The following is a 288,358-nucleotide window of genomic DNA, read 5'->3' as shown; positions in this document are numbered from 1 at the left end:
ACCCAAATGCTCGGTCGGCTGCAACTATGCCCGCCTCCGTCCCCTTTACCTGGGCGACCTGCCCGCCTAAGATCCGTCCGTTCCGGTTACAATGTTCGAGCTGGTATTGCATCTGCAAACCAAAACCGAAGACTGCTAAATATTTCAATCCCTACACAACACCTGAAAAAAATTAACCTCTACTTCGACGCACCAGTCGCCTCTCACCTCGCCTGAGTCTTCTCTAGCACCGGTCTCTGTCTTCGTCTGTACCGCCCTTGCAATTAAAAGGAAAAAAAGTAATATCTCAGTTCAGTCCTATACCCACCCATCGCTCGTCGCATCCAATACCACAGGCTCACCTGCATCTTAAACGCTCGCCTCTCCTCCGTCGCCCCTCGGTGCGCGGCCCGGCCCGCTGCATCTGTAGAAACGTGAACCTAGTCGACCGCATGCGGAGCGATACCTTAGCAGATTCAAAAAAGTCTTTTTTCAAATTTAACAATACCCCACCCTACAACCCAACTGCAGGCTGCCATTACAAGGCATACAGAAATCTAATATTAGACTCTGTCCCTACAAACCTTTGAGATCCCATCTGCTGCACTCTGACTGAGGCTGCCCCTCCCAGGCGGCTCCAGTCATCCCATCTCCACCCGCAGAAGGCTACAAAAGCGGCTGTCCCCACCTCTGCTCATTGCCCCAAAACTCTACCACCTTTGCTTCCGCCACCCGGGTGTATAGCCGTGTTCATCGCAGACCATTATCACTACTCCACCTTACCCTCGCTCTATGGGTCCAAGCGCAGCAGCTCCAAGCCAAACACACGCAAACACACACACAGACACTAGCCAGAATGCCGAACTATACGCCTCAAATAACAATAAACACTCTTGGCCCAAAGGATGATGCCAACATAGAAAATGAAGACGACCTGAGGGTACAAGACAGCAATGACGCGAGGTACTCTGTCAGCACCGGAGAAAGAACGAAGCGTCGTGGCCCTGGACAAGACCTTACTCCCCGATCTGAAGAGACATATGTGCGAGAAGCCTGGCTTTGACATCTAGAGAACCTCAGGATGCAGGGAAGAAGTCCCAGTCCCTGAAAAAGAACTGCTGGAGAGCAGAGCCACTCACACAGCCAAGAACAATGCCAGAAGAGAGGATCATCCACCAACTTCTGACAGGTGAGAACAATCCGCACCCAAACATCGTTACGCCATAAAAGAAGGGCCCTATCGGGACCGTGCCGACGAGAACCCGCGTTTGGGACCTGAAGGCCGGTGCCCGAGGCGTCCGCCATACGCCTCGAGTGAAAGGAGAATGCCGAGATCCGAGGAACGTCTAGAATGCGGAAGACGGACCACACAAACAGAACGATGACCGACGGTGGCTGGAACTGCCCTGCTCGGCACACTATCATCTTGCAGAACGGTAACCCACCCCCTTTACCTGCTGAAAGGGGCTGTTCCTGGACAGGCCTTTCGCTCCACGCTACTATTAAAATCCCTTCCTGAAATTGCTAGCCTGGACCCCACCCTTCTCCCACCCCTTTCGAGCACCCGTGCCCAAACTTAACTTTCAGAGGGCCGGGAGTCTGAATCCGTCAATGATGACAAAAAACCGCGGTTGTTCCACTGTATTACGCCTGCGGTGGCTGGGATGCTCTTAGTCATCTTCAAAAAGAAAAGCAGACACCGATCCTCACAAAACAGCGCTGCATCCATAAACACGAATGTTTCCTACAAGGAGCCCCACCACAGACAAAGCGATGTATACCACTCACGTGCTCCACGGCCAATTCCACAGTCAAACGCTGCGGCTGTCCTTCAACTGAGGCACCTGAGATAGTGAGAGACACGAGATTACCGTTGCTATTAGAAGAAATCACCGGCCCCACCCTCCTCCTCTCGACCACGGGGCAGCTCACCTCAAATGCTCACGCTGCTCCGCAGGTGGCCCGCACACAGCCTGCGACACCGAGGAGAAACATCATGCTGAGTCACTGTGTTAAAACAGACTCTTACGTCTTGGCCCGCAACCTCCTCACCTTCTCACGCTGCTCTTCGGTACAGGGCACTGTCGCTCTGAGTGGTACCTACAAAAAAAAAAAAAAAACAAACAACAACAAAAAAAAAAAAACCAAAACAAAAACAAACCACGAGCAGAAAGACACACACTGAGACACTGCCCGAGATCTCAGTCTGCCAGCACCCAGGCCCATCTCCTGCTCCTTTACCTCAACACCTCACCTGCCTAGGATCCATCACTCGCGATGGTCACCTCGAGGCAGGCGTGGCACCTGCAAACTCCAAACAACATGGTCTGATTAAAATACCACCGGCCGCTTGACACCTTAAAAATAACCACTACCTTGGCCCACGGGTCGCCACTCCCCTTGCCTGAGTGCGGTCCAGTGCCCGTCGGTCATAGTACTCGTCTCCACAGACCTGCAGATTAAAAATAAAAATAGCGATACCTCAGTTTAGGCCTGTAGTCGCTCATCGCCCGTTCCCTCTGATACCATGCAACCGCTCCCCTTCTTACCACTCCGCGCTCCTCCGTCTCCCTTCGGTGCGTGGCTCTGCCCTCTGCACCTGTAGAAACAACATCAAATGATTCAACTGCACACACGGCAATACCTTAACAAATTTTAAGACATCTTATTGTAAATTTAGAATTACCATCTAGAACCCAACTTCAGGCTGCCATTAAAAGACATTAAGAAACCACACATTGAGCCCTACGCATAAAAGCCCTCACAACTTCAAGGTTCCATCTTCACCACTAGTGCTCCAGCTGCCCCTCCCGCACACCACCAGTCATCCCCTGGCACGCGCAAGTTATTATTGGACTCGCTGTCCTCGCCTGCTGCAAACAACTGCTGAACTTCACGTTACCACACAACCTTTGCCTCAATCCTCAAGGCATATCGCTATGTTCATTGGAGACCTTACTCTCCCGCTCTACAGCTCGAGGCAGGGCAGATCCGAGCCAAACACCCACATCCTCAGACTGACAACACACAGCACGCTGTAAACTACAAGGCTGAATCAAAAGAGAAGTATCACAGCTGGAAAGATGATGCCCAGATGGAAAAATGACGTCCGGATGGAAAAATTCCTCGGAGAGGAAGATGACCGGCGAGACCGAGATGGCTACGAGAGGATGCTCTCCAGCACCGCCAGAGTAGAACGTCAGGGCCAGGGACCGGACCTTACTCTACAAACAGAGAATACAGTTGTGCGACAAGCCTGGATTCTAGACCTAAAAACATCAGGAAGCAAGGAAGCAATCCCGCTCTGAAGAATCAACGGCTAGAGAGCAGAGCCGCTGCCGAGAACGACGCCATCAAAGAGGACCGTCCCTAATCTTCCGTGACCCGAGAACAATCGGCGCCCGAAGCTTACGACACCGTAAAAGAAGGGCCCCGATCGGGACCGTGCCGGTGAGTACCGGCGTCAAAGACCCTCGGGATGGCTCCCGCTATGCTCCTTAAGCAAAAAAAAAAAAAAATGCATTGACGCCCAAGGAAGGTCAAATACACAAGAGACAAACCACACGAGGGACAAAACAACAGACACGGGCTGGAACTGCCCTGCCAAGGCAAGTATTATCCTGAGGAATAAGTAGCCTCATTTACCTGCCCAATGCAGTCTCTCCTCAAACACCCCTTCTACCCTACTATATTCTACAAAACCCCTTTCTGTCATTGCTAACCTCTTCTCCTCCCACCCTGCCCACCAAAAGGCACATATAAAAACAGGGAAGGGGGTTTAGGGACACTGCTTCACATGAAGTGTTAAGTAACTCCTTTCTCCCCACAAGAAACAACAGCTCACATTCCTCCCCTGTTCCAGTCTGGGGTCCCCTCTACTGCCACAGTCCATTCTGACCTGCTCTGGCGTAGGTCCTTTTTCCATGGGATGCATTCCATCCATAACACCTGCCCCAACACAGGCCTTGCAAACCCCACAACCTCAGTTGAGCATATGTCTGCCCTAGCATGGGATCCTCCACGGGCTATAGGTGGATCTCTGCCCTTCTGTGGGCCTCAGTGGCCTACAGAGATAGAGCTGGCTTTGCAATGGTCTTCACCATGGCTTGCAGGGAAACCTTGGCCAGCAGCAACAGTACTCAAACCGCTGCTCATAGAATGATTGAATCAAAGGATAGCAGGGGCGGGAAATGACAATGTAAAGGCAAAATAATCCAAAATCGCTGCAAAGAACAGGAATGTATTAAATGAGAAAGGATTACTCACTGGCCGTTCCCAGGGCATCTACAGCACCACAGACATTGGGGCTTCAGGCTTTCCCTGACGAACGGCGCTTCGACGTTTACCACAAACTGCATGTGGGCGCCCACTGGAAAAAAAACCCCGAAAAATTCATGAACGTCGGACGATTGCTCCCACACCAAAAGTGCCAGCCACTCAAGCTCTTGCTGCTCCTCAGCGGCCATTGGCAGCGCATCTACAGCACCACAGACATTGGGGCTCCGGGCTTTCCCTGACGAACAGGGCGACGTTTACCACCAGCTGCACCTGGGCGCCCACTGAAAAAAAACCCCGAAAAATCACGAACGTCGAACGCTTGCTCCCACACCAAAAGTGCCAGCCACTCAAGCTCTTGCTGCTCCTCAGCGGCCATTGGCAGCGCATCTACAGCACCACAGACATTGGGGCTCCGGGCTTTCCCTGATGAACAGGGCTTTGACGTTTACCACCAGCTGCACCTGGGCGCCCACTGAAAAAAAAACCCGAAAAATCACAAACGTCGGACAATTGCTCCCACACCAAAAGTGCCAGCCAGTCAAGCTCTTCCTGCTCCTCCCCGGCCATTGGCAGTGCATCTACAGCACCACAGACATCGGGGCTCCGGGCTTTCCCTGACGAACAGGGCTTCGACGTTTACCACCAGCTGCACCTGGGCGCCCACTGAAAAAAAACCCCGAAAAATCACGAACGTCGGACGATTGCTCCCACACCGAAAGTGCCAGCCACTCAAGCTCTTGCTGCTTCTCATGGGCCATTGGCAGCGCATCTACAGCACCACAGACATTGGTGCTCCGGCCATTCCCTGACAAACACCACTTTGACTTTTACCATCAACTGCACATGGGCGCCCACAGTAAATTAACCCTAAAACTCAGTAACGTCGGACGATTGCTCCCACACCGAAAGTGCCAGCCACTCAAGCTCTGGCAGCTCCTCAGAGGCCATTCATGGTGCATCTACAGCACCACAGACATTGGTGCTCCAGGCTTTCCCTGACGAACACCACTTCGACGTTTACCACCAGCTGCACCTGGGCGCCCACTGAAAAATAACCCCGAAAAATCACGAACGTCGGACGATTGCTCCCACACCAAAAGTGCCAGCAACTAAAGCTCGTGCTGCTCCTCACCGGCCGTTGACGCCGCATCTACAGCACCACACACACTGGGGCTCTGGGATTTCCCTGATGAACACCGCTTTGTCTTTTACCATCAACTGCACAGCAGATCGCTCTGAAGAAAACCGCTAAAAATCAGGAACGTCGGACCATAGCTCCCACACCAAAAGTGCCAGCAACTCAAGCTCTTGCTGCTCCTCAGCGGCCGTTGACGCCGCATCTACACACCACAGACATTGGGGCTCCGGGCTTTCCCTGACAAACAGCGCTTCGACATTTCCCATCAACTGCACAGGGCCCCGTACTAAAAAAATAGCCTAAAAATCACCAACGTCGGATGATTGCTCCCACACCAAAAGTGCCAGCAACTCAAGCTCTTGCTGCTCCTCACCGGCCGTTCATGCTGCAACTACAGCACCACAGACATCGGGGCTCCGGGCTTTCCCGGATGAACAGTGCTTCAGAGTTTAACATAAACTGCACAGGGGCAGTAAAAAATTTGCCCTGAAATGTGCGAACGACGGACGATTGATCCCACACCAAAAAATCTCGGCGTTGTCAGATTCCAATAGATATAGTCAACAAAATAACAACTATGGCTGCACCGACTGACAAAAAGGAAACGCAGGCTTTCCTGGGCGTTGTGGGTTTCTGGAGGATGCGGTAGGGTTTACCTGGTGGCAAATGTCGGAGTCCTGATCACCTAGGAAAGCCCGGAGTCCCAATGTTTTTCAGCCTGTAGATGCAGTGTCCAGAGCTGTTGAGGAACAGCAAGAACTTTCAGAGCTGGCACTTGTGGTGTGGGATCTATCGTCCAACGCTCATGATTTTTAGGAATTTTGCTAACTGTGTGGCAGGTGTACATGGTGGCAAAAGTCAGAGTCCTGATTGTCTAGGAAAGCCTGGAGCCCCAATGTTGCTCGGCTTGTAGATGCGGTGGCAAGAGCCACTGAGGAGCAGCAAGAGCTTTCAGAGCTGGCACTTCTGGTGTGGGATCTATCATCCAACATTCGTGATATATAAGAGAATTTTCACTCGACGGCGGTAAGTACATGGCGGTAAACGTCAGAGTGCTGGTGTTCTAGGAAATCTCGCAATCCCAATGTTTGTGAGCCTGTAGATGCGGTGGCAAGAGCCGGGCAGGAGAAGCAAGAGCTTTCAGAAATGTCACTTCTGGTGTGGGAGCAGTCTTCTGACTTTTGTGATTTTTAAGATTTTTTTCAAAGGGGACTGCTGAGTTGAGGTGATGGTAGATGTCGGAGTCCTGGTGTCCCAGGAAATGCCGGATCCTCAATGTTTGTGAGCCTGTAGATGTGGTGCCTAGAGCTGGTGAGAAGCAGCAAGAACTTCCAGAGCTGACACTTCCGGTGTGGGAGCAGCTGTCTGACGTTCATCATTTTTAAGCTGTGGTTTAACACTAGGCGGACAGGTTGAGCTGGTGTTAAACGTCGGAGTCCTGGTGGTCTAGGAAATCCCGGAGCCCCAGCGTTTCCTGGCCTGTAGATGTGGTGTCCAGACCCGTTGCGGAGCAGCAAGAGATTTTTAAGCTGGCACTTCTGGTGTGGAATCTATCATCCGACATTCGTGACTTTTAACATCTATTCTCACTGGATGGTCACCTCTAGGTAATGGTAAACGTCAGAGTCCTGGTGGTCTAGGAAATCCCGGAGCCCCAGTGTTTGTGGGCCTATACATGCAGTGGCAAGAGCCGGTGAGGAGCAACAAGAGCTTTCAGAGCTGGCACTTCTGGTGTTGGAGCAATAATCTGGCGTTTGGGATTTTTAAGATTTCTGCTCACAGGGCTGCTGGGTTGAAATGGTGGAAAATGTCGGAGTCCTGGTGGTCTAGGACTGACCAGGACAATCCCCAACGTCAGACGATTGCTCTGGGCTTCCCTAGGCCAACAGGACTCTGACATTTGCCACCAAGTCAACCTGGCAGCCCTCTGAGAATAAATCTTATAAATCCCGAACATCAGACGATTACTCCAACACCAGAAGTGCCTGCTCTAAAAGTTCTTGCTGTTCCTCACCGACTCTTCCCACCGCATCAAAAACATTGGGTCTCTGGGCTTTCCTACACCACCAGGATTCTGACACTTACTATTGACGTACGGAAATGGACTCTGTAACTTGGAAGTTATAAAGTAGGTATGTTTATTGCATGCAGATGCACGGGGGATCACTCCACCACAAGCATGCATGCCCGAAGTAGCAAACCGTCCCATTTTTATACAATAAAACAATGAATATTCAATTGACGCCTATACATATTCATTACCTAAACCCGCCTACTCTCGCTTCATATGCTAATTAGCTTATCGGTCCTTCGCGCTTGCGCAAATTCTCCCAAGAATTGTGGGCAGGGGTCTTCGGTGGTCTTTGGGAGGAAGGCCATACGTCTTCTTCATGGTGTACTTTTCACCTTTAGCCTAGAATGCAATGATCATGCAAGCTTGCAGTGTTCTTATCAGCTTGAGCTGATTCATGTCCTTGTTAACCATCTGTTTTCCGTAAGCAAGGAGGTTTATAGACGTATTTGTGACACATGCCATCTTGTTTTTGAATTCTTGTTCTTTCTAATCACTCCCTTGAGATAATGTGAGGCTGTTTCTCACTCCTTACAAATGAGTCCTTCGTCAGGAAAAGAAAAAAACCAGACTTCCTCCTCCATTAATTGTTTCTCTAAGCTATATGGTTACGTGACTATGTTTTATAACTATATTCTTGTCCTGGTTCTGGCTAGGATAGAGTTAATATTTACCTGAGCTGGGTGGGGAACTGAAGCTGGTAGCCCCTATGGCTGGGATAGTTAACTAATTAGCTAACAGCTGGGGTTCATTTACCCAAATTAGCCAAAGGGCTATTCCATCCCATCTGCCATCATGCTCAGTATATAAGTGAGGAGCGTGCTGAAGGGAGCCTCCTGCTACTTGGAAGAAACTAGGTGTGGAAATTTGTTGTAAACCATTGTACTGTATTTGTATTCCATCACTGTTTTGTTTTCTTCTGTCATTACTGTTAAATTTACTTTTTGTTCAATCTCAACCCACGTGTTTGGTTTTTTTCCTGGTTTTCTTTTGTTTACCAAATCTCCCCCTGTTCTCTTGGAGGGTGGGGGGGGAGTGAGAGAGAGACTGTGTAGTCTGGTCCCGATCGGGGCTGAACTACAACAATTCTTTAAGTGCATACATATATAGTTGTGATTAACTTATTGTCCCCATTTCTACGTGGTCCCCTATATCAATCCCCTCTTTTTATCACACTAAGTAAATTCTTTTACTTAAACAGTTTCCCTGAATGATATGAAGCATCATACATGGTTTTGTTTAGTGAGGGGGGGGGGCCTAAGGTGGTAGCTTCTGTAGGAAACTGCTAGAAGTCGCTCCCCTTTGTTCAGTGGACTCAGCCGGGCCTAGGGCGGACCGGCTGCTGGCCAAGGCCGAGCCAATTGGTAGCAGAATATCCCATGATAATGCCTCTGTGATAACGTATTTAAATAGGGAAAAAAGAAAAAAAAAAAAAAGAGAGAAGAGAAGATGTGAAGAAGCTGAGCGGGGGCAGAGGCACAGAGGGGGAGGCGCAGGCCTTATGGGCCTTGCAGGCCTCACCCTCTGGCCTCTCGCCAAGCGGCTGACTGGGCCCGAATTGGTCCGGCCCAGCTGCAAGAAGTGGAGAGGAGAGGAGAAGTGAATAAGATGTAAAAAGGATCCTGAGAGCTATCTGCCAGCCTGTTGTGAGGAACGGCTGCAGATGCCAAGGTCAGTTCAGAAGGAGGGGGAGGAGTAATGTGGCTCCTGGCCAAGATTCCCCTGCAGCCTGTGGTGACGACCATGGTGGAGCAGGTTGTCCCCCTGCAGCCCATGGAGGTCCACGGAGGAGCAGAGATCCACTTGGAGCCCATGAAGGATCCTGTACTGGGGGAGGTGGATGCCTGAAGGCAGCTGTGGCCTATGGAGGGCCCGCTGGGACAGCCGTTCTGGAGAGACTGCACCCCATGGAAGAGATGACCCATGCCGGAGCACTTTCAGGAAGGACTGTGGCATATGGGTAGGACCCCACAACGGAGCAGGGGAGGAATGTGAGGAGTTCTTCCCCCAACCATGAAGCAGCAGCGTAAAACAACGCTGAACTGACCACAATCCCCATTCCCTCTTCCCCCTCCTGTGCCACTCGGGGGGGGAAGGTAGTAGAGATAATGTTAAGCTTGGGAAGAGGGAGGGGTGGAGGGAGGTTATCTTGTTCTCTGTCTCATTATCTTGCTGTTTGTAGTAATAAATGAATAGTTTTCCCCAAGAGGAGTCTGTTTTGCCCGTGACGGTAACTTTAAGGATTTCTCCCTGTCCTTATCTCAAACCTCGAGCCATTTTTCCTTATATTATCTCCCCCTGTTCTCTCGGAGGGTGGGGGGAGTGAGAGAGAGACTGCGTAGTCTGGTCCGATCAGGGCTGAACTACGACAGTGTTACTTTCTTAAACATTCTCCAAACCCATAGGTACAGCACAATACTTAATATTAATAAAATTCCTAAGCTAATCAGTAAGATCACAACGGGGCGCACCATAGTATTAAGGATCCCTGTTGCCTCTGTCTCAGCCCCACTCATGCCCTGAGTACATTTCCATTTTGTGCATAACCACAGTGGCCAAGTTTAAGCCCGAGCGTTTAAAAGGTGGTCCCATGCTTCCTGTAAACCCAAGGGAGGCGTGAGACCACGGCCATTTGGTGTCCTTTTGATTACAAGTTAGTGGTAAGATGCAGGAAAATATTGTAAGCCCAATCACAATTCCAATTAAACAATTGGTCATTTTAGGATTTAGTTGGTCTAGTGGATTAGTACAGCTACTTCTGTAGATAATGTACTGCCTTCTGTGACCTACTAAAATGGGTTTTATATTTCCTATAATAAAATGATAAATAAGATATAAACTGCACCGATGACAGATTTGGGCGAGATTAGTTACTGGCCGGTCCCGGTTTCTTTGGCCAGTATCGTTTGCTGTGGTGTCCCTCCAGTTCACTACTGCTTTTGGCTCACTTACTTGTTACCCACATTGTTCCCGCCCTTATCCGTTTGAACGAGTTTAAGTCTCAAGTCTTCGTTGTTGTCTGGAGTTACTTTCCACAAGGTTGCAGAGGCTCTCTTGATCCGAGTATGGTGTATCCAGGAGTTCTGTCCCTCTACCTTAATTGCCGTGTAGGTGGTGAGGAGGACTTGAAAAGGTCCGGCCCACTGTGGTTCCAGAGTTTTTTCTGTAAGAGACTTAACATATACATAGTCCCCTGGTTGTATATCATGAACAGGCCCATCCAGACCCCTACTACGTGTTCCCATTGCATGTTTTTCAATTCTTTTTAATTGTTTGTTTAGTGCCACCATATAGGAGGTCATTATTTCTTCACCAATTTGTGAAGATGTTCCCTTTTGTACCCCATAGGGTCGTCCATATAGAATTTCGAATGGACTAAGCCCTTCTCTTGCTCTTGGTCTGGCTCGTATTCGTATAAGAGCTAATGGTAAAGACTGAGGCCAAGTTAGATTAGTTTCCTGACCCAACTTGACAATCTGTTGTTTGATTAGGTGATTCATTTTCTCCACCCGGCCACTTGATTGTGGTCAGTAAGAGGTATGTAATTGCCAATCTATCCCTAGATGGCAGCTAATTTCTTGTACTATTCTGGACACAAAATGTGGTCCTCTATCCGAGGACATTACTGCTGGGACTCCAAACCTAGGTACTATTTCCTGGAGCAGTATTTTGGTTACGTCCCGGGCTTTAGCAGTTCTGCACGGGAAAGCTTCTGGCCAGCCTGAAAAGGTATCCATAAGTACTAATAAGTATCAATACCCCCCTTTTCTAGGGAGTTCTGAGAAATCAATCTGCCAACGTTGTCCCGGACCATTCCCCTTTCCGATTTTTTCAAGTTTCAGTCCTTTTACAACTTTAGGATTAGTCTGGAGACAAAGATCACATTGTTGAGTTACTTGTCTAACGGTAGTGTATAAGTTTCGCACTATTATGTTCCTGATGAGATCTTTATATAGGGCTTCTGCCCCCCCCCTCCCCCCAGTGTCTTTTTCTATGTTCTTCTCGGACTACTGACCATATCATGTAGGAGGGAATTACTACCCTCCCGTGTGAGGGGTAGTAATTGGCCCACCCTTCCTCATTATATGATCCCTTTAGATCATTAATAAGTTTGCCAACTTCCTTTGTGTATTCTGGTTTACCTTCTAGAAATACCTGTCCATTAGCGCACCCTCTACCTTGATTGTTTCTCTAGCTGCTTGTTTTGCTTCCCTATCTGCCAGCTCATTTCCTCTTTCCAATTCTGTGCTCACTTTCTGGTGTGCTTTAATATGCATAATTGCCACCTTTTTGGGAAGTTGGACTGCATTCAGGATTTTCAAAATCTCTTCTGTGTGTTTGATGGTTTTTCCATGAGAATTTAACAGTCCTCTTTCCTTCCATATTGCTACATGGGCATGTACCACCCCAAAGGCATATTTAGGGTCAGTCCAAATTTTTACAGTCCTTCCCTGGGCTCTCTCCAGGGCTCAGGTAAGGGCTATGATCTCGGCCTTTTGGGCTGAGACATCGGCTGATAGTGGCCTGGACTCTATCACCTTTTCAAAAGTGGTAACAGCATATCCGGAATGTCGCCTTCCATTTAACATATAGCTGCTTCCATCGGTGAACCAATGTTCGGCTCCATCGACAGGGACATCTTTAAGATCCGTTCGACTAGAATACATGGTTTCAATGGTTTCCAAGCAGTCATGACTCACCGGCTCCCCGATGTTCCCATCAAGGAATGAGGCTGGATTGATGATGTTTGTGGTCACGATTTCAACATCATCCTGTTCAACCATTATAGCTTGATATTTCAGGAACCTTTGTGGGGAAAGCCAATGCCCTCCTTTTGCTTCAAGGACCGCAGATACAGTATGGGAAACTAGGACAGTCATTTTCTGGCCTAGAGTGAACTTTCAGGCTTCTTGAATGTTTAGAATGACAGCTGCTACTGCTCTCAGACAGCTGGGCCACTGTCGTAGTTCAGCCCCGATCGGGACCAGACTACACAGTCTCTCTCTCGCTCCCCCCACCCTCCGAGAGAATAGGAGGAGACGATATAAGAAAAACGGCTCGAGGTTTGAGATAAGGACGGGGAGAAATTTTTAAAGTTACCGTTACAGGCAAAACAGACTCGACTTGGGGAAAAACACTCATTTATTTCTAAAACTAGCAGGAGAATGAAACAGGGAACAAGATAACCTCCCCCCACCCCTCCCTCTTCCCAGGCTTAACATTATCTCTACCACCTTCCCCTCCCGAGCGGCACGGAGGGGGGAGTCAGGGGCGGGGGGGGAATGGGGGTCGCAGTCAGTTCATCACACGTTGTTTTACGCCTCTGTGTCATTGTCGGGGGAAGAACTCCTCTCCACTTCTTGCAGCCAGGCCGGGCCGAGTTGGGCCCAGTCGGCTGCGCAGCGGGAGGCCTCTACCTGTTCCGGGAGAAATCCTTAAAGTTACCATCACGGGCAAAACAGACTCCTCTTGAGGAAAACTATTCATTTATTACTACAAACAGCAAGATAATGAGACAGAGAACAAGATAACCTCCCTCCACCCCTCCCTCTTCCCAAGCTTAACATTATCTCTACTACCTTCCCCCCCGAGTGGCACAGGAGGGGGAAGAGGGAATGGGGATTGCGGTCAGTTCATCACGCGTTGTTTTACACCGCTGCTTCATGGTTGGGGGAAGAACTCCTCACATTCCTCCCCTGCTCCATTGTGGGGTCCCACCCGTACGCCACAGTCCTTCCTGAAACTGCTCCGGCGTGGGTCATCTCTTCCACGGGGTGCAGTCTCTCCAGAACAGCTGTCCCAGCGGGCCCTCCATGGGCCACAGCTGCCTTCAGGCATCTACCTCCCCCAGTACGGGATCCTTCATGGGCTCCAAGTGGATCTCTGCTCCTCCGTGGACCTCCATGGGCTGCAGGGGGACAACCTGCTCCACCATGGTCGTCACCACAGGCTGCAGGGGAATCTTGGCCAGGAGCCACATTACTCCTCCCCCTCCTTCTGAACTGACCTTGGCATCTGCAGCCGTTCCTCACAACAGGCTGGCAGATGTCTCTCAGGATCCTTTTTACATCTTATTCACTTCTCCTCTCCTCTCCACTTCCTGCAGCCGGGCAGGACCAATTCAGGCCCAGTCAGCCGCTTGGCGAGAGGCCAGAGGGTGAGGCCTGCAAGGCCCATAAGGCCTGCGCCTCCCCCTCTGTGCCTCTGCCCCCCGCTCAGCTGCTCCACATTTCTACCTTTTTTTTTTTGTTTTCCCCTATTTAAATACATTATCACAGAGGCATTATCACGGGACATTCTGCTACCAATTGGCTCGGCCTTGGCCAGCAGCAGGTCCGCTCTAGGCCCGGCCGAGTCCACTGAACAAAGGGGAGCGACTTCTAGCAGTTTCCTACAGAAGCTACCACCTTAGGCCCCCCCCCTCACTAAACAAAACCATGTATGATGCTTCATATCATTCAGGGAAACTGTTTAAGTAAAAGAATTTACTTAGTGTGATAAAAAGGGGGGATTGATATAGGGGACAATAAGTTAATCACAACTATATATGTATGCACTTAAAGAATTGTTGTAGTTCAGCCCCGATCGGGACCAGACTACGCAGTCTCTCTCTCACTCCAACCCCCCCAGGGGGAGATTTGGTAAACAGAAGAAAAACAGGAAAAAAACCAAACACGTGGGTTGAGATTGAACAAAAAGTAAATTTAACAGTAATGACAGAAGAAAAAACAGTGATGCACTACAAATATAGTATAATGGCTTACAACAAATCTCCACACCTAGGTTCTTCCAAGTAGCAGGAGGCTCCCTTCACCACCCTCCTCACGTATATACTGAGCCCCAGCAGTTAGCTAATTAGTTAACTATCCCAGCCATAGGGGCTACCAGCTTCAGTACTCCACCCAGCTCAGGTAAATATTAACTCTATCCTAGCCAGAACCAGGACAAGAATACAGTTATAAAACATAGTCACGTAACCATATAGCTTAGAGAAACGATTAATGGAAGAGGAATTCTGTTTTTTTTTCTTTTCCTGACGAAGGACTCATTTGTAAGGAGTGAGAAACAGTCCCTACTGCTCAGTGGGAAAAAATCTTAAAAATCCTGAACCTTTGTTCACATGGTGACCAGCTCTGAAAACCCTTGCTGCTCCTCACCGGCTCTTGCTACCACACATACAGGCTCCAAACTCTGGGGCTCCAGGCTTTCCTAGACCACCAGGACAGGGTGGTAAAAATCTACAGGTGTAAAAAAAATCTACAGGCCAGGAAACATTGGGGCTCCGGGATTTCCTAGACCACCAGGACTCCGACGTTTAACACCAGCTCGAGCTGTCCGCCTAGTGTTAAACCACAGCTTAAAAATGATGAATGTCGGACAGCTGCTCCCACACTGGAAGTGTCAACTCTGGAAGTTCTTGCTGCTTCTCACCAGCTCTAGGCACCACATCTACAGGCTCACAAACATTGAGGATCCGGCATTTCCTGGGACACCAGGACTCCGACGTCTACCATCACCTCAACTCAGCAGTCCCTTTTGAAAAAAATCTTAAAAATCACAAAAGTCAGAAGACTGCTCCCACACCAGAAGTGACATTTCTGAAAGCTCTTGCTTCTCCTGCCCGGCTCTTGCCACCACATCTACAGGCTCACAAACATTGGGATTGCGAGATTTCCTAGAACACCAGCACTCCAACGTTTACCACCGTGCACTTATGGCCACCCAGTGAAAACACTCTTATATATCATGAACGTTGGACGATAGATCCCACACAGAAGTGCCAGCTCTGAAAACCCCTCAGTGGCTCTTGCCACCACATCTACAAGCCCAGCAACATTGGGGCTCCGGTCTTTCCTAGACAATCAGGACTCTGACTTTTGCCACCATGTACACCAGTAAACTTTAGAGGGGGAACTTTTGGTGTTGGAGCAATCGTCTGACGTTCGTGATTTTTAAGAATTATTTCTCACTGTGCAGCAGCTCTAGGTGATGGTAAGTGTCAGAGTCCTGGTGGTGGAGGAAAGCCCAGAGACTCAATGTTTCTGAGCCTGTAGATGTGGTGGGAAGAGTCGGTGAGGAGCAGCAAGAACTTTTAGAGCAGGCACTTCCAGTGTTGGAGTAATTGTCTGACATCCTTCTGCGCGGCTGGTTCCAAGCTGACGGTAACTGCCAGCGTGCTAGCTGTGTAGGACAGTGAAGAGGCTCGACGTGTGTGTGTGTCCGTAGATCTGCTAGAAAGCGCACGTGAAGAGCAGTAAGGGCTTTCAGAGCAGCCGGTTCTCGTCTTGGACAGTGGCCAGACATCCGCACTTTTAGTGCCTCAGCACCCCGGACAGCTTGGAAAACACGGCTGTAACTGTCCCAGCGCAAGCTGTTCAGGAAAGCACAGAGATGCGATGTTCGTGTGCCTTTAGCGCTGCTCGCAAGAAGCCTCCGGAGCAGGCACTTCTCGTGCGGCAACAACCGTGCCTTCTACGATCTTTCCTAGCCTCTTTTCCTCCGGGCAGCCGGCTTTAGCTGATGTGAAGTGTTGGTGGGCAAATCATGCAGAGAAGCGAAGAGTCGCAATGCTTCTGGGCCATTACCAAGAGCGAGTGAAGAGCAGCAAGAGCTTTCCTTGCTGACCCTTTTCACGTGGGAGATTAGCTAGACATTTGCCGGTTTAGTGCCTTGTTTCTCCTGCGCAGCTTGGACAAAGATCATTGCGGCTTTCGCGGTTCGAGTTGTGCAGCAAAGGCAGAGAGCCTCCTCGTCCGGATCCCCGGAGCTCTGCGGGAAAGAGCGAGAGAAGAGCCGCAAAAGCTCCGAGTGCAGCCAGCTGGCGTGTGGCGGCGATCATCCGCTGTTCGTCGTTTGGAGGGCGACTTCCTTCTGCGCGGCTGGTTCCAAGTTGACGGTAACTGCCAGCATGCTAGCTGTGTAGGACAGTGAAGAGGCTCAACGTGTGTGTGTCCGTAGATCTGCTAGAAAGCGCACGTGAAGAGCAGTAAGGGCTTTCAGAGCAGCCACGCAGTAGCAAGTCGCCCTCCAACCGACGAACCTGCTTTCTTGTTCTGTGGAACAAGAAGAAATTCTTCTGTAAAAACTGCAAAGGGCATAAAAGTAGACATTGAAGGAATGCTGAAAAAGCAATGGGGAATAGGGAAATAAAATGGAAGCTAAAATTATAGGGACAGCAAGCTAAGAGAGACTTAGCAAGAAAGTTTAAAAAACGAGAATGCTAAGGAAATAAATAGATTTTTAAAAGACAGCAGACTGAAGAAAAGCAGGCACAGAAAAGTGGTGTGAGTTACAGAAAATAAGACAAAAACTTAAAAAAAAATTACAGACAGCTACCTAAAACAGATGTATTAAGAAAAATGAAGAAGTTGGGGCACTAAGGAACCGTGAGAAATTATTTAAAGCCAAAATATAAAGACAGCAAGCAAGACAGATAAAGGTATAATTTTTTTTTTAAATTACAGGGAGTAGGGAAATAAACACGAAAAAAATAAACAGAGTTACATCAAACTAAAACAGAGACGTAGAAGGAAAATCTAAAGGGCGACATCAGTAACGAAAGAGGAGAAATACCAAAAAACAAAGACATGGAAGGAAAAATGCAGCCACAGAATAAGCATTTCAAAAGCGAGGGGAGGAGGGAAATAAAAGCAAAGAAAAAGAAAAAACGTGACCACAAACTAAGCCAGAGATGTAGAGAAATGTAAAAAGCAAGGATGCAAAGACAAGAGAAGAAATAATTAGCGTAAACACATCGAGTGGAAGAAAAAAAAAGACGACGTATAAAGAAGCTTTTAAAAGTGAGGCAGATCAGGGAAATACATGTTAAAATTTCAAACTAGGGATGATAAACTAATAGAGACATAGCAAAAATTCAAAAGCAGTGACGCAAACTAAATGCAAGAGCTAATTAACAGATGACAAAATAAGGACAGAGACAAAAGCAGAAAATTGAAATGGTCAGAGATTAGAGCGATATAGAGAAAACTTTTAAAAAACACAACTACCTAAAACAGTAGTAGAATGAAAATTTAGAAAGTAAAGGCACTTAGTACAACAGGAAAAAATGAAAAATGTAAGGACAGCAAATAAAAATAAAAGTAAAAAGAAACTGTCAAAAGCGACAGGGATGAAGAAAATGAAATAAAATCGATAAACACTAATGGCAAACTGAAACGGAAAAGTAGAAATAAAATTTACCATGCAAAGGGATGAGGAACAGAGGAAGAACCAAATAGGGGTCGTAAACTAAATAGATGAAATCACCGAAACGTAATTTAAAAGGTAGAAGACAGGCACAAAGAGATAAAAAACACAGGCAGAGAACACGAGATGAGTGGAGCTGTAAAGGCAAAATTTAGAAAACAACAGAGTACAATTCCCAGAAGGAACAATGAAAAAATAAGACCAAGGGGCTTGTCAGAGGTACACATATATATAAATAAAAATTGAAAACTAAGGGGATAAATCAAGGAGCAAGAATATATAAAAAAATATGAAAAGAGTGAAATAGAAGGAGAAAAAGATATTATGTTTGTGAAATTTATGTACTGAAGAGCAAGGGAATGTACTAAGAAATGGCGTCCAGAAGGGAAATACATAGAAATATATTTTTTTAAATTATTGCGGTACAATGAAATGTGGGAAAACTAAACTAGGGACAGAGCTCCAGTTAGAGAGAAACATAAGAAAAAAATTTAAAGACTAGACAGTATGGGGCAGAGTGGGCAAAATAACAACATGTTTTTGGGAGCCATACAGATATGTGGATGGACAGAGGGGGAGACAGAGGATAGGAGGCAGGGAGACAATTGCAGAAGGGTAGCAAACGTGAATCCAAATGCAGGGAACGGGACGAGCAACTGACCGCAGCTCCTGGTGCTGGCAGGAGACCCTCACCGCCATGACTCTTCTTCTCTGCTGCTTGGTCCTGCACTGTGCCACCTGCCCGACCCTCACCTGTTCGGCAGCACACAGTGGACACCTCGATGCTCCTCATCTGTGAGGCTGCCCCGATACGTGGTGGCTCACGCACATGGTGGACAGAGCTCCTGAGCTCCCAACACAGCATGGTGGTGTGTGCTCTGAAAAGGACGGCTGGGAGGCACCTGCCTCTGGAACCCTCTTGGACTCACTCCTCAGCTGGTTCCCCCCTTCATCAGCTCCCTCAAGCACTCCTGCCCTCTCAATCCCCTTTATAGCTGGAGCCCCTTCACACTGCAGGACCAGCCTCACTGGCCCCACCTGGGGCTGCCCCACCTCCAGCCCCAGCTGGAGCCCATCAGGAGCAAGGGCCCTTCCCAAAGCCCCGCAGCCCATCACCCCCTCCCCTGCAACTGTCTTAAGCCAAAAGCTGTGCACTCAGGGGCTGCAAACACATCCAGGGGCACAGAGGAGGCAGGAAAAGTCTATTCATGAATGCACATTAAAAAAATCCCAGCAGTGAGTTAGCTACAAGGCTCCATCCAAAAATGCAGCAGGACACAGGGAGAAAGAGGAAAGACAAAAGCAGGAGGAAGGACATAGAGAAAAGGCGGGGGATGGGGAACTGGAAAACGGGATGCTGCAAACGAGGCACGTGGAGCCAGAGAAGTGTGTATAGAGAGGAGAGCTAAGACATTGCGTGAATACACGGAAAGACAGGGATAGGGCAGTAAATAAGAGACAGAGAGAGAAATGCAGAAGGAACCACCAGAACACCAAGATGAAGACAAGACAAGGAACAGTGAAAATTATAAAGGGGGGGGCGGGAACATTGGCAAAAATCAAAACTAGAAACAGAGAGATAGATAGAGGTGGAAAGGAAATTTTGAGAAGCAGCAACCTACAACAAACATAAGCAACCAGGAACTAACAAATTAGTGACAAAGAAACAGAAAGTCTAAAAAGTATCAGGGCACAAAACAGAGGCAAGAATTAAGAATTACAGACAGGGAGATGGAGAGTAGCAGACATACCAAGAAAATTTTGAAATCGCCAGGATACAGGTAGCATACTCAAGACTTAAAAAGTAGAGGAGCTGATCAGAGGGAGACATAGGAAGAAAATCTGAAAAGGGACAGGGTACGAGAAACAGGATCAAAGAATTAGAATTAGGTCAGAGAAACAGGATAAGGTGGCAAAAAAATGTACATACCTACTGAGTTGAAGCAACTTAGGCAAGAATTAAAAAGATAGGGTTGGAGAGATAGAAAGAAAATTACAGAAGTGGTCGGGTGCAAGAAACATAGCCAACGATTACAAGACGACAGACCGGGAGCCCGATGGGAGGAAACTGCAGTGACTTAATATTGGATGGCTGCCGTGTGCCCTCAGAGCTGCTCTATAGCTCCCACTCCTCAGCGAGACAGGATGACAAAATACAACAAAAACCTTGTAGGTGGACATACAGACAGAGAGATAGCTCACCAATGACCATCACAGGCGTAAACAGACTCAACTTGGGGAAACCCATTAAATTTATTGTCAATCAAAGTCAGAGTAGAATCAACAGAAATAAGACCAAATCTAAAAAGAACAGCTTTCCCCCACCCCCTCTCCCTTTTCCTGGTCTCACCTTCACTGCTTACTGCTGTACGTCGTAGCCCTGAGCAACGCAGGGTGACACGGGATGAGAGGTGCAGTCAGTTCATCGCATGTAGTCTCGGTTGCTACTTTGTCCTCAAACTTTTTTTATTGCTGCAGCCTAGGCTCTTCTCCACGGAGTCGCGGATTCTGCCAGGAGACGCCTCCGGCATCTCTCTGCACGGTCACGCCTTCCTTCAGGCACATCCTCCTGCTCTGCTGCGGGGTGCTCCACGCGCTGCCGGACGACAGCCTGCCTGACCGTGGTCATCACCACAGGCTGCAGGGAAACCTCTGCTCTGGCATCTGGAGTGCCCCCCCCCAACTCCCTTTTTCACCGACCTTGGCATCTTGCAGGGCTGGTTCGCATTTTCTCTATCACAGCTTGCACGCAGCATTTTTTACCCGCTCTAAAACGTTCATCGCAGAGGTGCTACCGGTGTTGCTGACGGTCTCAGCTTTGACCGGCAGCAAAGGGGTCTTGGAACTAGAAGTGGCTGTGTCCAGCACGGAGGCAGCTCCCAGTGTCTTCTCACAGAACCCATCCCTGCAGCCCCTGCCCTGCCCTGCCGCCACAGCTAACATAACCTTGCCACATAACCCCAATACGACAGCGATCAGCCCCAGGACAGAGACATGGGCTTGAGAAATAGGGCAAGGGAGCCAGAGGGAGAGGCCCAGATGGAAAAACAATATCAATGGACTTCAGGCCATACAGGAGGGAGTGGCAGGGAACCAGACGGACAGAGATGAACAAAAACAAAGAATATAAATTGGTCCCGGGGCATAGGGGGAAGAATTAAAAAAAACAGAGAGGTGGACAGAGAGAAACTGAGAAATACAAAAAAAACCTCAATGATCTAAACAGGAAGAGACAGATTAAAAAATAGAGTCAGAGAGCCAAATCCAGACAAAATGGAAAAAAAACACAAGAGTGGGCTATGGGACAGGGTGGGAAAAAAATTGAAACCTAGAGACTTGGAAGAAGTCTCTCTACAATACAGTTCAGAGACAGAAGAAGGGAAAAAACAGGGACATGGAGCCAAACAGGTAAAGGTGGTGGGGTGGGAATTGTAAAGTGCTAAAGTGCAGACGGGGAGAAATTTAACAATTTGGGATAAGAACACAGACAGAGATGGAGAAAGACAAAAACAGTGTTGGGCTATAGGGCCAAACCAGAGGATAAAAAAAGAGGGACAGGTAACAGGACACAAGTGCAGACAGGAAAATTTAAAAAAAAAAAAAAACACCAAAAAAAAAAAACAACAGAGAGTAAAACAACAGAAAGAGGTGGACTTGGAGAATTGGAGCGGGAGAGAGGCAGGGAAGCAAAAAAAACAACAGCGGTGAGAAAAATAGAGGGTGCGGGCAGTGATGCTGAACAGATATGACACGACCCCAGGCAGACGGGACTCACCGCAGCGCTGAGAGCAGGTGCTGCTGCGAGATTTTTGACGGTTCGACCCTCTCTTTGTCCGTCTCTCTCTCCCCCTGCCTTCTTCCTCTATACCTCTGATCACTTGACTGTCATACACCTAAGAAAACAGACATCTGTTTTCAGCATCTTACAGTGCTTACAACACAAGGTGTCCAAGATTCAGAGCCTCACATGCACGTACCCTGCCACGCACTTCGGTGAGCGGAGTTGCTGAAGACTACGCTAAGAGCGATCCATCCTCTCCCGGAGGGGGGGATTGTCTCACATCTGCAGCAGGAGGCAGCTACTGTCAGGACCTTCTTTATTTTATTCTTCAGCTGTTTTACCTTTTTCTGGCCTCTCCGGCTTCAGCTGCGGCGGCTCCCCTCCGCAGCCGGTAAGCGTCCGGCCGCGGTCCTGCCTTTTCGCCCGTGCTGCTGTGACGATGAGGACAAATGCGCCCCTGCAAACCTGAGCCAGATGCAGTCGACAACATCCCTGGACAGGAACCGACACCCCAGTCCTTAGTGCTGCCTCTGGGAGAAGGAAAAAACAACCGTTACCCACAGCAATGACTGTAGCTCTCCTCAGGCAGGAACGCCTCTGTCATGTTCCGATTTCAGACGAGAGGAAGGCCCCCTTGCGTTCTAGCCGACCTCAGACGAGTCTGGGAGGCTAGGGCCGGCTGGACCGACCTCACACACACCAGAGCGTGGTTTTGTTCGTATTCTTGGGAACAGAATTAAGACTCAAAATGGAGTCAAGTGCCAGGTAACTTTATTAACCTGACAAGAAGTTTGTAAATGGAAGAGAAAGGAGAGAAAGGAAGGAAAGAGGGAAAAGAGTTTTGGTTGTAATAGCTACCACCACGGAGCTGCAGCGTCCCGACAGTTCAGTTCACTTGATGGGGTGACGATCCGTCCGGTGTTGGTCGTCTCAATGTCGGTTCTATTCCAGCGAATGTGTATTCCGTTGAATGAAGTGAAGCGTAGAAGCGTAGAAGAAGTCTGAGTCTGTAGTGTCAAAGAAGTGTAGAAGTCTCGAAGTGTAGAAGAAGTAGTCTGAGTCTGTAGTGTCGAAGAAGTGTAGAAGAAGTCTTGAAGTGTAGAAGTCTCTCTGTCTCAGTCCAGAAATGTCCCTTTTTACGTTGGTTGTTTTCATTGTATTTCGAGAGCTGGTTTTCCTAGCCGCACCCCTCACCTGGTGGCGATATGCATGCCCATTACCGGGTGATCCATTACTGGGCGATATGCATCTCTGGGTGCATGCCGGAGGCTAGGGCTAGATTTCTCGGAACCAGCTCTGCATTCAGGTTTGCAAGACAACAGGAGTTGCCTTGCAAGATAACAGGAAGCCATTGCTCGGGTGGTGGCCCGCTGTTTCAACAATGTTGAGACAAATTTTTGACACAGTCTTTTACAGCCTCCTTCTGCAAGAGCTGCCAGAGACGCTGCTTCTTCCCTCAACTCATGCTAATGGCACCTGCATTTAGGGAGAATAACATAACGTGTTTAGAGAGCGTTGAGGCCGGTGGTGCTGTTAAAACAGAGTTTAGAGCCATTCTGTAGCTACAGAACAGACTTCAGGGGAGAGGCTGGAGCTAGGTGCAGCTGCACGGGGTGAGCGTGGCTGAAGGAGTTTTGCCGAGTCAGCAAGGCACCCAGCGCCTTTGCCAGGGGCTGGAACGTCTCCGGGTAATCGGAGGGGTGGAGGCAGCCCTATCCCACCTGTCTTCCCCTTTCCTCTCCACCAGCTCTCAGGAAATGACTAGAAGCTGCCCCGACAGTGTCGACTCTGACTCGCTGTCAGCCTGTTGCACCGGTAGATTGAAACCGTCCTGACGCTCTCAGGAAGACATGCCCCAAGCAGACCATGTCCTGAGGCTGCAGCCCCGCAGTGTACACCGGGCCATCGCCAGCAGCCTCTCCAGCCCCCCCGTGGCTCCTCGGGCCCCAGCCCCAGCCCGCAGCTACAGCCGTGCCCCTGATGCCTGCTGTGTAACCTGCTTCCGTGGACCCTCTGACAGCTGCTCACCAAGCACAAAGGACTGCAAACACAGCCACGAGTGCGAAAGAGATACCGAGCATTTACTTGTGACTGTGTATAAATCCTGGGAGCCCACTTTGAGGCTCTGTGCCTGTATCCTCACCCTTCCCCTGAGACAATTCGGTAGTCCTTACCAGAGGAGAATATACAGAAAACCAATACACACCCATGAGGGACAGGACACAGGAAGAGAAAGAGACAAATAAAGCAAAGGAGAAGGACTGAAGAGCAGATAAACCAAGGTACAGGGAAAATAAACGTGGGATGGATAAGTCAGTAAAAAAGGGATGAGAAGCCCTGCTGGGACACGGCAAAAGAAAAACAGGGTCAGCGACCAGGATGGACAAAAAAAAAAAAAAAGAGATAAAAAAAGCAGAGAGCAAAACAAACAGATCAAGAGAAATTGCATGAGAGAAGTAAGGGAAGAAGGGAGGGGAAAAAACAGATAACAAGCCAGAGAAGTGGACAGAAAAAAAGAGACACGCACAGATCAGAACAAAGAGAGGGAGAAAGAAAACACAAGCGTGGACTGCAAGGTGAGAAAAAAAGCCAGGGAGTAGTGCAGAGCGGGATAACGGGACATTAAGCTACAAAACAGGACACAGCAAGGAATGACAGCACAGGAGATATGGAGGTATACTAACAAAAAGTCAGAGGGAGGATGAAAGACAGCATATGATAAAAAGAAAAAGGAAATAGGGCAGAGAGGGAGAAAGAAAGATTAGAGGGACAGAGAGAGGAGGAGAGTTGCAGGACCAAGGCAGAGAGATGAAAGAAGAAACAGGAAAAAAATTTGCAGGGCAGGGGGGCAAAGAAAGACAGGAGAAAGGAGAGAGCAATATAGGAAACAGATGAGGCAGAGGGAACCAGACAACAGGATACTGGAAGAAAGAGACAGACAGTGAGCAGGACACTGAGACAGTGAGCGAACAAGACCAAAATACATGGACCGCAAGGAAAAACAAGGACAGAGAGGTGAAGCAATAAATAATAAGGACAAGGAGTGATACAAACGATCGCGGCAAGTAAGAAATAAAGAGGAATGAACGCAGGGACAGGCAGATATATAATGAAAAAAAATAGTGACAGTGAGCAAGACAAAGGGATGGAGTGAGAAAGAGAAGACATTAAAAAGAGAGATAGGAGGGCAGGGACACAGGCCAGCACATACAGGCACAGAGAAGAAAACAAAGCCAGGGAACACACCAGAGAAATGGGGAACACACCACACACCACAAGAAAGAGGGAGAACTGCAAAACCACAAAAAGAAAGAGAAAAAGCAGTAGTAGAAGAAGAGAAAGGGAGACAGAACAGGACAGAGAAACAGAGACAACAGAAGCAATACAGGGAAACAAACAAACAAAAGCGCAGCAGTGTGAGAAACAGAGGGGGCAAGAGGAGGGACAGAAAGGGCGCAGGATGCAGAAAAGCGGATTTGGGGCCCCGAGGGCCTGAAACTCACCGCACCTCTCGCTGTCAGCCAATTCAGACGCTTCTTTCTCCTTCTCTCTTCCTTTCCTTGAACTCCAGTCACTTGGCTGTCTGCCACCTAAAAGAGGGTATCTCACAGCTCTTCCGAGACAAGATGTCCTAGACACATGGCCTTGCTCGCTCACGCACTACACATCTGTTCCATGCTTTGCGTTACATGTACAGACCCTGCGCTGCACGCTGGGGGTCTAGGCTGCTGCACGCTACAGAGACAAATTCTTCATCACACAGAGAGGCAGCTGCCGGCCAGGTAGCCTTGGGTTTCTTCTTTTTCACCCTTCTCTGGCCTCGCCAGCTTCAGCAGCTCCTATCCAGAGCTAACAAGCGTTCCACCCATCCGTCTTCGTGAAGTGCCACAAAGACAGTGATACTGGGCAGAGACAAACCACGCAAGCCTCAGGCGACCGCAGTCAACAGCATTCTCAAAGGAGGAAGCACATCCTCTGGGAGAGCAAACGAATCAGCAGCAAGCATTACAGCCACAGATTGACAGTGCCCAAAGCCTCTCCTTCTGCAAGAGCATCTGGAGATGCCTCTCTTTCCACGGACTGCTGCTAACAGCACCTGCGCTACGAGAGAATCCAACGCATTTGATGGCCAACTTAGAGACTTCAGGACAGGGCTGGTGAGCAGCCCAGGACTACAGGACAGGATTCAGGGGAGGTGCTGGAGCTGGGGGCAGCTGCACGGGGCAAACAGCACTCAGGGCACCTCAGGTGGAGCTCTGTACCCTTTCCTGTGGGCACACTGTTACCCCTGCACCGATCGCCCCAGCACGGCCTCGCAACCCCCAGCGCGGACGCTGGCAGCCCCCGCCGCTGACTCCAGCACGCCGCAGCACGGCCGCGCCCCCACCACTGGCTGTACCCACACACAGACCGCGCCAGCCCGGCCGCTGCGCTCCTCCCGGCTTTTCCCGGGACCCGCCGGTCCATCGCCCGGCCCCGCTCACCTTCTCCATCACTGCAGGTGCAGCCGCAGCCCGGCAACCGCTCCACTCCCCCCATGGCTCCCACTGGCCCCTCCACGGCCACCCGGGGCAGGGCAGCACCAGCCCCTCCAGCAGCACCCACCCCTTTACAGGGAGGGGCCGTCTCCACCACCCTCACTGCCCGCACCTGGGGCTCCTCCAGCCCCGGCCCACAGCTGGAGCCCGGCAGGAACTGGGGGCCACTGCCTGACCCCCACACTGCATCACCTCCTCCCCTGGGCTCCTCACAGCCCCTGGCCCCGGGCAAAGGGAGCAGAAACGCAGCCATGAAGCCAAAGGAGACAGCGAGTGTTTATTCAGTCACGCTCATAAGTCCGAGCAGCGAGTCTGCTCTGGAGCTTGCAGCCCCCGATCCCCTCCCCGTGTCCCTGGAACGACTGCCAAGTCATTCCAGGAGCCACGCTCGTTGGTTCGGCAGGGAACGTACAGTTGGTCAGCTGCGTCCTGGAGCGCCGGGCTGCCGGGCAGACTTGGAGGCTGCTAAAAACAAAGAGCAGGGCACGGGACACTACAAGAGAAGAGAAGAGAGGCAGCTTGCAAGACAGAGGGGCATAGCGAGAAAGCACGAGGCAGGAAACAGGATAGCGAGAGAAGGATGGGGACAGAGAAGGACACGGAGCCTGACAGAGGTGGGCAAAGAAGCAGTGGAGAGAGGAAGAGAGGCAGCAGAAAGAGGGAGAGGGAGCGGGACAGAGACCAGCAAAGAAGGATGGGGAGCAGGATGGAGATGCAGGAAAAACCTGAGCTGGGCAGTACGACAGGGAGGTAAAGACAACTAGGTGCAGGAAGCCAGACCGAGAGAGATGGAGAAAGCTAAAACCATAACAAGAACAGGGCAGAGAGGGAGGAATGAAACAACAGTGAAACAACAGGGACAGGAAGCCAGGACATCAAAGGTTGGACCGAAGAGGTGACAGCAAGGGGACAATACAAAACAAACCATACAGCTGCACACTTAGAGGGCAGAGAGGGAAGAATTAAGAAATAGGGACAAGGAGCCTGAAAAAAAGAAAGAGAGCTGAAGAAAAAACAGTAGAGCAATGCATACAGAAAGAACAGGGGCAGAACTGAAAAATCAGGTGCATCCGGGAGACGGCAAGCTGGATAAAGGAGAAAAGCAAAAGGCTAGAGGGCACAGAGGGAGGAAATGGAAAACCAGAGAGTGGGAGCTGGACAGAGAGAGGCAGAAATTAAATGGGCAAGTGCGACAGGCCACAGGGCAGAGAGGGAGCAATGGATAAATACGGACAGAGGACCAGGCAGAACACAATGTGAAATAATAGGAACACGACCGGCCTACAGGGAAGAGGGAAGAATTAAAAAACGGGGACTGGGAAGCTAGACAGAGTGACATGGAGAAACAAAAAAATAACAGTGACGGCTTACCAGACAGATAGGGAGCCGCAGGCAGAGAGAGATGGAGGGGAAACAATCAAATAGCGTGCAGCTGCAAGACAGAGAATGTAGAATTTAAACTGAGCATTACAAGCAGGTGGGCTAGCTTTGTGGATTTAGCCCCTAGCACCCATCTCTGTGCAGAAATTACAGAAGTAAATACCTCTGCTCTGTGCGTAAGCCTGGCGTACTGCACACTGGGTAAACAAACCCAGATTTGGGACAGCAAGAGGGATAGGGAGCAGGACAGAGAGATGGAATGGGAAAGGAAAAAATGCTGGGAGGCTGAACAAAGGCAAAGAGAAACAAAGACAGAAAGCAGGGCACGGGAATGGAAGCAAAGCAAAATAACGATGGCCTGCAGGACCGTGACAGAGAAATTAAAAAACAACCACGGGGAGCAGCACAGAATGACAGAGAGAGAATAAAGGAACAGTGAGCAGGACAGCTGTGGAGGAAAAAAATCAACTGTCATGAGCACAGAGAGAGAAAGACAAAGAAATAAAAAAGACAGTGAGGCAAAAAGAAAGGAAAGAAGAGACATCCAGCTGAACAGGGGAATACAGTTAGAAGAGACAGGAGAGCAAACGGGACACAGAGAGAAAAACAGAAAATAAAGTGGGAGGAAGCAGGGCAACAGGACAAAACCAGGAAAAAATAGGAGCGAGATCTGGACAAAAAAGGGAAAAAAAAACTGACCAAGGAAAAGAGACCGAAAGAGGGACAGGGAGATGGCAGAGAAAAGAAACAGCAGCAGCAGGATGGAGATGGGAAAAAAACATCAACCTTAGATTGTCAGGAGGACAGAGAAGAACATGAATACAAGCAATGGCCTGCAGGACCGAGACGGAAAAATTAGAAAACAACCATGGGGAGCAGCACAGAATGACAGAGAGAGAATAAAAGGACAGAGAGCAGGACAGCTCTGGAGGAAAAATCAACTGTGATAGGCAGTGGGAGAGAGATACCAGAAAAGAAAAAAAATAGTGAGGGAAAGAGAAAGGAAAGAAGAGACACCCAGCTGTACAGGGGAGCACAGTTAGAAAAGACAGGAGAGCAAATGGGACAGAGAAAGAAACAAACAGACAATAAAGTGGAAGGAAGCAGAGGAAAAGGACAAAAAGAGGAAAATAAATAGGAATAGGAGTGAGATCGGGACAAAATGGCGGGGGGGAAACACTGACCAAGGAAAAGAGACAGAAAGAGGGACAAGGGAGAAGGCAGAGAAAAAAAATGGCAGCAGCCAGATGGAGATGGGGGTGGGAAAAAAACCTTGGATAGACAGCAGGACAGAGAAGAACATGAATATGAGCAAGGATCGGGACAAAGGGATATAGCAAGAAACGACAGGACAGGGAGCAAGACAGACTGACAGACAGGAAAAAAAAAAAACATTGAAAGAGAGAGAGCATGCACTTGTGAGATCCACAGGGGTTGGAGAGATAAAGATAGATCTTGAAAGAGCTACAAAGGCATATGAACTTAATAAAAAAGAGCCAGGGAACAGCATGAAGGCCCAGAGACAGCAAGAGATGAACAGGATGGAGTGAGAGGCAAAATGGAAGAAAAACAGCAACACCAAGCAAGACAAAGGGATAAAGCAAGAAAGGGAAGGGAGGAGAGAGACAGGAAGGCAGGGACTCAGAGCAGCACGTACAGGCACAGGGAGGAAACAAACGCCAGAAAACAGACCAGAGAAACTGCAAAGAAAAAAAGAGAAGGATGCAGAACGGCACAAAGGGAAATACAAGGAAAAAACAGCGATGGGCTGCAGGACAGAGCCAGAGGGTGGAAAAAAGGAAGAGGAGAGGGGAGAACAAGAGCCCAGATAGAAAAAAAAAGGGTGCTGTACAAGAAGAGAGAGAAGGGGAAAGAGAAAGACTGAGAAAGCAAAAAAAAAAAATAGAACAAGAAGAGAGATACAGGAGAGCCAAGAAAATCACAGCAGCATGAGAAAGAAAAAGGGAAAGAGAGGCAGCTGGGGGAGGGCCAAGGAGGCCCTGAGATGGAGAGGAGGGGAGAAGGGGCCCCGAGGGCCCGGGACTCACTGCAGCTCTTGGCGCTCCAGGGAGGGTTTGCCAGTTCAGACCCTTCTTTCTCTGCTCTTCCCTTCCTCTTCTGTCACTCCAGTTGCTTGACTGTCCCCAACCTAAGAAAAGAGGGGGATGCGTTACAGCTCTTATGAGACAAAGCTCCCTAGAAACGTAGCCTCGCTCACCCAGTACTTGACCGTGCCCCCTTTTTAAATTATGTGTACAGACCCTGCGGCACTCTTTGGCGATCTAGCCTGCTGCGGCCTTCAAAATGGGATCTTCCTCACCCAGAGAGGCAGGCTGTCTCTTGCACGCAGCGGGAGGCAGCTGCCGGTCAGACGGCCTTCAGTTACATCTTCCAGAATACCGATCCACAGTGATAGGTGGCTGCCTTCGTCCGACTGGACTGCGCACCAGCTTGCGGCTTTGCCACCCCCTTGCCCTTGAGAGAGTGGCTACCTGGAGTAGCTCCACAACCACCGCTGCCCAAAAGGGCAGAGGAAAAGGCACTAAAAAGCAATGACAAAGAACAAAGACAAACTGTCAAGACACTAGGAATGACATCGACAGCCTAAAGCATCAGCCAGGCAGGGCTTGCAACTGACCTTGTGCCGCGGTTTAACCCCAGCCAGCAACTGTGCTCACTCACTGCCCCCGACCCTGTGGGATGGGGAGACTCAGAAAGGTCAACGTGACAACTCTTGGGTCTTGAGATAAAAACAGTTTAATATTAAGGAAAAAAACAACCACCACTGGTAAGGAAAAGCGGAACAAAAAAAAAATACAGCAAAAGAAAACCCAAGACATGCAACCGACACAAATGAACACACTTGTAAGTTTCAAATGAAAACATTTAGAGTGTTTTCATTTTAGAATGGAAACAATCTCCATAAAAGTTGGGGGTGGGGGCACTGGGCAAGTTGGGGAACACAGGCAGCACCCCAAGGATCCCAAGACAGAGGGGTCATGGGGAGGCAGCGCCAAAAAGGGGGGCGTCGAACAGGGACACAAAACAAGAGTGCAGGGCACGCAACAGGCAAAACACAGGGGAAAAAAAACTCACAAGGGAGGAAAACCTCGCACAGGGGGGTGTTTTAGTGAAAAGCATTTGGAAGCGATACAGGGAATTAACTGTCTGCTAAATATTGCTTGATTTAGAAGACTGACTGTCTGCATACTGCTTGATTTAGGAGACTAACTGTCTGCTAGACAATGCCTTACAATCCTGTTTGCCTTGAAACTCACTTAAGCTTAACAGGGACTGGTACTTGTCAAGAAACTGGTATTCCTCAAGGACTAATATGTCAAGCAAAGGACATGATAACAGGAGCTGCAACGTTGGTCAGAAGTCGTTAAGAAACTGCTGAAATCACCAAGTGAAAGGAGAGCATGGGTGAATGACTGAAGTTCATCTAGAGGAAGATCAGACCCCTGAAGAAGTAAATGACCGCCAGAGACAGATCTGAAATGCTAACGCAAGTGGTTTTTTAATAACCCCGCCTCGCTTATGCACATGTATGTCTGTATTGTGCAATCCTAGCAATGTGTGTACCTGCACCGGATACATTTTTGGTAAAATGTGCTGTCAGTGTGCATGCTTTTGGAGAAGCAATCCCCCACGCACCCGGTGCCAAATAAACATGCCTGCTTTATAACTCTCTCCGAGTTGTAGAGTTTGATCCACGCGTCAGGAGGGCTGAGAAACACAGAGCGGGACAGTGGGGACGGATACGAGGGAGAGACGGACACGCAAGGACAAGGGGTATGCGTGGTAAGAAAGGTGCGTAAGGATGACCTATAGCAGGGAGTCCACGCAGGACAATCCACAGCACGTAACTCACCCGGCATAACCTGCACGAGATGACCCACACCGGACAATGGACCCACACTGCGTAATCCCCAGCGAGAACGCCTCCGTCTCCCACTGGGTCACACCAACTTTCCCCAAATTGAGTGGCTTTTTTTTTTGTCCTTGTCCAGAATATTTTTTCCCATGGCCAGACTATGCTCCAGACCACACCTCATTTGATTTTTCCTGTGTCTGAATATTTAGTTAAAAGACTACAGAAGGAAAATTGCCACATTGTTAACATTCACTCTAAAATCCATGCGGCAAGTCCCTTAGGAAAAATGCAGTCACGCATCATAGACGTACCTTGTACTTGCAGACCGCTACGGCTCCTTTCCATCCATCTCGTACTTTCATGGCCAAGGAAAGGGCGACCACGGTGAAACGCTGGCAGCAGACATTCAGCAGAGAGAGGGAAAAACCCCTTAGTTTGAAGCTAGGCAGGAATCTAACTCTTCCTTTTGGGGCGAGGTTTCTCAGGACTAAAACCATGTGAAGGACAGAGTATTTTGCAGCACCTTTGGTACAGATGTTGATACCGGCCTTTAAAGCTTTTGCATTTTTCAGACACCCGGGCCTTTTTTTGACTCATTGGCAGCTTTAGTTTCACTCGAACCGCTGTCCTACATACAGGCAGGGGACAGACACAGATGCCTACATACATTTTCTCAACCCTAAGTACAGCCGAGATCTCCTCACCCTCTATGTGCCAAGTTGAATATTTGTTTGTTAAGGAGCACAGCAACACTTCAGTCCTCGTGAACTGCCTCCGAGCAGAGGAGGGCTCTGGGATTTCCTGGACGCCAGTGCTCCCGCTTTCACTGTCAACTCCGCACGGCCACCCACCGGAAAAAAGGCCTCAAAATAACGAACGTCGGATGATTGCTGCCACACCAAAAGTGCCAGCACTGAAAGCTCGTGCTGCTCCTCGCCGGCCCTTGCCAGCGCCTCTACAGGCCCACAAACATTATCCAGCCTAGAGACTGCATAAAAGGCAGACCGCCCCAGGCTGCAACACTCTTGCCCAGCGAACACTGACCATTAACGTCTCCCCCTTCACCTTCCCGAGAGAGGCTGTTCCCAGGGAGCCCTCTTCCTCCCATCAATTTACTACACCCTCCCTGCAGTTTTCAACCTTGTTCCCTCCTCGGCTGTGGTCCCTCAACTTAGTTCTCAAATGGCCAGAAATCAGATTCCATCCTCAAAAGAACAACCCCATGCTAACTAAGATGGCGCTGTGCTCCCCCAGCTCCTCATCACCATCTGCAAAAAAAAAAAAAAAAACCCAAAAATAAAACCTACCAAACAGCACTGCCCTTCAACATCACACCACTTACCACCAACCTCTTCTATGGCACTCTCCTCCTCAAAAGCGCCGCAGTGCTCTGCTCACCGGCTCCACTCATTGCCAAGAAGTCCGACGCCGCAACTGCCGCTCGTGGTGCTTCAGATGCTGAGAGACGCAAAGCTCAACTTACTTTTTCTGGGGTGTAGGTAGAAAAAAATAGGTGTCATACCAAGCTAACTAGAAAAGTATGTCATTACATGCAATAACAACATTATCAAAAACCACCTGCTTTAGCTTCCTACAAGAAAACAAATGCTCCAGGCTTCATTTCTAGCAAGACCATGCATGCTATCTAACTTCTACCAGAGCTACGTTCTGGACAGGGCTGAATGACAAATGTAGCAGAACGTGGTGGCTCGCACACGTGGCCAACAGAGGCACGGAGCTCCTGGCACTGCGTCCTGGTGTCTGCTCTGTCAGGGAGGGCTCAGATGGACCAGCCACTCCTTGCTGGAGGCACCTGCCTGTGATTCACTCCTCAGTCCCCTCCAGCAGCCATGCCCAGGCGGCCCCCTTTACAGCTGGAGGCCCCTCATACAGCAGGGCCAGGGCCAGCCCCACTGGCCCCACCTGGGAGCCCACTGGGAGCAGAGGCCCTTGCCAAAGCCCCACAGCACATCACCCCCTTCCCTGTGCCTGTCCTCAGCCATGAGCTCTGCACCCAGGGGCTGCAAACACATCCAGGGGCACAGAGGAGGTCACAGACAGTGAGATACAGAACAGAAAAAAAAAAAAACAGTGACAGTATGCAAGACAAAGAGAGAGAGAAAGAAAGATAAGAAAAGAAAGAGAGAGATAGGAAGGCAGAGGCACAGGGCAGGCATACAGAGGCACAAAGAAAAGCAGGCCAGAAAACAGGCCGGAGAAATTAGTTGGGGGGAGAATACGGATGCAGATCAGGACAAAGAGATGGAAAAGGCAAAAACAGCAATGGGCTGCAGGACAGAGACAGAGGACAAACAAAGGAAGAAGAGGGAGCAGAACAAAAGTGCAGGGATACGAAACCAAAGGAAGCGGTAGAACAAGAGATTTAAAGGGAGAGAGAAACGGGGAAGAGCATACAAGAACAGACAGAAGAGGAGAGGCAGAAGGAAACAATAACAACAACAACAAATCACAGCAGCTTGGGAAAGGTAGGGGTCACGGGAGCGGCAGGGAAGGACAGGGATGCACAAGAGAGGAGGCAGAGCCCCAGGGGCCGGGGACTCACCACAGCTCTCACTCCCGGCACTGCTGGGAGAATCTGACAGGCCAGATGCTGCTTTCTGCTTCTCTCCTCTTCTGTAACTCCGACCACTTGGCTGTCCTCCACCTAAGAGAATACGTGGGTGTCTTACAGCTCTTAGACAAAAAGCTTCCTAGACACGTAGCCACGCTCGCTCACGCGCTATGTGGCCGTACCGTGCTTCAGGTTCCACGTACAGACTGTGCAGTGCGCACTGGCGGTCTGGCCTGCTGAGGAGTACAAAGAGGGATCCTTCCTCACCCGGAGAGGCAGGCTAGGCTCTCTCTGGCCTGCAGCGGGAGGCAGCTGCTGGCTGGCTGGCCTTTGGTTTCTTCTTCTTTACCTTTCTGTGGCCTCTCCAGCTTCAGCTGCAGCAGCTCCTCTCCACAGGCAGTAAGCGCTCCATCCGTTCATTTTCGCTCCCGTACCGCCAGGAGAGCGCAGCCGGGCAGAGACAGCCCACACAAGCCTGAGGCGAGTGCAGCCAACAGCGTTCCCAGGGGAGGAACGGACAGCCACGGCCTCGGCACGGCCTCTGGGAGAGGGAAAGAAGCAGCGACCGTTATTACCGCACGCGGCCCCTGGCCGGAGCGCCTGCTGCCGCAGGGGATTCTCCAGATACACTGAGGTCCCCCCTCGCAGCCTTCAGGGCAGGGCGTGGCCCGGTGCTACGGGACAGGCTTCAGGGGACGCGCTGGAGCGGCGGGCAGCTGCACGGGGCCGGGGGAGGCTCGGGGGGAGCTCTGGCGAGCTGGGGAGGTGCCCGGCGTCTCCGCCCAGGAGGGGGGGCCCCCTCCTGCCCCTCTTCCCTTCTCTCGGGTCACTCCCCGGGGCTGCCCTCGCCTGGCTCGGCTCCGAGCGGGCGGCTTGAGGCTCCCCGGGCGGGCAGGAGACAGCGCTGCAGCCACGAAAGGGGCTCGCTCACCTCACAGGTGCCCTCGGTACTCACCCGTCACCGCCGCCGGGACCCGCCGGCCGCACACCGCCATGCTGCTCCCGGGCACAGCGCACGCGCGAGGAAGGCTGACGTCTGCGCATGTACGAGAGTGGACCTGCATGCGCAGTCCGAAGACAGTGCCGGCCAGGAGAAGGGCGGAGCAATGCGCATGCGCAACCGGGGCGCGGCACACGAGCATGCGCACTCGACTACCTGAAGTTGCCAGGAGAAGGGCAGGGCAATGCGCATGCACGGCCAGGGCCCGGCACGTGAGCATGGGCGTTCGGGTGGCTGAAGTTGCCAGAAGAAGGGCAGGGCAATGCGCATGCGCAGCTAGATGGTGACACCTGGCCCCGCGCTTTTAACCGGGCATGTGCGGTCGGTGTGCATCACCCACGCATGCACTGTAGAGCATCTGTGCCTTACCAGGAGAATGGCAGAGCAACACGCGTGCGCGGCAGGGGCTCGGCTCCCCAGCATGCCTGTTCGGGCATCTGTGCCTGCCCGGAGAATGGCAGAGCACTGCGCATGCGAGACTCCCGAGCTGCAGTTCCCGCTTTCCGTCACCAGGCGGCAGCAGCGAGCTCGGTGCCGTGTGGGCACTGCGTATGCGCGCCTCCGAGCTGCAGTTCCCGCTTTCGGTCACCAGGCGGCAGCAGCCCCGTACCGCTCCGGTCCTGGGTGTTCAGCCGGACGAGCCACGGCCGGTTCCTCCCTCCCGTTCGCGCCGTCCGCAGCCGGTCACCCCTTCCCGGGGCACGGCTGCCCCTTCCCCCCGCGCAGCCTGGGCAGTGACATTTGTGGCCTCTGTACCAAAAAGCGTCCCCGCGGGAGGGGGAGAGAATGAGAAGGGTGAAAGTGAGGAAACTCGCGGGTTGAGATGAAAACAGTTTAACAATTAAGAAGAAACAAACCACCACCAATACCCCTTGTGAGGAAAGGAGAGAACAATAAACGCCCAGAAAGAGAAGTGATAAAACTGAAAACAATTGCAAATTATCAATTAAAACAACTGAGATGGAGTGAGGTGCAGGGAAGCAGGTTGGAGGTTTCAGTTTGGGGGTGGTGGGGGGCAGGCATCACCCCAGGGTCTGCAGGCAGAGGGGTTACGGGGGGCAGGGTCAAATACGGGGAGGCAGAGCAGGGGTGGAGCGGGGAGTGAGGGCACAAGACAGGAGGGCAGGGGGCACGGGGGGGACCAATCACAGGGGAACATTTCAGTGGAAAGCATTTGGGAGGGTGCAGAGACACAGAGGGGGCAGGAGGGACAGACACGAGGTGGGGACGGATGGGGACGGACGAGGGGGGGGTGTGGGTAGAAAGGTGCATGGGGGGACATGTGTGGGGATGACCTACACCGGGGGTCCGCTTGGAATAATCCACAGCAGACACAACTCACCTGGGATGACCCGCAACCGATAATCCACTCCAGGTAACTGACTCAGACAGACCAGGTAATCCACACAGGGTAATCCCCAGGACTGCCCCTCCATCTGCCAGCCTTTCACCCCACATTGTCCCCAAATTGAGGCGGCATTTTTCTTTTTGCTTTCCCATAATATTAAAATCTGGGGTTTCGGCGTTTTGCCAAAATATTCAATGCTGGGGTTTTTTGGCACTATTCCACAACATAAAATTTGGCAATTTTTGCTTTTGGTTTTGTGCACGAAAGTGGGGGGGATATGAGGGGGTGCTTTCTAGCTGCACAAATCCAGGCTGATCTGGCTTTCCTGGGAGCCTCAAATTAGGATATTTTTTCCCCCTCAAACTGATGTTAATTGGGTTCCCCCCGCATTGCGGACCCAGATTCAGAGTTTTGGGTTATGTTTGTGCTGCATTGGCAGCTCCTACTCTGCGTGCACGGCCCTGCAGGTGAAAATCCCCTTCTTGGGGCATTGGCCCCAAATCGAGATAGGAAAAGGAGAAGGGACAGCTTTTGAAAGCATTTTTCTCTCTTCAATAGAGGTGGGAGGGAGCAAGTTTTTAAATCTCTGCAAATAGGGTTTCTTTCCATTTTAAAAACCTTACATAGCACAGACACTCACACGTGTATCTACTTATACACGTTTCATATATATTATCTATTTACACTTTATATATAATATGCATTTAGACTTGTATATTTACACTTCCGTACATTTACACTTACGCATCTATTCAGGCTAGTATCTATTTAGACTTCTGTACTGTAGCACTCCAACACCTTTTTAGACCTCTCTGTTTAGACTTTGATGGCTACTTACGATGATATCTATTTAGACTTCGTTATCTATTGACACTTACGCATCATCTCTACTTAGATGGCAGATAATATCTGCTTAGAGTTACTATGACAGACACAGTAAGCGCAGACCGCTCGCCCTGTAGGTGCCACATCTCTCGCTCTGGCTCTGCTCCACAACCCTTCCCCTCCGCCCCCGTGCCGGGACGGGCTCCCCAGGCCACCAACTGCCCCTGGCCCCCGTTGGCCCCGGGCTCTCCTCAGCAGCCAGCCCTTGCTGCTGCACCCGCGGGGCACTCGCTGAAGAGAGAGTTGGGAGCCTCCGGACGTAGGGCTGGGCCCTCACCCTCAGTACGCTGAATGACTGGCAGGCAAACCTGGGCTGGGGGGGAATCTACAGAGCACCATGAGACGCTGACAACCAGACACCTGAAAAACAAAAATCCCAAATTGTATTTCAGCAGGTTAAAAAAAAAAATAGCACAGAAGAAAGTAGAGGAATTCAGTCAGAACAAGGGACAGGACAGCAGTTGAGCTAAAGGAGGATTCTGTGTAAACAGATCAGCTCAAAACACAACACATCTTTAAAAGCTAGAGCGATTTGAATGCTTAAAACCAGTATTAAGAATAATTGAGATGATTTTGAACACATTCATAGCATAACAGTAAAACTCTTGCTGGTGCTGGAAAACGTCTCCCCCCTTCCTTACATCACCGCTGCAGAGAGCCTCACCCCTGCCAGGCCAGAGGACAAGGGTGTACCCGCAGCAGCATCCACGCTCAGGGATCCGCCACAGCAGCCCTTGCCCTGCTGCTGCACATCTTGTCTGCTTGGTCAATAAAGCCACAAGTAAAACGTAAAACTCCAAAGAGTAAAATGAAAAATAAATAACATATCTAATTAATTCACTTTATGCTAAAAAGATGTGTTTATGTTTACATAAATCCAATTTAAATGCTTGTACTTAGAAAAGCATGTGATGTTCCTTTCGCATTAATTTAACACACAGAGCTGTGAACTGATACTATTAAGTTATCTGTCTCTGAAATACACAGCTGCTACTTGACTAGGAGGTTTTTTGTGTGTTGCGTAATTAGGAGGGGCATCTGGCCGGCTGCACTGCCCAGGGGAGTTGCTGCTGAACTGCCAGGGAAACTCGCAATTGAAAGTGAGACGGAACTGAAGTACTGCGGAGCGCTCCATCAAAAGATTGGGAAAAGAACCCTGTAACAGGGTTAAAAAGCCTCTTTTTAAACACACAGAACAAATACCTAACTGCTTAAGTACACCTAATAAATTGTATGCTACAGCTACTTGGCAGTTACAGTTTAAACAATGCAAGTCCATTTGTAAACTACACAATTTTAACTTTTTTTTCAAGTTTTATTTACAGAAGAAAAATGAGTGAGAGAAGAGATTCCTCATATGGTTTTACTTTCAAAATAAAAGAAAAAACAAACAAACCAAATCCCCAGTTGTGCAATCCATAAGGCTACCAAAAAGGACTGGCAGATTCGCTAATGCCTTTGGCTGTACCGAAGCACGCAGAGGAACACGTTTTTACGATATTTCAACTGCTGCAACCAAGAACTCAAAGACCTGCGCTGCCAAACTTGAGTTTCCACTTTTTTTTTTAAGAGAGAGTGAAAAATCTTGTTGCTGATGACTTCTACTGTCAAGTACATCATCTCTGAAGATCCACTCTGATAGGACGTCCATAAAATGTAACTTCTTTGAATGAGAAAGATTTCCATTCTGGAAGATCTTTCCGACTGAAGTCAAAAGTTACACACTGCAGGTTAAGGAAAAAGGGCATCATTGAAGCAGCAACTCACCAAAACCACATCAGGACTCACTCTTGTCACTAGCGACAAGGCTGCTATCATTTTTTGGGAAGCCTAGGAAAACACATGGAAGCAACGCTGATTTGTCCTGGTTTGTCCACATCTCTTCTTCGACCCTGATTGCTTTTAGTACAGATGCTAGCATCTCAGTAAGGTTTGAGTACTACTACAAAGATATTTTTAAAAGTTATGGACTGAAATAGCATAAAGCTTTTATCATGAAAACAAAGTCTGTTTCTTCTGAACTCTATGAATAGTTTTTTTTCCCTCTTCTACTACAAAGTTACTTTCACAGTATCATTTAATAGTAAGCACACAGAAACAGAAGATTACGCTTTCAGGAAGAGAAAATAAACAGAGGGAAGTAAGTTTTGCATAGGCACAACAGGCTCCAGGAAAGCCCTTATTTTAGTACTTGTGTTAAAATAGTTCATAGAAAAACAATAGGAAAGTTGGCACATTAAGAATGTTAACTTCAAAGTCCACACTCCAGGTACCTTCGGAAAAACGCTGACACACCTTGTAGATGTACCTTGTACTTGCAGACCACTATAGATCCTCTCCATCCGTCTTGTACTTTCAGGGCAGAAGAAAGAGTGACCAGAGTGAAATGGTGGCAGTCGACATTCAGCTGAGAAGGGGAAAACAAAAAAAACCACACAACCCACCAAAAAAACCCCCAAAACTTTAGCATAAAGCTGGGTAAAAATCTAAAGCTTCCTTTTTGGGGGAAGGTTTGTGAAGACTACAACTGAGTGGAGGAAGAAGTATTTTGCATCACCTTTGGTACAATTGTTGATACCAGTCCCTAGAGCTTTTGCATTTTTTTAGAGAACTGTGCCTTTTTTTTTGACTCCTTGGCAGCTTTAGTATCACTAGAACCACTTTCCTAGATACATGCAGGTGACAGACACAGATACCTACACACATCTTCTGAAGTCTACATTTAGCCAAGATTTCCTCCCCCTATACAACCCAAGTTGACTGTTTTTGTAGAGCAATCCATCTGTCCTTGTGAACTGCCTTGTTGCAAAAAAAAGGAATGCTTTTTGTCAGGCCATTTCTCCAAATGGTCAATATCTTCTAAAACTGCAGTCGTGCCACCAAACCTGCTTAGGGTCCCCTCCCAGCTTTTGACTGTCCTTAGATTTAACAGGCTCCTGCTCAATTCCATCTTCCAACAGCAATAATACGGCACGCTCTCAGACCTGGAGCACAACTCTATGGATGTCCGCACAGACCTCACTGTTTTGATGAGGAGCCACTGAGCGTCCCTGCGAGCACAGCCGCAGGCACCGCAGCAATTTCACCTACACCGATTTTAACAACCCCGTGGCAGCGACAGCTTCAGAATATTTAGACCAGAAACAAGGGAGAAAAATAAAACAGCTTCATCCTGTGCACAGGAAAGCAGCAGAGATGGAAAAGGGTCGCCATTCGTAGCACTTAGAGAACAGGCGTTCTCCCTCCACTCCTAAACCTACCTGTCAGCTCTAAACATCACAGCACTGCTGTGGCCACATCGAGAGCAGGGAACAACAGCCCGGCCGCTGGGCGTTCACATGACAGGACACGAGTGGAGGGGCCTGTTTTGCCACACACAACCCTGAACCTCCTGAAAATTTACGTTTACCAAAAATAGCCATTTGGAACATCTTGCCAAACAACATTTGGCAATAAGACTTTGATATTTATGACACACACAAAAGTTTTTGTTAACTCACTATTTGATTCCTGTTATTGTTTTTCCTCCATAAATTCTACCTGTAGCATTCTACCTGCAGCCAGCTTATTCACTACTGGTTCAAGCTTTTAAATGTGCTGGTATTACCAGCACTTTTACACAGCCAAGTAACTTAATTGCTCTTTTAAAATTCTCCAAACAAAAATTAAAAAAGAGAAGCAGCAGCAAAGAGCTCTGCACACTGGCACCAGTCTACATTGCAGTCAAAAAAAAAACAAACAAAAAAAAACACCACAACAAAACAACCCAAAACTGCACACCAAACCACATCACATACAAAAAAAACCAAAAACAAACAAAAAAACAAACAAACCAGAAGTCATGACATTGTATTTTTTTTTTCTTTTTGAGCTCATCTCTGTCTCGGCACATTGTCTTGTCAGAGCATGAAGTCCAGATGTCCTGTATCTCGATGACATTTGCATGCAATTAATACATGTTCACAAATAGTCCAGATCTGTAAAACTGACATTATTTTTGTGGTTTTAATAATCATAACTCCATTTTACCAACTTACTTATAAGTTCGTAAGGAAACTAACTTTTAAACACAGTCTCTCCTTGAGGAAGAAAACAATGATTCAACGCTCCCAACCACGAGGGAGTGGTAGGGAAATTGATGAAAGCGAAGACAAACAGCAGCAACATTAAGTGAAATTTGGCTTTAATTCTGATGATGTACTCAAGCGACTCTCCAAGTCTACACCTCAGTCCTAAGAATAAGCAGTCCTTTTTTGGAAGGACAAGATTTTTTTTTTTACTTTAAAGTCCTAAAATGAAGACTCCACTGAATACAATGTGGATTGAGCCACAGGACAACATGCCATAAAAAATAAAATCCAAATAAAAATCAGGTTCAAATATCAGCGTCCATCATGTCTCATTCATCACATTCCTACTAGCACCTAGCTGCTCAAAAAATAACCACACTGACACCAATATTACTAAAAACCGAATTACGCATATAAAAATAAAAGGCTATTTCCAACTTGCCCATAACATCAGTATGAAACAACAGGAGAGAGCACTTGTCCCTAAAGCAGGTAACGGGCAGCTCTCACAGCAGATGAAAGTTCATTCCTTTACATGAAAGGAAAGCATTCCTAACTATCAACGGACCAATTCAGAAATGAGGCGCGTGCTCTCTTAACTGCAGTTTCCACCAGCTTTTCCGCACTGGCAGCAAATCTGCCTTTTCCACGAGTTTGATGTGGAGCATCTGTGGTGCCCCTGAGCTCACAAATGCTTCTCCCCGCTCCCCCAGCCCACTGCTGGTCCCGGCCCCCACCCACCCCCGGCACACCGCCCTGCCGCGGCAGCGGTGGAGAAGGCAGCAGCGCTGTTCTGTCCCTGTGCGGGGCCGGCCCCGCAGTTCCGCCTTTACGTGCCGAGCGCCCGCGGCACTGCGCACGTGGGGCGGGCAGCGGCGTGTCCTTACCGGGAGGCAGCAGCGAGCGCGGCGGCACCGCACCGCAGCACCGCATCGCCGGGACGGGCAGCTCCCACCTGCAGTACCGGGCTTGGCTCGCCAGGCGGCAGCACCGAGCACGGGCGACAGCCACACTCCGCTTGCGCGACAGCTGAGCTGCGGTATGGGTATTCCGGCGCCTGAAAGCCCGCAGAAAACCGCACGAAACGGGGAACAAAACTACACCGGGACCCGCGGGAGTAGCAGGAACTACGCCACTCCACGTACGCCCGAGAGCAGTGCGGCGATGTGGCAGCAAGAAACTGCACCTCCCTGCACGCATTGGAAAACAGAGCATGGGCACTGGGCATCTGAGTGCGGAAAGACTACAACTCCCGGCGTGCTCTGGGTCGCCGTCACGTCTGACCGCAGGCCCCGTGCCCCACGACTACACCTCCCAGCATGCCGCGACAAGGAGCCGTCCCTGCGGGGACACCGGTCGCTCCCCGCCCACCGCCCCAGCGCAGCCTCGCGGTCCCCAGCGCGGCTGCCGGCAGCCCCCGCCACTTTCTGTACCCGTACTCAGACCCCGCTGGCTCGGTCGCCACCGGCTCCCCCCCACGCAGGCACGGCCGCACTCCTCCCGGCTTTTCCCGGGACCCGCCGGTCCGGCTCCCGCTCACCTTCTCCATCGCTGCAGGCGCAGCCGCAGCCCGGCGGCGCTCGGCGACCGCTCCACTCCCCCCATGGCTCGCACTGGCCCCTCCACGGCCACCCGGGGCAGGGCAGCACCAGCCCCTCCAGCAGCACCCACCCCTTTACAGGGAGGGGCCGTCTCCATCACCCTCACTGCCCGCACCTGGGGCTCCTCCAGCCCCGGCCCGCAGCTGGAGCCCGGCAGGAACTGGGGGCCATCGCCTGACCCCCACACTGCATCACCTCCTCCCCTGGGCTCCTCACAGCCCCTGGCCCCGGGCAAAGGGAGCAGAAACGCAGCCATGAAGCCAAAGGAGACAGCGAGTGTTTTCTTAGTCACGCACACATAACAAGTCCAAGCAGTGACCCTGCTCTGGAGCTTGCAACCTCTGATCCCCGCCGTGTCCTCCACAACACCTCTGCAGTCGTTCCAGGAGCCATGCTCCTGGGTTCCATGGGGAACAGTATCCCGGAGCTCTGGGCTGCTGGGCAGACTTCAAGGCTGCCAAAAACAAAGAGCAGGGCGCAGAACACTAGAAGAGAAGAGAAAAGAGGCAGCTTGCAAGACAAGGGGGTGTAGCAATAAATCACAAAAAAGGGAACAGGATAGCGAGAGAAGAATGGGGACAGGGAGCACAACAGAGGTGGGCAAAGAAGCAGTGGGGAAGAGGAAGAGAGGCAGCAGAAAGACAGAGAGGGAGCAGGACAGAGACCAAAGGACAGAAAGCAGGATGGAGGTGCAAGAAAAACCTGAGCCAGGCAGCATGACAGAGAGGGAGGTAAAGACAACTAGGTGCAGGAAACCAGAGCAAGAGAGATGGAGCAAGATAATAACATAACAGGGCAGAGAAGAAGGAATGGAAAAACAGGGACAGGGAGCCGTGACATCAAGTGTTGGATGAAAGAGGTGAGAGCAAGGAGACAACAGAAAAAAACCTCATAGAGCTACATGCTAGAGGGCAGAGAGGGGAGAATGAAAAAATAGGGACAAGGAGTCTGAAAAGAAAAAAAAAAGAGAGAGCTGGAGAACAAACAGTAGAGTGATGCAAACAGAAAGTACAGGGGCAGAATTATAAATCAGGGTCATCGGGGAGCCAGAGACAGCAAGTTGGATAAAGGAGAAAAGCGAGAGGCTACAGGGACAGAGGGAAGAATTGAAAAACCTGAGACTGGGAGCTGGACAGACAGAGAGGCAGAAATAAATGGGCAACAGCAGCAGACTACAGGAGAGAGAGGGAGCAATAAGGACAGAGGACCAGACAAAACACAATGTGAAATAATAAAAACAGGACTGGGCTACAGGGAAGAGGAAAGAATTGAAGAACAGAGACTGAAAAACTAGACAGGAGTGACATGGAGAATAAAAAAAACAAACCAGTGACAACTTACAAAACAGAGAGCGAGCTGCAGGCAGGGAGGGATGGAGGGGAAACAAACAAATTGCATGGAGCTACAAGACAGAGAATGTAGAATTAAAACCCAGCATTATAACCAGGTGTGCTACCTTTGTGGATTTAGCCCCTAGCAACCACCTCTGTGCAGAAATGAAAGAAATACCTCTGCTCTGTGCATAAAAGACTGGCTTACTGCACACCGGGTAAAACAAACCCAGATGTGGGACAACAAGACAGATAAGGAGCAGGACAGAAAGCTGGAACAGGAAAGGAAAAAGTGATGGGAGGCTGAACAAAGGCAAAGAGAAACAAAGACAAAGTAGGCACAGGAATGGAAGCAAAATAAAATAGCCGTGGCCTGCAAGACGGAGACAGAGACATTAAAAAACAGCCATGGGGAGGAGCGTAGAATGACTGAGAGAGAATAAAGAGACCAAGAGCAGGACAGCTCTGGAGGAACAAATCAGCTGTGATGAGTACTGACAAGAGAAAGACCAAGAAATTAAAAAAAAATAGTGAGGGAGAGAGAAAGGAAAGAAGAGACACCCCTGCTGAACAGGGGAATACAGTTAGAAGAGACAGGAGAGCAACTGGGACAGACAGAGAAAAACAGACAATAAAGCAAGAGAAAGCAGGGCAGAAGGGCAAAAAGAGGAAAAAGGGAGTGGCAGCTGGGCAAAATAACAAAAAAAAAGCACTGACCAAAGAAAATAGACAGAAAAAGGGACTGGAAGAAGGCAGAGGTAAAAAAAGCACAGTGGAGATGGGGAAAAAAAAACCAACCTTGCATAGGAAGCAGGACAGGGAAGAACATGAATATGAGCAGGGTTCAGGATAACAGGATATAGCAAGAAACGACAGGACAGGGAGCAAGACAGACTGACAGACAAAACAGAGAGGGGGAGAGAGTGAGTATGCACTCATGAGAAGCACGGGGGTTGGAGAAATTAAGATAGATCTTGAAAGGGCTACAAAGGCACATCAACTTAATAAAGGCCAGGGAACAGCATGAAGGCCCAGAGACAGCAAGAGATGAACAGGAAGGAAAAAAACAGGCAGCGAGAGACAGAATGGAAGAAAAACAGCAACACCAAGCAAGACAAAGGCATACAGTGAGAAAGGGAAGGGAAGAGAGAGACAAGAGGGTAGGGACTCAGAGCAGCATGTAAAGGCACAGAGAGGAAACAAACACCAGAAAACAGACCAGAGAAATTGCAAAGAAAAAAAGAGAAGGATGCAGACCAGCACAAAGGGAAACAACAAGAAAAAAAAAGGATGGCTGCAGGATAGAGACTGAGAAAAGTAAGACTGAAAAAAACAGAAGGAGAAAGGAGAACAACAGCCCAGATACAAAGAAAAAGGGAGCAATATAAGAAGAGAGAGAAAGGGAAAGAGAAAGATGGAGAAAGAGAAAAATGGGAAAAGATGAGATACAGGGAAGCTAAGAAAATCACAGCAGCATGAGAAAAAGGGAAAGAGGCAGCTGGGGGAGGGCCAAGGAGGCCCTGAGATGGAGAGGAGGGGAAAAGGGGCCCCGAGGGCCCAGGACTCACCGCAGCTCTCAGTGCTCCAGGGAGAGTTTGCCAGTTCAGACCCTTCTTTCTCCTCTCTTCCCTTCCTCTTCTGCCACTCCAGTTGCTTGTCTGTCCCAAACCTAACAAAAGAAGGGTATGCATTAAAGCTCTTATGAGACAAAGCTTCTAGAAACATAGCCTCACTCACCCACTACTTGACCATACCACATCTTAAATTATGCATATAGACCCTGCAGTGCGCTTTGGCGATCTAGCCTGCTGCGGCCTTCAAAATACCATTCTTCCTCACCCAGAGAGGCAGGCTGTCTCTTTCATGCAGTGGGAGACAACTGCCGGTCAGACGGCCTTCAGTTACATCTTCCGGAATACCAGTTCAGTGATCGGTGTCTGCCTTCGTCCGACCGGACTGTGCACCAGATTGCGGCTTTGCCTCCACGTTGCCCTTGAGAGAGTGGCTACCTGGAGCAGCTCCACAACCACTACTGCCCAAAAAGAAGAGGAAAAGGCACTAAAAAGCAAGTACATAGGACAAAAACAGACCATCAAGACACTGGGAATGACATCGAGAGTCTAAAGCATCAGCCAGGCAAGCCTTGCAACTGTCCTTGCACCCTGATTTAACCCCAGTCAGCAACTAGGCAGCACACAATTGCTCAATCCCTGCCCCCGACCCGATGGGATGGGGAGAGACTCAGAAAGGTCAAAGTGACAATTCTTGTGACTTGAGATAAAAACAGTTTCATAGTAAGGAAAAAAACACCACCACTAGTAAGGAAATGAGGAAAGAAAGAAATACAGAAAAATAAAACCCAAGACATGCAACTGATACAAATGAAAACACTTTTAAGTTTCAAATAAAAATATGTCGAGTGTTTTCATTTTAGCATGAAAGCTGGGGGTGGGGGGCACTGGGCAAGTTGGGGAATACAGGCAGCACCCTGAGGATCCCAAGACAGAGGGGTTATGGGGAGGTGGTGCCAACAAGTGGGGCATCGCACAGGGGTGGAGCAGTGGGAATGGGGACACAAAACAAGAGTGCAGGGCATGCAACGGGCCAAACGCAGGGGAAAAAACTCACAAGGGAGAAAACCTTACACAGGGGGGGTGTTTTAGTGAGAAGCATTTGGGAGGGCAGAGAAACACACAGAGAGGGACAGTGAAGATGGATACGAGGGAGAGACAGACACACAAGGACAAGGGGTATGTGCGGGTAGAAAGGTGCATAGGAGAGACGTGCATAGGGATGACCTACGGCAGGGGGTCCACGCAAGATAATGCACAGCAGATAACTCACTGGGCATACCCTGCACGAGATGACCCATGCCAGACAACGTACCCACACTGTGTAATCCCCAGCAATAACCCCTCCATCTTCCACCAGGTCACACCAACTTTCCCCAAACCAGGTGGCTTTTTTTTCCTTGTCCATAATATACAAATTACTTTTCCATGGGCACAACATGCTCCAAAACACACCTCATTTGATTTCTTATTTGTGTCTAAATATTTAGTTGAAAAACTACAGAAGGAAAACTCCCACATTATTAACATTCACTTTAAAATCCATGTGGCAAGTCCCTTCGGAAAAATGCAGTCACGCATCATAGACATACCTTGGATTTGCGGACCACTACGGCTCCTTTCCATCTGTCTCGTACTTTCATGGCCAGGGAAAGGGAAACCACAGTGAAATGCTGGCAGTAGACATTCATCATTGAGGGGGAAAAACCCTGTAGCATTAAGTTAGCTAGGCATCTGAAGCTTTCTTTTTTGGGGTACGTTTGCCAAGACTACAATCGAGTAGACAAAAAAAAAAGTATGTCGCATCACCTTTGGTACAGCCACTAGAGCTTTTGCATTATTCAAACAGCCATGCTTTTTTTTTTTTGACTCAGTGGCTCCTTCAGTTTCACTAGATTCACTTGCCTACATACAGGCAGGGGACAGACACAGACAGCTACATACATTTTCTGAAGCTTCCGTTGAGCCCAAGTTTCCCCACCATATCCCAGGTTGAATATTTTTGCTTAAGAGCACAGCAACCCATCTGTCTTTGTTAACTCTCTTGCTGCAAAAAAAAAAAAACACAGCAATTTTTTTCAGGCCATTTCTCCAAATGGTCAAGATCCTCTAAAACCACAGTTGTGACATCCAACCTACCTCGGGTCCCCTCCCAGATTTGGACTGTCCTTAGATTTAACAGGGACACACTTGATTCCATCTTCCAACACAGCACCGCTCTCAGACACAGAGCGCAACCCTACAGACGTCCACACGCACCTCGCTGTTTTGATAAGGAGCCTCTGAGCATCCCTGTGAGCACAGCAGCATGAGCCACATTGGTTTTACCTACACCCATTTCTGCCAATGCAGTTTCTGAAGCTTTAAACTGTAGATCGTATCTTGACACCTCGCCATAGATGAAGCAAGTCATAACTAGACTTTCACAAAAACCTAGTAACAAAAACTGCAAACTTACTGCAGCAATAGCTTCATAATTATTTATACCTGGAACAATGGAGAAAAACAACACAGCTTCACCATGTGCACAGGAAAGCAGCAGACAGAAAAAAGTCTGCATTCATAACCCTTAGAGAGAACAGGCCTTCTCCTTGCGTTCCTCAACTCATCCGTTACCTTGAAACATCACACCGCTACTGTGGCAACATACAGAGTACGGATCAACAGCCCTGCCACAGGACATTTATGAGACAGGACACAGAAACACAGGGATATGATTTGCTTCACACAACCCTGAATTCCCTGAAAATTTATGTTTACCAAAACAGCCATTTGGAACACATTGCCAAACTTATGTTTGACATACACAAGTTTCTGGTAACTTGTTATTTGCTTTCTGTTACAGTCATTCTTCCTTCAGATGTTCTCCTTGTAGCCAAGTTGTTGGCTACCGGTGCAAGTATTGACCTTCCTGGTATTACCAGCACATTTACACCGGCATCTAACTTAACTGCTCTACTAAAGTAATGCAAATGAAAATTACAGCAGTAAAATAGGAATGAAAGAAATGGAGAACTCGGGGAGCAACAGAGCTCTGCAGGCTAGCACCAGTCTCCAGTGAACTCTATTAAAAAAGAAAAAACACAGACAAAAAAAAATCAAACAACAACAAAACAAAAAAAATTACATTTTACCTTTTTTCCTTTTGGAGCTCGTCCCCGTGTCAGCATATCGTTTCATCAGAGCATGAACTCCAAATTACCTGTACCCCAATGACATTCACACGTGATGAATATGCACTCAGAAATAGTCCCGATGCGTAAGACTGGTGTCATTTTTATGGTTTTAATAACCCTATCTCAATTTAAGCGACTTAGGCATTTCTGAGGAAAGTAATTAACTGTAAAACATAGCCTCTCCTTGGGTAAAAAAAAATATGAATCAGCTCCCAATCACAAGGGAGCAGTGGGCAAGCTAATGAAAATGAAGACCAACAGCAGCAACATTAGGTTAAATTTGGCTTTAATTCCAATCACATACTTAAGCGACTCTCCAAGTCTATACCTCAGTCCTATGAATGATTAGTCCTTTTTCAGAAGGACAAACTTTCTTACCTAGAAGTCCTAGATTGAAAGCTCCGCTGAACAGAACTGGATTGAGCCGTTCTATGTCACTACATCGAGCCACAGGACAACAGGTCATCAAGGCTCTAATGAAAGAATAAAAATTAAGGTTAAACATCACTTACCATAATGTTTCAGTCATTACATTTCTACTGCCATCTACGTGCTCAAAACTTAACTATAGTGGCACAAGATATAGTAAAAATTGAGTTACGCACATAAACGGAAAAGTCCATTTCCAACTTGCCCGTAAAATCCGTAGGAACAAACAAAAACATTTGACCCCAAAAAAGGTAACAGTAGCTTGAGGAAAACACAACTACCAAGGGACCAATTCAGGAACGAGACACTCTGTTGAAGTGCCACGTTTCATCAGTTTTTCTGCACTGGCAACAAACAGATTTGCCTTTTTCTCTGTGGTGTTTGACATGGAATTACTTGTAGTGTCCTTGACCTTAAACCTTTCTCCCCGCTCCTCGAGCCCCACATGTGCGACTACCTAAGCAGCAAGCGTAACCAATCATGTAGGGTTTTTTTTACAACGCAGAAGGTGACACCAGGAAAAGAGGACACCAAAATTGATCCTGTTTGTCACACCCAGACAATGGCAAAAACAGCCAAGAATTCTGCTAGAGGTGTCAAGCAAGGCCAGGCCGCATACCCAGGACCTGTTTCTCTTCCCTTCGTCAGGTACCAGGGGGACAGCAACGCTTCCTGCTGCCGCCTCGCATGTGCCCACTTGCAGCGGGACTGCCTCACGAGACCTGGGGGACCCTCACCTCATTTTTGCTCTCTGGAACAGGAGACACCATCCACACAGATAGAGACGAGTAGCATGGATTTAGTCCTCGAGGGGAGAGGCCAGGCTCTCGCTGGCAGAAGGGCAACTTGCCTCCCTGTTGCATGTAGCTGCTTCTTGAGGCCAGCCCTGCTTGCGCCTGGCCCCTCTTCTGCCTTGCTGGGAGCACAGTCCAGCAGATAGATGTTCCAGGAAATAGACGCTCCAGCTCATTGTAGCTCCTGTTCATTACAGTTGCAATTAATTTTGGTTCAGGCTCATGCATGCTCTCAACAGTGGACTCTTTGTCTCATTGCAGCTCCCGCTTGCTACAGTTCTCGCTAAGTTAAGTCGCAGCTCTGCACTGAAACACCAGATTTTTTTTGTTCTCCTCACAAGGTCCAGCTATTTGGAACAGTTCTGGTTTTTGACAAGGTCATAAATCAATCACTGTCACAACTTTAATATTACTATTAATCATCGTGGCTGTACATCGTATAAATATTGATTAATTAGTTTGTATGTTTAATTACCTAATAACAATTCTAGGCAGTATGCAACAAAGAGCCAGACCCGAAGAGGGCATATGGGGTCTGGAAAGTGCCTTCACCCTCAGAAACCATCTCTGACATAGAGTTTGGCTGGGTGCACATAGGCCTCCAGAACTCTGGTGTCTGATGTGACCAGACCCCCACCTGTGGGGAGGGTCCATGCACCCTGCCTACCCCTGCTGTCCCCCACAGTCCCCAGTGCCCTCCCAAACCCCCTGCAAAACCAGCCAAACTGACTTCTGATTTTGGCCCCCAAGCCATCTCACTCAGTGCCCATTTCTGAGCCCAAAACCGCCACTACCGAGCCTGTTCTCAAACCCAGCAATGTAGCACTTTTGACCTCTGTTCTGAGCCCAAAATCACACGACTTAGTCCCCTCTGTCAGGTCCTGAAAACGCATGACTCCATCTGTTTCTGAGCCCTAAAATCAGCCGTATGAGCCCGTTTTCAAGCCCCAGGAACAGAAAACCTGGTTTCCATTTCGGGCCCCAGCTCACCCCAGCTTCTTTCTCCCCGTGTGCGATGCCGAGGGGTGGGGCAGGGTACAGCCCTGACCCCCAGGGTCCCCCCATGCAGACTGGGGAGCGCTTGGGAACTGCGCAGGGTCCAACCCCAGGGCAGCCTGCCCGCCCCCCAGGAACCCCCAGCAAATCCCGCGGCAGCGCTCGGCCCAGAGCCGCTCTTACCGGGGGATGCCCCACCCGAGACCCACAGAGCCCCCTCGCCTGCGCAGCCGACCGCCCCCGCCCCTATTTAAGCGCCGCCCGGGCCGCACCCCCCTCCCTTTAGCCCGCTGCCCGGTCCCGGGCCGAGTGCTGTTCTCCGCCCCGCCGCGTGTCCAGCCCTGTCCCATCCCGTCCCGAACGGGGAGAGCTGGGTACAAGTGCGGAGCCCCCGGGCAGCGCTTGCTCAAGCCCCACCGATGGTCCCATGCTGCTGCTGCTGCCTGCCTTGCCGGGCCCCCTCTCCCCAAACCTTCCCCCTGCCCCGCACAGTGGGTGGCACACGGAATCCACGGGCAGGGGCACCCCGGGTAGCTGCAGGGCCAGGCTGCCCTGGGCACAGGGCACTGCTGTAGGGAGGCAGCAGAAAGATGAGATCGGGGGGATGAGCATAGGAAGCTTTTGGAGGGAAAGGTGATGCTCATTTCCCTTCCCAGCATCTAAAAAGACCTAACACCATGCATGCTTTCCTCTTTCCTAATAAATAGGTTTCTAAATGACACCCAACAGAGTGAGTGCCTTCCTTACTGGGAGCGGGACACATCAGCACCCTGTGTGATACAGCAACCTGCAGAAAAACATACTTGATTCTCAGAGCTGGCATGAAATCTCTGCTTCTCTTGGCTTCGTTTTTTTTTTCAGCCACTGTTCAGCAAATGCAGGCCACCTCTGAAGACCCCACGGCACTCCGGCGCTTCGAAAGGCAGCACGGTGCACTACACATCTCACACACCCATGTTCCAAGTGTCTGACAAAAGCATCGCTTTCTGCCATGAGAAGCCAGATCTGTGCTCTGAGATTTGTCTGACACATCGCTCACTGCAAGTTCCCTGGTTATTTTCTTTAACCTTTCTCCCCATGTTTCTGATATACTGCATCAACAGTAACACCTAAGTACCAGGGGAAGTTTGCTTGAGGACTTCCTAGCAACAGTCTTTTTCTAGATTTTACTTCCTTCGTCAGTTAATGTAAAACATCACAGCAGATCCTCCTGCAAGACCCAACGTGAAACCCAAAACAATTTCGGTACATGCTACCAAGATGACCTGCCACAGGGAATGACAGTCCACCCTGAGAAGTACTATTAGCCACGCAACACAGAGTTACTGGATAAAGTAACCGGACAGGGATAAAACTGTGCTATCAGCTGTGCATAGCCCACCTCTGAAGCAAACAGCCCTCTCCCAACAGCCTTCCGCATCAGCCTTCTGCTCCCCACCAGCCAAGCCCTTAACTGCGGTAAGCAGGGAAACAACTCAGGCACTGCCGAACAGAGGGAAAGGCTGAGTCCACTTTCCATGTAGCACAGAAAGAGAAGACAGTTTCACAACTGCACACAAGACCTTTGCCTCACTGGAAGCTCATCTGAAATTCCTGGTTTAAGTGTACCTGTTACAATGCCTTCTCATTCAGAGGGCTTTGGGAATTAAGGTGCATCAGCTTGGGTTTAAGGTCCCCTTGGCAAACGCCACAGATGTACGCAAAAGCTATGTCACCACAGGCACTTTGCGAGCTGGAAAAATACAAAGCAAAAACTTCCATTCATTAGCCAAGCTGTAAATGAAGTTTTAGCCAAACTTAGAACTTAAGTTCTTCCTAGGGTCACACCACAGATGTGAAGCACAGTCTATTTCCTAGATCTATGTGTTACAAAAGGTTTGGGGGGCTGCAGTATAATTCCGCAAGGCAGAGGAAGCGAGGAACCTCAAATATGAGCTATTTTGTGTCAGAACAAGCCCGGTGTTGACAAACTCATTTCTGCGCATGGTTCGCAAGCCCATCTTAACACCACCCTGCATCTCCGACTTGCACCTTTTTAATACTCTAGGGCTCAGCAAAGAGGAGGAATGCAGGCTGAGTCCACAGCAGTGTCAATGAAAGCTACCAAAGGGGAAGGCCAATGGGTAAAAACATCTGTGATAAACCCAATAGATTCAAACAGATCGTCACCCACCTGCACATACAACGAAACTCACTCAAGTACTCTGAAGCGAAGTCAATACCCCACTGACTCAAGGAGGTGTCTGCCAGGGACTACACTGTATTTATAAGAGGCCAGGTGACCTGCCTCAAGGAAAATAATACCTGAAGCAAAACACCATCCCTCAGATGACGCCCAAAAGTCATCACCTCAGTGATCCTCGTGTTTGCTGGTATTTTTATTTGACAAACAGACTTTTATCCATGGGTCTAAGAACTTGAGACATGACCAGCAGTGACTAGTGGTTTCAAGGCAAGAGGCCCTCTCAGCCAGGCTGGCTCTCAACAGCATTGCTTTGGCAGCAGTACCATAGATGCTTTCAGTGAGGTGAAAATCAGAACCTCTCTAGAACAAAGCTATAACCCAAATAACATCCCTCCTGAACATATTCCCCTCACCCCCTGTCAGCAAAGCAGTTGAGACAGCTGCTACCTACAGGTGATAGTCCATGCACTCAGTTACACTGCTTACAGGCAACTTGAGACACAAGGTCTCTGAACAGTTACTTTCATCACAACAGCTTTGCCCCATCAGCACTTTTTGTCACTCCAGCCACTCCTTATCAAGTCCTCTTGTGCACGCCTAATATAAACACCTCAGGGAGAGCACAGGGCCTGTAGCACATACAGTCAGGAACAAATTATACAAGTGACAGGGGAATAGGAATATGGACAGAACACAAGGCAAAACTAACCCCAGCTTGAAAGAGAAACCAACAGAATATCCTCTGTTGACTTCATTTCCTGTTCAAAAACCTCTAAGCCTCCTCTCATCAGCGGAGTCCTTGCCCTTAGCCAAAAGGCAAAGGAAACGGCTACCAAAGTGTTTGTCAACTGGTAAGGGAAGAACATCATTGCATGATACACAAGCTGTTAGCACCAGCTCAGGAGCAGTCCTGTTGAGCTCTCCATGAGCCCCTCAAAGAGAGTGGTGCAGCCAGCCTCTACTCCACCACCCCACCCCTTCACTGCCAGACCCACCTAAACCATTAACTGCAGAGCCAAAGCCAGGCACCCAGCTGGAAAAAGGTTGGGGAACTGCCCTTCCTCAGGCTCCTGATTCCACAGGAGGATGCCCCCCTGTGCAATCAGCTCTGTGCTCGGCCCAGGACCTGGCAGAATTCAGCCGTAGAGAGGACAGGATTAAGTGGGGAAGGTTTGCTCAGGAGCTGCAGACACAGCTTCGCTTTAAGCAGTTTCTAGCTATCACATACCAAATGGGGGGAACTAAGTACTCAAAATTAGTGTACTGGACAAAAAAAAAAAAAAAAAAAAAAAAAAAACAATTTAGTGGGTTTTCTTTTCATTAGGATTTTTAGGGGGTAAGAATCAAGACATCCAGGACTTAAGCTTTGCTGATGCACGCATTGGCTAGACCCTCCTTCACATTTAGTCACTAAACCTCAGTCAGTTCCACAATTTGTCACAAACTCTCAGCAATGGATCCTTTTCTGTAGAGAAGTAAACAGACCAATACACTGCCAAGTTTTGCCCTTCACCTTCCACCAATGCTGACAATAACTACATACAGTACCAGGCAAGGCTCAAAAAGTGCACATCCAAGTTGAACTGACTTACCTTAAGTTAAGCAGAAAGTCAGCAAAACCAATATTCTCTCGCTTCTGAGGCAAGCCATATCATTGCTCTAGAAAAAAAAGCAAAGAGGCACACATTAGTCAAGCAATTAGCAAATAAACAACTTAGTTTACCAAATACCATGGTGTTTCATGCACAGAAGAAAACAACTTTTTTTTTAGTAGTTAAAATATTAATGGAAGTTACTGGCTGGTTACAGGAGCGAGCTTCATTCTGACTCACGTATTTACGGCTTTACCAGAGGAAGCAGTTTTAGGTTCTTTCCATCTCCTCCTAACACTTGGGAAAGATATTTTCCACCAAAGTCCTTAGCAATTTCCTCTTAAGAACAAAAGCAACCATTAGGAATGAGCGAGAAACAATCAAAGATTTGAGCAAGATTAAGCTAGCCGTTTTCTGACAACACAGAACAAATTCTGGAGCTGGGCGGCACTCTGTTCTTTCTCTCCATAAGCAACATTGCACACATCTGCTAACACATACTTATCATAAACAAAGCCATCTCCTGACCAAAGGCCCTAAAGTGCTCTCACCTCTGCAATACTAAAAAAACTGGCCAAAAACATTTGACTTGCAGATTCACATTTCAACTCCACTGGTGGCAGAAAGCAGGAAAAAAAAAAAAATCTTCTCCTCTGTGATGTAGTCATCACAATAATTCTGCAGCAGGTGGGAAAACAAACACACTTCCTCCCCCACAGCCACTCCAAGTGAAATCAAGAAGCACTCATGCTTTTAAACCGTCTAGGATTGCCGTAAGCAATGCGAGACCAAAAGCAGACTCCTGACTTGCGCATAGACTGCAAGGGTGATCTCAAGTGTGAGGACTTACGTCTGCAAGGTTGGATTGCGATTGCCCAAGTTCATTTAAAGTGTTTCATGTTCCCGAGAACATCAAGACTACCACAAACTGATGATTTTTTTAACGTGTAGCATTTTGGCTCTTATGCACCACCCCTCCCTCCCCAATTCATTAAGACAAAGCAGAAGTCTTTATTCCCACTGCACACAATTAGTGTGCAGTAGTAGGTTCTTACTTCGTCCCAGAAAATGATCCCACAAGAACATTTTGATCTAGACTCAGATCCACTCTGCTTTAAATAACCCTATTGACAACACTTCCTCTATCCGTCTACCATCAGTGAAGGCAGTAATCTACGAGGCCAACAGCAGGAGAGAGGAGGAAAGCAAGGACAGCCTCTTTCAGAGCGGGCAGGACAACACGCACAGCATGAGCACACACAGGAGACTGCATTACCTGCAAAGCACAACCTCTGCCTAACGGCAGAAGGACCACCTCACATTGCCTCATCTCGGGTAAAACCATTTTGATTAATGAATGCCCGCCTTCACTACACACACCTGCTAGGTACCATTTCTGCCATCCTGCCCTTGTTCCTACAAGGCCACTACCTCTCTTCCTGTCTCCCTGACAGCTGACCGCCCATGCACATCTTCAATCCAAGGGCTGTGCAGGTCCTGCCCGGCCAACTGCTAGGGCAGATGCTGCTACCTCAGCACTGCCGTCCCTTCCACACTGGGGCAGGTAACAGCTCTCTGCCAACAAGAAACCAACTTCGACAACAAAGTCACACCAACTTCCACTCAGGCCAGGCACATGGTTCAGTAAATGAACAGCTTTGACATTAATCAGATCCGCTCACTACAGGGTCTTGACACGGGCCAGAATCCGAAAAAACTGAGGCAGCATTGTGTCACTTAGACAGCTACTGGCACTCACTGCACCCAGGTGTCTTTGAGCCTGGATGCTTTCAGTGGGAGCCAGGTGTTCACTTTATGCTACACTAAATCTTGCCCTGGTTGGAGGCTTCCTGCCCTACCTGCCTCCAGAGGAGAACCGGCCTGGGACCCAGCAGGCTGGTCCTTAACAGGCACTAAGGCCCCACCAACTCACCATTGAGACACAGGCCTCTGCTCCTTCACTGTCCGGCAGCAGAGGAACTCTGTCACCTCCTGAGCCTCCACCTACATCCCTGGAGCTGAGAGACCACCCAGAACCCTGTGCAACTGGGCCCCTCAGCTGCTCAACTGCAAAGATCGGCTTCCTCCCATGCTAGGGAACACATATCCCTCCTTCCTCATCCCTGTAACTTCCAGAAGGAAAACAGCCCCTTCCAGGCTACCTGCATCAGCCCCAGTGCTGTTCTAGCAGAGCTCTCCTCTGCCTTTCCTCCCGGCAGCCTTTCTGACAACACCCTGCTTGCAGTCCCCTCTGAAACACAACAGAAATGCGGCTTGAGGCACCGCAGCCCTTCCTGAGGGCAAACATTAGCAGCTTTTTAGTAAGAGACAGAGACAACATGTTACAGAACCTGATCTAGAAAAACTGGGCTAAACGGTTTCTGAGGGCAGCCTCAGCAACTCAGCACACCAAGCATAAGACGTACTGCTCAAAAATAAAATAATTTATCTAAGCCTTCAAGAGTAACACCACACCACCGACCTCAAACGAACACTCTAATGATGAAAATAAAGAACACTTGTTTTGAAGGAGCTGCAGCAGACAGATCACCACCTCCTTGATTGCTCTCCTGCCCTTTTTTGTTCAAGCTGATAGGGTTCACCACCATGCAGAAAAATTCTGGCTAAATTTACATGGACTATACGGAACAGCCATGTGACCTAGCAAGAGATTCACAGCACAGGTATATCACATCGTGAGCTAAAGCATTTGTTACGCAGACAGAGCCATGCACTAAAGAAAGGCTGCTCACAAAAGGCCAGGCCTAGGACAGATATATATTAATTAAAAAGCACAAGGGGCTCTGTAACCCTGTGCAAACCTCGCCATGCCTACACACCCACACTTTCAGAAATAACCTACCGGAATGGCCGGACCGAGCCATTTGCTGCAGTCACAAGACACCAGACCATTACACGGAAAAACACGAGGTGGGCTAACAGATTTTAGACAAAAGCTACCTTCTCTTCCCCCCACTCAAGATCTTTCAGATTACAGACCTGCCGTCTGCCACACAGAATGGACTCAGCCAACAGGTTTTCAAACGGCCTGAAGAACCGCACCCTGAAAACGAGCGGGGAGAGACCTGCGTTTGACAGTCGTTTGCTGAACCGAACCGTTCCCGACCGGGGCTTCCCTGAGGGGTCCGCAGGCCACCGGCAGCCGCGCCGCACTTACCTGCGTCACGGCGTGTCGCGCCGCTCGCCAGAGCCGCCCGGGCCCGCCGGCTGCCCGAACTGCTGCATCCTCAGCCGGACCTCGACGAGGCGTCCCCCGCTGCCGACTCCATCTTCCCCCGGCCGAAACCAGACCGTCCTCCCAACCGCTGCTCAGCAACAAAGGGAGGCGGCCCCCCCGCCCCGGGTATTCCTCAGGCGAACTAAGGGTCGCCTCTCCACCGCGGGGGCAGAAGCCGCGCCCTGCGCTCCGGCCGCTCACCCCAGGGCCCGGGCTCACCCGCCGGCAGCCTCCGGCCCGCGGGCACAGCGGCGCTGCTCTCCGAGGCGGCTGACGCAGGCGAGGCTCATTGCTGCTGAGGGGATGGGGGAAGGCTGCCTCCCGCCGCCGCCTCGGCGCAGCCGGCCCAGCCCCCAGCAGGCTCCGCCAGCCACACCGCCTGCAGCGAGGGTCGGTCTTCGAAGCAGGACAGCAGAGTGGCCACGAAGACACCACACGGCCCGATCTTCTTACGGAGCGGCAGCTCAGACTCCACGCTGGCTGACCGGCCCGGCCCGGCCCGGCCCGGCTCACCCCTGCCGCACCCCGCGCCACACCCCACCTGAAGCACGTCGCGCGCGGGGCAGCCAGTAAAAGGAGTCGCAAGGCCCCGCCCACTCGTTGGCCCCACCCGCCGCGCGGGACCGCCCCCGCACCCAAACGTGGAGCGCCGGCGCCCCCTGCTGGGCAGTTTGAGCCACTGACAGCCAGCGCCCCCTCCTGGCCGAGACCACCTACTGAGCGCGGCATTCCGCGCCCCGGTCCGCCGCGCCCCCGTCCGCGTCCCCGTCACCCGCCCCGGTCCCCACGCCTCTCCCCCCCACCCCTGCCATAGTGCCCGAGCCATTTCCCACCGCTCGCAGCCGGGTGCAACGACCGGGCGCAAGGGGCGACTCCTCCCGTGTCCCCCGTCCCCCCGCGAGCCGGACGCCACGGCCGCCCGTGCGGTCCCGGGGGCCACCTCAACCCGCTGCTGCCGCCGGGCAGGGCCCTGCCTCATCCCGGCTGGCGCCGCAGCGTGAGAGGGCAGCGGTGCGTCGGGGGGACTCTGACAGCTGGGGAGTCTCAAAACCACTCGTTCCACTGAGGGGGGCAGAGAGCCCGTGCCAGCTCTCCGCGGTGAGGGATGCCAGGGTCAGAGGGGACTCGCCTGCAAGGCTGGGCCAGCTCCTTTGGAGGTGAACTAGCGGGAAAACATTGCAGGTCCTGGTCACGTCCCTGCCGCATGCTGTCACAGAGCTGCTGAATACAACTGCCATTGGTGACAAACACCGCATCATTGAGGAAGGGAGGGAGCAAAAAAGAAAGGAGCCTGTGGCCGCAGGCCTCCTCTAGCCACACGCAGGAGAGCTCGGGCCTGTGGGGCCATCCTGGCGGGTCACTGCCCTGCGCCACACCAGTCTGTGAGCTGGGGGCTGACCCATGCCTGGGGACCAGTGGTCAGCAACAAGCAGAGGGCCCGAGGCTAGCCACAGTCTGCTGAACAGTCTGAAGCGTGGGACATTGAAGGCCCATGTTTCCCTTGGAAATGTAGATGTCCGGCCTTGGCCTCCACCTTACCCATGCTGGCCCTGTGTGTGTGTGTCACTCCAGAGAAATTGTATTTTCCTTGTGCATAATGTCAACTGTCCATTTAGCTGTGCCCCCAGCAATTACTGATATTTTCAAAGGCTCGCAATGGATCTGGTTGATTACTGCTGTGATGCCTCACAGAAGAAGAAATAACCTCTTTCCAAGGGCCTGACTTTTTTTCTTACAGTCCATAGCTGGCTTTTGTCTCTACAGCATTCAGTTTGTCTTCTGTCAAGCTTCCTACCTGCTATAAAACATCTTGATGTTTTTTTACCACTTGCTCCACAACTCTCACCCTTCCCCTTTTAGCCTCCCGGCAGAGGAGACGTTCCCTGGGATGGCCCTTAAGTGACTGCCGAGTTATTCCAGCTCTCATGTTGTCCCTACCCAGCTGAGGGCGTCTCTGTCCTATGGGAGACAAACAGAAAGTCCTCCTGTGGTGCGCCACACCCCTTCAGTGACATTTGCTGCAATATGGGCCAAGTTAAAATGCGTCATCAGAAATTACAGAATACATAAATAAAGCAGTTGCTGGCTGCTGGGTACGGGCACGCTATAAACACATTTAGTCCTCCGCAGCGTTGCATGGCACCTCGGCCCACTGATCCCAGGGCTCACTGGGCTCAGAGAAGGGTCTCTCTGATGGCAGGACACAAGACAGTGCAAGAAGCCGGGCTGCCAGACAGAGTCGGTGCAGGATGCTTTCTTGTGCTTACACTGACAAGGGGCTAGACAAGGCTGGAAGTAGCGGAAATGCTGACTTCTTTTATTTGTGCAAGGTACAGTGCGCAACACAGCAGCTCACAGGAGAAGCACACAGTGCTGCTTGACTTTTATTTTCAGTTCCCATTAAGAGTATTTCCAAAGCTCCTGCCCTGTGCTGCACCACATGCCAGCTGGCATGGGCACCCGGACACCTGAGGGAACTGGTTGGTCTCAGAGCAGAAGGTATTCACTTTCCTTTGCACGAGGCTTCTAGGAGATTTCCTGCAATTTTAAATCCTGTATCAAATATAGCAGTCTCAAAATAGGGCATTTTTAAAAAGGCAAGAGGTTTTTAACTTCATGATCTACAGCCTGGCAAAGAGCTCCATTTCAGTGTCAGTTACTCAGCTTTCTCCCCTACCAACAAGGTCCCAGCCTCCCAGTGAGATCTTGCCAGACATACTCCCCTCAAGTTCGTGGCTGCATCAGCCACGGAAATGGAACACCGCAGCAAAACGGGCACATGAAACTGCGGTACAGGCTGATATGTATTGCTGCATGGGGCACTGCTTTGCCTGCAAGTTGAATCAAATCCTGTGTATAAGTCAGTCAGAGTATAGGCAGTCAAAGAATTTCCACTAATTTTAATGAAGCCTGGACAGAGCCCGTAAAGGAAGACACTGCATGCTTTGCTGGTTTCGTTTCCCTGCCTACTGGTAAGCTGTTGTGGAAACTTGTAGCTAGCAAAGCCCATCTAAACTGATAATAGCCATACACAGCTGAAGAGGGAGCAGACTGTGAAAGGAAAGACTTGCGCTTAAGGCTATGCACTGGAAACTTTAGACTATTTCGTGTTTTGCAGCATTAAAGAGAGGATTTTCCTTTTGGCATTTAGGCAAGCACTAAACATTGTGTGTGTGTGGGTGTGGGTGTGTGTGTGTGTGTGGGGGTGTGTGTGTGTGTGTGTGTGTGTGTGTGTGTGTGTGTGTGTGTGTGTGTGTGTGTGTGTGTCTCACAGAGGTTTTTGTCATAACTGCCCCCCCCCCAAAAAAAAAAAAAAACAACAACAAAAAAAACCAACAAAAAAACCCCATCCACCATACTCCACGGTTTAGGTAGTGTTTTCCCATTTTTTTTGTAAGCATTTACATATTTTTTTTAAATGCAGACCTAGCAATAGGATAGATTTAATACAGCTAGCAATTAGATGTGTGCATCTTTAAACTACTTGTTGTTTACAAAGCAACTGTACACCTTTGCAGTTTAAACAAATAAACTTCCAGCGCATGACATGCGCTTTGCACACTCACGTTCCATACAGCAGTCCAGATTCCTTGCTCTGTGTTGTACTTGTTGTCCCCAAGATTCCTATGGGAACGTGATAGAACAGGCCACCCTGGGGATAGAGCCACTTTCTGGCAGTAGAGTCACCTGCCTGGATGCCCTGCAGACAAATGCTGATTTCCCCACAGAACCTTTTGTCTCAGACATTTTCGCATTTGTGCAGGCCCCATACACTTTGGTTCATTTTATTTTTGGGCTGTGTGCACAGGACTTCCAGAAACAGAAGCAGATTCAGCCCAGTGTAAACATTCTTTGAACTATGCTAAACTATCTATCACAGATAGATAGCTGTACTTTAAACACTGCCTCTGAAACAGAGAAATTACGCTGTCATTAAAAGAAAAGGGGAAAACACGGCATTCAGGCTGTGGGGGTTGAACACCGTGCGGCAGATGGTGGGACGTTGGAAAGAAACAGTTAAGATGATTACACTGTGCTTAGTGTTGCAATGTGTGCTATTATTTTTAATTTTGAGGGCAGTAAAAAACAGATTCTCTCACTCATTTCTTGTGTGCTGTGTGAGGTCTCTCCCCAGCATCCCTATGCACCATCTTGCCTTTGCGTGCTGTCAGCTTGGCTTTTGTTCTGTTGCTCTCTGAGAAATCCATTTCTAACTGCACTTCCCCCTTGCCCTCATTGCTCTGTAACAAATACAGCTCTAACTGTGCGTGTGTGTGTTTGCACGGAGGGAAAAGCCCGTACTTCTGCCGCTAGAGAACATACTCTGCGAGGCAGGCGAGCTGGCGATGCTTCCCAACGGGACAGAGCTGAGTGCTCTGCCTGGGCTGCGGAGTCGGCAGCGCCTTCCCTCAACTCCTGCATCAGAGCAGAGATGCAGGTGGGCACCGAGGAGAGACGAGCAGGCAGGAACGGTAGCAAAGTGAGACAGAAAATTCCCAGGTGTGTGCTACTCAGAGTTTTTAGTGCGAGTGATTACTTTTCACCTGATCCTCGCAGCTGCCCCTTCGGGACTCAGGGAGAAGGGGGAGGTCGTCCTGCCGGTGCGGGCCAGCTCTGAATTATGGCACCGTTCCATCGCTGCTCTCTGCAGAGAGTTTGGGATTTCTGCTGCCTGCCTCTGCTACCCGCAGGACCTGACCGCGCTCAGCAGAGAGGCGGCCGCCCCAGTCCCGCTGCCCTCCCGCAGAACCCCCGCCCCTTTGTCAGCCCCGCCCGCTTTCCTCGCCTCCTCAGCCGCTCGTCCAGCGCTGCCAGCACCGAGCCTGACTCCGCCTCGCCCCGTCCCGTCCCGTCCCCGCCTGTGAGCACCCCACAGTGCCGAAATGTCTCCTCAAGTACGCGTGGACGAGACAAACGAGTAACCCAGCACAGGCCCTCTGCAAGCACCTTATTTCCACTTTTCCCCTCTCCTGACATGAACAAATGACTCAGGAAAAAGCTTCTCTGCCTAAGGGCCCACTGCATTTCTTCTGTTCTTTCTGAAAACTAGGTAATGCTTTCGGTAGCTCACCATTCCTTAGGAATTGCAGACTACAGAAATACCTGCACTGTTTCTGGCAGGTGAAAGCGGTAAGGGTACCTTCGCACAGCAAATCTCTCCTCTGTGGGGCTTGCTGAGGACTTAGCGATGGGAGAGAAAGTAGCTGAACTGTTGAGGTAGATAATACTGATATAAAAAATGGCGTGAAAACTAGTGACAATTGGCATGGTATGAAGTTGCCTAAATTGCCTGTTAATCAATACCATCTGCCAATAAAGTAACCTCGGTGCCCCAAAGGTTTGAGTTCCTACATAAAGGAGTGTTACAACATGTATTATTAATGTGTCATAATGTGTATTAACGTGTAAGTTTTTTGTACGAGAGGAAACAGCTGTCCCTACACACAGAGACTCCCTGTGATTGCAGGCAGGTCGGATTCAGCAAGATGCAGATGGGGTGTTTCTCTGTTCGACAGGGTCTGCCTCTCTCCCCAGGCTAGCAGCTGCTCTCCCGCCGGAGACGCTGGTGGGGTCCCGGCAACTTGCTCCTAACGGAGAGAAGCAGCACCAAGCAGGGAGGCAGCTGTGCTCTGCAGTGGGTGAAATGAGACTGGGTGTCAGGTACACCTCCCCTCCATGCTTTCTACTCAAGGTGTCGGGGTAGCGTGAGGAAATGTCTCCCTTCCTCCCAGATTAGTCCCTGGCTTTCCAGACTAAGGTCAGGTCTTCACCGTGGAACGAAAACTGACGGGCTTCTCTATCCCTAAGCTCCCAGCAATATCCAGAGGTAGCGCAGGATTTGACAGGTCTCATTCGCAATGAAAAGCAGCCTAGATTACCTTTCTCCTCCCTCTAAGCAACAAGCTCTCTCCGAACAGATGCTGCTTCCCTCTGCCGTGGCCTCCAAGGACCTTGCGGTAGAACAGGGAGAAGAAATTTCATCGTTACATGGCAAAGAGGGAGCTGAAGTCCCAAAAGCTTTAAACTCCTTGGGGATTTTTGAAGGCCCTCTGGAGAGCTGTGTGTACCTTTGGGTTTAGACAGTTCTGACAGTTCATCAATTTGACTTGGAGCTGATGCGAATATGTGAAATAAATTATAACAATTTGACACTGGAAAGCTTAAAAAAAAAAAAGAAGGCGATTCCAAATTAGATCCAGCTCTCTGCTCACTACGATGTTTAAAAATCCCTTGGAAACCAGGATAACCTGGGGCTTACTAAAAAAGCTCATTTATGAGAACACAATTCTTTGGTCTGTGTTGGGGGAAGGGAACCTCAAAGTGAAATACAAAGCCAAAAAAGAGGGGAGTGACAAGTGGCGCTCCTCAGGGGTCTGTGTTGGGCCTGGCCCTGTTCAACATCTTTGTCGGTGACATGGACAGTGGGATGGAGTGCACCCTCAGCAAGTTCACCGACGACACCAAGCTGTGTGGTGCCGTCGACACGCTGGAAGGGAGGGATGCCATCCAGAGGGACCTGGACAGGCTGAAGAGGTGGGGCTGTGCAAACCTCACGGAGTTCAACCAGGCCAAGTGCAAGGTCCTGCACACGGGTCGGGGCAATCCCAGGCACAAACACACGCTGGGCGGAGAATGGATGGAGAGCAGCCCTGAGGAGAAGGACTCGGGGGTGCTGGTGGGTGAGAAGCTCAGCATGGCTGGCAATGTGCCCTTCCGGCCCAGAAGGCCAACTGCATCCTGGGCTGCATCAAGAGGAGTGTGGCCAGCAGGTCAAGGGAAGGGATTCTCCCCCTCTGCTCTGCTCTGGTGAGACCCCACCTGCAGCACTGCGTCCAGCTCTGGAGCCCCCAGCATCAGGACATGGACCAGTTGGAGAGGGTCCAGAGTAGGCCACAAAGATCATGAGAGGGCTGGAGCACCTCTCCTGTGAGGACAGGCTGAGAGAGTTGGGGCTGTTCAGCCTGGAGAAGACAAGGCTCCAGGGAGACCTGGAGTACCTAAAGGGGGCTGCAGGAAAGATGGAGAGAGGCTGTTCAGTAGGGCCTGTTGTGACAGGACCAGGGGTAACAGTTTTAAAATAGAGGTACATAGATTTAGATTAGATATTAGGAAAACTTTTTTTACACTGAGGGTGGTAGAGCCCAGGTTGCCCAGAGCAGTGGTGGATGCCCCATCCCTGGAAACATTCAAGGCCAGGTTGGACAGGGCTCTGAGCAACCTGATCTGGTTGGAGATGTCCCTGGTCCTTGCCAGGGGGGTTGGACTAGATGACCTTCAAAGGTCCCTTCCAACCCTAACCATTCTATGATTCTATATTTCCACAAAGACCTCATGAGAATTCAAAGTGACAAAAAAAAAAGTGGTTTTTTTTTTTGTGTGTGTGCGTGCAAGCTTCGTACTTCAAAGTCCCACTTCTCCATGTGCTTTGAGACGTGTTATCTCCTTACATGAGGCAAAATCTGAATTCAGGCTTTCTGGGAGAAGATTGTTCCTCTTGAAAAGAAGCTCAGCTAGGGTCAGGAGGAGAGGAGTCAGTGGGTTTGTATGGAAAGTTTGATTTGTGAAGGGCTGTCAGTAAGCAAGCCCTGCCTGGGTGCTCTCACATGCAACGATGTTTTCTTGTTGTTCCGTGTAGCGATGGAGCTCAGGTTTAGCAGGGGCTGTAAGCCTTTCTTAGTTAATAACTAACTAATATCCCTCTAAAAGGCAGCGATCAAGACTCAAAGTAAATACGGAGCAACTCTGTGAGCTGCAGAGGACAAAAGGCTCACGTGTAAAGCTCAGGCCCAAGTACTACTCCTCAGGGCCCTGAGCACCTCTTTCTTTACGTGCAGCTCAGGGGTCAAGAAAGTGGGGAAGTATGTGCGTGATCACAGTGCCTGACAGGCTCTCCTTCGGGCTGATATTGCAAGGCCGTGCATTCGTAATCGTGCACAGCCGTGACCTCCCTTCCTCCAACTCTTAGGTCCCTAGACTTGGGAACCTGGATCACCTCCAGGCAAGAGGGCAGGGTGTTTCTCTGAGACCCAACACAAAGTTACTCGATGGGCTGGGCTGGCAGGGAATGCGATAGATCTGGCGGAAGCAGCCAAAAACCCCTCAGAGAGTTAGAGTCCCCGCTCTTCTCATCCTCTTATAGCAAGAGGCAAAAGGCTACGTCAGGCAGGAGCGCTCTGCCCATGGTGAATAACGCTATACCGGCAGGGCCGGTACCTGCCTGTTGACACCTCTGGGCCTTGCATCAGGTTCAGTAACCTCAGTAGCTTCTTACTCTGCTACCAGCTAACTTTTACCTGAATGTGTACCACCCGCTTCCCAGCCGCTCTGTGCTTGGCTCTATAAAGACAATCGCTGTTTGAACGGCCTTTGCAAACAAGCACTTGAGATGGACGAGTTTCCAGAGTGCTGGATACAGAAAGCCGTGAAAATTGTAATGTTCTCGGAAAGACCAGAACACTGTGCAGAAAAAAAAGGATTTTCATGTATAAAGTGATTTTATTTTATATTTTCTCCAGAGTCCTAGTGAAACTTTTCCATTAGTGAAGGCAAAAAAGTACAAATCTGGCAAGCTTATACATCAGTAGTGAAACATGCCCTTCAGCATGGCCGCGACCTGTCCTTGCAAAATCAACTACGGTCCTAGCATTGCACCTCTGCAGCGACAGAGGAAACGGTATTGTTTAAAGAGCACTGAGATAAAGAAGGAAACATTAAAAGCACAAGATGGCCACAGACAGAAAATAAATTAAAAGCATCTGTAAAAGTTTCTTTCTATATACAAAATAACTTGTCTTTTTGGGGGATAATTTTAATTTTTTTTTAAATCAACATCGCCTATACAAAGATTTGCCTTTCAACAGAAATAATTTTAAAATGCTGTTTTTTTTTACAAGGAGAAATGAGTTGCTCAACAAAACATCAGTCTCCCGCAAGCTGCTGAGCTCCTCCTCAGAGATGAGCATGCACGGCTTTTGGGCCCACCCTGCAGCAGAGCACAGGGATTTGCAACCCCAAGGCTGCTCAGCACCTCACGAATGGCGCTCTGCTCCTTGCAAGTTCAGGGTCCCCAGACAAAGGAAGAAACGGAGCTCGCCTTGTGACCCCATTCAGGGAAACAGTGTCATCGGTTCTAGCGGGTGATTGACCTCGGTTAAGGTACTGCGCTGCAGGACACGAGAGTCTTCTTTTGCGCGCTCTATTTTGCAGGCTTATAATGAGATTCCCTATTCAGCCTCTCAGAGTGGGATTTCCGAGAGCTTTTTGCAGTGGCCTCCTCAACATCTGCTCATCGCGGGTGACTCTGCTCTCAGAAGACGCTGTCCAAAGAGAGAGCTTTCGTAGCTCGAGACATTCCCCTGCCCATCTTTTGTGCCAAGCAATAAAGGAACGCATGTGCATCAGGTATTACATAATTAGATAGGAAGCAGAGCCATTTATCGATTAATAGTACTTGAAAAAGAAACATAACAGGTGGGAAAAGACCTCTGTGCCGATTTGAGATTAAAATGGTGATGAAAAACATGAGTTGGAAATATTTTTGAGGTCCCTACTAATACCAAGTTATATAGAGAAATCATTGCCAGTGTGAATAACACATAATTGATGCTAGACATGGCTTTCTGTAGAAAGTTTCACTTACACAGATGCAAAACAAGTCATGGGCATAAAATGTCTCACTACTATACAGTCAACCGAAGAGAACACTCTGTAGAGCTGGAAGAGGCAGATAACATGTAACTTGTAACAGCATACCTATTTTACACGGTATGGATACATGACAAAGTCTGGCTGTACCCCAGTGGAAACCACACGTAACATATGCATGCTCGCTTTCGGGTGATGCTTTTAAGATCACTTCCAGGCTGTCTCATCACAGCACTGGAAAGCATCGCGTACAGTCTCAAACTCTGCTTCAGTCCCAAAGAGGGACTCAGGGCATGGCTGCCCAGACTGCCACGCTGGGGCAACACCTGTGTTTAGTTAGCGCTTCTGTTCTGGACTGCAAAAGTGGGAAACTTGGCTGCCAACACCCTATCATGATCTGGGTAATCCCGCTACCATCCAAGGGGTGGGCCAGGACGTGTCCGACCTCTGCATTTTCCTCTGAGGAGCCCCGTTCCTGGCACTGCTTGTGTCACGCACCGTTCACAGACCGAGCTGAGCTCAGTTCGGTCCCGACCTTCTGCCCAAGAGCCAGCCTCTCCGATTCATCCCTGGCAAGCGGGAGGCTGGGGCTCAGCGATTCCTCGCCTCATGGGGTCCCCGTTCCCTTGGCATTTTCCTGGGGGACTGACTGCCCTTCTCTGAGGCAGCAGTCTCATTTGCAGTGGGATGACCCCCCACCCTTCCTGTGCAGATTCAGACAGCCACAAGATACTTTCTCATCTGCGCTGTGTTTTGGAAGGTGCAGTCTGGTGCTATTCTAAGGAAGAAACAGGCTGTAATCCTAGCACAGGGTGATGCAGGGAGAAATCCAGCCTCGAGGGCTACTGAGCAGCTCCCACCTTTCTACTCAGGACAAGAGGTACGCAGATCAAGAACCTCAAACAGGAAATTATATTAGTGACAAGAGTGTTCGTCCTCACCAGCCAGCTCACCGCGAACAAAGAAACGGGATGTATTGGCACAAAGCTGAGGTTGCCTTCTCAAGCTCTATGAAATCTCTTTTCCCACAAGCTCTCTACAAATTGAAGATCAGATTTAGTTGGATTTATTTTTTGAGCTAGTGTGTTTTTTAACAGTAGCACTGTCATGCCAAATTGTATACACAGCCTTCTCTGTGCAGCTCTTGCAAAAGACAACTATCAGAAACCACTGCATCTGTTTTGGCTCGCGGGGCCTGATGTCTGCTGAAAAATCCAAGCTTGCTTCCAGCTCAGCCAGTGGCACCCCCATGTGTCCTAATGACACCGTGCCCAGGATCGGACCAGCGTATTAAAAGGAGAGCCTGTGCACATCGCTACTTCTGCCCATCCTCAGGAGCCCACACAGCTCCGTGCCAGAGAGACAGGCTCTTTTTCAGTACCAAGCTGTGAAAAGCTCTTGGTTGTCTGCAACTGTCTTGTCTTTTCCGCCAGGAGAAAAGCACAGCTTTTTTCCTCCTGTTTTTAAGTCCATCCGATTTGCACACAGACTGTCTGACTTCTCTCCTGCATATGGAAATGGATCAAAGGAGCCTTCATCCAAAGGTACACAGCTTCACACTTGGTGCTGGGCTTCGATGCCAGTTCCGCTCCCATATGCTGAAAACGGTACTTGTCCTCTAGAAATGGAGACTTTTCCAGCTCCAGGGAACAGATCCTTCAAGGCAAGGCCCTCCTGAACTCTTGGAATCCTAACGCGAGGCAATCAGGTTGTATAGCTGTGCTGATTAGAGTTGCTCAATTGGAGCCAATAAATGTGTATCCAGTAGCACTCTGCGAGTCCGCCTGCAAGGGTATGGTGTTCAAGTGTGACCTGCATCTGGGACTAATCACTGTGGGGGTTTTTTTTGTGTTGTGGGGTTGGTGGTTTTTTTTTTTTTTTTTTGCTTTGTCTTTTTTGTTTGTTGGGTTTTTTTTAAATTTAAACACCTTCACCATCCACTGAGACTCTGCGCAGGTAAAAAGCGACAGCCAAAAGGATTCCTAGGCTACCTATTCCACCTCCACACCTCTTGCACCCGCACATTACTCCGGTTGGTAACCACGACAGCACCAGTGACCAAATACAAAAATCCATGACCGAATATTTAAACTAACCACAAATAACTACGAAGCTGCAAAAAGGCAGGTCTGTAGGACAACCGTTATCACCTTCAATAATGCTGAGGAACTGGCGACTCCACAGTAGAGAATATAACTCTCAGGATGATGGAGAATTTATTTATTCGCTATGAATATCTGCCCTTTAAATACACTATTTCAGAGAGTCAGTTACGCAGCTAACTTACGAAAAAGGCTGGTTGACATTTGTTCTTAGTGCAAACTAAAACATCACTCTCACCAGCCAAAAGCGCTTTTACATCATCCTCTACAGATGGCGCTGCTGGAAATGGAAGCGAGGTTCTGGCTAAGGCCCCTCTGTGAACATCTACAGAGCAAACTTTTTGCAGCCGTGCCTGAGATTCATTAGATGTTTTCTTTCCCGCTTGAAGTTTCTCAAATGAATTTTTGGCAGATAAAGTTACTGAAAGAACATTTCGTGGTTTTATTGTGCAAAACCTGCCACTACGAAACCTTAAATTGTCAGCATAAAGTACAACAAATTTGATTTCCAGAGTAGAGGTGAAGTGAGATAAGAAAAAAAAGTATTTGCTATCTGATTAATGTAACAATCAAAACTCACCAACCAGAGGCAGTTTTGATCAAATAATCATAGCGAAGGCCTACAGATAAGAATTACGCACCAAATAATTTCACGTCAGGAATGTATTACCGTGATTTACTCATAGGTTATTTGCAACTACGGTCTGGAATATGTGTTGTGAACAAGTCACTCAGTCGCTGCACCGAGTGCGACACTTCCATGCCTGCGGCTCGCTGCGTTTCCATAGTGGCACAAAAGAAAAGCCTCTGCTTTTGAGACACCGCAATTACGTACGCCGCAGTAACGTGTTTTGTGCTCTTCCAACCAAGGGCGCTGACATCTAACAAGCTGTATTACAAAGAATATGCCAACGAAAATGAATACACACGTGCAGTCAGTGACACATCGTATCAAGGAGATACACATCTAAGCTACATTATCTAAAGCTCTCAGGATGTCAGATTTCTCTTCTTCACTGCACTACTCAGTAATCTAATGCAGAAAGCTTACCTTTGAAATGAAGAGCAGTGTACCTCTAACCTCCCACCCCATTTGTCACCGTAAGAACACAGACAAGAGTTAACAGCCACTGCTGCTTCCAAAATCTTATACAAAAATAGATCGGTACATCCCTCTTGGCAGCCTCAAAAATCTTCAAGAGTCCTCTGCAAACTCCTTTTTCATCTCTTGATTTCGGCAGAAACAGTCCGTCCCCATCATCAGGACTTGTGTCTTGGTCAAATTCAGAGACGAATAAAGTTCATATTCTCTTTGCTTGGAATTGCTACTCGGAATCCATTCCATTTCCACCCTCTCGGTTTAGATTTGTTTACATTTTTTTTCTTTTTTTTTGTCCAAAGCAAATGCAGTGGCAGTGCAAACAAAAAATAGGTATCGTGAACACGTCCCACACCCCCAAACAGCAAGTGATCACCTCAGTGTTTCAGAAAGGTCTCCCCGAGATGTTATCTGCACGCACAGGATTCCACTGTCATGTTGGGGTACACTTTAAGAACCACGTTTTTATTTTCGTCGAAGAACAAGATACTAAGGGAAGACATTTTGTCAGGAACGCAGCAAGGCTCGGGAATGCCCGGGACGACCCCGACGGCTCTCACTATGCTCTGGATGGTGGCGTGGTTGGAGGGCTTCAACGCCTGCAAGAGAAGGGCACAGCAGAAAATGTAAATGCACTCATGTTAGAATGAACCCACATACTCTTAACAAAACTGTCAGGTTTTTTTTATTTTTTTTGAAGGGCCCTGTGGAGACGGCACAGGCGACTAGCTGTGAAATCCACCTTCTACTCTACCGATTCCAGTCGTCACTGTAGCGTCCCTGAGCCAGCAGCAGGGAACGCAAATCCTGGCCAGTTCTTTCGGCCACCGGACGTGAGCGTCGCTCCACCTCTTTCGGCTGCAGCGTACTGCTGGGGACGGGGCCTCGGAACCTCTGTGGGACGTGCCTTCCTAGGAAAACGCCCAGGCAGCAGACCTTGCAGCAAGCTGTACCTAAAGGTCAAGGCAGTCTCTTGTAAGCCAATTAAGTCACACGTGGGCTGCAATTTAGCAATAAAACTTGTTCGCCTGAGAGGGAGGCAGTCGACGTGCTGGCATGCCAAGTCACTAGGAGAGCTAAAGAAACATAACCAGTAGGCCGGGAGGTTTGACCACTGGAACGAGAGAACGTCAGGAAAAACAAAAGTGGATAAAATGGGTACGGATGAGAGAAGGGAAGCACTTTACGCCACGACGCGAATTGTTCCAGCTCGCTCTTGCGCAAGGTTGGGTTGTTTTGCTCACTCTTCTGTGCCATGTCACTTCTCATTGGTAGCATACGTCACCAGTGACACAGCTGGGTAACTGAGCCCCCGAATCCCCTGTCAGTTGTACCTCATATTAAAGGTGGCCTTTTTCACCAAAGGACAACGTTTCCTGGATTTATCCTCACGTAAATAGGAACACACTTTGGTTTGATACAAACAAAAAGCGAATACGACCAGCAAGATATCTGTATCTGTTCACGAACCCAGATTATTTTAACACACTCATAAAAATGAACTTATTCATAAAAATGAAAAACACAAAGCTTGACCTCTGAACCACCAAACCTTTCCAAATCCAAGCATCTGTACAAAAGAAAGGCAAGCATGAAAAACGCACAAGATGCAGTCTATAGCCAAAGGCTTTTGGTTTTGTAAGAGCGACACTTTAACAACGCTTTTTAGAGCTCTTTTTACACGTTGAACCTGGGAGTCACGAACTTCAATATGCTCTGTCAGATGCCCCTGAGAAATACATGGAACAAGATCGTTTGGGCCAAACGTGCAACTGGCAGTTTTGCTAGGACGAGAGACGATTTGATTTTGGAAAAATCAGTCTTAAGGGTTATATATCTACCTACCCGAGGTGCAAGTCCTAAATGACCTTGCGTGCAAAAAGCACAGGAACAACTATAACATTCTCTTGTATCGTTTGTGTAGCACATCAGTACATTTAGGAGTAACCGCTTCCGATTCTGCAGGCAAAACTCACCTATGTCTCACCTGTCTCTGCTTACGGCAACATAGCTCACTACTAATGACAGCTGTATTCTCCTTCTTTCTCATAGACACAGCTGTTCCTTGAATTTCAACAGAAATGGATCAGAATGGACTCTTTCCCTATCTTGTTGTTCAAACTTATCTCAAAAGAGAATTGTAATCATTTGACACAGAATAGAAAAGAATTCACTGGGGAGCGTTCAGGAATTCTTCATGTATGTATCAGACCTAATTTGAATGGTTTTTCTTCTTCTCATGAGTAACCTATTTTGCTTGCGGAAAGGCTGAACGACAAACGGTGCCAATCCTGTGCGTTCCTTGCTTATGTCTAACCTCCGAGAGAATCAGAATTTCCCCAAGCGTACTCAGGATCCAAGTCCCTTTTCAACGCAGACGTTATACAGAGCCTGATCTTTTTCCCTACTGCCGTTTAAGTTTACTGTCATAGCTTATCATGTGAACGAGATGCAGAGCTGAGCTGATATTCTGTTTGAAATACAAATACAAAGCTCGTTGCAGCATCCTCTTTATGGATGTAGGTTCCCCAGCTCGGTTACAAAAACACTGCTCTCCATCCAAGTAGCTGATCTCAAGACAGACATTTCTGTTTGTTTTTAAGTCAAGTGTACCTATACTCCTCAGCAGTAGTCAACAGTAATTTCAAAAGTATCTTAGATTCAATATACAATTTAGATTTCAGCCTGCAAAAGGAAGTAAAAGTGCCGCTAGCATCCAGGCTTGTTACCTAAGTCAGGTGCAGTGCAGCATTCTCCACAAAAATAACTGGGAGCCAAAGAGATCTCCTCAGTCTGCTGATCAGACGTCAAAAGGTAAAACACCTACTGAGATCCTGTTTCCCATCGCCAGCAGTACTGGAATTAAAAATAGGTCTCCGAATACACTGTGTTAAGGTCTCGTTGGCAGCTCTCCCTTTCAGATACGGACTCTGTACCACTACAATGCTAAATTGTACAGAACCCATTTCAAGCATTGCCTCAGCTATCGGTGGGAATATCCAGGAGGCATTCTGTCATCCTGTGATAAAAGAAATATCTCTAGCTGATATTGGATAACACAGAACACCCTTGGTACTGATTTGAAGTCTGTCTCTAGCACACTGCCGCCGGCCCTTAAGGTGCGCTCTTGAAGATAACCAGCTTTGGCGTAACTCCGCTTCTGCCAGTGGAAATTTTACCGAGACTAGACTAAAACCCAAAGGCATGGGCTGCTCAGAAAACCAAAAGCCCCCTCAGAGCACTGAAACGGCATAACGCTCTGCACAAGGGGGCGAGTTAGGCCATACCCTGCGGGCCATCCACACTCCGTCCGGCATGTGCTCACAAAAAGCAGGCAGAGATTTTCTCTGGGGAGGGGAGCAGCAGGGGAGTGCGAAAGGAGCAGCGGGAGGAACAACGCCAAGCTGACTCCAAACAGCCTAATCTGTGAACGAGTCCAGCTGTGGCTCAGGCCACACCGCTGAGCTGCACACATCCCTGGGAGACTCGCCGCCCTGTTCAATTTCAATAGACATGCATTACGCAGGGCAAACGATGCCAATTAGGAGCTTTGATTCCTGACCTGGGAAGAGGGTCTGCCCGGCCTGCGTGCTCTGCGTCATTACGCAAGCCCAGCACGCGTGAGTATGACAGCAGTCAAACCCGCTAACTGAAACCATGGAAGGGGCAAGGCCAGAAAACTGGGAGGTGGAAAGGCGGAGGGAAGAGGCACATCTGTTCTTAATTACCCCACAGGTTGTCAACTTTAGGAGCTGGCCCCCAGCAAGGGAACATTATATACCCACAGGCACAAATTATTGTTATTGCCTCACAGTTACAGTATCATTTTGCAAACATGGTCGTATTAGTAGTACCACATATTACGCGTGGCTCCAGAGAAACACACGGCTCTACCAGACGCTCGCTTCACCTTTTTGTATCATTTAGCTTTTCATTTGCTTTGGAAAACAAGACCGCTTTGGTTTTTGCAATTAAAAAAAGAGCACAAAAGGCACAACTCCAATTCCAACGTGGACAGAAATCTAACAATTGCTCTCAGGGAACCGGACCCGCAATATGTTTCGGTAACCTGCTCTCTAGTACATGGCAGCAAATATTCAGCTTCACAGCATCTAAATAACTATAACGCTCTGCTGCTATAACTCTTTGCTCCACCCAAGCTTAGAGTTTCACACAGAAATGTCAAATTAGGCCTTTTAGTAGGAATTTGTAGAGGAAAACTGGTGCCCTGGGTATGGCCTTGCAGGCCTGCGCTACAGGCTTAGTTCAGGCAATCAGGCCTTCCGCTCCACGTCAGCAAAGCCATTTAAGCTCTGCGCTGTGGCTGCCCACCCATTTCTCCTGTTTGTTTCTCACCTTTTCTATGCTGCAAGCTTTTCACAGGGCAGGCACAGCTTCTGCTAGCGTGTACGTGCTGCTGGAGAACGCGTGTTCTCAAAGTCTCATCTCAACTCTCAAAGAGACCTGCTTTCTCTCTTAAATGTCTCCTTTCCCATCAGCTCTCAGCAGGATTGTATTTCAGTCGGAGCAAGGAGAGACCAGAAACAGGGGCGTCCAAAACCACTGCATCAAGAATTGTTTTTGAGAAAGCCTTGTTTGCTCTATGATTCTATGAAGAGTCAGCTGGCCAGGACCCATTGCTTTTGGATCCAACTCCGACTGTCATACAAGCGGTTTATTTTACTCTCTTGCTTACACTCGCAGCGTCCCCCGCCTGCTCCTACGGTCCCACAGAGTCTCTGTCGCTTTGACGGTCATGTCTCACTAGGCACACGTTGTTCCTAGAGCGCACTGTGCTGACTGACCTCAGCGTGGGTCTGGCAGCAAGGGCTCCTTCGAGGCCTAACGACTACTGTCTAACAAGCAATTTTCTAGATCTGGTTTGTATTACGTTTATTAAACAGGTTAATAACAAGTTCACACGTCATAAGCACCATTCAGGAAATGTTTTATGTCAATTCAGGTTCTGGACAAAAAAAAAAAAACTAATACCATGTAATATTTTTGTAATTACCTTTACAAGCCTGTCTTCTTACTAGCTGTTCTAACCATGACTCCTTGCAGCACCAGACAAAGATATCGTTTATTTACTAGATCCAAACACGTAACAAGTGACCAGCTGCCTTTTACCGGCACAAGAAACAAAACACATAGTTTACACTAACAGACGGTGCAAAAGAATCAATAAAAGACCTTACCTTTGGAATCGGGAACTGGCATTCCCCCGAGCAGTAATAGGCATCGAAGGATTTAGGGGAAATAATCCACTCGCTCCAGCCGATGTCTGCAAAATCTACCTTGAGATAGCGCCGGGCGCAATACCTTGGCTCATTCCACTGCTTCCTCCTCGCCTTCTTCAGCGTTTGCTCGTCAAACTGGAGAGTCTGGCTCTTCTGGCGATGATTCTTCTTCCTCTGCTTTTTCTTACTCTTTGCCCTCTCTGCTAACTGCGGCTGGAAGGTTTTGTAGGGTTTTCCGTCTCCCCATCTATCATCCTCATTGTACCGGTACTCAGCTCCCGGAAGCTCGTTATTCTGCAACGGCAACAGGATGTTAGCGGAGCGTTTTCGTCGCCGCTTCCTGAGGCCGCTCCTCATGTGGTTTTCCGGCCTGGGAAAGACCCTTGTCAGAGGATAACGGTGCCCCTGCAAACTAGAGACAACGCTCTCTGGCTCCGAAATAGCAGAATCATTGGCATAAATCAGAACGTAGGGTTCAAAGCGAGAAGGCACCCTTTTCCAGGGGCGATGGCGGGCCAGATCCATTTTGACACCGATCAAGAGCTCATGGTTTTGTTTCGCTTCATGCAGGAGCCGAGTGATATCTTTCCACTGCCACGAAAGGACATCCTGGTAAGCAGCGGAGACATTTATTAGGAAAAGTCCCAGGCTCCGAGTCTGGTTCCCAGCGGAAGGAAAGGCCCAAACCGAAAGATGTATCTGAATTTCGGGTTTCCTGTGCCCGTGACGAGAACAGCCTCCAGACTGGGAACAGTTCCACTCGGCGTGCAACAGATCACCAATATAATAATGCAACGAAGCTGACAAGATGTTTTCAGACTCTGTGAGCGATGTCAAGTTAAAAACGTACATCTCGGGGCTTTTGGGGCTCCCTGGAAGAAGAAATGCGTAGGTAACACCACGAGCATTTCAAACTGTTATAGAGAAAAGAGCAAGCGCATTGCTTTCTAGGTTATACAAGAAGTTCACGAGACATTTTCACGCAGCACTGTGGGAACGCGTTTAGGCCACTATTCACAAAAATATCCAAGGTGGTAAACCGGTGACTGTAAATCACTTTCAATCTGGTTTCCTTCTAATACCTGTCTCCACCCAGAAACACTCACGCATTTCCTACCGCTCCTCTGACTTCAGGAAACAAACTAGGTCACAGGAACACAGCTCCGTAACACATGCGCTGAGAGCTTCATCTATCATCCAGAAATTTAAACAATGCCATAGTAAGGTTTTGCTCTTTTGTCTTCCTCTTCCTGCAACATTTCCAACCCCTCGCTCTCTCAAAATGCATTTAGGTGACTATGGCTGCCCTGTCCGGACTAAAGAACTATCTGTCTTTGCCCAAGACAATTGAGACATCAATGGAACATCAATGGCACTGAACCACGCCTTAGCCCACACTTAGATGAAGCTGGAGAAAGGCTCCCGCTGGCTTCACTAGGCACTAGATTGTCTATAAATGTCCATTAGGTTGCCCAGGGAGGTGGTGGATGCCCCATCCCTGGAAACATTCCAGGCCAGGTTGGACGGGGCTCTGAGCAACCTGATCTGGTTGGAGATGTCCCTGCTCCTTGCACAGGGGTTGGACTGGAAGGCCTCGAAAGGTCCCTTCCAACCCTAACCTTTCTATGATTCTACAATCTTGTTGAGCCACAGTCTCTATTGCAAAGGAAAGATTCGCTTCCCTACTAGTCGAGGTTCGAAGTGGCAGTGAGAAAAAGGAGAAGTCTGGATTCAAACAGGGCGTGATTCTCAGTGTTGCCAAAGGCTCGCAGGTGTACTGCCACGTAACTCACACAAGCTCCGACTGCCAAGTCGTTCAATGTAAAAAAAGCCTAGCTGATTCCTTCAAATCTTCCGCTCTGCTCCACGGCGATCAGGGCCTCACCTACAAGACAGGAAGTTTGAGGCCTGAGGGCATTTAATCTTAGATTCTAAAGATGTCAAAGAGAGTATTAGAGAGGGACCCAAAACCATGTAACATCTGGTACAGCTACCTATGCGTATCAGGATGCAAAACAGGTAAGCAAACACAGAAAGTACTACATGTTATTGACAACAGCCTTGCACGCAAAGAAGAACGTGGCTCGCCTCTAAACACACGGGAAGAAGAAAAGCCGGGACAGAATCACTATTTAATAATTTTTAAGGCTTGGATGCCAGGTCTGGAGAAAGAGACAATTCACCATTTACAATGAGCTAAACACACAAGCTGGTCTGACAGCCTTTTGGCTAAGTCGGACACTGATCACAACCAAAGTTTCCCTCTAGAATCATCGGGCCCAGGACCACTTCAAGTATGCTGGAAAAATTTAGCCATTCCACCTAGGACCCATTTCATCAATTTTCATGCCACCCAGAGTTAGGAAGTATTTACAGGTACCTGCCGAAGGTAGGTAGACAGTAACAAAGCCATCTCAATAACCAAAATAAAGCTAACCCAAAAGGTTTTGGTGGTTTTTGGTTTGTTTTATTTTTTGGGGGGGGGGGGGGGGGGGGGATGGGACGGTGGTGGTGTGTGGCAAAATGCATCCACTTGCCTCTGTGCAGAGGGAAACAAGCCAAGGATAATCCCGCTTCGCGGTTGGGACGTTACCGTATCGATTAGGAGGGACATGGGGAATGCTGGGGTTTCCGCTGCTGTGAAATTACAGAAGTCAACCTAACAACAGGAATCTTGCGCAAACCCAAGGATGGGCTCCTAACGCTGGCTGGCCGGTGAAAACAGATGGCCGACTCCTTGAATCCCCTATAGGGTGCAAGAGAAAGGCTCGGGGCTAAGGTTTAATTGCTGTTTTAAAAATTTCCTGTTAGGACTAAAGTTACGTCTGTCCTTCACAGTGAGAGAAATACAGATCCAAATGTTAAAGTGCTATTGAGAGCTATAAAACCAGGCTGCATAGAAAAGTAAAATACAGTAAAGCAAAGGTACAGTCTGTAGCCCCCCAAAGGGCTGGAAACAACCCAGCACATTAGGACTACAAGGGAACACAGAGTTAAACGCTTCTTTGATATCGTGACAGGTCAAAAACCTCTCTGGAGGCTGAAGAGAACTTAGGGTTTATATAAATTTCGCCTTTTTTTTTTTTTTTTTTTTTTTTTAAATTCTAAGCAACAAGATGGACTAAGTTGCCAGTGGACTAGGGAAGAACAGTCTCCCCCCTTCCCCTCTCAAAATGCTGCAGGAAGTCCCCTGCCCAAGCAAGCAAAAACATCATTTTCAGTACCAATCTTTCAAAGGTTTTGACAACTTTACATTCTGGCTGACATTGTGTGCTTCCAGCCTGCAATATTCACCAAACCGCTAAAGCCATTCATCTAAGTCCAGCAAAAGACTGTATTCTCCCTCCGCCTCCTTACCCCCAATCCCAACAATCTCAGTAGTCCCCTTCTTCTAAACATTTTTCGCATCAATAATCTAACCGATACATTAAAAAAGCAGCAATCGGCCTGACTAGAAAGACAGAACCCTTCTCCCCATTACATGACAGGCATTTCTTCAGGAGATTAGGGAAAAAACAATATTGGCTTTTCTCAGCAAAACAGAGGGAAAAAAAGGCCAAATAATTTATGGAACGCAGCTTTTTTATACATTCAGCCTAGGCTGATGGTGGATCACATAGGTAAACACCCAATAGCTGAAAACTAACGTACCAAACCACCCGACTTCTGTTACTTATGCCTGGGGAACCAGATTTGCTATGAATTCGATCCTACTTGTAATTCTTCAAATCAAAACCGTCAGCTTATCACATTTGTACGAAGCACATGTGAGGACCTGACCTCCACTTTGTTTGTAATCACAGATACAACAAGGTTAATATGTAATTTGGCAGAGCGTGAAGGACATCAGTCTCAGGAACCAGAATTTATGATGTCTCACGAGCGCCTGTTGAAGGAGCCGTTATTTGAATCACTGTTTTATGTTGAATGACAAGTTTTGATTTTTATTTATAATAAGAACTCCACTTAAAAACACTGTCTGTTCTGAGCTGGCATACCACAGTGGAACACAAACCAAGCTGCTTTTGTTTACAAAGAAACCTGAGATGGCACAAAACAGACACAGGAGGAATATATCGTTTTGACTAAAACTCCAGCAGCCACTCTTGGTATTTAGCTCTATCCCCAAGACCAAGTGCTTGCAGCAGGTGGTGCTCTTTTCTTACCGAATGACCTCCCAGCTCCAACGGCTCTGCAGAGTTCTCGCATCGCTCAGTCCGCAAAACCATCTCGAGACCAGTCACCGCTGGCTGGCACAGATGTCTACGGATTTGCTGGCTTCCCGCTCAAAAAAAACCCAACTGCGTGACCCAGGGTTCTGTCACAACTTAGGAACGCCATGTCAAATACGGCCGTTGTTTGACAGCGATACCCAACTCTCAGGTGTGAGCAAAGCATGGAAATAAGCATTCCCCATGCTAGTCATTGCCCTGAAAAATGACAGATACATCAAGGAAGACTCAGCTTTAAAATATCCACAAATGCACCTTTTCCTCGGGAAAATTTCATTTCACTTAAATGAAACTTGTTGCTTAAAACCAGAGGACAGAAACTGCTGAAAATCTGTCCCCATGGTGGCGTAGTTTAAACTATTAGCCAAGCTCAGAAGCGTAGTTTAAACTTTTCACCCATGTCAGGAGGTGTCAAGTACCATCTAACCAAATTTTCTTGTGATGCGGGAAGCTTGCACTACCGACACCAGCGAAGTTTTACTGACTGACACGAGCTGAGGCTTCAACCTTTGCAATGACTTACTCTGATACCTCCTCTCACATAAACAGTGCGATTGATCCATTTCCCCCCTTGCTAATCCCAAAGAACCCCAAACTAAAACCCAAGCCAAAGCGAAGCTAGGCTTCAACTCTACTACCTTGTCAAAGTTCAGTAAATGGTATTTCCAAGCACACTGCCATCAATGGCTCCATGTTAAACAGAGGTGAGGAGGGGGCCAAACGGCCGGGTGAAGTCCATAAACAGCAGCCAGTGGAAAGAGGCAGTCTGACAACGCCCATCTACATCCTCCAGCCAGCACCCCCTCTATAAGACGACCTTTAAGGACTCAAAGGCAATGAGATCCCCTTGCAACCAAGGCCTCCGCTGATCTAAAAGGATAAATTCAGCTTTGCAGGTGAAAAAGTCAAACGCAGGCCCAGAAACCTGCACTCTAGAAGATCACAGCCTCACAACAGTCTTTTTCTTATGTTTTCCAATACCAAACAGAACCAGCAAAATCAGTAGCTTTGCAGCAGCTTTCTTTGCTCTAGTTGCCCCAACGAGAAGCGGGCTGTTGCGACACACACAAGGATCTGATGAAAAAACACAACCCTTCAGAGGGATGTTGGACAGAAGGTCCCCCTCTGCCCAGGCTGGCTCTCAGCATACAGCAGCGGAGGGAAGATCTTAGGAATCCTGGGCATCCCTGCACCGCAGGCAGCTGCTGGAGCAAACTCACAGTCGGGTTCCTCACCTCGCTGCCTGACAAGCTCTTTTTTTTTTTTTTTAAGCTCTTTCTTAGGTAAAGTGAGTTCTGCTAACTCAGCCTTGCTCTTTTGCAGTACAAAACAGAAAGCGCAGAAGACTTCGCAGCAACAAAGCATGCGAGGAGGTGAAGATTTAAAAGGAAACAAGCAAAGGAAAAACACGTGCAATGGAGCAATACGCAAGGAGTACAGTGCTACCTTCCAGATACTCCAAGGCCAGATTTCAGCAGTTATTTCTGCTCCCCTTCAAGAGATCACTGTGTGTTGCTGCCAACCTGAGGATGAATTCTCGAGACCAAGCTCTGCATGACAGAGCTCTTCTAAACTGCAATAGCTAAGACATAGCATCACTGCAGCATTTGTATCACTCGCCGCTACAGCATTTGTATTGCTTGCCGCTACAGCGTAGAGCTTTGAAGCGGCTGCCACGACCTGGGCAGAAAGATACTTGACAAGTAGAACATCTCATTGTTTGTGTTCACGTAGAACGTAATTTGGAAGGTACACGCAGTTAATGGACAGGCTATAGATTTACTGGCCGACTCAGCCCACGTGCAAGTCGTTCTTCACCTGTGCACTCTTCCCCTTGCTTGAATGAAACCCAGCGGCACCACGACAAAGCCTGTACTGGGCTAGCGTCACTTCCCCGGTCTCCCACGCAAGCGACGACAGAGCTCTATCACACAGGTGGTTGTCACCCAGACACCAAATCAGGGTGTGCCGTCACTCGCTGCCTGGAGATGCCAGCTTATTTACCAAACCCTCAGAGCAGAAAGAAACCCCGGCTCGTGGCGCTACAGCTGAAGTACTCATACCCGCTGATTCTCCAGAGGCGTGGCCCGTGCTTCCTCACCTCGCTGCAATAACCCACAGCCATATGGATTGCCTGTTACTAGCATTAAAAAGTTATTTTAAGAAAGAGCAGTAGGTCTGTGGAGACTGACATCACCGGCACGAACATATTCATGTTACAAGGGGCATTTCCAGGCATCAATAACTGGAATGAGTCCACTAACATGTGGCGCGTTTACCTTTACAGAGGATGCACTGACATTTTTATGGACTGCCAAGTCTATCCCATGGGTGAAAAAGGATGCAATAACGAGGACTATTTAGTTATATAGTCATCATTAGCCATCATTTAAACGAGACATTAAAGCGGTGCCCTCGTGCCAGTGCACAGCAAAGAATGTATCGGTGTTTCCGTCGTAAAACTTGGTTTTCACGGGTTCATAGTCCAGCTACAAAAGTTCACTCAGAGCTGGAAATGAGAACAAGTTCCGGGACAGAAACGCAAATTTGGAAGCCTAGTTTCTTCTTTTCTCCCACCTTTACTCTTACTCGATCGCTGCTTCCCCCTCGCCAATTTGAGTATTTTGCAAAAGAAAATTATAGGATCCAGTTCTCTCATTTTAAAGAGCACAGGACTCGGTGCCAAACTGATTTTTTTAATTGTTTCAGCAAAGCAGATAAGGTCACAGCAGCTAGTAACTTGATACGCAAAAGTCCACCGCTCTGATTAAAACTATCAGCTACTCAAATAAAAAAAACTTCAATAAGCAGCAGTGGTGCACGCTCAGGATATAACTTATATGTGGATTTTATGATATGAAAACCACAGATACGCATGAATGTGCCGCACGGTGGGCAAACGATCTCTTCTTTATATTTTAAGCAGAAAGACCACAGCAGATCCAGAAACTAAACACAATATCCAACTCGAAGCTAGCATAAGCAAACCAAGTAAGGAGGTTGCATCAATATAAGTACACAAATCTGGGAAGGGCAATAGGAAAAGCCGACTCTACTCTTTCTCATTGTCACGATTACGTCCATTTCAGCCGGCCGCAGCAGGCTGGCTGCATGAAAACCAAACCGCGCGCAGTCTGTCCCCTTGAGGGCAGAAGGTCCCACGTGAAATGACACGCTACAGACACCGCGAGGGACTGGGGACTGTGATGAGCACCAGGATTCCACATGCGCGACAGCACAGCGAGACAGGTGGCTACAGAAGCCAGAAAATTCAAATTCTGGATGTGGTCCAGAAAAGTCAAACCTACAGATTCCATCTGTTTCCTTTAGAGAAGGTTTGCTGGCCACTGTGCCTGCCAAAACGACAGCTTAACGATCTTCAACTTCCTTCTGCCTAAAAACTATCATGATGCTGCTGCTTGCGTTTTACAGGGCTCCCCAAAAAGAAACTCCCCCCACACACACACTCTCACCACCTCCTGTCTGATTATTTTTCAAGTTCCCGTTACAAAAGACCCTTAATGTTACTAGAGCTCAAAGAGGCTACAGTTTGGCCCGTACTGGTTTCTGCAGGCTGACGGCAGCCGGCGACTAGCCATTTTCCCTGAACAATAGTCCATTTCCCTGTTTGCGTGGGCAACTCGTACCACATCAGAGAAAAGAAGGGTGGTTTGAAAAGGAGGAGAACATAGTTCTTAAACCACAAGAATTGGCCTAGGGGCAGGTGTAATACCTAAAATTACCTGAAATTCAGTCAATAAAAAAGAGTTTAAAGTAATTTCTGACTGTATAGCTTTACTATAACATCATTAGAGGGACCCTCCAATTAAAGAAGACTCATTTGCAAGATGTGTTGCTTTCAAAAGCAAACTGAAAGTCTTGCATTTGAGGCTTTTACCTTTCCACTCTCTTTTATTTATTCTGTACTGTATCTTTCCTCCAGATCCTCAGCGTCAGGAGTTGCAGATCAGCACACCTCCGCGGGAAGCACTGAAAGTAAGCAGATTTCTATCAGCTGGAGGTCCAGTCATTCAGCGTTTTCACTAACCAGCAGGAGAAAAGAATGGTCACGTGCAGAAACCAACGCACAGACTCGACCATAGTTTAAGAGTACACTTGCCAGAACTGTCAAAGCATTCGGCTCTAACTCAAGTATCTTCTGACCTTCTTCCTAGCTGTCCTTCTAGAGTCACCAGGGATGGACAACCACTCAGCGCTGCGGTACCTGAAAAGAGTTCTCTCTTAGGATTTTTACTGAAGCAGAGCTCCCTGTGAGGCCCGGCCTAAGCAAGACAAGCTTGGGCTGCAAGCGTCATCCCAGAAACATCCCAGAACAGTTGCACACCTGCCACAGAAATCACGGACTGAACGTCCTTTGACTCAAACACACAAAAATAAATTAGAGCAGTCAAATCCATGAGAGAGAACAGTGCTGGAACGTAACTAGATACACTACATATGATGTACATCCTTCCTTCGCTTGTCAGGGATTTGATGCCTGGGGTTTCTTTCAGCTTTGTCACGGGCACCACAGGTTCCTTTTTTGAGTTACTCCAACTAAACAATTATGTTTTGAGACAATTTCACAAGAATAATGCAGAACAAGTTTGCCTGGAAAAAAGATCACTCAGTTACGAAAATCAAAGGCTAAAGCCCCCACTCCAAACAACAAACCACCAACAATTCAGCCTAGCCGTGAAATCCGGTGTGCGAGAGATCACAGGGCAGCGTAGAATGGAAACTTCAGAGGGGCTCATGCAGGCCTGAAGCTCTCGTCCTATCCGCTCGGAAGACTGAGCCACGGAAAGAGAAACTTCCATTTAACTGCTGTTAGGAGGCTCTTTGAATTAATCACGTCTTAGTTCGTTCTTGTCGACTGTCTGTTGCAAGACCACAGCTGCCATATGCAACACTACTTTTCTTGGACAAGAAACAGGGGCGGGTTTCAAGGAATCCTACCAGTTCTTGGTCTCATCACACAACACTACCTTACAGGGTCTCCAAAATTTGTCTGGTGGGTTACCCGGGAGATCTAGGAGAGGCCTTTCTCGCATGCTGCTGCAGCACCAGAAGCCCTCCAGGGGAAAAGTGAGGACAGAAAGGTTCCACAGCCACATTTCAGGGCTACGTTTCAGACAAGAAACAATTTCTGTCCTGAAAATACACAACTAAATTGCAAAATGTACTATGAAACCGCAAATAAAATCACTAAAGATTTCCTTCAAGACGTCTTGCTCTAGACATAGGACAAATGGGCAGATTCTTAGGGAAGCTGTGCTCACCCCAGACAAAAAGCTGCCTCCTGAAGGGGCTAGAAGCGGGGATGGTAAAGCGTGCGGAAGGACTAACGGCAACACAGTTTATTAATTTAACTGATGCAGCCACTCCAAGGACAAGGGAAAGCCTACAGGAGACTGAAAGTTGCAGCTGAGGAGTGCAACAGTCAGAGCAGAGGATCTGGAAACAAACTTCCTTGAAAGGGCAACACAGTGGACATACAGTTTCCACCACAGGGCCGGCCAGGCAGTCGGGCGCAAGGAAGAAGGAGAAAACCAGAAAACACCTTTCCACTCTCCCCACCGCCTTGAGGAACATTTCATGGAAGGGTTTTCTGGAAACGCATTTGACTGGGGATTTGAATTTTTTTTTTTTTTTTTTTTTTTTCAGACGTGGAAATGCCATGAATAACCATACAAAATGAGCTGCTGCTGCCTATGGTAAGAGAAAGACAACAGCTAACAGGTTAAATATTTTGCATAAATACTTATAAAAGCGTCAAAAAAAACTTACGACCACTTCAAATTTACTGCTTTGGCACTTGAACTGTGAAAGTATTGGAGAAGGAGGAAAGGGATTAGTGAACAGTGTGTTTATAGGACTGCTGCCACCCAATGTCAAGTGAGAGTATACATATAATCAGAAAGACCACAGAGATGGGGTTTCAACCAAAGGCCTTCTAGGTTTGGAACAATAAATATCTTGCAGCAGATATGCTTAAAGGAGCAGATACCACTCTGCCGGGATTCTACTCCTCTCTCGCTCCCCCCCCCCCCGCCTCGCGCTTTTTTAAAAAACTGCGTCTTCCCGTCTTTCAGTGAGGGAACTGCTTATTCCAGAAAAAAGCAACATACGTCGGACTTGATATTGCAAAAAATGGTCACGTTCAAAACACAAGAGTTCCTCCATAGGAGCAACAACGGGAGAGTCGTCCCAGCTCTCCATCCTCCAAAACCAGGGTATTTACACCTCTAAAGCCTCTCCTGTGGACAGAAATATTTGCAGTAACGTATGATGGAGATCATTTGTAGGGCTGAATCATAAGATACCAAAGCCATTTGATTACGCAGGGCATTTGATCTCTGTGCAGAGCTATCCTGTAACAGACATCGTTGCCTTCAAACAATCAGAAGTAATGACTCGCAAAGAAACCTAAAGTAAGTCTGGCACCCAGCTCTCAGTTTTCTGGGAGAAGAAGGAATCAATGCAGGTCACTGAATCTCCCAGACAACACTCAGTTTTACTGATAGATGCTCGTCCATCGAAAAGCTGCTCGGTCAATCCGCTAGTGCAAAGAAAAGCAAGACACCGGCAAATCGGGGTGCTATGTACGGCACAACAGTTGTCATATGAACAGCAAGTTTTCGGGATGCGGTGGATTTGGGAAGTGTATCCCAGCAAGGGTCACGTTTGTGTTCGGGCATTTCCCTTTGGCCCTTGCAGAGGTCACAGGCACAAAAAGCATCACAGAGGAGTCGAGGGATGCTGTGCCAAGCAAGTGCCGTCTTCCCTTTCTGCTAGGACGCGGCTCTTTTGGGATGCTGCCATGTTAAATACACGTCTCTGCCCTTTTATGAAAAATTACTTTACGTTTCCACAAATCCATCTGTGCATGCCAGTCTGTAATCACAGAGACAACTAAGCGCCACTGTCAGAGATGCTGAGATGCAGTATTTGCCACGCACAAATTATGCTTCAACTAAACTCATTTGCCACTGCTCCTAATTGTCATTACTGTCACCAGCGTCTCAAACTGAGTACTCCGCACACAGTCTAAAGGCTTGCCAAACCATGTTATTGCTCTACCACATGCAAACCAGCGCCTGGTTTCAACAGAAGCTACACGTGCAAAACACCGATAAAAGGAGACTCCAGAAAGGATATGTTAACTACTTCCCTTCCCTCGTACAGTACTCAGATACCATACGGCAGAGACGCTGTGTACGGAGCTGAAGCAATAAATCAGTAATTAAACTATTGGACAGAACGTAAAGACCATATCCCAAAATACAGGACCGCTGCCACAGGAAGAGCTGCTTTTAGAACCCTTTTCTCGCCCTGGTCCCTACGTGAGGCTCCCCGGGCGCTGCCCAAGGAGGCGGCTGCCGCTCACGGGGCTCGAAGGGACCGTTACCTTCCTGCGGCACAACCGGAGCACGCACGGCGGCACCCGAAGGCGAGCTGCCCCGCCAGCGGGTTACCCTGCCCGGCGGCCAGGGCCTCCAGCCGGGAGCCCCGTCCCTGCCCTTCCCTCCGCTCCGCGCCAGCGCTGCGCCGTGCCCGCCCCTCCGCCGCGCCCCGCGCGCAGCCCCGGGCTCCGCTCCCCGCCCCGCAACTCACCTGCTGCCAGCGGGCGGAAGCCGCGCACCGTGTTGCCGCGGCGGGGGGGCAGCGCGGGCAGCCCCGGCGGGCCCTGCGGCCGCGCCGCCGCCGCCGCCCGCCCGCCGCTGTACTGGTCGTAGAGCCGCAGCATGTGCTCCGAGACCCTGTCCGCCGCGCGCAGCCGCTCCGGCTGCCGCCCCGGGCCCGGGTCACCACCTGCCGCCGCCGCCCGGGCCCGGCCGCCCCGCGCTCCGCCCGGGGCCGCCCGCCAGCGCAGCCCGGCCCGGCCCGCCTGCAGCGCGTCCCCCAGCGCCAGGCACAGGCAGCCCCAGCCCAGGCACAGCCACAGCACCCGGCGCGCCCACGCCGCCATCCCGCCCCTGCGGCCGGCCGCGACGTGGGTGTCCCCGGCCCCCCGCGTCCGGCGGGTGAGACCGCGACCCCCGCGGAAGGCTGGCTCGGCTGGACGCGGCCCCCGGCGGCGCCGGGTGCGGAGGGGCTGCGCTAAAAATCACCGACGAGGTTTCCTCGGTTTAGAAAAAGAAAAAAAAAAAAATTAAAAAGAGGTAAAAAAAAAAACGTAAAAAAAAAAAAAGAAAGAAGACGCGGGGCGGAGGAAAGCGCCGCCGTGTGAACCGCCCGTCCGTCGCGCCGCTGGCGGGGGGGTTGTGCCCCTTGCCGCGCAGGTTGGTTTTTGGCGAGAGGTGGATGCGCGCTCCCCGCGTCCGAGGGTGCCGGCGCAGCCCGTCCGAGTTTGTGCGGGGCGTGGGCGCGCCCGTGCGTGTGCGAGAGAGCCCGGCGCGCGGGGCCGATCCGAGCGGCCGGCAGCCAATCACACCGCCCGCTGCCGGGGCGCCGGCCGCGAGCCAGGGGCAGCGCCGAGGGGAGAGCGCCTGCAGCAGCGCGCGCGCGGAAGCCGCGGGACCCCGCGGTTGGGAGTCCAACGCCGGCACCCGCCGCGTCCCGGGGGCAGCGGGGAAAAGGGGGGTGGGATGTTCCCCCTCTCGCCTCCAGCCTGCCTCTGCCACTGGCTGTACAATAACGCGACTGCCATAAAACAAACATCACGAGTCAAACCGCACTCCGCCCGCTCCCCTTGAAAAGCTCAAGGCTTGGCTGGAGTCGAGCGCGGTCCACGGCAGGCAGGTGGAAGGGATGCTAACCGGGCTGTGCTGGGGGTTCGGCCCACCTCTCCCGGGGGCATGCTGCTTCCCACTCTGTCACCCTCCAACCCGGCCAGGGCGGCCCCAGCGGCCTGAAGCCCGTGGAAGGGACGGGCACCATGCCCGGGAGAAAGGAGGTCAAGCCCTTTCAGGCACAGATCCCTTTTGCCAGCTGCACGGGATCAGGCAGGGGAATCCCACGCATCAGGACCCCTCCGCTACAGCAGGGCACAGCAAGGTGCTCCTTGCTCGGCTGGGAGGATTTCACACTCCTCCTGTCTTCGCTGCTTTTTACCACCAAAAGGACAGAACTGTCTCACCCTGCTTGCTAATGCTACAGCATGAGACAACATCCCATCAGATACGTAACACTGTCCCTTCCAAAAATCTGCTTTGCGACACAAAGGGTGCCCCTACCTCAAACATCCGGCGAGGGAAGACACGGGATAGAGAAGGAAGCCTCGTTGCATTTTCACAGTTTCCAAGTATGTTGGTTCACACGAATGACTTTGTTTCTAACCTGAAGAAGGTAAACAGGGAAATTGGCGTGCAGATTAGAGTACGGAGCTTAGCACACGTTATTTCCAGCACAGGGCATTCACATTTTCAATGCGCTACACAAAGCGTATCATTATCAAGCACTAAATATAACACTAAAATACTTACTGTATCGGAAGGTGAACGTGCCTTTCAAATTCCACTGAATTTGGGATCGGTTACAAATACCATTACGCAGTTTTAATAAGCCCATCTGTGACTATATGTGTCAAGTGCCTACCGGTAGGTAGGAACAAAAGAGATTTTCAAAAGCATAGTAATGCTTTTTATTTGCTCCTATATTTGAATGCTCCAATACAACTCGTGACAGTGTCTCACTTTCAAACAGTTTTGAGGCATTGAATTTGCCACATAGATTGAAAAATACTACCCATTGATGTACAAACACATGCAATTTCAATATTAATGTTAAGAGTAAGATTCACTATACTTTCCAGTTTTCTCTGTAAGAAACTTACTTAAAAGCAACACAAAAACCATACCAGTGAAAGTACATAATTAAAACATTAAGACCTGATCGAGGTTTTGGATGCAAATAATAAAACCAATGCAGATTTCTGCAGAAAGAAAACAATGTGCTTCGAACCGACAGCTGAAAAATTCAGCACAAGCAGCAACCTCAGGCTTATATCCATGGCAGCACTGTCAATACCAAAAAAGAATCTTTTTAGCAACCAAAATACTGGAATTGCTATTTCAACTTCAATTGTGTTATGTTCTACTGACAAGAGACACTATTTAAAAAAAAAAAAAACAACAACAAAAAAAAAAAAAACCCACCGAACAAGTGCACCACAACTCTTTAAATAAAACAAGCATAACTGAATCCTCTTTTAAACCTACAGCGCCAAATAATGGGCTTAAGAATGTAATGTTTTGCATATCCGACATCTCCCAAACTATGGCTTGACTTGTGAGACTAGACCTCTGTAAATCAAGAACAACTTCAGTTAAAAAAATAAAAAAATACTCAAGAGACGGCATGTATCTAACACCATACTCAAGCAAAGGAGGATTAGATGAGAACCAACTTAAGTGCACCACGGAAGCTCAAGCACCCTATTGCTGAGCTGTTATTTAAAATCTTTTAAGTGTTACCAGAAAAACCCTGTTTATGCTAAATGAATTTAGAATTTGGCTCCCACAGCCTTGCCCCACCACTTGATGGTGGTTGTTTAAAGTTAAGTGTCTAAAAGAGAAAGCTAGCCCTATACAATCCTATTACAACAAGTAAGGAAAGAGAACCCTCGGTGTGAGGCAGAAAGGAAAAACTGACTTCTCAGGGCATCAGGTGCCTTCTCTGAATCCCCTTTTTAGACAGCTGATGCGGCTTTTTGAGAGCGCTGCAGAACACCGTGTGGTGCTTCAAACACCCCCTGCTTTACGGGTTGTCCCTGTGACATGCTGGGACGCTCACTACACGCAGTTCTGTGGCTCGCAAAATTGAAAAACATCCGTAGTTCAAACCAGACATGAGATTTTTAAATGCCAGAGCACTGTGACTGCATAAACCAAACCGGTACATGTAAGGAGTTACTCCTCATTAGTAAATAACAGCTGGCAGACTCTCAGACCTGACTTCTGAGATAACAGTGCTTTTGCACTTCTCTATTATTTCTTTTCTTTTTCTTCGACCAAGTGCTGCAAATCACTAGCAAGTTTAGGATGTACAAAGAACAAAAGTTTTACCGTGTCCCAGAGAGCTCACAGGTGAGCCCCACAGGTTTCAGAAGAGTTGCACTCATTTCCAAGAGAAGAAAGAGGCCCCTCGAAGCCATACATATATACGTGTATATATATCACTGCATTGGGATTACGTGCAACGACGAAGCTCATTCCTGGCTGCGACAAAGGGGCACAGTGCTTCCACTATAAATATCATGGAGGTAGAGGCACCCACAGGCTCGCCCTCAAACGAATGGTTCTGACCGTGAGCCTTTTTACCTGCAAGCACCCCGGAGTGCCACTGAAACCACCTCTTTCTCCTACGGATGTGCTGTTTTTAACTAGGAGGCATGCTCTGCTTTGTGGCTTTGGTAAAAGAATCTGAAAGATAAAATTCAAAGGGCTATTTAGAGAATGGTCAGATTCCAGCTGCTTCTACAACCCTATAATGATGTGTTTGCACATAGCATTTATGGGACGGGAAGTGGAAAGGAGTAATTCACAAGTGGACCGGGACAGTGATGTAAAAAGACACGCTGCGATCAATGTCCGGGCTGCCCAGCTCACCGAGCACAGTCAGATCAGACGCCCAGATGAAAGGACGGCGCAACCAGTGTCGCCAAACATGGGTGCGTTACACTATTGCCCTACCCAATCTCAGTAGGAAAGAAAGGGAAAAGGACGCAGAACCAGTTAAAATAGTTCAAGAACATGAAGAATGAGACACTGACTTCCATTTAATCTTTCTCTAAATTCTCCATTAATGATCAATAGCTCAATGACCTGTTCTCTCTGCACTTTTTTGGGTGGGGATGCTAGTACACATGACCTTGCTTTGCATCATTCAGTGACGTACCACTCCTACCTTGCAGTGAGAGAAGCCCTCAGTGGCTGGTAGCTTGCTGGGGCTCTGGTAGGAGGGAAGCGGGCTACAAGCTTTAGAGCTTCCCACAGCCGTCCCAGAGCACAATGCAGACAGCAGGGAAGTTCCTTTTGAGGTACCTTGCCAAAAAGGGGAGGAGCTGCTCCCCTCCCTGCAGGTTATACTCCACTTCTTTACATTGCTCTCCTGGGGCACCGAGGGGCAGACAACACTGAAGAATCTGCCCCTGTTCCCATCTTCAGTGTCTGTTCTCCCAGCGGATGAGATACTCCCTTGTGAGATATTCCCATCCTCGTGAAACGCAGCAGGACGGTTTAACGCTCACATCAGTATAGGCAGAGTCCAAGCCTGTCAAGTCTATCCTCCTCCCTCATGCATGCTAAAATTACTCCATATTTCTACTAACAATACATACCAGGCTTACCATGCAGCACTTCAGCAATGCACTACGCAAAACCACAGCTTACCCTGAATCTAAAGGATGGTCTGTCTTTTTGGGATAGTTTCATCTTCGTGGCCCCTTTTTTCTGTAAGCCTTCTGCTGCAGCTGACTGATGAGAAAACAGCTAATCCCAGCTGTCGCGGTCATTTTGGAGGTACGACAGCCTCAGAACGGGACACTGTCTCAGTATTATTGACTGAGACAGCATTACTGTTTCTGTCAGGACAATTACACCCACTAAGCGTGCTACAGGTGCAAGCTTGGACAGGAAACGCTGTGCTGAAAGGATGCAGTTTACTTCAACGCTCTCTGCTCTCACCAGTCTGTTTAACAGACTGTGAAACTACTGGTCCCAATCTAGCAAGCGAACCAAGTTTTGGAAAGAAAAAAGCTGTGCTTAATTGAAACTCAGCCACTCAAAATCCAGGAGGGTGGTTTTCCACCTGTCTTACTGCAGTTTTTGAGGCGTGTATTAAATGCACACTCAGCACTGCGCAAAAACATTCCTGGCTACAGGCTTGCATTGCGACTCCTAGTTCACACAGACAGTAGGTGGCAAATATGCCATTAAGTACCAGTTTTCAGCAGAAGTCAAAGCATTATTGAAGTGGAGTCAGATTTCTTTTCTTTTTTTTTTTTTTTTCCCCCAAAGCTCATCTGAGCTACTACAGCACAAGTGCAGGGCGATGTACCTAAATAGAAGTCAGCAGACCTGCTATTCTCAACCCCTTCAGGTACCTCTGGAATTCCAACAGGGTCACTACTATGAATGGTGCGTACATGTGGAGATTAAGACACCTAGCATCAGATATCTGATTTCTAGCTCGGTGTCCCTGACACCCTTCTGGTCAATGCAAGGAGAAGGATCTAGAGAACTGCTCACCTCACGCAACAGTAGGCTTTTAGTCAGCCAATTTGCTGTCCATGCAACTGCAAAGACTCTCTTGGAGTTGTACCGCTGTGACTTTCAACTTCAAAGGCTGGAACAACATTCCTGAGTTAGATCGTGAGCCCCCAAGATGATTCTGTAGCTTTTCTCTTTGGGGCAGACGTACCAACAGTTGAGTACCAGACAGTCTCGCTTCAGTCTGTGGGAAAATCATGGAGCGCGTCCCTCTCGGGACACATTTCTGGGCACGCAAGGGAGAAGAAAGTGACCGGGAACAGTCAGTGTGGATTTGCCTAGGGGAAATCACGTCTGACTCACCTGACTGCTTTTTGGAATAAATTGGTTGGACTTGCAGATGAGGGAGACCAGCAGATGACACTTCCCTCGACTTTAGCCAGGGTTTTGCCACCATCTCTGTATCTAAGTCCAGACATTACCATCTGGATGGCTAAAAAAGTATTTAAATTAAGACACAAGCTACAGGGCTTCACCAATTTCTATGTTACGTGCACAACCAAGATTCACTATGTTACAGCAGTCATGCTTAAAAGACTGACAGTGGTTTTTTTTCCCCAGACTTTACCAGATAAGAACATGCTTATTCGCTAACCTTCTAACACTTCACTGATTTAAGCTGTAATGATTTCCCTCATGTAAGTTTTTGACCTAGGAAGTGCAAACATTGTTCAATAACAGTTCTTACATTTAACACCTCAGCTTGTCAGCTTCAGCAGAACAGATCCCAGTTACGCCTGAAGAGAAGCTCGGGGGAATGAAACACCTGAACTTGTCCCTGAACGTGGGTCCATCTGGTGACAGCTGATGTGCAACCTTGCTTGGCTTTTTGAGACTTCTATTGATAAAGGCAAACAAGTCATTTCGATAGGTAAGAAGGGCAAAAGAATGTGTTGAGCCCCAACGTTGTGGAAACAGCAGAAGAAATGATTTGAGAATGAGATTTAGTCTGAACTTGGTGCAGAAACACTGCGCATATTTTGCATTTTTAATGGGCATGACAAAGCAGCGTTAATTTCTTCTTTTTCTCCCTCTCCCTTTTTTCTATCTTGGTTTGCCAAACATAGCAGCTCAATGGCATAATAATCAAAGCAGGTGTGGAATAAAAGCTTACCTACTGTTCCCTGTGTTTATAAAAACAAGGCAAACATTTCACGTTTGATATACTGACAGGCTCCACATCTCAAAACACTGTCCGACTTCCTACACCACTTCTTTCAAACACCCATATAAACTCATCTGCCTTTCCGCACAGTGTACAAATCATTTTGGTACAAACGTACAAATCGAGTCTTAGCCAGTTTGAAGGGCAGGTCTCTAGGTAAAACAGTTGCACGGGGCATGAAAAGATACAAAACATGCAGACAAACAAAAAGAATAACCGTCACCACAAGGGACAAATTCTGCTTACCCACAGGTGTGGCGATGGAGTGACTCCATCCTATCTGGTACGGTCAGCCTAGATCTGTGGAGCTGAGATAACCATGTGGACTGCTACTGATAATCTGCAGTTATTATTATTATTATTATTTTTAACCTTCCTGGCTACTCCCTTCTATTAAGAAACAGGAAAAATGCAGAGAGGTCAAATAACGCTGCTCTAGAAGTAGGCACCAAATTCCAGCTGTTGCACGCATGTGCACATGCCTACGGATGCATTTGCAGCCAGATATTTGAGGTAAAAATCATACTGAAACTACCTGAAATTTTGTCTATGCATAAGACAGCCTGACTATCTTTGTGCCCTTCAGTAATACAAAAGTTACTTGCCTTAAAATTGGGCAGGAGTGGACGTTCCAAGCTGATTAGCCACGTACACTTTTTCTACCACAGTACTATAGAAAGAGAGGGTCAGGAGGTGCTTTCTCCTTCGGTCTTGCCTGTGTCAGCGAGGGTACCTTATCCACAAACATCATCCTTCCGAGCTACAGCCAGCACAGCTCTGGTTGAGCCTGCAGATCCTGCTCCCTCGCTGCTGGGCCCTATCAGCTCCTTTCTAGTACAGCTCCGTCCCAATCCACCACAGCATCTCTGGTTTGTGAAGCAACCGAGCCTTTTAACTCCCCGGCCCTGGGCACACAGTTGCCTTCCATCTTAATTAAGTTTATTTAGATGATGAGCAATGCCTGTGCCACTTTCAGGGCCAGCCTCACTATGCTCCAGCAGCCCCTCTCCATTTAAAACCTTCGCCAAAAAAGTCCCCGTTTCCACTTTTTCAGAGCTTGCCACGTAACGCACATACCTGGTAACCTCACAGTTATTTGTTCCCTCCACACAAGCATTCGGAAGTCCCGGGGAAGAGGAAACCACAAATACTCCTTCTGGGGGAAATGAAATAATTACATATTTGCATAACAAAGTGATATTAGCAAAATCTGTTCAGCATGTGAAGGCCAATCCCACACTCGCGCTTATTAGTTGCCTAGCTTTCAGGCTTTCCAGAATTTATTTACAAAAGCAATCTCCACTGCTGCAGTTCCTAGATCCAGCTGTCCTCGCTGTCATCTGGCGAATAGCGCCCTGTGGCTTTGCCTCAGCCGGCCCGCGCCAGCCCTCTGCACCATCTGTTTGGCCGTCTAAGATGGGCTCCTGCCACCGAGTCTTCGGGTCAGCGACGCCGGCTTGGCTCGCAGCAGCACGCCTCCGACCCCATGCAGTCACCCTCACTGTAGACCCATAACCTCTGGCTCACGGGCGTTGTCCCGTCCCCCCAGAAGCCGTCACTCCAGAGAAACCTCATCTCTTCCCACTGGATTTGTCCTTGTGACCCAGCCAGCAGAAACCTCCGCAGTCAGCTCTGAATGACTCACTGACCCTGAGCCGTACCGCGTCCCTACCTCCCGTACGTGCACACATGCCACGTGCAACACCGTGAAGTTCATAACCGGCACAGCAGAACACCGAACACAGCACATCAGCCAAGCAGTGCTTGGAATCCCACTACACAAGCCGCAGAACGCAGAGCCAGCTCTCCCCTTTTACTGGGGAACAAAGAGGCGCTAGCTCTCTTTGAACCTCCTCGTTCTTGGCCTTACGAGACACGTACAGAAAAAAGCCCTTCACTGAGCAGGGTCACGGTGAGGAACTCGTACAAACCGCCCCTGCGGACAGCCCTTACGTACATCCTTTATGCTGGCATTTTTACGCTCGCTAGGCTGGGTGTTTGCTCAGGTGGCCAGCGTCAGCCTTCCCGCGGGAGGTGCCTTCCCAGCACAATTTCTTCTCTAGGGCCCGCAGATCACATGTTTCTCTCATCAGAGAGAACTTCTGCTGTGGGATCTGTAACAACTCTGCTTGGAGTTGAGCTGAAATAAAACATGCCTCAAGTGAACAAGAGCCAAATAACATGAGTGATGTTTTTTATTCTTGTAAAGAGCATGTACTGCACACAGGGCTAATCTGCATGGCTTCAGTACATTTAGCACCTGTGGGTTTTGGTTTTTTTTTTCTTTGCAACGGGAACAGTGGCTTGGCCTGCACTGCTTGTCCCTGCCTGCCTTGCAGAGAATTGCCCAAAGGTTTTATTCATTTTTCATCTGATTTCTGGTTTTGGAGAGTCGGCGTTAATGGAGGATTTTCGCCTGCAACCCTCTCTCACTGATGGCCAAAAGGAGAACATCTAATGACCAAGTTGTGTGATGCCTGGAGATCACCCTGTTCTCTGCCTGAGATAGGGGTCAGCTATTAAGGCGGTGCCACCATCCCCCACTTCCCCCTTTCAGCTTTGAAGATGCAGCCAGATTGGCAAGGCTGCTGCTGGAATCACAAACCCAGAGTTCATGAAACGCTGCTGTGTTTTCTGAGCCGGTACCTCACCCTACAGCTACCAAATTCCAAAGTGGGGCTGAATTACCGCTACTGCTGGGGTGCCTCAGACAGCCGGCCTTCTGCAAAGCCTCTTCTGGACAAGGAATGCAAAGTTCCCGATGTCTCTTGATAAAATCGCACTGAACTCACCAGAATTTCATTTCACGTCACGCAAAAAGTTTCTAACAATATCAAAGCACCCTGTAGTGACAGTTAAAGAACCAAGAACTGCAGATTTTGGTGTAAAATGACTTCTTTTTTCAAAGCATTGCATTTTGTACTAAATAAGAACGCTTCCTGTGATTCTGGTGGTGGCTCAGGACAGAGCTCTTCACCACCAATGTCATGCTGCTTTTCAGCTTCACTTTATTATCCAAAACAACAACAGTTACAAAGGCTGTTGCAAGACCAAAGATCCAGACTCCACATAAAAAGAACAAACCTCCGATTTTGGCAGGGGAGGTAAAGAAAAACAAAAGAATCCAAAACACATTCAGGCTAATAAAATCTGTAGACCGTAACTCGTGTGCGCAGTTTAGACATGCTTGAAAAACACACACAACCCTCCCCACCGGTATAAGACCTGGAGTTCTGGGGATCCATCGCAAGGACGCGCTTTCCCATCAGTGCCTAACATCATTATCTTACAGCAGCATGCAAACCCTGCACCTGCGGTAAACGTCACCATCAGCGATGAGACCAGAGTCTCTTTTCTGAACAGAACAGAGATGTTTCCATTCACCTTACGTTTACAGCAGGTAACAATTTCAGGCTGGACAGCTTGCATTCGTTTCTGCTAAAGAGTCACAGAGCATATAAACATACACAGAAGGCTTTCATGTGGTTATCGGTCCTCGGAAAGCATCTCTCTTGATTACCATGTGTTTTGCATGTCCACCCTGAGCTGAAGAGTGACAAGATGTCGGAAAAAACCACCACTTACATTTTAGGGAAATGGAGTGTAACAGCACTTAGTTGCTTTCAGGCGCTATCCCATTTGTCTAGGAAAATTAACCTTTTCTTTAAAACGCAAGCCAGATGACAGAAGTGTTTGGGGACAGATTTCCACTTACAGCAGAGGCTAGAATTCCTTACAGTTAGGATTGGGAAAGGACTATAACACGTTACTCGGGAGCTTTCATTTATGATAACGCTCAGGGGTCCTAGGATTGGAACATCAGAAGAGACGGAACCCCAGCAGATTAGCTCAAAGGCAAGGATGGCTGGAAAGGAATCAAATGCGTTTACCGAGCAGTCAGTATTTCTTTGAATTACTCAGTGAACAGCATCGTTACATTGCAGATATTACAGTTTACTTTTTGTTGCAAAAAGAGGTTTACTGCCCCGGTCAGAAATAGCATGAAATTACAATTCCATAGAAGGTCAGCACCAACTGCAAAGGATGAGGCTTCCTACATCTTCACAGCCTTCCAGTTACCTGTCTTTAGAGATACACAGCGCATTGGTGCACTCGCTCACCTGAAAACACCCAAAGCCCACTTACCTCCAAATTTCCTTCCATTTTCCTGCAAATGTAGATTGTAGGATTCTCCTAGACTTCCTGCTGTTCTCTTGAATCAAGAGGGTTGATTAATAAGTTGAAAATAAATGAAGTTGAATTTGTGGAAATAACTTCTAAAGTTGAAAATTTACTTCTATTAAGTTCTACTTCATGTTATTTATTTTTCAAGATTCTGAGGGAATGTTGTCCAAACTCCATGCATCACTTCCCAACTTAGCTTTTTTAACATTACTTTAAAAATCAAACTCGATTGAGAAAGAAAAATGACAATTTGTTTGTCAAGAGGAATGAAAAATATAATTCACACCCTTTTGACCGATTGTGCCTTCTATCAGCCACCATAATCAGGATTCCTACCCCTCCGGTGCTCAAGAGAGGACCACAACCTCGTGGTTTTAAAATGGCTCAGGAGTTCCTGTTTGTTTTTTTTTTTTTCTCAAAAAAAAAAAAAAAAAAGCCAAATGCTAAGCTGTGATCAAAGAGCAATTTGGCTTTAATGCTGAAAAAAAATATTAGTAAGTCAATATCCAGCCCTTTCCTCGAGCTGCCTTGAGACACAGGGGCAGCAGAGCAAAGCCGAGCCCATGACAGAAGCCCAGTTCTCAGGCGAGAGGCGCGGGATGACGGAAACCCTCACGTTTGGTGCCGCTCAACGCGGAAAGCCCATAGGAGCACCGCGGCCGGGAGACCCCTGCCCTGACAGCGCCGGGTCTTCCCTCTGCAGGCGCCCCACGCAGCCCCCCGTGCAGAACCGAAGAGGCGCTGCAGTCGCGGCTTCTCCTCCGGCGAGCAGCCCTGGGGAGCGGGGGGCACGGCTGCTCTCGCCCCCCGAGCTCGGCCCCGCCGCGGTGCGCCAGGGGGCGCTGTCGGCCGCGGCTGGGGGGCAGCAGCCTCCCCTCGGCGCGGCCCCGCTCGGCCCCGGGCACAGCCCGGCGTTGGTCACCGCGGGAACGGCACAACCGCGTGCACTGGGAGGTGAACGGGGCCGCGAACAAGGCTGCCAACTCTCCCAAACGATGGCTGCCTTGCAGTAACGACGCCCACCTTGTAACTGCTGAGACGCTCCTCTCCTCACAGCACAGGGACCTGCAACGCACCAAGGGCTAAGCCCGAGCCTCTGCACTGGTTCCAAAGGAAACACGGTTGGGAACCACCCTGTGGTAAGCCCAGCAGTGCTCCTACCATCTTTTTGTCTTGCCTGAGTGGCCTCGCTTCTCCTTTTCACAAATTCAGAGTACCAAGGCCAAAAAAGATCATTAAAATCATCCAGTCCCTTACAAAATAAGGTCAAGGGAATTTTATCCAGCCGCTTTCCGCCTTTGTTTCCTCTGCCTTCTCCTCCTTTTTCTTCTCTCTGTAATTATGGCTTTTGTTTCCTGTTCATTCTTTCAGATGCTTAGCTTTCTGCCATTTTCCAGTTCTCCAGTAAGCAGACAGCTACGTCGGCGGTTACACCAGCTGGGTGATGTAAGTATAGGCAACTTCCCCAAGCGCCCCAGGAATGGAACAGTCCCTTGGGTCGTTGCGTTGCTGCCTGAACGTCAGTCAAGTTGGTACTAGGAGAGCAGCAAGAGCAGGAACAGGTGAAAAGTGGCCTTCAAGAAACTGCTAATGCCATCAAAATGCTGCAGATTTCTTTACGTTTACCAGTCTATTTGGTACTACCTCTGTCATGCAACAAATCTGTTTCAACAGGCGTTCGTGCTGTCTCCTGCGTATGCCTGAAACACAGAGCATTACACGTACCCGGTAAGAAGAGAGAAAATATATGTTTTTTCATGTAATGAACTTTTTTCTTCTTCCTTCAGAACATAAAGTTAGATAAATACAACTAGCTGTGAGGGTGAGGATTTCTCAGTGAAGATTAATGTCCTGGCACCGGGCAGTTTGTTTCTCCTGCAATGCTTTTATAGCACATGCAAAGACAGCGACAGAGTTCCTTTAGCTAAATACCACTAGGAAGAAGTGGACCATTGACCTGTCAAAGAGAAGGCCCAAGCTGAACTCCATGAGAGAACTTGTGCTGATTTCAGTTTGGCCCACAGCAAGCACTTCTCAAAAAAGCTCATTCTCCATCCATGAGCGTTACAGAAAATCCAAAGCCAGATGGGTCTCATGGGGACTCACGGGCCTGTGCCCTGCAACCTGTGGGGGGACGCGACGAACACGCACGAACATCTTAGCGTGGCTCTCGGCACGGGAGGATCTTTCACATAGACATTGAAGAGCTCGTTATTTGTTACAGATGTTCTGCAGCTGCAGGAAGTTAGATTGGTGGCCCACTTTGAATGCAACCAAACACATTTTTAGGTATGCATTTTTGAAATTCTAACAAACCAACGCACTTAGTTTGAAATGCATATAATTCACTATTTTGTACTGTTACTATTCATATGCGACCATCTTTCATGGAAAGCAGATCAAAGAAACCATCATCCTAGATCAGTTTTGTGGAAACCCAAGCAAATTATTGCCCAGCTTAGTTCACGATGGTTTTGAAAGTAACCAAAGCCTGGGCGTGTTTGTCACATCCAATCTATCGTCCAAGGACTTCAGTTGTGAAGTCTAAAAACGTGCGGTTGGCACCAGAGGAACACAGTTGGCTTCTTACAGAGGGAAGCTCTCTATAATGTTATTACCCATTCAGCTCTCAAATAAAATACCAATGGCAATGAAATCAGCTTTCAACTATGGATGAAAATGCAATGTCTGGGTATAACTCTAGCGTTTGCTCTGTTCGGATTCAACTGCTATATAAAAGAATAGTAGCGACCAATCAACCTCGGCAATAACAGGATCCCATGCGTTTTTAGGTGAAACCAAAGCATACGTGTGTGTCTACAATATAAAAGAGATAGAGTCCACAACGTTCATCCCGTTTACAGCACTACTAAGGCACCAGTATTTTCCTTTCTCTAAATCAATTATAAAGCCTTCTGAACCATTTACTGAGTGCTGAAGAAACATAGCTTCCCTGCGCAAGAAGATGCATCTAGTGTCAAATTTCTCTTTTGTGAGGGACAGGGTTTAAAACCCAACTTTGGCTCTTATACCAGTTACAGTCTCAAATCTGCTACAAGAAAGAACTAAATGACCTTTCCTTAGGATTTCTCAAATAATTTGTATTAAGGAGGAAGAACAGGAGTGTGTGTGTGCTCAGGAAAGGAATTCTGCCAGTTGCAGCTCACTGCTGCAAAAGTGCTGGGGCAGAAGATGGCCCACCCTTCAGATGCAGGAACTGAATCTGATTCACTTTCTCCCATTCACTGGTGTTCAGCAGGCCTGCCAGGATTTGGCATATTACAGTTCCAGCTTTTGTTTCAAAGTAGCCTAATATTTATATATTATTTATTACCTGCAGCCACGTTTCGTAACAGAGATTTGATTTTGAAGAGGAAATGAAGGGATGTCCCTGCTCCTTGCAGGGGGGTTGGACTAGATGACCTTTGAAGGTCCCTTCCAACCCTAACCATTCTATGATTCTATGAACACACGGACCACCAGCCCCAGGAGCTCCCGCCAACATTTTAGCAATTCTTCCTTTTACCTAGAAGCGCATGTGTCATCCTCCCAGTAAAACACAGTGTATTCCTCCACCAGAGGTACCTGCTGATACACTCCTATGCTTCAGTCCTCACATCTTCCAGCCAGCGCCGCTCTCCTCCTCAGCCTGTTCCCGCTGCCGTGCTTCCCTTTCCTTAAGCACTTCCCAGCAATTCAATGGGACAGCCTCAGCCTGTCCTGGCAGGAACATTCTCATTCTGGTTGGAAGGAAAAAAAGGCAGGGAAAGGGAGAGGGCGTAAGAGAAATCCCCCTTCGGAAATCTTTCCGTTTTATCAGTTGGTTCCACTTCTGATTTTTGTTGACACAAGGGAAAGGCCATAGGTAGATTGAGTTCATCCTGACAGGGACCAGAGCAGCTGTGTTAACAAGGGGAATGGCACGTCTGAGTAAGCCCGAAATATTAGGTGTGTATTGAAAAATGCGCTATTTGCAATCGGACTCGACAGTTTGGCAAACTCCATTGCATAAAGGCAATTTGAAGTACTAGGGAAAAAAAATTACCTTGGGATCCACGTTTATTAGTTTCCTATCACTTTTGCTCTCAAAGAGTAGTCCGCAGGCATTTTCTGCAATCGCTTGGCAATTTGGGCTGGAATTTGAAGTGCTGACATTTCTATCCCAGTGGTAAAAGCTGTGAAAATGTGAAACAGAAAGGCTGTACTTATTGGATGTCATTGGATGTCATTCTTCCAGCTTAAAGGGTAGATTCTGACCTCCTTATTCAAGCTGAGTAGTTACTGATTCCACAACAGCCTCTCTGAAAGCCAGATAGATTCACTGAGAGGCAAAAGTCTACTAGATATGAGAAAACCTGCCCAAACATGCCCCTCCATATCTGATCTCTGGCAAACCAAAACCGAGGCCCCTAGTTGTCTCCTCATCCACTCGGTGCTAGCGTTACTAAAGGACTCCGAGCCTGGGTTACAACTAGCGTGAAGCAGTAGTGTTTGAGAACTACTACTGTGACGGAAACAGCTCTGGAGAGCACCTGAAAGCGCTTCCCAGACCACCACAAATCTGCAAAACAGATGTGGGAACCGACGGTTTCCCCTTAGGATCTCGCTGGAACTCTCTTGCTGCCTTACTGTTTTCTCCTCCCTTGTTTTTATTATAATTCTGGTAGTAAGGAATTTTTGGAAGTCTCCTCGTGGGCCAGATACAGCAGGAGGGGCTGAATCCCAGCTCCCCAGGGAAGGTCCCAGCTCCCCAGACAGCTGTAGGTGTCAGCCTAGGATTAATTCTGGAGCAAACCATTCCATCAGACTGACTGCACTCGCTAGTTTCCAAATTGTCCGGCGCTGAACAAAAGTCAAAAGGAATCAGGATGCTACGGCAAATACAAAGGATACAGGAGGGTTTCAGCAGTTTATCAGTCTGTCTCTCAGGTCAGACGTGCCGGAATTCCCTGAGCCTTCTCATGCTTTTGTTTTTTGACTTCTCAAACTTTTTATCGGCTGACCTCAGCCCTTTTGGGCTTTGTACTTACCACACACAGCCAGCTAAAAGGCTGTCATTTGCGTGCTCATTCTTAGTATCTGTTTAGAAACCTTTTCAGCTCGGATGTACCTACAAATCGCACAATGCGACAGCACTGCTACGCATACCTCGCTGGGATACCCGTTTGATCACTCGAGTGGCGCGCTGCATTTCCGCCGCTGATCAGATGAGCGTATCTTTTGCAAAAGACGGAGGAGATGGGAGACAGTCAGGAAATCTCATTCTGTGCCTAAGGAGGATTCAAGAAATCTAGAAAATACCTCTAAATTCTCCTGCTTTCTGCAAGGATATCCCATTCCAATGAGACACACAGTTGTGGTTTTTGAAGCGCCTTGATTTCTTCCTCGCTCTGAAAAAGCATAAAACAATAGGCCTCACTGTTACGTACACTAAACGTTTTCCTTAACGTCTCTGTTTGGAATGGACCTATCTATAGTGACTGGGAGATGAATTTAGAACACCCTTACAGAACGCATCCTGGCATCACTGAAGCAAGCGGGTGACTTGCCACTGAGGTCGACTGCCTCGGATTACAGGCAGATAATGTAAAACCATGTGCTCAGCGCAAAGTTACCTTCTTGAGCAAGCGAGGTAGTGCAAGGAGAAGCTGCCCTCTGGAACTCTGCGCAGCCTAACGCTTAGATGCCTGCGAAAAATGAGTGAAGCGCTGGGTGGACACACTTAGTTCAGCTTAATAGTAGTAACTGCTTTGCTTTGATATGCTAATTGGTCACACTCATTTGTCACCTATGGAATTATTTAATGCTCCCAAGTACCCACGTTTAGTGGTAAACAAAAGATTTTTTTTTTTTTCAGTCACCATTTAAGAATATGCAAACACTTATATACAAATTAAACACACGGTATCTTTCAGTTCTCTCCTCAGTTACCTTATTTCAATCATACAGCTCTTCCCTGTCCCCCAGGACACAACTTGGTTAAGGAGTCCAATTGCACAGATAAAGATTGTTTCTGCTGAAAACCACTGTCAGGTTACGAAGGAATTGCTCTACGTTACCTAGAGGTGGGGAGGAAACACGTCTCTCTGCAAAGACTTCCCTGCATTCGTTCATGTTAAACATGTGAAGGCAGAAATAGTCGGTTAGCCGTCGGATAATAACTTCCTGCATTTTGCCAAGTTTCTAACCCCACTCCTACCATCCTTCCTCATTTAAGCCAGTGAAGACAAGGTCAGAGCTGAGACAGCCTTTCTGCTGGAAAATCAATGTCTAGTGCAAACGGTTTGGTTACGGACCCTCTCACTCCATGACAAATTAGCTTCCATCGTGTGCTTAGACGCGAGACGTAATCCCCAAGTCAAGTGGGCAAATGAAGTGGGTCTCTCTGAACCCCATGCTGAGGGCTAAGGCAACAGGGCAGTGCCACGTGCGAGACTCTGGCTGCCTTTCCCGCATACAAGCCCCGAGCTTCTTGGCATTCCTTGTTCTCTAAAACCAAGGCCAGCAGATAGCGAGATGGTGTCAGCTTTGAGGAAGGCAGAATGTCTGGCCACGGAAGGAAACGTCCCCTGCATGCTTTTACTGGTGTTCTTCATTGAAAACTGATGATATCAAGAGATTTAAATAAGCCTCACGCCCGCCTTTGGTGGGCAGGATGAGAAAGGCTGCCGCAGCGGGAAGACAGCGTAACCGAGAGGACAAAGTACTGCCCGTCAGCAGGAAACACTCCTCGTACCACCTAGAGGGGCAGGGGGTCAGCAGAACATTTCAAACCGAGGAGCGAGGGGCTGGAGAAGGCTTCTGTGGAGCAGCTTCTCCCCTGCCAGTTACTGTAAAAGTGACTCTTGCTCACGATAATCAATGCATTCTAGCGCAAGGCTGCTGCAGGAAGAAGGGGCTGAAAATCAGTAGCTGGGGAAGCTCATCTCATCTGTGTTTCCTTCTCTAGCATAAATGCTAAATTAAACTTAGCTCTAAGTGCCGTTTAGGAGTTACTATAATCCCCCAAACTAACTATTTTTTCTTAGCAGAACTTCATGCAGCTTTAAATATTTTTATTATCCCGAGATGAAAACATGATCAAATGCCAAATAAAAAAAATTCAGCATACATTTTTTCTATTATGATTTTGTCTGATTACCACATGTTTTGGAACAAATGTAACAGTTCTCAGCACGGCACTTAAGTATGTGGAGTATGAGAGAGTTAAGCAGTGCCCACAGTCCAGCTGCAAGAGGAATGCTTTTTTTTTTGTAATTTTTTTTTTTTTTTTTTATTTTAAACATAATGACTTGTTCATGCAGCGGTCTAAAACAAGTAGCACGCTGTGTTTGGGAATACAGACTAAAATATGCGAGGCGGGCTTTTTTTCGTTTGTTGGCTAATTCTGGTCCGAGCAGATTTTCATTCTGCGGGCAGACAGATATCCTCCCAGAACACAAGAGCCCGAATACAAGTTTTTTTTGTATCCTTGAAGTTATCCTTCGGGTACCAAGATGGCAGCACATCAAACCACATGGTGCTTATAGAATGTCTTTCATCCAAAAATCTCTGGGTCCTTTTGTAAACATGCATTAAACCACTTGACGTTCTTGTGAGATGTAAGGCAGGCTTTATTACGGCTCATCACCGTCTGGGGAGCGAGGGCACATAAAATGCTGGAGATCTTTCCCGGGGGGTATGTGTCCCGGTGGCAGAGCAGCAAAGAGTACCAGTTGCCAGCCAGGAGACGGGGAGCTTTGTCGGAGTCCTGCGGCTGCTCACAGTCGTGGAGCCGGACAACCGTTTTCCTAGAGGCAAATCCTTCGCAAGGTTACAACCTGGATTTTGATGCCTCAGTGTGTGACTGTCCCGCTTTTCCCCTTATTCTGCAGTGGAAAATGAGCTGTGATGAAGCAGTTCTCACACAGCTTATTCCAGGGCTTGAAATGCCGCGGTGCATCAGCCTGGGCAGACCAGAGAGGGCTTCGGACACTGAACAAACTAAGGGTTCCCAATCAGCGTCTGACCAAAAGAAAAGAAGGTGTGCATCTGCAGGCTAAGAGCTTTGTTGTCCCAACTTACTATTTACTATTTAAGGCAGCAAAATCAGGGAGACAGAACACAGTGCAAAGGTGTTTATGTCTCTGTTGGCCCCACCTTTGATCCCATGGGGTTAGATTACACTACCCTATTCTTTCTTCCCCTCAGGACAAGGATTGGTTCCTTGATTCGGCTCTCCACTTTTCTCTTCCCACCCACGCATACACAAAGATAAAACCATTCCCTATAGCAGACTGGGACTTCAGTCAAAAACTAATTATAAACAATGACGGCTCAACAGCCTTCTTCAGTTTGTGGTTCTGCAAATTTGCGATGCAAACTACCTGGCTTCAGACCCTCTCCGGGTAATTCACAGACCAGCTTGCTTCAGCTGGGCAGCGGCAGCAGGGTGCAGACGGGGGAGATGGGGGATGCAGGGCAACAACGGGAACGAGAACCAGGAATAAAAAGCAGCAGTGGCTTTTTATCCAAGCGTTCTCTTTCTTTCTGCCCTCTGGTAGCAGCGCACTACTAATCTTTCTAACGGGGGGAAGCTGGTGTTCTACATGTGCTTGCCAAATAGGACAAAGCAGCAACATACTAGGAGGGGATTTGGCCTGCCAGTCCTTCCACAGCTTCCTGGGGCAATGCAGGTCAATGCCTCGGTGGGACACAACACCATGCAACACAGCACACGTGCCCGGCTCCATGCCAACCGCTGTTTCCTAGCAAGACGCACGTCACAGGTCTCTGGTTGAACAAGAGCAAGCTACTTTTTCCACCTAGGAAACGTAACGATGCTGAGTTTTCCTCTTCTTTCTCATCCTGTAGTAACTTTGACTGAAATAATTATAATTATCAAATGATTGCCCAGGTAGGGTGAGGTATATTACAGCACTTTAGAAAAGCCAGCCGGTTTGCTTTGTCCACAGGTACTGTGCACAGTGGCTATTTCGGTGATTTTTTTTTCCTGGTCACCTGTGCTACACCGTCACTACTGAATTCAAGCCCTATAGCATTCAGCTGAACTCATGTGGCCGATTACCTTGCAAACTGGTTGTGAATCAGGAGCAAGTCCCATGAACTCTTGTAAAAAGCGGGTAGGAATGAGCACCCCTAGGCACTCCTGTGCTGTCCTCACCAACTGCCCGCCATCCTGACTCGTCATCCCGTTACGTCACGCGCCGTTGCACTTCACCCTCCATCAAAGCCAAAGGCCTTCAATCGGGCCACAAGTTTCAGTCCTCATTATCTCGATGCGTGCCTGAAGCCTGCTGCCTCAGGAGGAAGTCATTAAAATCACTAAACCCTTAACTGCTACATTAAGTTTAATTTCCAAAGTTTAAGATGCTTCATTCTTCCCAAGCTCTTCTCAGCTCTGGGCAGAACTGTTCTCTGTGGGACCTTAATAAGCATGAAGAACATTACAAAAATCATCAAGGAAAGAAAGAACACCACCTTTCCTTCCAGGACAAGAAAGTGCAGATTTTATCAATGTAACATCGTGCGTCACTCCACCTCTTAAACTCACTCCCACTTCTGAAAGCTGCGTATCACATAGCCCAAGCACTGCCGGACGAAGGATCGAGACCCATGTCACGCGAACCAGCTGACACCCTTTCCTGTACTGCTGCCATGGGGGCTTTTTACTCGCTCTGTGTCCCAGCACGCAACGCCCTGGCTCCACCCAGCAGCCTACGGGCTGGCTGCAGGCCGGGCAGCGGCATCGCCACAACCCGACCGCTTCTGGCGCCTGAGGTGAGCTGGGGCCACCCTTTCTGCAGTGCACCCTGCCCCTGGCCACGCTGCCGGTGCTGGCCGCAGTCTAAGAGCCCCGGCTTGCAGCTTTTCCCTGTGGTGGGTGTCAGCAGGCACCCTCAGCTTTGGAGCACTTAGAAATGCTTCTCGTAGCCGAAATGGTTTTTGTGTTATCTGCTCAGTACTCCCAATGCTGTTTGAACTTTGGCTGAGAACACCTTCTGCATTTCAGGAGGAAGACTAAGAAAAAGAGAAGAACGCAATAAAAGGAAAAGAAATTAAAGTCCTGGGGTTATAGGCCAGATCCCAAGAAATTATGAGAGTACTGTCGGGCTCCAGAAGTTGTGCAGTAATCGCTCAGAATGTATTATCTTATTAGTTCTCTCCATCTTTAAAGAATAAAACCACCCAACACATTAGGATTTATGGCCAACGAAAAGAAAAAGTTTTATTTTGAAGCTACAACAAAGAAGATAAAAGAGAGACATGTAATTGTTGAAGGAACAACAGGATGAACAGCTTACACATATTGTGCAATTAATAATCACCGAAGGCCTGTTGGAAGTTGCACATAGCTGATAGATCAACGTTCAAAACCAGAATCCCCTTCTTTTGCATACCGGTACACAGTGATTGCGGTAACAGTCAGTCAATCAAGCAATTTCTTTTTTTTTTTTTCTCATGTGCCTTTTCAAAGCGTCTTCAGATGGGAGCCAAAAAAAAGCACTCTATGAAAATAAAAGTCTCAGTCATAAGGTTTGCCTCCTAGCCAGGCCCTGTGTATTAAAACAAAACAAAAATAAACAAACAAAGCAAGCACAATTTACGAAAACAAGCATGCAGCGGTCACTCCATCCCTGTTCCCTGCCAAGCGCGTGGCCAGCTGAGGGTCTGAACGACCGTCTCCGGAGAACAGCGGATCTCCAGTTCACAGACGATGGATTTACCGAAACCAGTTCCTCACCACGGCAGACAAAGCAGTATGTAACGATCAGCAGTTAGATGGGAGAAGAAAATGAAATCTTAAAGAAAGATTTATTATCTGATTATCTGAGGGGAATTTCCAGCAAAGGGCGACCTAGAAACACGGAAGAGGATCACAGGAGAGTATTTGTCTGGTGGATGCATGGTTCACTTACTGCCTTTCGTCTTCATTAACGAAAAGCCAGAGTATGATGAACAACTGCAGCCCTGCGCTATCATTTAACTAATCACTTCAGATGCCAAAAACGCAGGGAAGCGCCAAGACAGATTTCCAAAGCCTGACGGTTTCTTGTTGTAGGCGGGGTGCGTTGCAGGGAGCTTCCACGGGTTTTCCCCCCGGGGCACCTGCCTACACCTTTACCGCTTTTAAAAACATGACCTCCAGATTTGTGCCAAAGTTGCACTGAAAACAATGCTGAGGTGGTTGGTTGGATCAGAGCCATAAAAGACATGAGAAGCAGGAAGACCTGGAGGAACCAAATGACAGCTAGACGGGTAGCCGAGCTAGTAAAGGAGATGGGGAAGCGTTGTCACATATCCATTTGGATACGTGCATTTGTGGAGCCGGGCCAGCTTCTCCAACATCTTCTCTTCTGAAGGAAGTGGGGTTAACATCCATGAATAAATTAGCCTCTTGATCAAAGTTTGATGAAGCAGCTGAGATGAAATGGCGGATTTTTCTAAAGGCATGTATTCAAAGCATGCTTAATGTATGCATGCGTCTCTGCCTTTCTTCCTGTGGTTTCTTTCAAAGGGTTGTCTTCCTTTTTAACTGTAATCTCCTCAGGCAAAGAGTTGAGTCCAGAAAGAATTAATTTATAAAACCATGTGCTAAAACTTCTAATTATCAGCTCAACTGATGAAAAATAATACTTTTGTTAAAAAATGAACATTTCTTTTTTCCCAGTATTTTACTTTAGCAGCATGAGGTAAAGCCAGGGGAGACAGCCAACCTTCAAGGCTCAGAAAGGATTCCATCCTCCTCCTCCTCAGATCTCCCTAATGGAAATCCTTTGAAATCCTCATGCCTTAGGCACCGAGGGAATCCTCAGAGCAGCCTGTCTGCTGTGAATGACGAAGGGTGCAATTCTAAGTGACCCAGGGACATTTAGATGGATCTTTCCCACTGGAACTGGCAAACAGCACATGGGAAATCTCAACCCGTGAGAAGAGCTCAGTTGCCATCGCACCTTAGTCTACCAGACAGTGAAATTACCAGGCGCTACCGCACACACCGGGGAGGCGGACACTGGCCCGCCTTGCTGTTTTCTGCAAGCTGTTGCATAGCAAGTCTCATATTCTTCAAACTCTGCCCACTATACAAACATTTAGAGGACAAAAATATTGCTTTACAACTCCCTCCTGCGTGCCCGCCCCACCCCAGCCATTTCTGCAATACACGCAGGGTTTTATCTACATCACAGTGACCTCAGCTTTTAAATACGCAGGAACAGGAGAGATGAGAATGCATCAGGCATTTCCATCTTGAGCAACTTCCCTTCAAGTGGCAAAAATGCCAGCTTTTCAGGAAAGGACTATCCTGCCTTGAGGTATAAGGTCCTTGACTGAGTCACTCCCAAGGTTACCAGACCCAAAGGGCTGTGGTAAAACACATCCTCGGAAAAGCTCTGTATTACCAACTCTGGGTTCAGGATGTAAAACTATTGCAAAATGGGCTTTGCATTTTCCAGCTTGCCAGTACCAGTTAGAAAAACAATGTGTTTTGCTAGGATGTGGTGGGATCAGAGCACCCAGGAGACTGCTAAGTCTAGGGAGAGTTACTAACAGCTAAAGTAACTTGAAAAACAGTGCGTTTAACTTCAGGCACCACATCTTGCAAACACTGGCCCTGGTGTGATCTATTAGTTTCTTATGGCTGAATGTCTGGTACAAGAAAACGCAGTGCCTATTCTCTTTGCTGCTAAAAATTTGATATAATCTATTACTACACGTATTTCAACTACTGGTGCAATGCACAGCAACATATAGCTTGAACAGCTCAAATCAACATAACTACTGAAAACATACTGGGTTTTTAAAAATGTTTTCAAATCACAAACACACTATTGATCTATGACAGTGGCATGCCCAATGCCCTGATGGCAGGGCATCAGGGAGGACACTTTCCTATTTCAATCCCAACAAGGCAGTAGAGCTGTGATAATGAAGCAAAACGGCAGAGTATTCACATTCATTATCTCTTCTCTACAACAGATTCGGAGCTTGCAACCGGGCTGCAAAGCTTATGCACGTGAGGCGCACATGTAAAACGAGATCTCAAACTCTGTCATCTACTCGCACATTAAAATGAGAAACAGTCTATAACCAGAACCTCTTTGAAATCCAGAGGGATAAAAAAGGATGGAGGCCCCAGGTCCCCCAGCTATGTGAAACACATTGAGTACAACAGGACTGCAGTGCACCGAAAGCTCTGGACGAGCCTGGGTCAGAAAAACCACTCCAGGAAGAGGGTGTATCAAAAGGAAGAGCCTCTGCATGTTAACAAGTAGATAGTAGGAGAAGAAGGAAAAAGAGAGAGAAATTGAAGGAGAACTTAACATGCTTGAAGTGGCGCTGCATACGTGAGGACACAGGGAAGCCATTTGAAAGCATTTGCTGGGTCCTGCAGGCAAGGACACAGGTCACCGACCCAACATGATGGACAGAGGATGCCCATCAAGTGTCACAAAAGGGAGCAAGTTGGCCACAGTAACTGTTACTCATGTGAGCTACAAACCGCCAGAATTCAGATGCGAGTGCAATGACCAAAAGCCAGAGACAGGAAAAAAAAAACCAGAAATAACAATCCCAATTCTTTGCTAACGTGATTTTCACAGGTCAAGAGATCATTCTGAGCGTTCGTTCCAAACGAAAGCATTTTGTGTGAGGTGTATCAAGCCAACGGTTTGAATTTGTGCAAACCATAGCAAGAAAAAAATAAACAGAATAATTATTAGGTAAAACATTAGCACAGTAATAAGGAGAAGTCAATGTCCTGTAAAGCCTGAGGTGTAGGTGAAATCTTCCCGGAAACTGGTTCAGTGCCTTCATCAGTTTGCTAGTAGAAAAATAACCTGTTATTTTTAAATTTTGTCCCACATTTATTGCTTTTGCATGTTTTAAGAAATACTCCAAAGAATAGAGGGGATTTTGCAGTATTCAGAGAACAGGAGCGGATCCCGTCTCCCGTGCGTCCTCCAAGACCAAGAGGCTTTGATGCCTGAAAAAGGCTGTGATGTTAAGAGAAAGAAAAAAAAAAGTTAAATAGCCTTGATCCAAGTCAGGTCCAGGACAAAGCTCCAGTGAGAGCAGCCTCACATGTTTTTACACATCTGCACGTTACACGTGAATGTGTTTCCGAGCGGTGAATGCAAAACCTCCCTTTTAGGCCAAAGCTGCTGCTACTTTTTGGAAGAAGGATATCGAAAACCATCATTTGCAAACCCTGGGAAGGTATCTCTCACTTAGGAGCAATGTAAGAACAACTCTCCTTTAAGTACGTGTAGCATTTCACAGCGTGAAAACAAAGACAGCAAAGCCTTGTACATACTTTGCAAAAGAAGATATCTATAACATTTCTTGAGAGCTACAGTAAGATTATTCTGATTTTAACTAGCAGGTAGGTAACCGTTGTAAGACTGTAAGAAAATGCAACAATTGTCATCTAACACTAAAAAGGATCAAGAGACAGGAAAGAGCAAAAACGCGACTGTGATGGGGAACATCCGCCTACCAGGCAGCAGACACCAACGTTACGAACTGTGAGGGACAAAAGATAGAGCATAGCCCAAAAATTACAAAAAAAAAGATTCAAAGACATACCTCTCTTCGAAGAGGTATGTATAAGGCGCATACACAAGAAAAAAAAAAAAAAAAAGATTAATTGCTTCCCAAGACACTGCAATAGCACAATGGTTTAAACATAGATAAGTTGTTCCCCTCCCTAATGCTTTGAGTTGGATTTTCAAATATTATGATTTATAACTGATGTAATAATTGTTTTGCCACATCTACTTAATGTAGTTGAATGTTTTAGAGGACTGGAAATAGGATATACATGTTGTATATAGAACAGAATATTGCCACATCCAATGGTAAGTAAAAGGGATATTGTCACACGAATGCTGAGGACACTTACCAGTTCCTATGCATCCGGCTAGAGCTACAGGCTACCACAACTCCTGCCTCCTTATACATTTACTTTGAAATCTGTCACCCAATTTCTTCACTCAGAATTTCAGAAGTACAGAACACAATGTCATTCATGTTCCACTTCAGCATTTTATGGAAATTTTTAATTTCACAAGCAACACACACATCAAAAGGTATTTGCAGGCATGTGTCAGAGTTTAAGTGGAAATGTGAACATAGTGGAAAATTACCGTAGAATTCAAGAAGGAAGCCTATCAACACCCATCTATTAAACACAGGCAAATCTGCTCCGGCAATAGTGCAGACACCCTGGCAGATCATGGTCCGTAACAGCTCCAAGCTCTCACCGCGCCCCGGCTGCCGGCATGCTCAGAAGCCAAGGGCTGTCACTGTTCCTCCAACCTGCGGATGAGGGAAGGGGCTTCCACGGGAACCAGCCTCCGCCAAAACGCCCTCCCCATCGTTCCCCGCCACGCGTGCGGGGTCACCTGATGCAAGCCAGCGAGAAAAATACCACACTCTCACATGGAGACTGCCTCTCCTCCTCTCCTCCACGGAGGTCTGAAGCCACACAGGAATTTTATACATCAGAACTAGCACTCCCATTCCTTATCCCTGCTTCCGTGCTCAGTGCAGCACTGTTTAAATGAATAATAGGGCTTCCGTTATCAAAACATTTTCTGTTTCCTTGTTTATTTTAGCAGATGTGAGAGGTCTGATTACTCATTTGTGGGTTTTTCATTAAAAGCTTTAAATGTTGTGAAAAATCTGACTTCTGTACCGGTTTTACGCTGAAAAAGTTGGGGTTATGTGCTTTATGATATATGTTGGATTACATGATGTGAGCAATAATTGGAATGTTCCACTGAAATAAAAAAAAAAAAAAAAAAAAAAAAAAACCAAAAAACCCCAAACCAAAACACGTCTCTCCTTACCTCACTAATTCTACAAAGTGCTTTAAATGCTACCATTAGCTCCAAAGAGCATTAAGAACAGAAGAGCCACCTTTCCTTCCCCATCTTAAACACCAGCCCATGATTATTCCACTCTTTCTCCTGCTGTTCTTCAGGAAATATCTTCAGCGTGGTAACCACATGTGCGATCTGCCTGTGCACAGAAGGCCACAAACCCGTACTACCACATGTTTATCCGAGCTTTTGAACATCTTGGAGAGCGTGGTGTGGGTATCCCACAAACCTCAGGGTACACCAGCGCAGGAGAGGGAGCTAGGCAGACACCGTGTCGTTACAGAGAACATCTTGATCTGGGGGATGTAATGAGAAGCAGGATTGCAGGAAGGTTTCCTCGGTGGCAGTTCCAGCGCGTAGGTGCAGGTGCACTGCCCAGACCGAGCGCTGAAACAATGCACTTATGCATTTCTGGCGTAGCGAGGACTCCGGCTTGGCCCGACATGCGCAGCTTTCACATCCAAACCTTGTTACTAGATCAACCTGGAATGTCATTCTAAATCCATAGTCTCCAGGCATTAATCAGGAAAAGGGGCCCATGGGAGGGGGAATAACCTCTTTAAAACTCCTAGCAGAGGAAAAGCATACCCTCCAAAAATGCCCTATCAGTGAAAGGAATTAAGTCACTTTCCCAGCTTGTGGTCGTTTTCAGAGACACAATAAAAACAACTCATGGGACCCACAGAATACCTGCAGTTAAGTTGTCATCACACCCAGATGTATGGTATCTTTACTATTGCAGTACATTACATTATTGCCTTAAATTGGTCTCATACTTCAGCCCCTGGAAAAGAACCAGAAGAATTTGCTGGGGCTGCGAGACTCGGATTGCGCTGAACAAGCCCCGCCGGGCTCACTTGGAAAAGCACAGGAACTCCTTGCCCCTCAACCATTAAGTCTGGGATAAAAGGGAAAATGAAAAGCTCCGAGGCTCGTGCCGAGCACCCACCGCGACCCAAGCTGCGGAACCAGGGAGGGCTGCTTCCTCCCGCGCTGCCAAAACGATACTGTGGCACCCACGGGCGAAAGCCGTGTCACTGCCACCGTCACACCTCAGCCCGGCATCAGAGAGCACGCAATGGGGCTTGGACCGTGACGGGGCTTTGTTTCCATGAACAACACAGACACAAAGAATTGTTATGAGGCTTCCCAGAGGAACGTCCAATTTGTGAGCTCTCCATAAGCATCTGCGAGCGACAGAGAAAAAGTCACAGAGAAAAGGAGGCAGGATGAATTAAGGAAATTCAGGGACCAAGAAAATTGGGAAAAGTTTTAAAACAAAACTAAAGACAAGGAAAACAAAGTAATAGACATATTTCATGGAGGAAGAGAAGGGAGATGTATGTTGGATGACGGGGAGGGGGAGAACCAAAAACCTGTCAAAAAGAACATGACACATTTTTAAACGTTCCCAGTATCTTACATCTGAGAGACATTATTCCTACTTGGCATGCCCTCTGTTGGCGTTAAGCAATCTGCCCCGTCTTCAAGTAGATGAGGCTGAAACGCAACCCTCGAGCTTTCTCCTGAGGGCTTCCCGACTCACCAACCAGACTTCATCTGCTCTCCAAAAGCACAGGTGCCTTTGGGATATTTTGAAATTAAAATAGTTCTTGTGTATCCTATACAGATTTTCACAAATGTAAGTATGAACTCTGTAGTGCAAATAAACACAGAAAATATTGTCTCCCCCACCTCTCTTTTGGTTTAAGTAATTAAGAGAAGCACACAGAAATATATTATTTATCCATGCAGATCTCTGCTAGAGGCCAGAAGTTTGGTTTCTTTACCTAACACCCGTCAAGAGACGCAGATTTATAGCTTGTAATTACTGCAATACTGTGACACGAAGAGATACAGCCAGTGTACGTCACATATAAAGCGTGTGTTCCTTTTTAGGAACACTTGTAGAAGCAAAATGAAAATGACTGCAATTACACTAACGTGGCTTGGCTAAAGTGTCTTTGACGTTAACATTGTGGCCAGAAAAGAAGAGCCTATCGGACATCGATTTTTGTGTAAATACCTACTTTTCACTGATGAGATCTAAGGACGAGCAGTGAAATGAAAATAGAAGCATAAGACATTTGTGTACAAGGAACAATTAACTTGCATCGTGCAGGAGAAAAGACAAATACGAGATGTCACAATAATCCAAAACCAAGAGCTAACACAGAGAAACCGAACAAGAACTTTTAACTGTTAATACTTCTTTGTGCATCATCTAATTACTTGCAGACCTCTGCTGCAGCACAAAAGATAAGTAGGCTCATTTCAAGGTACTGAGGAATTTTTCAACCAAATGTTTATTTCAAGGCCCTGATTGCTCAGACCTCACCAAGGATGTGGGAAATCCAATTGCGTATCCATCCTTCACTGGATCTTCAATTATGGACATAGCTCAGACAGGAGAGCTTGAAAAATGCAGCCGCAAAAGCCAGTAATCGTCGAGTTCTCCTGAGCTCATTAGGGTCCTCCTCTGTCTCCCCCTGCTCCTTTCCCTCTCTCTTTCCCTCCCTGAATATGTTAGAAATACTAGGTGTTTTCCAAATAATAGTTTTGGAGGTTTTAGGGAAAGTTTTTTCCAAGGAGTTAGAACAGATTCCTTGACAGGAATCCCCCTTGTTATTACTTCTGGTTCGTGAAAGTTTATCGTCAAGAAACAACCTCCAGTCTCTTAGGGCAGGCACAAGCTATCTGTCTCGGCAGCCAGCGATTCAGCCTGCTAAGAGTTCGGGAGAAATACTGTTTATGGCAAGATGTAGGGATTCTCCAGTTCAGCTGTAACACTGTCTGCCACAAACACACAGCTTCACCTACCGCAGCTGAGAACGAGCGCGATACCCTCCCTTGTCAACACAGGGCAGAATTTTGCTGTCATTTTCACTAGGATGTAGCTGGCAACTGAAGAAAGTACTAGTTATTCCATACAGCCATCCATTAGGAAATCTGGACATACCGATTTCAGCCACAGCTATTTCCTGCTATAACTAGAAGGAAAAAGTGGTTTCTCAGACACCCATGCGCGGCAGAAATCACATGCTGCCTCAGGATCACCGCACCGTGCTCCGGCTGAGGTTTGAGATGTCTGGACAATAAACCAAAAGCATGAAATTTCCAGAAAAGTACTCACAAAACTATGGGACGCTGCAGCTTCACTATCAACACCCTGCTGATGTCCATTATTAACGAGCGATACCCAGATCGGCCACAACGCCCCGAAAGCCGCACTGACGGAGCCAGGGCAGACGTGCCCAGGTTACGCTGTGCCGGCTGGGCCCGCTGCCCCAGAGGGGTGACCTGCTGCGCCCGGCTCTGTGCTGCCTTTCCCTCCACCCTCACGCACTCATTCTTTATAACATCAGTTTTAAATCAACAGTGCAACTCATCACAGTGCACCGCAGTGTAACTTACCTGCTTCTTAGCATTTTACGTGCAAACGCGTTCAGTAACTGAAGCCCCAATCTAGGGTCTTCATTCAGTCTTCCTGCTCAGAAAAGCATGTAAACACACGCTCTAGGTATTTCTCTAAATAGGGAGGCATTTAAGTGAATGCCTAAACAAGGTCCCTTGTCTGGGACCCCACCCATGAGCTGTTCTTGTTTCTAACATTATTAATTACACTGCAGTCATGCCAGGAAGCCCATTCTGGTGGGCACCTTAAAGGGGCCTTTAAAATCGCAGATGGAGAGGGTCAGGTGTAATCTCCACACGCGAGACATGGCTTGGTTTGCAGCACATTGACTGAGATCTTATGCAAACAGTGGGACCATTTAAAAGACCTTGATAAAAACCCAACAGCACCAACACATATCTATTGTCAGCATTGCAAAGATTAATTCGGTGTCATTTCGGATCCACGTTAAGAGCGAACTGAGGCCAGTGCTATCTGGTGAGGTAAGAGAAACGGGATTTGATCTCGCAGCCCACAGAGCTCTCTTGGAACGAACGAACGCACAGGGACATACTCTCTTGATTTTTCAGGGAATCAGCAAGAGGAGAAAGAGCTATCTTGTTCAGGTCCGACCACCTTATGCATCTGTCTGTGCATCATAACACTGTCTTCTCGCATAAACAGGTGTGGATCACTTCTGGTTCTCAAATTGCGCACAGAGGCTTCAACCCAAATCACATTCCAGACAAGCGCCTGGCCAATTTCTATGTTCTGCAGGGTTTTTCCTACCCTTCTGCTCTTTCTGGTGATAGTATGACTGAACTGAGAAGGATGACAAAATAGTCTTTCCCCAACGTTACTTTTTTTTTTTTCTCCTAAGGTTTCAGCAATTTGTACTTTCCATTTCCCTGTTTCAAATGTATAAGGTTAATTTATTCTAAGCTGTAAAAAGTCAATCTTTCCTCTTAGGAGACTTTATCTTTATTACAAGATTGAAGTCTGAATAAAAAAAAAAAAAAAAAAAAAGAGAGAAATTACAAGTGAAAAGTAGTACTTGCTTTATTTAAGCACAAGCAAAATGTGGAAGCATATGTCTCCAAATTAACATTTTCAGAGCTGGCAGAAATGAAATTTTCTCCTCACACATGCAAACGTCAAGTCTGAACGTACTCTCCTTTCTACCCTCGCACGTCTCTGCCACTTGCTCTCCATTGCCTTGAATGCCTAAGGGGCGGTTAGGAATGACCCCCTGCACTCCTGCACCGCCACTCCTCCTGTCGGCACAACGGCATCGCTTCATCTCCAAAAGATTTGGAGACTATGATGAAAGAACCTGGATGCCAAACATGAGACAGCAAAGTGGATAAGCAGGAACCTAATGGGCGACTATGCCATAAATGCCACTGCATGCAACAATAGTGTAGGTACTGAAAATCTTCAAAGATCAGGCCACGCTATTTGTGAGTTAGGACACTAAGTCTCATAAATGATGAATACTCTTACACAAGGAGAGGACTCTAGAATAACATTTTTTTCCCACCATATGGCTAGAGAAGGGCTCTGGCTGACACGCCTGGAGTGACACCAGCCTTCACTGAATTTGTTCGCATCCAGGCTCCCTTCATTGCACACCCTTTGCCACCCGTTTCCCCAAAGTCTCAACAGTGACTGGCTTGGTATTACCAGGATATTGGTCAACAAACACAGAACACAGTTGTAACCAAAGACCCAGATGGTTTTGTAAACATCAAGTGTGCTGACAAACAACTGAAGTAAATGCACCACCAGGACAACTGGAGAAACAGCTATCTGTGGATCCTGCAGCACAAGGACAACCTCCTGTTATATTTGGGAAAAAAGAAACAAAACCAAACCCCTCCTGATCAACAAAACAGACAACACCAAAACACGTACAGCCGGTTTTCCGCTAACTCCCGTTCAATATCCTGGTCTGTGAAAGCTGGAAGGAGACCCACAGTAACAGGTGTCCTCACGCTGCCTGTTGTAGGTGACCTGCTCCTACCTCTGGCTGCCGTAATCAGTTAATGTCCTGGCTGGGGAGAAACAATTTCCAGAGGCTTTAGGCTGGATTCTGGGATTACCACAACCTCTGCAAGTGGGTTGCTGTTCCCTCACTGTGCCTGGGGTGCAGCTGGAGTTTGGTTCAGCTTCTGTCGCCTGCTCCTCAAGGGAGAAGTTCTCTGCATATCTTCTGTCTGGCACGGCGGGACTGCCCGTGCTGCGAAGCATGAAAAAGCGACTTCTTCCCTCTCAGCTCTCGCCTGGGTAAGCGGGGTAGCAGCAGTGCTCTTTTGTAAATTATTGTAATCTACAGGGTACAGCGTACTGCAGGGGTGGGAGAAATTGCCTCATGCCCCACGCTTGGGAACGTACTGTTGGCCATTATTTGCCCTACAGGTCTTTACAGATTAACAGATGGTATCTTAGAACCTGCCTGGCGATAAAATGGGAGGGAATTCCAACCCCAGTTAATGACTGACTGCCAAACGCTGCGCCCACTTGCAGCCAAAGCAGACCCCAGCCGAACTGCAAGAGAAGAAGGGCAGAAGCTGACGGGACGGTTCTTGCCAATAACCAAGAACATCATGCCGGGTCTGAAAGCACCTGTGTGGCACAATGCACTTCTATCGCTGATGAGGTGCATCACCACAAAGCCCTGAATGCCAGACCTCCCATGCCCAGACTAGCCTGTGCCAAGGCCAAAACCAAATGAGTTTCACTGCTGAGGAGATAAGTAAGTAGTTTCAGACCATTAGTTCAGGGGAAAATCTAGGACCCATGTGGTACAGTAAACAGCTTCTCACCTGGCTCTATTTTACTAAATAACGCACGCACTAGTAGGAAGAAATGGAAACACTGTGACCACAAGCCAAGCGTGAGGATAAAACACCACAGTGTACAGCATCAAAAATACCCGATCTAGCATGCTGCCACAGAAAACTAACGAACAACCAAGGCAGGAGTTCACCCAAAACTGAAACAGTACAATTCTACTGCAAGGCGTTCATGTCATCCTCCTTCGCTAGGAGAGACGCTCCAGGCACAGCTGATCAGACCGAAGGGAGCCCAGACTTCGTCTTTTGCTGTGCTTCCCCATTCACAGAGCTTTTTGGTATGGTTCCACAGAGTGAATATTCTCCCTTTTCTTTGAACAAATTGTATGACACTTGTTTCTCATCAGATTATATAAATTAGCTGAGAGTGAATGGATTCAATTACAGTCCAAATTCCAGACCTCTTAAGAACTTACTGCCTAACACATTCCTTTCATTTAATAAACTGGAACCAAATGAGGATTATATCGTATAAATAATAGCCTCTCAATAGGGCAATGCAATAAAATGGCAAAAATACTCAGAGGAACCACGCAGGTCAAACACAAGAGCCTCTGATATTACCCACAGGATTTAAAGTATGAACATCACATAAACCTAATTGTACAGTATTTTTACTTTGTATTGTAAACAAGAATCTGATTCAAAGGGTACTTAAGATCGAGTTTAATATCTTCTAACAGCATCAGACAGCTAAGGGAAAAATGTGTTGCAGTAAAGTACGGATTTCTGTATTTAAAAGATAATTTGATAGCTCTGCACAAGGTACTAACCTCTCCCACAAAATCCAACATTTTCCATCTCCCAAGGGACTAAGAGTAAAAAGGACCAGAAGTAAGGGCTTCGTAAAGCTCTGAGGAAGGAGTTTCCCCAACTTAAACTAATATTATGACTCTTAGGAACAACCACTTTTCACAGAAATAATCACCCAGTCTTTCAGCCTGAGAAGGAGATATGCCACCTATAGTAAGGCATTTTTCTACCTGCCTAAACATGTTAGTATCCAGGGAAGAGCTATGTGATGAGGAGACTTAGATACAGAGCTTGACAAGAGATTCAAACCTGAAGGCACAAAGTTATATATGGAGTCAAATTATCCCCATTCACAAACAGCATTCTTGACACATTTTGAAGAAGCTGGGTAGAAAATAAAGAGGCAGAGGAATGGCCCTGCCAAGGTGAGGGATGACCATTAAATGTACAATTACCTCTAGGAATATTCTTTTTAGATTACTGAAGAACGGCTGAAGACAGTTTTGATGACAGCCTATGTAATTACAGCTCGTCTAATCCTAAAGCTGTATTTAACCTGGTGTGCAACTACAAATACAGGATCCAACAAGTGAAGTTCAAATTTAAGACTCCAACCAAGAAACAGGATGTTTTTATCTACTCAATAAAAAGGTTTTCAGGGGACATGCTAAGTTTTCTGCGAACGGGAATCTTTAAATCAGCACAGTACTAGCCAAGTCTTTCTTCTTGGGCTGCTACTTCATTCCAGTCCTCCACCTGTCCGACAGCATTCTCCACATTAACCACCAGAGATACGGTGGGAATGAAATATGCTGCTCTCAGGACACCTCACTGATGCAAAATGGGGCGCTCGACGCCAGGCGACCACGGGATATGGAAAGGTGGTTAGAGATTTTCTGTGATGTGACAGGGCTTGCACAAAAAGCCAGTTTGTACCTGTGATGCTTCAAGCACCACATCATTTAATGACAAAGGGAAGGAAAAGAAGTTGCAGCATACATCACATTAGGCTTTTTCAACTCTGAATAACCAGGGCTAAGCACACCTACCGGATACAGCAATGACATTTCTTATTGCATATGACAACAATGATTTAAAAGGCTTTTTTTTTTGAGTCACTAATAAAACCCTAACACGTAGAAAGAACATAATACACAAACCAGATGCAATGTTACGTTCCCTGCTGTTCTTAATTCTGTCATAAACAGCATCTGTCTGTTCTTCCCTGTGATTTCCAAGTGTAAAATCAGGATTTTTGCTTCCCATCTCAAGTAGCATCGAGAGATTTTGGCATCTCTGCCTCATTACTGACACCTGCTGTCCCCTGAACGAATAACAAAACACCCTCACCATCCCACTCGTCCCCTCCAACACTCACTCCTGCCTTCTTGCTCCGTAACACACACCAGAATTCGACTGAACAGTATTTGCAGCAATTTGCGTTACAGAAAACCACTCTTAGCAAATGGAGAAAATGCACAAACTCCTTGGTACTGGAGACGTGTTTAGCAGGAGACAGTAACTGCGCATGACATGGCAGCTAGCCGTTGACAGTTCTTACCATCTAACCGGTGGGAAAAGGAGACTCCCATAATGATTCACAATGCCACGTCAACAGCACCTGCCTGCGTATCACATACTGCGTCAGTGCAAAGCGCCGTCCCACGTCTCTGCCAGACCGCAAGCTTTGCTGCGCCAAGCTTCTCCATCCTGGCCTTCACCAGCACGAGTGCACAAACATCTCTCGTACGTGTATCTCCATGCACTCGGGCACAGGACGTATTTTAAGGAGAGCATATTCCTCAGTGAAAAAGCTCATTGGTGATGTTTCTCGTTAGTCACAGGTAACACACCATCTTATTTGCCACCAGAAGACCTCGGCAGGCGGCCCGCTTTCACAGCAAAGCGTCCTCCCATGGACCCTGTGGACAGCAGGCAAAGCTAGAGATGTTCTGGCAATTGCCGACTGCAGCTACGTGACTCACGGCATCTCCAGAAGCATGCTCTTACTGATCAAAGCATCTCTCTATTTACAGACTCCTCAGGGTAATGAGAGATGCAGAGGCAGGCGATGACTGTAATGTCCTGGTGAAGTTGTATGCTCTGAACTAAATAAATCTGACAGGGAGCCTTCTTAAAGCCATTCTCCACAACTAATTCTGGTCCACGGTGTTTGCCTTCCAGCATGAAACACTTGCATAAGCTATCTTTCTACTCAAAAACATTTAAATCTTTCTCTCTATATTGCCTAAATGCAAATAAATTAAAACAGAGTCAAGATAAATACCTCAGATCAGCGTTCCAAAGAAAAAGTCTTTTCTTCCCACTGAAGCAGACTTCCAAATCATCCGTTGTCAGTCCACGCGCATAGTCGATGCAGGCAGGTACCTCCTGGCGATAACAATTTTGGTCATGGACTGGAAAACACAAAGGCGGCCACAAATTAAGAATAGAAACATAGATATGAGCACATAGTTCCATATAAAACCATATTTAAAGACTACATAAACATTTGCAACTGCACCTAGGCCAGGCTCTGCTAGGAGTTAAGACACTCAAATTATAGCATATTACGGCATATTCTTAACACAAGCCTAGCAGCATTGCAGTAAAAATAAATATAAATGCAGCGTCTCGCAACATGCCCTCAGTTGTTCCCCGTATCCACTTTGGAAGGGTTTTCCCACAGGTCCCGGGCCATATCCGCCAGCCCCGTGCACACAATCCTAAAGATATCTAGTGCCATGGGACACCAATTTTTAAGCAAAGTTGGTTTTGTTTGGTTATTCTACAATGCTGTTGTCCAGGCACTAATTACCAGACCAAAGTAGGAAGGATGAGAACGTTCTTTTATCCGAGATGCACCTCTACAGCTGATGCGAAACTTGTTCAACTTAATGTTCGCAGCAGATTTTTAGCCTTTCAGCAAGATGACGGATCAGAAACCGGTTACCATACACCTCTCTATTCCGCGCTACAACCCCACAGCAGAGCAGTCTGCACCAGCCCTCTCTTGCACGACAACGCCTGCACTGCTTCATTTCTGACAGCTAATGAGTTCCAGAGCAACAATCTATCATTTCAATACAAGCAAACAAACAGCAAACCAGAATCTGCGCCTCGAAATAAAGCTAGGTAAAGCGGGGTGGCTAAAAGCAGAACAAATGACTCATTGAGCTGTTGCACCTCCGCGTGTCAGAGCGGAATTTAAGGAGGCATCGGGGCACCTGGAAGGCAGCGGCACATTTGGCAACAAGGAATTACTTTCTGCCTTGGGCTGTACCAGTGGGAAGAACGTCTCTGCTGCTGCTGAGATGCGGTCACAGACAAAGGTGCTGACAGGATGGCTTTCCACACCACTGGTTGCTGGGAAACCCCGTTTCCCATTTACTCTCTACTCCTTTTCTCTGTTCCTTTACCTTTTACTTATTGTATTTTCAAGCTGAACAGAGAATAGGCTGGTAGGAGGCAATTCTTTTTCACACGCTCCCACGACACAAAAACCAAAAAGAACTGGAAAGCGGTTGGATGAATGTGGACTTGCAAGACAGAAAGGTTCTTGAATCATGGGATCCACACAGGAAAAACTAAATGCTGAGGGTAGAGGTTATTAGGTAGGTGAGGTACAGCAGTATTTGTTAGCTGTACACATTTGATTTTACTCAACTGAAATCAAGTGATATTTCTTTTTCCAATGTGGGGGGAAGGGAAACAATGCCACATGGAATTCTTTCAAAAAACAATTTTAACAGCAGCTTATCTGGCAAGCTTATCTGGTTTATCTGGCAAGCTTTTGTTGTACTTGATAAATGTTTCCCTCGCCAATTTCAGTTTAATTCCATCAAAACACGTGTTGCTCATTTTGCAATTTGTACCATCAACGTTGTTAATAGGAAAAGTCATAAGAATATCCTGCAACACATCTGACCATCTTGAAATACACATCTCCTCCCTTTCCCCACCAGCTCCCGTTTTGAACAACGGATTTGTGCCTGGAGAGCCAGGTAAGGGCAGATGCGAGGCAATGAGAAAAAGAAGTCTATCCTGAGCATACGGCAAGGCCACCGTACGCTGCAGCCGCCCTAGATACGTGACTGAGTGTACGGCACGCATCTGAAAACAGGGGTTCACCGTCCTTCAGAAGAGCTAGCTTGAAACGAATGCCTTGACTTGCACAGTATGATCTGATCCTTTAAAAAAAAAGCTGTCAGACATTACGGTATTATTTGCAATGTTAAACAGACAGCTACCTTTCAAAGATCTTCTGCTTATAAAATTCATCTCCTAAAATAACGTTCACATATTATCAGCTACAAATCAACACGAAACTACAGGCAAGCACAGTCTACCATCAAAACTGCTTTACAACCTCTAAGAGAGCAACCAGAATATCTAAACAAAAATGTTCTGTGTTAAAGGTACGCTTTTGAGGCCTCCTCCTCACAACTAAAGGCCTTTGATCCTTCTCATCTGTCAACATTGCTCCTCTTCTTTCCTCATCTGTGATTCATTTCTAACCACCTGTAAGCATTCATTCATTAAACTATGAATCAACCTGAATTTTCTTAAGTTATTCTCAACTTTTGAACTGCGCCCCATCTTTTTGCCCCTGATGAAACTTGTACAAATTTGCACTCTTTCCTCCCAAAATGATAAAGCTCCTGTCTGAAAAGTAACCGAAAGAGAGAATAAAAATACCATAAAACCCACAAACAGAAAAATCTTCTAAAAGTCTCTTCATTCCTCCTCTGATTTGTCTCTAACACAACAGATCCTGTTAAGCACAGAGTTTGTGCTTTACATCCATCTGCGAGTTTTGAGGAACTCATTCTAGGGTGAAGTGTGAAAAAGCTTATTCAAAGATGGGGTTTGAAAGGTACACTTTCCATGTAGCTTTCGGGCCTAACAACTGAACCCATTTACAGCTGGAATAAATTGACAATTTGGAGCAAATTAAAATAGACTAGAACAAAATAGTTCATTTGGAAGGGACTTACAGCGATCATCTAGAAACAGAGTTCCTTTTCCCTCCCTTCTGTTCAGAGACTAGAGAAGGGCGATGCAGTATTTATAGGGGATAAACCCAAATGTCTCCATACATTTACATTTATATATTTGTATAAATATACATCTCTCCATGAGGGAGAGGCTGAGGCGGTGGATCAAGTTCCAGCTCAGGGAAACGTCACATCCTACATTTCCATGCTTATCTTTCTCGTTTCCATCTCCAGTCATATATTTTCATAGTAGACAAATATTGTGAGATGCCAATGCTCCGATTATTCCATAACCATTTGCATCTGCTGCTTCCTATAGATGAACGCAAAAGATTTATGAGGAGCTGCACTTGGCGCTGCTAAATACAGGAGCACTTTCTTCAGGAGCCTATGTACGTGATCCTGGGAAAAGACTAACACCAACCTGTCATACTTCAAACCAGATTTAAGAAACCCAACAAACCACTGCGAATAACCTGTTTATCCACACATGTATTGAAATGCCTAACTACATGGAATTTCTGTACAATGCTACTGCTATCAGTGTTTGCCTTGTAACACACAGCCCTACTAGATCATTCCAGTAAGCATGTTTCTCCCACCCAGCGATCATCAAAACAAATGAAATGTTTGCTCTGACTTCCCCCAGCCCCAAAATCAGGTCCTATGCTATCAGTTAGAAACACTGAAGGTAGGCCTGTTAGACAGGGACAAACACAGGAAGAATGTCCACTTCTGGGTACTTCCAGCACAGATAGAAACTTAAAGCACTAAGGCATTTGATTTTGAGGTCAATACCTGTATTTTTTCTTCCCCTAAAATACTAGACATTCAGTTAATTTGGATAACAACACAGCTTTGCTTTGGCCAGCGCTTGTGAACACCGAGGACTGGATTCTCAAATATATTAATACCGTTATATATAGTTGAGGTATTATAAAAGGATTTCAGAAGATGCAGATTTACCTCCTGCCTACAGCTTGCTTATACATCGCTAGCATTAGGCTGGGTAAGAGTCCGGCTCATAACTGGACTTATTTGGGTGTTAGGTTTTCCCAGGTTTTGAAGCATGTGCTCCAAAACCTGCTAAAATCATCTCCTTAAAAGACAGGATTGTGCAACCATCAAGGCTGTCCACCTTAAACTTTAAAGAAAACAAACTATTCCGTACACAATTTCCATATTGTATCTGAGACAATGCTGTCTGTGTTGGGGTCTAGTTCCATTTGTGCACTTTAAGTTGTAAGAGAAGAACATCCATCACCTGCCAGTGATTCACTCTTATACGCATTACTGCATACATCGAAACCTGTTTGCTAAAAGTGGTTTTGATTCCCAAACAAGACCTTACCACGGACACGTAAATGCCAGGACTTGCCCAACATTTCTGGTATACTTATATGCATCGTGAGAGAGATTCAACGTGCAAAGACAGAAGATCTGCTTCCACCGACACTGGTGAGCACCTATCAGACTTGCCAGGTTGGAGGAGAATTTGTTTGCATTTTTTCCTATTTTGTTAATATTACCAAAAAGAATTACATTCCCCACATTAGGCTAAATCTGTCTCTGTGAAATATTCCACATCTGAAGGATAATTTCTCCCTGGTTAGAGCACTAAGGTGGAACCAAGGGACCTGGCAAACACATCGCTCCTCTGCGTCCCACTCTTCTCTGGGAGGAACCAGTACGAGTATCTGCCCTACACTGCTGTACTCCGGAGTCAGTCTGACCTGTGGTCTTCATCTGTTGATGACTAATGCTGCTTATGAAAGAAAAGCTATTGATACAGATAAACCTTCTGAGAACCATCTCACAGCTGCAATAATTCTCACACACCAGAAGGTCATCTTCATTTTTTCATAGGGTGATGCTGCAAAGGAGCTTGCCAGAGCTCCAGTCTTTTTCCTATGCCACTAAAGCATACAGCAAGGGCTAATGTTGTTTGTAAATCCAATTAACATCCCCAGGAGCAGAAAAAACAACAAGTGCTTTTTAGGGATTAAAAGGTATGAGGGTCAATTACCTTACCAAAACTTTTCGCTCTCCCAAAATCCCTGCCTTTCCAAAATCCTTAGAGCAGGACATTCCTACTCCAAAAGAAAACATTTTAATACAGGCTTTTCCTTCAGCACCTCCTCAGCACAGTTGGTGGGCATATCCAATACACCAATTACAGACGGGTTTTAACTGCATCCAAGGGCTTTGCTGGAATGGGACCTACAAGACAGCAAATTAACTGGAGCGCATCATGATAAGGCTTTCCTTGAAATTCTTGTAATGCATACGTAGCAAATGCAGTGTAGCTGAGGAGAGAGAACATAGGGGAATATAAAGAGACCAGCCCTGCTGCCTGCTCAAATAGTCTCGTAACTTGAGTCCTTTAATAGCATGCCAAACTGAAAGGAGATGACGGGAAAGTCAAGACAGACAATATTTAGGAGTCAGTTACTAATTCCCTAAGAAAGCCCTTTTCACATGGACAATATCACAGGTGCGGACCCAGGGGAACGAGCACGATTATGCTGAAAGGGACAGGCGTAAAATACATTACCAATTGAAAAATGTTTTTAATGAGTAGCGATTTATTCTTGTTGTGTGGTGTTTGGCCTTATTTGCCACCTGCAGATCACATTACATCTAATAGAAATACCAGTGGGGAACAGTAGTCAGAGCAAGGACCTCACCTCTGTATCTCTAAACCGGATGCTATTACCATTTCTGATTTGCAGGTAGGAATGAATTGCTGACCTGTTCTATTGGCTTGCCAGGAGTGAAAACAGCATAAAACATCGGCTTATAGGTTGGGATTTTACCTTATGCACAATTTGTTTTTGGGTGAAGAGGGTGGGGTACAACAGAAATACATCATCCCTTTAGTGGAGAGACTGAAGCACCGCTAAAGCAAGCCCAGAAGGCGCTCTGGGCACATTCCCAGATTTTCCTCTGGAAATACCACTCTCTTACTTAGGCTAACTTTTAAACGTTTCTAAAACTTATAATATGTCTGAAATTACTTGAGTTTCCTTCATCCCAACCTCAAAAATGCCAAGTGGATTTTTGGAAAAGATTCATCTTTCACCTGCCTATTACTGTACAAAAGAGGAAAAAAACAAGGCCTTAGAGAGAAGCACAGGTTCACAGCAGCCTTCAGTTTGCCTTCTTCTCATCTGTCCAAACTAAGTAGGGTATGGTCTAAACATAAATGCAAATTAAAAAAAAAAAAAAAAAAAAAGGAAATCCCCAAGCTCTGACCCTATGAGTTAGATAGCAGCTCTATACGCTGTCCCTGTTGTTGTAGCGTAGCCCTGCTCAGTACCAAGCCACACAGACTCTCCCTCACTACCCCCACGCTCCAGTGGGACAGAGAGAAGTGGGAAAGAAAAGACGGCAAAACTCATGGCTTCAGATAAAAAATGTTTAAGAAAATAACAGAAAAAAAACAAAACAGAGATGGAAAACAAGCAAACCAACCCCAACAACACAAAATACCAAAGCACATAACAGACAGCACAATACCTGGCAGGGGATCCTGACACCCAGCTCCCTCCCCAGCAGCAGCAGCCTCCCCTCAGCACCATCCCCACTTTATACCCTGAGCTGGTGTCCCAGGGTGGGGACCAGCCCTGGGGCCAGTTTGGGTAACCTGTCCCAGCTGTGTCCCAGCCAATTCACAACCTGTCCCAGCTGTGTCCCAGCCACAGGTACCACCAGCTCCAGCTCCAGCTCCCCTCCCAGCTCAGGTGAGCATTAACTCTGTCCTCACCAGAACCAGGGCACCTGCTCAGCACCTAAACCCTGTATTCTGGCCCCGGAGAGCATGGCCTGGTGCTAACCTGGGACACCAGAGCAGGTGCATGTAGTCTGGGATATTTTTAGTTAGTTAGCACAAACACAGAGACAGAAACTGTGCTGAAATACAAAGCAATACATGCTGTACCCTATACCAAATGGAAAACTCTTCCGTAGTTCACAGAGAGACCTGTGACCGCCAGTGTTGCAGGAATAACACTGAGAAGGCCATACGGCTGTTAAGATTACCACGCGAGGCCCAGCGCCCCAGCTGTAAGATGAAGCATAGCTTTCACTGCGGTAAGCAAAAGACTATCGTGCTGAAGGACCCAAGGCTCTTGTTAGCGACCATCTGCATTCTGAGCATTTACGTGCCAGACAAAGGGCATCAGATGCAGCACTCGGGACATTTTTGAGGCAGAGGGATCTCAGAAGGATCCAGGGAGCAGGGCTGCTCTCGCCGGTCAGCTACTCAAGTCAGGCTTCAGTCCCAGCTCTGCTCCACAAAACCTGTACCTGTTTTTCTTCCTTTTCCCAAAGACCTTTGCCATTTGAGGATCTAAGAAAAGCAGCCTACTTATTACAACAATTTAAATAAGCAATTGAGACACAAAAAATGTGTTTCTCTGTCACTGGGGTCAAACTCTTGGTGAAGCCGACGGCGAGCGTGCGCCATTGTCTTCCGTCCAACCAGGCACCTTCACATCCATGCTCCGAGAGCAGCGGGTGGCTCCTCAGGCTGCGGAGCCTGCGCACCAACGGGCAGGTCCCTGTCCAACGGAGCTTCGCTCACTGGCCCGTACAGCAGCCCCGCAGAGCAGCCAGAGGACACGCAGTCCAGCTGCCGTGCTGCCGGTGGCGATGGTCCCTGGGGCTGGCCAGGTGGTACCGCTCCACAGCAGCGGCTGGGGCACGCATTACGGGGCCACAACAGAGCTGACTGTGTTTGACAGCTCCCTGTGTTCCCCCGGTGCGGGTCCGGGCATATTTCAGAAACACAGGCACAGAGACGCACGCGCACACACAATAACCTAACCAAGCTTTTTTGAACTGGGGAAGCAGCATTTGTGGGAAAGAATAGTTGGCCAAGAAGCCAAAGTTCTAGCTTTCAATACTTGGGGGGGGGGGGGGGCGGGGGGAAGGTTACCCTTCAGAAGAAAAAAATCTTTGCTATGTGTGAAACATGTGCTTCCCAGTCCATTACTGGTAAGCGTTCAACAGCTGCTCCAACTGGAAGAAGCTCTGCAGACTGTGAATTTGCTTATCTGTGTAAACAGGGTGTTGCTCACTTTGAAAACAATATTCTGGCTGAGAACAGCCCACTGAGAGTATGAGCTTAGATTAATTCTGTTAGCCTTAACATAAAGGTGCTTATTAAAAACAAATGCACACAGAAACAAAAACTTGCTCCAGAAGACATAAGAAATCAGCGTCAGCAGTGAGAAGGTAGCCACAGCCTTTGGGCTCAGCTAATGTGGGAAAAGGCATGTTTCCCTGGCAGAGGAGCACTCGCTCTCAGGTTGATGGGGGACAGTTACTGCAAGTAATGGTCTGAGCAGAACAAAGAGATGTAAGGAGGAAAGAAGTAGAAGTATCAAGGCAATTGTCTGTATGTAGGTGCAGGGGAGAAGAAAAAGTAAACAACAAGAAAAGAAAAAAAAAAAAGTAAAGCCAGTGCAAGACCCCCCACTGCATTTGAATTCAAGCATAGAACTGGTGAGAAGGGAGCTGCTTTTTAATTGAGACCTATGGAGAAGAAAAAAAAAAAAAAAAAAAAACTGCAGATGCTTCCTGAAACCTAGTTGGGAAGCAAGCTTTTCTTTAAAGCTACTGAAGAACTACAAGCCTTTTAAGTAAATTCAGAAACACAAAGCCAAAACCTAAAACCTGCTGAGTACATGAAGAGAGAAAGCTGAGGGACAAACACCCAAGAACAGCCGGAAAAGTTGCCATCTCAGCCTGCTTACGCTCTCTATAACAAACAAAATATTTTTGAACCACATTCTTCACGTGCTGGCAGAGAGAGCAACTGCAGCGAGCCTTGCTGTACGCCGCAGCAAGACATCGCGTGTCACCACATCACGAGTACCGCGACCCCACAGGAGGTGAAACGGAAACCAAGGGTTTTCTAGCTGCTCAGGTTGACACTTGATGCCTGCCACAGACACCGAGCTCCAGTGTGCTGCTTCCAAATCCCTCTGCCGAGCCCCAGTGCACAGTTTTCCTGTGGCAGCCAGCCGAGAGGCAGAATGAAGGAGTTAGGGGATGTGGGGCCATTGCAGCTACCCAGTGTGGGGAGACCGGGCAAAGAGTGCAGACAGAGCACCTACTCTGGTGCTACAGCCGCAGATGGCCTTGCATGGGAAAAGTGACTTGAAATAACAGGGAAAACCTCACTACCAGGATCCTCTGTCAATCAAAACCTTTCATTCTCTTAAAATAGCTTCCTTGAAACTTACCATGGTAAAACAAACTGCCTTACAGGTAAGTCCCTAGTGAAATCTACTCGAATTCCTGGATAACGTCACCAGTTTCTCAGTATTTGCCCCACTGCTGAGCTCTGGTTATATTGAACTTTCACCAGTTCTTTTTTCCTCTGAAACAAACCAGCAGGAAAAAGCACCCCTAGCTTCTCCTCTCATTTCACTTCAATTACACCAGCGCAGAGTGTCTCTGATAGACACATATTTTACTGTCAGTAGGCAAGTCAGTGGTTCTTGCATGTCAACAAATACATACACACATATATTCCAAATCATCATTACAGCTGATGCTCTAGCAAACAGTAACTTCCATCAGAAGCCTTAAGCATGCCCAACAGAAAGAAACAGTCTCAGTCACCAGAAGGAAAGCTTACTGACTCGTATCTTCCAAGTTTTCTGAAAGATGCGTGAGAAAAAATCGTCTAATTCCTGTGCCTGAAAGAAACCCAGACAGAAATCCTCCCGAGCACACTGTGACAGCAGCCAGGAGAACCCGCTCGCCCGCGTGGCTCCAGCCCTCACGTGCAGCTGGAGGGCAAGGGGAACAAGAGATGATGTTGTTGGGACACAACGCTGTGCAGGAGCCCGTCAAAAGCCACAGTGAGAGCTAGAGAGGCTGAGACCCCCTCATTACATGCAAGCAGCAGGTTTGGGAAGAACCTCTGGGCACTACCTGTTGACACCAAGGCCAATTTCAGCAGCCTGTCAGTGAACAGCAAATAGCCAAGTACGGCTGAACGAGGCAAGAAAGGCATCTTTCCTCGATCAAGACTACCATGGCCACACCACACGGTCACTTACACCAGAGAAATAATCTTGTTTTGCACCGTCTGTATAAAAACCCAGAGAACTGTACGCTAACAATAAGCACATCCTACCAAGTCTTTAGGAGCTCCAGTTCTATGATCCATCCGTAACAAGGACACACGAAGGTAAAACACCACTTGTTAAAGGGGGTTTGCCAGCTGATGCTGAAGGCACTGCTCCGATCGTGAGTAAGCTCTGTCCTTGGGTCAGAAAAACAGAAAACCAGCAGACAAGTCCATCAAGATCTGCTCCTGTCCCTGAAGAGACCAACAACAGACGTCTGGGAAAATACAGAACAACAGGGCAGGCGTGCAATACCGTTTCCTCAACGCAGCGTCCTGAACCCCATCAACCCGCAGCTCCAGCATTTCCTAAACCAGTGATTGTTAAAACTCGGCTATTAGGTTTTTTGAGTAACTCTTCCCCGGGAGCTAAAGGATGTACGGTGGGTTGGGCAGCAGAAGCTACTGCAAGCGCAGCTGAACATATGGACTTCTGAGTTTGCAAAAGTAATTGCCGGTTCGCCACTCACCCACGGTACCACAGGAAATGAACTGTTTATCCTGCTAAAATATATAAAAGTTGTGTAATTATTCGACAGGTAAACCAGTAGATAAACTAGCAAAAGATTTCAGCCTGGAAAGTATGTGAGAATAAATGTAGCCTTTTTCCCCAAGAATCTCATTTTTCAAATCCATAAACATTGCTTAAGGCTTTTGGAGTGGGGTGGGTTGTTTTGTTTTTTTTTTTCGGCTTGCTCTCCTGTACCTGCTCCATCAGAAGGACATCAAAGTATTTTCCCTGGCAAACATCTAATTTATGAATAAATAAGTAGTGAGGCATAAGAAAATAGAATAATAAGGGTATGCCTTAAAGTCAGTGAAAGGGACTGCTCAAAGCCTGCCCAAATATTGCGCCAACTGGATTTCCACAGGCCAGCCTGCCCCTGAGACAACAGCAGCACTGCACAGAGGGCTCCTGTTTTTACGCGATGGTCATCCTTGTTCTTCCTCCGATATAGGGGGTGGAGGGGGGGAGATATAAAAAAAGAATTGACCAAGAAACCTTTTGGGCCCCAGACCTGTCCTGCTTGACTTGCTCTCTGACCACGTGTGCCTGGGCGGATTCCCGGCCAGGAGTAATCTCCCCGCAGCGCCCGGCCCCGCGGGACGAACAATCCCCCAGTGTTCGGCATGCTGCAGGTGTCTCGGGGTGTCGGCTGCCCGCTGTTTATTACGGGTTTGCCGCGTACAGGGAGGCAGGCCAGGCCATCACTAACAACTCTGTGCAAACGGGTCAGGAAAGGAAAATAAAGCCTGTGCGGCAGGAACCTCTACGGGCTGGGGTTTTGCTGGCAGGGGCTGGCCCCACTCCTCTTTAGGTGCTACTTAAAAATTGCTGCTTGTTTGACTTGGCAGCGACTTCCCATCACTGGGGCTGCGAGATCTGCGGCGCGGGGGAAGCCAGCCGGGGCAGGTGTGCTGCTTTCCTATTTCAAGTTGTACCAGAGGAACGCTTCCTCTGCGCGGTTCTGAGGGGGGTTCTTTTTACAAGTCTGTTTATATAATTTGTTTTCCAGTGGAGAAAAATTACTGTAAAAATAGTAAAGGATTCATTTGCATGTCTTTGAACTTCAGGGGGGCTGTTCGGGGGTTTTTTTTGTTTTCTTTTGATAGAGAGAAGGGGAAAAAAAGAGAGAAAAAACCTCTTACAATAACATTGAAAAATATAAGCGAATAACTTTGAAAAGTCCAAATCTTGTCCCATTTTCCATTGACCTAAGAGTAAAACACGACCTGTGCCACCCCTTCGGTGCTGATAATGGTTGCAGAACCTCTGGCAGTTAGGTTTTTTTTCCTGGAGGGATTATAAAACAGGACTCACGCAGTGTTGGGATTAGACGAACAGCTCAACTCAGCAAACCAGATGTCTGCAAAGCCGCTGCCTGAGACACGGCCGAGGGAGCATGCTGGCAGCACACAGAGAGCACAGGCATGCCGGGCGCAGGCACCGGGACTGCAGCTGAGGGAAGGTCACACAGACGAGCTGTCAAAAACAGCCTGGGAAATTAAATAAGGAAAAGACATCTCCCAGCGCGTGCTGCTGGACGAGCAGAGGCACCCTGGCCTGCGCGCCGCAGGAGGCCCTGCTGGGAGCGCCCAGCTCTGCGGAGCGACCTGAGCATCCTCCCCCGGATCAGGGCTTTGTCTCACAAGATGTGGAGTGCATCTTGGCCAGCAAATCTACAAAACTCAGCATTATTTTGTCCTAAACAGACATAACTTGTGTTCACCCCTGGATGTCCCACTGCCTTGGCAAACACGATGTTTGGACAACCTACAGCTCCAGTCACTGAGGCAAAACACAGGGCCAGGGCTACGCTGGACCCTTCAGCTCTTGGGCGACAACCCCCCAGAGCGATTTACGTTAAGAGACTTATCTAGATGATAAATCCTCTACTAAGGAGATACACGTACACAATTCACTATGCTACCACAACGTCCTGATTTTGTACCAGGTTACCCAGCTACATGGCAATCCATGAACACCTGAAAAAGGAACAAGTGGCATAGAATTGCACAGCGTTCCTTTTGAACGGCAAGGATTGAAATGAAAACATGGCTCCCCTGTGCTCTGGGGTCATCCTTACTTCCATAATAACAACTTCAAGGCAGTGATCCTGCTGACACAAGCAAGCCTTTGCTTTTCTGAAGCCTCCCTTCGCTAATCCTTGGCCTTTTGGGCAGCTGGAAAAGTGGCTGTTTGGCAGGTGCGGAGGGGCCAGCCGGCGCTAACATCCACAGCCGCTTTCTTCGCCAAAAGGAGCAGAAGGAGCCCTTTCCTGAATTTATTCACACCAAGGTAAAAATGGGCACCTTGTACTAAAACTGATAAAATGTCACTTCCCTCAACATCAGAAAGGCAAAGGAGAGAGCAAGCAGAAATCAAAATCCACAGAAGGTTTTATATACTCTGCTATAAAATTCAAGAGGGTTGAACTCCAGGTATGACGACAGCGGCTTCTAGTAGCTGCTGTGGGGTTTGAGAACATTTGCCGTGCGATCACATGCGGACTTCAACTCTCCCTAAGTTACAAGACCTGAAACACCACTGCAAAGATTCCTGCCGGACAGAATAAGCATTCACTGATGGCTCAAGATTTATATGATATGGTTAAGAAACAACTTTAGTGAGGTCAATCAAAACAAAACTAAGATCCTTGGCCCTAGAGAAGTGCACAAAACTTTAAAAGCAGCTCAAGCATCCACTAAAGCCCTCAAGCCTCCACAACAGGGAAAAAAAAATCCCCAAAAATAACTAAAAGGAGAAAGCCAGGAAAGGAAGTAAAATCAAAGCAAGCAAAAGCATCTTGCTTTGACTGTATCAAAGTTGAGATGCTTTTGTTCATATAAAAGCACACTCATATCACCAGGCACAGAAGTCAGTAGGGCGATTGATTTTGAAATCCTAACTAAAAATGGGGTTTGATGTATATCTGCCCAACGCTACATGGTTTGCTCAGGGTGTAAGACTTCTCAAAGGCACCTCACTGATTCCACAGAGTTTTCCCCAGCTCGAGGGCAGGCCAAGCCCTACTCATGCTGCTGCGTCCCGAGCTGCATCCTGCACACCCACCTTCCAACCACGCCGCTTCTCAGAGAGGAGGATTTCCAATCCCAGCAGCTTTCTCCTCATTTTGGGGATTTTTTTAATTTGGGTGGGGGTTTTCGGTTTGTTGTTTTTTGTTTTGTTTTGGGAAGCAATGATATTTTAAAATAACCTACCTGTCTAAAGCACAGTATTTGTCAAGGATATTTGAAGATATTTGACTGTCATGCCTCCAACCGTTGAACTGAACTGCTTGGCAGCCTCAGGACTTGAACCTCAGCTACGTACCCTGTGCATAGTTAACAGTGGCACTGCTGGAAGAGATCAGGGAGAATTCTTCCCTTGTGCACAGGATCAGGTACAGATTCATTACCCATCTTCAAGGGAGGGACAGGCCAGGGTCCCTGAGCTCGTGGTTCTGCACAGATGCGGGGCAGTGGTAGGCTACGAAAGGGCTCGAAAGTTTGCAAACTCTTCAGGGTAGGAGGCTTTACTAACACCTATTGGTAAGTTGCAGAAGTTGTTCAGTGATTTTTCTTAATAAATACCAAATTTAGCACCCACAGAAACGGTACGCTGAGCACCTGGCGTATTTTTCCTGAGGCTTCCCTTGGGTAGAGCACCCTGATTAACCTCTGCTTGCAGCAATTCCTGACATATTCTGAGGAAGGCACCTGCAAGCAAACTGGCTTTCAGGGAAGTTAATTTCTCTCTTAGTATTGCCACTAGTAAGATTTTTATTTACGTAAAGTGTACATTTAAAACAAATACACTTCACGTATTTTCAACGCCACTGAAATTCACCTGCTTCTGTCATGGAAGGAGAGAAACCAACCCATCAGTTCATACCAGCACTGGGAAATGGTCAACAGGCAGAACCCCTTGCAGAGGGTGCAATCACCGTATGAAAAATCAACAAAAAGATAAGAGAGAACTGGGTTTAAAAAAGCAGCCTAAACTGACCAAACCCCCAAAAAGCTCACATCAAAAACAAATAACAAAGAAAAAATCTGAACACAACCTAATTACTGACTTCAGAAGGTGACAGTCTGATTGAACCTGCCTGAGGTGACCTCTGCAGTTGCCCTTACCACATCAGCAGGATGGCACACAGCACTGACCGGTTGACATTTCAACCTGCACCAGACACGTAAAAGTCTCTTAACATGCTTAGCACTTGGGTCAAGTCTTCACTGTGAGGTCCGATTGTTCCTTATCCACTCACCGGTGCTATCTGTAAGTAACACATACCATGAGAACTACATTACAAGCAAAACCACCTACCCTTATCTTCTCTGGGTTTGATGGCAGGCTTGTAAAAACCACCAGAAAGATCCCTCTCCGCTGCAGATGTCAGGCCAAACCCAGACACTCACAGCTCTTCTGGCCAAGTGCAGAAACAGCATCTCAGGAGCTCCATTTTTACCCACCCTTGTGTTTTACACCTGTGGGGTTTTTTTGACAGAAAAGTTAATTACTCAAGGAACAACTATGGTGGAAGCAAAGCAGGCTTCCTCCCCATGCCCCTTCTGACTGGTGCAGGGCCATCATTCCCAGTTTACAGACATACTTTACTGCAGGCAGTGCGATGTCAGCGTGGGAAATCCACACACCTGGTTAACAGCTTTGCGGGAGTGTCATGCAAAGCAGACAGGCTCCGTAGAGGGGATAAATCCTTGGGAAGTGTAAAGCATCAAATAGCAGCAAAGACCGGATCGATGCCTACACGCTGAACACATGCTACCGACAGCTAGGTGAACTCGGGGAAGGAGTGAAACGGGTGCCGTTTGCAACAGCAACGGTTCATTTTAAAAATGTCTCTGGGGCAGAAAGTCTGAAGGGGCTGGCCGGCATAGCCTCACTGTAAGAGGCTTCAGGGGCAGGGGAGAGCTCTCATTCAAGCAGCCCTTCCCTGTGGCAAGCGTCCCTCCCATTTCTCCATTTGTGGATTTCACCAAACCCTCACTCCAGCCCGGGCTGGTGCAAACACCACATCCCTCTCGTCACGCTCAGAACACCCGGCAAGGACATCTACCAGCAAAATCACAGGAGATCCCTTCCCGTGTAATTACAGGGTGGTGCCGCTGCGCAGATGTCTTCATGCAAAGCTTTGGCAGCCCACTGTTAACCAGCAGCATCCTGCAGCAAACGCGGTTGAAAGGAAAAAGGGAAAGAAAAAGAAAAAACAACAACCAACCACCAACCCACAGACAAGTTTACTCTAAATTTGATAGAACTGCCTATAAATAGCTACAGGGCCTTGTCAAGCACATCTTTTCTGTAATTTCTCGTAAGATACCATGTCAGTGGGATTTAGTCCCATGGGTATATTGTCTATCGGAAAACAGCCTCGCTAATACATCTTGAAGATGTCTCACTGCTCTCTGCCTAGCATCTGGAAGGTATGCATGTGGATTTATAAGGCTTATGTGAAGCATAAGTCAGTGGTTAATCCATTTGACTGTAAATCACACAACTATGTCCTGTGACCACATTAAAACTCTGCCATCAATAAAAAAAGGGAAAACTACAGCTAACTTATAATTTTGGTTGACTGAATCAAGCCAGCTCCATGGACTGACACACATTTGGTCCCAGATCTGTCATACAAAGGCGATGCTTGACAGTCACATCTTTAATGACTTATGTGTTCAGCTCATGAGGCTGACAGGCCGGAAGCTCTTCTACCCTCAATAGTTATTTACTCGACAAAAGAAAAATAGAGAAAACGAACACCGGCATCACAAAGGGTGCCAGAGTGGGAAAGGCGACTTTTCTCACAGTTGCAGCCTTAAGCTAAAGATGGAGCACTGGAAATAACAGCAAGGCTAAAACTTCTTTGACAAGACTTCTGGCGACTTCACGCCTGAAGAAGGGTCAGTATTATACTGAAGGCAAATTTCAAGCAAACACTTTCGCCCTCTACATCTGCTGCATGCCAACGCCTGTCAAACCTGAAGACTTCAGAGGCCATCTGCTTACCATTTTTCCTAGCATTGTAAGGATCTATTCAATCTGCCACCTGACCGAGCGGTGCATGGTCACCCTCAAAATACAAGCCTTCCAACCTTCACATGCAGAGTCGCGGCTCCCTGATGACCCGTGGAAGAAGAGTGCTGCTGAGATAATTTCCCATGCCCAAGTCAGTATGCCTGACAGGCATAACCCACAGCTGGCACGCTGCGGCCTACGTCAGGCACTGCCGGCTCTTCCAGAGACCACGGATCATCCGGGACTCGAAGAGGGCTCAGGAGATGCATCCGAAGGCCCCCGCTGGACTTTTTCTCCTGTGGCAGAGCGGCTCCTGCCCGAGCCGAGCCCTGCCAGCTGACCCTCCTGCCACTGGGCTAGGAAAGCCCAGGGGGCAATGCACAGCCAAAATTGCTGAACACAGAATTGAACTGTCATATCTGTCTCACTGTGTTACAAGTTATTTGCTTTCAGATATCTTCCACAAACATTTCCTACTCCCATCCAAATTTCAGTGCTCCATCCCCTCAGAGCACGTACTTCTAGGCAAGCTACCATCAAAAACTGCAGCCTGTGTTGTGCTGCCAACTGGTTTCACTGCACAAATGGAGAGCGAATTCCCCTCTGGAAGGGGAGCGAGGAAGGCAGTGGGAAGTCCTCTCCTGAGGACTTGATTCGGAGGGTTGCCCCTTCACATCTCCATAGTTTCCTCAGAGGTTCTTCCAAGGATGGCAGTACTCCAGCATCAAAGCCGGAGGAAACCGCGCTGCTGTGCTTCTGCTTGGCTCCTTTACCAGAGCTGCAGAGCGCTGCGGAGTACTCAACGCCTCGCATTAATTAAACATCAGTGTCACTAGGACAGAAATCATTACCCATGACTCTGTTTATGGAAACGCTGTTGCTTCTCTGTGGAAAAGACACGTGACTGGAGAGAGAAGAAAGAAAGGAAGGAAAAGAGGTTGACATTATCCTATATTAGTGCTTCAAATACTCGGAAACAAATCTTACATTGATTAGGTCTCCCCATCAGACCTCTAACGTCTATTAGCTGTGAAAAGACAGGCTTCTTAAGGGGGAAAAAAGCTTTTAAATACACAAAGAAACAGACCCACACCTGCTGGCTCACAAATTACACCACAGCCTTCCTTTCTGATCACTTTTATCATTTAGTCAAATATGTCCTGATTTTTCAGAGTCAGTTAATAGCCATCACACATCAGCCTGCACTGCCTGAGTGCGAAACAAGGATGGCCTGTGTATGTACGTGCACAGTAGCAGAAAAGCTTTGCCGTCCTCTGATGCCTTCCAAGCTAACTCACCGATCCGGCCCTCTCTGTCATGCCTCTGCCTCATCTGGAAATCCCTCGTGCTCCCCCTGCTTCCCAGTTGAACCGTGGCTCCCTTTCTCTGTTGGTAGCTTGCATTTGCATTTCCTAGTTATCCACTTCATCCAGAGTATGGGAAGTTGGATCCTAGCCCAATAGTGACATTTGCATAGCTTTGTTCCCGTTTTATGACTACTTATTTAATTTTATCAATCTTCTGGGCTCTTTTGCCAGTCCACTGGAGACCTGGAAGAAGATTCCACAATGCTGGGCTTCACAGTCTCGCGGTGAGGTCTCTGGTACCAAGCGTTGCCCCAACAACTACAGAGCTGATTAATAAAACTCTCAGGTTTCATACGAAGAAGCCAATAACCTTCGGCCCTGGAAAGGACAGCTTGGAACCTTGAACTAATGATAGAGGCCCAGCCATCAACAGCTAAATTATGATTACCATCCCTGTGACCATTTGCAGGGATGAGAAAAGGCATTCAAGCTCCACGCGTTTGACACCTTCCTAAGTTGTCTTGTGTGGTCTATCCCTTATACGGAAAAAAAGCCTAAGCAGACCAGAAATCTTCTTGATAAAATTATCTATCTGCATTTCTAATGAAATCCAACCGGTACCTCCACTGAAGCCTCCCTGTCAGCATCGTTGCCAAGGCACACCCTGCTTACTTGTATCAGTAAGACTCCTCAATCAATCACTGCAGCACAAAATACAGCTTAAAATAAAAACTAGACATCTGAAATGACAAGCAGACAAAAGATATCCTAAGCTTCAGTTTAAAAGGTAGCTGATTTCATCAGAAATGTTTCCAAATGTTCGATATCTTACAGAAACACATTTCGAGCCACAGAGAGTTCACGTTCCACATGTCCCTAACACCATTTTTTCCCAATGGATTATTTTGACTTTGCTTTTATTTCTCATCTGAAATCATAATTCACGTGTTGATCAGCGCGGGCTATTATCTCGTGTTAGAGAGAGAGTGTTTGAAGTCTCATCTGAAGAAGCAGCAGTAGCATACAAACACTAAAAATTTTAGGAGCTGCTTTTTAAGTCTGGAGCCCCACAGAGAGACACAAGAGATTATAAAATTAACCAAGTAGGACAATTACTGCAGTAAGGTACAACATGGTTATGGAGGGAGAAGGCACTACATACGCTTCTTCCTTGGTCAGGTGTGCCGGCACGGCATCCCCGGCCCATCATATAAACGTGCGCACCCACAGCTCAGCGGAGAGCGTATGATTCTGGAAATCAGGCTATTATGCAAAAAACGTTACAACTGGAACAGGAACTGTGGTACAAAAGAACTGCTTGTCCAACAGCAAGAACCCAAACTCAGCTACTGGGGGAGTTCTTGTGAAGCTCCCCCTCAGACAGAGCAAACACACACAGAAAATAAAGAAAAAGCAAAAAGGCCTCACCGACAGCTCAGCTGCCCTCTGGCTTTCTTACCCACTGGCTACCTGGTTTTAGACAAACATATGAATGTATTTTGAACTCATTCTTGATTCAAATCTAAATATCGACTTCTTCGCCTGGCTTCTCTTAGGGTCAAACCAGAAACAAGTGCATCATTTCTATATGAAGCTGAAATGGGAATCAAACAGAAGTGCGCACAGGCTAAATGGAGAGCAGAGGTCTCCGTTTCTGATGACTGACTCAAGCCTGGCCTCTCATAGACCAAAACAAAACTGTAAAACCATTGCTGAAATACTTCTCTTGAAATTGCATTTCATCTCTGAGATGGGTTTCAGTCAGCTAAAACCAAATTGGCAACCTAAACGAGCAACCATGCGTACTAGTATTTATATGTGTGTGCTTCAACTGTAACCTGAGCTGTCCCTTTCTTCCAAGTAACAGGTAAATGCTGTACATACAAATCCACCACAAAAAGAAAAAAAATCCTTAAGAGTTTTCTGTAACGTACAAAAGATTTGGAAATGTCAGGTAAAGGTTCCTTCACAAAACACATTTCTTCCATTAAACCCACAAATATTAATGCACAGTCTCCAAAAATTATGGCAAATGTCCATCCTCAAACAATTAAAGAGTGAAACTCCCCCCACCCCACCCCAAACCAGCCTGATGGCTGGCTCTGGCAGTAGTTTCTGCGCTGGCTCTGGTTTGCGCAGGTACGCTGCTCAGGGAGGGCAGCTCGGGGAGCCCCTGTCCCCCTCCACGCTCCCGCTCACATCATGCCACATTAATCACCTTTCCCACAACGCCCAGGGGAATCAGGGAGCCTCAGGGCTGGCTATATGGAAAAAGATGGAGACCGCATTTGCCACCCCCAGGCACGCAAGCTGCTTCTTTGGGTGGGCTTTCCTGGCACACATCACAACGCAGCATCCTACCCCCTGGTATTGCCACAGCCTTTGCTGGGAGCAGTTTGGAAGGTCAGTGCAGAAACACAAGGACCATCCACATGCATAGCTTTGTCCAGCATCAGCTGAAACTTTACTCATACAAACCTCATCAGCTCTTTGAAAGTTCATTAGCTGCTGTACTCAGTCTTTCGCACCAGTATGACAGAGAGGTGTAACCTCTTATGTAGCAGCAGGAAGCACTTACTGTTGAAATTAACACGATTATTTACTTGGATGATACCCTGCTGTGCGATAGGACGCATTTTCACACCAAAGACTTCATGCTCATTCCTCACATGCTAACTCCTCGGGTGGACAAGCCCTCAGTCCCATGTGCAAAACACACTTCTTGACCTTGAAGCCAAGGACTCATGGTGGGGACAAACCTGACCAAACTACCTACTCAAAAAAAGAAGCAGGTTCGTCAGTCCTAAAATAACATAATACTGCTGAAGTAATTAACAATATTTTCCAAGTAATTAAACTCTTAGATTAACAATGTTAATAAAAATAACAGATAGTTCAGTCTCTGTCGAAATTCTAGTAAAAGCTTCTAGAATGCCTACAAGTACACAGGTTTGTTTTTTTAAAAAAAAAAAGTTGTTGCGAACGAACTTCACAGCTCAGCTAAATCAAAGCAAGTCTTATTCCCCGACAGTCTGACTCAATGTCAGTTGATGCAAACGAGCATTAGCTGAACGAGCGAATACCTGGGGTGCATTCAGCCTTGGTGCCAAAATCAGATGTGGTCTAACTTGTTGATGAATTTGCCTATATGGGTCATCATGGAATATTTTCTGCTTCTTTGTAGGAATAACACAGGTTATTTATATCCTAGGAAAAGTTATGTATTCAACAACAATAACGACAATACAGAATTTAATTAGTGCCAATGCTCCTTATCCAGATACATGTCACCGTTAGAGAAAAAATCTCGCACCAGAGATTTTCTAAGAAAGGCTGCGGCTTACTAGGGTGAAAATCACAACCATCATTCCCAGTCGCATCGTTGGGAACATCTTTTACTCCTTTTGAACCAAAGTCCTCAGCTGACTCACTCTTTTATTTGGCAGCCCTCTAAAGAAAGGTGATTTTCGGCTACCTTCATAGACTTCAATCTTCCTTTAACCCATACCTCAGGGAAGTTTGTTTCTTTTTGCAATTCTCTCAAACCTGTCAAATACGTAAATGTTCCAAGACAGCACAAGTACAATCTGCCATCTCCACGTGATGGAGAGAACTTACAATGTCTTTCTTTCCCTTTGGCTGCTTTTCTGTTTCCTTTTTTTTTTTTTTTTTTTTTTTTTTTTTTTTTTTTGAGGAGTCAAAGCCACACCTCTCTAGCATGGACATCGAGCACCATTTGTCCCGTGATTCCCCATGAAGCCAAAGCCATGTGTTTTGCTCACCAGGAACAATTACAAAGCTCTTTGTTCACTGAATGTATACAGGGTTCTTCAATATTCCAGAAATTCACCTTATCTTTCATCTAATCTAAAGCTGCACCTCAGATTATAACAAGACGCCTCGATAACAATCTTGAAAGCTGGTGCTGCCTATGTGCACGTGATCCCGCACACAGGTGCTCGCGCGCGTGGAGAGGAGGTTGCTGAACGGCCCAGTAGCCAGAGCCTGGGCTTGTCCTCCGTCTCCCCTAAGGCAGCCGTGCACGCTGTGCCTCAGGTCGTTTCCTGCAGAGATCAAGCGATTCCTCACCTTCTCTGCTCTCTCGACAGCGCGTGATTCATCGGCTAACTCACCCTCGCTCGGGGTCCACAGCCAGCGCGGCCCTCCTGGCTGAGGGGCAGCAGTGCAGCCGTTCCCAGCTGCGCAGCCGGCAGAGCGAGAGGCAACAGCTATCGGACACCGCGTCGCTACTGGACAAGGCAAAGGAAAGAGAACTGGTGCAAAAGGGCAGGGTCGAAGGAGAGATGTCCTAGACTTGGCTCTACACACGTGGCATTTACACAGAGAACCCGCTACTGCAGAGCCAGAACTGTCAGCTGCGGCAACCTGTGCCCATTTTTGACGTTGTGTCTGAAAAACCAACGCAGAGACATCTCTCCCTCTTGGCCCTCCTTGTTCTTCCACGTGCCCTCTCAGCTTGGCCTGGTTTTGTATTTACGGCGGTCGTGCAGCCCGCATACCTACAACTTCATTGCTGCCCCTTCAGGAGGGAAGTTTGGGGATTGTGCATATACATGGGAGCAGCTACGGAAGGAAGGACGGGGTTAAGGATGGATTTTGTTCAGTGTTCTGATTGCCCCATCTGCCATCAGCCTACTGACCACAAGTATAAGAACGAACCTACCGTGCCAAATCTTTAAAATTAGAAACATCTGAAATGCCTCTCACCCGCTGAATGTTTTCAGAGAGTTTTTCTATGTCCAAATAATGGTGCAGCTTCCTCCTTTACAACCCCAGCAAAGCTTCTGGGAATGGCTTAGAGGCTCAGCTGAAATGAGAATATCCTATTAACCGTGGCTATAACCTTGGTCCAACCAAATGCACGAGTCCTTTTGTCTTTGCCGTCTACATGATGGCTACAGATTTTGTATTCGCCCATTTTAAGCACTTCCAAATATTTTTGTGAGGGTCTTGACAATCATCCAGTAAAAAGCAGCTGTAAAAATGTATCGCACAATATACTAGCAGACCTCCTCCGCACTGCTGCTATAATTAGGTGGGTTTTTTTTTTTTTAATTTTGGCTTTAAAGTAGCTTGCAGAAAATATAATTTTCAGTTTGACTAAATAAAACGTTCAGAGCACATCAGGACTGTAGTTATATTCCAATTAGAGAAGAATGTGTTCAGTTTAAAAGAACACAAGCAGCAGAGTTGGTGGTAATTTACCTTTCACGGCTTCTGGAAGCCAAACCCTCAGAGTAACTGCAGTTCACAAAGCATGCAGGAATTTGGGACCTCCTTAAGCGAGCGCAACATCCACACATCCCTTTCAGGGCAGCACTTCATAGGTAGAGGGTCTGAAACTTTTACCCTCTCTTCCAACACTTTCTGGACTTCAGTGAAATAGAGAATCCAGCTCCCCACTCCAGCGGCCACGACAAATTCCAGAGAACAGGGCACATCTCCTGTTCCTCTGGCTGGCTGTTTGTGGGGCTCTTGTACCACAAAATACCATAAATAGGGCTTATTGCCTTCATGGCCTGTAGCTGCCCTATGGACGCTCTGTGTCAATGCAACTATTTAGAAGAGACAGAGAGCACTGAGGAGCCCAAGCTCCAAAACCACACATGAGCACGTTTTTCACGGCTCTGTTTAATGGGGCTTCTTTTTCAGCCTTGCCAGGATGAGGACACGAACTACACCCTGTCTCAAGAGTTACAGTTTCTCCCACCTTAGCCCAGAAGAAAAACCTATGAGCTTTTGTTATTGTTAGGTTTTTCTTAATATTTCCCCCTTTTTTTTTTTCAGTAATTTCTCCATTCTCCAACTGCTATCCTTAGGATAAAATACATTCCTGCTCCTGTTAGTCATGTCTACTCGTTAATTACTCATATCGCTGTGCGCGTGTCACCCACAAGTCCGTCCCCGCGGTCGGTGGACACTGACGCAATGCAGTCCCGATCAGTGGAAAGGGCCAGGTGACAGCGACTGTGCCTGGTCTGCATCTGCTCGGCTGCAGCAGACGGGGACCACAACAGTCCATGCACTTCGTTACCAACCTGAAAAAGCCCTTCAGAGCTCCCAACCTATTCTACGGCTCGTGCCTTTATGTGGGAATAGGATCTGTTTACCATCAAGTACCCGTGGACCCGCTGCGCATTTCTGATCATTGAATTCCACATGGAATGCATTCAGACAGATAATGGTGGCTAGTCACTTTCTTGCCTTTACTTTTAAAATATATACACATAACTGCAGAAGACTCAAAATGGCAAAATAAAGCTTCACAGCCTTCCTCCAAACTGGCTCAATTCAACCGTTTATCCATAAGATCCAGAAATGGCAAGAATGACACTATTTTTGTAATAGAGATTTTTAACCAGAGCCCCATAACCAATTAGTCTGTGTACTGTCTGTAGCCTGATAATTATGCCACATCTCTTTGACTGCTCACGTATTTTTCTTTTCATTTAAAAGTTTTATTTTGAGGGTGAGAAGAAAACAAGAAATACTTGCACACTGGTATCAACAAGGAGAGAAACATGGTGCTGGCTTCCCATTCGGTATTAACGCAAAACAATATTGAGCAGACTGTCAAATCATAATTGAGCTGGATTTGTACCTCTCACGTGCTCCTAGAAGGTATGATAAACCGAGAGGAGGGTCTTGTGGCACAGCAGTACCAAGAGAAGCTTCCACTTGATGATTACCTGCTGTTTTAACAGACCATCTCAAAGATTTAACCTGTTTTCCTTCAGCTCCCTCAACTAGCCCTGCCCAAAATCCCAGCCAAGTCAGGCAGGCAACCCCATAACAGCGAGGGAAACCACAGCAGCATTCGGTGGGCGTCCACCGTGGCGTCTGCAGTCCTGGCAGCTGAGCTGCCCTGCGGGGATGGAGGGGAGAAGGGAGAAAGCACCCATTTCCCACCATCAGCCCTGGAGCTATTGGACATCACTGTAAGGGAAACTCTTGGGGCCTCTAATGAGGAAGACAAGCATTTATCTTGCGTTTTTACTAGCATAGCCCTGAAGCTACAGGTATTTTTTGCCTATGGAAACTGAAGAACCACACGCAAGGTCTAAAGCACTCAATGGATTTTGACCCTTTCTGGGAACCCTGTTGAGAAACCAGCACTGGCTCCAAGCTAAGACCTCAGGACTCGTTCCACAGGTGAATATAGCAGATGAGCAGAGCACGAAAATGAAAGGATTTGCGTCATTCAGTAACCATCCCTACAACTGACAGTATGAAGGCTGTGTCCCCTAGGGAAACAGAGCACCCAGAGCATACCCACCAACTACCGCAGAATTCCATCAGACATTTCCTGTCCTGTCTTCAGGGAGAACGGAATCGACACCCTGGTCCACATCCTTCACTGGACCTAAACTGGCTTTTTTTTTTTCCTGCCACTACAACATATTCACTAACTTCAGTAATTTCCAACTGTTGTACATTTATATGTGCCAATATTCCTGCTACAGATTAGTTTGCAAAATAATTAAGGATGGCTACTGAAGTTCTAATCAATTTCCACTGCACCTAACAAGAATTTTACTGCAACAAGACTGCCACCCAATTGATTTAACCTGTAGATTTCACTATGAAAAGCACAAAGTGATGTCCCCCACCTCACTGTAAATGTGCATCACGGCCACTCCTTTGGCTTCACGACTTGGGGGCGACTCAGCACAGTACCCGCTGTGGGTGCACCGTACAGAATAGGCATCGGAGGAGCGGGCGTGGGTCTGCGAGGGGCTAGGAGAGCCTTGTCACACCAGGATCAGCTGTTGTTTTCAAAGATGCTTAGGATTTAAATGGCTTGAGAATGTGCAATTGCTGAGCATGAAATCGCATCTTCACGCTCAGACTATTACAGGGATTCCAGTCGGGTTCCAGGAAGCGAATGCTGGAAAGGCAGGACCTTTCATGGCTACGGCCAGCTTCACGTGCCATTTGCCAGGCCAAGTTCACCCTTGTTATCATTCCAGCAGCTTTACTGTAGCTACACCAGAGATTACTTAGGGTCAGTGCATTCCACAGATGCATGAAATAAAAAGGGGTTTTATGCAGACGATGGCAATCGTGCCCCGTGTCTATCTCTGAGCGTTTTCCAAGTCTGGGGGGCCAGGAAGACCCAGCAAAGTCTGCAAGGAGCGTTACTCATCACGCATGTGGCAGAACACCTTGCCAGCTCTCATCTGCCTTGAACAAGAACAGAAAATGGAGCCCAGGAAGCTCAAAGCAGGGAGGCAGAGGCTGCTGAGGTAATGGCTTCCTCGCAGGTTCCCATTTCTGCTTGTTGCAGTGGAGGCGAATTGCATGTCATCTATAGCAGCTTCACCTCATCCTTTCAGCTTCCCTGCCAGCTCACTTGCTGCACCACAAGCAGGGGCAGAGAGAAGACCCATCTGCTCTCCATCAATGCCTCTCTCCAGGGAGCACGGGGGAGCTGCCGTCCCCTCCTGCGCTCATCCACCCCTCCGACGGACACAGTGACCAACCGAGTCCCTGCCACCCCAAAATCAACAGCACGCATGCCTCACGCGTCAGAACAAGCTAGCTGTCAGTAATTCACTTGGCATCATCCTAAACGCAGATGAATAGAAATCTCTGACTTGTAAGCGAAGGGCAAGGATGGGAAAAGGCAGATCGTACGGAGAGAGCTCCTTGGCACAGAAGTCATGGTGCTGTGCGGCGCAGATCTCTTTCAGGGTCTGGTTTGAAAGCGGACCAAAGCTTATAGGCAGCTGGGATGTATTCTCTTTCTGTTAAAAGTATTGATACTATCTGAAACAAGGAAAACATTTTAAATATAAACTAAACAAAAACTGCAAACCCCACAAGCTGGATCTTCTCTTGTCCATTTATTTGTTTCTCAATCCCTTTTTCCCCCCTTTTGCATCTGCCTCTGACCCACCATTACCCCTTTGCTTCCATAACACTTCCTTATTTTTTCCTAGAGCTTCTTTCTCCACTCTTCTCCTTTATCTGTCTCAAGGCACAGCGGTGGAAATTCTTTGACACAATGACTACAGGTTAAAAACCACTGCAGAAGCTGGGATGACACCTTTTTCTCCGCTACTCTCAATAAAGGGAATAAAATGCACTCTCTCCAAAACATCAGTAGCAGGTCCCTTATCTTCCCGTGCAGCAGCTATTGAGACATCTTTACCAACTGCTGCGTGCACACACACCAGAGGATTTCCTTATCTGAATGCAAGCTAAGCAACCCCTGATGAATTATAGATGTACACGCTATGGCAGCCTCTTGCTTGCATTACCTCTACAACTTGAACACATCCTTCTCCTTCAAAACAACTAAGTTGCAGTATGATTTGGGAAATGCTCAGGCCTCAGCTCCAGGGATTTACATCCTACATTTATTTATAAATAAGTTACTCCCACAAGTACGGTAGTTATTAGGAGCAGACACTAGAATTCACCCCAGCTTCTACGCTGCCCGTGGGCAAGCCAAAACATCTCTCGCTCAGAATGTGGTGCGACAGCACGAAGCGGCTGGAGAAAGAGGGAAACGAGGCAGAGCCTCTCCCCACGGCCAGCTGAGCAGAGCTCTTCAGAGTCCCGGTCCAGCACAACTCGCTTATGAGCTTCACACCGATTTCAAGACTCCTCCTAACCTGCATGGAGTGCAGCTACTTAACCTGACAGGAACTGCTGCTCTGCTCTCCAGCCCAAATACATATTTTCATGGGGCGGGAGGGCTGTCATAGGGGATTCTCTCCTAAAACAGACAGGATTTTTCTAACAACAACCTCCAAAGGAGCAGCAATTATCTGTCTGGCAATTTGTATCTTCTTTGAACATTTTTCCTCACATTAAAATGCATGCTGCAGCACCTCTCCATTCACGGGGACGCCGAGGTGGAGCGAGCACGGAGGGATGTGCAGCAGCATCTTTAAGCCAGTAACGCTGACAGCACAAGGAACAGTCTTGGCTGGTTTACCCCGAAACCAAGTTTGACTCTGCTTATCTCCCCAGAAATGCAGTAAGATGGGTAGGGACTGATAAGAACTGAAAGCCATAATGCCACTTTTAGTGGGTTTCCTTTCAGCGTTAAAGGATTTAATACATCGTATTTGCCATCCATGCTCAAACTCAGAGTCCTCAGCCCTCACCAGATGAATATTTCATCCTTCCTCAAACTAATTTTGTTTTGCTGTTTTGAAACATATCCCAAGTTGTCACTGTAACAACGGCTGATTTGCTTCCCCTGCTGAGCAGGGGAAGAGATGGACGACTGCAGGAAGACAGTCCAAACGTCTCAGCTGTAAGCCGAAAGCCATCGTGTTCTCGTCTATATGAGACAGCTCCCACTACACGCCCCACGGCATCAAACACCCGCCCAGCCTAGTGACCACCCAGAAGCGAAGACTGAATTCCAAGAGGCTGCGGGAAGGAACGCAGCTTAGTTACACACGTGTTCTTGCTTATATAGTTCTTTAGCAAAATTAAATTGAGCTTTAAGAAAATAAAATTAAATATCGATGTCAACAAAATGCAAATTTCTAGAACGTCTGTGTTGGAGAAATATAATCATGCTAATCAGAGCGCCGGATTAAGCTACAACTATAGTAGTCAGAGTTAAACAGAAAAGAGAATTTTTTTTTCCAAAGTGGAAAATCCTGTAAGATACGTTACAGAAGTGAAAGGTACTTGTTTTAAGTAAACCAAAACTACAGAGTAGCTTAGCCTGATCTCCTTACGCCAATCTGCATGAGCATTACTGTCACTCCATTTAACGACCATAGATTTCCTCTCCCCTGAGTGGAGAACAGTTTTTCCTTATTGTTTGTAGTCCGGTGGTGTACTGAAAAGATCCCTTGTACACAAATGTTGTATCTCACAGACACAACTGCAAAGAAAAATCCAGCTCATCCCATTGCACAGATAACAGCAGTTACACATTAATACCTATTCAACTGAAATAGCTATGAACAGACAGAAATCCACTGGCTTAAGTGTAGTGCCCTCAAATCATACCTCCATCCACGGCCAGGAGAGCAGCAGCAAAGGGGGATCTGCTGTTAGAAACCAACAGAGCAACCCAGCTACACTGCAGTGGCAGGACTGCAGCTGACATCCAGATCGTATTTTCAGTTGGTCTACATCTTCTAATTGCAAAAAATAAGAAGATGCCCACACTTTTAGCTATCAATCACTCGGTCAAACAACAAAAGAACAAAGTCCTGCACCTGAATTTCCTATGTCCTGAAACTCCCTGCACTTGTCTGTAAATGAGCTGTTACAGATACCTCTGTTCATCCCACCATCAGAGAACCTGAGAACTTCTCATTCCTTGACTTCTTTATTGTCAAAATCACCCTGGTAAAAACTCGACTAAGGCAGAGACAGGTTACTAATGTCTTGTTTTACAAATAAGGAGAGAATACAGTCCAGATTAGCATTCCTAATCCTTTTAACCAGCCCGTCATTATCTGACACAAAATAATGGAGAGGGAGGCTCAGTGCTTTTACAAGCTAGGAGATTAGAGGAAATGACCCAAGGACCGTACTGACAGTTCAGAATGAACACACCAGTTTCTGTGGGATGTTACTTTGGTAAACGCCTCATTCTCTTTTCGGTACTCCCAAGATTTCGGTGATGGAGTCATCGATGGAAGAGTGGGTCAGCAATTCTCAGAGCACCAGAAGACTGGAAATAAAAGCAGGTTTCATTCAGTCTTCAGGTGTTTATCTGGAATTGCCTGTGGATGCTCACCTTGGCCTCAGCATCCTTCCTCTTCCACTTAGCTCGTCTCCGCAAGACATTTGTGTCTTGCTTGTCTTAAAAAGTAAGCCCTATCAACTAGTTAATCCAGCCTAGCACGTTAAGCTCTCGTCAATTTTAGCACTGTTTCTTCCTCTCGGCCACACAAACCTGTGTTTGTACAACACACGGCTCTCAGGAGCCCCAGCCTTTGATGGGGTGCCACAGTAACACAAACAAGAAATAAAACACCAGCGTTACCGAACTTAAAGAGAAACCCAACCTGAGACGCTGTCCTAACATTCTCTCACTCATCTCATGTCAGCAAAACCCGCCTTTACCTAAAAAATGGCGCTGTCACGAGAACACACGGGAAACACTTTGTTTTGCAGCAGACTTCATCGAGCGCGGCTGTGATGGCAATACCGCAGCCATGGCACCAGGCCTGCGTGGGACCACGGAGGCTGGGCAGGCGCGTACACGACTTCTCGCTGACGCTCGGAGCAGAAAACAGCACCGTGGGTCTAATCCCACATTCAGGCAATGTTCCCATTGACGTCAAACATAAATATTGGAGAGTTCAGCTGTGTAAGCCTTCTGCAGTACTGAAAACAAGTGCACCTTCAGTATTTAAATGCTTTGGCATGTTCTTAAAGAGAGCTCACATGAAACCTCAAAGGCAGGTCCTTCCAAAGACGACCTTGCCGCTGTACCAACCTCTCAGCTGAACAATGTTTCTGTCTACATCAAGGCCCCAGAGCGTCAGGCACAGGCACTGCACAGCAAGCATCCCGCCAGCCGTGCAATCCTTCTCCGGCCGGCTGTGCGACCTCAGCTGCTAGCTCTGTGGCACACAGGGCAGTAGGAACTGCACGCAAAGGCACTGCAGGCAGGGCATCACCAGATTGTGGGCACTACCTAATGGGTGATCCCTATGTGCTCCACAGAAGGCACGACCACCTCTTTCTTTTCTGTCGATTGCATTAACTGTTACACATATTTTTTTCAGTCATAAACCAAATACACATCTGTCACGTTTCCCTGTAAGTCACAGAATACAGCAGAATTTCAAGCCATGGCAAACGCGCTGTGCACGAGCAGTCCCTGCACCTCTGCTGCGTCTCCAGCTCTGCAGGTGTGTGGACACGCCTGTAACTGCAGCCAACTAGAAGAAAATACCTCCAGTCCCCTTTAGGAGAAGTCAGTACAGGCTGTCAACAGCACACAGTTATAGCGGCCTCCCTTCCCTGAGCTCATTCCTATTTTGACAAGTCAATACCAGGACAGGAACTCTCCCGTTACGGCAGGAATCCCCACGGCGGAGGACACGCGCCGGGCAGGACAGCAGCCGAGCTCAGCCCCTGGGGCAACGCAAGTGGCAGGGGGGCTGCACACGTCTGTTCCAGCCAGGGTAGTTTATATTTATTAGTGTAGAACTGTAAAAATATTTAGTGGTAAAGTGAAGCCAGCGGATGTTTTTGCTGGCAGGAGAGCAGGAGTGACAACTGCAGTGCTCGCTGTGAACAAGGAACAGCTGAGCATGTGCTGGCATCGCTTTCGCACTGACAAAGGGGCACCCAGTACTCTGGGATTAATGGGATTAGAGTGGCTTGCCACTTCCCACCCCGATCAACTGGCATTTTAAGTTATTCACTTATCACCAGGAGGGGGAAAGGTTGAAATAAATAACTTCATAACAGGCCTTTTACAAGAGACCTCCCCTCCTCCCCCAGCCCCTGCCTCCAGCTCATTTCTTTGCTGTTTTCACTCTGCTCACCTACAGTGTTTTTCTTCTTCGGCAAAACACTCTATTAATATGATACTGTCATAATTTAACCCTGCTCAGGACCAAGCTATGCAGTCTCTGGCTCACTACCCCCACAGTCCAGTGGGACAGAGAGAAGAAGTGGGAAAGAAAAAGTCAGCAAAACTCATGGATTGAGGAAAAAAAAAATTAAGAGAATAACAGCAGAAAACAAAACAGAGATGGAAAACAAGCAAACCAACCCCAACAACACAAAATACCAAAGCACATAACAGACAGCACAATACCTGGCAGGGGATCCTGACACCCAGCTCCCTCCCCAGCAGCAGCAGCCTCCCCTCAGCACCATCCCCACTTTATACCCTGAGCTGGTGTCCCAGGGTGGGGACCAGCCCTGGGGCCAGTTTGGGTAACCTGTCCCAGCTGTGTCCCAGCCAATTCACAACCTGTCCCAGCTGTGTCCCAGCCAATTCACAACCTGTCCCAGCTGTGTCCCAGCCACAGGTACCACCAGCTCCAGCTCCCCTCCCAGCCCAGGTGAACATTAACTCTGTCCTCGCCGGAACCAGGACAGACACAGAATAAAACGCTAGGACATTAATATACCTTCCCTCTCCCCAAGATAAAGCAAAGAAAACATTTAAAACTGTTTGATGTGAAATCACAAAGGTCATGCACGATGAAACCAGTTTCCAGTATAAACTGAAGTAGGATTTCAACGGTACCATGAAAAACAACTCCATCCCACAACAGCTGTCTAAAAAGTAGCCTTCCTGAGGAGATGTCCTTCTGCCACTGCAGGGGTGTTACTCATACATTTTGAAATCAATATTCAGTAAATGCTTCCATCTTACATTTAAAGTGAGGATAAAGTGGGAGTAGGGGATCATCCCAGGAAATGAAGTGCCTAGCACCAAAATCTTCATCAAGAAAGCAAGTAATATTCTTTATCTTTTCCAGCACAAAGCTTTCTACCTAAAAACTGCAAACCATGCAGAGTCACCAAGGCACCAACAATGAAAACTATAATGAAACTAGGCTAAGTGCATATTAGCTGCTTTGCTGAGATGTCACAAATCTTCCTCAGTTAATTGCATGTGTCTCCTTCGCAGGTATAGAGAGCTAATGATCATTGTTCCAAAACATGATGTTTAAGACAAGCCGATCTTGACAAACACTGCCATTCTGGCATATCTTAGACTTTGCTTTTCAAATGGTGGTGTTGACAGTCTGCTCTCTTTTACATTGCTAGCACGATCAAAGCCGCATTTTATGGGCTTGATCAAGGTTTAGCATTTCTTACACAGCTGTCGCACACCCAAGGCAGCTACGATCAGGCTGCCTGAAGAGTTAGCCTTAGCAGAGCTATTGTGTAGATATCTCAGGGTGTTTTCTTTAACCTGCTGGTACCGTGCTAGCACCAGGTATCTCCACCAACTGATGAAATCGCAGCCGCTTGCCCATGTCCTTCACAGAGGAGCCACAGCCTTTAACATGACCAAACAAATCACAGGCAAAGCAGCAAGTCAGCTGTATTAGGCTTAACAGTTCCAAACCCACAGCATGCAAAAAACAAAGGATATAATTAACGTTTACTAGGATTTTTTAATCTTACAGACAGGTGCTCCCTCTCTGGCTATTACTAATTGTGGCCGGGTGCCGAGCACACAAAGCCACAAGTGGAATCCAACTAATCCACAATTTATGAATCCCAATAACTGAACTGGTGCTTGTTGTTAATGCAGTTGGACTGGTGGTGCCAGTAATTAGCAGTTTCCACCTGAATACTGTACCAGTAACTAAATGAAGGGCAAGTTTTGAGGGCAAGACGTAGGTTCCATCCACCGAAGCTCTGAATGAGCTGACCGCATCCATTCCGGTGTACAACTTAACCCAGAGATAGCACCTCAAAACAGCCAGGACCCAGGAGGACATGGGTGGAAATTCAGAATACAGCTACCTGTCCTCAACTGAAATAATGCGCGGCTCTTCAGACAGCTGTCTCCACAAAACTCCTTATCATGGAGTTAATGAAAAAGCAGGAGTTTTGTTACCTCCACAAGCTGGGATTACTTTGTCCTGTTTTGATACTCAGACCCATGCTGTCTTGCATCGTGGTTTAACTGTTCACAACATGACTAAGTTCTCTGGTGAAACACTTTACTTGCCCAGGAATTAAGTCCTTACACCAGATGCTGAACAAGCAATTTCATCCGATCTCTAAGTTCACGTCTCCTATGTTGATTCCTCTCTCTGAGCAAGCAGCTGTCTGGCCAAGAAAAAAACAACGTACCTTAACTTTCACACCTCAAGAATCCCCAAGGAATCCACACCCCCTCCCCGAAATTACTCTGGCTCTTGTTGCCAGAGGCTGCCTAAGCTTAAGGAATCTCAAACACACCTCTAAGAAACAAGAGGATGTGTGCCTGTTCCTTGATTTGTGAAACACCTGTTTCACAAAAATCCAATTAATTGCTTCCAAATCCTGAGATGCTACTCAGAAAACATTCAGCAATTTCAGTACTCCTTCTTACAGAAAAGACAGCCCACAAAGCTGAAGAACAAGAGAAATAATGAAGAACTAATTCCTCATGTGAAAGACTGGGATTGACTGCATGTACTTCTTCCCCTCAGCTCAGCTGCAAGGAGATGAACAAGACCTCGAAGGCCACAGCACGGGACACTGCAACTCCCCACTCCAGCACACTACGTGGCTACCCACCCCCAGGTTTCTCCTTCATTTCTGAGTTACTGTGGTCTCCTTCAGGAGAAAGGCCTGGCAGACTAACGCCCTCCTCCTCACAACCTCAAAGAACACAAGGGAATTTCCAAGTGCAGCACCATTCACAGTTCATCCAAAAACACTCAACACGGCCTGGAAGTCTTGCTCCCATCTCAGCCTAAGTGAACCAAAGAAAACAGCTCATGGAACAGCACTGACATTTGCCATCAGGTCAGCTTGCCCTCTTACAGACAGCAGCTCCACAAAATCAACCTTGGTCCTAGGAGGGACAATCAACTCTTCAGATTTCAAAACACCATCCCAGAGTTCGCGTGACTCCCATAGGGATCGCATGCCCTTCTCCTTGCTCTGTAACCAGCTGTACGCTCGCGTCATTTTTAATGGAAAACCCTGGCTTCTGATCACATGGCTATTCTCCCAAACATTACACCACGCAACTTTAGAAACACAGTTGTGAAAAATCAAAATAAATTACTCTTTCCGGGTCAACTTGATGTAGAACTCTATTAACCGAAAGGTTTACGAGGCATGATTTTTCCCTAGGAGAAGCCACCTGAGTCTGATTGACCTGGAAATACTTAAACAATGTTATTCTACACTGCTCTCCATTTTTGTTTATTTCTTCCATGCAGCTGAATGGTGTGTAACTCCCAGGATTTTTCTGTCTCACAGTTCAAACAAGCCTTGAATAAGCCTTTACGTGAACATATGCAGGTTTGTTCATTGCTTGTTTTCCTGTTTATGGGCTAACACTCTCATATTTGAATTAATCTACATGACATCCTGAAATAGTTCTATCTTCCTGAGTTGTAGTTAAAAAAAAAAATTAAATCAATTAATCATAAAGAAACATGATAGTTCTAGAACAGGACCTATCTTAACTGTTTGATCAGACAAACTCCCATGGACCCACTGAAAGCTTCGGTGCCATATGAGGACACGTGCATTACTGCATTTACTGAACCGGCTGACATCCTTGAGTCATAATTGAGCAGGTTCAGACCTGAATTCACTGCAGGTGAATTTTCACCACTGCAGGTTTATACAGGTTGGGAGTGAGCTGCCAAGCGCTGGAAGTCTAAATCTGGAAATCTGTTCTAGTTTCTTGATCACTTCAATATCCTCAAGTGTTCCTAAATGACCAGTACATCACCCAGGAACCATGTCAGACAACTGAGAAATGCCAAGTAGGCACAATGTGATTCGGAAATTCACAGTGTCAGGTCTCACCTCAGTATTTCAAATCCACCCTCTCAGAAACACGGGCTCTCACGCATGAAGATCTGAGCAACAGCACGTTGATATCCTATTGTCATTTCACATTGCAAGATGATATTTAATTGAAAAGAAGTTATCTACCAGGTGCAAAAGCAAACAACTCGGCAAATCAATTATGACAGCATGCGTATTATAATAATTCAGATTTTTTCTCAAGGAAGAAAATCAATACTGTTTAGGCATGCCTTCAGCATTTGCTTTCATCGCAAAGTAAGGCCAGCAATGGTATATAAACTTTTTCTTTGCCTTAGGGATTTCAAACATCAATCTCAACCATATAAGTACTTACTTATATAGAAATTACTTTTTAGGTCAAGGTCAAGTTTTAATTGTTTTTATTGATTTAAAAAAAATTATTATTGGCATTTTTATTCATTACATCAAGTAAAATAATTAAACTTAATTTTCTGGTATAAATTATACACATGGAACACATGCAACACCTGTATTAAAAGCTGTAAGCATTACTAGTCTTTTCTATGTCTATAAAGACATACTCCACATTCACCCTTTGTACGAGATATATTTCTGTAATGCTTCCCATAACAGAAATCTGGCCTCTACGTTTCAATGGAATTGCACCTAACAATACACAAACTGCCGTACTGGACCAGCCAGCCATTTATTTGTGGGTTTTTTTCCCCCTGAAGACATTGATTCATAACCTGAGCCTACCAGGGGCTGGGCTGCTGTGCCAACTCACTGGTTTGAGTATCTGGCAGCAAAACTGAGGTGCATCTGTAAAACAGTCTGGCTCCAACAAGTGGCATTTATTCACAGCAAAAAGTATTGTCAGAGTTCTTCTTAAAGAGCTACAGTGGTTGAGGAGCCCATGGTCTTCCGGGGGCAGAGAGCTCTCTATAAAGGAAGCAGTTGCAATGCTATTTTCAACAAACCACAGTCTCCAAGCCTTGTCCCACAGAAGCTGATCCCCATTATGACAATCTTCTGCAGATCTATTTGAGAAGCTGTTTAATACACCCAAGTTCTTCTCACATTCTCGAAGCAGATCATGGTGAAAACAGGCCATAGTGTGCCACAGATGGATTTCAGCCCACCGAGACAAGCCGCGCTCTGCAACGGCATTTAAATAATCATCCAAATGGCATTGGTTCCGCCGCTCAAATAATGGCGAGAGCAAGATTAAATGCTTTTCTTTGTGTGGTACAACGGACAACTTGCTTACCGTCCTCTTAGGTTAGTACATACTATGAGCTCCTGCGCTGTGCAAGGCAAGCAATCATCTTGTACAGGAAGGACTCGATAATTCACAAGGAAGTTCACAGCTTGCAACTAAGTAAATATTTCACCACTTCACTAAGCAGCTCTATCATTTATACAAAATACGCCCTTTTTATATCAAAAGCCATTTAACTAGTGATCATCCAGCCAAACGGACCCTGCAGGGCATTACCCATCCTTGTACCTCATTCACGGGTAAGAAATGACCGGGGGTATGGTAGCACATGGCACTCAGCAGGCTGCAGGGTATCGTGCTCAGCTGCACTCAACCAACAGCATCCATTCTCTGGTGTCATTGGTTACAACTGCATTAAAAACATCCGTGAGAGCCAAGGCCGTTAGGTTTTGTTCTGAGCTGGGCCCTGCACGAGATCCTGGGGCTGGGGGAGAAGCAAACTTTCCTCCTGACACCCCCGCAGCCACCCTCCCAACATGGACGGGGGTCCTCGCTTTGGGCGCATTGCCATCATCACATTTTTGTGAGGATACAACTTCTGGATAAAGCAATATCTCTACAAAGAGAAGTCTTGGCAACCTCCATCCAAAAAACCCAGGAAAGTTCTGGAAAATAAACTAGACAAACTCCCCCAGAAACACTTTTCAATTATTTTGAAGTGCAATATCCAATATAAACATTTATATTAAACTATAAACATTTTGGGACTCAAATTCCTTCTTAGTTATCATTACAGAAGGCAAATCAGTTGCTACAGTACAACACGTAAGATAATAAACAATTTTTTTCCAAGCACGTTTTTGTTTGCCAATTTAATTTAATATAATATTGATATCATGTAACTTACACAGACAACAACAACTTGATTTTCAAGTGTCTGCTTCATCACCTTTCCAGCAGGAAGGCTTGTGTCCTATCCCACCTGGAAAGCCTCCATGATGATGGTAGTCCAGAGTCAGATCCCACCCCAGTGTACACCCTGGGCAGCAAGGACCAGTCTCTGGTTGGATGGAGACTGAGAGTGGAGGAAGCTCTTGTCCTACACTGACCATGTGAGCACCATCACATCTCACTGGCTGAAGCAGTCAGCTCAGAGATGCTGCCTGGGCAAGGACAGGAAGGTGAGGAGCCTAAAGCTGGGCCAGGCCCTGGCTGGTGAGGCTCCTGCCCTGCTTGCTGCAGCATGCCCCCGCTTGCCGCCTGGCTCCCGAGCCATCAGTGAACACTAGCCCTCACTGTACCCTGACCCGTGCTGTCTGTCAAGATGCACGGTATCATCCAGGAGTTGATAAACAACGGGGAGAGGAAGAAAAAAAAAAAAAAAAAAAAAGGAAATGCCAAAAATCACCACGCAGATTCTGAATAACAATTATTATTATAATATTTTTCCCCATCCTGATCGACTACGGAGAATTCAAGAGTCTCCAAGTCTCTTTCACATGCAGTCCTGATGATTATTTACCCAAGACAGACTGATAAGCATTATCTCACCTTTCTGTTATCTGACTGTGTCATAATCCTCCTTTCAGACAATGTTTGTGAGACAAAGGGTGAGCCTGGTGATATTTTACAGGAAGCACAAGGATGCTCAGAGACATGGCGGACTCTGCCTAGGCAGTGCTGGAGGTCTGAAGAAACAGAGAATTTGCCTTTCCAGTCCCACCGCCGATACTTCCCTTCCTGTCTACCCTTCCGACATCTTCATACCTGCGTATTTCCCAGCAAGGATCTGAATTTTTAAAACTGTAAAAGTAAATCAAGAAAAAATGCTATGAAAGAAACCAAAACTTTCCTACTCAAGAATTTAACACAGCTACACAAATACAGCTGCTCCTGACAACCGCCACACCAAGCCCTTTTAACAGATGGACCAAACATCCCAGGCACCAAGGGCAACCATGTCATCTCTGGACACTGCCATTTAACCACTAACCGTTTAACTGCCAGCAGGAAGCCTGACAATCACCATCCACCTGAAACCGTGAGAAAGAACTGCTTGGTTTGTGGCTCCCAGGGAATAAACAGCAGGAGATACCCTGCACCTCTTTAAGGTGCACGTAACGGTACTGCCGAGGCATCTTGTTCTTTAACCTCTTTAACCTCTGGGTGCCTATGGCGGTTCTCCAAAGCAGCATGAAGACTCACAAGGAAAAATTCTGAAACCGAATCCTTTCCTACAAGTCTTCTGCCTGTTTTAGTCCTTTTCCAAGTAGATGAGCCCCTTCACAACTTCCCGCCCAAGCATCTGTGTGCCACACACCAGAGACACACACCGGGCTCTCACAGGCTGACACGCGGGTGTTCCGGCATCATCAAAGCATTTTTAATGACTATGTTATGAGAAGGAAACATGACATAGAGGCTCCTTATGATAAATATAGCAAGATGCTGCTACTGAACAGCCTCTCCCCATCTCTTCCAGTACCTCAAGGTGGCCTAGAAGAAAGATGGGGAGAGGCTGTTCAGTAGGGCTTGTTGTGATAGGATGAGGGGTGATGGTTTTAAAATAAAGGGAGGTAGATTTAGATTGGATATTAGGAAAAAATTTTTTACAATGCGAGTTGTAGAACACTGGAACAGGTTGCCCAGAGAGGTGGTGGAAACCCCATCCCTGGAAACGTTCAAGGCCAGGCTGGATGAGGCTCTGAGCAACCTGGTGTAGTCGGGGATGTCCCTGCTCCTTGCAGGGGGGTTGGACTAGATGAACTTTGAAGGTCCCTTCCAACTCTAACCATTCTATGATTCTATGCTTGCAAATGGGAGATTTTCAAGTGTAACCGTGCAATGAAATCCATCAGATGTTATCAGTTGCACTAGCACACACATGATCCAAAAGGATGTTGGCTCATGTACAGAAATATGGTTGACAGCACTTAAAAAAACCTAACACCACAAACAATGCCCCCTCAAGAAACACTCCATGGTGAATACAAACCCCAGTGCTTAGTTGCGTCTTTCAAATCGCCAGGCACACAAACCTAAAAATACAGCGTGATGACCTATCGCTGTTTCCTTATTGCGGATCCAGTGACGACTGATTTTATCACGACAGCTCTAAAAGGAATGGGAGGATGAGGTAGAGCAGATGACAGGAGCTCTCACCTGGAGAAGTCAATACTGCACGTTCCATACCAGACAAAAAAAAAAAACTAGTCAGAAAAAAACCTTAAGCCTAAAGGCCTTCAAGCTTAGGAGTGTACACAGGTTACTGAACTGGGATTTTTTATAACCTACCACTGCCTAAGTCTTGTACACACATCTGTGCCCCAGGACATATTCAAGTGTCAGTGAACATTCAGTTTATGTTTACTTTTTACTTGTTTACCTTTTAAAGAATTTATATTAGTCATGTTATTTAATCAGTTGCCTTAACTGCACGTCGCTGTGTGACACGGGTTTTAACAACCAGACCTATTAAATATTACTTACAGTACTGAACAGTAATCAGAGTTTAATTATTAAACCTAGGGCTATGACAAACATTGACTTTCACAAGAAAAGTAATTCAGGTATTTTTCCACACATATAAAAATGGGTGCATCTCTTTAAAGAGCAAACAGTTGTGGGGAAAGGCTGGCAGATTGTAAAGTCAAAGTTACACCAAACTAAGATAAAGAGAGAAAGAAATTACGAAGCTGGAAAAGCGTTCTGCAGGCTGCGGTGAATATTTCATAGTTAACCTCAGGCAGGTTGTTTTATGTACGGGAATGCAGATTTTCACGCTGGGCATGATTAACCATACTATCGGTGCCCATGCTGTAAAACACGTTACCGACAACATGGCCCAGCTTTACACAGACGGCCATCATGTGTGGTTTCCAGGGAGCTGACTGCCTGCCGCTGGTCACCGGTACACGCTCCACCGGCACAGGCCAACGCAGAGCCAGCCCAAGCACTGGGGCAGGGATGGCGTTTCCGGAAGCGCTCAGCACAGATGCGCTCTCCTCTTGCCAAAGTTAACGGAACCTCGGCAGCCGTGTCCGCAGGCTGACCAGCCTGCACAAGCCTCGGGTGTTGGTAACACCCCAGCAGTGAGAAGGAAATCCAAACAAACAAAATGTGACTTCACAAATGCTGAGAAGAAACATCCAGACACAGAGAGAGGGGACGGAACCCTTGAAGAGATGATTCCAAGTTCATTTCCAGAGACTCCTCAAAACAATGCCAACACTGTTACTTCAAGGATACAAAAGCTCAAGGAACGCTCTGGAAGAGTCACAGATAACGGCAGCATGTGCAGTACATCTCTGCAGTCGAAGGGCATGGCAAGGGACTGACTTTACAGCAGTCTCAGAAGGATGTACCTCGAATCCCGTAACATTCTCAAGTAGCAAGTAAATTCAGAAAAAGCAAGGTTATTATCCAAGTGAGCTGGGTCACCCTTACTAAAGCTTTAGAAATGTTCTTTTCTCATCACTGTAAAGCTAAAACCAGAGATCAACAACACCTCTCTATTACATTCAGTTTCCATAGCAATGCAGAGATTTCTCTGAAGAGATCAAGGTTGATTATTTTTCTTTTCTTATTAGTCAGCATTGAAAGAAAGTTGTTCATTAACAGGCAGTGATTTGTGCTTCCTTGTACAGGACAGTCTAACCAGTTAAGATAGCCAAGTTTCAAGGATGCCATATCTATAGAATTAAGTTTAAAACACTACGTCCTAAGCTCGGCTGATCGGGACAGCTTCAAAACAGCTGCAAATTTTGGTACAGTGCCCAGGAATCAATTATTTCTGAGGAGGAGAAATTGAGATTTATTGAGTAAGACAGAGCAATACCTGGAAAATTACGAATCTTAGGAGAGACACGCTATTGCTAATAGCATTTCAAAACTTGATGAGAGTCAGCACTATGGAATGGTGAACTCCGGGCGTATTTTTAATGATGTTTTGATTACACTCTATTTAAAAGAATCAGCTGTCAACACTGATCATTTCCTTTTGTATAATTCATAAAGTGGTTTATTTCAGAAGCAAAAATATTATGGGTTTGAGTAATTGGCTGCTGAAGCACAGTAGGTACTAGATCTCCACATCTGGTGACCGGCAGCACGTGCTTAGCCTGCTACATACTCGCTCAGAAACGTGCTGCGTGAAGGAACGTGCTTCCACGCGCCAGCTCCTGCCTGAAGCAGGGGGAAAGAAAACCTCCGCAGCGAGCACAGAGGCCCCGCAACGAAGATGCTGCTCCGTGTAGAGCAAGCATGATGGCCCCGTCCTTCTCTGGAGACCATCTATCTAGAGATCTCTCTGTCTAGGCTCAGAGCAAAGCACGCAAGGAGGTCATGTCACAGTAAACAAACCTGTACTTGTTCGTGGGCTGCAGTGCCCAGGGGTGGTACTTATAGCGGTCCTGCACCACGGCACCCAAGTACAATAATGCTGTCAAGAGTCACTCAGCCTTACATCACCACCATTTAATGCCATTACACTTTTCAGAAACTTAGGACTCGTGGTCTCCGAGGTACTAATTTTCAACAACAACTGCTTCTGAGCACCTAAAAATTTCTCCAGAGGACCTGGAAAATTCTTAAACTCACAAATTGGTTTCCATTCCCATTATGCGGTTTGCAGACACCACCCCTGAGGTCTCAGCCAAGCTGGAAGAGCAGGGTGACTGATGTGATCAGCACCATACCAGCGTGAGGCCGCAAGCTGTTCTCCCCAGCATCACGGTCGGTGCAGAGCGGTGACAAATACGCACCCCAGTAGCTGAGCTGACAGCAGTGGCAACTGGTTTCCCACCCTTCTCGCCTTAGAGCCAGGGCCTTGTCTTTGCCAACGACAAGGAGAGATACCATAACAATGAGCCTCCTGTTATCTACCCATTTACGCTCTCAGAACACACTGAAATACTGATTCTCTGCATTCAGCAAATACGGGTAATCAAAGCTTTGGTTGCTGCCAGACAGCTAGGCTATGTTCCAATGTTTGCATACGTTTCTGACCCGCAGTTCTGTGGGCTAACGGTGATGCAGACAGAGGACTATAAATAACACGGAGGATAGTGGGTGTCTCTTACGCTCGCTCGCTGTGGGCATAGGACACGAAGCCAGACACCAAGAACACAAGGGAAACATGCAGATAAGCATTTTATGCTTGGAAAGTCGTTTTTGTAATCACAGTAATTTGACAAAGTTGCAATGTGATTATTTGAGGATTTTCTTTGCCTTTGTGTATTTATTCCACCATAATAGAAACACACGACTGAGTTTTAAACACAAAAAACCACTACAGTTTAATGAGGAGAATCTCTCCTATACTACTCCTTACATTAAAATAAAAAAAATCACGACTGCTGTCTTTCAAACCTGTACTTGCTTATGTAATTATTTCAGAAAGGATCATGTTGGTCTTCTGCTAAATCCCTATCTGCTAATAATTTATTAAAGGAAAACACTTCATAATAAAAGCAAATAGTTTCTCACGTAGCAATAGATCTTGCAACTTTTAAGTGGGTTCTTGCTCTCACATCCAATGTTTTCCATTTTTTTGGTGGGTACTTGTAAAACAAACATTTCCTAATTGCCAACCCTGCACGTGTCTGGCGGGATCTGAAAATCAACTGGACCTATTTCGTCGATCACCAGCAACAAAAATAAAGAAAATCAACTTTGCGCTGCATTTTGAATGGGTGGCTGGGATGAAGAGCAGAAGTTTGTCTTCCAAATATAATTTAGTTAACAGTTTTAGCTGGAGATCCAAGATACGGAATATTTTCCAAATCATTTTCTCACAGAATGCCTTTGGAGGATTAGAAACAAATGCTATTTCAAACTTACTTTGTAGTTACGACACAAAACAGACGGAACCCTGAGTTTCTTCCTCTGAACTAGAAAAAGAAGTTTCGCTCTTTTTAAAGTGCTCCATGTATTCAAATTTGGTATTTGACTTGCCCTCTGGACTCAGGCTCATCGTACATCTTACTTTCCACGGCATTACTTCCGCACTGCCCTTAAGTTTCCACCTCAGGATGAATTTTTGAAGTGTTTCACTCCACACACACAAAGGCAGCACCCTTCCCAGCAGTAACTCTTTGTCAGTGGGAGGCAGTGGCTTCTCTTATACAGCATAATGTCAATACATCTTTTTCACCTTAAGACAGCATCATACAAAACCACAGGGGAAACGATCTCAAATTTTCAGCAAGAGAGATGATTACATCTTGAAACTCATCTCTTTTCACATAATTTTCTAACACACATCTATTTCAGTCTCTTCAGGCAACACGCCGTAACGTCTACACGTAACAGCACAGGCCGGTAGCGTACGCTCCCAGTAGGCGTACGTCGCAGTGGTGTTATCTGGAGGTCACTGTGTTTCCCAGTGCTGCTCATCCATAACCACACTGTTAGGCTGTCACTGCACAGGGAGACACAGCTGTGTGTCACTTCATGCCCTCAAGGGACCAATTCTACTCATTTTTAGTGGAGTGGTTTCTTTGGGGCATCAATTTAGCTATGTTGTACGCTTTCACAGCATCAAAGCGTACCTATTTTAAACCACAGAGCCATCTAACTGTCCATTCCTTACTCCCTTTTTTGGTACCGAGTAGATCAAAACTGGCAACTATTATTCACAAATATCTCTACAGTCCTTTTGAGTTGGTCAAACTTGAAGTTCTTCCTTTCCTGTTGTCACAAAAATAAGCAGATTTACAGACGCCAAGTGGCAATATGGGATATGCCAAGGTCAGGAGTTTTCTCCACAGAAACACCTTTTTTTTAGATTGGTCCTCCCACTGGAGGGAGACTCAAGACAATTAGGCTACACACTCCTCTTTTCATACACTACCATTTCACATCACCTCTTTCCCTAAATACATCCTCTAAGTCCAAGCCTGCCTCACAAACATCACATCCATTGCTAGCATTCTGTTACGTCCTACACCAAGTACTCTTCCCAGAACACCGCCCACGACCAGAGCGAAGCAGACAATGCCGCGGGACCTCCACCTGCTGCGTTCATGGGGTGACTGAGAGAGCGGAGCGCTGAGCAAAATGATGTGACACATCCCAGACCTGAAAGGAATCGCATAGTTTTAACTACAATGCTTTTCCTACAACTGGAAAAAGAGGTAGCATCACCACCCTCCTCACACTGAATATAAACCACTGTCCTACTGAGATGGTTTATAAAGCCAGGCAGAATTTTTTTATGTGCGAAGTCTTTGAACTTAAGCAATTAGACAATTGTAATTAGTTAATTATATAGAGAAGTCTAACATTTACTGCCTGCAAGCAGCTGCCACCACTGGTTAGTGCAGAACAACTATAGCGAAAAGAAAAATCATCAACCTCAATTTCCACGGGTAGGTGACAACACACATCGTCCTAACAGCGTTGGCTGAAGATAAATTAAAGTCTCCAGCAAGGTTCAGCGCCTTTGAAAAATACTGCATAAAACACCTAGAGTTAGCAATTCACTACAGCATTTTCGTAACCGACAACTCCTTTTCCCTGATAATTAGGGGCTTGGGAAGAGGCACGCTGCTTTCACCGTTTCAGGAATGTCTGATCCAGGTCCAGCCATAGCGCAGTTACACACCCTGCTGATGAGCAGCTACGTCAGACCTGAACACCATGGTACGCGGGAGGCGAGATGAGACTTCAGGAATAAACCATCAGAAGAAAGTAACTTACAGATAGCACTGGAGAGAGATACAGATGCTGCCCCCAAACCTTGCTGCTCTTGTGAAGTCTGAAAAGTCTTTCACAAACATGAATGTAGTCATCCAATAATGCTTTTTCCTTGGGGTGGGAAAAAAAAAAAACCCAACAAACCAGAAACAACCCAGAACCGAGAAGCTCTTTCATAGAAGGAGCAACTTCTGAAGAAACAGGAACATTCTTTTGGAAGCATTGCCTATTTGGTACCCGGCTGGACGGATGTCCGAGTGCCGAGAACACACACGGCCGCTCCGAGTCTGGGCGCTGCTGAGCTGCAGGCTCTGAAGGGGCCACCTCAAAAGGGGCATCCCTAAAAAGCTGGTATGGCATTAACGCGCAGCTCTAAGCACCTCCCCAAAGCGATACAGAGCCCCAGTGCTTTGATCTGGTAGCACACTAGTGAGGGCGGATTGCTGTCGTTCGATTCAAAGAGGTGCCAAATATTCTGTGACAGCCCAAAGGCTGGAAAATGCACAGGACAGGGAGGCAGCAGGAGCCAGGCTCACAGCACCCTTCGGAGACAGTCCCCTCTCCTCATACAGCTTTCCAAGTCCTGTTTCTGTCGCTCTGCCTTTCCTCTGTTTCAGCACCTCTGCAGAGCATGAATCACAGCCAGGGGGATATTTTCCCCCTGAGGCAGGGGGATATTTTCAAAAGGAACAGCAGACAGGCAAACATGCATTTTTGGAAATAATTTTGAAACTGCATGTTTCCAAGTTATTCATGCCTGCATCAACAATTAAGTGAAAAATTCTCTGAGTGTTTCATTTTTCTAAGTGAACAGGGACTTTCTGGGGTGGGAGGTGAAGGGGCAAAGAAAATCTGAGGTTTTTTTCGACATAGAAGTATGCAAACAAACAGGAAGAAACTGAAAGAAGAGTAAGCAACACTTAGGGCCCACATTGTTTCAGCTGTAAATTATTCTAAAAGTAAATCAGCTGCCAGGAAAACATTTTAAGTCATCAGCCAGAGCAAGGGCAGAGGAAACCAACCCCCCAAAAAATTTATCACACCGCAAAACAACGCTTATTCCACAAAAGCTCTCAGTGGAGCGGGGACATAAAAAAAAATTAAGAGCTCTGAACGAGAGCAATTTCCAACAGGGCCCCAGCAACTTTTCAAAGACTTGTCACTCATTCTCTGAAACTCCTAGAGCGAGCAGCACAGTGGGTCAGGGCAGAACCAGATTGCCTCTTCTGCAGGTGCAGTTTTGCACAGAGAAAATGAATTCCAGATGCAAAGCAGAGTACTTGTCCACCTCTGTTATACAAACCTGTAGTTTGACTGACATTTGCTTGCGGAAATTCCCACCTGCAGTTCAACTGTGGGTTAAAAATGGGAGGAGACCTCTCTGGAAAAATCTGTGCCAATCTTTGTTCCGTCCCATTCCCGCACATAGGGCGATACTCTGGGGAATGGAGAAATAAACCTATATCTTGACTTTACACAGAGTACTTCAGGCATATAATTCATGTATACCAATTATTTGTGGTAGATGAAAATATTTTTTCCATTATAAATTAAACTTCAAGGGAAGAAAGACATCTGGAAAGGTCTTTTGTGTACTTGCAAATACGGAATTTTGAAAAAGTACGAACTCTTTGGGGATGTCAAACTGTTTTAAATTCTTGATAAATCACACTTCCAATTACGCTTTGTCCCTCGGTACGCACAGCACTGCAATCTGAGGAGGGCTCGAGATACAAAACTTCCCTACAAGTCATCAAAGTCACAGCTGCCTCTAAAGCAGCGTAGCAAGCTATCGAGGTTTTCCACCCGGGATCATTTCAGTTAGCTTACGTCATTACTAAAGATCTAACATTTTCTGAACTGACGCTCGATATGAGCGGCAGGATCCCAATGCAGTGACACACCAAGCAAGCTATCTTGGGCGTATATGTCAGCTGAGGCTGGATTTTTCCAGGAGCCACAAGTGCCTGAATCCCAGCCGGGAAGGTTCCCAGGAAAGCTCCACGCTCAGCCATGGAAGCCTGGACAAACATTTTCTCTAACAGGTTACACTTTTCTAGTTACTTTTTCACAAGATGAAGCTAAAGAGGAAGTGATGAGAAAAATGTGTTACTAGCACTCGTAACTGCAACTCAATAAATACAACTGATCTTTTGTTTTACATACAGAACACCATAAAAAGTGAGGTAAATCACTATTAAAAGGGTCTTTATTTGCCACTACCTGAAAATGAATGGCACTTGTCAGCAAAAACAGCTCCCTGCAGCTTATTAGGCCTCAGGGGCCACTTTCTCTGGTGTTTCGGTCCGGTCGTTCTAGAGAGCAGAGCGATGCTCCACAGAGAGTCACGGGCATCTGCTCTGCAAAGAAGGAACGCTATGGTCTCAGTCACCAAATCTACATGTCATGGTTGGTTCGTAAAGGTGCCAAGAACCATGGCAGGCCAAAGGAACAGCTAAAGCATCGCCAGCTCTTCTGCACTGCTCAGGCTGTGCTCTACTGCAGGCCCAGCTTCCACAGACTCGCTGCTGCCGGTCAGCAACGTGTCCGGACCCCAAATGAACTCAGGCCTACCTTGCGGGGGCTATGTGAAGCAACGAAGAAGGCGACAGTCGTTACACGAAAAAAGGATTTCTGATGCTGGAGGGAGGATTCAGAATTGCAGACTCTCCAGAGAGGTGCAGGGAATCACCATTTTCCCTTGTGAAAACAGACAGCTCTGACTGGCAACCCATGGCACTTGGTGAAGAGAACAAGGATTGCTGTTCAGAAAGCCTTTCCAGAAGAGCGAGAAGAGAATTGATTTCACAGATGGAGAAACCTAAAAAAAGATTAAAAGAGGTAGCAAGGTGTGGTAAGGCTCAGGCTAAGGAAACGGCAGACGTAATCCAGAGAAATGGATGAGGAGTGACCCAGGACGGTGCTTCTCCTGCAGGCAAGCTCTGCTTGTTCTGAGCATGGTAAGGAGGAAGGCAGACAGTCAGACAACCACTTCTTTCCTATCTCCTTTTCCTACCTGTTTAGATGTGCTGCTGTCACATCACATCTCAGCCCAGCTAGCCTGCCTACGCTCCAGGTGCACCACAGCTCATCCTTAGGGAACAGACCCCAGCCATGCCCGAGGAAGGGAAGAGGATTTCTGCCCCACGGCAGCGGGCATCAGGCACACACCGATTACAGTGGTATCGCACAGACGAGCATGCTGTTTACTGGCATTGTACATGGTGGACCTGAAAAAGCTGCAGTGCAGCCGCGGCGCACGGGGAACGCCGTGGGATTTACCTCGTGCTTCCCACCAAAACACAGACTGGCCAAAAAGAAGCTGGGAGAGAGGAGGTGTACAGTGGAACTGCAGAGGCTTTCCAGCCCACCAACAACTCTACAAATACGAGGTTTCTGCTAACAATTATTCACTCCATTAACTATATTGTTTTTTGTGGACAAAAGGAAGCTGTATCAGCAAATCTCGTGTTTTCTAGCTTAACTCTGTGCTGATCAAACAGGCCCTCAAGTTACAGCATACCACTTAGCCTTTTTCAACAGCAGCAAGGTTCCTTCTCCTCATGCTGACCAAAGACACATTTAGCTCACACAGCTTCACGAGCACCTCTTTTTATTCCTCTAAATGGATTAGAAATTCCCCCCGCTGCAGTGATGGAGGGCATATTGAAATGACAGCTCAGGGCTGGCTGCAGCGGCAACGTGATGCTGGGGGGAAAAGGGAGAGAGGGAAGAGGAGGTGGCCGCACTCATCGGTAGACGCTCTCCCGTGCGAACAGGGAAATTACTACGGAGCAATGGTAACGGGGATAATGGGGAGCTACAGTTGTCTCTTCCCCCCACCCTACTCCCAGTGAAGCTGCTCAGGGGTCCAGGGCTTTTACACATACAGTCTAAATACAAGAGACTGCTTCCTAAATCATCAGTTTCTACAGACATCGTGGTTATTAGGCAAGGATATCCAAACTATCCTGGGAGTCACTGTGCCACTGCTTTTGGCAAGTGGTAACTCTTTAAAAACAAAACCATTCCAAATATACGTATTGAAAGCAGCATCCATGTTACTGGAGGCATGTTGTGAATGGGGATGATAAATCCATCTTAAGAGACGGTTTTTACTCCAGTGAGCTTACTCCTGTCTACCTGCATCAGTAAGACAGGCAAAGGGCGGAGGGGGAGCAGAAGCACAAACCCGTGAAGCAGCTTCCCCCAAAATCAGAGAGCAGCTCAGCAAAAAAAAAAAAGTCAGTAATAAAATCTTGCTCTCCCGATTCCCAGGCAGAGATCCTATCTGCTAGAGCACACTGCTTCCACTTGTTTGGAAATGCTATTAGCATCCATGGACCACGGAGCTTATTTACCATTAGAAATGTGCACAAGATCTGACAGGCTGTATAATTTTTATGTTTAATAAAAAGAAAAGTAGCTTTTTTTTTTTTTTCCAGAGGACTGACATTGGAGCTACTTTTCCACTGAACTCTACTCCCGTTGAACCAGTGTTATCTAACAGGCCGCAGACTGTTTACATCCTCATCTTTTCCATTAACTTCAGGCTGTGAAATCACTGGAGCTCTCTGGGCATCACTGTGTCCAGGGATGATAAAGCCAGGAGAATAATGTTTGTATGTCAATTTTAAGCAGCGGAATGCCTATGAATTGAAGGCTATTTCTAAGTCCTATGAAATTTGTAGGTGTTAAGCTTCTTTTCCAGCCCAAGAATGATGACTGAAAAACTGCGAAAAGGACAAGGCGGAATCGCCGTGGCCACCACCAGGTCTACCCCTGGGGATCAGAGAAACACGTGGCGGGTAACACGGGCCAACCCGAGCCTGAGTCACGCGCAGTTCAAGGGCAGCTGCCTTGCTGAAGCCTGGATGCACGGCTGCCCACTGAATCTCTTGGCTTCTGCAGGGACATCTCCACCTCCAGCTGGGATGAAGCCAGGAGAAGCTGCTGAGTTTGACCTCCCCAGGGATCGAGCTCCACGGCAGTCTCTCCCCTGCGGAGTCATGTCCTTGCCAGTGAAACCATCGCACCCTCACTCCTCCGCCAGCCCCCAGCAGTGCTCAGTCCTACTACTACAGGCTCTTGAAGACCTGGTCCTGTACCCAGCAGAGCCAGGAGGCAGCTGCATTCCACCAAGCGCACTGGGAAGTGTGCATCTGCTCCCTACGCTGGCACCACCACCTCCTGCACCACATCCCACCGACTGCGGCCAGGTCCAGTCTGACTGACAGGCGCCAGGGACCGCAGCCCGGGCCCAAGTGCGCCTGCTCTCCAGCCTACACAACTGTCGCTGCCTCCCCGTACCACGGGGTGGAGACGGGCTGGGGAGTGCTGCGGTCACACCCCAGAGCAGGGGCTATGCACACCTGTGAACTGACCTAGACTGGAACTTCAGACACAACGCCAGGCCTTCCAGTTCTGGTGCAGCCATTAAGATGCCTAGCTCAAAAGATTGGAGCCTCCCAATGCTCATGTGTGTACCACCCAAGACGACCAGGGGAGACCAAAGGTATTTCCAGTGTGCTCAGAGCATATGCTGGCTGCACCGAGGCTTGTAAAGAACAGGTAGCCTTTCTTCCAGAGTGCGATCATCATCAGAGAACTCACAACCATAACGCAATCTGTATCTGTACGCAGGAGAGTCATGCTGAGATCCCCCGACCAGAACACTTGGGTCTGTAGCTGGGTCCAAAGGGAAAGCTCTGCTTCTTCGAAAGCGCAGCTACATTCTTTCCAAAGTGCATCCAGCCAATTAAATGCAATTTTCAAAAGTTTCCTAGTGCTATTGTGGGTTTAAAAAGAAAATATCAAAGGAGAAACTCAATCTTCAACTGACATTAATAGGATCAAGATGGATCTCGGAACTGTTGCCATCGGTGACAGCAGAGCTGAAGCACACACACACACTCATACTAAATTAGCAGCTCCCATCAATTACAGTAAGTTCTTCGTAAAACACACCACAGATTTGCAAGCTCTTAGGGATGCGAATTGAGAACAACCCCTTGTCTTTAGATAAAGGGAAACAAAGCAGCACTAGATCAAAGCCAACTTTTCAAAGTTGAGTGATTATTTTTAATAGTCTGTAACACTAAAATAACACAATCGTTTAAAGACACATAATTTGCTTTAAGTGTAGCAATTTTCAAGCCAAATCAAGTTTTCAAGTTGAAGTTCTAGAAATGTTAATCAGGGGGCACCTTCAGTCTGAAGAATTACAGTTTTTCATAATACCTATATCTGACTGCAGTGACAGCGGTAACTTTTGGCTCACGGTCCTTGGCTCCAGAAGAGAACCTGACACAGCTGTCCCTATTTTCTGTTCAACTGTCCTTGCTGCATGTGGAACCTGCATGTTATCAGACAAGTTTTCCCTAGACATGCATTCAAATCAACACCAGCAGATGTCTCAAACCAAATCTGCTAACACAACGTCTCCCATACAGTGGATCCTATGATTTCAACAGAATAGTCTCCCCACTCCGTAAGCGCTGATGCTAAAAACTGATTTTCAAAGCCTGTCATGCCACTGGTGGTCAGACCTGCCCTCTCCTTCCTCTCTGCACCAGCTCACCTCAGAGTATCTCCTTGAAGGTCAGGGTTTTTCAGCCTTTTTGTCTGCTGGCAGCCAAGAGACAAAAATACAGCTACACCAGCAGGCACTCAAAATAAAAGCGTATTTTTGATGAAGATGCTTTAGTGGTATCAAGCACTTTCATACTAATTCAAATTCTGATAAATCTCAGAAGGAGAAAAGACTATCTGCTGTGCCAGAGAAGCTTCTCGGCAGGACGTAATTAACATTACGGCCTTTTATTCTAAGGGAGTTTAGATTAATCAAGATGCAAAACAGAAATTCACACAGCTGTCAGCTGAGACCGGCAAGGCCAGACACGCTCAGAGGACATCTCAAGGAGGAGTTCAGCACAGCCGGTTGGGTCATTGCAAGGCTTCCCATGGAAAGCGAGAGCAACTCGGGAACGGCAGCTCCTTCGGAAAGAAACCATGCACTCTGCGGGCTGCAATATTTACATTGATCCTAGTATGAGACCAGGCGTTACTGCTGGCTCAAGGCATAGGTTGCTTTTTTGTCCTAGACCTTCCTATGCAGTGGGGACCAAGAGTCCATGCTAAAGCCAACAAACAAAAGGCACCCAGTTAGGCCAGTACAGAACCCGGTCACAGTCGGTCAAAGAAACACAGACTAGTCCTGCGTGAGTACAGGCAACATTCGGGTGGAAATACAGCACATTTCTGCCTATTTGCCCCACTCTCAGGGCCGACATAGTAAGTTTTCATACTTCTGTTATGAAATATACCAGAGAATAAAAAAAAAAAAAAATGCCAGGGCAAAGCCTCTCACTATGTCTTTGTGTTGCAACAGAGTCTATGGAAAAGTCCTAAGTTATCACACTCCATAAGGAGCAAAGAGGTATCAGAAAGGCAGTGCCTGTCAGAAAACTGAAAGTTAATTCAACGTGACTGGGGATGTGATGGTCCTGAAAGGCAAAGTCAGTCTCATCGGCATCAACCACCAGCAGAAGGCAGGATACAGGGGCAGTCGTAAGCTGACGGGCTCCTGCACAGATCTCCCTCTGAACACAAGTGTTGGGGAAAGGATGCTGGTGTGACTGAGGTACAATAAGTGAGCAGAAGGGAGAATTTCACCAGTGTGAATGCACAGGGAAAGCCACGGCTCATGGATATCAGGTGAAAAGAATGTACACAGTACGCTGCCTGTGAAGACATGAAAACAGGGCCCAAGTCCAAAACAAGGCCCAGGCCATCTATGTACACAGGCCACCCTATAAACGAGCTGCCATTGTAACCAAGGGGAAAGAAAAGTTCTTTCAGCAAACCTGTGGGGGATTTTTATGTACAGAACAGACACATTCATACACACAGGAACAGCTAATAAACCACATATCCAGTAACAGTTCCAAATATTTGTTACCTCTCAAGAACATGGGTAAAATACCTATTTTTCTAAAAATATGCCATTGACTGAAGCCATCCAAACCACTGGCCATTTGATCCCTGACCTGCTGTGGCTCTTGTGAATCAGGAGCACTTACTCTGGGCACAGGAATGTAGCTGGCATTTATTCTGCACTTGGCTCCAGCGCAGCTTCCCCAGCATGCGCTGCGGACAGAAACCAGCAGGCAAGAACCTGAGGTCTTGCGCTGCCTTCACCAAAAGGTGGATTTTACGCTTATTCCCACAAAAATCACCTTGTTCAGTAAGGACAGAAGACGGCTAAGCAGCCACGTGCTCGGACACGCTCTGCAAGTACCGGTGGCCCGTGTCAGCCACAGCACCTCCCTCCTGCCTACGCGCACCTGGCAGTGTGTTCCTCCTTTGGAAGCTCCCTCCTCCATACCCTTTCTGAGGAAGCCCACCAATGAGGAATTTTTTTCCTTTATTACTTCATTTGCGTTGCTGAATGTGCTCACCTGCTGGGAGATTAAGCACTGATACAGCTCAAAATAAAGAATTCTACACTGATTTCTAATTAAAAAAAAAAAGTTTTAGTAGAAAAGAACCAGCCATTGAAACAGAAAATCCCCTGAACACAGCCACCTTTGCGAGCCAAGAGCCCAGTGTCAGAGCGCCCACGGGCCCTCATCACCCTGAACAGAGACGCCTGGCCCTCCTCCACTTACCCTCTGCTCAACGGCCTGGGAAGCTCAGGCCGTGCGCTGGTCCAGGCAATGTTGTGTTTACAAGGCGCTTGGCCTCGCACCCGCTGACCTTCCCGCGCGAGCCGTCCCTGCGCGCTTGCCCTGCTGACCACGGCTTGGAGCTGGCCCTGGCTGTCGTCACCAGCCTGCTCTGCGGGCGATGCTGGGGCATTGCGGGAGCGCCCGCGCCTGCCATGCTGCCACCCTCAGTTCCAGGCTCCCCCGATGCCTACGGGACATCACAAAGAGGAATACTAACCAATAAGCTTGGGTTAGTAAGCTTACTAAGTAACCCAGTCGTAAAGATCTATTAAGAGCTTTAAGTGATTCACCTAAGGAAACAAGCGGTACCTGTGGCCGAACAGGGAAACCAAATCTGAGCTTTTCCATTTTGAGCTCCGACACATCCGTTCTGCCCTCCCAGCCTCACCTCACCACCCAGACACTCCCTGCTCTTCCCGCGGTCACCCCAAAGCCGGCAGGGCTGCCAGGTGTTCACAACCACCGGAGGCTTCGCCATTGCTGGGGATAATTACTCGGTTACGAAACAGAGTTTCATTTGATTTGAGATTGCAGACGGGAACACAATCTGTGTATTTTATTGTGGTTTTTTTATTTCTTTTTTTTTTTTGGTACGAGTTCTCTATGCACGATATATAAACACAGTATAGTCTGCAAATTCCTTAAACAATTGCGTAAACTGTGTCTTTCCAACAATAAACATCGTTCAATCCAATACCACCTGTTCCTCTCAGCAGCAGTTTGTACACTACTTTGAGAAAGGATTTCAACAGGCAACTTTGCAGTAATTGAAGGCAGACTGTAAGCTTCCATCTGCACCTATGAATCCCAACCCTTATACCTCTCAAAACTGAACAAAGCTTCAAAATAGGCAGCCAGCAGAAGCATGCTACACATTCAGATAGGCATGCTAGAAGCAAGTCCAATTTGCAATCTGCACTCCATTCACACCCAAGAAAAGTTTCCTCCAAGTACGCAGACACATCAGCCATTATACAGCAAGTGTTCTCCATTCCCCTTTGGGCTGTAAGGAGAAACATCTCCAAGAACCATTCAGAGATGATGCACAGTCATCAGATGCCACAGATGAGGCACATCGTCCCTTTCAGTAAACTTCTTATTATCTGACCAAAGAGTCTAAAACTTCTTAATTTGCAGCTGATGGCAACCACCTTGCTAGAAATTAATCTCCTTTCTTACTCCCCCTCAGCCAGACATTTTGGCCTAAGCACCTTTTAAAACTGTAGTTTTTACTTTTTATTTTGGGGAACTTAGCATTTGATGAAATACTATGCTACGAAAACAACAGAATATATCCCTAGCTATTAAACCTCAAGTCCCTTGTTTTGCTAAAGAAATACCAAAGCCAAGTACAAAGCCCCTAGGTATGCCTGCAGGATATTCAAAGCAATTAACCCCTTGGACAGCCTTCCCTGACCTCCAGGATGGATCGGCCACATTTTCTGCAAGCGTTTCTTCAGATGTTCTGGCAATACTCACAGTCCGTTCTCACCTGCAGGTGCTGAGCTCTGCGTCTGTTCTGGGACACGAGCAGGTTAGAAGCCAGGATAATAAATTGCCCTTTAGCCTTGGAAAAGTCCTATTGCTTATCTCAATGCTACCCACCTGCTGGAGACGACAATGCTGACCTCATCTATTTTACAAGTGCCTTTCTAAGGTCATTTAGAAGCAAACCCTGGCTGCAGTTGCCAGTCCAGTTCCCAACACAGTCATTCCGAAATATTGCATATAGAAGGGATTATTCAGGAAACCCGAAAGAGCCCTCAGAAACTGAGCATAAAGACCCCAAATCCTTCCCCAAGTGCAAATACTGCAGAACACGTAAGAGAGAAATCCTGGACTCTCGCCTCTGGAGAAAGAATTGCTGAAAACTGTGTAAATTGCATTTTGGATCAAGGAAACGCTTACGTTTGTACTGGTCCAAAGCAAAAGACAGCAATGTCTTCAGGCTAAAAAAGTGGAATCCAAAATTCAAATCTCAGCAGATAACAGGATAAGGGGACACACCCTCAAAAATACAAATCAGCATAGCTTCTGGGCCTAAGCTTCGAGTTTTAAGAACATCTGCAGATTTCAACCTGATTTCGTCATGCGTGACCAAGAGAAATAGGCACAACCTGAACTCCAAAACCATGCATGCAGTTATCCCGATTGGAAATCTTTCTGTGAAGCCATCAGTAACATCCAGCGGACACCAGCACTGCCCAACAGCTCTGTCCATCACCAACCGAGAGGGCACGGATCAGACAGGCAGCTATGCTTGCGCTAGGGTCTTCACCCCCTGCTAATAGTGAGCTAACACCTAACTTTGATCTAGACTATGTGGCAGCCTAAAAGAGCTGCTGATCAAAAAGGATTGGGAAAAGTTCACTGTCCTTCAAAATCAATTCTACTTCTGACACGTCGCAAAAGAAATGGCCTAAAGCAATCCAGAAAGAAACAGCCTTCAAAGATAATTCTCAGAAAGAAACACAGGACCAAAATAAACTCTTCCCTCCAAAAAAAAGCCACGGTAACTTCAGCAAGACCTCAGCCTGGGCTCAGGAATTCAAAATCTGTCCTACAGTGTGGAAACCGTCTCCTGTACCTTGCAGCATATCAACTTCATCTGGTACTCTGAAAGGTCTTCACTGTGGATCACCAGTTGTGACTGCCAGTCCAGATGTGGACAGACACCGGTCTCCTTAGCCAGTTCCACATGACTGAGCTCATCAATGAAAACAACGGGGCTGCAGGTACCAAGTCTTACCACCAACAATCGATGCAGGAAGAGAAATCATTCTGCTGCCAGGATGCAGCAATCTGTTTGCCAGCACTCCGAGCTCTGCTGAACAAAGTTTTCAATGTTAACAAGCTCCCTGGTCTTTACTGGGCGACCATGAAACCCTCTGGGACTTTGCTTATGCCTATTTGCTTGTGATATTCAACACGTCCTGAACAAATCAACAAATGAAACCAACTTGTGACATTCAACAAGCCTTAAACAAATAAACAAGCCAGCCCGAAAGCTGCATCGCACAAGTGGGGCAGAACCAGGAGGACACGCAGGTGGTAAGGAGAATGATAACACCTGAGCCCTGTGACCAGCCTGCAAGAAGTGGCCAGAGCCTGAGTCGATGTTCTCTGGGGCTGGACTGTGTGCAGCCATTTAAAACAAGTCTAAACAAACGGGTGTCGTCACCTCGCTAACGTGCAGGAGGTCATCTCCAGCCCCGGCAGCGTGCAGCAGGTGCCTGAGGAAACCCATACTGTTCCTTCAAAGGAGCATTACCGAGAGTGGTTTTATCCCCCAGAGACATCACAAGGACTGCATTTGTCTCAGAGGAAATAAGACAGACCTGAGGCGAGGGACAACAGCAATCCTTTCTCTTCTGCTTGTAGCTACCATGTGCTCTGCTGCTGGACTGCAGCTACAGACAGTAACGCATAGGTCTGAACACATTTACAACCTCTTACTGTCTATGCAGAAGCAGTTGACCCGGTTGAAGGCAGTCATTTTGAGACTTCTCCCATAATACTAGTGTGCAGGAGGTGAAATTTCATATTTTGGCAATATATCCTGCCTAGTACAAATGTCTGGTCTCCATGAAAACAATGTACAAAAAAGCAGTTTGGCTCCTAAATCAGACTTCAGCTCAGCAGTAGTCAAATCATGTAAGCCCCCAAGGCTCCACAGCCAAGACCATGGAAATCTGGCTTTCCTATCTGCTCAGGCTTCTCGGTTCAAGAATGTCGTCGCAGAGCAGCCGCGGCAGAACTGCACAAGGAGGATTTTTCACCCAAGCAGTAACAGTTAGTCAAGAAGACGGGGAAAACCAGTTCAAAAATTGAGACACACACCTGTAGGCAAGACATTAGGAAAGGTATGGATAATACATTTCTGAAATAACACTTTTCATTCCAGGCAGCTGAAAACAACTTCCAAGGAAGGCTTTTTCCTCTGTGTAGTTGTCACATGGAAACGACAACAACCAAGCTCTCACTGTTAAGAGCAGAGGCATGAGTGCCTGCTATTAGCCATTTCTACCTTAAAATACCAATTAAATACCATTCTCATTTTGCAAAGAATAATTTTCTCTCCCAGCCAGCAACCAGAAACTGGCAACTACACTGTACACCTGTTATTATGCATTACAATGAAATTAAAATATTTAGAGAATTTGGCAAGTCCATGCTGCTAAAACTATGCTGGTAGCCGTAACTGTGAGCTGCGTAGATGAACGCTGTTCCCGCTTGCTAGAAAAATATCACTGCGTAAAAACCTACTGGTGGCCAGCAGCTGGTCTTTCAGGATAAGCATGGACAACACGGGCTTTCGGACATGTGGTCCGGCGGCACGGGTGCCAGACTGGTGTTGTTCAGCAGGAGCGGCGGGGAGAGCGGAGGAATGCCCCGCTTGCAAGCCGCGTGCCCTGACCTCGGACCGGGAAGCGCAGAGCGCTATTTATTCAGGTGCAATAGTACAAACCTTTGTGGGCTGTTCCGCAATGATAAAACAAAAAGAATTCCAAGGAATGTGCTCCTTCTGTGACTCACAAGCTCTGCTGTAAGCACACCGTGTTTGCAATATCAAGTGACAGCCAGAAGCAAAATTATTGTCGTTTGGGGCCGCCGAGTGCAGAACTCGAGCAGCTTTCCAAAATGGAAAAGTTTTATGGTGCTGCAGAGTATAACTGGGATGTAGGGAATAACACAGGGACCTGATAGACATCAGTACTTGGGGTGAAAAAAGCCCATTTCGGTTGTCCTAGCCTTTTCATATGAAAACAAGCACGACAAGCTGGTAATAAAAGGCAATTTATGTGCAATTCTTCTGTCTCCATGAGCTAGCTTCACTGTTAGAGGGAACTCTGTGCACCCAAGCACAGTCAGTGGCCGTAGCTTGTATCATTAATTACTTTTTTTTTCTTTTTTAAGATCAGAGAATTTATGCTCAGCGTGAAACACCACGAGCAAACGTGGGAGCTAGAATTCTACTAATTTATGGAAATGTATTTCTCATAATGAACAACGGAAACCAGTGCAGACACTTCAGCATGAATAATACCCTACTCTGAAAATCAGTCTCAACTGCAGTGAGTTAAGTTTAACCTAACGCAGAGAGGCTTCACCACACGCAGACACCTGATGCTACCTTTATGTAATCAATCATTCTTCCCTTCATGATGTGACCAAACAACTGCAGTTTACAGTGCTGTTAGGTTATTTTAACGTCATCCATATGTTGAATAACATCCTTGTCCCAGGGTTCTGAAAAGAAATACTTCTAGGACCCGCGGTTTCCAGCCACCACAGTGATTGTTTCATAAAGAATATGTAGGATGAATTATTGCTGTTAGTTTTCAGAGAAAATTACATTCAATCACCTTAGGCAGTTTTTCTGTAAATAGCTTGGAGGCGTGCACTGGATGCAGGTAAGCCGCTGCACTACCCCTGCCCTGTTTCAAGGGCATGGAGAGAGACGAGGTGAATCTAAGTCAGCTCTGAGCATCCTCCCCCATGGCCACCCCGGGGGTGGGAAAGCGTGCCTCTCTGGGTGCTTCCACATTGATTCTTGGTCTTGGAAACTGGCCATCACCCGTTTCCACAAATGCGGCATCTCTGCTCTTTCTCCCTATGTCATGACCTTCGCGTATCCCTTGCACCAGGCCCATACCAGATTGTTCACAGAAACAATCCAACCCAGGTACTCAGCAGAACCTGTGTAACTGTCAGGAAAAGGAGATATGAACCGAACAAGCAAGGAACATTCAAGGCATAGAGTAAAAGACCCCTACTCAGAGCATTTCTGCGGTGCCTGGATTCTTCTACTCTACAGCTATGCATCCAAGCACGGAGGAAGCAAAAGAACAGCCAGTCCCAACGTTTCCCTGTGCAGCCTCCTCAGCTAAGCACAGTGTCCAACCCTGCTCTTGAACAAGCAAACACACTTCCTCAGAAAGCAACGGAAAGGCAGGGAAGGATGCTATCCCTATTTGGATAATGGCTTCGTATTTTGGAAGTGAACAAGTAGTTCTGAAAGGAAAAAGACATTTTCTTAAAACTTTTTTTGCAGTTGCTTTACAGGGACTGTAGTTTTAATCATGCAGGAAATACATAAAATAGAAAACTGCTTCTCCAGACCGTGGAGTCATTTGGCCCACTTAAGTTTAACGACAATGCTAACAGTAGCTGAAAGCACAGATCCACCACCCAGGGAGCAGAGCATCAACACCTTGAGCTGAGGTGTTCTGGACAAAGTGCTGCTTGGCCAACATCTGGTTTTCTAGAAACACTACAGAGCAAGTTAATAAGTTATGCATACCTCCATTCTGCTACATGTTCCCCCCCAGACATTTCAACTCACTTTTGTAGATTTTTTTTTTTTTTTTTTAAAAAGGAGGTCCAATTTTTAATTTTTCCTTTCCAAACTCTGGTTGAGTTGTCTCCACAGAAAGTACAACATAAAGCTGTTTTCCCTACAATTTTCTTTCAAGTTTGAGCTGTGAGGATAAAGAGATACAATCCCTTCATGTTGTTCTTTTCATTAATTCTTTGTCATAAACTTAAGCAAAAATAAAAATTAAAATCAACTGAAGTATGGTGGGGTTAGAGTTTTATTGATGTTGTTTCCCCTGAAAACACACTCAGGACACAATGACAGGGACAGCACTTAACGTAAACTCTCAGAGTCGAATGCTTTTTCTTGGTTAACTTGTTAAGGAGGGATCGAATTGAGATCACTACATTCAAATCAAAACCCACTACTGCAACAGATAAATAATTTTATTAAAATCCTAATTCTTTTGATTTTGCCATCTGAAGAGACAGCTATAAGCCCATCATATACACATGCTTGCAAATTTGAATGGCATTTGATGCCAGTACCGGGAAGATGTGTTGTTTATGCATGGACACAATACGGAGACAAGCTACATGGTCCCAGTTTCATCCTCTGCTGCTCCACCAGTTAATTAAGCTATCCCAGTAGCTCAGGTGCAAAATGACTGGGCTGCTCCTTATTTCTGCATTCATGGCGCTTAATTGTGGAGAGCCGTAGAACGCTTTTGCATAGATGGGGCTGCCCCATCCTTAGATTTAAAAACAAACACCAGATAAAATATCTGCCATGTTTCCATAGCATGTACTCCTACTTTGGCAATAGTTTGGGGCTCTATCATAAACAGCCTGCACATACTGAGGCACCTTGTGAAGCCGTACCCTGGACGACAGCTGTTGGGGATGAACGGGTGCTGCTCCCTGGCTCCCCAGGCTCCTGCTGCCGGGAGAGGGGGCTGCAGGCGGGGGGTCTGAGTGCCACACCCCCAAGGTCAGCCAGGGACTCCAGGGGCTCGCTCAGGGCTAGGGGAAAGCCCAGCAGACTTCAGGGTAAAGTTAGAATGCATTCAATGAAAGAAAAGCAGCATAATTAGCTACAGCAATTTTGACCACAGCTATTTCTTGAACGGGGTCCTGAACACACAGTCCTGGACCATACTAAATCAAGTGACGCTGCCATTCTAAGGAAAACTGTAAAGGAAACACTGGTATGAAATCTACGGGAAAATACTCAGACATTTTCCTGTTTGTCTGCGCGATTCTGCCTTTTGCTTCTCAGCAACAGATCACCTGCATTTCTGAGTAACAGTGGAGCTCAGGCACATCCATCTGTCCTAACGAGTGAGAAAACTGCAGAGACATCAGACACAGAAGGACACCGAGATCCCATTTTTGAGACAGAACTTCTAGAAAAGCTGTCAGACGAACTGAGTGTTTCTTGGTCCAAGCCAAGAGACCTCAGTACTATGAAGAAATGTTCCCAGTTGAAAGGTTTTAAGAAAACCTAAGCCCTCTCCTGCCTCATCTTCTTGATGGCGGTCAGAAGTAAGGGCATTTTGAAGAAAAGCCCAGAGAATCCCTCAGCTCATACCCAGTATAAGAAATTGGTCAAGGAATCTACATCTCTCTTCCATTAGGAAGACAGTTGTAGCTAGTTTTACTTGCTCCACTACCAGTCTAAATCATGAACACCAGCATGGGTAACTAACATCAGCGTGGGGCTCAAGAGGTAGCATTCCATGCCAAATGTTCCTGAGGTGTTCCTCAGGCGCAACAGAGGTTTGGAAAATTATACCTATGCTGTTCCTGCCGGAATCTGAATTAAGCCATCGAAATCAATATGTCTTTGTCATAGGTTAAAACAAAAAAAAAAAGCAGAGCTAATGAAAATAATACATCAGTTTTAAAATACACTTGCACTTGACTGATTTCAATTAATTCCTTCTAATAAAACAAGACTTCTCTTGAAAACATAAATCATTGGTTTTCATTGCTTTTTTCCCATTGTGAAAGAAGAAAGAGAGGCCCAAACTCTAATTCCATAGTGGTCCAAAAAACCCAGAGCAACAAGACTGAAACATAACATTCATTTAGACTGAGTGGTCAACGGCATGTGAAATACATTCATTATCAAATCATTGTTTCCATTCAGACACCAAACGTGTACACAGCCCTGACAGCATCCGTCAAGATAAACTCTGCTAAAAAAAAGCTCACAACAAAGCAGGTTTTAGAAGAGAGCAAACTGCGTGCATCTCCCTGTGTAAATCATACCGACACTGGGAAAAGATGACTGGAGTTGTTTGATATGAATCCCAGACAGTGATATTTTGGTAAAGCTGTTTGGTAAAAAAAGAATTCAAAGACTAGCTGTTAGAGCTTCTTAGCACTATTGCCCCATATGGAAGGTGCTTTCTCTACATCTGGATGTAGAAGGAGGGGTAAATCACAAAGCTAAAATACCTTCCCATTGATGGTTTGAATAAGCGTAACTGATGTTGAGCTGAACACATATTCTGTCTTCATTAAGTTCATTGGCCTATGCAAAGTTACTAATCGCAGTAAATTAAAAGCACTTGCACTGCCAGCTCTCACCTCATGATTCAGCTTTGAGTTCTTTCAATAATCACTCTGAGCGTGTTTGATAGAAATAAAACTAGAGCTTCCACCCAATTCAAGAATGCTTCTTCTTGCCTATGTGAACGACAGCCTCTACAAAGTGGATCTTCTTCACAGGAGGACAAAAACAAGGGCACCCTACTCTTGGCAGAATAACCTTTACTACTGCCCTTAGCTTTCTCCTTGCAATTTTAGGTGACTTGGCAGAAAGTCGGATTCCAAGGAACCACAGAACACCACAACCTACATTTCAAGCTCATTGTTTCATACTTACCTGCTGTGACTGAGACATGCCTGGGAAGTGATTAAAAACCACCTCTTGGATAATACACGAACTGAGATTCAACGCTGCTTTTGCCTGTTCTTATGCAAAAAAATATACTCGGCACCAGTTCTGCAGGAATGAGAGCTGCTGGCCCTGACAAAACACCAACCTGAGCCTCTGCCAAGGGATGAGAGGGCAGCCTGGTGCCAGCTGAGACGGCAACTCCGCAGTTATCGGGGGACAGGTACAAGTGTAGCTTGCAAGGCGAGCGAAGGACTAACTGGCAGGAAAGCAGAATGGTTTCGTGCTTGATAGCTACAACATCACCGTAACTACAGCAGCTGCCTCTGCCTTTAATATATATTTAAAACAAGAAAAATAAGAAGAAATCACCATGAACACAACACATGCAGCTCACAGCCTGACCAAGGCCACCAGGAAATTTAAGTCTTGAACACAGGTGTGCTGCTGCGTCAGCCACAACTCGCTGTCTGCAATCAGAAACACAGAAGGAAGCCGAGACACCCAGGAGCGACTCACAGCTCCTACAGACAACAGAACGGCCTTGGGAAGGTAAAAAGGAGCTTGAACCAGAGACAGGTAAAGTGCATTTAGGTAAGTGAAACTGGCATATGAATATGGTAGCAACCTAATTTTAGCAAAAGAAATGCAGAAAGGTTTTCCCATCCTGAAAACTACCAATATGGTATTTCATACTGCTGCATTAATTGTATATTACAAGTAACTATTTCTTTCAGACAAAATACCAATGTGGCTTCTTTGCACCCCACTCTCTCCTCTCTCTTTTTTTTTTTTTCTTCTTCTTTCAACTACTAGATGCATTAAATTGGGATATAACACAGTGCTTTCTCTCAGTACATTTTAGGTTGAACTCCATCGGTGCATATTTTAAAGGATACTCTTTTTTCTGGGTACCCACTTCTGCAAGCCTGTTTTCCATTACAACATTTTACCTCTAAGCTGATTGTTTTTATATTATTACAGCAAGGCTACTGCTATCTCCTGGTGAAACTGATCTTCACACCATACAGTAAAATCACAACTATTTTAAAAAAGCCCTTTACATGTGCCTATGATTTTGCTAAACTCACTAAAAACAGCTCAGTTCCAAACCATATTAACTGCTGTAACTCTGCTGATTTGGCCAATTCGGACCCATTTTGGAAAGCAGCGCTGCTATTTGTAATGATTCCAAGCCCGGTCACAGACTCCACAATGAGCACTGCAAAGGGCATCAGCGAAGGCCGGTGCAAGCATTGGTGTGGTTCTTGCTGTTATGCTATGCAGCAGCAGCAGCAAAGAACATCCCTGGAATGCACAAATATTAGCAAGTCGCAGAGAAAGAAGTGCAGAAACCCAAGAGAAGCAAAGCGCTCTATTGATTTTGATAGGTTAACATTCATTAAGAACACAAAAGCCCCTTAATGAGGTTCCAAAACTCCTGAGTATGAAAAACCCCTTAACCTGTCATTAAGCCAAACCATAACGCTGTCCACCCAGGCTCCACGTGTGAAAACAACGCTCAGAACAGTCACGCTGGAGTCCTGCTCCAGCATTTCTGTCTATAATCAATCTGCAGGTCGAACACTTCAGTTCTTCCATTGCACCAGGGGAGGATGGAACTGGCCAAACACAACAAACCGTAAACCTGATTCCAAACAAAAAATGCCCATCTGCGTAAGGCCTCCTGGGCCACCCAAGAAGCATTTTCATCGTGAAGCCTGCAACCTCTTCCCCTCTGGCGCCTTTATCGTTATCGCGATGCCAGGCCTTGCACCTTCAAAGCTCTGATGTCCAGGCAGCCCGAGGTCACCAGAGGTAACAGATCAGTCAATGTCACCTTACACTACAGCACCTATAGTGCGTCACAGGGCTGCTTCTGTGTCACGGGAGGGACCAAGAGCAGCACAGCCAGGACCGTCCCTGTCTGCACGTCAGCATTCTGCACGAGAGCCTCTCTACATCGTAAACCCCTCACCTCAATGAAGAGGCATGCAAGGCAAATGCTGTTGACTTATTGGGGAGTAAGATCTGGTTCAGCCAAACTGATACTTCTTACTTCAGTGTCAGTTCAACCTCTCAGAAATGTTTTCTCAAATAAAATATTATCGAAAGGGCTTCATGGAGGAAATAGGGGAAGATAATTTGTTGAGCAAAACTGAAATAAATAATTCAAGCAATATAATACATGGCTGCCTAAATACTTCAGTAAATAACGATTAATCTAAAACCAGCCTCCTTCCAGCTCCCTAGAAACACAAGGCCATCATTTCACTGTGGTGTAACAAACTTGGGCTTTAGCCTCATGTACATATGGTTCAAATTAGCACCTGCATACCTCGCTTATTAAATAAAAAACAGCTCTCTCCATGACTTGTAGAGTTCTTGTATATAAGAACTTATCCAACAGCATTATGTCTTCCCTTATCAGATGTGTGTGGTATGACATAATGAACGTAGCGCTACAGCACAACTGGCACCAGTTCAATTCCCAAGCACTGGGTCGCGTTTCCCATTGCATTGTTTTAAAGCGGACGCTATGGGCTTGGTGTCTAATGGATGCAGCCCTGGAATTTCACCTCAGATCCTTCAAATCTAACCTAAGTCTGATCAACTAAATTTGATCTCTAGGGAAAAATGCATCTGTCGAAACCACCGCTCGCAGCATATGGCTGAACCGAGAGGTATGCACCAGTGATTTTTATCTTAATGTGTTGCACATAAGTTAAAGTGTCCGCTACGCAAGCAGGATTTCAAATGAAAAGTTGCTGTTGTAGATATTTTTCCAAAACAGCACTTGGGAATTGAGATGGTGGAAAACAAATTATTTTATTGTTAAAGCACATATCTCGGTGTTAAGGAGACCTAGTTTCTGATTCCGACTCTCCCAAGCGTACCACATGAGCCAACACAATTGCTTTACTGTCTCTAGATCTCACCCCTCACCTAGCATACCGGCAGTCATGAAACCAGTGAACTTGCACCAACCGAGGATAAAAACTGTCGATTTCTTACCACTCTTGTACACAAACAACACTTGGCTTAATAATATGCCTCCGTATTCACTCACAACCGGCAGCAGATTCAAGAACTTAGAAACTTCATCAGGTGATGCACGCACCACCAGCATCCAGAGACTCCCGGTGCTCCCTCTGGGCACCATAGTCCTTTTAAACATCAGTAAAAAAAAAAAAAAAAAAACACGAAAAAAACCCCAAACTTATCACCTCATAGGAAAAAGACCTTCACTGAAAACGAGCTTTACTAATGGGGGAAAAAAAATGGGGACGGGGGAAAATACGTATCTGTCTATTCTTTGTTCAATATAGGAGAAACCGTTGGGGCAATAACGTACACTATCACAATGTCATGTATATTTATACATTTAGTTGTCCAGTAAAGCCTTTTTAGTTAGTCCTTTCAATAACGGTTCATTTTCGTCCATTTCTCCAATCTTACAATAGGCTGCTGTAGGCTCCTGCCTGACAGATTTCCCTGAAGACCAACCCTGTTTCTCAAAGAGAGGCCTGTGAAAGTACATTTCTAGCACAGAGACACCTCCTCGCTTTCTGAAGACCTTGCAGTGACCAACCCGAGCAGAAAGTAATTGAGCCGATTAAAAGGAACTACGTCATAATGACCTTCCGGAACCCAAATGGCTATCTATTGGATGGGTCGTGTCTCAGGCTGACACGAGCTAGGCTTGGGCCCCGATGCTGAGTTGTGAACTCACTTCCACTCAGATCTGAACTTCCTTCGTGCCTCGATGTATGCTTGAGTTATCAAAATTGACCTAACATTAAAAGTGGATCTAGTTTTCACTTATTTCACGATGCTGACGTTCTGGTCTAACTTGTTTAACAACAAGTTGAAGCAGAGCAGCGCTTAATTCATGGGGTGAATTTCCTCAGACACTGCTCAGATTGATACTGAAATGCAATTCTGAATAACAATTTATTTTTTTTTTCTACTTACAGCAGTCTATGGAAAACAGCTCTTTAACATATGCCTGAGGAGTTCCCGAGCAGTAATCATTCTCCAAAAGTCACTCAGTGTCAAACTGTAACATTCATTTGTTCTGCTCTTGCTCACAGACTGCATGAAGGAAAACGTTCAAGTGCAAACACCGAGACATCCAAGATTAGATTAGATTAGATTAAGTATCTCCCTTTTCATCTCAGCTGAACACCGGCCAGTAAATACTCTCAATGGTGTCGGACAACTCTGTGCAGCTGTTCGTTAGAGAGGACGAGAGGAAAGCTTTTAAAGACAGAGACTTCCAGCCACTTGACTTCCACACCAAAATAGAAGCAGCGAGTGGACATGTCCATGACCTGATCCACAGGCTCACAAGCTAATTGCCAAGCACGGCCTCGCCTTACAACGCAAATTATTATTTTTCCTCCAGTGTAATTGAGAACTCTCCCGTTCTGTTCTCCCGGGCTTCCATGCTTACAAATCCAGTAGCTGGAATTTACATAATTGAAATTCCACTTACCAAATATTGCCAGGCTCTTTTTACGCCTGATTTTCTCAACAGCTGCTGCTTGGACTTCTTGGAGTTGAAGTCTTTACTAAGTATTTCAGACATTTAACGGAAAAATGCAAACTATACTTGATAAAATTATGACACAAAAAAAAGGAGGAAAAATTCTCCTTGTTTGGAAGATCACGGGACTAGCGGTTTTTATGTTGGGTTTTTCCCCCCGTTTCGTTCTCCTTCGCTCTGTAAGAACAGCACATGCAAAACATTTGTGAAGCCAACACAGCTGCAGGGCCCGCTCACCAGACCAGCACTGTCTGCTCAGTATCCTTTCTAGCTTTTTATAGCTACAACTTTAAAACACCATGAAATTTATTTCCTGTAATAACGATCCCCAAATATTTTCTTTAAAAGTCACTGTTTCAGCAAAACTCTCCCAAGAATGTGGAGTTACACATTTGCATTGTGTTAGCGTGGCCCTTCCCTCCCCGCTTCCACCATTGTTCCCTCTTTGGACCCTCCTTGGTGCTTTACTTCACCTGCCTCAGTCCTCACGGTCTACGAGTCTAGGCCAGCACAAACACCTCCGCACGTCGCCTCCTGAGAGCTGGCACAGCCCGCACCGGAGAGAGGGCACAACCCAACAAAGAGAACACACATATGGGCCCAGGGGCTCTTCCAAAATGTCTCTCTTTCCTACTATAAATTCCTGGGCAGCCAACTTTCCAGTCCAATTTCTTCTTCATTTGCTTCAGGCTGCTCCTGGTCTCCACCTCTGCACTTTCAATTGCGCAGTCTAGCCTCAGGAAAGACCTTTAGAAGCTGCTATACATCAAATATTACTATTTTAAGCTAATAAATCTAAGCTCTCCCAGCCTGCACAAACAATCAGTTCCCACACACCAATATCATTTCCTCATACAGCATTTGCTCTTTTAACAGTTACCCACATTTCCTTCCGTAACAGCAACCCTTTCACAGTAGAAGAACTACAAGCAATACGTGCCCGCGCACACCAGACCCGAGTTTGCTGCTCACGAGACCCTCTGAAGGGACTTGCGGCCGCTGGAAAGCTGGCACGGCTAACAGCCTGGGACGCTGCTCAGCGTACGTCAGCGTTTGACCCAGAAGGACAAGAATGCTTGGGAGCACTGCTGTGCACCAATCCGCCAGCGTCAAACAGCACAGGCTGCTCCGGTACCACCTTTCTGTAAAATCTTTCCCTACAAAAGCCACTTTGGTTTTACAGCATCACTATGTATCTTTGTGGTTCTAGGTAAGCCTAGGCTGGGGTTTGGGGCTTATTTAATTACAAAATGAAAGTGTGTCAAAGGTTTCATGTTACCCTCTCTTCACACTTGACCAAAATACTTGCATTTGTTTTTCAAAAAAAGCAGGTGGTCATTGTTTCCGCACACACTCGCTATCGAAGTTTGAGGCCACACACTCCTGTGGGGAGAGCCTGCGACACCAGAGCAGCGCAGGGTCCTGGCACAGCACGCTATCTGCCTTCTCAAATTCCTCCTCAACCGTGGCCATTTGGGACATTTGCTGTGGAGGAGGAGGAGGACGTGATCTTCTGCTGTGATTTACCTTGCCTGCTGATATTTAGAATCTACAGTGAAAGGCCATTTGTCATTTCACTGTCTGTTTTTCTATTCTTACCCCATTCACTTCTCATCTTAGACAATGGTTGCCATAAATTTACTCTGTAAATTTTGGAGCAACAGTAATGTCTATGCCTGTGATACAGAGAAAAAAAATGCACCCTAGCAATTTGTATAAACGACATCAGAACTGGAATTTGAAAGCGTTCATCTAAGTACGTCAGCTTATTATTCTCCCTTCTGCTGACAGCTTCCAAGGAACCTCCTGGGGAAAGCCAGTCACTAAGCTCGGTATGTCAGAAATATTTGCTAAATGGAACAAGGAAATCTTAGCACCCAAGACGGCATTTTGATTCCTAGCATTTACAGTCCTGACCCGTGTTTTGGTCCATGTCGCATCCAGCTCTGACTATTTTTTCTGTATTGAGCTATTGAGATGAATAGTCTTCCATGTTATGTGACACGGGAGACCCGAACTAGGCGGCGATTCCCAGGGGCAATATTCCTGAAGCGTGTTCACCCGACAGCAGCACTAATTATTTCACCCAGCAGTGGTTCTGTTAAAAGCTTCAGTCTGTGCTGGATGCTAGATTTATACACGCCGGACAGGAAAGAACAGAGCCCGCAGGGTCAAGGAATAAGCATTATCTAATCCAAGGGACGCAGCTCAGTACTCCTTTGCTTAACACCCAAGTCACTACAATTTAGTTGGGCAATATCTCCTATTCATCTTTGTAACTGCTACGTTTCACTTATGTTCAGAGCCAAAAGAAACGGAATTGGCCATTACAATGAAAAACGAGTGACCCGAGAAATATTATAAACAGATCTATCTCATTCTACATGCCAAGTAAAAGATAAAATTCAGTTTATTTTATCCCACCTTATTTTGACAACTGTAGTTGTCAATGCTAGTTCAGAGTCATACGATAAACAGCATTTTATATTGATTGCCTGCCAGTGCCATTTGAAGAAAAAAAAAAAAAAAGTTCTGCATGGAAAACAGAAGTAGCTTTATTTGCCACCAGGTAATTTTGCTAGCCCTGATCTCTAAAAGCAAGAGTCCGTTTCCAACGTATTTACAATGTGTAGTGATTCCCGTTGTTAAGCCAAAAGGGACTAGTTACCAGGAACACAGATTACCTTATGGAAACCTCCTTTGGGCAAACTCAAGGAGAAAGCCCTCGGAGGGCGGCACCCGCAGGCGAGCGCCGACAGAGGGCTTTTCAACAGTGAGGAGAGGAGGCTGCAGAACCACTGCTCTTTGTGTTTTCTAAATAGCTTCTCCCTCCATCTTGCTCTCCGCAGTAGATGTAATTAACTGCTGTGAGTACAATAAGTCACAACTAGTTATCAATTTAAATTGAACAAAGGTGGTCAGGAACAGCTTCTGAGCACTGAAACCACGGTGGAAGCATTTCCAAGCTAACTAAATATCCCATCTCTATGAAGCATATCCAATCCTCTCTTTTTTCTTTTATTTCACAAATACTGCATGGAATGAAGGAATGTTGAGGCTGAACTCGCCAGTACAGATGTAGAACACATGTATTTGCATCAGTTCAAAGCAAGATTACAGACCCTAGAAAGCAGTTGTGGTTTGGCACAAGACATCTTCCATTTTAATTAATTTATGGTACAAATGATTTCTAGAAAGCCTTCCTCATGTTGCAGCACTATGATTACTTCTATCAGGACAGGTTTACCAAAGAGATTTTCATGGGGAAAAACTATGAGAAATAATTACTGCAACTCCACTAGCTCGGTATGAGACAACAAATCAACCCGTACAGAACCAAGTTCTGGAAGTTCCACAGGTCATGTCAGCAATGGTCTCAAAACCACGTGTGTGACTGAAGCCCATGGAACACTACCCACCACATGCAGACCACCGCCAGGTGTGCTTCCAGGGCATCTTTCCATGCTTTCCAGTTTTCCCGATTTGTCTCAAATCTCATGCATTTCTTCCTAGCTCAGCTCTACAGGAATTCAGTCAAGGTCGGATCAACTCAGTTAATGACTTGATGAGTTCAATTAAATCTCTTATCAGGATCATCATCAGTCAACAGGAAAGGATTTCACTTCCATACCTGGACCTTGAACAGGGCTACTTGAGCACAGAAAGAAGAATACGACTAATCCAATTTTTAAGCGTCTTGAGATGGATTTAAAGACTCCATAAATGATTCATCCTTAAGACCAATCCATGACTGCTGCTGGAAATAAGACCACACAAAGTCTGGTTTACTTTTTTTTTTTTTTACTAACAGCAGCAGACTGTAGGTTGCATTGAAATTAATACAAATTTCAGTAGCAGACTGACATGGCTATTGGTTAAGATTTGAATATTAAGAACATAGAATAATTTCCATCTCATAAATTCTGCATTTTTAGTAAATCCCTATTCCAAAGCATTTTTTCTGCATATTAACACTTCCACACCACAATGATCAAACACAGAGCTAACAAGCTGAGTTCCTAGATAGTTGCTATTTTGCTACTTTTTCAGTAATGTAAGGAGAAATGACAAAATCTGCCCCAGTAATAAATTTATTTTCCAAAGAGAAAGAAAAATTCTCAAGTTCTTGGATGAAGTTATGCACTCAACTGCTGTTCAAAATAATATATTATTTATATATATATATTTTTTTTTATATATATATATATATATTTAAAATATATATACACACAGAGCAGTGCAGCTGCTCACCCCTAAGCTAACAGGACTCTACGGGACTTACGCCAGCTAAGGGTCGTCTTTTCTTCACGTCATTCAAAATTATTAATAAACTCAATTGTATTTGATAGGAAGTATTGTTTCATCTCCTCCTTGTTTAAAATTATTTCTTAATGAACTTTAAAGAAAGCAAGTCTTTCAGTGGGACACAGGCATGAGTCCTGAGGCCAAGGTTTGCTCAGAACAAGATACCTCGTCCAGACAATTCGTGTGAAAAACTGATGACATTTACCAGTGCCCGAAACCATCCTCAGGCTCTGCACAGACGTATTGCGGGGACAACTCCTCCGGAATTACCCGGATGCGGGCAGCGAGTTCACAAGGCTGGGATGAGTACAGCTCTCAAACACACAGAAATAGTACAGGAGTAGGAAGAAGTAGAAGAGTTTTGGGTGCATTTTAATTGCACATAAGAATACTTAACAGTGATTGTTTAAAACCTTCAGTGAGAGCACCACACCTGCGCTACCCATTAGGTCACACTTAATACAGGGAAACGTACGTAAAACGCAAGCTGAAATAACACCGTGACCTGCTTTTTTGCTACTATGACACTTTCCATTCCATTAATTCCACTCAATTACGCAAACTCCATACGAATAAACTGTCAAAGCCTGGCAAAATCTGTACTATGGATTTGTAGAGAAAATGATCTTAATGCAAGCACATTCAATGACGCGTGACAGTGGGCTAGAGTACAGTGTCACCACTTTTTAACTTTGAAAATGTGTTTACTTTTTGTTTTTAAACATCAGCTGCTACTGATGTTAGCAGCTCTTCCACAACACAGAGAAGAGCAGAGAATACACTAAAAACGGAGCTCTGAACTTCTGAATAACTTTGTCTCCAGCCACGGAAAGAGGCAGTTGCCAGAGGCAGGGATACTGAGGGCTGTTCGCAGCCGGATGGGAAGAACACACTGCATTTAAATCACATTCTCTATACGAGTATCTCCAGGTAATGTCAGCGCAAGTCCTGTAACACTGTTCTTCATGCTCTGAGTTCTCTCCTCTTGTCTCTGGCTGATGGCTTTTCCTGCATTAAGGGAACCTTAACGCAACCTTGAGCACTGTGGAGTGTTCCTGCCCCCTCTTGTCACAGCTCCATCACTACCACACTGGGTTTCTATTTCCAAAGGTAATTTTACCTCTAACTGATAATCTGTCTGGTTTTACCCTAGAAACTATAACTGCTTGGCCCTGACATCTTTCTTAGGCATCCTTTTCTTCTTCGACATCCTACTGTTAATGCAGATATCCCTTCTTTAGCTTTCAACTCAGAATATTTCACGCAGCCTGTCTGCTGTCCTGTGTGCTTTGAATCAATGCATATTTCCCAGAAAGAGAAGATGAGACTTCTATTGTTGTTGTTTATCCCATAGATCGTTCAGGTATCTTTTCTCTTTCTAATAGCAGGAACTCCTCAAACCCACATGACACTGTTAGGAAATCTGACCCCTTCAGTGCAAAGCCGTTCAAGCGCTTCCCAGTTAGCACGACTTTCGAAACTGGGTTTCTCATCCCTGCACGTTGATGTGCTGTGCCGTTCGTGTGAAGGGCAAATGGCTGGGCATTTCAAGTCTTTACATGAGGCTGAAACCCAATAGTGCTGGGAATTCTTCTTAATTTTTACCTCTAACTTGATCTTTCAGCTGCATGACTGACCAGGTTATTACCCCTGCTGAGCAAGCTCTGCTTGATGTCGAACGTCCTGGGTCTGCAAACCAGAGACAAACACAGCCATTGTGTGGTGTCCCATGGAAATGGAGAGGCATTGACAGCCATGGCTTTCCAAGGCCGAGGAAAGAACATACTTATCTATCAATCCCGCTTGTTACTTTATATTACACTGCATCTATGACCAACTGCTGACAATGACTGTTTAAAATTTCCAGTTTGATTAGATGGAATAAAAAGCAGGTAAGAGTCCATTTTTATTCTTCTGATGTCTACCACGTAATCTTGGAGAGCATGGGACCTCTTTCATTCATCATTATGTATGAAAGGCTATGGGTTTTTTCACTCTTACAATCCATCTATCTTGACATCTCCTAATGCTGTCTAGAACCTGTGCACCACAATTGTACCGCTACCAAAACCCTCGCTCATAACTCAGAAGAGCGGCTTCATCGCAGAAGTGAGCTAGTCAGAGAAGCCAAACTCCCTTAGCAGAAAAGAATCGACCTGCACATCCTCAGACATTGTACCTTTCTGCTGCATTTCTCATACAAACACAGCTTTGTTGCGCTATATCCACCTGCCTTCTCTCTCACCTACAGACCAACCTGGTGTCTCTCAACTGACTTCTGTAAATCCAGCTGTCCTGCAGAAACTACGTCCTCTTCATCCATATTGCTGCCCAACCTAGCACACGCTTTCTCCTGCAACTGCTGTTCCACCTGCACGGGGCCATGCAGCACATCCCGATGCACTGGCTCGGGACACCAAGGCAAGAGTCAGTCCTCTTCCAGCCTTCTTCAAGAGACAGGAGACGTAGCATGACGCCACATCCCACACTCCTGTTCCACATGCTACGTTAAATCTGAATAGTCCACACAAGTTACATGCACCTTTTACTCCTCTGGACAAGTTCGTGAGCTACGCTAAAACCTGGGCCTACATTTCTTTAACTAATGGAGATACAATTTCCTATTTACTACGGAAAGTATTCACATCACCCAAAATAAAAATCTCTGTTCCCTGTTACAATTAATTCCCTCTTTAGTTTATTTAGCATTCAGGTTTTAAATAAGCATTTTTTCTAAGGAACACACAAAATTAATCCACAAGCAGAAACTTGGTCTTATTAACAGAGAAAGGAAACGCAGGAAGGAAAGAATAGATGTGCCTGGTTATATCTGCCCATATATTAAACTCAAAAGCCAATGATATTGTTCATTTGGTAGGCCCTCAGCATCAACCTTCAGAAATAGGAAATTTCTCAGAATAGGGATCAGTAACATCTCCATGACAAAACAAAAAGGGAGACAGACCTCATCGTTTAAACATAATAACAATCAACTATGATGTAAAAAGACAAAAATCTTTCCATTTCTTTCAAGACTATAGTTAATACTACAGAAGGAAAGGGAGAAATTAGATAAAATTAAGTTGGATCACCTGAAGCAACAGGAGACCAGCAGCTAATACATTATGGAAGTTACCTATAGTACATAATCCTCACTGAGGATCACGCTTACTTTAATTCCCAATGCCAGTCCCACCAAACGGGCAGAAGCCCACTCCAGACTTAACTTCGTCCAACTAGGACAAATCCACTCCCTTTCCGTTTAAGTAACTAACACTAAATGTAGCAGAACACTTTTCATACTCCACTCGCTTTCTCATTGACAGTGTTTCAGCTGTCGGGAACTAGAAGGCAGCAAGTTACCATTGTACCACTTCATTCAAAGGGACAGCGGGAATTTTCTTGGAGTTAAGGCAGAAAACAGCAGCCAGAAAACGGCATGGGCTAACGTTCATAACGTGCAACACCTATCTACAAATCAGCGCGATGCGCATGCCTGTCTTTAAGCACACACACAGAGCTGGCTACATACAAAAATCTGCATGTACTTATAATTCAGCGTGCTTCTAGGTGCTCTGCTGCATTTGTGGCTGAAGTCAAATACACAAAAGCTTTGCTCAAATGAAATCAGAGACATTCAGCACGCTTTGGTAAATGTTACTATTCACAGGATTTCCAGTATTCTTTTGGTGTACTAAGGTGTCATCCCTTCCTCTTTGTTCATAGACACCTTCTGTAAAAAGCAAATCTCACTGCTCTGCAATTAATGGAGAGGCTCCAAGGGGAAAAACAAAAAAAAAAAAAACCAAAAAAAAAAAAACCAATCCTTGGGTTTAAATCAGAGGATGGGGAAGTTTTTCCTGCTGCGTTCTGGGCAATGGAAGACAGCTCATCATTCTGATGAAACCAGAAAATTTCTTTTACCTACACCAGCGGTCTCAGTAAACCTGTCCCTCACTTTTTTACTTATAAGCTTTATTTTATAAAAGTTTTAACTTTATCCTGTATTTTATCTTCTTCTGCTAATATAAAAAAAGCTTACGCAATAGCTACTGGCTAAAAAGCAACAACAAGTTCACTTCATTTCGCCTAAACATGATGTGCAGCCATAAAATCAATGCAGACTTTCTAATGCTTTCTATTAGTACTAGTAAGTAATGCTAAGTTTGCAAACTATCAAAGTGACCAATGTTCGTTAAGGGCAACTCTCAAAGAAAGGACTGTAGAACATTTTCTTAAGGTAAACTACGTCCATTTCCCTCTGACATATTAGTCATTCAGCAAATCAAACACTGCAAATGCATCCCATGGATTGGCTTCTTACATCCCAGACAGAAAAACAACACACAGCAAACACATAGGGTAAGAACTTGCGGCTGATGTGCGGCAGCTGAAAACTGTGCTCCTCTTGGCTGGAAAGACTGCAACACATGTGGTTTGCCCCGTAGCGATCTGGAACTTTGCACATTCTCCTTGAACCGCATTTGCCCATACTCGCCAATGTACTCTGCACATCGTGCAGTAGCTGTTTGGACAGCTCTTGAAAAACCTCCCTCGACTACACATAAATCTTCGGTGCTTCAGAGTCATCACTTCATCGGCTCTTGCTGACAACAGCTGTCCAATGCCCCATCCATGACTTCAAACAGGAGTGCAGTCCATAGACACGGCAACAGAAAGTCTGAGCATTTTCTTGCACTTACTTAATGGCAGCCAACCTGAAATGACTGCATCTAAGGGTTAGATCAATTCATAGGGGGCACTCACGCTCATTTCCCTCTGCCTGCGGAACCCATCTGCGTGCAAACAGTGCACTTGAAGACCACTCTTAAATAATGTAAGAATGCAGCCAAAAGCAAGCCGACCGAAGGCAGGTCAGGACTAGTATGTCCTTATTCCTCCGCATCACGCTTCCCCAGCCTGCTGATGCGGTGTTTGACTTACTACTGAGAGATTCCAGAGAACTAGTCCTTGGTTTTCAACTCTAATTGCTGCGTCTGCATCCAGTGCCCCATCAGCAGCTCTGCACTGGGCTGCCAGGAGCAGCACCCACGGTGAACCAGCTTGGAGCAGACGCCTTAGGGTGTGTTGACTCAGCACAAGCTCACTGGCAAAGCAACAGCAGACATGATGGATGCTCTCGGCCTCAGCAATTAAAAAAAAGACTTCCATATTTACTAAAGAGACAAAGAAGAGTAGAGAAAAAGCAGACGGGGCAAAAAAAAAAAAAAGGAGAGAGAAATAAGATTGCTAAACAATAGAAATCTTCAGGAAAAGTTCAGTTCAGACAACCTTTTATTCAGCTCATTCTTTCTACCAGCACCAAGATCGAGAAAGTGCCTTGGGGTTAAATCCAACAAAAACTGACCGCATAAAAGGCTGCGTGTCCCAAGAAATCTCTTCAGCGACCAGAATTTCACTTGCTCTGCTGTCTTTCAGCTGCAGCAGAGAGAAGCACAAAGACCATTTTGATCTCTGCTTCCTTTCTCACCTTTTTTATAGTAAGTCTGAATAATAATTAATGCTACTGCAATTTAGCTGAGACATGCAGGAGTTAATTAAACAAGTTCTTACAGCAAAACTCAAAACCCCCTCCTCTAACCTAATTGCAGGCAGATTCAACCATGTTTTCTGCACAAAATTTAGGAGAACCTATGGGTTAAAATGCTAACATCAGTAAAAGCCAACTGTTTTAACACAATGTTTGAGAACAGGTGTTTTGCACAGTACTACCAAAACTTCACAAATTTTTGAGGGAAAATCAATGAGCTTTCAGAAAGAGAAGCAGCCTCTGGGAGCATACTGAAATGCTACACACATGGCTGAGGAATAAAGGAAAAAAGTGAAAAGTGAAAAACGAAGCAGGCACTAGCCTGGAAACCACAAGACCGGCAAGTGTTGAGGCAAATCCGAGCCATCACGGAGAAGCGAACACAGGAGGAAATGAGAACCATTAAAATACGATGGCAAGAGGCAAGGCTGCTGAGAGTTGCCAAGACCACTGATGAACTTAAAACTTGGCTCGCTATTTCTCCGCCACTGCCCTTGTCTAATGAATTGTGCTGACAATAGGAAAAGGTAGCTAAATACAAACTGTTTTGACTTGTGGAGCATCCCCAGTCTTCCACGAGAAACTGTTTTGTACTCGTACGGCTCCTTCACTGGACCCCAGCAGAAAGGGCAAAGGGACCACTCCTCGCTCTGGCAGAAAGAGCTGATAAACCAGTTTCCTTTGGATGGCAGCACTGCCCGACTCCCAGGCCTGCACAGTGAGTTTGTCTGTGTCGATATCACAAAGAGCTTTTACGTGTCCCTCAGCACCTGCGGCTTGGCTATCTCTGTTCTCTACTTAACACTTCTTGTCCAGCCTTTCAGTTTTTTCTCTTTAGATCCTTGCTTCACTGAATACCTACTTCAGTGTGCGGGATATCAACACTGCATTGATGTGACATATATTTACGAACATACTCCAGTAACTATTTTCTCCATTCTGTCACCCTCTTCCCTATAAAATCAGCACACAGTTATGTCACATGGACTACATATTCTCTCAACACAAACGTCACACACAGGGAAGCAAAAGTTCTCTGCAATCCTTCCCAGTCAGCTACTATGAGCAACTCAATCAGGAGAAGAAAAAAAAGAACACACAAAGTTATGATTATACACACAGCAAAAAACCCGCCAGCCAGTCCTTCAGGTGTGCGGGACTGCAGACACAACCGACACCAGCGCAGACCTCGAGTTAAAAGCAATGTCTCCAAGTTTGCTAGGTTTGCACTGGAGCTTCCCTGTGGATTTCAGGAGAAAATTAGTGTTTTCATAAGGTACCTTTTCCTTTTTGTCTGCTTTATTTTGTAGTAAACAGAAAAAAAAGTATTGAAAACGCTCTATTATTGCTTCTCTCTTTTGGTCAACTGCATACAGAAGTGTTTAATAAAAAGAGATTGTTACAAGTACGATAATCTCAGTTATCGGGAGTGCTAATTGACAGAGAATGGAACAGACACTCCTACATAATAACTGAAGCAGAGATTAGGAACTCAGGCTTTTGCTGTACTTCAGAGTTACTGGGTATCTGTTTCTTTTTTTCATGTTTAATTTCGGAATGCCAGTCCTCATCTCCCACCTGGCTTGCTATCCACACACAAGAACCACACAGCAGCTGACGTTTACTTGCATTCTAAGCATGGATGCTACACCTTACAAAGACACGTTTCCAGGAACTACCCAAAACGGTTACTAGAAAATATATTTGCCAGGTCTGCAGATTTAGTTAAACACTCATCATGCACGCCTGGTTTGTAAACCAACTTGAAAGCAATATAATATGACTGTTAAACAGTGATATGTTTGGCTGTCTGACAGGTGAGTCTATAGACACCTCTAAATTTAGATCAGGTGTCCCGTGTTCTCCTTTCTGCCTTGGCAGCTCAGTTTATTAAAGCAAACATTTCAGATTAGGGCAAGCATCGCTGCCAAGGGAGACATTTTCCATCTCCCCAGCAGCACGGGCGCGACTGGACCAGTCCCGGTACCGCCAAGTGCTAAGGTCTCAGACTTTCAGCGGCTCAGTGACTCTGAGGTCTGGGGATGCCCACCCTCCCCAGGGCTGGCAGTGACAGGGAGGGGAGGCGAGGCTGGCAGGGCCCCTGGCCCGCACGTGGCTCTGGGGCTGGTGCCCGCCCGCTGCTCCCTTCTGGACCTTGACCGTCTCCCTGGCTCCCAGTACAGGTGCGAGCTGCCCTGGTAATGCATTAACTGTGTCCTCTGTGTTCACCAAACAGGGGCTGCTGGCGTGCACACGCTTGTGCGAGGTTACTGGCACCACTAGGCCATTGGGGAACACCGAAGGAAAACACCAGCTATGCTAACAGGCAAATTCTCAGCGGTATCACAGTTGGGTGAAACAACAGAGTTCAACTTTCTCACATCAATTACTCTTTGTTGTGGTGGATTTCTTCTTGCAACACCCGAGATCTCTCACTCACTTCCATTTGCAGTCCCTGATGTAATGCGTTATCTATTAGACCTTTTAACATTAATTTTTCTAATGCTTTTGAAGCTTAAATTTTTCTGGATTTTGTCTTATGTCCTCTCATACACAAACACTGGCCTCACTTCTGTGCACCCTGAAACACTCCGGAACCGACCTCACTGTCAGTGCACTACCTAAGCGGTCAGTGTAACACTGGCTGGCTCCCGATGGAGAGCCAGGATCTGTTACAGGGCTCCCTACACACACTGCACGAAGCAAAACCTGCACACGCTTCAGCTCAGGTCGAAACCAATCTGCACAAACAGCATAACGCAGAGACTGCAGTCAAAAAAAGGTGTCCGTTCCTCCTCGTGTTTGCTCTGGCCTCTCCCCATCGTGCCCGGGGCGCAAGGCAGACGCATCTAGCGTGCAGCAGCCAGGTACTGCCCACGGCGTGGCTCTGCTACACGACCAGGCAGACACCGCACACCTCCAGTCCAGCACACGCCTAGCACTGCGAGAGATGCCCTCAATCATTCTTCCAAAACAAAGCTGGAGGGGTAATTAACAACTCTCATCCCAAGCACTGGAATTTACGCATCTTGTTAGCACGCACACGAAGAAAAAACAGCTCAGAAAGATTTTAAGAAATGCTATAGAAGATGCTCCTGCCCACTGCAGGAGACTGGAGTAGATGACCTTTAAGGTCCCTTCCAACTCAAACCATTCTACAATTCTCTGATTCCATATCCAATATCTAGAGCTAATATCTGGTTCTCAAGCCAAGTATTTAGTGTGTTTTAGGTTAACAATCTGTTTTCTCTTATATTGTTTCACTTGGCGTTGGTGGGACACTTACATAGCCATTAGGAGTAGACACGCCAACACATATGCTCACAAGAATTTCGGTAAGGCAGATCTGCCTCTCAAGTGTTTGTTTTTGTATGTTACACTTCACGATCCAGGAGGCCAAATGGGAAAAGGTTATGAGAACAACAATGCTGACTGAACACCATAAACATTGATAATAATAAAGCAATGAAGCATGAGAGGGCTGCATCTGTCTACAAAAGAGCCCACAGGCTCTGCGAAAGTAAAGCAGGATCGAGTTTCTCACAGGCTGTCAAGGAGCACCGCAGAAACATGGCGATCTCATGATCAACATGTCCCAAGAGAAGTTCCTTCCCAGCACTGCTGCAAAGGGCTTATGGCATGATCAAGATAATTTTCTCCATGTCTCCAAGGGAAAAAAGCATCCCTGCTCCTTACTTACAGTATGCTGGTCAAAAGCCATTATTATCCCCCCTAACTGTACAACACCTAGTAAAAAGGGCTTTGTGTGGGTTCGGCAATGCTCTTAACTACAAATAGACAGCTACTGACACATGTTATTTGTTGACGTTTACATCAGCTTCCTTTAGAAGCTGAGCTGTAAATTACTACATTTCTCACAGTTCTCTCCCAGACAGCTCATCACACTACGTAGTTCTAGGATTTTGCTGTTTACAGTGAAAACTGTTTCCCAGATAAAGATGCCAGAAAAGTATAGTCTCCCGCCCGACTTTTATTTTCTCCGCTACAGGAGCTGTTCAGAACTTACATCGTGGTGAACACACAGGCCCTGCTGCATACCAAGAACTGCAGTTTACCTAAGTTTCAAACAGTTGGAATGACATTTGTGACTTAACCTCTTATGAGATGCCTACATCTAACGTGCCAATACAGTACTATTTATCTACCGGCAACACAAATTTGGCTTCAGAAACATGGATCAAAATAAACTTCTAAATTACCCACAAATGCTAATCTTCCTCTTGTTCTTGCTTTTTCACTTATACTGAGATTTATACTTGGTACTCTCCCAAATTATTGAAGGGAAAGCATTTCATTTTCAGACAACAGCACTCTGCCTTGCTGAAGAGAATTTCCTAGACTGCCTATCCGAGTCCGAGTTTTCCGTTTCAGGAAAAGCACACGCAGACGGTAGATTTCACAAAACACTTATCTACACTTTCCCTCCCTCATCGAAGACGGTGAAATGAAATGGAACATCTCCCACACATTGCAGTGTCACCACTTTCCGAGTTCCCGTGAGATAAAAATCAATGGATGTTGTCTTTGTCATGGAGAGTTTCAACAGATGCACGTGGTTGACCTCAACTGTTTTCCAGATCTACAAGAAATTACTTGTAGGTGTACTTTATGCACTTGCTAGGGTTATTTGTTACTCTACAATTCAAAAAGTACGTAATCATAATGAAAGCATATGCTTTATTGACCCGTTCTGTAATGGAAGTCACTGGGTACTTGGCAAGAATCTGTATGACATTCTGATTACTTGTTGATTCCATGTCACCGTACCAGGTGGCTCTCTCAGTAAACATTCTTTCACAGCGATCACTTTGTCAAAAAGCCACGATTTCCCCTCAAAAAAAACACTGTTCTCCGTGACATCCAACAGTCCACAGGCATGTACAAAGCACAGCTATAAAGCTGTTCACACTACCAGGCAAGGCAGTCTAGAACAGTACTCAAACGCCAAGGAGGGAGATAATTAATAATGTTGTGTATCACAGAGAACCCCCTCAAAGCCTGTTAGTTCTCATTCCAGATGCCTTTTCATGCTTCTTTCAGTAATGCTTTGAATGTCTTTGCTTACAGCTGGTTTTCACCAAGTCTCACGTACCAGACCATTAATTGATTTGAGCAAATGAAATGATCTGTTGACAGAATAGCTGTTTATTTCATTCATTTCCACCAAAAGCTTTCATGCATCAGCTCTTGCTGCCTTTCTCCGTTGCTTCCTTTAGCAGCAATACTTTCTAATGTGAAAGTCATCGTGGTTGGTAACATTAGGCAGCCAGATGCTTGCTTTTTGTTTTCTATAGCTAGAAAAAGAGAAATACTCCTCCTGTACAGATTCAAGAGCTGAAAATACTACTTCACGTGGCCTAAAGATCTACAAACATCAGTGACCACAAACAAAAACAGAAATTGATTTTAAAATATCAGCACAATAATATTTCACTGAGCTTCCCAGATATCTTTTACCACACTGCTTATTTGTTTTAAACTAACATTATAAAACACACAGAACCTGCAATACGATGCATAAGAACAAACACTGAAAGGCTTTTAAAACACGTGCACGCTACTTAAGAAAAGAGGTTTTCCAGTTAAATCACATGTTATTACTTATTTACCAAGAACTGACAATGTGTTTCACAAAGGCACTCACAAAGGTTCGTTTCATGCCTGCCCAGGAGTGATAAAGAAGTATCTCCAGAGGTACATATACCAACTTCCACCTGAGATCTTGGGTGTAACCGGTTTTAACCTCTGGGCTTACATTTACGCCTGCTAAAACCTACTGTGGAGAACACAACGCAAATTAAAGACCAAATTCAGTCTTTATTTCAACCCCGGAGGAACCCAGCTGACAGCAGCAGAGAAACGCTGATGTGGGTCTGGAACCCAAGGTCCCCATTCACACTGAAGAATTTTTCTCCCCGCAAAACAGCGCTGTCTGAGGGAAGGCTATAACTTGCTAGCACACATACAAGGAGATGGGGTTCTGGCTGCAGTTAGCTCAATGGTGTCAAAACAGCCACCGAGTTCTGCAAGGGCATGACTTCAGCCTCCATTTCCAAGTAGACAAAACACTACCTCACAGATGTGGTTAGCAGCCAGCTAGTACGTGCTCCCTGCTTTGTACACGGACCCTGCAGAAGAACATCCCAGAAAGCAAACACACATCCTTAAGGTGAACTTGCCACTTCACAATCTGAATTAACAGTTCTCCAACTGATATCTTCTAACTTGAAACATAGCATTTTTTTCAGAATATTTAATAAAGGGCCACTGCAGAAAGCAAATTCAGGTTAAAGAAACAGATCTGTGAGCAAGTCAATATCAGAGACCAAGAAAGTCAACTTTAAAAACAAGACAGACTAGCCACTTGAGAAACATGTAAGCATACGAGTGGGAAAATGGCAGTGGTTTGTTCTGTGGCAGCCACCCCGCCATTCCCCACTGCAGGAAGAGATTAGAGCTGTCCTGCTGTCAAAGCAGAACTTTCATTCCACAGCCCTCATGCTTGCCAAAATCCCTCCAATCCCCATGTACGAGTAAACCCTGGGATCACCACAGGGTGCGAATCAGATGTGCGAATCACTGAACAGCCACTTGAGCAGCCTTCAGGAGACAAAATGAACTCCAGGGAATAAAAATGAAGGCCAAGAGACCCAGTCAGTTGGAGGAGAGACCCTAAAGGCATCCCTCAGGAAGTTCTGCTGCTTTTCCCAGAAGGGTAAGAGGGCACATCAAGTGCCTTTCCCATGGAAAGAGGAAATTAGGGACAGCCACTCCCTCTGTGGAGATGGCCAGCACAATACATGACAGACTGGGGCTTATTTTCCACACGCCTAGAGAACAGCTAACAACAAGCTCCCGTAACACTACCTGAACCCTGCAGTTCTTGTGGTCTTTGCGAAAGGGAGGGTCCTGTCCAAATATATCAATGCTCCTTTTCAATCACTTAGAGAGGTCTGAGTCCCACAGGAGTCCGCCTCAACACAAAAAAAAAAAAAAAACAAAAAAAAAAAAAAAAAAAAACACAAAAAAAACCCACTTCCCCTGCTAGTAGGAACGATATTTAGCTGGTTTTGCCGCTCACATGTATTTCAGTTAGTGATTTAACCCAAGCACATGGAGTCTCTAAAAACATATGTTTTCTAGCTGAAGCAGTTATGTAGTTACTTATATTTACATTCTTATTCCTCCTTTTTTTAAAAATCACAGTTTGACAAGAATGTGAATGAGCAGCTGACAAATACCTCCCCATCAACAACTTACGCACACAACTCTGACATTCTTGGACAACAAAAGAAAGTCTTCAGAAACATTTCTTAAATGACTTGTTAAATTACATTCATGCAAGTACCCCGAGGCTGAGAATCAGTCTTCTGAACTGGTCAACTATGGCTACTTCAGATAACGAACCAGTACATTTCATTTACTTTATTTACAGCCTGTCATCACCTGTTTGTCTGTGTTTCATCGATGCTCCCTGATGATTCAGCAAAGCATTAACCATTTCAAGGAGTCCTCTTCCTATTGAGAATTTTATTTCTGCAAGCTAACAGGCCACAATGGAAGTTTTCCATTGGGTGTGCTGGTGTTTAACACATCCTACTGTCACTAATACAGTCAGCTGAACTGCAACTTACATTTGCACTATACATCTAGAACTGCATTTGTAATGCCACCTATTTCCCCAGCATTCTTTACTGGGTTGGCTGCATGTAGGAGATCTACTAAGAAGTTAAAAATTGGCACTCATCTAGGTCCTATTCAGGAGAGACCTCAGGCTACTTTTACACTGGACAATCATGCAACAGGAAAAGCAGGACTTCAGGAATGAAACACCTAGAGCCAGAGACCCCACATCCCCACAATGTACGCGTTTTGGGATCTTTACGTCACAGTAGCGCTAGTCTGATCCCAAGAACCGGCTATCTGTAAAAGGACAGTGGTGGCCCTGGAGCCCAGCTTCTTGTTTAACATCTCTTTTTTTCCAGTTGTAGACAATAGGTGCATTCCAAGATTGCTCTGCGGTGCAAGACCAACGTGTGGTAAGAGGGGCCCACTAAGAGAGTTTCAAAGCGCTCTCCTCATCCTAACGTAGACACAGCGTCACATACGTGCATCCGAGCACTCATTAGTCCCTCAAGCTGTCTTTATGAGGAACCCAAAACTCCTGCTCAGACAAATGAAACCAATTACAAGCTCTTTAAAGGGAGCTTAATTGGCCTTGAATTAATAGCAGTTACTAAACATCATGCATTTTGATCGGAATGATAAGCGAACCTTGAGGTCTCCAGATGACAGCTAAAACCGCTCAAGTAACACGCCCCATGCCTTGCTGTCAGTGCATCTGCAACAGGACCATTTGCCACAGCACAAGTTATTTCCAGTTACTCACAGCTCTTATGTCGCTAACATGACACAATTCAAGTATTCTATAAAATGTACTCAACTCTCCTAACTTTGGCTTCCCTTTTGCTAAATTGCAGAAAAGAATGAAGAAATAAAAGATGCTCTATACTTCGCTTCCTTTTCCACATGCTTTTCTACATGGTGTGCCAGTTTTGCAGTCTTCCAACAGAAAACATACACTACACCAAATGATGCAATCTTTAGGCATTTAAAATAATCTACAATCCACACATCACAATAAAAATAGAATGATTTTTTCCATGATACTGCACCTACAACTTACAGAGAAGGAAACTTGTGGGGAAAAAAACCCAATTATATTAACTAGCCTTTTTAAAGGTATCTTTCTCCAGAACAGATTTGATTAAGACAAAGAGAAATCACACTGAAGAGCTGCCTTAGTGTGCTGTATAACATTTTAAGTAACATTCTTTGCTTGTTTTATCCTCTCTCTTTTGCCAGTACTTCGTGACCCTCCAAGTGAAACCACAGAAATAAAACACCACCATAAATGTGCAGGCAGGTCCCCAACAGCTGCTTTTGAGGTGCAGAGGACTCTGGATCCAGCAGTCCCAGTTCTAAGCATTCCAAGTGCTTTTATACTCCGCTACACCTGCTGTGTGCATCGGCATACAGCACACAAACAGTAGCAACCACACCCGTGACTTCAGGTGATAAATATAAAGAGAAAAATGTTCCACTTGTCATCTGCACAAGAAATCTCAACAAGTAACTTGATTTCCATACATCCCTACCTCCTTTTAACTGGGGAGAAATGCATACTAAGCCTTCCAGAGATTAAATAAAAAGCTTACATATACATCCAGGAAACAGTTTCATTTCTTTCACACTACACTCTTGCCAACGACATGGAATTTGATAGATGCATACTGTATTTCAAGGGCAGAAGTTATTTGTTTGAAATTAAGATACGATTCCCTACATGACTCATGCAACGTCCGTAGCAATTTACTAAACAGACAAATAGGGGTTCGGTTAAAGAGAAATGAACATTTCTATAATACTCTCTTCTTCTTGAGATGGAACCCTTCATAAACATTGGGAACCAGTAAAGGGAAAAAAGAGCACGTTAGCACAATATCGTTGATTACATACAATGCAATCTTACGCTTCATCAAGTTTTCGACACAGGAAACAGGTATATTAGAAACTGCCTAATCCACAAGCTTTTCCAAGCCAGCTCCAGGGGTTGCTTTGAACGGCGCTGAAGGAACGAGCTGTAACCAGTGCTTTTATACAGCTTCAGTAACACACATTTCAACACCCAAAAGGCCCAGCCATCTAACTGCTTTGACAGCCAATACTCACTGCAGAAAAAACTAAACAAGTTCCATTCTACTAGGCATGAATTCCATCTGGTCTCCCGTTTGTAGCTCTCACACAACTGAGAAGAGTAACATCAGGGTTAGAGGAGCATCAGCTTACTAATTTCCATCAACGAATTCCACCAAATTATTTGAAGCACCTAAATTCTTTTGATGACAGCATCGATGCCCACAGGAACATAACTATAACTCGTTCCGATCACCATGAAATCCAAATCCAAGCTTACATGGGACCTACATCCTCAGATACATCAAGTATAGCTGTAGTCTTCCTCTCTGCCCCATTGTCCCAAGCCTCTCCCAGAAGATCACCTTCCAGGTATTCATCCAGTAACTGAGAGACTTGCCGCAGGACACAAAAAGGAGTTCCTGAGTATTGCATAACTTCCTAAGGCTTTTGTAAATACAAACTATGATATCCACAGAGCCCTTTATCACCTTGAAAAAAACAGTAATATTTCATGCATACCAGAGTATAGGTGAGGGCTAGACAGGGTAAACATACACCTGTGTAAAGAAGTCAAAACCCGTCCGCCTGCCGAGTTCATCCCATCATTGGACTTGCACAGGATTTCAGGCGAATTCTCCCTTATGAGAACACAGAATTCACCAGTACTGCCAAAACCTATCAGCAGCCTATCAGTTAACTCACCCTGCAGCTCACGTTTATTTTTAAAAACTATCTGCATATCCAGAAAAGACCAACAGAGAACCATCTTCTGGCACAGGTGGATTTCTCAGAGTCCCCATGTACCAGCAGAGCTCTCGCCGGCAGCATCAGGTGTTTTCTTTAGGCAGGCTGGTCTTCTCAGCAACCAGCCTACATAGTCTTAGAGCCCAGGCACAATCCCTATAAACACACAGAATTGTCTACAGGCCTAATAATAACAGAGGTGGCACTGTCCAGATTTAAAAAAAAATCCAGATACAGTTTCATAAGGGAATACCTTCTCTCTGTTAGTTCATTAGGTATGCAATAGTAAAAAAAAAAAAAACAAACAAACAAAAAAAAAAAAAAATGTCTTTTGTGTGTATTTATGATTGCAGCTAACAGGTTTACGTTCCGATTTGCTATCTGAAATGCACTCCCACATTTTAAGGAAACATTATGGGGTCCCCTGTAAACCAGCAAGCTGCGGGACAGAGCAAGCTGAGGCTGAAATTGCACATTTGACAAATTTCATTATATATAGAGATAGATTCCGTATATCTAGGGATGTACGGAATAGCTTGTAAGAATACTCACTGTTCCAAAAACTTTCCATACACAACCAGAAACTGGTGTGGGGGCCTGGAAAGCGTACCACTGCAGGAGGCCTGGCAACCTGGCAACTGAGAGCAGCCGTCTTCACTGCGATGGGGCGCTTACTGCTTATTTTTTATTTTCATTTTAAAGGCTAGTCCATAATTTAGCTACCTTTATTTTTAGAGCCCCACATGTAGCACACCAGTAGAGCCCTAAAGCCTTACTGGTGCTTTCTGAACCCAAGCTCTGCTTAGCCCCGCCACGGTAGCTCCCACCTTCTTGTCTCCGTACCCTCTGCCACAGCAGCATATGGGTACACAGCACAAGAGCAGAGAGGGGAACTAAACGAGCTCCAGTGTATAAAGACATGCCTCAGAGCATCGCTAAAAGGAAACAAAAAATCCCCCAAAACAACTCTTTTGATTTAGAAAACCCAAAGAGTTAAAAAAAAAAAAAAAAAAAACACCAAAACAACCCACACATCATTTTAAGCATATGAACCTATTCTACCATTTTCTGTCCAGGTTTCTCAGGGTTAAGTTTCACCCAGGGAGGAGAATCTCTAACAGAAGCTTCCAGCAGCTCCCAGACTGCGCTGGATCCAGTTTCAGGTGTTCAGTGAATGCTACCGCAGTGTGCCCATGAGACTCAAGCCTTTTACCGACCTCAGCTCTTCCCAGTGCCTTCCTTAGGCCCTCCACGCTAACAGGAAAACTTGTTTCGTTTCCCGTATTTCCAATCCCTAGATCCACGCAGCACGCCGTCAGCACAGCAAGGGGACTGGAATCAATGCCATTGCAAAACGCTGGGCTCAACCCTGCTGCCTTGACATAAAGTCAGAATACCCATTAGGATAAACTGCCAGCCCTTTTCTGCACTGAAGGGATTTTGCGTAACTCAGTAGTGCCCCCATCTGTAAAATTAATGTTACATTTCCTTTCATAGAATGCTCTGAAAACCACTGCCAGAAAGGGAACTACAAGAGTAAGGTGCTACAATTAGCAATTTTATTTTTTTTCCACTTAAACATTACGGTAAGTATGTGGACCAAGTCAGAGTGCTTCCATTTTCAAGGCTAAACCATCACGGCAGTGCTCCACCTCATCTCATTTCTGCCATACGTTTAACCTTTTGTGTCCTATTTCTCATGTAGAAATCCCTAAATATCCCAAGCAGCACAGTTCCCAGGATATTTGTCAGGCAGCTGAAACCACCAGGTATTTGAAGCTTCATGAGAAAGCTTGCTCACATATGTTGTGGAACCACACTTCAGGCAGCATCTCCTCTGCATATTTTAGAGATTACTTAGCTAGCTGTAAAAGAAAAACATTGATCCTAGAATTATGGGAGGGAGGGAGGGTGGGAAGTTATGCTTCTACTTCAAATTGGAAAGTTGAAGGAAAGAAAAAAAATCATTACTGTATGCTTGATCAACTCCCTAAGCAAGCAGAACCGTGAACTAAGATCCCAATCAGTTTTGACTTCCAGAACGCCCAGCTCTGTCTTCACAGTCACTTTTATTCTTTTCCTTGAACGTGAGAGGCAATCTAACAGACAGAAATCCAGGCTCTTGCTATACCGTAAAGGAGGCAAGAAACAGCACTATGCTGTACAAACACAGCAGCTAAGACCAGGATGATCATTCTGGGCTCATTTTCAGTTGTGTTATTAAGTTTAAATGGAAGCAGACTGAACTTAAATTGTGAAACTCAAAACTTCCCTCCTTGTACACCAAACAGGTACAAAACTAAAGCTATTTAAAAGCCAAGGATACAGGACCATCCCGCCTTTAAATTGAAGGATTTACTGTATTTATGAGAGCAGTTTAAACTTCAGCTACAGTCCCCTGAGCATGCCACTGTGAACGTGGAGGAGCGACGGACAAAGCAGGAGGGATTCCTGAGCAGCCTCTGCCAGCATGCTCCTGGTGAAGTACAGCACCGGCAGGCACCACGCACAGACAGCTTTGCCGGCACGTCCGAGCTGGCCGAGTCAGGAGGCACATCCCCATGTTCATAGCACTGTCCTATCTCAGACCCAACACACCCAGCGCTCCACTAAAACTCAGCAGGGAAACTCCAACTGCACACATGTTCATGAGTTTCAGGGAGCTCCTCCCAACAACCAGGCTGCATCTTCCTCTATTCAAGCACACGTGGGAATGAATTGTGCGAGACAGCCATCTACAACTCCTTATGAAAACAAAATACAGTTCACTGGTTGTTTTTCTTCTGGTATCCTTCAACTCTTCACTTGCCTTTTGTAGGCTTCTGGGCAGTGTTCTCATATGCTTTGCTTATTTAGAAAAAAAAAAACCACTGACATCAACAAATTTCTAGGTTTCAAAATCTCTCTCCGAAATCAAATAATGTTTTTCAAATGTTCCACCTTAAGTTTTCCTGTGAAATACATTGTTTTCCTGCTCAGATTCTTTAACCTGTTAAGAAGGATTGTGATTTCATAGGTACTCACAGAAATTTTTCCTGTACAATTGGCTTCCTCTCTTCCTGCCATGGCCCGCAAAACATTGTCTTTCAGTTCTTTCCTGACACGTGCTAGTGACCTAGAGAAAAATAAAACAAAACGGTACAATTATTACTATTAATTATTGCCAAGGACTTTGAGTTCTCTGTTAGGTTAAGTGTTCTGTAAACACAAGGAGACAGTCCTCCCCCTATTATAGCTAATTTATCTATTGATTGTTCTGTTACAACTCTTTAAATCACTCTTCAAAATTCATCACTACTGCAGATGTATGACATAATAGTGGTTTATCAAAAGGCGACTTCCACTAACACACATTTTCAATTATATATCTGAAGTAATCTAAGTGCTCATTTTACACTCCAGAAGTATGGTCCAAGTCATGTTTACATAACAATAACAAATTTTCGCAGTGTACCAATATAAACTTAGACCAGATTTAATATCTTAGTATTCAGTCAGCAACTAACCAAATGAACTACTGCATACTTAGACTGCTTGGTGTGGGCAGGGTCAATATAGTTTTTGCATCCTTAAACACAAAGCATGGCAAGAAAAAACAATTTTGCTCTACAAGAACTGGAGGGGGTATGCCATAAAGTAAAAATTACTTGGGAGCCTTTGAACATAGTGTCCTAGAACTCAAACAGTCATGGAAAACAGAACACACACCTCAGACGGACAACAGCACTGACTATTGCACAAACCTTTCAATAAAAATGTGATGCTTTAAAATGGTTTCTACTGTTCTCTTAGCCTCATCTAAAGCCCTTGTCCATCCGCAGGGGTCACTGCAGTCACTCCAGTGTAGTTTGCACACACAAGAAGGAGGGGTAGACTTCCTAAATCCTGCAATTAAGTAGCTTCACCAGGAACTTTTCTCCTTTTAACGTCTGAAGTAGCTAACGATGACTAGAAGGTGGGCTCTCAGGCAACCCAGGGCAAACCAGTGCCTCTGAGCTCAGCACAGATCTACCTGAAAGGGGAACGATTATTACGGCCCCCTACTATCTCAGTGTGAATATTTCAATAAAAAGCAGTAGTATTTGTCAATCTAAGCAGATGCAGCAGCATCAATAATGATCTATCAAGCGTATAATGCATCAAGTTTCAAACAAAAGTGTTGCCACAAAACCTGAAAAATTCCCTTGAGTGAGTTTTTACCTACAGACATGCATGGTAACGTCTTAAACTGAGTGAAAAGCTGCATCTAAGCTTCAAAACTCTAACATAAAGCTATTGGGTCAATCTCTGGCCACCTAACCCACTGTTACCCATAATTAGACTGATTCAAAGCTGTTTCAGAAGTGCATCTGCTGCACTGTAAAAGCAAAAATGAAAGACTAAGATATAGATTACAAGACCTCGATTAGATCTAAAAGATGGATACGAAACCGAGTATCAAATTTTCCCGTTTCTGTCCAGTTAATAATTCTAGACCCCCAAAGGCTGTCTTTCTCTGACAGAGGTCAATACTAAATCAACTGTAAAGCCACACTTACCAACTATTCTAGCCAACTTCACTTGAAGATTGCAGCTCCTACTTTCAACCTGAAGACGACTATGGGTGCCTGAAATATTATGTGTTTTTATCCACTTAAATCTCACGTTCCAACAAGAGACTTCACCTTTCCTTAGAACCCCAGCATCTAAGCAAGTATTTCTTGAGTTAGGGACAAAGAGCTACTTGGTAGATCTTCCAGATTTTTTAACTGTCAAGGAGTTACCCCTTAATTTCCTGCATGAATGCGTTATGCTATTGGTTTGAGTCGGTCTTTTTCACTTCTTTGTCCCTTGGGGTGTGCATCCTCCACCTCGCTATCCCAGCTCAGATGTCTTTCTCAGGGCTTGCCCACAAAGGAGAAGTGCACTTTACTCCTTTACCCAAAGGGAGATTTCAAACTAAGGTAGTTAAAACAGTACAATATTCATATGAATATTCTTAACAGTGGCTTAAACCAGGCTCATTTCAGTACCAAATGTAATCAATTACTAACTGACCCGACGAACTGCCCACAAGGAATTGCAAGCTTCTGAAAACATATATTTGCATTGAACTGCTTTCAAAAAATCAGTTCAACTTTCATCAACTGCATATAAAGGATCACAAGCTGCTGGAGACAGAAGGATGCACCAAACTGTTTTTCCCAAATTCCAAATATACATGCTCTCATCTGAATGAGGCCACATATTCATATAGTGAATATGCAGCATTTTTGGGAACACCGTATGAGCCTTTGTCACCAGCCAGTCTTTGAGAAAGAAAGAAGATTTTTCTCTCCCTGCCACAGCAGCGCGTACGTTCCACACACTCCAGTTTACCACCACAGGGGAGACTGAGAAGAAAAGATCAAGGCATTCCACTCTGCAGAAGCTCCCCACACATAAACAGCCTGAAATTTTGGGGTGTGACTAGTTAGGAATTCATGAAGGCCACGTAATGTTTGTTCCAGCTTCCTGCCAGGCGAGACGAGGGAGTTCTCTGAGCAGAGAGGAGCAGTGAGGAATTCTCTCGCACCCACCAAACACTAGCCCTGTCTCATGAGGGTTCCTTATCTTGCCATGACCTAAAAATTGATGTTCAAATGAATTTTTAAGAAATTACTTGCTAAAATCTGTATCAGGTCATTCGCAAAACTAGAGGACTACAAATAATATACTAGTATAGGAAATATGCTTGCAGGTTACCACAGCCCTTGAAAAGGAGAGCATAGGATATTTCATTATCAGCATATATCACATTTATTATGTGCCTTCAGCATCACACACATAACCGTAACACTCACGCAGTGCCCAAAACAACCCCTACCATTCAGTTCATGCCTCAACATACTTACTGAGGGATGCTTTAGAGCAACAGCCTAATTGGTGAGGCAACGTTATCTCTTTCCAAGGCAGTGTGACGCCAACTGCAGTCACCTGCACTCATCCCTATTTATCTCTGTTATTTTTAATTATTATCTGTACCGTCAGGGTAGAGGCCCACACCAAGAGCAGGATGTTACTGCGCTAGGTGCTGTACAACTCTCCTGTCCCAGCGAGCTTTGAAACCCAACACCCAGACAAGAAAAGCCTGGTGGAATAAGTAAAATACAGGAGAAGGTTGATCTTCTCAATTTTCAAAAGGGAATCTGAGACATGGAAAGATTAAGCAACATATCCAAAGATAGCACAGAATGTTTCTTCAGACGTGTTATTATTGTCACCAGCCTGGCGGCAAACGCCCCATAACTAATTGTCTTGAATACTAATTTCTGTATCAACTTCTCTCCTTCTGAAGATATGCTTTTCCTGCACATACATGAACTGACGCATTAACACTGTACTACAGTATCCTTCAGTGGAAGCAATACTGAACAGAAGTATTACACTTCAGCAAAAACAGAAGGGATACTTCTCTGAAGGAATTTATTTGGGAACAAAAACTCCTAGTGATGTTAACACTATTAATTGTTGGTTCCTGTCTATATTTCCATACATACAATTCTCACTTTATGATGCTCAAAGTTTCACTTATGAAACCGTTCACTTTCACACTATCTTGTTCCTTCCAAGGTGCTCTCCTCCTTCCAAGAGCTCCTAGTACCTTCCACCATCCCACACACCCTTCTCGCATTCCCAGTTCACACGCCTTTTGCTTGCAGCATGGTTTTTTTGTCTTCACTGTATTAGTGAAGCAGAAAGAAGGAAAGTTCTTTTTGAACTTGAGTTAGAGCTCCCTGATTCTTATTTTGTCAGCGTACACTGCTTTTTTTTTTTCCTCCATTGTTTTTTACAGTTCCCTGGGGCTTCATTTACTTTATTTTCCTACATCTTCTCCCACGTATGCTTCTCCTGAGAGCACTGGAGTCACAGTTGGAAACAGAACAATGTAGTTTAACTTTTAGGAGCCCTGCTGACCTCAAGAATGCTTTTTATCAAACTGAGATAATGGGAAGAACATCTAATAGTCATGCTGTTACTCTTTCAGAAGTACGCTCCATGCTCCAGTTGGGCAGAAAGTCAGACTGGAATGCACATTCTCGCCTCACTTCCCCAAAGCAGCTGTGTTTTGCAAACACCTGCCCCAGGATTAATGGGGAGACAAGCCTAAGAACTCAGTCCCAAAGTTTCTCCCTCATCTTGAGACACATAATTTTTATTGTGAAACATCTGAAGTTTCACACTCCCAATGCCTCACGCTTAGAGCTTTGTGTCCCGAGGCAGGACCATTCCTTGAGCATTGTTCCAAGACATCAGACGTGTTTTTTTTCTCTACGTGAGGTATGCATGCTCTAAAAAGAGGGGAGAGTCTACAGTACAAGATCACATCTTACAGACCGGGGCATAAGACTGGGACCAGAAAGACCCAAGTTCATCATCTCGCTCTGTCACAAATATGTGGTGCAAGCTCAGCTATTCGCTCTGTTTTCTTGTGCCTTAGTTACCAGTCTGAAAAGCTGGGATGACTCTCTTTCTCCAGCTCAAGACGGCCAAACAGAGTAAGGCTGCCTGTGACTTCGCAAGAGGCACAGCACTTAAAAAGGCATTGGGAAGTGTTCAGAGGCAGTAGTGATGTGGACAAATGCTCGCTCATTTATGTTCAGTCACATGAATTGGAAACTGGGTCAGCTCACTTTCCATTAGCAAGTCCTCTCTGCAGGGATGAGAAAACACAGCGCCTCCCCACAGTAAAACATGACTTTCATCACACATCAGTGTGGGTCTGCAGGCTGCCTTGGGGGAGTATCTGACCGGCTCGGGACCCATTGATTCACGTTCTCAGGCCTTGCGCCCTTTCCAACAGACCTAAAGATGCAAGTGCACTTGCCCCTTCCAGCTGACTGGCCTCAAACAGGATGTGAGGTTCAAAAAAAGCTCATGAAAGGTAGCCAACATCCATCAAAATCCCAGTAAAGATTAGCAAAGCAAGGAAGCAGTCTGGCTGACCTGCCACGTGCAGCCAGGATCAGATAAATGAAGAAGGAAGGCAGTATATCAGCATTGCCAAGACCCATATGCAAGGACATACACAGGGCTGATTTTTACTGCACTACGCCATCTTTTTTTAATTTTAATGAAACAATCCAGTGTCTTCAAACTGCAATTACACCAGATACTGATAACCACAAATCTTTTAAAGTATGGTTACTGGAATCCATCTACAAGTTTCCCTCCATTTTAAAAAGCAAAAATGAAACAGAATAAAATTTTAAAAATAAATAAATAAATCACAGATATACAATGAATCTGACCCTGAGTCCTCTGCTCTCCAGCAGCACTTCCACTGTATTGGAGGGATAAGGCAAAAACGGCACCTAGAACATCAACTGCCACCACAGGCTGGATTTGAATGACCACACACACAGGTGTCTTCAGCTAGAGATAAAGGGAAAGTACTTCATTTCTAAATAAACATGATAAGGGGCTCATTAAAGAGCAGGTCTGGATTTTTTTAAAAACCCACATTTTTGGTTCAGTCTTGTAAAATAAAGCCTGCTGATCCTACCATGCAGTTTGACATGTTGTGTTAATGTACACTCCCCTGGAGCTGCCATAAGCAACACCAAAAGGTAAAGCCATCATGTGATCCTCCTGACATTTTACGAAGACGACGATGCAAGACGACAATTATTTAACTTTATTTGAATGTAAAAGAACGGCATCAAAAGGCACTAGGCAACACCATCTGTATGAAGAGCCTCTGCCTGTCAGTTTGCAATTTAATTACATAAGGTGGGTGGCATCACAAGAGCAGAACCTCAGCAGGAAGGGATGGCTAAGAGCAGAACACAAATGAACTTGTGGTCTGATGCGTCTCTGTTCATTACCTTGTGTACTCTAAACGTGTAACATCTCTATAACCGTGTCCAAACTTCTCAACAACAGTGAGAACCAGCTCTGGCTGTAAGCGCGTGGTAAGCGAGGAGCTTGGTGCTGACCTCAAGGGAGGGGAGCACATGCGCGGGCAGAACTGGGTCCAGTGCAACTGCATCCCGTTTCACCACGTCCTTCACAGTTTTGTGGTCTCTGCAGCCTAAATGTACAAGCCCTCCGAAAAGCTCCCACTGAGCCTCCTAGCCCCAAGATCCTGACAGGAATAGTTCAGGGCACAGTGACATTGAGGTGCATGGCATACGCGTTTACTTGTGCAACTTCATTTGTAAAATACTTTTACTGCTTGTGTGTCTGTGTAAAAAAACAGCCATTCCTGACATCAAGGAATTTGACTAGGAATTATATAGAAAGAGAAGATTAAACTTTCAACTACTTGGATACTTTGGGGCACAAAAATATATAAAGTTTTTGATTGCTGGTTACATAATTGAACACACAGGAAATACCTTTCTAAGAACCTTAATAGCATGCATTTCATTGTTTAATAAAATGAACAAGGAACTGTAACAACTATACTTACCACATGATATTTGAAACCCCATGGAATAAACAATTTTTTTTAAATAACATTCCAGTTGCTGATGCACTTCTCTGGAACACTTTCCAGAGCTATCATGGATTTGGCTTGTGTTGAGAAGCCCACACCTGACAAAACACTGGCACCAATATTTCAAATGGTCCAAGCTACCAGTAACACAGTCCTGTCACTTATCCAACATTCACAAACTTAAAAAATAATAATAATAAAAAGTTCCTTTATCATCTCTGGTTAAGATCCTAGAATACACCCATTGCTGCCCGTTTAAAACAAAGAAGGGAGGAAATACAGATTTTTCCTAGTGCCACTGTCACAGCGCACCATCTATGAGAAAAGATAACCACGTGTCCTTTGTGTTGTGCCTTTTGCATGGAGGAACTGGACTTGCAGTCCTGAACCCAAGACTCAGCTCAGCTGACTTTGGGAAGCACGCTGCAGCTCACGACTGCAGCAAGGGCTGCAGCTCACGACAAGGAGACATGTTCCAGCTCGTCTGTCGGAGATGTTTTTGCTGACTGAAGCAGGCTCAGCCAGTCTCCTCACACGGGTCAGAGACGTTTATTCCGATTTCAGTGGCTGCGAGGCCACATCAAAGAGCATTTGGAGAAAGAGGACCACAGGCTCAGTTACCTCCATGAGCAACAGCTCCTCCAAAACTCACGTCAAACTGCTAGGCTCTCAGAGCAGAATGAGACACAACCCCCAAATGTAAAAATGGGAGGAAAAAAACATCCCTCTAACTTCTCTCCGAAAATGCCAGGACCTCAGGGAACTGTGTCAGACACTACAAAAGTAATCTCGCTTTGGTATAATTGTTGCTTTTATTACTGAAAAACTGACCTTAAAATACAGAAATTAAAAGAACACAGAAACAGAGCAACATTTTGTGATAAGCAAAATGGGAATGACACAGGCATCTTCCAGAATGACTGCCAAACAAGGAGATGACACCTGTAGCTAAGACAATCTCTGTCCAAACAAACAGCACTGCAGGGCTGCAGAACTTTTCAACAGCACTTGCGTCAAAGGCAGACTCACACTCCGGTGCTACTGTACCTTACAGCGGCGACACCCTTCCCTGGTACTGGCGAGATGCTACAGCTACTGCTGCAGGAGAGAGCAGCGCTCAGGGCTCCAAGCCCTCTGCTTAGGATAGTAATAAGGAAAATACCCAGCTTCTGCAAAAACTCACAGAAATAATTACATTCCCCAGAAGAAAAATGTTTCTTTCTCATGTTGTGTTTAATGAGCAAGGTGAAAGCGAGGGAGGTTGTCCCCTTATACCGTTATGTCCTTGTGTTGGTTTTGTTTAGCTAGGAGGGGACTATGGCAGCAGATTCTGCAAGAAGCTGGGGCACATGGAGATGCCATTGGTACACAGTTCCACTGCAATGCTTCCAGCGGTCCTCGGATCGCTGCACATGAACTTCCCTTTACTATGCTACAGGGAAGAGTGGGAGCAGAGCACTACAGCAGCTACCTCAGAGACGCCCAACACTCAATGATTCCCCCTACACTGAGAATTTTTCAGAAGCCAGAAAAGGTGCCAAAGCCTTGGCACTGTTGGGAGCGTCCCAACTAACAAGGAATTACCTGGAAGCGTCTTCGAAGGACACAGAGCTAAGGAAATTACCTGTCACATTTGTGCCTGTGGTTTTCAAGTCACACCCAAAACCGAAGGTTTGCTGTTTAACTAAAATGTGCCTAGAGGCAGTAGTGGGACAGCTAATATCACAAAGAACTTTTTTCACAAGTGGTTACAGAATAGGAGCAGAGAGGCAGAACAAAGCAACTATGGTACCACATATGTAAACCAGCAAAAACACCTGACCAGCTATATAAGACATGTATTAAAACATTTACCTTTTCTGGTCACAAAAGAATTTAATTCAGTATAAAAAAAAATAAAGCACCTGTAATTTTATTATATGAGACTACATTTCTGGAAACTCGGCAGAACTTGCAACTGGGATGTTATCAGCAATGGAGAAACATATATATGACAATACAGATACCTATCAAGAGGCTGTTCACTGGACTGTCCAGCAAAGTGGGTTTGACAAGATACCCAATGCATTTACTACCTTTCTCCTACAAAGCCAAATGATTTAACTATCTTAAACTGTGAAAATTTTGCCCCAAACTTGGAGTTCTTAGACAAAACTCTTACTTCTAACTCTCAGAAACAACATTCACCTCATTACCCTTCTTACTCTTTGTATCGCAGTCCAGTCCTTAATTTCTAACTGTGGAAAATGAGCTACAAAGAGCTACTCCCACTAAGCAGGAGGTACACAGCACCAAAGCGACAGCCACCGAACGCTCTCTCCTCCTGGCTCACTCACATCGCTGTCCTTGTTTGACGGCCGGGCCTTCCACAGAGAAGGGGAGCTCCCAGTACACTCCCAAGCGTCGGAAAAATAGTTACTTAGGTGCACAGATGGATCAGGGTCATAGCAGCCAAAATTTGCTAGCCATTTGCCAGTAAGAGATGGCTTGTGAAATTTCTTTCATGAGTTTACTAACAGGTGCAACAGTATGGGCGAAAGTCAGATAACCTCCACTTCCAGTACAACACAGAATGTGCTCCAACCACCAAATAAAAAAACTGCTTTCGGACAAAGCAACAACAGAGAAATAATCATTGAAGAAACTGCTTCCACTCCACAGCCTGTCCAATTTGTGCTGCCGGTTACCATCATATTACAATTACCCAAACATTAGGTACGACTCATCTGATTCAAATTCTTTCACTGAACCCACTCTCCATGCCTGCTCTAGTAACTGAGAACCAAAGCATCACTCTTAGCTATTCCCATAGACTGAATAAGGTCCTCTGCATTTGCCACTTTTACACAAACTTTAATAGCCTTGCAGGTTGAATTGGTTCGCACCAGGCCCTGCCAGTGCTTTAGTATAACACAGGCTGAAAACTCCTTGTTGCTCCCTTCTTCCTTCACTTCCTTACCAAAAACCAGCTGCATTAGATAGAGAGATGTCACACTGGGGAGGGCAATGTGGGAGGAAGAAGGGTTTGAGAAACATGAGCAACAGCCAGAGGCTGCTCCCAGATTTCCTCAGAATAACTGAAAAAAAAAAAAACCCAAAAAAAAAACCAGAGTCTACTGCTGGGAATGAGGCCGGAGCAATGGCTGACAGACACTTGGCCAATGCAGGTTCCAGCGGCATGGGGAGAGCCGGCACACACCTGCTTGCTCCGCCTCACAATGCTCCATTTTCCATGCCCACTTTTTCTGAGGGGAAGAAAACATAGTTCCAAATCAAAAATATTTAAGGCAGTACACTTAAATGAGGCGCTCTTATCTTTCTTGTGCTTGGCTGCCTGACCACTCTCTGCTTCAGACACTCGGCTGCTATTACGCAAACGAGAAGGGATCCAGAAGTTACACACCTGTGTTTGCCCCATGTTCACTACTCCTGTGATGTCCTACAGCCCTGTTATGCGGTAGACAGGCATGTGGATTGCTCAACACAGGTTACAGGAGGGCAGGTGAAAGGCTTTCCAAGCTCAGACCATGCTTACCAAGAAATCAAGACAACACAGAGGTTAGAGTTTGTCTTACAGCTGAGAAGAACAAAAAACACTGAATATTACTGAAAACACAGTATTTATTACAGCTGCTACTATGCACACGGTACTTCACATGTGAGAAAAGAATAGGCAAGGTCCAAACCCAGCAGGCCTACCGTGAAACACAACAAACGAGCCGACTCAAACATTAAACTTAGCCTATGTACCACACAGTTCGCAGTACCACGGTTTTGCCCATTTTCTGGTACAGTTCATAGTGTCAAGGGGAAGTTTCTTCTTGCATTTCAAGGACTTGCTTCACTGTAAAAGGTGTCACAAGGCTAGGTCTCAGCTGTTCTGACTTACTGATATTGAAAAGGCAGCTTCCACGCCATCAGAACCTGTCTTTTCAACAGACTTACAATAAACACTGATTTTGCCCTGTGCATACAAGTTATTCCGTATAGAGCTGAAAGGCTGCAGTAAAAGCTTCCCACACTGAAGGAAATGGTGAGCAGTATATATACACCATTACCTATTATTGACAGCTTAGTTTCTGAAGCCCTGATTAACAGCTGTTCATCTACAGACTAACCTTACAAATTACCATCTTAAATAAAGAAAAGCTCAGCCCACACAGATCCTAAATGGAAGATGCACGTGGCAGGTACTTCTATCAGATTTGAGTGGTACATGTCCAGCAAGATCATACCCCATCTAGCCTAGATTTCTCTAGGCTGCTCTCAGGATTGGGGCTTTTGGGGAGTGAAGAGGGGACAGCCTGGTTTGTCTGGATCTACCTGAAAACCTGCTAGCCAAAAAAAAAGGCCAGAAGCATGACCACCAACATGCAGCATCTCAGCTCTTCTGGGTGCTCGGGAGGTTTGGCAGTTCCGCCTGGCTACAGAACTGTCCAGTGATTTTCATTGAGAGCCAGTACAAAAAAAAAAAAAGTTTCTGGAGGAATTCCTACCTCTACATTACTAATACATTGCTTCAGCTTTCGCTTTTGGTCAATTGTTTGGCTGTGAATCTGATGATTAGGAGATTTCTTGAAGTGTAGCGATGGAGAAGGAGATGAAGCAGTGTCTTGAGAGAGTGAGAAAAAAATAGGCTGTAGCCCAAACTTAAGTAAACCTTCGCTAACGTCGGCAAGTGTCTCCTAAGCAAGACTAGGCTGAGTATCCATCAAGTGTTGTGAACATTTCACAGGACCTTACTTATTTGCAGATTCCAAGTTTCGTAGCTCTAAACAATTTTATTTCTCAGGAGCTTGCTGACGCTTCTATAAAGACAACTTGCTTTCATAACCATTTCAGTAAAAATTTAAGTTGTCTATGCTAATTAAATGCTGAACTACTAATATATTATACATACTGTTGCACTGATTTACTGGTGAATTGATATTTTCTTATTGGTACTGTTAATAAAAAATAACCCACTAGCACGTGGGATAAAAAAGAAACACAGTAGTGAAACATTGCTGTGCACTAAAAAAAAAAAACTTGACTATTTAAATAAAGCTCCCCCCTCCTCTTCATTTCCAGTTTGCCAAGGAAAACAAATAGTTTCTAGACTCAGAAAAGTCACTGGCTGAAGTCCAACTACGGTCTTTGATGCACAAAAACTACTTCACCAGCACTTAGGGATTTATACATTTGATATTAAGTATACCAGCAAAACTGTTACGAAGTTTATTGTCCGGAGAGCTGGAAGTCATCCTTTTCTCTTGTCTTCTGTTCTTTCTCATATAACAGAACAGAATTTTTCAGTGTTTCTGCCCAAAAAAGCGCTCCACAAAACAGCAATTACTATGTATTTCAGCTGTGCAGTTGGGACGGAATATTGTATCATCATGTATATGGTAGGAAAAAAAAAAATCAAATTAAAAATTCAAATCACCACAGATCTTCATTGCCTCAATTTCTTCCTCACTTCCGACAGGAACACTTTTAGAGCTACTTTAACCCTCAGCATGAGGAACGGACAGACCTGGCTTAAACCAAATCCTTTGCAGAGAGGTGCTGCACAAATTTTCCTACTGCCCTCAGTTCCAGATTTCATCAGTAACGCCCAAACGTCTCGGCTGCTCCGCTCTTCCACCTTTCTTACACGGACAGAAGGGCTGTGGCATGCTTTCAGGGGATTACGCTGACAGAGTCCAGTATTTGTAAAGTCTTAGCAAGCATACCATTAAAAAGATTGAAAAAAGTCTAAAAGCAAGATATTCCATGCATATAATTTTCTAAAATGGTAACGGATACAATTATGCCTCACTTGGGCTTAAGTTCAATTTATTTAAATCCAGTGGAGTTTGCCATGAGACTACAGACTTTTATCTAACTGATAATACTTTTCGTTATTTTTACTACCTTGCTTCATAACCATTAGCATATGCCTTTTTTCTGCCCAGTATTACACTGTACTGTTAGTTACTTTATGTAAAAGATCTAAGTAACCTTTTCGTGCAGCTCTAAACTGGATTTATTTTGTGATTCTTTCAGAGACTTATTGCCTTCAGGAAATATGACCACAGAAACTGTCACAGTCAATTAATAAGCTAATTTTGCACATTCTCTCCAGATCTCCAATCTATTCCTTTAGCAAAAGTTAAAAATAAACAAACATTCTCAGGGGCTATAGGAAGAAGGAGGCACTTTTAACAGCCTTCACTTCTGACCTAACAACAGAAAACAAGAGAAAAGCGAGAGGAGGACACCGGCCACCAGCAGCCTACGTGCCCGAAGCAAAACCCGTTATTTTCCTCAGGATAATCTAACCGTTCTTTTAGCCCCACGCAACTCAGCTATGCCTCAAAGACCCCATTAGAGGCAGTCCCTCCGGGCCAGCACAGAGATGTTCCTGGTCCCAACGGAGAAAACAGGAAGCACTGCGCACAAGAAGATGTTTTAATGTGACCAGTGTGCTAGGCACCAGGCTTGTGAGTTGTGAACAAAGGTTACTCGTAACATTACGTAACACAAATCTAGTTATCTTCTGGCAACATACTGGGATTTAAAGCTACAGCAGACAACACAGCGGTGTATATTTCTGCAAGTGACTAGACGTCATTAACTCGTTTTTTTTCAAGTGACCTTGATTTTCAACAAGTGCTGAGCATCCACCATTTAAAAGTCAAAACCCATGGCCCAAGCTATAAAAAAATTTTGGTCATCTTTAGAACAATTTAGGTTACCAAGTCTGTTCACAAAATTTCATTCAACATGTCCATCTCCACGGCTTCTCAAGGCCTTGTTCCATACCACCTAGCTAGCATAGCCAAAAAGATAACATCCAGCACCAGGCATCTCAATCCTCATTATTTCACAAAATGGGTATTTAGGAAGGAATTTGTGCAGATTATTTACTAGGTTATCTCTGGACTTGAGCACTGAAAACCTGTGTTTCTGCTATCTTAATTCTCTAATCCACCAATATTGCAAATCACTCTTACGTGCTGCAAATGGTCACAAGACATCAAATCTCCTTTGCACCACATAGAAAATTTGCTATTTGCAAACTGGATCTCCACTAAAATAACAGAAAAAAAAAACCAAACCTTGATCTTCTATTATTTGATCAGTAACCGACATACTTGCTAATAGCTTAGTGATAATACACAGCTCTAGGGACTCTCTCTTCCACCTACAATTGAGAAGTGTTCCCTGAGTCTCCTTCCCAACATCAAGCTATGAAGAAAGCTGCTCAAAGCAGCAAGCCAAAAAAGCAACACGAAGAGCTGGATAGCCATGTGCTGAGGCATCAGCAGGAAGGAGCCCCAGGACCTTGTTCAGAGAGAGATGGAGAAAACAGGGAAAAAGGTGATACCTGTAGCAGTAAACAAAATAGTTCCAGTAGTCAACTGGTACAGTGACACACACCACCAGCGAATCCACCTGGCTTTAAAGGCTGGGTCGTTGCATCCAAGCTGCCTACTGAGAGCCGTTCCAGGATCAACTTAACTCCAGAACTGCAACTGACAGGTCTTTGGGCCAAGGACCAAAGTACCGGTACCAAGGACCAGTCTAACATTTTCACTACAGGATGACCAAATTTCTGTGCCAGGACGCCGGCTTTGGCACTGCTCGATCACTTGGCACAGAGATAACCAGACAGAGACGGGGCCACACGGAATATCCCAAGGCATGAGGATAGTAGCAGGTAAAAGCATCTGGGGGTTGTCTAGAAATGCTCAGGACCACTAAGAAGGGTGAGACGTGCCTGAGACTTCTGAGAGAAAACATTACAGCTATTATCCGTCTGCCACATGGGAAAACCACAGATTACCCTCAGCACACAAACTTAACACCGCAGCACCAAAACAATTTATTTAGAACAGTGGGCTGATTCCTGACTCCATATACTAATAATTCCATAACACATTCACATTTTGGGGCTACGAGCAACAAGATATTTTTCAAGCTGTGCATTACTCAACAATTAAATGAAAAAAAAAATAAAGGATAAAAAAAAAAAAAAGAAAAAAAAGCAGCTGAGACCTTTTCTGCTGGGAGAGCAAACTGAGAAGGAATTGAAAATGGCAAGCTACAACTTGATACAATTACCACCCTACTCGAGGCTCACAGCTGCTGCCCAAGAAGTTCCAGAAATTTCCCAAAGCTTTGAGATGGCTGCCAAAGCAAATGCCATACGCTGCAAGGCCCAAGAGTGGATTTCTAGGCAGGATACCCATCATTACAAGGGAATTCAGAGCAGCTTAAGGTTTTTTGTTAATGTTTTTATCTAGATCTGAATTCCAAGGTACAAAAGAAAAAGCTTTTTGCACAAACTGACTGAAGAAAATATTTCTGTGCATGTATTTGACAGAGTAAGTTTCCGTCCAATCAGTTACTTACCTATTGCAGAAAACGTTTTCCTCTGATTGCTAGAGAATGCTGTGCTTGCAGTTAAAAAAAAAGGCTTTGTATATTTTCTATTCTGCTCAGCTATCAAATCACCCCTTTCAGTTAATTCTGCTACATTCCCAAGGGATAAAACTCCCGTTACCTGAAAAGCACACTGAAGTTAGACCAAGTCAGAACCGCTGCACTAACACTCTGTACAACCAACGACCTGTCAAAGCTGACGGGTGAGTGGGCATCCTACCTGTATGAGAGCCTACGGAAGTCATCTCTCTCGAGATACAAAAGCCTTCGAAATATTCACTGAATTTATGTTTTCTGGGCAAATAGAGACAGATTTTTTCACTCCACAGAAAAAAAAAAAAAGGATTTGAAAGTTGAGAAAATGAATCTATATTGGCTGAACTGACAGGGTAGGAAAGACAAGGTAAACGTTGCTATGGCCATATTAGAGGAAATATGGACCAACAGTTTTCAGAAACATGCCCACACATACTGAAGATGACTTTTAGTAGCTAACAGAGGAAGATGGAGAGTGAGAGTATGATCTTTTAAATAAACTACCAGTGTTCTCTTAAATATGACAATACCCTTGTCCTGGAATAATCAGCTCCTTTAACCACTCATGTTGCAACGTACCATTATTTGAATGCTTTCAGTTCTAACTGCACATACAGGGAAGAAGGTGAGCCGCACTTAGGAAGGGGGAAGAGCGAACCACATCTCCAGTCCTCACACACCCAGACATCGAGATGTCGTGCCTCTCAGCCAAGCTTCGTTAACCTCAGCAGAGCTACACAGATGACAACAGTGGTGGGTCTGGTCCAACATCTTAAATATATAACAATAAAAAAAACCCCTACATTAAACTAAAATTCTATTATTAGGAGTTTACATGCTGCTACATGTGTGCTTGCAAGTATAAAATAGTAGTTTTATTATGTTTGATGAAAGGAAGCACAGTGCTCAGCTTCCATACATATCCCCAGACAAGTGGTTAATCCAAGAAATGGAAATTTTGCCAAGAAATAAAGCTTGCCCTAATATAATACCTCAAACCTCATCCATCTTACTATGGCCATAGTTCCGAATAGCTAAATAGTAGTGAGAAATGCTCTATAATTGAGAAAACCTGCAGCCTTTTTGAAAAAGCAAATACAAGTTCCAAGTTGAGGTTTTGTAGCATACGGTTCCTGTTTACAGTTCTTCAGCCTTCCTGGACCCATTTAGAAGAATCACATTGAGGTTAAAATGTTTAAGCAGAAAACAAACAAATAAGCATTGCCCAGACAGGCAATGCTCTGCTTTGTTTTACTCTTTAGGTTACTCTTCCTTTCGAAACCTAACCTGATACTAGGAATTGTCCAATTTTATGATGAAATTGGGTACTGCCTGTCCATGTAACTTCTATGAGCCCCTCAAAGGGCTGGTTGCAAAGCAGGGACAGGTTTGCACTGTGACAGAGCAGCGGGATGAAAGAAGGAGGCAGTCACCTGTGCGCAGCCTCACCGATGGCTGCGTGGCACGAGAGCGGCTCTTGCACGATGCAGCGCCCGCGCCGATGGAGTGCTGCAGCACTAGTCATGCACCAGCATCTCCTCGCGGTGAGAGGACAAGTAGAACCATCGCTTTACGCCTTCTCATGCTTGTCTTTATGGGCTAGCTAAAAATCAGTTATCGGGCTAGCTAAAAAATCAGTTATGCCAGCTACTTGTAACAGCCTGAATAATTAGCCTTTCCATGCAGGTTACTGATGTGTGTATTGGAACTTAATACTGACAAATAACTAACTTCTGGATTACCTGTTGAAAGCAGGCTCAAATCCTGCCTATTGCTTTATCAAATACCTGAAAATGAACAGTCCCATGCCCTGGAACATCTGAGACAGAAAACACACCTGCCCTGCGACTTCCAGAAATGAGAACAGCATTAGATTACTTTTTCTCTAAGAAAAACAAAGTGAAAGTACAGATATAAACTTGTTATTTTACAGGTGGTTTGAGCTAGAAAGTTTCACACTAGATCTCAGTGTATCTTGGAGACTCTCATTCCCTTTTAACTTGAAAAACTGTCCACAAAAATCACATAAAAGACATCATTTGAAGGCAAAAAAGTAATTTCTTACATCTTACTGATAGAATTGTGTGCAGTTTTAATTCCTAAACTACTTTTGAAAACTATATTAAAATCAATTCCATTATTTTGTTTACTTTCATTATGTTATTAATTATGAGAAAACAATAATGATTTTTCAAGCTTCCAAGTAATTCAGTTAAGATCTTCCCTTGAAGAGCTTAGGAAATATTTGTTTATTTGCTTTTACTAAGTGCTAAAGTGTTTACGTAATGCGCTGCTTTTTTTCCTGTGTAGTTTAAAGTAAGTTTGAGTTTAAAGAAAGAAGTAAATATGAAAACTTACTAAAAATCTGGAAAATAAAGACGGAAGAGAGAAAAGATATATTTGATGGTGAAATAATTGGTTTTTTTTTAAACAAGCAATATCACAAACAATATGGCAAAGTCATACCCATCAATGCCTTTAGCTATATGAGAGTTAAGGCCACAGAGATTTGCCGGTATTTTATGTATAAAACGTGCCACACAGCTACAAGTGCACAACTATACAAAGCCTGCGTTTCAACTGGAGCTGCTAACGTAATCCCAGTTGTGAACCCCGACCCTTGACTGAGAGTACTGGTTCAGAACACAGTTCATCAGGTCGTAAATAACCGAGGGACATTTCATTCCAGGTGGAATCATATTAATTACATTCCTTAGGGAAGTACAGCCGCAGACGTTAATATCAGCCAATCAGCTACAGAGCACTATTTTGAAGGAAATGAAAAAGAAATCTGCCAGTTCTAGCATATCCTGCCGTTTGTTTACTTTATGACAGAAGATGGCTTGAAATCGGAACTTGAATGAAACCCCCACAAATTCCTGGGCTTCCAAACTTTTGTTAATTGGCCCAAGGAATTAGGAGTTAGGTATAAACTTGGATTTTCATGTTGCCCCAGTGCCGAATGTAAAAGGAGGGAGAATAGACGAGTTCATGTTTTCATAGCCCATCTCCGGCTTTCACAGCCAGCCCCCGAAGTGCTCACAGCGCACAGAGAACTGCAGAAAGGACGGGTTCACAAAAACAGCTTTACCAGTTCTGTGTGTCAGTACAAGGGGGTTTGTGCATTTAATACCCCCTCCTCCTTTTTTTTTTTTTTTTCCTTGAAATCATGTGGGTTTTACTTTGCACAATTAAAAAAGCAGTGTAAGAGTAAGATCTCCTGAACTGTGTGGCATCATTAGATCCATAAATCAAGCTTTACAAATCTAAATAAACAAACAATACTACTACTATTTCCCCATGGCTCCCAATATTTGCAAACATTCAGATATTTGCAGGTGCAGTAGCTACTGCTGGGTATTTGGTTATGCCTAACACTTTCTAAGGTGTGCCTTTCTTCAGCAGCATCAACATTTCACAAACAAGGTCGATAGCTGTATACGTTTGCTCCCTCAAGATTAATTTTTCAGCACCTCTGGTCTGAAGAGATTCAGTTGTTTTCAAGAGAGCAGTTATTGAAAAAGACAAAAGCTTTTCTTGATTTGGGTTCTGCTTATTTAAAACAAACAGAAGGCGGAGGGGGTCCAGGGAGCGGGAAATGCTATCAGAATAACTGCTGCGCACAGCATTCAGCATTCGGGTAATTATTACATTGAGGTACACTGCACTTAGAATCATAGAATCATAGAATGGTTAGGGTTGGAAGGGACCTTCAAAGGTCATCTAGTCCAACCCCCCTGCAAGGAGCAGGGACATCCCCCACTAGATCAGGTTGCTCAGAGCCTCATCCAGCCTGGCCTTGAACGCTTCCAGAGATGGGGCCTCCACCACCTTTCTGGGCAACCTGTTCCAGTGTTCTATAACTCGCATCGTAAAAAATTTTTTCCTAATTTCTAATCTAAATCTACCCCCCTCTATTTTAAAACCATTACCTCTCGTCCTATCACAACAGGCCCTACTAAACAGCCTTTCCCCATCTTTCTTGTAGGCCCCCTTGAGGTACTGGAAGACCGCTATCAGGTCTCCCCGGAGCCTCCTCTTCTCCAGGCTGAACAGCCCCAACTCTCTCAGCCTGTCCTCATAGGAGAGGTGCTCCAGCCCTTTTATCATCTTCGTGGCCCTCCTCTGGACCTTGTCCAACTGGTCCATGTCCTTCTTGTGCTGGGGGCTCCAGAATTGGACACAGTACTCCAGGTGGGGTCTCACCAGGGCAGAGTAGAGGGGGAGAATCACCTCCCTCGACCTGCTGGCCACGCTCCTCTTGATGCAGCCCAGGATGTGGTTGGCCTTCTGGGCTGCAAGGGCGCATTGCTCATGTTGAGCTTCTCATCCACCAGCACTCCCAAGTCCTTCTCCTCAGGGCTGCTCTCAATCCATTCTCCGCCCAGCCTGGATTTGTGCCTGGGATTGCCATGACCCAGGTGCAGGACCTTGCACTTGGCCTGGTTGAACTTCATGAGGTTGGCACAGGCCCACCTCTCCAGCCTGTCAAGGTCCCTCTGGATGGCATCCCTCCCTTCCAGGGTGTCGACGGCACCACACAACTTGGTGTCGTCGGCGAACTTGCTGAGGGTGCACTCTATCCCACTGTCCATGTCGCCGACAAAGATGTTGAACAGATGTTGAACACTTAGAAGAACACGAGATGTCCTTCACTAAGCTTCTGAAAGGGAATTTCAAGCCTAAGCCCGTGAATCCGTCCAATTTAAGACAAACTGACAAACACCCAAACACTGAAAAGCTGCACTAAAAAAGGCACAGAAGGATGCTGTGAAATACACGCGCATGCAGTCTTTAGGTAATCTGAGTGCAAACAGAGTCTGAAACGTGCCTAGCTGATGCAGACTCATGTATTTGATAGAGGACTCCCTCCCCTCCAGACCATTGCTGCAGTTTTCAGAAGCTCTGTCTTAAAATTCAATTAAAAAAAAAAAAAAAAGAGAGAGACACTTGATCTTAACATAGCCACTGAGCTCCAGACCTGACAACAGCTCCGCTAAGCGCCTTTATTGACTAGAGATTGCCAGCTGTATTAAACCGTGCCAAGCCACGCATGATGGTTTGGGGACAGCTTGCAGAGATGGTAAAGATCGAGTTCTGGATGAACTATATTTACAGGAAAATTGCAGCAATTTTGTTCTGCATCACATTCTGAAATTTCATGTAATGAGATGTATAAAATAGAAAGCCTGAAAACCATGAAGAAACCACTCAGATTTTTACCCTCGGAGTACTGTCAGAAACCCAGCTCAGGGAAGTATTTGGCTTGAAGTGCATACTACATTAACTGTTTTCCTCAACTGAAACCGCACCAGTTGAAATACCATAATGGAACACATGGCAGCACATAGCTTTGGTGGGGAAGAGCATAATTCAGTTTCTATTTTGCTCACTTGACCAAAAAGCAGTGTTTCTGGACCAAATTCACCCATTCTGGCTGAACAATCTTAATCCCCCTGCAAGTGCTCACTATTCACTGCTTTTTACATGAAGTTTTCTACATAAAACTATGTAGAACAGTCACCATACAAGTTAAAACCTTTTCTAAAAAATAAGATTAAAATACAGTTCTCAAATAAATGGGCACCAGATCTAAAATCTCTTATGTTGCCAGTACTCAAAACATTTTCAAATTCTTAGCATGAGCTAAAAAAAAAAAAAAAAACAGAAAAGCACAAAACAAGGCAGAAATCCTCTTAACCCCCAGTATCCTCACTCACAAAGTCAACACAACTCAACAGTTCTATCCGAAGGCAAAAATCCATGTATAGTTTTAGTTAGCGTATAGGAATAGCTTTTTCTTCTCACTTTTTGGAAAACTCTATATAAACAGTAAACAGGCTATGTCAACCGAATTACCTTACTTACACGGTTGTAGTTTTCTTCCGATAACTCAAACACATGCAGCAGGATTTCTCCATACAAACGGGACACTTTTTCCACGGCTCACCACACTTACCCATATCCATTCTTCATTACCATTTCTAACCATGTGCCTGGCACATTTGTCACAACCTTACTAGTTAATAATTTTATACTAACTCTCCCCTAGAAGATGTTTTTCAAACTGTTTTCACATTTAACACCTTGGAGTTCACAGATGCTAAAGTAGCTTAAGTAAAAACATTCCCAGCAATATAACCAAGCTAATGGTTTTGTTCAGGATTTCCTTGGAAAAAAAATCTAGAAAAATATAATTTTCAACTGTTTCTCATGAAACCAAAATTAAACAAATTAGCTCTGAGAAATCCAACAACAGCTATCACAAACTACATTGGAAAATTCATTTAGGCTAAGCCCAGATCATTTCCGCCCCCATGGATTAAAAAGAAAAAAAACAACACAACCCTCCCCCCCACCTTCTAATAATAAAACAGCAACAAAGACAGACAAGACAGCATTGATTGCAAATATTTTTGGTGATGTGTCTCTGAAGTTGCCACATTCCAAACCAATTTTACCGCAAGACGAAAATGTAAGCCCAGAAGCAGAATTTTTATCTGAAACTTACAGAACAAGTGACCACAGTAGTCTCGAACGCACCAGAAAACACATGTCTTCCTGAAACAGAGCAAATGGGGGAAAGCCTCTGGGGTCCCTGACTTCACCTCCCCTCCTCTAACAGCAGGTGAGATCCATCTCTCTATCAGGAGGGCTGTTAAGGGCACACCTCTTCACCTGCACCCAACCTGTGACCAAGATGTGGTACAGACTTCATGAAGCCAAATATCACCTTCAGAGCTTTTTGAACAAGACTTATCCTTTTGAGAACAAATCAAGCATCCTCCTTAACATGGGTAATAAGAAATTACTCCAATACAATATGTTGGTGGTTTACTGAAAGTTCAAAATAGAAAATAGATTCCTTCTGTATCCCAGTCACTGAGATACAATGCTCGCATCGGTAAGTCACATGTAATATGCTTTCCCTAAGCGTATAGTCACCTACCATTTAGAGTGAACTGAACTTTCATTAACCTTCTTTGGTCTGCCCCATACAGTAGCTAATCGACAGAAACTGTCCCATTTTTCGGGAGCTGAAGAAGTGGCAAACTCCAAAGGGCGTTTTCCACTGTTTCTGTTTACCCTCGCTGCCATTTTCAGTGCTGTTACCATCAGACACAGCTGTCTTATGTGTAGTTATGGGGCTAAAAAGTCAAGGCTGACAACTCCAATAAAGCTGTCATAGAGAAGCTAAAAATAAAAGCAGACCTCAGACATGAGAGGAAAGGCTGTGAAGCTTCTGTATTACATTAGCTACAGACGTGTTCATTGTTTGTATCAGCTGAGCTCCATCCCTTCCTACCACAAAAGGAACTAATTACGATCACTACTGAAACATCATTAGTCAGGCTCCGATCGCAGGGATCTATGAATCCTAGGTGTATAAAACAAGAAAGTCAACTTGAGTCCAGTGCCCGTAAGTTGCAGAGGGTGGGGAAAAAGCAAATGCAATAAAGCTTTGGCACTGAGGATATCAGATCAGCATATGTATCTTTTCACCAACGCTTCTCTGAGCAGAAACATACAAGAAAATTCCAGGGCAGGAATCGTATAAATTCAGAGTCACGCATTAAGAGATACCGTCTTACACCATGAACTGGCTGCAGAGACCAGAACAAGTCGGAGCTGCAGCGGTAGAGCAGGCAGCTGTCATCGGCACGCCGAGTGCTCCCCAGCACTCCTCCACCGGGAAGCGTTTGCGTTCTGGGTAAGAAGCTGTTCTCACTTTTGTGCAGCACGTGGGAGATGACAGAGCCCTCTCCCCTCCAGCACCCTACTGCTGAAAAGGGTCAGGGATTAGATTATATGAACCGTCAGCAGCCCCCGACAGCCAGCAGCGTGGGACCAAGCAACTCCTTTCTTGCAGAACTGAAACAATACCATTTCCAAAAGTAGCCAATTACAGTAAAATTTGCAAAAATAAGGGTGGTAGCTTTAAGGATGTTGGCTACTGAAAGTTATCATCTTCACAGAGCAAACATAAGAAACTAAGGAAGAAAAGCCCAAACTGAGTAAGGACTGGCACCAACCCTTCTTCAAGAAAGGCTTTCTCCAAGTTCAACAACCAAGTCACGGCCTCGGAGGAAGGCGAACAGGACTGCCTTCCTAACGTCAGGATTGGCACCCAGAGGCTCAGTACCGCTGAAGAACAATGATGAAATTCTCCAGTATTAAGTTCCACAGAAGCTTTACTACATCATTTAAAGAGCAAATGATGTTATGGACAACGACAGAATACTGGTTCACATTTTAATCACACATTATGAAACCAATTTTGTCAGCTTGTTTTTCTGAAAATGTAGTGGAAATTTACACTATGTTTTCCCAGTTCTCCACAGTCAGCAATGACGGAGCCAAGTGTGCCAGCTTCCCTGTATTTCAGCCTGCTGCAGCCAAAGGAATCCCCAACAAACTATTAATTCCGGGTACTTTATTTGCTGGAGAGGACCATCTAGTAGAAAGACACCAATCATCCAAACACATATAAAGAATATGTAGCCAGTGACTGCCTGAATGCCTTAAGATTGTGAAAGTTTAGGTTTGACAAAACAATTGGCAATCCCCAAAAGCTACCGCTACTCCCCCTAACTGCTTATAAGGACTTGCTTCTGACTCGCTTGGAAATTTTACCATTGAACTCATTGCATAAATCAGCTAAGAAGATAAACCTCAATGGGTTTTTTCCTGCTATTTCTGTGAGTTAAAGGTTAATGAATAGCTTCAGCATAAAGCGCAGGCCAGCTGCTTCGTGATATCATTCACCCGACTCCTTGGCACAATGAAATACACATTTCTGATCCAACGTACTCTGCAATTGCTGACAGCTAAAAAATTACTATCTAAATATTTTTACTCATAAAAAATTTATTAGTACCTCTATCAGAGTATTTGTGCGTATATACTTTAGCCCATGTGGTTATCATGTGAAATTCCTTTTGAGTACATGGAATGATTACTGAAAGAGATCTAATTTTATCATAAATAAATTAAATTAATCGTTCTAGATTCTGCCCAGCTGACAGTCAGTTTCGTGTTTTGACTAGTAAAGCTCGGTGGCTTTGCAAGGCTTAGGTTCTGTAGAAAGGAAGGACTCCACAGCTGATGTTGCATCTCATAACTGTCAACTCCAAGATATAATGGCTGCGTACCCTCACAGACAACATGCAGTAGCCCATTTCACCAAATAAAGGGCAACAGTTGCTAAAGCACCACAAATCAAAACCAAAGTTTAGAAACCATTTTACAGTCACAGAATAAAACAGATGTGTTCAAAGTGTGTATTCTGGGTTTAACACCACCTCTGTTCTTTTCGGGAAGCACAAACTACCCATCTCCCACCCAGGAGCTTCTGTACCTACCCCGATACCGATCCCTGCACCCTGTGAATACTCCCACATGAGACTTTTCCTAACCACAAAAGCTCTGGCAGAGCCAGGGTCTCGGGCTGCCTTGCTGAACTAGACTGTCTTATCGTTTCACAGTTTGACATTTGATTACACCTCAATGCAGGCGCACAGAGACACGTCAGATATCCTGGAGCATTTAAGAGACGTGAGGCTGTGACATATGACACAAACCTCCCGGAAACTTTAATCCGCCTGCAGCAGCAGTTCAAATCCAGAATCCAGGCTGGGAATAGTCCGATAGCAGACATGGTGGTGGGAACTTGCTATACTATAGGACTCTACTTATCACCCAACTTCAAAACATCAGGCAAAATACTGCCTGCTTGCTTCACAGAGCAATCCAAATACTTGCAGGATCAGAAAAAATATACCGTTTCCTTAACACGTGTGATTACGCCAAACTGCTGGAGCCCTGGGAAGTTGTGGGCGTTCCTCTGACAGTGAGGAGCTCACAGGTGAAGTGGCACTCTGTCACAAACTGGGAACAGCCCAGCTGAGTTTTTTGCGTTTTACAAAAACAAGCTTCTCTGCTGACTTCACATTAGAAGCACTTCCTACAATTATTATTATTACAGCCAATCAACTGTGAAAACATTAGAAAACCATTGTGGAAGTTAATGCTTGTTATTTCTATACCGGTAACAAATTTGAGTTCTGCCGACCTGACCAACTTGATTAGAAAGGCCGTTCCAGACCCAACTAAGACAGGCACTGAATAAAAAAGGGCTGACCTTTGGAAATAAGTCCTCAGTTATCTAAGCTTCAGTGCTGATGGCTATATGGAGTGCTAACATTTTTGTAGAACTGCTGTGAACCACTTACTCCATGCTTTTTTAACTCTCGGGGGCCTTGACTTGAAACATACGCTACAGATCTTTGACGTTGCGGAGATGGTCAGATGTTCCTCAAGACTGAGGGGCTTTCTAGGAAGCAGCCAGTCCACAGACAGCAGAGGACCCAGCAAACCCGTGAGTGGTGGGGAAGGCAGCTCTCCAGCGCAGAGCCGCAGCGCGACAGTCGGCACGCTCCCCGCGGGCACGGAGATCGGCGGGAGCACACCGGGAGATCTTGGAGGCCAGGTTTCTCTGGAGCCACTGCTGCACGTTCAAGCTGCATTCCCCTGACAGGGCAAAACCTGCTAGCATTCTAGTTACCTCTGCTGCTGCTCCAAGACTTTTATCTCCGCTTTCCCTATTTCTCTGGGCTGAATGTCTACATTTCTTGGGCAGACCATTTTCAGTACTCCCATGTGTACTGCAAACAGAACTGGACAGCTGCAGTATCATTCGCAATTATCCTGTTTTCTTTAAAGCCACTGTGATCCATTTTCATTTGTTTTTTTTTCAGGAAAATTAAAGAAGGCTTTAAAAAAGAGCTCCCAAACCTCATGCACCACAATGAGCACTTGGGCGGGTTGGCGCAAAAAATCAAGGGGGGTAAGGAGCGGGCTCAATTGCTTCCTGTGGTTAAGATGTTAAAATCCATTCCAGAAGACTCTGGCTCGATACTGTGGGTTTCGCCGATATCTTATTTACGAACATCGGAAATAAACTTGCATGTGTGCCCCGCTTTCGGTAGAAAGCACATGTTAAACAGATGGAACTCGGTTATATTTCCATCAAGTACAATTGAAGACTCATATTGAAGATGCTGCCAGATGCCACAAAAATGAAACAGCTTCCAGAAGAGCAGAATTTGCTGTTGCAGTGACAGCACTTTCCGACAAAATAACAGGCTATGCTAACAAACTGAAGGAATTTGGCTTATCCACAGAGATATTTCTCTTACCAGAGTAATTTATAACTTCTTTTTGCAATCAGACATCCATTTATGCCAAGTAATTTAGGCCAGATATATTAATAATTGGGTATACACGAAGCCAGATTTAAGGCTTCTTTAAACACTTTCGCAAATTCTTCCTTTAAAGAACAGTCAGAAACAGAATACACTCCAACCTGGATGGTGTGACACTCACACTGACTCTGCACCGTGTAGCTGTTATCCGGGCACACGTTGGCCAGCGGTACTCTCAGAGCCAGGTATTGCACATCTGGCCTTACGATGCAGTAAACACCTGAACCTTGGCTTTTTTCACGTCTCATTCTTGATCAGACATTGTCTCCTTGCTCTGTATGTTGCTCGTATCTTTCCTCATTCATACTACCCGACACCAATGAAAACGGTCAAATCCAGTGCAATTTGCACTGAAAATGGATGTTTTTAGCAATTTCTTATAAATACAGACAGAATAAAAGCAAATCCCACTGAAAGGAGCTGGAGAAAAGAAAGGTTATTTCTTAATTATAAATGCTTCGTGCAATAAAATGCAATGAGATATTAATGAGAACTGTGAAAAAAAGACAGAAAATGAACTTTTTTTTTTTTTTGTGGCACAAATTTAAGTCCATGGTAGCAAATCACATCACTGCAGAGGGGAAAAAAAAAAAGCCTACTGCTTGTAAAAGGAAAAAAAAAAACATATTCTTCTGTGTTTCTGCATAACCATCCACAGGTATCTATCTCGTCAGGTCACCACTGTCCTGACTAAGGTGCTTAGGCAGAGAATAAGCCTGACTTAAGGAACTCGGCTTGCAGCAAGGGCAAGAGACTCTGCTGGCAACATCTCCTGAGTGAAAGCATCTTTGTCTGCTAGAACCCAGCTTTCTAAGCCTATTGTTAATGCCAGTTCGTTCAGGTTTTTGACAGAGAAGAAAACAGATGGAGGATACAACTGGAGACAAGAACAGACATGACATGAGAGAGAGTCACTTACTATTAGAATGGGCAGATACTGTTATATATTTTGGTATTAGCCTTTTATTCCACATCTTGTAAATGTTCTATTCCACTACTATTTAAGACTGTAAAAACATGCGAACTGAGGGAGGGAAGCGGACCTTTATAAGCATACGGAACAGCACAGGAACTCATTATTAGTTACATGACCCTGGTGAGTACTGGATGAGCGCTGAAGGACTCGAGAGCCTCCCTCCATGTAAAACCACTGACAAGTTCGCAATGGTCAAGAGTATTTCCCTGCTCTGCCAAACTAGGACACATATGCCTCAAAGATGTACTTCAAAGCCTGGGACACGGGTGTGGCTGGAATTGCTTAAGGAAAAGATGAAGAAGTGACGGAGTTATAAATATCTTCATGTGGAGCAAACACCGGATATTACCAAGCTCATTAATTTGGCAGAGAAGGAACTACCCTGAATCAACGGCTAGCAGCTGAAGCCAGAAAAAGCCAATGGAGTTGCAACAGTACAGTGAAACATCTCGCCAAAGCAAATCACACCGCTTACTTTTATCAATTTAGATGCAGAGCCAGTTGTTTTAATGCAGTGCATTTAGTTTTGTCTTTTAAAAGGTAAATTGACATTTTGCCATTGAACAAATTGAGCTTTTCTTCTACCAAGGATAGGGTTCAATTGTGTCAAGACAGTAGATGGGTGAAGGCTCAGAGTATTTTTCACCAGAGAAAAGAATTCCTGAACTGATCAAATAGAAGGAGATGCAGCTTCTCCAGGCTTAATGAACGTGTCATTCCACTGCAGTCATCAATATTGAGTCCATGCTGCATCTGCTACAACAATAACAAACTCTTTGTGAGAAAGACAACTGTTATATAACAGCATTGATATTGATGACAAACTACTCAGACTGATGAGTGAATAACAATTTTTTTTTTTTTTTTACTTAGGCAGGTGTGAATCCAAATTTACGTTTGTCAGCCTTTAAAATACTAGCACCTTCCAGGCTCTGAATGCAACTGAAAACTTTAAAAGCCAAATGCACTCCAAATACAACAAAAGGTAAATGTTGAAGATCCACATGTCCAAACATCCCTCAGTCTTACAGCTTGTCTATAAATCAGTTCTCCCTTATTCTGCTAGCGTGACATACTGAGTGCTCTGTAGAACCAGTCAGAAAGAAACCACCCGTCAAATCTACTTATCATAACAAGTTTGTGGACAGCACGTCTACAGGAAAGTACACTTGTTAATTTTGTCCCTCTTTTGTTTATAATTCCAGGTGAAATGTTTCAGGAAGAAAGAGATAACTTTCTTAATATATTTTCAGTGGGACTCTTTTTTCCATGGGACCTGTATTTCCTGCATGATTTCTTCTCCCCCCCCCCCCCCCCCCCCCCCAATTATTTCCTCCTCATAAAAGAATGGGAAAAAGTTAAAAAGGCAAAGTAACATTTTATGGAGTGTTATTTTTCACTTTTTAAAGGTAACTTATCACCTCTAAGTGCTAAGGGCATGCTGGAAAGCTAAATGAATACATCCGCGCCACGGCACTCGCAGCACCGCAAAGCGGACTGCTGTTAAAGCAGACTCCTGTGGCCAAGCCGTGGAGGAAGAGCCGCCACCGCGAATGGTGTGTTGGGAAATCCTCACAAACAGGGAACCAGCAATCAAGCGAGGACTTTTCTTAAGTGTGTGAGGGTAAAAATTGAAATCCAAATCTCTGCCACTTGGAAACACTCAAAGATTTTGTTCAAAATTTTAGATGATGTTTATGTAGATGGCTAATTGAGAATCAGGAAGAGATTTTATGGCAATCTGAAAGCGAAGGATCCAGTCACCTGCATACAGCAGATGAAACCATAGGCAAGGGGAGCAGAGAAACACTAGACGCTGATGGTAATGTGGCTTGTTTGGTGCTTTCGCTCCTCACCTCACTGCAAGCTATCTCTGATTCCGCCTTTGCGTCTCATGGACACATCTCCCAAAACAATGACTTCAGAAGGAGTGCTCAGAGGACCCCCCAGGCCTTGCCCACAAAGAGGCAGTTTACCAAGAGCGTTTGATTTCAGAAAATCTGCACAGAGACATTTAGCTGATATTCCCAGGCAACACGTTCCATTTCAACAGGAGAGGAGAGCCAAGCACAAACAGACAGATGCTGACCCTCACAGACTAGTTGGTAACAGGAGGCAAAAAGGACCTCAGCAAAGTAAAACCCTTCACCTGCTTCAATGGTCAGATCCTTTGCTGGCCCCTATGATTTGCGCAGTAAGAAACAGAAGATATTTCTGATGCCTGTGGCCAGCTCATCAGAAACAAAACCACCCCGCACAGTGATGACAGGTTTTTATGAGCTATGGCAGTGCTCACGGACTCAGAATTTCACCAGTACAATTGTGTCACACGGGTCTCTCACGGGTGACAAAGTGAAATCACTCACGTACAGAATATTCCAGAATAGGTGATACTAACACATATGACCGAGGGCCAGGAGGCGAGAGTGGGACAGTATGTCTGCTGGCAGGTTTCTGCCTTCAGGAGCTTAGGGCCTGGTACTGGAGAGGGGCATGTACATCAGTACCTATCCACCCTGTCAACAGTCAGCATAACACGCTCCAAGTGCGGCAAGGAATTCCCAATTCAGTAACTAGGAGATTCACAAGTGCATTTCATCATCAACTCTGTTCCCAAATAAAGGTCCAAATCCTCGTCCACCCACACACACCTCACTCAGTCTTGCCCTCTGCCTTGAAAACAGCCTCTTCCACAACCTTTCCCTCAACCATTTTTGCCAAAGGAATACCAATTAAAAGAGATCAAGATCCCAGGTCTCAAGACCGTACCTCACTACTTTCCTTTATGGCTTCATCTTATTAATTTGTACTTCATAAGGGCTTACAGTGTTTCTATGATTCTCATGAACCCTTTCAAAAGCTTTCTTATAAAGAAAAGGCACCTTCTGGGAAAAAAAAAAAGAAGAAAGCCTGTTTAATTCAAGGGGTAGAACTGTCTTCAGATAGCTTTGCTTGCATGTCATATGCTCTTCTCACACAGATGGTCCTAAACGTAATTGTAAACAGCAACACCTTCCAAGGATTCCAAGTGACCACACCATCAACTTCTACTGCATTACAATATCATCAGTATTATTTTCTTCCAACAAGCACACGCATCAGAAAGCAAGAGCTGCAGACCAGTGACCCGTTTGATCTCACGCCTTCCTCATAGTTGCACTTCATGCTACGCCCTATCCTCTACAACCCTGCCAAAATTTGCATATAATCCACTTACACGCCCCTCCACTTTAATGCCCTTACAGTGCCTCACACCCCCTTACTGGTTTGCAGCTTGCACTGGTGTCGTGGTTTTGTTAGTGAGGGGGGGGCCCTAAGGTGGCAGCTTCTGTAGGAAACTGCTAGAAGTCGCTCCCCTTTGTTCAGGGGACTTGGCCAGGCCTAGGGCGGACCCACTGCTGGCCAAGGCCGAGCCGATTGGTAGCAGAATGTCTCGTGATAACGCCTCTGCGATAACATATTTAAGAATGGGAAAACAGAAAAAAAAAGAAAGAGAGGAGAGAAGATGTGAAGAAGCTGAGCGGGGGCAGAGGCGCAGAGGGGGAGGCGCAGGCCTCATGGGCCTTGCAGGCCTCACCCTCTGGCCTCTCGCCAGGCAGCCGACTGGGCCCGACTCGGTCCAGCCCGGCTGCAAGAAGTGGAGAGGAGATGAGAAGTGAATGAGATGTAAAAAAGATCCTGGGAGACATCTGCCAGCCTGTTGTGAGGAACGGCTGCAGACGCCAAGGTCAGTTCAGAAGGAGGGGGAGGAGTAATGTGGCTCCTGGCCAAGATTCCCCTGCAGCCTGTGGTGACGACCATGGTGGAGCAGGTTGTCCCCCTGCAGCCCATGGAGGTCCACGGAGGAGCAGAGATCCACTTGGAGCCCATGAAGGACCCCACACCGGGGGAGGTGGATGCCTGAAGGCAGCTGTGGCCCGTGGAGGGCCCGCTGGGGCAGCTGTTCTGAAGGGACTGCACCCGTGGAAGAGATGACCCACGCCGGAGCAGTTCCACAAAGGACTGTGGCCCATGGGAGGGACCCCACAATGGAGCAGGGGAGGAATGTGAGGAGTTCTTCCCCCAACCATGAAGCAGCGGCGTAAAACAACATGTGATGAACTGACTGCAACCCCCATTCCCTCTTCCCCCCTGTGCCGCTCGGGGGGGGAAGGTAGTAGAGATAATGTTAAGCTTGGGAAGAGGGAGGGGTGGGGGGAGGTTATCTTGTTCTCTGTCTCATTATCCTGCTGTTTGTAGTAATAAATGAATAGTTTTCCCCAAGTCAAGTCTGTTTTGCCCGTGATGGTAACTTTAAGGATTTCTCCCTGTCCTTATCTCAAACCTTGAGCCGTTTTTCCTTATATTTTCTCTCCCTATTCTCTCGGAGTGTGGGGGGAGTGAGAGAGAGACTGCGTAGTCTGGTCCGATCGGGGCTGAACTACAATAACTGGTTTTACTTGAGTTCTCGATTGTGGCTGAAAGGCTTTAAAGCTAATGACGACTTCCAACTACATATTGGTCAATTTTTCACAAGAAGAAAGGAGGTGATGTCATCCTCAAAGATGCAATGATAGGAATTTCTGTGGTTTGCTTAATAAGAATATATGGATTTCTGTCACAGAAACCAAGGCTATCATAAAGCAAAGAATTCCAGGTAACACTGGGAATACAGCAGGGAAAAAAAGTTATATATATGCTAAAAAATTATCATCTAGGAAAAGTTGTTGAAATATTCTCCAAACCATATGCAACTGCTTCCATTTCACTAATACAGTTAATCTGTAATAGCACTTAATCTTTATAGACACTGGAGACAAAATCCTGCTGTCATGTAGCTTCACAGATACCATTGTTTATAAAACATCTATGTATTTTTCCATAAATACGCAAGATTCAAAATGGCAACACTTCTGATACTGCACATCTGTTGCTGTATGAGGATTACTCATAGTTTTCTGATTATTTTGAAGAAAATAGCTACAGTGCCAGAGTTTTCGCTTTTTGATATACATTAACATACAACAGGAAGCATGTGACGGCCTGCCACAAACTTTAGAGCACAATCTGAAATGTTCCCTTGGTGCCATCCATTAGATTTCAAGTGAAATTCAAGTTTAGGCTTCTGCAAAGTCCCAAGCAAACTGCTCAGTCCTGCGGTTTTTTGCAGGAGCTTCTCAGGAAGCTGATGTTCCTGAAGCTTCTGTAGAGCTTCTGACTGCCAATCAAATTCATAAAAGCTCCAACCGAACACCAACTCCCTCCTTTTCTTCACAGATCCAGTCTCAGAGGAAAACACCTCGTGTCTGCATTTATAGCTTCATCCTCCTTCCATTAGCTGTGCTTTCTCACCACACCACTTCTCCATGATTGTTCCCAATACTCACTTCACTTCAGGATTACTTCACTACACCAAGAGGTTTTAATATACGCTGTCATTGGACTTGCACACATTTGATATTATCCTGTGTCAACAAAACAATCCTGGACTGGTCTTACTAAGTGCAGCGCTGGCATACAGAATTTATGTCTCATGTAGAGCTCTGTTTCCGATTTCCAACACAAGTCAGCGAAAAATCTACAGAGGATCTAAGTGAAATCTGTAGATCACAGCCCAGCTGAGGTACCCGGTGTCGTCAACATCAGTGCAGGTCTACCCCATCTGCAAACCCAGCCACCCACACCTCAGACCCTAGAACGCTCTAAACTTAGTTGTGCCGAAACCTCTGCAGGGCTGTCTGTGAACAGTGATGGTCATGGCTCCAGAAATGGAAAGGTAAAAGAGGAAAGGGAAGATGGACAGGCTCAGACGAGAGAAGAAAAAAGAAATACCCTCCCCACGGTCACAGAACACGGGACAGACTCCGCAGCTCTTACTTGCTTTGTCTCACCTCCTCAATTCTGAACTGTTCAACTCCCGCTAAATTTTAATACAGCATCTAGCCCAACTGTCATACTAACAGGACGTAAAAATTCCCTTAGCAGAAACTCAGAGTTACCCAGCTTAACCAAATTGTCATGGTAAGAGGAGCACCATTTTCAGAGCTGCAGGTACGCAGTCATTTACTGCCATCCCAGGGTGCCAAAAGCTCCAGAAACCGCACTCAGCCCAAATTCACCAACTGCATCTAATGAAGATTGCCATCATAAGCAATGCTGACAGGCAGGAGAGTATCATCTCTGCCCAAGAAGCCGAGGCAACTAACAGCTCCATGGCAGGTAAAATAGAGAAAACACCGTTTAGAACAAGAGTTAATTAAGTGAACGAGATACGTGAACAAACGGAAGTTACTAGATGTTTACATTTTCTTCAGTCATTCGCTGTACTCCATCAGTTACTTCAGCTTCAAACAGAACTATTAAAAGACATCTGAGAAGCATTACAGAATTCTGGTGCCCCACACAATTATCCGCGCAGCAGAACTCGCGGCTAGTCTGTTGCAATATGCTATTCAAACACCAAACACTTCCTTTCCTAGGAGAGGAGATAAACCAGGAATTTCATTTGTGAAATCCCAGGTGGCTGTCTTCCACATTACAGACACCTGAGGGCAACAAATGCTTTAACACGTTCTGCACCCTCGGGTGAATGTTCCAGACGCGTTCCAAGAAGAGCTCCCCTTCATGGAACCACATTACACGATAACAAGCAGGAATTCTTCCTCAAGCCAAACTAAGATTATACTAAGAGTTACCTAAACACATTATTGCTTCAATATTTTGCATGCATTTGGTACTCTTTCAATTTCTTCTGAGTATCTTTGAAAAAATAAAATCGGTAAATTCTGCAATCCGCTCCTACAAACAGCAAATAAACACTTCAAAAACACAGCAGGAGCCAATTCTTGGTGCTGAAAAGTGCACTGTGTCACAAAATGTCTTGACCCATAGAAGGGGTTTTTTGCCTGTCAGGCTGGCATCATTTGCAGTACCATAATAAGCCAACTCTTATCTAACACAAGTGCAAACAATGTTCTTCAATGAGTTTATAATAATAAGTTTATCGCCTAGTTTTTAAGAAAACCATCAAGTCCAGTCTGGCCAAAATTGTTTGATATTGGTACAAAAAGAAGCAAACAGTGAAACAGTTGCTTGAGCAATTAAGTATACTAAAGCACAGAGAAACGTTTTCACAGGAGATCAAAAGGTTCATTAAATCATTAAAGCACACTCAGAGAGCCATCAAATGTATGAGACCTTTCACTACAAAAAAAAATTGGTGAAAGCAGAGAAAAAAAAAAAGCCAGAATTTTAAAAATAATGCTTTGTAATTGATCGACAGAACTCCAACTGGCTGTTTTGTTCTTTTGGTTTTTTGGGTTTTTTTTTTTTTTTAATCTATTATTCAGAGTGCAGGCCTTACTTTTTTCCAATAATGCCAGTGCATTTAAGCTTCAGCTCTTTTTTAAACACACATTCATCCTCTAACAATAGATACCAATAGAGGAAAGCTATTCTGCTGTTTCTATTTAATATACCTGCCTTCCACACAATCAAAAAATTTGGTCTGAAGATCTCATTAAGAGTGCAAAATCCATTTAACATTGCTTCTAGAAGGCTTCAATATAATTATTTCATAGAATCATAGAATCATAGAATGGTTAGGGTTGGAAGGGACCTTCAAAGGTCATCTAGTCCAACCCCCCTGCAAGGAGCAGGGACATCCCTGACTAGGTCAGGTTGCTCAGAGCCTCATCCAGCCTGGCCTTGAACGCTTCCAGAGATGGGGCCTCCACCACCTTTCTGGGCAACCTGTTCCAGTGTTCTATAATGCGCATCGTAAAAAATTTTTTCCTAATTTCTAATCTAAATCTACCCCCCTCTATTTTAAAACCATTACCCCTCGTCCTATTGCACCAGGCCCTACTGAACAGCCTTTCCCCATCTTTCCTGTAGGCCCCCTGGAGGTACTGGAAGACCACTATCAGGTCTCCCCGGAGCCTCCTCTTCTCCAGGCTGAACAGCCCCAACTCTCTCAGCCTGGCCTCATAAGAGAGGTGCTCCAGCCCTTTTATCATCTTCGTGGCCCTCCTCTGGACCTTCTCCAACTGGTCCATGTCCTTCTTGTGCTGGGGGCTCCAGAACTGGACACAGTACTCCAGGTGGGGTCTCACCAGGGCAGAGTAGAGGGGGAGAATCACCTCCCTCGACCTGCTGGCCACGCTCCTCTTGATGCAGCCCAGGATGCGGTTGGCCTTCTGGGCCGCAAGGTGTGGCTCAAATAAAAAGCAAAATCAATAAATCTTAGTGATAAAAAGCTTGGGGTTTTTTTTCCTCTCTCTTGAAAAAATACTCAAGTATCAGAAACATTTTTCTGTAATTCAGCGAGTTCAATCTGCCAGTTTCTCTGGAAAATGCGTCCCGTAAGTCTATGTTCTACGATATAAAGAGCAGTTTATTAAGGAGGTGGGACACAAAATCATTTTTAGGATAAGTTTCAGGCAGAAGATGAGCACCATTTTAAAACAAAACCAAGAAGTCATTCCAAATGTTCTTTGAAAATGGTAGCTGGGCAGAACCTTCAATCACGTACACGCTAAGTACTAGTGCAGTAATCGACTAGCTTAAATTTTTCACACACAGATCCACTTTTGTTTTGGACTCCAAAGCACTGAAGTAGTTCAAGTTGCAGTGTGAAATACCTCTAAGCACAGGTCAACACCCAGGTCTCGCTGCAGTGCTATGATCTGTTCAGCTCTCTATTGCTGGACTTCTTGTAGATAAAGAAAAAAAGCCCATTTTATGTCCCAAATACTTGAATTACTTCCACATGGCAGATTTGTGAAAATAAACTAGATGTAAGATCTACTTTGTCTCTCAGAAGTATTCCATTATTTTTTAGGAATGATAAAGGGTCCAATCAAAAACAAATCTGGTTTAATCCATTTGCAAATAATAATTCTGCACCTTGCCTTCATTCTTCTACACTAACAACATAGAGCTTTGATGCCCTGATTGCAAAATTAGGCAACTCTCTCTAGCTTTTGTTAAAATCTCTTTCATCTTTGGTGTGGTAAACCCACTATGTTTTTCTTTTAACTAAAAAATTAAAAAAAAAAAAAATTTAAAACCAAACAAAATCCTAAACAACACAGGTCAAAAGTTATGAAAGGTACTCAAAATCACATTAAGAAAGATAACAAGCATTTGAAGTTGTAAGCAAATGTCAGGTATTCACACGGCTAGTCACACTGTTCCCCTCCTTTGCACGGAAGCTAGCAATGAATGCCTTGCGGTGGCTTTTCTACACAGCATCTTCCAAAGATCCTAGACCTAACCCAGTTACAGGCCTCTGCCCAGCGGTGGACACCCCCAGAGCATCCCTGCCCTCTCAAACAACAGCATTTAAGCCATCCAAGAGCTCTGCTCCAAGAACCACAGCTGCAGATTTTGTAGCTATATATACGACAAGTGGGGGCTCAAGAGCGTCATCTCTCTTGTAGCACTCTGACAAGACCCTCTTGTCTCTAAAACCAGTGACTCAGCACACAATACTGCTACTGCTCACACACATGCTTAATTGAAGCACTTAATTAACTCTTAAGCACTTCATTAAGTCTGTGGGAGTACTTAACAGAGCCTGAAGTCTAACGCTGTAATGTGGCACACATACAGTATCCCATCTTGTGCCTACAGAACCCATTATGCTACTACGGAATGTTTTCTTCTAAAAACTCACCCATTATGCAAGTTACACATCTGACAAAAATGCAGCAAGTTACCTCAAATCCCATTAATTATCTACTTTCTCACACCACATGCTTAACCTTTCCAAAAAAAAAAAAAAAACCAAAAAAAAAAAACCTACAGGTGTTGGAGTAGTTCTTGGAAATACAATAAAACATGCTTTTCTTGGGCAAACACAGCTCCTGCTCAAATCCACAGACCAGAGCCCTGGAAAGAGCAGGGTGTCCAAACCAGGGAAATGCAGCCGTGCCACCTCCGCCAACGACGGCACGTACAGAGGGCTCGCGCCGCTCGCTCCCGACACACAGCAAAGCATGACTCGCCCCATTTCCCCCTAATGCACCCCAGGAAAGCCTGGCCAGGCTTCACCCTCAACATTGCCGTGCCTTCCCACCGCTCTCGCCAGGTCTGGAATAAAAACAGTTTTACAGAACAGCACAGGAAGAGAAAATAGAGACGGAAAACACAAAAACCCAATAAATATACTTAAGTGTGTAATCTACAGTACAATACCTCACAGCTCATGATGTCCAGCTCCCTCCCAGGCAGCAAAACCTGCCCCTTAGCACCATCCCCACTTTATACACTGAGCATCCCTGGTGCCAATTTGGGCAAGTTGTCCCAGCTGCTGGCTAATTGGTAAGCTGTCCCAGCTGCATCCCCAGCCACAGGGGCCACCAGCTCCAGCTCCCACTCCCGCTCCCCTCCCAGCCCAGGTGAGCATTAACTCTGTCCTCACCAGGACCAGGACAACCCTCTATTTTCTATCTTTGAAACAAGGGGACAACGGCAGACTGCTGGCTGGAGATGTGCTGTTAAACCTAGGGAGAAGGGAAAGAGCAATTAGGAGAGAAAGCCTGACCACGACTATGAATTATTCAGTGCAGGAATGAGTCCGACCCCCTTACAAAAGCTATAGAATGACCTCATGAAACTTTGTGACTGGATAATAAAAGGCCAAAGGACAATCAAGGCAAAAAAAAAAATATAAACAGATATCTATGGTGAAAAAAAAAAAATCCTACCTTCATAGATGAAACGATAAGCTTCAAACTGACTGTTATCATTCAGGAGAGATATCTCTATGTTATGATAAACAGTCTGGGCTGTTGCAACTACTTCCAAGTCGTTCTTGTTTGTTTGTTTTCATTGTTGTCATACAAGTTTTAGACTGTTATTTCAAAGCCTAGCTAAAACAAATAACTTGCTGACCATGTTTACAACATCCTTAAGAGTCCAAAGACCACTCAACTCGGCTATTTATGAATTTATTATCCTGATGTAACATGGACAGTCATGCCTCATTGCTTTCCGGTTACCAAACTGAATTGTAATTCAAAAAAAATGGACCATTTTAGCCTGCAAATACTATAATTAAAAAAAATTATGAGCACAGAAGAAATAAGCTAAAATTTTTTCAGAATTTAAGTTGTCTTGCTAGAAAAGAAGCACAGCATTAATGCTACAGACAGCTTCCTATCTTTACTTAGGAAAAAAAAATGTAGCAGCGAATGTGTCTTTTCTATAGCAACCTCTTGTGACACGATTCAGAGAAAAATTTAGTGTTTGGAAATGACAGAAGCATTCCTCACACGCAAGCCAGTCCAAGCTGACAGCTCACACTGTTCCCACCAACTTAGCAATCCTCTACAGGGGCACAAGCCAGAGAAAAATGTGGCCTTATTAGCGTGCCACTCGCACACGTACACTCTGAAGAGATGCACCAGAACATCTCGGAGCAGAATTAGATTCTAGAAGATGAACTAGACAAGCGTGTTGAAAACATTCCCAAAAGCATGCAAAGCTGCACTGAGATGTTTTCTGTGTCTGGAAGACACATTAAGGTATCATGCGATTCCTCTTCCAGCCGGCAGCACTAACCCACAGGCTGAGTTCTCGGGTGAGGAAGCAGCGTTCAGCCCCAGTTTGACATCTGTTCAGGAGGAACCGAGGGACGCTGACTACTATAATTGTAGGAGGATATGCCTCAGGTGGGTGCCAGCTCCCACACAAGAAGAATGCAAGCACACCGTCAAGCTTTAGGCATTAAAAACCTCAACGTGAAATGCTGAGGTCCTTCCTATCCTTAGGCAGATTTGCACTCCAAAGAAGTTCGGGGGTTGTGCAGCCAAGAGAGCCAGACATGGAAATATTTAAGCAAGTAGCCTTGGCAGATCTTTTGCTTCTGTACACGTATTTGTGAAAGCCACTTCCTCACCACAACAGAGGTCCTGACAAGACCTTCTTCACGACTTGCCGGTCACTGCACTGGAGGTGGCCAGGCTGAAAACTCTGCCTTTGGTGCAGACAAATATTTCAGCTCAGAACTACTGTTTTGTGTAAGATTGCAATCCTTTATATACTTCACAGGAGGAAAGCTGCTTTGTTTCTCCCTTAACAGAGAACACCCGAATCTCAGCACTTTGAAGATGTTCATGTGGCACATTAGTGGGAAGAAGCTGGAAGAAGGCGCAGATGTTTGAGCATCCCTGCCTCAGGCAAAGTTATACCAAAAGAAAATAGATATCAAATTCTTTTTAAAGCTTTTCTCTTTTTTAGATGTTTGGCTCATCTTAGCTAGAGTTTGCACTTTTTAAATATCTATCTTGTCCAAAAGCAATCTGAACCAGCAGATTATGAACTGCAGGAATCTACAGGCAAAGCCATTTCCCAGACTCCGGTTTCATTTGCTTGAAGATTACTAGCAAAATAACAAAGCGTCCCTCTAAAAATGAAATACATCTCAGCACCTACTTAAACACATTTCATTTATTTATTCCAAATATTTTCCCCAAACTATCCACAATTTATTAAGAAAAAAAAACTAAAAAAGATGAGGACCCATTTATTCTTAAACAAATGTTGATTATTGCAACACACTTCCAGGTGAAAAAACATTTCTGCTGGTGTAACAAATTCACTGCCTAGAGTAGCAAGCTACCCAAACACACCTGGACCTCTTCAAAAAACATTTAATATTGTATAAAGTACAGTAAAAATGTAACACTTGGAATTATAAAAAACTGCTCAGGTTTGCATGCTACCTGGGGGACAACTTTCAAGCTCAGTGAAGTGAACCATCCCCAGACATAAATATATACCACTCAAAATTTGTATTAGGTATTTGTTCAGCTACTTAGCTTTTTCAGAAGCCTATGTCATAGCTTGTATAGTCAGGGCTGGAAATCTTTTCTCATGCTTTCCACGTCATACTTGGATTTTCAGGAAAGCACACACATACACCTATTTCTGTGATATGTCAGTTGGAAATCATGTGACCTATCAATTTGTTCCTCACTGAACCACTTAAAAATTGATTAAAAAAAATAACAGAAAAAACCCAAACCACAAAAAAAAAAAAAGGAGCTTATTGCAGTACCATCTTAAAATTCTGCCCAGTGAAGGACAGAAAGATGGAGAAATCTTGTTCATCCAGTTGTCCCAATCCTGGACTAGACAATTTAAAATAGACAACATACTGTCCTTGCCTGCTGCTGTCAAGGCTTCTCTCCTTCCTTCAGCCTTGCCACCTGACTTATGAAGGACCAAAGGCACCAAGCAACCCAAAACTTTCGGTGCCTAGTTATTAGCATGCACACCTTAATGTTTTATCTTTAGTCAAACACGTCCGTATAGGTGTTTTTGTTTACCTGCCAGGTTTAGGACATCTCATTTACATTTGTCAAGGCATCCAACTTTATACATCGTACACAACCAAGACAGTCTATTGAGGGAAACGAAAATCCATCATTTTCTTCCTCCTGACAATGCAAATGTGTTCTATGCCCACCCTCCAGAAAGGAAGTTGTTGCTTTATCTGCTCAGGAGGCTTATGCTGAAGACAGCACATGGCACATAGGTTTCCTATGCTGTTACACACAGAAGGGCAAGCAGAAAGAAACTGGTCGCTAAACTTATCTTTACAGTCTCAGATCGCCTTCAATGTCTTGTTCATTTGAATATGTAGCCATCAAAAGTTTAGGAAAAGCCCAGAAAGAATGACTGGAGCCTATTTAAATGTCTGCTTATGTCTGCAGAATCCCTAAGAAGCTGCCTGCCCTATCCCACTCAACGTGGGGCTAATTAAACAAAAATAAGGACAGTCAATAAAGTGTGAGCAGTTATTTCTTGCCTTACCAGAACATTTAAGAAAATCAAGAAGTAGCATTTTGGTTACATGAGCATTTACAGATTTAGAGTTGCTCTTTGCACAAAAGCAAAGACTGGAGGCAGGTGAAAGAGGTTTTATTTTCCTAAAGACAGACTGACTTGCTAAGAGTGTGTAAAACTGCTAACCAAGAGACAGACATTAGGCAAAATATTCCAGGACATGCAGAAAAGTTTTAAGTATCAGAAGGGAAAGAGACTGGGATTATGAGTACCTAGCGCTAGTGCAATTATAAATCTTAACCACCTAATTAATCTCCTAGCATTTTCTGCAAACTATCTCTGTGGGTAAAAAGCAGCTCTCAAGCCCACTCTATTCTATGGCTGGATCAGAGGAGTTCCTACTCATGACAGAAGCAGAACTACCAGATGTCTGTATCATCAGCAAACCACTGTCAAAGAGTCAGTCTTCCAAAAAAGAGTGGGAGTTGCATTTGTCTCCTTCCTTCATTAGTCTGACAAAGTGCCACTTCACACTGAATAGCTGAGAAAAAATCATGCTGCTATTTTAATGGTAGACCAAGCAATGAAAATTCAGAGAGGGTTTAGGGTCAGCAAAAGGCCATCCTCCCCTTCCCACCGGTTTAAAAGACTGCCGGGGGGGCGGGGTGTGGAAAAGCAGGAGAGATACACAGAGAGAAGAGGAAGATGTCCAAAGCAGCTATTTTACTGGGCCAGAAGGGCCACCATGAAACATTCTTCAGGCTGTTCCACTTGGCTCTGTTTACCCCATCTTGAATTACCGAGACGTGTACAAGCTTCCAAAAATTCAGCTCAGAGAAGCCTTCCAACATAGATATCGATCTAAATGTTATCTATACATTATGGGCTTATGAAAAGGGAGAAGAAAAGAAAGGCTCAAAGATATTCCTGCCGTGGGTTTTCTTGCACATTCTCCAATTCTTACTCATTCTGGCTGAGCCAAGAAGCAGACTGTCAGCCACATGACTCAAGCTGTTTGGACTCTAATCCCAGCAAGCACTAAGAGCACAGAGGTACATTGATATGATATGTGATTAACCATACTTTTCCCATAACATGACAGAAAAAAAAAATATTGGAGCTTAGTAGTAAGTCTAGAGCACATTTGGTGGGGGACAAAACCAGGAGTGGCTTTGGGATTTGGCATTTCCTGCATCTCCTATCACTGAAATACAATAAAAGAATTAGTCTACCATTAAGTGCAGAGTCCTGAAGTTTAATTCTTTCCATTATATTTCAGGGGGACCACTTGCAATACCGAAATCCAAAGCAACACTTAAAAAAAAAAAAGGCAGCATTCCCTCCCTCACTTTTAATATTTTGTTTTAGTAGCCTGCTTAAGAGCACTTAAAGAAAGAGAGCCACAGACCTACTATTGGCCCGTGTACCAAAATACTTGTTTTCCGTACGGTTTGCAAAAGGAATGCATTTTAAGTAGACCTGACAGCATTTCTAAGAGAAACATTTGTATGCATAAAACCACATCCAGTAGATAGACATGTTTCTGAGGCCATGCTTCCTGGGTAAAGATCAGAAGAGGAAGAGCACAAAAGGATCCGCTGCCAGAGACAGGTTAAAGCTAACTGTGTTTGGCAGGACGCTCACGGAGCATTTGAAAGTAATCTGCTTTGCAACTGTCTCACGCCTCGAGTTTGCAGAAATGAAATGAGCTACCCCTTCTGCTTCATCTTCTGCTTTCTCCGATAAAGAGCAGTCTGCGAGGTAACTCCCGAATCTCGTTATACAAAAGATGAAAGAGACGATGGTAACACGTGACAGTGGCTTAACACATGCTCCGACGATGGCTAGCACCAGGGTTTCATTCCCTCCTCTGGCTGACATGACTTAAACACAGGTTTTCCACCACCCAGCAGCAAAGCCCAGCTTTGCCATTTGCTGTTCGCTCCCAGAAGCATTGGCAGAGGAGAAATGTTTCTGGGTTCCTACCCCTGCTCCAAAGGGCAGTGCTGCTGTTCGAGGCCACAGAAAAGCAGCCCTGGGAGTGATGCTGTACACACCCTCTCCCCTTCTCAGGCACGCATTCTGACTGGTACCAGGGCTAACTAGTCAGAGGGGAAGAAAAAAAAAAAAAAACCAATAGGTATTTTACATATGAAATGGACCAATTTCGAAAGCCGAAGATGCAGCACTCCATTCCGGAGCAGCCTGTGGCCGGACATTACTCTTGCATTTCCCGGACAGGGCTGTAACTATCCCTGCATTTCTAACACCGGCCGGAGCAATGCCGCCCCGATACTCTGACGGGAAATGTCAGCTTTTCCTCCCCAGGAAAGCCTTAGCAAGGCCGGTCCCAGTGGTTTTGTTTGGGTTGACTTGTTGGGTTTTTTCCCGTTATTATAGTGTACTCGTACCACTGAGCGGTCAGACGAGAGCTCAAGGCTGTGAATCCTGGGCAGAGGGAGGCCTCTCCCGGTCACACCAGGTAAGGCACCACAGCCCCGGGGCAAAGGAGGAGCTCGATCCCCGTCCCGCACCCCCTCCCCGGTTCAGGCCCCGCCCGGGGCGGACGGCTCCCAGCCGCGGCAGCACAGCCGGTACGGCGGGACATCCCGCAGCGGGACCTGGCACAGACGGGATGACAGCCGCACTGGAGCGGCGGAGTCCCAGTCCCGGGGGGAGGGAACGCTCCTGTGCCACTCCGGAGCCACTTCCAATCCAGGTGCAGGGAGCGCGGCTCCCCGGCGAGCAGGGGCCACGGTAACCCCACAGCACGACTCGGACACAGAGGCCACGGTAACCCCACAGCACGACTCGGACACGGGGGCTGTGCAGGTGTCAGGAAGCCCACCCAGCCTGGATCCGGGCTTTAAAGCACAAAAGCCGTTAGGAACTGCTGCTGCTTCACATGGCTTGATCAGAAGAGGGGCTTAAAGCATCACAAGGCAGTACTGTATTGCCAGCTGAGATAACTGACAGTATGTTGTTTCCCATCCTGATGTCAACCAGAGTTTTATTTATTCTATGCTCAGCTGAAAAAACACAGCTTTTCATAAACATCAATACTATTTAAGTTACAGGATGCTCTTGAGGAACAAAAGATTTTTCCACCTTGGGCACTCTGGACAACAGAAAGAATAAACCATCTTGCACTCATTTAGAGATGACCTAATAAAAAGAAAAATATTCTTTATTTCCAGTTTGTCTGTTAAAGTAAATAAAAAGCAACCCTGGGCTCAAGCCCCTTCATTTCACATCCCAAATAAATAAACAGTACAACATTGTCGCAATGAACAGATGGCATGTTGTGTTTCTATTTGCCTCTGAAAGTCTGAGGTTCACTGTTATCTATTATTTAGTTTCTTTGTTCTTACCACACAAAAAAAAAGTCCAAACTCAACTCTCTGATGGTGCCCCTTTTTATGGAAAAGCACAAAGTATTTTAAAGGAACTAGTTTTGCTTCTATTTACTTTCCCCTGTCAATTCCCACTTGACTTCAGATGTGATGCTAAGACCAGAAAAGTTTAAAACTGTTTCACAAAGAGAATAAATACCTTTCCAACAAATTACAGGTTTCTGTGAAACAGCTGCAGCATTAAAAGGCCTGGCAGCAAAAGGTTGCCAACTATTACAGCCTGTGTAAATTAGGTGTTTCTGACTGCTGACAGACAAACCCTAAAAATAAAATTGAAATTAGGAAGCCTACAGCTAACAGCAGCTATGCATAATACCCAGTCGCACATCATGGAGCTGAAACGCAGCAGAGACAATACCTATTACGGCTGTTGGCTTGTTTTAGTACTTTTTAGCAACTCCGAGCTTGAAGCTGCTGTTGTGCAGTCCCAGTGGTGTACACCATTCCTTAGACTTAGCCTACACTCTGGCTGTGGCAGCCTCACTGCTATGAATATCAGCCACTTGTAGGCATTTCCAAAACCATTAAACACCAGTTCGTTTCTCAAGGAGAGCACAAAAAGTCACTTACCAGCTAACTTCTCTGTGTTTTGATTAAAATAACGCCTCAAGTCCTAAGCAATACAGGCCGGCTTTGACTTAAAAGACCCACACTTGTTTTTCTGTGATGGAGCAGATTATTGTGCATAGGAAATAGCCCTGTCAGCCCTTTGGTATGGGACAGCAGTGTCAAGGCTGTGGGTGGGGGATAGAGAGGAGCATCAAAACAGGAATCCTGAAGGCACCTGCGTAAAGAGGTTGGTTCTCATAGGCAAAAATTACCTGGGCAGTCAGAATTAACAGTTTCTGAGATCCGTGCAGCCAAGTCCATCTCGATGAATATTTTTTTCTGCTCAGAGAAAACCACAGATACATTTTTGCAAGCAGCCAATTCAGGAGCCGTGAACGCAGCACCTCCTGACGCAGACTTTTGGATAATCTGCTCAACCAAAAGCGGTTAGATAGGCCACCTAACCCTGTGAGTCAGCCCTGATATCTCCTCCTACAAACGAACGGGAAACTAAACCAAGAATAACCAAACGAAAACGGGCAGTAGGGCGGATTACCCATTCAAGACAGCAAGGAGAGAGACAACCGCACTGAGCGTTCTGCTTTAGTTCGTTTTCACTCGTCTCCGCACCTGGAATCACTAGAAGAGTAATTAATAATGCCCAGTGGTTTAGAAACCAGCCGCCGCCCCGCGCTGCGGGAAGGAAGCGGCGGGCAGGGAGCGGACTGAGCGCCGGGACACGGGGGACGCGGCCCCGGGCCCCGCCGCGGGCAGAGGGCGCCACCTGGCGGCGCGGCGAGAGGGCGCTGCCGCTTGGTCCCAGCCGCCCCCCGGCCCAGCCCGGCCTCTCTCCCGCCGCCCCGCCCGCCTCTCCGCAGGGACCGGCCCCGACGCGCCGCGACCAGCGCGGAGGCTCCGGGACCCCGCTGGGCCCGGCGACCGCAGGACGTGACTGAGGCAAGGGGAGGCACCCTGCCTAACACCCCCCCCGAAATCGGCTGTGCCGGGCACGGGCTGCAGACCCCCGCGGGCTCCGCCGTGCTCCCGGTCCCACAGAGGCGAGGGAGTTCCGAGTGCCACCCACCAGCGGGGCTGGGGTGCTCGGGGGGAGGGGAGGGGAGGGGAGGGGGGCAAGGCTCCCCGCGCAGCCCGAACACACCGCAGCTGAAGTCCTGCAGCTCTCCGCACCGCACCGAGGCCCCGGGAAAGGGCGTGCACTCCTCCTTTTACACCTCCAGTTGGAAACCCATTCCCCAGTTTAAACCAGCGTCCCCGCAGCTGAGACACTGACCAGCTGAGCGCTGGCACAGGAGACGACGGAGCTGAGAGTGAGGTCTCTCTTCCTGCCGAGGCCGGGGCCCCTGATAATCCCTGAGAGCCCAAGCCCCCCAGGAAATACCCCCTGCCGCTTCCACCCCAACCCGCTCTCTCCGGGGTGCAGGCAGGCACCAAGCTCGGTCCCGGTTCCTTACAGCCAAACGGGGATAGAGAACGGCTTTCCGACAGCAGGCCCGTAAGCAATCTCACCTGCCCTCTAAGTGTGAGGCAGAAAACTTCAGCGACTTACCCCACAGTGTTTTCCACTGAGTGATGTACACTGTCATTTTTAGAGGTCAAAATTTCAACTGTCAGCACCCTTCGCATAGCACTGTGACGTGACTTGCTCGAAGAGACACATCCCTTGGAATGAGTCAGCCCAAAAATCGGGCTTCGTAAGCAGCGGACGAGATCTTGTTCACAATTTCGGGTAAAAAGCGGGCCAGCACTACCTTGAGGTGCCCTTTCCACACCAAAACCAGCCTCGCTGCCTTCATCCCTTCTTATGTCTCTGGCCAGACGAGCGCTTGCTGCCGCGCTCTGTTTCTCCGGGTGATACCGACAGGAAGCACGGCAAAGCGAACGGCTGCTCACCAGGACGCGGTTCTGGTCCGGACCCGCGCTCCGCGGTTCAGTCGGGCGCAGAGCCCCGTTTCGGCTGCCCCGCTGCCCTTCCCCGCACACCAGCACCGCCCTGCCCCTGCCCGCCGCCGCCCCGCTGCTGCTCGGCTCCAGCCGGTCGGGGCAGTTTGTCCGGACCCACGACCGGCGCCTCCTCCCTCCTGGGAAAGCTCGTACGGAGAGGAGCGGCACGGTTCCTCCCTGAGAACGGGAGTTTGCCGGTGAGAGCCCCTCAGACCAACCGCGGGCCTCGCTCCCTCCGCAGCCGCCCGCTGACCCGCCCCGTGGCCACGCAGCCCTCTCCCGCCGCGGCTGGCACGCCCGAGCTCCGGCCCCAGGCCCACAGAGCCGCCTACCGCGCCCGCCCTGCCTGCGGGAGGCCGGGGCGCCCCGGGACGGTGTCCCGCCTCCCACTGACCTCCAAGTAGCGCCGGTCCCACGCCGCCAGCCGCCACCCTCGGGGCTCCTTGTCGGTGCGGAGCGGCGGGGCAGCCCGGCCGCCGCCGCCATCTCCCCCGCGTCCCTGGCAACGCCGGGGCGGCGGCGGCACGTGCCGCCCGGCCCCGCCCCACCAGCGCACGCGCGGGGCCGCGGAGCGCGGCGCGCGGCGGGGCGCGAGGGGAGGGCGCGCGGCGGCGGACACACCCACCGCCCCCCCCCCTCACCCCCCCTCCCCATGAGGGCGGTGGGTGCAGCCCCCTGCCCGCCGCCGGGCGGGGGTCCTGGCTCTGGGGGTCCTTGGTGGCGGTGCGGATCGTTGTTCGTTGGGGGGTGCGGGTTTTTTTTTTGGGGGGGGGGGGGGGGGGGCTGCTCGCAGTGGTGCCGGGCTGGCCCGCAGCGCCGTGCGCCGGCCGAAGGGCTGGGAGGGAGGCGTCCGTGCCGAGCAGCGCCCTGCACCGCTGCACCCGCGAAGGCAAACCCGAGTGGGACAACCCACGCACTGGACACCGCCCCGCCCGCCAAGCACCCGCAGCCCCGCTAGAACCTCCACAGGCCCAGCGCGCTGCGCCTCAGACATCCATTTTTTCGGACATGGGATTGCCTAATTTTTGGCCGCTGCTCCAGGAGGGTTTCTTGGGCCGCCCACTCAGGAGAAGCAGAAACGAAGCCGTCACGGGGCTCTGCGGGACAGCAGCCACCTGCCCCGCAGCCCCTGCACCCACGGCCGCGGGCTCCGCTGATGGGCCCTGAGCCGCCACGCCTTGCGATCCAGGGTGCAGGACCTCAGCGAGTGTTCCCGGGGATTTCGCAGGGATACGGCTCCACAGGGATGTCTGCAGAGCCTGAAACCGAGGTGTGAGGGGGCTTGCTTTCGTTTCAGAATTTTAACAAATGCACCCAAGGCCATGGAGCTGGGGAGCGGCCGGCAGCTCACCACGCTCCCCCGCCCTGCCTGCAGCCCTTTCTCATCCCCGCGTGGATCTGTGCCTCCTCTGGAGGCGGTCATTGTTTGGAAAGGCATTTGGGAATCCCCTGCATTTGTATCCCCTCCGTTTATTTCGTGCCCAGCTTTCTCTCCCCAGCACCACACAAGTCAGAGACGATAGAACAGAAAGGAAAAAACCCACAAAACAAAAGATGACAGACCTTGCCAACCCCGACATCTCAAAATATGTGGGGTTCAAGGCAGTGTTTTCCGTGTGGGCGCTAACCTCAGTTTGGGGTCACTCCCGGGGGACACACGCCAACAGTGCACCCCGTAGTGGTGACCACTCCGCCTGCCCCAGGGAGCTTGCGGCAACGCGACCAGCTGGGGTGAAAAACCAAGTCAGGCGTGCCTGGGAGACGCAATGTTTGTCCCAACTCTTGGACACATCGTGCTTTGAGCTGCCTACCCGGCAATCTCAGACTTTTTATCTCTGCAAAGCCTGCAGGGAAAGATGACTCAGAAAGCGACCGTGAGAGAAAAAAAAAGTATTGGTCCACAATGCACCATCGCAGCATTTTTAGCCTTGCTGACCACGCGCTGGGAGGCACCACGCTGGTGCGTGAGGATGGTTAACTGCATACCTGCGGGTTTCCGGCAGCTGTCCCGCCAGCCTCCCGCTGCCAGGCTCGCACCAGCCCTGCCCTAGGCCCGCTCCGCGGTCAGCGTTGCCTGTGAGGCTGCTGGTCCCCCATCCCACCAGGCGACACACAACCCTGCTCCCTGTTTGCTTGCAGCCACCAGACCTCCCCGTCTCCTTCCCCAGCACACCCCGCTCCCCTCAGCACCCCAAAAAGAGGGGTAGAAAGAAATCCCCCTCAAACTTGATTTCCCCAGAAGGTTTTTCCTCTGTGTGCAACAAGATTTAAAGGCAATATGAAGAGCTTTTGTGTAAAACAAGTGCAAAAATCTGTTTAGGAGTGCAGCAATTAGGGTTGTCCAGCAATTAGTGCCTCCCGCACAGGTCAGCACGCTGTAGCTGGGGGCTGTGGCACTGCTCCTGGCTGTCACAAACCCCAGGTATAACACCAGCCCTCGAGGTGTGGGGCGGCAGCCCCTGTGCCCCTGGGAAAATGGAGTCTGAGGGGGAAAGCACCCACACCCCCTCTGCCCTCCCCAGTCCTCACCCATTTTTCTTCAGGGGAAGAAAAGAAAAAAAAAAAAAAACAAACCATCCCACACAGGCAGCAGACTGGCAAAAGATTACGCAACCAGGTTATAAAATGAAGCACAATTGTATTTTATTCTGGCATCCCCACCCATCCACGCACATGGAGCGTGCGCCTTGGTGCGAAAGCACTTGCTGCCATGTGGAGCGAATGCGCCCGGCCAGGGGCTGCCCAAGAGAACGATGGGCGAAGAACCAGGATTTCAACAGAAATAACGACTTGTACCATGATCAGATCCAGAGAAAAGGCTCGGCAGTGCCGCCTGCCCTCATTATTGCCACTCGACACTCGCGGGGCTCAGGTCTGCAGGGCTTTTGCTGACACCAGCTCGCCTGGGCTCCTATTAAGGCTTAACCGGTGAGGTTCAATGCTGCTGTTTTCTGCACGTACACAATACAGCTAAACGCTGATTAAAAACTCCATACATAAAGTTACTCCACAAATAACACTGCAACAGACAAAGAAGTTGGGTCCACAGGGCAACCTGGGTGGGAAAAAACACTTCCGAAGGTACAAGTAGCTGTAACAGCGTTTATTGCCACGTTGCCACGCTTGCTATGAAATAAAACCCTTTCTCTGCCCTCTGTAAGTGTATTGTGAAGGATAAAGGAAATCAGCAACACAAACTATTGGCAGAAACCGGCGGGCACCCTGTCCCCGGGGAGCAGGGCTACGGGGGGGCTCCCCCAGGGAAGGGGTCTCGGCGCTCCCTCGCCGTGCGAGCAGGAACTCCGCAGGTCGGGGCAGAGGTATTTTAAACACAGCAAAGCCACACTTTGATGGACAGGAGGAGACACTCCTCCAGCTGTCCAGGCAACAATGGGAGAGACCACCAGAGTGGGGCTGCCAACAGCCACCGTCCCCAGGCCTGCAACCCTTAAAGAAGAAAAAAAAAAAAATTCAGTTATTGCCTACAAAGAGTTTTAAGACCTCCTTGCACCACAGATAAGGTGCATGAATTCGTTGGGCTTGGTCTTGTTTGGTTGTGGAAGGGAGGAGCTGGTTTCTAAGAGAAGGGAAAGGGGCAGACCTGATATACGATGCCTGAGGTATGGTCAGAGGAAAAAAGTGCAGCAAAAAGGAGATTAAAAAAATGAAAATTAAAAAAAAAAAAGCACTTAATAGGTTGGCTATGAACATATCTCCTGTATGAAAACGATTGTCAAAAGAGTCGCTAGTGAAAATAAGGTAAGAAATATGTTCACCGTAGAGGTACCTTTCTGCTTCTTTCAACAGAAAATTAACCCAAGATCCATCAAGTCCTTTCCCTTCACCACAGGAGTACTCTTTGGAAAGTCCCGGTTACGCCGTCCCAGCGCAGGCCTCTGAGGATGCCGTCCCGTTTGCAGAGCTCAGAGAAGACCCCGAGCCCAACAGGGCTACCTGCAGCCTCCCCACGTCTGTCCGGGGAGGGGGACGCAGGTCTCCCACGGGGTCACCCCTGAAAACTGCCCGGGCACCCGTCCTCTCCCACGCCAGCATCCCCGCCATGACGCGCTACCCAAAGCGAAACTTCAGCCGGTACTTGACAGGGCCGGGGTTTTTCCGAGGTGGGGATGGGGCAACCTTCGGTTTCGGCGGCGGTGGGGGCTTCTTTTCAGGGAGGGTGACGGTGAAGGCCAGCTCGGGGGGCTGGGGCTGCCGAAAGCGGGGGAGGAAGTGTGTGGAGACGTGCTGGGGCCGGGCGCGGGGGCTGCAGCCCCGCTTGGCTTTGCCCCGCTTGTTGAGTGCCACGTACCACTGGCGGCCCGAGCGCGGGCTGCGGTGCACGGCCGAGGCGTAGGTGTTGTAGCTGTTCTCCTGGAAGCGCTCCCGAAACTGGCAGTCCGCCGTGAACCGGGCCTGTGGGGACAGAGCCGGGGACACGGTTAGCAAAGGGCTGGTTGTACCCGTCCCCTGCCCCACGACGCTTGCCGGGTTTTTAATTCTCCCAAAACCGAGTCCAAAGGGGCAGCAGCAACACAGGGCACCTGGGAAACCCACTCTGAGGCCTCCGGGCACCTGGCAATCCCAAAAACCCCCAACACAGATACTTCCAGTAGCCGCTTGCCATCCAATTTTGGACTTCCTCGGAAAAAAAAAAAAAAAAAACAGGCTTGCTCTGCCCCAGCAGCACCCTTCCTCCCCACCCCAGCTCTTCTCCTGCCCTTCCCACCGATGGGAGAGAGGACACAGCTCCACACCCCCACTGAGGACCCCAGGGTTGAGCCCCCGCTCCACTTCCATTCCCACCCTCGCACCCCTTGCCTGGGCGCTGAATCATCCCTTAATAATCTGGAAAGGCAATTTGCATGCATATTTTCATTGCTTCACTGAACATGGCTTTGATTGTATTGGATTTTTTTTTTCCGCTTCTTTGTCTTAAATGAACTGGGGGCGTTTTGTCCCTTGATAACCTGAGGACATCACATGCAGCCCAAGACCATCGCCTCCTATAAACAGGCGGCCACGCCAGCTCCCGAACAGTGGGGGAAAGGCTTCCCATTGCCCCAGAGCCCAGGCTGAATGCGCCCCATAACAGCTCCTGGTTGTTGTCAAGGGGGAGGAGGGAAGTAAAAGGATGCAGAAACACAAAACCAGAGTCGTACCGCCCCAGCTGCGTGCCCGCAGCACTGGCACACCTCACCTCCAGCGGCCCCTCTGAAACCCCGTGCCACGCTTTACCTGAGCATGGGCACAGCGCCTGCTGCCCCGACAGCTCCTCCAGCCACGCAGGCACCGCACCCGATGGCCAAGCAAGGCTTCAAAACCATGGACCCGAGAGGGATGCCGAGCTCTCGAGCTTCGAAACCCCCAGCAGCAGGGAACAAGGCAAAACGCCCAAGCAGCGCTTTGTAACCTTGCATCAGGCCCCAGATTCAACCAGAGGGGTTGGGTGCTGCCATAGAAGTGACAGTCCCCAGCCTGCCATGCTTTTTTCGCCTCATAGCACTTTGGATTAAGTCTCCTTTTGCTCTTCCCTTGAAATAAACGTCCCCTCGATGATTCATGTTTGCTCTCCCTGTCTGTTTCACACCCTCAGTGCTGTGCCACCCATGCACGAGCATTCACCTTCCCGAACCAAGCCTTTGCTGACCCCTTGCTGCTCTCTGAAGGTGCGGCCATGCTCGTGTGAGAGGGAAGTTTTAGGATTGACTGAGGCGGCAGCGCACGCCTGAAAGGAGACGAGGCTGGCTGCCCCGCCTGGGCATCGCGGCTGCCCACAGCCGAGGGTCCAACACCGAAATCTGCTCTGGTGGGCTTTGCAAAAGCGCTGCTGTGAATCAGAGAAGATTCTCGCGCCCCTGCACACACGTATCCCTGTACAGATGGCTAATCTCACCACTGCTTTGCTCCCGAGGAAGCCGAATTGGCGTTTCCAGTCTGGCCTACCGGTTTTGGGGCAATGACACCCCGCCAAGAGAGGAGGCAGCAAGAGGGCTGCCGGGCTCCTCATCTGGAGTGTCACAGGAAAAGCTCCTGCTTCAAGTGAGTTCTGGAGGGGAACCGCTCCCTAAGAATCACAGTAGCATCCTTGGAAAAGTGGGCTTTGGGGAAGCGTTGGGTGTCCCCAGCCCCAAACACGGAGGGATGCTGCAGGCTGCTCCCGCCAGCGGTGCAGGGAAGAAGGAAACCTGCAGCCAGCACGCGCGGAGGAAAGCCCTCACCCCCAGACGGCAAACCGCCTTGGGAAGGGCATCACTGGCTGCTTGACCATCACTCTGACAGGCTTCACCGTGTCCCAGCCTCTCCGCTCAGTGACCGCGCCATTCCAGCCAGGGAAAAGGCAGTTTTTCCAGCACAGGGCAGGCGGTGCAGCCACGGTGCGCTGGCCGGCCATTGGATTCACTCTGCAGCAGCTCCAGAGACAATCATAACGAGCCAACCTGAAGGCAAATACCTGGCAAAATCCAATTCAACAGATTTGCCCCAGAGCGGACCGCAGCGTTTGGTCCACTTGGAACAACTCCTGACAAAGGAGAAGTACCCGAGCCCCTCGCGGGTAGATCGCTCCTCAGGGTTTGTGCTGGCCCCTGCCCAGACAGACACCAAACCCCTCCTGCCCATTCCACGCTAAAAAGGCACAAACAGGGGACCGAGGATTTCACGAGGAAAAAGCCATCTGTGCATGCAACTGATAATTGCCGGGATTACTGTCATTTTCTGAAGCTGGTGCCTCTAAAAATGAACCACTTGGTAATTTAATTAAGTTGCCATCAAAAAAAAAAAAAAAAAAAAAAAAGAAAGAAAGGAAAAGGCAGGCTGCTGTAAAGCACTGAGCTGGGATAAACCCGGGCCCCGTTTCGAAGGAGCCCGAATCCCTGCAGGAATGACTTTTATCTGTGGTTCGGCACAAAGTCACCGGCGTGACTCCCATATCAAAGCGCTGCCCTGAGTGACGGGCGCAGGACGTGCTTTGTACTGCTCAGAACTCATTAGGCCATGAAATAACTTCATCCTGCCAAGGCAGGAAAGAACAACAGATGCCGAGTTTGCATTATCGGCATTATTTAGCCCAGCAATCTTTAGACATTTGGGTCAAGTTTCTACAAATTCGCGGCTTTCATCCGAGCAGGGCATCGTGTGTCCTCACTCCCCGCTCTGACCTGCCTAATTGAGGTCCCTCTCCGGCGCTGCCCTTTGTGTGCTGACAATTAACCATACACCAACAAGGTTTGATTTAATTTCTGCCTGCGCCAGGGCATAAATCAAGGCTTCGGCTCAAAGAAGGGGCCCATTGTGCGCCGGGAGGGATGTGAGGCTCTGGAGGATCACGCTCCGCCTGCTCCTCTCTCCTCTCCATCCTGCACCTTTCCACTGCTCTCCCGTTTCCTGCCCCATCTCCCTCCCTCGAGTTTTCCTCTGCGCAGCCATCGCCCCTTTCCCTTAGATGCTGTTCCTGCTACGACTTTGTTTCCTAAAACATGCAGCCATGCGCTCACCCTTTAAGCATCATTAGGTTTCAGGATCAACACTCCAGTAAAACTGAAGGGAGAGAGAGGCCAGTTTATAAGTCTCCCTCAAAGGCAATCTGCAGGCTCGGGCAGTGAGAGCACATCAGTAACGTTCAGTTGGTGCCAGTGAGCTTTGTCTCATAACCGCGGGGCAGGCAACCGGCTTTTCCCTCTCCCAGGCTGCCAGCACCGAATGGCTTTCCAAGAACAAACCCGAGTGACACGTGCTGCCATAAAAACGCCATTCTTTGGGTGTTGCATTACTGCACACCTTTCAAAGATGATGACTTTCAGGTAAGCACAGTAGTTACTTTCATTTGCCTACATGATCTCTGGAACAAACATTAAAAAATTAGGAAGCAGCATTTTGAAGTTGAAAGAACCGAAATCACTGTATAGGATGTGTTCAATGCACAGAGCCTGGAAAAAGCCAAACTAGCCCTGAAGGAAACCCCAACCTTCCAGAAAGCAGCCTGCAGAAACCAGAGTTACTGGGATTTTTCCGCTCTAGCTGCAACGCTCCCACACAGGCTGGACCTCACCTGCCCAAAACCCTGCAGACCGGCGCACGCTCTTGCTGGAAGACATCTCTCCACCACAAGCAAACCCACCCAAAACGCTGGGGCCGCAGCCCCTTCCCCGCGGGCACACGGGTGCAGGCAGGCTCCCAGCGCCACACGTGCCGCTCTCTGGGAGACATTTGGCTAAAACCGTCTGCGCGATCTGCTGCAGAAGCTGCTAAAAATAAACCAGCAGTGCTCAGAGAACAAGTCCTTTTGATGCAAATACCCAACTGCAAAAAAAAAAAAAAAAAAAAAAAAAAAAAAAAGGTACTTTTCCTGGTTAAACGCAGTAAAGAGGGTTGTGTGCTTGGGGGTTTTTGGTCCCACCTGTCCCCTATCTGTCTGCACAGTGCTGCCCAGCACAGAGCCCCCCCGGCAGCCGAAGGGGCTCGGCGCACCGGAGCTCTGCCCGGGAACACTGCTGCTGCGTGCACGTTAAGGTGTGACAAGGCCTTTAATAAACAACACATACTGATAAGCAGGGGGGTTTACTTACACTTGCATGGAGTTTTCCTTTTTTTGACATCGCTAAAAATTTGTTGCTGAAAACTCCTCGTATTCCTACAATCCCCTGAGACACAGCAAATATTTCCAAAATACCTAGGATGACAGAAATCCCAAAATAAATCACAGTTCTTTTCACAGCGGTGTGACAAAGAAAAAAAATAAATCAGTCTCAAAGGTTTGCATTTCCTTTCGACATGACCCTGTTCCTCAGCTGCCTGGCTCCACACGGCCCTCCTGCTCCGTCCCTCTGCCTCATAGAGCGACCTGCGTCGACTCTGGGACAGCTACAGGGTGGTGGGGTTTGTTTTCTTTCAAAGCTGAACTTTTAAGGACAATTTCTGACTCTGGTGCGACAGAGCAAGTTCATCCCTGGGGAGATGCCTCTCAAGGCTGGGAAAAGTCTCCTGAGTCTCCAGCCAGGCTGCTGAGATGAGCCTTGCCCGTCCTCCTCCCCTACACGCCGGGCTCTGGGAATAAGAAGTGTCACACACCCCGTTTGGGGCTAGAAGTGCCAATAAAGGTTTCTGAGGCCCCTCTGCGCAGCAGGACTCGGGGAGCGTGGCACTACACAGCCCAGCCACAAGAAGACAAGCCATTCTCCCCTCAAACAGGTATTTTCTGAGCAGGACTGGGCCCTGGCCCCCAGTGGGGCGTGCGTGACCTGTAACTCATCTCAGAGAAGAACTTCAGCCCCTGAGCATCGTTCGGCAACAGCACCAGCACATTTTGCTCCCCCGCACAGCGTCTTCTCCCGCCAGGCAGAGCAAGGGTGGTGGCAAGGGTCAGGCGCCCCCCCCAGTGCCCCCACCAGCCCAGGCAGCCAGGGAAGCACCACATCCTCAGCACCCCCTTCCTACCCTGGGAAAAAAAACATCGCTCACTCCAGCTGCAGCCCTGGCGTGGCACCAGCCCCAAAGGAAGGAGCCCACGAGAGCATCTTGCCCAGCCCCAGCGAAAGGCCGCGCGGATTAACGTTCCAAGAGCAAACACGAAGCCGCCGTTAAATCCCTGGGCCGGGGATCGGATCACCACTTCCCAAGTTTATTTTAAGGAGGAAGCACAGCTCCCAGAGGCACCTAGGTCCCAGCACTGAGGGCCTGGGGGGCGCTTTGGGGGGCTGGTGGGCTGCCCCTCCTCACCCCCATGCCCCAGCGGGGTGCCTGCCTGGAGGCATGGGTTTGTGCAGCCCCACTGCAAGAAGGCGTGCAGCCTCCCCAGCACGCTGCAGGCCCCTGAGGGCACCCCAAAATCAGCTGGCCTTTATGGGGGTGGCTGTGCTGGCCAGGAGACACATGCCCCATTATTGGGGTGCCCTGGGTCAAGTCAAGTTTCCCCAGGACCAAAGCTAGGGTTTCCCTGCCAAAAGCTGCCTTCTTCCCCATGGGGCATGGACGGCTCCTCAGGGTAACACCTCAGCACGGCCACCCCCTGCCACCGGCCGGGGCTGGCTCCACCCTGAAGCCGGGGCCGCTGTCGCCTTTCCGGGGAGAAAATCCCTGATTAAAGAGGAAGGAACTTCACATAATCCAAGTTCCTGCGAGACAGCTGTGGCATCAAAGGCTGCACACGTACACTTCAGAAGGGAGAGCCCCTCCACCATGCTGCTGTGGGACAGGGTCTGGGGAGCACAGCACAGGTAGCCCCTCCAAGCTCACATCTCCCAAAACAGCCTCAGCGTGGACATTGCATTTTCCCACCCATCCCCTTTGCGGCCCCCTAACGCCCTCCCGGCCATGCTCTCCCAGCACTCCCCGAAACCCCAAGCAGGGTGCCTGGCCACCAGCATCCCTGCCCACAGACGGCCCTCCTTCACGGGGCCCAAATTATCCGGTCCAGGCCAGATGTGGCCCTGGTCGCATCCAGCGCATCCGACAGCTGAAACCACACGCGCTGCCAGGGTCACCTCAGGCCCAAGCCCTCGGGCTCTTGAAGCGATTTTTCATCCCCGCCTGCCATTTCGCTCCCGCTAACAGGATATCACGGCAGCTCCAGCCCGGAGGATAAGCGTGAGCCAGCACAGCCTTCCCTCAGGGGAGCGTCAGCCCCAGTCCTATTTTTAAACTGAACGTGTGCTACCGCTGTGCAGGGAAAACGGGAATGCAGAGGGAAGGATGGAAAAGTTCCGCGGGGAAAGGACAGGAAGGGGCGCTGGGGAGAGCCCGGTGCAGCGTCCCGCCCCGGGACCCCGGCAAGGTGCTGGAGGGGAGGGCAGACCCCACGCCTGGGCACCCCTCCCCACCGACTCGCTTCCTCCAGGCCGGCGGACCCCGCGGGGCAGCACTTCCCAAAATCAGCCGGATAGAGCCCGCTCCGCTCCGCGCTCTGCTCCCCGCGGCCGCGACCCCCGGCCCCCCCTCCTGGATCCACCCGGGCCCAGCTTACCGCGGGGAGAGGCGGCAGCGAGCAGAGGGATGGACCCCGGGACGGGGACGGTGCAGCCCCGCCGCCCCCCGCACCCCTGCCCCGCACTCACTGAGCGGGCTGGCGTCGTGGGCTCCGTCCACCCGGCCGTCGGGGTGCAGTTGGAGGTGGAAGCCGATGCCCACCCGGCAGTACAGCCGGCCCCGCCGCCGCCCCGGGCGGCTCCGCGGAAAGCGGCGCGGCCCCGCCGCCGCCGGGGAAGAGGAGGAGGAGGAAGGCGCGGGGGCGTTGCGGCCGGGCGGCCCCGGCTGCGCCCTGCCGGGCACCTGCTCCCGCCGGGCACGGGCGGGCAGGACGAGGAGGAGGAAGAGGAGGAGGAGGAACGACGGACGCATGCTGCCGGCGGGAGGGAGGGCGCCGCGCCGCATCCCGCTCCGCCGCCGAGCCCCGGCGGGGGGGACCGGGCACGGCGGGGCCGCGGGCGCCCCTCCCCGCCGGCTTTATAAGCGGGCGGCGGCCCCGCACCTGTGCCCGGCCCCGGCAGCGCCGACACCCCCCGCGCCGCCCCCCGCAGCAGATGCTGGGGCTCGGGGGCCGCATAAATCTGGGGAATTAACTTGTCCGGCCCGCCTCGGGTTACCGCCCCGAAATACCGTGACAGCGGCTTCTCCCACGGGCGTGCGAGGGGCTCCGGAGGGCCCGTGGGTCGGGATTGGGTTGCAGCCCCCCGGGCCAGGGCAGCGGGGGGAGGCCAGCCGCAGCTGCACAGCCGCGGCCCGGGCAGGGGGCAGTGGGGCAGGTTTGGGGCCCGAGGCAGCCCCCCAGACAGGAGGACCACTTTCCCTGCTGCACGGGTGTCCGCGCCCCGCTCGGCCCCAGAGCGCAGCCCGTGGGGGTCAGTCTCCTGCCACCTAAACTCCCGAACAGCATCGCGGGGCCTGCGGGGAAGTGCTGCCCCTTGTCCATGCTGCGTCCTCACACCTGCCCTGCGGCCGCCCGCTGCCCACGCAGTAACCCTGACTCGCGCCTGGATGCCCCGGCACCCACAGCTGCCTTTCTTCCCCTTTGCGCAGACCATGGCCACACAGCACCACAGCAAGCAAGAAGACCCTGCAGCAACAGCCCCTCCATCACCCCAGCACCGCACCATCTTCTGCTTTTTCTGGCTCCCGGAAAAACCAGCATCAGCCAAACTCCCCCTGCCCAGCACACAGCCCTGACACCACACCTCCGTGCCCCTATTGCTCTCACAAATCTGCATTTTTTCCCCCCCTAAAACCCTCCCCAGAAAGCCCTCTGAGGCTGTCCCTGGGGTCAGCTCTGGACGGCGAGCCGGGCTGCGCGCCCAGGGATCGGGTTCAGCAGGAAGGAGGCAGAGCGGGTGGCATGCCGGAGGGTGACCTTCGCCTCCCGAGAAGGCCACAGGCCGGGGGCGCGGGGAGGGACAAACGCCTGGGGGGCCAGACCCAGCCCGGCCGACACCTGGCACACTCTGGCGTGAACAGAAACTATCTCACAACAACATGACTGCAACTTCCAGCTATTTATCGGCACATATATATATACACACAGAGATACATGTGCACACGTGTCTATATATAAATGTGTATATATAGACAGCCCTGTATATAGACACACAGACCTGAAGGAGGGTCAGCGCACCCAAGACCTTGTTTACCTCTTCCAGCCTTAGAGGTTGGCCTGGTAAAATCTATTACTTCCACCTACCCACGTCATCTCATTTATTTAATTACATGCACACACTGACCCTAAATCCAGATCCACGAGAAAGACAAGGACCTGACAGGAGTACCAACCGCTCCCATGCTGTTTGCACTGGACCCTCTATATCAGCGCAGCAGAGGCACAGCCACCTCACACCAGGGGGATTTCCCCTTTTGCATCTCACTTTAAAGGCTGCAGCTGCCAAAGGACCAGCCCCTGGGAAGCCTCTGTTCTCCATCTAGGTCGAGGAGACCATAAACTAATTCTGCCACCAGAAGTTAAGGTGAATGTGAAAACCTTTCACATCTTCCTCGTGGAGGTGACGGCACAGCTGCGGCCCTGGAGCAGGGGGGAGGCATGTGCAAGTCCCAAGTAGAAGGTGCCCACCTTGAGCTGCCGTGCCCGAGTGATAACCAGCCAGCCCAGTCTCCCAAATTTTGACCCTAGTGTCCATCTCCACAGCTTCCACCAGCCTTCTGGTGCTGCTCTGGCTGCCAGGCACGCCTTGCTCACACACGCTTCTGGATCAACTTCCTCCCCCCTGAAGAAATCCCTGGAAACCTGAATTCCCATGGCACGATGCCATTGGAAAGGCTACTGAGAAGGTGACACCTTGGGCTTGCCCAAGTTGGTCCTCCAGTGGGTGGCAACCCCACTGCACCGTGTGTTCTCAACCCTTTCTGGGGGGGGGGGCACTGTGAAAGAGCCGAGTCCTTTTGAGTCTCTCCAACTGCACTCTCTGCTTTTCCCCACTATGGGATAGGACATGGGTACCCTGCCTGGGAGGTGAGGTCCTACCTGAGGTGGGGGCTCCTGCCCATCAGCAGGGGGCCTTCGCCCTCCTCCGGGGACACTCCCATGGCCCCATCAGGGCCATAGCCCAGCCAGCCACGCTGGCAGAGAAACGGCTCGAGGAGAAGATATTGCCCTTATCTCATGGTGTGTTTTCATCCTCATGATGAAATGCTAAGAGAAAACTCCCAAGCAGTCCTTTGGGCAGGAACTACGTTGTCTTGGGTTGTTTTCACTTGTATCTATTTGTTAACACAACACACTAATTTCAAATAGTTCAAGTGCCTGTCTAGCATAACTCAGTTTAAAAAAAAAAAGTATGAGGCTTAGACCTAAATAAATAAGCAGATGTAATAGTCAACTTCCTGGAATAATCCCGTGTAATTGCCTGTGGCAGCAGCAACCCTGACACACACACCAGCAGCTTCTGAAGCCCAATGCTGATGTTATGTTAACTAAATTATTCAAGGCATGGTTACAGAGAAAACTTTCAGCAAATGGAGAGCATAAGTTGGGTTTCAAGTGTTAAATTTCTTGTTTGAAGAGCAGAAGTGCTCTTTGGAGCCTGTTTGATGTGCTGCATAGGACTGTGCCGCGCTTCACATGGCAGGAACACTCCCTCCTCCAAACATGAGCCCAGCACAATTTCATTGCCCCTTACTAATACACAAGGTAAAATGTGACAAGACATTAAACAAGCCAGCAACGCTCTGCTCAGCGAGCTTATGTGTGAAGCTGGAGCCCTGGCCATACACAAGCCGCCGCGCTCTCTGCCAGCCCGGTGTTTATGGGAAGCAGCCCCGCTTCCCACGGGATGTACGTGTATGGCTATAAGGGCTCCGAGCCAAGCCCTGCCAGACGGCCTCGCGGGGAAAACACGCCAGGCTTTCAACATCCCTTGTTTTTTCACCCCGAGGAAGGTTTATTTCACAGTATTAGCAGAGTCACAGCATGCAGGATCCAACCTCCCGGGGAGCCACAGAGCGACACCGCATCGCCGTGCTCATGCGGGCCCAGGGTGCCCTGGGGCCAGTTGCTCCCCAGTAAAGATGCCCCACACTGCCCCAGCAGCAGCAAAGCAGCCCTTGCGAAACGGGCCCGTGGCCCGAGGGAGACTGACCTGCAGCAGGATGGGGTGACTGCACCCCAGGCTGCTCTGCGGGGACATCTCCGCCGAAGGTGGGAAGGTGCCACCTCAGCTGTCGGAACAGCTCCATGCAGAGCTGAAAGCAGAGTGTCTTACTGGGAGTACGTGTACTAAACCACCTCCATTTAATTGCAGTTATAACCCCGGTGCTGACAGGTGACACGCGTCCCTTCCCCATAGGCACACAAGCCACTGTGGTCACTCAAAGCCACTGCGTCGGTCTTGCCACTGGAAAACGTCAGCCTGGCACGCTGAGAGGCCACAGATGCAGGCAGCTCTAAGAAAGGACAAGCCGTGCTTTGAGGCAAGGCCCCAAAACACTTCCTTTACGAGGAGGCTGAACACAGCCTCCCCTGCAGCACCCCAGCTACTCCAGGGCACACTGGAGCGTCCCAGACACGAGCAGCCCCCCTGACACCAGTAGAGACTCCCTTAAAAGGGGGCAAACCCACAGCCATCCCATGGTGATGCAGAGGGATTTCCAACAGGCGGCTGGTACCCAAGGGGGAACCACGTCGGTAGCAGGGGTGTGTTTGCACATCCATGCACAGCCATACACACCCCGCATCTCTCCTGAGCGGCAATGCCTCGTGGAGCCCTGCAGGCTGCCCATGCCCAGGGCTGCAGCACGTCCCCGCGGCAAGCCAGGCTCTAGAGCCATCGCTGCAGACCAGGGCTGTGCAAAGCAAGGGAGCAGGACAGGCAGTGCCGTGGTCCTGGAGGGCTGCACCCACACCAGTGGCAAGAGCTCGGCCACCACCTGCCTGCCATGCCTCCACGCCACTGCCCAACACGCTCCTCATGCCCGCAGTACAGGGCGGAGAAAGCAACCTCTTCACGCTCTTTTGGGCAGGCTCTGCAGGCTGCGATGCAGTGTGCAGGCACCGCACCCAGGGATCGCCGGGAACTTTGGGGATGCTCCAAGGGAGCTGGGAGGGGGCTGACCCCCATCAAAGCCTCGCTCGGGCACCTCTGTCCAGACCTAACCAAAATCCAGTGAAAGCAGCTCTGTTCAGCATGCCTCCATGCAGCCAGGGAGTTTGGCTGCCCGCATCCCACCGGGCGGGTGCTAACCCACAGCCGAACCCGCTGCCATGCAGAGCCAGGGGCAAAGCTCCACTGGCTGCGGTGGGGCAGGATCAGGCCCCAGGCAGGCAGCTGTTCCTGGCTTCAGCATCAGGATTTGCAAGCTGTAGGTCCGCTGCCCGCGGCTGCCTGACTGCTGCTTCTCGTGTCACAAACAAACTGAAAACCCCCAAACCACAATTTTGTCCATGCGTATTGCCGACACATATCAGAACAAACGCCATTCAGATCTGCTTTCAAACAGCAACTGCTGCGGGTGCATGCCTGCCTGCTGCACCCCGCTAACAGCATTAACACTGGCATTTCTTGGAATTATTATTATTATTATAATTATTACTATTTGCAGTGTGGCCCAGCCACAGACAGAGCAGCCTTACCTTGAGTGCAGGCAGATGGGCTCCCCCGGCAGCGCTAGTGCAGGCCGAGGCTGAAGGCTGCCCTTCCTCGCTCCCAGATCTCCTCCACAGCACTCTGAAATCACAGGGTAGGTTTCGCAGGCTGGTGCAGCTGCATGCTCCAGTGCAGGCACACAGGGTCATCTCTCTCCCAAAGAAAAACCCGAGCTGTGCCTCGGTGCTGCAATGCTGGGCAAGCATCCTGAGCTGGAGAAGCCAGCTAGTGCCGCTGCTCACACTCGCTGCCGCGCAGGGATGCGGCACAGCCTCAGCCCACAGACAGGGAACAACATTAAAAAAAAAAAAAAAAAAAAGACAGAGAGAGAGAGATTCCCATCCTTCCTGTTTCACATGCAGCAGGACTTACTGAAGAGAAAAGCAGAGCATGGGCAGCGGCACTCGCTGTGAGCCCGAGGAAAGCCAGCGCAGCTCTGGGAAGCGAAGGACCCGCAGCCCCCGTAGCCCAAGGGAAACTGCGGTCACGGCCCAACCGAACAGGACCGAAGTCCCTGCCTGCCCTTACGACGCCGTGTCCCGCTTGTGCGGGCCGCGCCAGTGGGGTGTTACTTATCCCTTCTGGAGCTGATACCGGATTTTGCCAAAAGAAAGCTTCACGTCTCTGATCAAATTGCCGGCCCGCAGGTCCCGTACGTTGTCGGTACTTACCCAGAGAACCGGCACCGGGACTGGCCTCCTCGAAAGCGCCCGGAGGCGGGAGGGGGGAAGCGGAGCAGCCCCGCGAGTGAAGCTCACAGCCCCGCGACCCCCGGGGGCGAGCGCCGCGCCCGCGCCCAGCTGAGCCCGCCGGCGGCGCCGCTAGATGGCGCTGTCCGCCCGCCCCCCGGCCCCGGCCCGCGGGGGAAGCGTCCGGTCCCGCGGCCCCGGCGCGGGGAGCGTGGGCACGGCCACGCGGGGAGAAGCATCCAGTCCCACGGCCACGCGGGGAAAAGCGTCCGGTCCCACGGCCACGCGGGGAAAAGCGTCCGGTCCCACGGCCCCGGCGCGCAGAGAGCCCCAGCGCGGCCTCCCGCAAGCGGGCAGCCGCCGCCGTCTGACCGCCTTTGAGGACAGCTCCCGAGTGGTGATTAGGGCCTCGCCCCGCAATTAATGGCAAACAGGTGGAGCCACGCGTGTTCCCGGCCGGGGTGAATGGCTGGGGGGTTTTCTGCAGTCCCGGGGGACCAGGCAAATTTTGGCTTGCAGGGGCAAGGGCGGCGATGGGGGGAACTGCGTCGGGAGTGGGGGAAGAGTTTCCTGCACAGCCTACGAGCCCGTGGGGAGCAATCGGAACGGGAAATGCATTGTCTGGGGGAAACCCCTGGGCTGTGATGCCAGCTGGGTATCAGGGACCCGCCTGTGCCCCTCTGTGGTATGGCAGGGCCCGTGCTGGTTATCAGCCTCCGCTCTTCCCGGGAAGAGATGGGAAGGCTCCCAGTGAGCCCAGATTGTCCGCGTGTCCTGTCTCACACCCCAGGCCGCTTCCCCGGAGCCGTAAGAGCTTCACAGCAGGCCCGGGTGCTTCATGGCAAACCCCAGGACAGGCGGCAGCAGGCACTGGTGGTCCCCGTAGCCCCCTGGGCACAAAGCCACAGGACTCCCGGGCTGGGGCTCCTGTCTTACACCCCTCCTGCTCTGGGACGTTTTCCCTGCCAGGGCCCCGCTGAGCCACGCGCAGCCTCGTCCCTGCGACACGCGGCCCTCGCCACAGTTATGCCAGCCTGTGCGTGGAAGTGGGTCTGCAACACACCACCAAGCTGCCGCGCCGGCTAGGGCTCTGTTTTCTACCCCAAAACACGCGGATCTGGCGTGAAATGTGCCCGCTGCAGGCGGTGCCTGTCCAGCCACGCTACCCCGTGCCCCGCCCCGTGCCCAGGGAGGATCCCCCTTTCCTGAGCCCTCCCCTGTGTCCTGGCTGTGGTCCCATCACCCCAATAAAGCACCGGGGCAGAGGGGACCCACCTCAGCCACCCCCAAGCACTCCCTGCCCCAGGACACCCTGGGCTGGGGGCTCCTGCCGGCCCTGTCACCCCGTGCAAACCCCGGGGGCTCTGCCCACAGTCAGGGCCCGGGCACCCCCACCCTGCAAGCCCTGGTAAGGGTGGGGGGCAATAGAGGCTCCCGGCAGGGGTGAGGAGGATAGGTGGGTGGCATGGAGCAAAGAGGAGACCTGAAAGGGGCTGGAAGGAAAAGGGGGGGGGGGGGTGGAAAGGGGAAAATGGGAAAACGGGAAAAAGGGGGAAAAGGGAAAAGAAAACGGGAAAACAGGAAAATGGGAAAAGGGAAAGGAAAATAAAATGAAAAGGAAAATGGAAAATCGAAAAGGCAAAAAGGAAAAGGAAAATAAAAGAAAAAGAAGGAAAAGGGGAAAGGAAAATAAAGGAAAAGGGGGAAAAGGAAAAGGGGAAAAGGAAAAAGAAAATGGAAAGAAAAAGGAAAAAGGAAGATGAAAAAGGAAAAGGAGAAACAGAGAGAGGAAAGAGGGAAACGACAAAGAGACAGAAAGATTATAAAACAAATGTAAAAAGGCAAAAAAGAAAGAAACGAAATAAAACCAAAACCGGGAAAGGAAGACGAAAGGAAGGGAAGGACAGAATGAAAGAAGGAGAGAGAAACAAAGGATGAATAAAATGCGGGCGAAACGGGGATGGAGAGGCGGAAGGACGGGGGGAGAGGCCGAAGGAAGGAAGCAGCGAAGGAAAGCAGAGCGGAGGGGCGAGGCGCGGGTCTCTCCCTTTCCCCGCTCCTCGCCGCCCGCCCGCATCCCCCGGCATCGATTAACGTCCAGGTGCTTTGAAGAAAATAAAGTCATTTATTGTCAAAGCATCCAACATACCCAGATAAACTATAAAGTTTAATAAATCTTTTCGAGAGAGGGGGGAGGAGGAAAAAAAAAAAAAACAAAACCAAATGGAACCCAAACCGGAAAGGAAAGGTGACACGGAACTACCGAGACTCCATTTCACGGGCACCAAGTGACACTGCAGCGGCGGGGCCTCCCCGCCCGCAGCTTCATATCTAAAATAAAAATTTACCCCGACATATAATTATTATTACATCTAAACCATAAGTGCTTAATAATTTAAGTAGAAATGTATGACAAATGCATCAATATGTTGCAATATATGACATTTTAAAAATGTATTTTAAGTCATTTGCTTTTTTTTTTTCCTTTCTTTTTTTCTTCTTTTTCCCCGGTGCTCTTTTTTTTTTTTTTTCTTTTGTCTTCCTCTTTTTTTTCTTCTTCTTCTTCTCGTCTTCTCCCCTGCCGCCCTCCCCGCCCTTCCCCGGAAAGTGAAAACGCGTGCATCGAAAGGAAAGGAGAGCGAACGGCGGGCTGCCGCGGATCCGGGGGTCCGGGAGGGGGGGTCCCCGCTAGTTGTGCGAGGTCATGTGGCGGGAGAGGTGGTGCCGCTCGCGGAAGGACTCGTTGCAGATGGGGCACTTGAGCTTCTCCTCGCGGCGCCGCTTGACCAGCGGCTCCAGCGCGTACTCCTTCTTGTGGTGCGAGCGCATGTGGTACACCAGGTCCGAGGTCATGCGGAACGAGGCGTTGCACTTGGCGCACCAGTTCTGCGCCGGCAGGCACAGCGAGGTGAACGACGGCGGCAGCAGCGTCAGCGCCGACGGCAGCTGCAGCTGCAGCGGCCCCGCCGCCGCCACCGCCGCCGAGCTCTTGGGCCAGAAGGCGGTGGCGTAGAGGAAGGGGCTCTGCTTGGGCAGCCCCCCGCCGCCGCCGCCACCTCCGCCGCCCCCCGCCGCCTCACCGCCGCCCGGCAGCTTGACGGCCAGTGCCTCGGCAGCGTAAAGGCGGGCGGGGGCGGCGGGGCCGTCGGGGCAGGGCTCGCCCAGCCCGCCCAGCTTCTGGCCCAGCACCAGCGGCGGGACGTGCGGGAAAGAGCGGGTGGGCTGGGAGAAGGCGCTTTTCCGCTCCTCCGGGCCGCCGCCCGGGCCGCCGGGGCCGGGTCCCCCCCCGCCCAGCTGCGGCACGGAGGTGAAAGCGCTGCCCCGCGCCGGGCTGCCCCCCTCCAGGCGGGCGGTCAGCGGGCCCCCCGGGCCGCCGCGGGGGCACAGCCCCGGCTCCCCGCCGCCCGCTCCCGGGGCGGCGGGGGAGGTGCGCTCCTGGCCGTCCTCGGGGCCGCCGCCGCCGTCGGGCTCGGGGCCGCGGGCCGCCTTCTTCACCTCCACGAAGGCGCTGCGCTTGGCCTCCCCGGTCTCGGGGCTGGGCGGCGCGAAGAGGCGGCCGCCCTCCTCCAGGCCGCAGTAGGAGCCGGCCGCCCGGTACTGCTGCTGCTGCGGGGCGCAGCCCGGCTCCTCCTTGGGCGCCGACGGCAGCCCGGGCCGCTCCGCCGGGAACCGGCCCCGCGAAGCCGCTCCGGGGCCCCGCTCTTCGTCCTCATCCTCGTCCTCCTCCTCCTCCGGGGGGAACCGCCGCTTGCCCCGCCCGGCCGGCGGCGCGGGGCCGCTCTGCGCAGGGGGCGGCCGGCCCGGGGAGCCGCCGCGGGAGTTCTCCAGCTCCCGCGCCAGGTTGTGGAAGTCCGTGGAGGGCTTGGTGCTGGCGGCCGCGCCGCCACCGTCGGGGGCGGGGAAGGCGTGGTGCGGCGGCCCCGCGGGCTTGCCGAACTTGGCGGCCTCTTGCTCCTTGCCGGCGCCGTCCTTGCCGCCGGGGGCCGGGGCGGCGGGGCCGCTGTCGGGGCCGTGCAGGCGCTTGGGGCAGCGGAAGCGCAGGTGCGCGGCGAAGGGCAGCTCGAACTGGAAGCGCTGGCTGCACTCGGGGCAGGCGAAGGGCGGCGAGCCTGCGGCCGGGCGGGACGGGGCGGGACGGGACGGACACACGCAGAGACGGGGGAGCCGTCAGCCGGGGCCGGTGACGGGGTGTACCCGCGGGATCAAGGGAAACGGGGACCGGGGCTGTCCCGACGCGGGCCGCTTGTCCCCGCCCGGCCTCCCCCCTCCCCACCACGGCGGTCCCCGGTCACCCGCGGCCGCGGGAAGGGGCGCGGGGGGGCCGCGCAGGGCACCCACCGTTGGTGCGGGCGGGGGCCCGGGCGGGGCCGAGCAGCAGCAGCTCGGTGAGCTCCTTGCCGTACCACACCAGCAGCTCCTCGTCCTTGGCGATGCGGCGCAGGGAGCGGTAGAAGAGCTGCCCGCTCTTGATGTAGGCCTCCAGGTTCTGCTCCTCCCGCTCCCGCGCCGACTGCACCAGCCGCAGCCACATCAGCCCCTCCGACGAGCCGTTGGCCGCCGACGTGTCCACCTGCGAACCCCGCTTTCACCACCGCGCACGGACGGACGGACGGGCCGGCCGGCGGGAGGCAGCGTCCCGGCGGCGGCGGGGCCCCCGCACCCCGCTTCGGGGGCGCGCTCGGGTTCCGGCCGTCGGGGCGAGCGGCGGGGCGCGGCAGGCGAGCGACTCTTACCCGGAAGATGTAGGGGACGGTGCGCTTGTCGGTGGACTTGAGGGCGATGAAGGCGATGCTGTCGTAGAGGGACGTGTGGCTGAGGACGCAGGGGCCAAAAATGGCATTTTCCGGGATGTCGCAGGTGGTGTAAACGCTGGTGAAAATGTCAGTCAAGCACTGCTGGACCGTCTTGGCGTCCCCGTCCCATATTCCCCGCGGGACGCCGGCGTCCTCCATGCCTGCGGGCGGAGAGCGGGGCCGAGCCGAGATGTTACAGCCGCAGCGCTGCGCCCAGACGCGGCCGCGACCCGCCGGCGAGAACACAGCACAATTTAAAAAAAAAAATAAATTGTAATCAACACGCAATTTAAAAAATATACAAAAATAAGGGGTAGGCGAGGACTGTCACCGTCCGGGGAAAAAAAAGAACCGAACAAAACAGGAGGGCGAGCAGCGCGGGGAGCGGGCGGCCAGCGCGGGGAGGCCGCCGCGGTTCGCTCAGAGCGGGAGCGGGGCCGGCGCGGGGGGGAGCGGCGGCCGGGGGCTGCAGCCGGTACCCCCGGGCTCCGCGGCCCCGCCGGAGGGGAGCGGCGCTTGTCATTGTCACCGAGCGCTCGGCGGCGGCCCGGAGCGGCGGACGTGCGCCTGCCCATTACCATAATCCGGCACCCTCCCTCCCAGACTTTAATTAAAAGCAGCGAGCAGAGGTAATTATTTTTACCTCGACACGCGTATTCATGGAGCAGGGTGAGCCCCGGCTGCCGCGCTGTGCGGGGGGAAGGATGCGGGCGGAGGCCGGGCGGGCAGGGAGCGGGCAGGGGATAACGGGCAGGGGATAACGGGGACAGGGCAGGGGACGGCGGGGATGCCCGCGCCTTCCGCCGTGCGCCGCGGTACGGAGCCCGGGGATGGAGCTGGGCGCCCGGGCTACGGGCGGCGGGGCCCCTTCCCAGCCGGTTACTGCAAGGCCGCCTTTCCACCGCCCCATCTGGCATCGAAACCAATCCTCTCGGCTTCGCTCGGGAACGCACCGGCGTTTCCCTCGGCGCGCCGTTCGTACCCGGGGCCGCTCGCACCGGGCACGGCCCCGCCGCGCCGCCTTCCTCCTCCGTTTTCTGGAGGCGATCGGCGCCCCAGGAACTCGGCCCCCGGAGCGGCGGCGCAGAGATCCTCGTTCTCCCCCTCCCTCCCCGGGAGCGAGGGCCGCGGGCCGGGCGCTCTCACCGCCTCCCGGTGCCGGTGCCGCCCGCCGCGTCCCCTCCCCGAACCGGTAATTCCGCCAAACGAAACCTAGGGCCGCCGGCGGCCCCCGCCAAACTTTCCGCCCGCTGCCGCCGGGCCCCGCACGGCTCCCCGCGGCCCCGCGTCTCCCCAGCCCCCCCGGCCCGCCCCGACCCCGCGGCGCTGCCTCCCCCCCGCCCGCCCTTTGTCCGGCCCGGGCGGTGCCGGGGCCGCTCCCGCAGCCCGGGCAGGGCCACCGCGCCCCGGCCCCCCGCAGGGGCAGCGCCCCGCATTGTTCCCACCGGCGGGGCTGCCCCGCCGGCACTCACCGGGAGAGCGGGCCCTCGCCCCGAGGAGCGGTGCGGCGGCAGTGTCAGTGCGGGCCCATGGCGGGGGGCGGCGGGCCGGGGGCGGGCGGGCGAGGCGAGCGGTGCAGATGGACGCGGTGCAGTGAGTGACTGGCACGCAGACACACACTTTTTGTTTGCTGCACATAATCTGCCCAATGACGCGTGACAGCCCACGTCCCCTCCCTTTAACCCCTTCGGGGGCTGTCCGCTCGCCGCCCGCCCGCCCGCTCCTCACCTGGCCCCGCCGGCGGGCACCTGCGGGGGGACACACACACACGGGGGCACCCCCTCGCTGGCCCTTCCCCGCGGCAGCGTGCGGGTTGGGGGGCCGCCGCTCCGGCCGGGGGGACCCGTCGGGCGCCTGCCCGCTCTGCCCTCCCACCCGCCGGGCAGCCCCCAGACCCGCGGGTACCGGGGTACCGGCGGGCAGGGATGCCGGTGCCGAAGGTCGCACTCACCTCCGGCCCCGCTCCGCCCGCGCTGCCGCGGCGGGGCCCGACGTGCAGGCGGGCAGCGGGGGCAGGCAGCCCCGGGGGTCTTCGCTGCCCGGAGCGGAGAGGGGGGCGCAGCCGACGGGGCGGCCCCGGCCTCCGCAGCCCCTCGCCTTCCCGGGGCGCGAGGGAGCGCACGGGCCCGCACCCCGCAGACGCGGGGCTGAGGGACGCGCAGGCGGACGCGGTAAGAGAAAGCACCCGCGGAGGCTCGGTGCCAAAATAAGGGTTTTACCGCACGGAAAATGTGTTTACCCGTTCCTCCCTTATCGCCCTCATTTCAGACACAAAACAGATTTAAAAAAAAAAAATTAAAAATAGAATTAAAAGCCCCCTGCACTAAACAAAAGAGGACACAAAGCGTTTTCCAGAGGCGAACGGAGCGTTGTTTGCAATCAGAGAGTGGGCTGATGTTTGGCTTTCAAATTCACTTATCCTCTACATAATTACGATTTTCCTTGCATTAGGATTAAAGGCTGCATATAATATGCTTTCAACATTTATCTTATTAATTCGACAAAACACAGCGTCTCCTAAAACGGACATTGTCATAACATTAAAAAAAAAAAAACCGCCAGTCTGTAAAAATTTGGATTTCAATTCCTGCTTCAAAGGGTTTTCTTTTCCCCCTTTTCCTGTTTTTTTTTCCCTTTCTCCTTTTTTTTTTTTAATGTTAAAAAAAAAAAAAAAGCTGCAGCTCTCGCTGTGTGATATAAATTGTCCGAATGACTGTCATTAGCAGGAGGGAAAGAAAACCTACGCGTTATTTTTATTCGTGAGAATTTTAAGGGACACCACGGTACATAAACTATCTCGAAATTGCTTCGACATCATCTCAGCCGCCGAAATTCCCCGGTACTCCAAAGGACCGCAGCGGCATTTACGAGCATTTATTCAGCCTCGGAAGCTCCCGTAAAAGCGAGTCCCCGGCAGCAGCCCCGCACAACGGCGCGTTTACCGCCGCGGACTCTTTCCATTCAAGTTTTGGCTTCCGCGCACCGCGACAGGGCAGCGCCCACGGCAGAGCCCACGCGGTCCCCGGCATCGGGACCCCCCGGCCGTGCGGAGCGGGGGCAGGAGGCGGCCGCTCCCCCTGGGCCCCGCCAAAAGCCGCAGCGGGATTTTAGGAGGGGAACGGTGAAGGTGCGCACGGGCCCGATCCGGCCCCAGCCCCGCCGCGGGCCAGGGTCCCATGGCGGGGCGGGGGGGGGTTGGGGAGAGAGCGTCTGGCTCTGACCTCCCTCCGCGGGTTCCCCGACGGCACCGGCGCGGTACGGGGCTCCCGCCGACAACAGGCTCCCGGGGAAGGGGACCGGCGCTTGGGCTCGGAGTGGCTCGGGGAGGGCGGCCGGAGACCCACGGACACGCGGGGGGCGGCTGCCGTCCAGCCCCAGGGAGGTGGCCTGGGCTCTGCCGCTCCCTGGCCGAGGGGACAGGGCAGCTGCGGGGGTCAGGGACCGGCGGGGGAGTGGTGCCCGGCCCCCACTATCGCTCAGCCTTCCCCAGGGATGCGCCAGCTCTCCGCCCGTGGAGAGAGACCGTGGGGATGGCAGCCACGGCCCGAGGATAAGTCAGTTTGGGAGGGCAAGGCACCCTCCCGCCTACACAGGGGGAGCCTCCTCTTTCCCCCCGGATTTCACCCAGCAAGGCGAGAGGGAAAGCGGCCACGGGAGGCTGCGCAACCTGTGCTCAGAAACACTCCGGCATCCCTCTGGAAATGCTGCCTCCAGGTTGCGGCACACGCCTGGCCTGCGGATGTACGGTTATTCCTTGGGGGAGACACACGCACCGCCGAGAGGCAGCGCACAGGTGACTCTACTGTAAAGTCACCCGTGAAATAAAATCACTGAGAAAACAGACAAATTCCCAGGAGCGCACAGGCTTTGCCAGGACCGCGGCGAGGAGGGACGAAGGGAACACCCGGAGCTGCCTTGCTCCCAGCTCTGCCCGCTGCTGCCAGGCGCAAGGCTGGCCCGCGGTCCCTGGTGAGGAGCACACCCGGTGGAACGGAGCAGCTACTCAAAACCAAGCAGGAGCCACAAGCTTTCTTGGTGCCTGAAGAAACGCAGGCAGAACAGTCCCCTTCCCCCGAGACACCCACGGCAGCTAGGCCTGTGTAGTGGAAATACATCGGGGCCTCAGCTGAATGCCAAATCGTCCTTTCTGCATTTCACTGATACCAGCCTTGCGGAAGGTGCCTTTCCTCCGGAGGTCCTGTACTGGGGCATCAGCAGCATCGCTGCCACGCTGCAGAAGAGCAAACGGCAGCGCTGAGAAGTGGCCTTTCTCCCACCAGCAATCTTTCAAGCAGGGACAAGGAGCCTTCTGAGACTCCTGTCCTATCTCGGCTCCAGCTCAGCTCCCAAGCAAGCCTGCAATCCCCAACCCTTCCGATTTCTGCTGACCCTTCAGCCGCATCTCACTGATGCTTGCGGCAGCGCCTGGGACTCCCAGGTCAAGTCACCACCATGCTACCAAATGCCACGCTACCCTTTGTGCCAGATGCCAGCTCCGGCTGCGGTTCTTCCCAAGCAGGAGCAAACCCTCCTGCTCCCCCAGGAGCCTCGGGCAGCTGCAACGGGACTCGGCATCCCTTCCCTGCCCCTTTCCTCAGCGCTCAGAGGTGCCGTAAGCACCTCGGCTATTTCTTCAGCTCCAGCTGGTGCTTGAACTCCCCTGTACTTCTTTCCAAGCACACGCAAAAACTAGTTAGAAATATTAATTTGTATATTCACCAAAGAGTCACAGAAATTTTTTGGTAACTGACCAGAAAACAGACCACTGAATGAAACACAGCGTGGCTGGTTAAACAGTTAATATATAGCCCCAAATAGCTTCTGACTTTCTGTCTCAAAATTATTTTTCCCAACCACAGCTTTCTGTTTCTCCTCCTTATTTGACCTGATAATAGCCCCGAGGTTTTAAACGCAGAAAGCTTTTGCCTAGCTTTAGCTGCCTTAAAATGTTTAAGGGCCTGCTAGCAGGTGTTATGGGCTACAGGGGACAGA

At 47.5% G+C, this 288,358-nt stretch overlaps 5 protein-coding genes and 3 long non-coding RNA genes across 9 annotated transcripts; all 8 read right to left on the bottom strand.

Moving 5' to 3' along the window:
* Window positions 1–28,195: 28,195 nt before the first annotated feature.
* LOC147600790 (uncharacterized) lies at window positions 28,196–36,256 on the bottom strand. Its single transcript, XM_086747894.1, has 5 exons — window positions 36,163–36,256; window positions 34,776–34,878; window positions 34,170–34,361; window positions 33,812–33,913; window positions 28,196–29,217 (listed from the first exon to the last, which is right to left on the bottom strand). The coding sequence occupies exons 1-4, from the start codon at window positions 36,254–36,256 to the stop codon at window positions 33,820–33,822; spliced, it is 483 nt and encodes a 160-aa protein (XP_086604020.1). The 3' UTR covers window positions 28,196–29,217; window positions 33,812–33,819.
* A 746-nt stretch (window positions 36,257–37,002) lies between these two features.
* On the bottom strand, window positions 37,003–39,996 carry LOC147600789 (uncharacterized). Of its 2 annotated transcripts, XR_015258441.1 has the most exons (3): window positions 39,327–39,996; window positions 38,821–38,883; window positions 37,003–37,413 (listed from the first exon to the last, which is right to left on the bottom strand). It is a non-coding gene; the product is annotated as an uncharacterized LOC147600789 (long non-coding RNA). The 2 variants fall into 2 exon arrangements; XR_015258440.1 differs by lacking the exon at window positions 38,821–38,883 and having other exon boundaries at window positions 39,349–39,996.
* Window positions 39,997–43,140: 3,144 nt separating this feature from the next.
* LOC147600788 (uncharacterized) lies at window positions 43,141–49,277 on the bottom strand. The gene is made up of 5 exons (XR_015258442.1): window positions 49,181–49,277; window positions 48,761–48,828; window positions 45,895–46,087; window positions 45,624–45,724; window positions 43,141–43,209 (listed from the first exon to the last, which is right to left on the bottom strand). It is a non-coding gene; the product is annotated as an uncharacterized LOC147600788 (long non-coding RNA).
* Window positions 49,278–49,994: 717 nt separating this feature from the next.
* LOC147600787 (uncharacterized) lies at window positions 49,995–58,509 on the bottom strand. The gene is made up of 3 exons (XR_015258519.1): window positions 57,977–58,509; window positions 54,799–54,865; window positions 49,995–50,209 (listed from the first exon to the last, which is right to left on the bottom strand). It is a non-coding gene; the product is annotated as an uncharacterized LOC147600787 (long non-coding RNA).
* Window positions 58,510–66,518: 8,009 nt separating this feature from the next.
* BMP3 (bone morphogenetic protein 3) lies at window positions 66,519–88,326 on the bottom strand. The gene is made up of 3 exons (XM_086747430.1): window positions 87,972–88,326; window positions 76,081–76,994; window positions 66,519–71,481 (listed from the first exon to the last, which is right to left on the bottom strand). The coding sequence occupies exons 1-3, from the start codon at window positions 88,324–88,326 to the stop codon at window positions 71,290–71,292; spliced, it is 1,461 nt and encodes a 486-aa protein (XP_086603556.1). The 3' UTR covers window positions 66,519–71,289.
* A 14,302-nt stretch (window positions 88,327–102,628) lies between these two features.
* CFAP299 (cilia and flagella associated protein 299) lies at window positions 102,629–262,294 on the bottom strand. The gene is made up of 6 exons (XM_086746599.1): window positions 262,203–262,294; window positions 214,988–215,078; window positions 196,731–196,743; window positions 124,092–124,221; window positions 102,964–103,093; window positions 102,629–102,658 (listed from the first exon to the last, which is right to left on the bottom strand). Exons 1-6 carry the CDS (start codon window positions 262,292–262,294, stop codon window positions 102,629–102,631), a joined length of 486 nt encoding a protein of 161 aa, XP_086602725.1.
* A 2,602-nt stretch (window positions 262,295–264,896) lies between these two features.
* On the bottom strand, window positions 264,897–273,151 carry FGF5 (fibroblast growth factor 5). The gene is made up of 3 exons (XM_086747108.1): window positions 272,857–273,151; window positions 270,373–270,476; window positions 264,897–266,221 (listed from the first exon to the last, which is right to left on the bottom strand). Exons 1-3 carry the CDS (start codon window positions 273,137–273,139, stop codon window positions 265,877–265,879), a joined length of 732 nt encoding a protein of 243 aa, XP_086603234.1. The 5' UTR covers window positions 273,140–273,151; the 3' UTR covers window positions 264,897–265,876.
* Window positions 273,152–280,678: 7,527 nt separating this feature from the next.
* Window positions 280,679–284,968, bottom strand: PRDM8 (PR/SET domain 8). Its single transcript, XM_086747030.1, has 4 exons — window positions 284,839–284,968; window positions 283,307–283,527; window positions 282,912–283,143; window positions 280,679–282,682 (listed from the first exon to the last, which is right to left on the bottom strand). Exons 2-4 carry the CDS (start codon window positions 283,523–283,525, stop codon window positions 281,262–281,264), a joined length of 1,872 nt encoding a protein of 623 aa, XP_086603156.1. The 5' UTR covers window positions 283,526–283,527; window positions 284,839–284,968; the 3' UTR covers window positions 280,679–281,261.
* Window positions 284,969–288,358: the final 3,390 nt, after the last annotated feature.

The sequence above is a fragment of the Chlamydotis macqueenii genome, chromosome 4 (assembly GCF_036417535.1).
Source record: "Chlamydotis macqueenii isolate bChlMac1 chromosome 4, bChlMac1.mat, whole genome shotgun sequence".
NCBI classification, from domain to species: domain Eukaryota; kingdom Metazoa; phylum Chordata; class Aves; order Otidiformes; family Otididae; genus Chlamydotis; species Chlamydotis macqueenii.
The sequence above is the reverse complement of the archived record's forward strand: the minus strand, read 5'-3'. Positions and strand labels throughout refer to the sequence as shown.

Coding starts and splice junctions, on each gene's coding strand:
- FGF5 (XM_086747108.1), bottom strand. CDS start 273,139: ATGCGTCCGTCGTTCCTCCTCCTCCTCTTCCTCCTCCTCGTCCTGCCC. Junction 270,477..272,856: donor CCACGACGCCAGCCCGCTCA/GTGAGTGCGGGG, acceptor CTGTCATCCTAG/GTATTTTGGAAATATTTGCT. Junction 266,222..270,372: donor AAGGAAAACTCCATGCAAGT/GTAAGTAAACCC, acceptor CTGTCCCCACAG/GCCCGGTTCACGGCGGACTG.
- PRDM8 (XM_086747030.1), bottom strand. CDS start 283,525: ATGGAGGACGCCGGCGTCCCGCGGGGAATATGGGACGGGGACGCCAAG. Junction 283,144..283,306: donor CCGTCCCCTACATCTTCCGG/GTAAGAGTCGCT, acceptor CGGGGTTCGCAG/GTGGACACGTCGGCGGCCAA. Junction 282,683..282,911: donor GGCCCCCGCCCGCACCAACG/GTGGGTGCCCTG, acceptor GCCCGGCCGCAG/GCTCGCCGCCCTTCGCCTGC.
- CFAP299 (XM_086746599.1), bottom strand. CDS start 262,294: ATGGCGGCGGCGGCCGGGCTGCCCCGCCGCTCCGCACCGACAAGGAGC. Junction 215,079..262,202: donor GGGACCGGCGCTACTTGGAG/GTCAGTGGGAGG, acceptor ATTTTTCTCTAG/GTCACTAGCACGTGTCAGGA. Junction 103,094..124,091: donor CTTTGGAACGCTGATCTGAG/GTATTTATCTTG, acceptor ACATTTTCACAG/CTTTTACCACTGGGATAGAA.
- LOC147600790 (XM_086747894.1), bottom strand. CDS start 36,256: ATGGAGGGGCAGTCCTGGGGATTACCCTGTGTGGATTACCTGGTCTGT. Junction 34,879..36,162: donor TCGGTTGCGGGTCATCCCAG/GTGAGTTGTGTC, acceptor CTGCGCATGCAG/GTCCACTCTCGTACATGCGC. Junction 34,362..34,775: donor GGTCCCGGCGGCGGTGACGG/GTGAGTACCGAG, acceptor TCCCTCTCCCAG/AGGCCGTGCCGAGGCCGTGG.
- BMP3 (XM_086747430.1), bottom strand. CDS start 88,326: ATGGCGGCGTGGGCGCGCCGGGTGCTGTGGCTGTGCCTGGGCTGGGGC. Junction 76,995..87,971: donor CTTCCGCCCGCTGGCAGCAG/GTGAGTTGCGGG, acceptor TTCTTCTTCCAG/GGAGCCCCAAAAGCCCCGAG. Junction 71,482..76,080: donor GCCAGTTCCCGATTCCAAAG/GTAAGGTCTTTT, acceptor CTTCTCTTGCAG/GCGTTGAAGCCCTCCAACCA.